Raw genomic sequence first — 288,358 nt, forward strand, 5'->3', positions numbered from 1 at the left:
AGAGAAAAACCTTTCACAGCACCTGCAGCTGAAGAGAGATTTAGCTCTATAGCCACAGCAGCAAAACAGCCTGAACTGGTGAAACAGAAAAACCAAGAGAAACTTGACAAACCTGAAACTAGCTTAGAAACTGTAAACAGACACTTTAATGTTAAAAGTCATTATCATAAAATCACTGAGGCAAGGAGAGAGAACTCCCAAGCTAAGAGGGACAAATTCCAGCCTATGTGCACAAAGTGTGGAAAAAGTCATAGCCCAAGAAATGATGCATGTCTGGCCAAAGGTGCACAGTATTATACATGCAGGAAATATGGGCATTTTGCCGCTGTTTGCTGCACTAAAGCAGTCAGGGAGTTGACTCATATTATAAGCAATCAAGAGCCATTGTTTCTGGGATCTATTGCTTCTGATGACACAGAATCTGCCTAGAGAATAAAACTGAATATTCATGGAAAGACTATACACTTTAAAACAGATTCAGACACTGATATCACAGGCACCTCAGAAAGGACTTAAAATCACCTCCCAGAGGTGAAGTCACCTGACACCTCCAATTCCTCCCAGAGCTGAAGTCATCTGACACAGCTCTGACTATCCCTAGAGATATTCTGAACTGCATAGGCCAGTTCACTACAGAAATAACTTACAAAGACAAAAGCTATGCATTCAGAGTGCATGTGATCAAAGATTCAAAGACCAACAAACTCCTCAGTCACAGTGTGGCAGCCATGACGGGCCTAGTGAGAAAGGTGGAAGAACTCAATGGAGGAGTTGATGATAGTGAGCTTTTGAAAGGAGATCAAGTACAAATCAACTTAAGAGACAATGCTGAACCATACAGTGTTCAAACACTCCTACTAGAGAGACCTTGAAGAGATTAGCTGCAGATTTATGCAAATTCAGAGGACATCATTACCCGGTCATTATGGACTATTTTCCAGGTAGAAGTAATGTACTTGAAAGACATAACATGTCACAGTGTTATCAAGAAACTTAAATGCACTTTTGCTCACTTCAGTATACCAGAACTTCTAGTGATGAACAACAGACCACAACTCACTGCAGCAGAATTTAAGTCATTCCAAATAAACTATATATGATTTTGTTCACATTATTAGCATCCCACATTACCCACAAGCAAAAGAAGAGACTGAGAGAGCTATACAGATGTCCAAGAAAATCCTATAACAAGACCCATTCCTTGTTCTTCTGACTTACAAATCAACACCAGTAGCAACTACTGGATATAGTCCAGCACAGCTCCTGATGGGAAGACATCTCAGAACTATTGTTTGAACTTGGGAAAAGAATCTATCTCCAAAGTGGCCAGACACGAAGAGAGTCGCCAATCGGATAAAAGGGTTAACAAAGCTTATGAACACTTTTACAAAAGATGTCACACAGTTAGAGAACTGACAGGTCTAGAACCTGATGACTGTGTTCATGTCAAATTAGATGGAGAAAAAGGATGGACAACTGCAGCTGTTGTAAAGAAAAAGAATTCAGATCACCTGTGATAGAAACCAACCGTGGACAGTTTCAACAGAAACTACAGTTTGTTCCTCAGAAAGAACAATCAACAGAGTAAATTCTAGAAATGGCAGATACAGAACAGTAAAAAGAAGAATCAAGGGTTCCAAACCAGCCACAGTCAGATGTAACAAATGGACAGACTGATGACCAAGTTGTTACAAGTTCGGGTAGAGTAATTAGAAAACCAGTTTCAGAGTAACAGCCGTGTTAGTCTGTATTCGCAAAAAGAAAAGGAGGACTTGTGGCACCTTAGAGACTAACCAGTTTATTTGAGCATGAGCTTTCGTGAGCTACAGCTCACTTCATCGGATGCATCCGATGAAGTGAGCTGTAGCTCAGGAAAGCTCATGCTCAAATAAACTGGTTAGTCTCTAAGGTGCCACAAGTCCTCCTTTTCTTTTTGCGAATACAGACTAACACGGCTGTTACTCTGAAACTGTATTATATTATTCAGCCACTGGGTGGCACTGTATGCAAAATACAAGAGTTACAAACACGTCGGGAATGGAGGTTGTCATAACTCTAAACAAAACGTTATGGTGGTTCTTTCAAAAGTTTACAGCTGAACATTGATAATACAGTTTTGAAACTTTACTATGCAAAAGAAAAATGATGCTTTATTTTTTAGTAGTTTAAGTTTAACATAGTACTGTAGTGTATTTGCTCCCCCCCCCCCCCCCCCCCCCAGTCTCTGCTGCTGCCTGATTGTGTATTTCTGGTTCAAAATGCAGTGTGTGGTTGACTGGTCAGTTCATAGCTCTGATGTTTGTAACTCTGAGATTCTACTGTACCTTATGTAAACTAACCTCAACTGTACCTGGTGTGTATGAGCAAGCTCTGTGACCAGTCCATATCTAGTACAGAAGTATGTGACAAAGGGGACTTGAAGCCGAAAGTAGCTTCCCCCGGTTCAGTTCTGAAACTGGCATGTCAGTCAGACCTCTGTGCCCTAAAAACAGCAGCTGGTGAGAAAGGAGCCCTTCAGGAGCCAGCCAATGGGAGAAGCGCCCCTCCTGCAAAAACATACAACGTGTAGATTCTTCCAGAATTAGAAATTGTGAATTCTGCCTTCATGGCTAGTTTTCTTTAGGTACTTTCATTGTGTGGAGGCTACATTCTCATAGTGGACTGTATTTTTGTGCCATATCCTGATACATAGAGTGATGTAAATCCTAAGGAAAGATGTGCACATAGCACTTGGCATTGCCATATACAAGACACCCTGAAGGACAACTGCTTATCTCCATAAGCACAGAAAGTATGTAACTGCAGGCAATCTGGGAATGACCTGGAGATGTTCTTGTTATAACTGGTGAGCCATTTTCTAGTTGAAAATTAAAGTAGCAAATCTCTGGGAAAGATTTGGTTTTATTGCTTGTGAGGTGAAATCCTTATCTACAAATGTAATGAAAAGGCTCTTTAGAACAGATACTGTTTCATCAGTCACATCAGTATAAAGATGTGCTTAATAAATGCTTTTGCAATCTAGTTTAAGTGTAAAAACACAGAACATGTCTGATCTTGTTTTTAAACTCTCTAAGTAATGTATTAGACATAATCACAGAAATCATTGATAGAAAAGACTTATTAGGACTAGTCCAAGGGCAATACAGTTTTGATCTCTTTTACATGGCCCCAACCAAAAAGCTTCCACTATTTCCCCAAGATGAATACTCCACTATCTCAAAGGCAACAGGCAGATATATTTAACCATTCTCAAATCGCGGTTCACTGTCCCGATGTTGAAGCACGTTAGTCTTCAAGCAGTCATGCCTGTGAGCAGCAGTTACAGCCAGAGGAGCTAGTTGTTATCCAGGGCTCAGTTGTAATTTGCCACTTTTAGCCACTTTGTGCTGCAGCTTTATGTGATGTGTGTGAGGTTTCTTTGGTGCAAATTCATCTGTGATCAGAACTGCAGATGGCACCAAAACAGAAGGGATAGCAAACACAGAGAGATTGCATAGTGACCATGTGAGATTAGCCCATTAAAAGTTGCAAGCAATATGGGGAAATTTTATACTAAAAATTCACTACAACCAATAACGTCCTTTGCCCTAGGAGAGGAAATAAACAGCACAGATACAAAATGGGGAGACCTAATGAAGCTGTTGTAAGTGCAAGTTTGAGAAGCATGTTTTCCCCAATTACTGAATCATGCTGACTAGTATTGTCTATGTTCTCTGTTTGTCATATCCGCCTATTGCCTCTTGTCTTATACTTTGATTGTAAGGTCTTTGGGAAAGGAACTATCTTTCTGATGTAATTTGTACAGTATCTAGTAAAGTGAACCATGATTAGGCCACCCAAGTGCAACCACTATACAAACCAATAGTAATAATAATAGTAGAAGTTCTATACGACATAGGTTCCTATACTTCTCTCATCACTGTAGTCTCTGAGCACCTTCCAGTAGTGCATTAAATGGTGCAATAAAAATTGTCATATGTGGCTCATTCACTCATCCTCAGTGGGAGAACCATGTGTGCAGTGGAATATACTGTTAGTTTTTGTTGGTGGTGTGTGGTTTTTTAAATGTACACAGTGCTGCGTGGTTATGACCTTGCCTGCACTGAAAGAAATGCACCTTGCACTTGGGACAGAAGGTGATGAGGTTTGTGATGCTCCTGATTTCCTGGGGAAATTCATTCCCCAGTCTCGGACAGCTCGCACCCCCCAGAAAGTTCTGTCTCTGTCACAGATGAGGGTTATCCTTATTGTTGCGAATCCTATTGTGCCAGAGGAGCAGAGTTGTCAATCGTGGTCTTCATCCTCGAGTTTTAGGCTCTTTTACATATCCTGGGCCCACGCCAAGGAGTGCCTGGAAAATAAGGACACAGCCCTTGAACATGACTTAATACGCTATGGAAAGCCAGGTTTCATGTGCCCCAGTAGCCCATGTCACAATGAGACATGCTAAATGACTTCCCTTTGCCATATCCTTTCACCCCCTCCTCCCACCTTTCTCCTACTTGTCCCTGCTTCCCCTTCCAAACCTTCCAGATCCTCAGCCTCTTCCCCAGTACCAAGAGCCTCTCTCCACCTCTTCTCCCACACCAGATCCTCCCAACCCTCCGCTTCCCAGAACCTCCCCCTGCCCCACCATCCTTCCTTCCCCTACCAGAACCGCGCCCTGCCCCACCCCCTCCTCTTCTTGCTCGCTGCCCCGCCCCCCTCCCGAGCCCCGCCCATGGCCTGGCCGCCTGCCGCGCGCTCTCCCCTCCGTATCTCCCGGCGCAGCCGTTGGACTCTTCGAATGGAGCGCGCGGGCCCTACGGCCGCCTCCGGGAACCGCCCCCTCGCGCGTGCAACATGGCGGCCCCCGGGCTCGCCCAGTGACAGGCGGAGGGAGCCCAAGCGGGCCGCTGCCCGGGGGCTCCGAGGGGCCCAGCGCCATGGACGCCGCGGCCGCGGGGCCCAGCGCCCCCCGCGCTGAGGAGGGGGCTGGCCTAAGCCCCGCCTCCTGGCTCCAGCGGCTCTGCAACGAGGTGCTCCGCTCCTCCCAGCTGAGCCTGTCCCTGGCCGAGGCCCCGCCGGTGGCCGTGGTGGCGGTGCAGCGCTACATGGCGGAGAGCCCGCCGCCGCCCAGCAGCAGCGGCGCCTTGCCCAAGCCGCCCGCCCCGGCCTATTGCTACGACGTGACCCTGGCGGACGGCAGCCGGCGGGAGAAGTGCTACCTGGCGCCGCCGCTGAACGCCCTGGTGCAGCGGGGCGCGCTGCGCGCCGGCGGCCGGCTGCGCCTCACCCGCTGCTCCTACCTCTACGACGAGAAGAAGCTGAGCTCGGGCTTCCTGTGCCTCGAGCGGCTGGACGTGCTGCGGGACCCGCCGGACCTGCCCCCCGGGGGCCGCGAGCCCGACGAGCAACGGCGCCTGCCGCTCAAGGGCGGGAGGAGCCATTACCTGCCGCTGTGGAACAATGAAGATCCCTACGGGGACATCTGGCTGGCGAGCCGGCCGCCGGAGCGCGTCGAAGTCGATGGTAAAAGGTCGATGCAGGAAAACAAGGAGGGCGCGGGGGGGGGGCTTGTTGGCCGTGTCAGGCCCGCGGGCGCCTGGAAGCTGACCTGGCGTTGTGTTTACCTGGCGAGGGGATTGGGCGGTCTAAGCCAGGTCTATGCTACAGATTTTTGCTGGCTGTGTCCGCTCTGTGTAAAGAGATGTGATCACTGACCAAGGTAGCTGTACCACCAGAAGTCCTTAGTGTAGATGCAGCTCTACCGGCAAAGCTGTGCTTTTACCACTGTAGCTTGTTTTGCCTCTGGGCTGGTTACTACACTGGAATAAAATCCAGTTATGCTGGTAGAGGCATCCATAGTAGGAGTGCTCTGCCACTGTAGTCTACCAGTATTCCTATAGCGGCAAAGCAAGCCTAGTGTAGACATTGGCTAATTCCCTCACAATTTAAACAATAAACATTAGTAAACATTAAACAATTAGTAAACAGTAAACATTCTAAATATTGCAAAAACATGTTAAATTAAAAAACAGCTGTGATAGAAGTATTTTCTCAAAATACAGGTCTTAAGTAGGGGCCTAATTTCAGATTTGAAGTGAAATCTGAGCAGAAATGTAGTTCCATGTCCTGCACTAACAGGCCCCTGCAAACCCACAAAAGCCCGACAAAAGTGAACAATGCTCTGTTTAGGTGCAGGAGTCTGCCCATGCACAACTTGCTGCAAGATTGGGGGCCCTAGTTCACTGAAATCTGTATTTCATAAAAGTTTCCCACTGTTTGTTTTTTTTTTTTTTGTTTTGTTTTGTTTTTTACTTGCATGATAAAAATGTAGTAGTCGTACTTTCAACATATATGCCACTACTGCTTTTGGAAGAAGAAAAAAAAGTTCAGTACTTTGTGCAGATGACTGAGAACTGAGTTTGTTTATATAGCATTAGCAAACAGTTTTAATTTTTATGAGAAACATTATAAAATACATATGAAATCCTCAAAAAGAAGAGGAGTCCTTGTGGCACCTTAGAGACTAACCAATTTATTTGAGCATAAGCTTTCGTGAGCTACAGCTCACTTCATCGGATGCAAGCTCATGAAAGCTTATGCTCAAATAAATTTGTTAGTCTCTAAGGTGCCACAAGTACTCCTGTTCTTTTTGTGGATACAGACTAACACGGCTGCTACTCTGAAACCTGTCATATGAAATCCTGTCTGCCTTAATACATTTCTATAATCTGCTGATACAAATCATGCAGCGGCACATGTACCACCAAAGAGGTTTATTCAAATTCAAGCATGCGGACTGTTTTATCACTTGATTTTTTTTTTTCCTGCTTTCTGTTTTTTTCACTAGTATCCAAATTAACTTCTCTTGGTCATCTGGAAATGAACTGGAGGAGCAGAATACACTTCAGTCCATTGCTTGTGAGAATCTTGCATAAGGCTAGACTAAGGTACTATGGGAAACCTGACAAAAAACTGGATATACCGTATCAGGTAGGGGGAAAAAATCCAACTTGTCTGAGTAGTTCTGAGGTGTGCAGATCTTATTTCCATACAGTAAGGGTACAGCCAAGGGTCCTACAGTCAGCAACAAATAAACCCTAAAATTGTTACAATTGTAAAAGCTTAACCATTTAAAAGTATGAAAATGATAAATCCCATATGTGTATGTGTATATGTATATGTGACTGATCCCAGTTACTATAGAGCTTCATGGTGTTAGAACAGCGTCAGTGTTGTTTTTTTAATTGTTTGTCTTTATCTCAAACTGAATTTTTCTTGGTAACTATATCATAAAGAGAAAAGGAGTACTAGTGTCACCTTAGAGACTAACCAATTTATTTGAGCATAAGCTTTCGTGAGCTACAGCTCAGAGTTAAGGTGGTTATAGTTAGGACTGTTGATTAATGGCAGTTAACTCACACGAGTAACTCAAATATTAATTACGATTTAAAAAATTAATCGCGTGTAATCGCACTTATAACCGTAGAGTAGCAATTGAAATTTATTAACTATTTTGGATGTTTTTCTACATTTTCAAATATATTGACTTCTTTTACAATACGGAATACAAAGTAAATATTGCTCACTTTATATTATTTTTATTACAAATATTTGCACTGTAAAAATGAAAAATAGTATTTTTCAGTTCACCTTATACAAGAACGATAGTGCAATCTCTTTATTGTGAAAAGTGTAACTTACAAATGTAGATTTGTTTGTTTGGTTTTTTTTGAGTGCAGTTATGGACCAATGTAACATTTTAGAGCCTACAAGTCCACTCAGTTCTGTTTCTTGTTCAGCCAATCGCTAAGACAAACAAGTTTGTTTACATTTATGGGAGATACTGCTGCCTGCTTCTTATTTACAGTGTCACCTGAAAGTGAGAACAGGCATTCACATGGCACTTCTGTAGCCGGCCTTGCAAGGTATTTACGTGCCAGATATGCTAAATATTCATATGCCTCTTCGTGCTTCGGCCACCGTTCCAGAGGACGTGCTTCCATGCTGCTGCTGATCGGATTTCAAAAAAAAAAAGTGTTAATTAAATTTGTGAATGAACTCATTGAGGGAGAATTGTATGTCTCCTATTCTGTTTTACCCACAATCTGCCATATATTTCATGTTATAGCAATCTCGGATGATGACCCAGCACATGTTCGTTTTAAGAACACTTCAGCTGCAGATTTGACAAAATGCAAAGAAGGTACCTTTGTGAGATTTCTAAAAATAGCACTCAGCCCAAGGTTTAAGACTCTGAAGTGCTGTCCAGAATTTGAGAAAGACGAGGTGTGGAGCATACTTTCAGAAGTATTAAGAGCAACACTCTGATGCGGAAACTACAGAACCCGAATCGCCAAAAAAAGAAAATCAGCCTTCTGCTGGTGGCATCTGATTCAGATGATGAAAATGAACATGCTTTGGTCCGCTCTGCTTTGGATTGTTATCGAGCAGAACCCATCATCAGCATGGACGCATGTCCCCTGGAATGGTGGTTGAAGCATGAAGGGACATACAAATCTTTAGCACACCTGGCATGTAAATATCTTGTGACGCCGGCTACAACAGTGCATACGAACGCCTGTTCTCACTTTCAGGTGACATTGTAAACAAGAAGCGGGCAGCATTATCTCCTGCAAAATGGAAACAAACTTGTTTGGCTGAAGTAGGACTGAGTGGACGTGTAGGCTCTAAAGTTTTACATTGTTTTATTTTTGAATGCAGTTATTTTTTTTGTACGTAATTCTACATTTGTAAGTTCAACTTTCATGATAAAGAGATTGCACTACAGTATTAAGTGAATTGAAAAATACAGTTTCTTTTTTTACAGTACAAATATTTGTAATAAAAAAAGTCAGCACTGTCCACTTTGTATTCTGTGTTTGTAATTGAAATCAATATATTTGAAAATGTAGAAAAACATCTAAAATATTTAAATGAATGGTATTCTATTGTTAGTGCGATTAATCGCGATTAATTTTTTTAATCTCTGGCCAGCCTTAGTTGTAATGTTTGCAAATTTTTACATGTGTACTTTTTTCTTAGAATGTACATGTATTTAAATATCATGTACATTACTTTATTTGGTTATTGCTTCCAAATGTTTAGGTGCTTTTATATTGTAATATTAGTTTTTCAAGTGTTTGTTTTTATCATAGAAATCTTAAGTTTTAAGGGTTGTTTTTGAAGAGCAAGAATTAGGCCTGCATGGATACTTTCAAATGAGCATCAGTACATAACATTTTGCCTGATGATGGGTCTCTACACTCCTATTGTTCTAAGCTGTTGTTCCCCCACGCAGATGAAAAATAAGTCTGGATCTCTTGTTGGTGCTGTATTTCAGCAGACCCAGTCCAGGTGGTACTCTTAAACTGCTCAGGAACAAGGGTGGAGCATCAGTCACAGTCCTTGGTATGAACTATGGGATCAGTCCAAGAGTTCATTCAAGTGGAGGAGTCAATGGCAGATGAGGAAGAGGAAAGATCCAGCACCAGTTGCTCTTTACATCTTTTTTTAATTAATATTCTGCATTTAGGCCATAATGCACTGAAGTCCTCACATAGTGTAAAATGTTATGTGCCTAAAGCTACATGTATTGAATTATTTTTAACACACAAAGATGTGTGCATTATTCTTCATGTAACGAAAATATTCTGGCACATCATAACTTGCCCCAAAGAACTTGCAATCTGAGGACAGACGGACAAGTAATACAGAGGTCAGGGAAAGGGAACCAGAAAAGGAATATTCTGTGCTGATCAACAAGATTCGCTATAGGCAGAATGGCAGAAATAGATTTTTAAGAGGGACTTAAAGGGAGAATGTAGGGGCCTTGCAGGTGAGTTCATGGGCAACCATGCGTAGGGGATTGTGTGGAAGAAAGCATAATGGTGATTTTTGGAGGCTAACAAATACGTGGATACAGGTGGAAACATCAGTGGAAAAGAGGTTTGTTCCACTGAGTTGCTGCATTCTGTAAGTATCCTGGAAGATCTGAGAGGCATTATGTGGATTGGGTCACCTGCGCAAACATGGTCCTTGGACAGGGTTTTATCTGAGTAGAGGAGTGGCAGTGAGAAATCATTCAGTGTATGCATTTTTTTGTATGTGTTGAAGTGCATTTGTAGACTTTGCCTAAAATGTTTTTCCAGCTCTAACCTGCTGGCATGCAAAGTTTTCCCAATTTGGCATATGAAGATTTCCCTGTGAAAAGGGTTCACATAAAGTTTTCTGTCAGAATATTTTGTTCACAAAATTTCCACATGAAGGGGGCTCTTACACAATTTTTTACATATTAGTTTTTGATGACAAAATACCCCTCTGCTAGTAATATTTTTTTTCTTGAAAACTAGCCCACACACAATATTATGACCCATGCTGTTTACCAAATGATTCCTGAGTTATAACTTGACAATTTTTAATAGAGGTTCTTTATACAGGCATTTTGAAGTGTTATCTTCTTTAAAAAAAACTTCTGGGTTTTTTTTCCCCCCCTATTTGAAGGGTTACCTTAACATTGTGAGAAATGTGAACATTTTCGCTATAGGAGGTGGGGGAGGAGAGTGGGAGAGGCTCAAAATTACCCTTCTAATAGAGCTCTGGAGGGAGAACCACTCTGCTAATTATGATTTATTATTATGTATTTATTTGAAAAAACTGGTGAAGATCCCACATAAGTAGCAAACTGTGAGTTTGACCCTGCAAAGACTAAACATGCAAGTATCTTTAAGAATGTGAGTACTCCCACTGATGTCAATAGGGACTACTTGTGCATAAATCTTTGCAGGATTGAGATCAATAGAGAAGTGAGATTCCCTGATGAGCTAGTAATACAATTCTAGCTTGGTTGCTTCATCTCTTTTCCTGTAGTCCTACAGCTCTGGCCCATAATATTTCCTCAAGGTTTATATTGTGAAACTGATTCATGGCATTTTCACGGCACTTAGAAATGCTGAACAGGATCAGCTACATAACTGGGACTGTGATGCAGGAAAATATAGGATTCTTGCACTCCCATGTTTGAATTTAAGCTTGTGGAGCATACATGGCTTCAAATTTATAATGAGTATCAAAACTACTAGGGAAATTACTGTTAATTGGGCAGGCATTTTAATAGTTATCCAAAAAGAAGAACATTTGTTATCTATGTAGTTAAAGGTCAAATACATGTTTGGTTTTTCTTTTCTAGGCTTATTTTGAAGTTGCTGATAGTTCAGGCATGATGTCGATGGTTTTGTGGAATTCTTTATGTCCTGAGTGGTATAACAGTATGAAGATTGGTACAGTACTTCTGCTTGAACAGTATGGTATCAAAACCAGTTATCCATTTAAAACACAGCCAACACCAGGGGATTCGCAGATGAAGAGATTTACTACGATTGGTTAAGTATTCCAGAAATCTGATTCCAAGTATTGCTGTTAAAAAGTTAGAAAATACCATTTCAGCTGACCAGTTACAAGAGCTACAGTGAAATTACATGGCCTTTCAATAGATTTACCTTCAGTTCCCATTTAAAGGCAGGTGAAATACACAGTCCATTTTTGGAATGGTGTTAGTATGGTCAGAGAGAGCAGTGGGTCTTGGCGCTTCACCCACTTGAGATGAATGAGGTAATGCATACCTCTCACAGCTGTTGTTTCAGGCTGTCTGCACACTGGGGTAGATATTCTTGCTTTGGTTACACTTGGGTCATGTTGACAAGCTTTTTTTCCCTCCACAACCATTAGATGAAAAACTGTCATTTTTTTGTAAATGAAAGCTGAGTCTGATATGATCACATAATTCCAAGCGTTGGAGCCCTAGGTACAGGGCTCTAGTGCCTATGTCTTAGTTTGGCCTTCCTTCCAAATTAGTGTCACAAACAAATATAATTAATGTACTATTTCCATCCTCATCCGGATCATTCAAGGTGGGATCTAAGAGTCACATCCTGTAACAATCCATACCGGTGCCCATGTGGCGCCCCACTGAAGTAAAAGTTTGGTGCTTTATGATCTCATTTTACATTAATGATTGCTATCAGGTGCACTAAACAATAGTATCACGGTCCTTGATGTACTGATTCCTCAACACAGAGGAAAGAGGCTTCCCCTTTCTGCTGTTGGAGGGTGTGACGGAGCCAAGGCAACCCTAATACAGGAACGCTAATGCCTTATTGAAAGACAATGGCCTCCCCATAACAGGCCTTGTCACCAACACTTCTTTCTCCCTGAATATGGACTCCCCTTCCTTACGTACTCATATTCTGAATTAAACAGCAATCAGAAAAGCCATTTCCTTGACACACACACAAATACATATCTTTGGGTGTTGGTGTATACATCTCATTTTCTTCTTAGTAATGACAGTTTTGCTAAAGTAGTCACTACAGTGCATGAAAATAAACAATGTGCTGCACTGCTCAAAGCCATGTGTTCTGTCTCATGCATTTTGCTTTAAACCCTGTACTTAGCATCTGAAGTGTTTATGATGAGTTGGCAGGAGAGAGAAATGTTTTGCCAGGCAGGGAGACTTGGGGGGAAGACAGAAATGAAAACTGTTAATGCTTACAAGCCAGCATAACAGTAATTATACTTGCCACAGACCTGCCTGCAGCAAAGAGGCGCTGTCAGATATGCTAGTCTGAGACTCCTTTTTGTGTAAACAAAAATCACTCAAATTTTTAACGCTTATGGAAATCTTCAGTTTGGTGTCACCACACCATTTATTGGGGTATCAGTGGTGATGAGATTAAAAACAACTTGGGAAGTAAGGCTACATATAATATAGGCTAATAGTTGCACAATGCAAGAATAAAATTGTAACTCAATAATGAAGTGTCATGGGGCATCTGCAGACTATAGTTGTAGTTTGTTTTTAAAAAAAAACAAAACTATTTTTCTCTTATCCAAAATGTGTACGTTATTCTGTATTTTTCTCTTTTTGACAAATAGCTCAAATACTTTTCCCTGGCGTGAACTTAACAAAAAAAAAATTACATATCATGTGTCGATGGATGAGCTATATTCATGGATGTTGTAAAAAGACAGTAGTGTTGTAGACTGCAAGAATATAGAAAAATTCTGTAGGACAACAGATATCCATTTTATATAACTATTTCAGCATGCACTTGCTCTGTAGTTTCAGAATGACATTAAAAGTGAGATGCTATTTCCGTAAATTGTCTCAGATGGTATAAAAAAAAATAAAATGTATAAACAAAGGCTTGATTTAAATACTTTGTCAGCCACAAATTCTGCTATAGGGTATTTATTTATTATAGAACATGCACATACTGTGAGTGCCCTTCCAATAGTTAATTGAAACACAATAATCGACAGTTACATTGAACTGCTAAAATCACTGACCATTGAAATAATACACTTGTAGTCCGTTATATCCCATCTTCTAAATAACCAAATATTCTCTCCTATCCTCATTCTCAGATTCCCAAAAATGAGTCTGTGTGTCTGAAAGATTAAAAAAGCCAGGTGTTGTCAGACCATGGGGAAAAATGCATCCCATAGTTGAGGGACCTTCGCAGAGAATATCCCGATAACAACTTTCTATATTCTATCAAGTGAGCGCTAGCTTGTGTTCCTCTGCTGGTTGCAATTGTGGTAGTATAGAACAAGGACTGTGGTGATTTCTCAGGACCCAAACCATTTAGGGCTTTAAATGTTAAAACCAACCCCTTGAATGCCACCCAGTAGCCCAGAGGCAGTGTGTGTATCTTAGTTCAATGAATTTATGTGGTCCTAATGAACATAGCTCAGTGTGCTTAGCAACAATCTTCAGCGTCTGAATGGTCATAAGGTATAGAGTGTATTACAGTAATCTCAAAGTGACAAAGACAGGGATAAGTGCAGCAAGCGCAACTGAAACAGATGATCGTACCACACCAGATGCATTCCCCAGAACTACTGCCTTTTCAGCCCAGGGTATAACAATACCTCTAAATTGCAGACCTGAGTTGTTAATAATAACCTCCTGCCATAAATTTATGGAGCTCACATAACTATGTAATAGTTTGGGTTACTTCCAAGAATCTAGTAATTATCTTATCTGGATTAAGCTTCAGCCAAGTAGTCCTCACCCGAGCCCAAATCTCTGGCATACACGATCAGTCACTGTACTGGACCTGCCGAATTGCTTATAATGGAAATATACAACAGAGTTTCTTGATCATAATTGCTTGGAGTCAAATCAGAACTTCCACTACTGGCACTTCAGCTGTCTTCCCTCCTATTTCATCCTTTAAAAGTGTTCTGTAAATTATGGTGATCTTTGAGAGTGTTTAAGAACCTGTCGATAGTGGTTGACAAAAGGTTTTTAAAATATCCAACTGGATCATCAACAGACTACCCCATGGAGGGAGCTGGACAATCCAGCAAGGTTCTTCGTATAATTTGTTAACCTTTTATGACATCCTTACATTCCTCACTTTATCCATGTAAAAGCGGCAAAGAGTCCTGTGGCACCTTATAGACTAACAGACGTATGGGAGCATAAGCTTTCGTGGGTGAATTTCGTGGTATTCACCCACAAAAGCTTATGTTCCAATACATCTGTTAGTCTATAAGGTGCCACAGGGCTCTTTGCCGCTTTTACAGATCCAGACTAACACGGCTACCCTTCTGATCCTTTTATCCATGTAGTGACCTAAAATCAGAGACACAAATTTTATTCGTACTTGCAAAAGCAGTGGGACAAAGTAAGAGTGTTTCATTTATTCAGCAAAAATACCACTTATTCAGACCTAAAGAAGAGCACTGTGTGGCTTGAAAGCTTGTCTCTCACCAGCAAAAGTCGGTCCAATAAAAGATATTACCTCACCCACCTTGTGTCTCTACCTATTCAGAAAATCAAAGTAAAGGTTTCCTTTGAATACATTTTTATGCTTAAAATGCTATTGTTTTTCCCCAGAAATTAGCCTGAATGTTCGAGATCCTCCAACTAAAATTAACATTATTCCAGAAAAAATGGTTAAACCGGAGTGGAGATTACCTGAAGTTAGATATCGGTTTGTCACAAGGTAAAATAAAGGTTTGTGTTCTGTTATGTGTGGCCTAATGTTTTGCTAATTTTTATTGAATTTTAACTGGGAATATTACAGGAAAACATCCATTATACTTGTTATGTCTTCCCAACTTTTCTGCTCTGGGCACTATTTAGGAATTTTTCAGAGTGATTTAAATTTCAGGTCTTTAAGAATTATCAACCATTTCTCTTTAATTTTGTTTTTAGGTCAGAACTGGATAACTTACCGAACAATCATTCCTGTGATATTATTGGTCTTGTAATATTTGTAGGAAGGGCTGAAAGAACAAGAAAGAGAGGTTTTTATAAAAATTCTTTTCAACATTTATCAAATTATTACAATTTGGTGGAATATTATTTAATTTAAAAAAATTTTTGTCTGTGCAGAATATAGTGAAGATTTTTGGATACATCGCTGGGCACATGTTGTTGATGGGACATCTGACCAACCATTCATACTGGAATTGTTTGCCACTTCTCAGCCGGATGTATTTGAACATATTCACCCAAGTATTTATCGTACAATAGTCTGACTATTTTATTATTTACTTGTTTATTTCCGTTTACAATATTTTTCTATCTAGGCATCTTTGCCATGAATTCAAATTATCACTAAAACTTCTCATCCCAATTCAGAAAATAAATGAGCAGTAATGAGAACAGACCCAAACAATGCCTACCTCAGCAAAAGATGGTAGCCCTCATCATAGCAGACCTTCCCCAATAACCCAGGTAAATAGATGGGCCTTACAGCATACCCTAAAATTGAGCTGATCTGGCCTATTTTTAACCAAGTTTGAGTGAATTCCAATTTTGAAGCCCCTTGCAGAGAACACCCAGTTGGTAACCCCCTTTCTCAGCTCAAATGACTCCCCAACTGTAACTGTGACAGTATAGTACAGGGAAAGGGGCAGCCTCTCAGGTAGGCAAGTCCTAAGCTGTGTAGATTTTTACAGATAAAAACTAACTCCTTAAACTCCACCCAGAAACCAACAGGGATCCAGTAGAGATCACAGAGCACTCATGAAGTGTTCTCAGCATGCCGCACAGGTTAATAAGACTGCTGGATTGTGCATAATCTTCAGTTTCTGGATGAAGCCCAATGTACAAGACATTATGATCTTGAGGTGACTGAGGCACGTATGATGGTATCGGCATCTGCATCCAAAGGAATTGGTCGCAACCTCCTGGACAGATGGAGCTGGAAAAAGGCCTTCCTAGAAACTGCTGCTTTATGAGTGGCTAACAAATGCTGTGAATCAGATTATACTCCCCATATTGTAACTTTTAATATCAAATATGCAGGTGCGCACCCTCAGTTCAATGGGCCATATATTCTAGTTGCTATCAGCATCTCCATCACCTCAGTTTTATCTGCATTGCAGTTCTCATCCATGACCCAATTTTACTTAAACTCTGGCATTTGTCAGAATAGGCTGGGTTCAGTCAGAGAGAGCGCACTGAGCATCAGGGTGCGTGCATTACGTGCTTCTTTGCTAACCCTCCCAAAGGACTCATGTACAGATTGAATGGGAGGGGAGTCATATTGAACTCTGTGGAAATGGACATTTGAGCATAACTAGGGATGATGAGCAATTTCCTAAAACCACCATCTGGGATCTCTCAGCAAGGAAGGAACGGCCCTGTCCACTCAGGGTACTTGGGCCTGATCCAACACCCAATTACATCATTGGGAGACTTCCTTGACTTAAATGGGCTTTGGAACAGACCCCTAATCACTAGAAAATAGTGCCTTAGTATTTAAGGATAATACTCTGCTCTTTCTCTCTCTCTCTTATTCTAAATGTTTTTTAAACCAATACACGTTAAGGCCTGACTTTTCAGTGATGTTGAACACACATAAATCCCATTGAAGTGAACAGGTGGTGCAGATGCTCAGCACCTCTGAAAATCAGATATCTAGGTGCATAAATATGGATTTGTGTGCCAAACTTTAGTTTGAAAACTTTGATGTACTTGTACTGAAGTATTAGACTGGTAATAGGATACAAAGCATTTTCATCTTTGAGTTACTAGTTTGTGTATAGAGCAGGTTGGGAAGGACTGTTAATTGGTTTGTGTGAAATGAGTTGGTGGCTTTAATTCAGTTGCTGGCAGATAAGTGTCCACACCAAACACAAAAAAAACACAGTCACAGTTGGTATCCAGATTAGCTGTATCAACAAAGTCCAAGGATTGAATGAACATTAGGAGTTAACTATGCATTCACCCCAACACATTTTTTTCCCATGCCAAGGAAGAAACACCTTTGTAGGGCAGCATGGGAAAGCTTGCTCATATTGGTTCTGTGGATACAGGGCTTCAGTTTTATGTAAGATTGTATTGGCTTACCTGATATATCTTATTGATGATCTTTTTCCAATTGCTTAGTCAAGATTTTTCAGACACAATCCTAGTCTGTCATTTCTTCATTAAAGATTGTGAACTGTATATTTTTTCAGAGAGTGATGCTATTTCTGTTTAGACCATTGATTATAACATCTTTTCAGAAGAAATTTTTTTCTCTAGTGTTTGGTACTTGATTTGTTTCTTCCGCTTTGAATGCAGCTGAAATTGACATAACTTTTTGTTATACTATATCAACTTAAATAACACTTTCTTTCCCATGGCAAAAGTGATTAGTATGTATCACAGAAACATCTGTGATGAGATCACACCTCCAGCCACAATAGCGTGAAACCTTAAGAATATATGGCGTTACAGGTGGGGGGAGGGAGAGAAATTAACTACTATTTCTTGTACTCTGTGTGTTTTTTGGTTAAGGGGAAATGAGTTTGGAGGGGGAGGATATTCTGTGATGAAGTTTAGAGGAAAAAGCTGGAATGGTATCACAATTAAGCCCCTTTTAACTATCATAGTTGTTTGGCCTTTTTTGCAGAATACTTGAAATATCAAAGTTGAGGAAATCAAATGTAGAATTGTATACGACCATAGTAGCTGTTTTTAATTATTAACACTGATAGATTCCGTTGTGTCACATAATGAAGAATTAGTAGGGCTGGCTGGAAGACAAGAAATTCTGTTCTAATGTGGAACAAAAACGAGACCTTTCAGAAAAATTTATGAAAAAATATGAGCAAGGCTGATCCAAGAATAGCTGATAGCCTGGTGCTTAAGGCGCTCCATCTGGGATGTGGGAGACCCAGGTTCAAGACCCAGGGAAGTGCCTGAACCACTGGTCTATAATCAGTCTCTCTCTCTCTCTCTTTGGCCTTATTAGGATTTAATTATTTATACAAAGTGGAACAGTAGCTCCAACATATATGAGAGAGAGAGAGAAACTACTCTGGCACATAGGAAAGTTTTTTTTATGCATAGTTTTAATCTGAATGCAAATCTTCATGAGACAAAACATCTGTGATGTTCGAATTGTGAAATATTAACTTAATTGTAGCATGGTTTGCCAAGGCCTGAATCCTGCCAATACTTGTACAAATGTTTAACTTCCATTGAAATCTTATTGCTTTGTTTAACAGCTATGAATCCAATTCCATCCCCAAATTGTGAGCTCTGACAACAAAAGAGTGAAGCATTGACCACATGGTTAAGTTTTTGCAGGATCAAGAGTTAAGATACTTTTTTTTTTTTAGTGCATATTTAAAACTACTTTGGTATGGGACAGCTTTGGAATCTTGATATACCAGAAAAAACTGAAATGATTTTTTCTCTCTAGTGACCTATTTGGTGTGCACACAGATGAGAGTGGTGCGGGACATCACTGAGAATACTCCCAAAGCACTTTACCTTACAACTTCAAATGAGAGTCAGATGTTTATTACAGGTAAATAAAATATTATTTTTAAATTAATTTTACATGACAAGTACTGCATGTTTTATATTCCTTGGTAAATGAGGTATTTCAGCTTGAAGATGTCCATAGTATTTCTAGATACAGAGCAAAAACAATTAGCTTTTAAAGCAGATTCCAACATCACACTGTAGCATACCTTGCATTGCTTCCTTCATTCAGAGATGTTATTTTACCAAAGTGCCACTTCTTAAATCCTCTGGAGAATCAGTAAATTTTATTTTTCCATTTAATAACTTCAGGTTCCTTTTTCTCTCTCTCACTCCCACTCCCAAACAAAATACCCTCATATTTAACTCCTATTGGCCTGATTATAAACTTGAGACCAGTCCAATTTCAGCATTCATAATTTGGCCTGTCCAGAAAGTGGTTAGGTTTCTTTCCTGTCTACAAGACATGTGCACAAGAAGACAAAAGAAGAAAGAAGGAAAGTGAAGTTATTGAGTAAAACTATTAAAACTTCATTGAGCTAATGTCAGATGGACTCTAAACAAGCCATGATGAGAATATATGAGCTAACTGATATTGAAAGGCAGATCAGGACAGTTATGAGCTGAAAATATTGAGATTGTTACAAAAGTTAGAACACTGCAGTATGGTAACCGAAAGATGTAAAGTGTCTTCCCCTGCTAAATCATCATAGTATATTTTAAGAAATTATAATAATATATCCAGTGTTTGTGCTATTGTTGGGTTGGTCCATATGAAGACTTGTTAATTCCTTCATTACAGACTATTTTAAGAACTTGACACTCCTACATCATACGCAACAAGGAACCTTTATAAAAACTGTAATTCCATCAATTGCTTTTTTCATAGATTCCAGTGTTCCGTTCTATTGCAAAAAGGTCCTGTATAGCTTTTAATCTTAAATTCAGCCCAGTAAACATTCTTCCCCAGACATATCCTTGTTTTACTATCCAGTTTGTTCTTTCTACAGTATTCCTGATATGGTATGTCAGCCCAGACAATGAGTACTGAGTCCCTTTATAGGCAGATGGAAACAAGAAAATACACTTTTATGTCATCATAAAAATATCTGGATGCCTCAACACACACAGTTGGGTCTGCAGAGGAGCTTCTGATTGGCTGAATCAGGATTAGCCACAAATCTTCCTCTTGGCAGAGGTATCTAGTTCTAGATTTCAGTGCTCCCAAATGAAGGACTTCTGATTTTTAGTGTCCTCCTCACTTGCTTCCAGTATGTTAGCTATTCTGCTTTATATCCACCTTACTCCTAAATCAGCGCGTCAGCTAGCATCTCAAAATCATCGGCTGAGACTGTTTTCAGCTCAGCAGCCTCTAAATTGGTCTATCATTCTGCAGACACAGTGGTAACAGGAGAATAGGGCCTCCTCTGATGAGGAAAAGGTAACTTCTTGGTGTGAAATGCTGCTTCTTGCTCATCTTTTTTACACTGTTGTGTGGGACAGAATATAACTAGCTAGTTCTAAAAAGAGTGTTTAACTGTTTTACTACCCAAATGTTAGCATTTAGGGTACCTAAGAGTGTGTGTGTTTAAATCCAAGTGCCATATAAGGGTCCCATTACACTTTTTCATAAAAAAAATAGCCACTATTGACTGCTAGAAGGGACATTGTGTTAGCATCTCTGACTTGGCTTTTTGTGTATATTGCTGTATAGTGTTCAAATGTAGCAATTTATAAAAAACAATGATTTAATCTATTTGATCCTTTTATTTCAATACCCAAACCTTTTGTTTTAACAGGGTGGCACAAAGGCCAACCATATACCAGAGATGCCAAAGTGAAAAACTTTATCCAGTGGATTAAAACTCAAAGTGAAGCTGATCAAATGAAGAAAACTGTAATTGGTGGATACTGTCCTTTCCCACCAGCACCAAATACTTTTTTGAAGTATTGTAAAAATAATAAAGGTATCCTGCCCCATACCTAATATCCCCATTACATGTGCCTCAATCTATCTGAGATGTCATCACAAGTATTCAAAATTAGCAACTCTGATTGCTTTGCACCTGGATTATATCAATGGTTAAATACTGGAATGTCCTTCAAGGAACAAGTATTATGCTGCTGCTGAAGATAGACTCTGAACCAAGGCCTCAGCTGGTATAAATTGTCATAGCTCTATTGATGGCACTGAAGTTTTGACAGTTTACGTCAGCAGAGAATCTGCCCCTCTGAATGTATACTCCATAGATGTTCTGTTCTGTACCATCTGCTTCGGCTACATCTTCAATCAGCTTGAAAGTCAGTGTCGTATTGAAGAACATAAGATTTGATAATGATAAAGAACTTCCGCAGTAGTATATTAGGCAGAGCCTTGAATAACTATGATAATTCAGTATTAACTCTGAGCTTGCTGAAAAGCTTTGCTCCCCAAATATTCTGAAAATGAGAGATGAGAAAACAGGAGGATTTAATTACTGAGAATTTCAATTTTAAGACAATAATCTAAATTTAGCAATAAGGTCTTTCCAATTATTTTTTATGAATCCAACATTGATACTTTTTAGTAGTTTTCTGTTTCTTTAAAACTTAAATTTGTGGGAATTGCTCTTTTGCAGTTGAATCAGTTTTGAAAGCCATAAGCGAAATGGAGAGGGAGATTGAAGACCTGCACTACAGGGAGCACAAGCGCTTTGCTGTTCAGGGGATAATTAGTGCTATAAAATATGTCAGCTATGCAGCTGAAGATGCCTCAGGAGTGGAACCAATTCAGGTACAGTGCTTGAGGATTAATAGTATAGCACTTAAGATGCTGTGATCATAATTACAATTGAGATCTCTTGCATTTGAATTCAGAACCCACATACATTGTCTCTTGATTAACTGAATTTACCATTCTGAGCGCAAGAGAAGCATGAAAGTCATAGTTTAACTTTTAAAACTTAATGATTTACTTGTTTTCTGTTACAGTCCTCAATAAAAGTACCTGCTGTATAAAAGTTACTGATTTAAAAACTAATTAAATAGCATAGTTAAAGTAAATTAGGGACTGGGAGAACTGGCTACTTTAATATAACCTGTCACTTTCTAGACAGAGGTGTTTTCTTTTTTTCTTTAAACTTGATTAGAGAGGATTTTCTATAAAGCAAATCTGCTCGACACTATGATGGTGATACCCTAGTCTCAAATCTTGTATCCAATTCCTCATAAAGTTATTGGAGGAAAACTAACTGGAGATCAGTCTGATACCTTTTTGAAATTGAAGATGAAATAGCTTTAATTGTTTAACTGTTGTTACAGGAAGATAGAGACCAGTCAGCATCTCAAACAACTATAAAAAACACTGGTATGTCTAAAGATTGTGTTACGAAAGGGAAAAAGCGAAGCCATCGAAATAAAGAAGCTAACTCCGTACTTGATTCACAATGCGCTTCACTGGAACAACAGCAACATCCACGTATGTTAACCAGAAAGAGTCGAATCAAGAGAAAGATCGAACACCGTACAGAGCCTGAAAAGTAAGCCTTTTGAATAAAGTGTGGTTATATTAATTGTTCCATTTCACTGATCTACTATAGATATATAGAGTAAGATTTTTAAAAAGTACCTAAGTGAGCTAGCAGTACAAGTCCCATTGAAAGGCAACTGACTGAAACTATAAGCAGCCCAATTAAAAATGGTAATCCTTGTTCCTTATAGACCCAGTCTTGCTCCCATTAGTCAATGAAAGCAGGATTGAAGAAAACACCTTACTGACTAGAACTTTGTAAGCCATGGAAATGATTCTGCAGAAAATCATCCTCCTTACCTCTTGCTATATTCTTGCAGCTATTATATTAATTCTCAGTCATCTGAACCACTGGTTCTGAGTTTATTTTCTCCAAAAACATACATTTCATTGGATTGCCATTCTTGATTAAATACTTGTGACATTATCCAGGGTACAATCTGTACAGCCCTCCGCGGATACAAATTGATATCCGTGGATGCGGATAGAAATCAGTATCTGCTGAACCACAGAGCTCTCCTGGGAACCGCAGCGACCAAAGGAGCAGAACGTGGGGCCACCACTCCCAGGAGCCAGCACCCCGCACCAGCAGCTCCTCCGGCACGGCTGTACAGACCTCAGACAGGAGACACAGTCACGCAAACAGCTGCGTGGAAGGGACAGGGGCGGGGCTGAGGGAGATACAGCTGTACGGGAGGAGCAGTCAATGTGGGGCACTGGCTCCTGGGAGTGGTGGCCCCACGTTCTGCTCCTTTTGCCGCTCTGGTTCCCAGGAGAGCCCTGCGGTTCAGCAGATACCGATTTCTATCCGCAGATATCCGCATCCACAGATATCAATTTTTATCTGTGCAGGACTCTAACAATCTGGACTGTTGAACAGCTGTGTCCCCTCAATTCTCCAACCTGGGGTGCCTTTCACACTGTTTCTCTGTGAGAGCAACCACTCCTAGTCTGCTCTCACAAAGCCTCCAGAATGTAAATTACTCCCAGCTATACTGAATGAGTGCTATGGCCAGCCACTCTTGAATAACACTGCAGAGTAACACCAGCAAATTCCCAGTCCCAGACTTTCCCCCAGAAATATGAATATTGTACTGCCCAGCCCTCTGATATGCACAAATCCTGTTATCTCAAATGGTGTTCCCCAAACACTTCAGTCCAACCACAGAGGTTTAGATAAAACAATAAAACAAGTTTATTAACTACAGAAAGATAGATTTTAAGTGATTACAAGTAGTGAGGCATAAAAGTCAGAATTGGTTACAAAGAAATAAAAGGTAAAATGCATCTAATACCTAACTTAACAAGCTAAGTGAATTCAAAGCAAAAGTCTCTCTCACCACATGCTTCAGCAGGATCCCTCCTTCAGTCCTAAGCTGTTTCTTTGTTCCTCAGGTGACATGGCTGCCATGGGTAGAGAGAGAGGGAGGAATAAGTTGGGGCATCTGTCCCCCATTTTTATACTTCTTCTTTGAGTATTATCTCCAACTGGGGTTCAGGATGCAGAAAATGTGTTGGGATGGGAACCTCCAGCTATTTCTTTGCCAAGATGTAAATTTCTCCCTCACGCCCTTTTCCCTGCCAAAGAATGGGCACTTAACCAGATGAGGGGTCATTTGATTTTGATGATACCTGGCTCAGGCATCAGTTTGCCTTTTGTCCCTAAGGAACTGGTTTGTGGCTGCTTTCTAAACTTGGAACATGTCTCAGTATGTCATACAGTAGAATTTTATAACTTTACATACAATGTTGCCACACTCGTTTTACCAGGACAAAAATGATCAGCAAATTGAGTGTCAAATGATACCTCATAAGGCATACTTTGTACAAAATGTATCACAGTCTTGTAAAAGGGGTGAGCATACGGGTACAGACTGTCACAATACTGCAGCATGCAGACTTGGAAGAAACTCTCACAGCTCTAAATTTCTGCACCATTGGACCTAGCAAGTGGCATCATGAATGCTCTAAGAATTTTCAGACATGTGGCATTCCACTTGCCCTGATTAAAACAATCAAGTGAACCACAGTGCTTTTTATATACAGGGAGAAGCAGGATCATACCTACTGTGATGAGAAACAAACTCTGGTGTGAGAAGAGTCCCCACAGGAGACATTCCTGGGGATTACCAACCTGTCAGGAAAAGCAAATGCTGAATCATAGAAAGGTTAAGCCGGTGGATTAAAGGGCATACGCAGGTTGTGTTGATCAACTAGCAGTGATCAAATCTTTCTGGAGTTGGGTGACAGTCAAGCTAGATCTCTTTAGACCAGGGGTCTCCAAACTTTTTGAATAGCGCACCCCCAAGGCCAGCTCAGGGGAAGCAAAAAAAAAGCTGCTGCTGAAGACGGAGTGGGGAGAGCTGAGCTGCCGCCAGCATGCCGGCGGCGCTCCTCCTGCCGCGCACCCCCACAGATGGTCTTGCACACCCCACTTTGGAGGCCACTGCTTTAGAGCATAATACTGATGTTCTGAACAAACATTTCTGTGTTTGTTTGTGATGGGAGGATTCTGTGTGCCTTCCAACCCGTATCTGTGGTATCAGGAGTCCTGGCTAGGGTTAGCAGAAATGAATGTCGGCAGTAGCTACTGCTGTGAGCTGGCAAACGTGCCTCCACAGGTAGTTGTGACGGCACACTCAACCAGAGCACAAACGTCATCAGCGGCCTTCCTGGCACAATCCAAGAGATCTGTAAGGCCACTACCTGGTCGTCTGTCCACACGTTCGTGTCTCATTATGCATTTACCCAGCAAGCTCGAGATGACACTGGCTTGACACAGCAGTGCTGCAAGCTGTACAACAGTGAACTCCAAGTTCACTGCCATGGTCACTGCTTGTGAGTCACCATGAATGGAATCGACATGAGCTAGGGCTCGAAGAAGAAAAAACTATTACCTACCTTTTCGTAACTGTTGTTCTTGGAACTGTGTTGCTCATGTACATTCCATTACCCGCATTCCTGCCCCTCTGTTGGAGTTGCCGCAAGAAGGAACTGAGAGGGCTTAGTATAGAAATCTCTTTATGGGCTATGCGTGGTTCTCAACCCATTTACTATTGTGGGCTGTATATGCAGCTCTTTGTGTTATGTGGGCTGCATCCACAATATACATACTACCTGTATGGCCCTGAGGTTGTTACGTGGGCCGCAGCTATGTGCTGTTTGGGCTACAAGCAGCCCGTGGGTTGAGAACCGCTGGTCTATGACATTCAGCTCTGTTTCTGCCAGGGCTACACATGTCGTTTTCAGCAAGTTTCCACTAGAGGGCGAGAAATGCTGTTTTTAACGTAAAACATTTTTCTGTAGATTTCAATGATTCACGTGTCAAGAAATGCATTTAGCCTTGAACTTTGAGAAGGTTTATGCTGAGAAAAATGATTCTAGTTATCTCAAATGTTAATTTCTGAGCTCAGTGTTAGAGTGATCCTTATCAATAAAAAGAACTCTTATCAAGGTCTGGAGTTTGTGCTTTAGAAGTTACAGGTTTTTTATAACATAGTCACCAAACACACACACACTTTTATGTGAAGCTTGAAAACCTCAGAATTAACTATAATTTTTCCTTTTATAGCTTGCATGAATTTCAGCAAGAAGATTCTGTTCCAAAACAAAATATCTTAACTGAGCCTGACACTTCACAACCCGATAGAGGTATGTGGCTAAATATTTTGTTCGGCTGTGATCATTCCAGTATTTTACAAAAGATGTAGATCTAGACTTTCTCCGCTCAGACCCAAAGTAGGGGGACAAAGGTGGTAGTATACCACCTTTACATCCCCTGTCCCCACCATCCTTGAGCTGGTTCAGCCCTTAATACAATGTAGAGAAGCCCCAGGACTGTTCTTATTTGCATCAAGCTGCAACAGCGTCTAAGGAACCATTCTGGCAACTAGGTATCAGCATCTTTTCCCCCTGACACATGCTGGGGTGGCTGTATGAGTGGCAGAACGCAACCGTATTGCTCTATGCCACTGTGTAAGAGGAATCCTTAATGTCTCTTTAGCTGGCTTTGAGTCCGTGTTGCATCTCTGGAGCAGGGCAGAGGACCTCGTCTCTATTTTTGTTGTTGGTGTTGCAGTAGTGGTCCAAATGTGGTAGTGTTTCCAAAGTCAGGAAAATCTTCCCAGATGATAAGTACATTCTAAAAAAAGTCACACTCTCTGAGGAAAGGTAGTAACATACAAGCAAGTAATCATGGTGATGAGAGTTACACATCTTATTAGCTACATGTTTGGACTTTTTTTTTTTTAAGTTAAACACATTAGAATTTCCCTGTCTTGTTCTTTGTCTATATTTGAAAGTTAAATCCAGATGTTTTAAACAGATATCTCAAATTATATCTGTTCCTAGTGTGGGCTTCATTCGTAAGTTTACTATCAATACATGTAAACTCTATCTTATTCCATGCGGAATCTGCATTATTGTAATTGTTTATAGTGGGAGCTCACGCAATCAGATGTTCATGATGGCGTTTATATATATTAGACTGGCAAAGAAAGTGTGGTGTCGGCTGCAGAGAGCTCTCTCCAGCCAGCTGGGCTTCAAATACTTACTTTGTTTCCTTTTAAATACCATCATTCACTTAAACATGGATTTTAGCATCTCACTTTTCAGTAGCAAAAGGCTGTAACTTCTGCTGTCCTGTCCTAATTTCACATCTGTTTGTGTTGATTCAAATATGAGTGTACAAATAGGACATGCAAATTACAGCCCCAGGATATAAAGAGAGGAAAGTAAGAGAAGGCATGATTGATTGATTGAGAAGGAGAGAGAGATATTTAATCCTGGCATTTATATCCTAGCAATTTTTAACTTTAATACCACAAAATCCTGCAAATAAGGTCTTAACACTTATTCTAGAGGGTGGCAGTTACAGTATTTTTCTTTCTTCTCTTAATGTAATTATACAGAATATCCCAGTAAAATTTCTTTTCAGCCAACTATCTTTCTAACCAGATGTGGATGTTTAGTTGCTCAAAATTAAAAATAGCAATAGCATGAAATTTAACACTTGGTATACTGTACCACTGATATAAGGCAGCGCTACCAAAGAGTTGCAGTTCTAACAGCCAGCATTGTTATGGAATGCCTAATAATGTACACTTTCCCAATGATGCTATAACATGCTGCTTATAAATTTAAAAGATTAAAAGCAACTGTTACATAATCAAGCAGCTAAGTTTTTTCTGGTGTTTTTTTTGAGATGTCATTGTTTTCAATTTCATTTGACTCATCTATATTTAATAGTAATTTCCCCCTATCTAATGCACGACCACCTTAATCATCCATATAGTAAAATGAGAGAGTGTTTATGAATGGGGGAGGATGGTGGTTGTAAACTTACTATACACACCAGTTTTGTGAGATAAGTCCTGCTCCATGCTCTGCACAAGGGTTCTCCAGACAGCACTCAAATGCTAGTGCAGTTTCTTAGGCCCACCAGTTTTCCTTACTTTTCATTATAATTCCTTGTGTCTCATCCAATGCAGTAATGCTCGTGTACTCTGCTTGTTTAATGTTCTTCCACTTGGGTGTTGCCATTTCTAGTTTAGCCATATACACCCTGGTGTCTTCAGTTCTTTGGGACAGCTAAAGCTCTGTTGTAATAACTACCGCCGTGCTTCCTGCGAAGCAGTGAGGAAATTTGCACACACAATTCATGTGACTAAATTGGAAATAGCAATACAAGTTAACATAGTATAGTATCAGGATGGGGGCACTATTTGTGGGGAGGGCAAGACAAAATAGGGATAACTGGGAAAAAAAAATAGGCTGGTTACATTTCAGAATGGGCCTAGTGGTAAGCTCACAGAACGGGGACTTGCCTACAAAATTGGAAAAAATGGTTTCTTTGAAGTTTTTCCAGTTCTTAGTTCACAGGTTACATATAATGGTAGGCATAGGGACTTACAGTTAGCTATATAACTGGGACTCTGCACAATATACATTATAAGGCAAGGGTTCTCAAAGTGGGGGTTGAGACCCATCATGGGGTCGTAAGGTTATTACCGGGGGGGTCGCGAGTTGTTAGCCTCCACCCCCAAACCCTGCTTTGCCTCCAGCATTTTTAATGGTGTTAAAAATGTTCGGGGGGTCGCACTCAAAGGCTTGCTTGTGATAGGGGTCACCAGTACAAAAGTTTGAGAACCACTGTTATAAGGTACAGCCAGTAGTCTTCATTGCATGAATATACATTGTACAGAAGATGGTAAAGCATATCATCATAAAGTACCTGTTTCCTTTTTATACTTCCCAAGTGTTGGTAAAACAAAGTGACTGGAGAGGTGACTGATCCTTATCCACCCAAAAGCAAGCAATGAATGGCACCTTCCAACCAATAATTATTTTTATGAATCCGGTCTTCAAACTGTAGCTGGAAACAACATACAGTATTTACTAACAGTCCAGCCTTAGCTTAATTCTTTATGCATTCTTCGTTTTGATTTTTCCATCTATATTTTCACATTTGACTTAAATATTAATCTATTCATGAAATTTTTGCTTTTCCTAATACATTGGGGGGGGTATGGTTTTGTCTATGCATATTGATCAACTAAATGTTTAATGTATTTATAATAGCAGACAAACAGGGAGTGAGTGATGCACCTGAAACAGAAGAGATGGGAAGAACTTCTCATGATTCATGGCAAAGTGATCTGTGGGTAACGGTGAAAGACAACTTAATAGATCACTTGCATTACTGCACTGTTTTCCCAGAAAGCATCCCACGTAAATTTGATTATATGCACAAAGAATTCCTTATACAGCAATACAGTCTACATCCAGCTGTGCACAATCCAAAAGAATACATAACAAATAAAGAAATTCATGAATTTAAAAGTGCCAGTGGCCCTGGGCACTATGAAGTGACTATACTGGGTAAGTGACAATTAGTACTTTAATTTTTTTTAGAAAGAAATCCTAGCAATGTAAGGTTTGTTAGCATTCTCAGTGTTTAACAAAGAACCGTTTAACTTTCTATGAAGTTGAATGGATACTTTAGTATAATTTGGGCATTATGCTAAATTGCTAAGTTAAAAAATGAATGAGGTTCTTTTTATATACAATCTTGTTAAATGTACAAACTGATTTTTTTTAAAGGATAATATTAAGGAGGCACCACTCCAAACTCCATAGTTAAGTCTGAGTTGAGTTTTACACTAAAAGCAGGTAGTCTCCAGACTTACAGCACATTTTGAGTACAGCATTAATTTTCTGATGATTTTCAAATTTCCATGTAATTTGAGTTAAGACCTATTTTAAAATTAATTTTAAAGAAAGTTAAAATTTGGTTTTGGATGTTTCCTTACTTTTTTTTTTTTAAAATAGAACAAAAACAAACTGTTCAAAATATCCGTTTGAAAAACAGCATTAAATTTTTGTGGAAAATATCCTGCCCGCCCCCATTCCCACCTCCCCTTTTTTTAGCTTAAATTGTGAATTTGAAAGTTGCTTTCTAGCTGTACTTTCTGTGGAGTTAAAATTCACTTAAATCTGGTTTCTCAGCTACATTTGAAGAGACTGGGTTGTAATTAAGCTATTAAAATTTTGTTTTTCTGTAACTGTTAAGATTATAGACAAGCATTGTTCGGTAGGTCAGATCATTCTTAAGTGGAGCTATTTTGAAAACAGCAATAACCAATCTCCACCCTTTTTCTCCAGCTATTTTATATGCTGGAGATGTGTGTGTTGAAATGAGTCAGTGGTGTAAAGGGAACTGTATGTATGTTTCAAGAGTACTACTTCAGCCTCATCTATAACTGGACTGGTTCCAACTGCAGAGTGGATTTGACTTAAATCATGATTTAAATCACTAGTCAGGAAGACTCAATTTAATAATGAATTTCTACATAAAAGTGCATTTTTTGTTGGTTGTTATAACTTTAATACACATTCTTCACAACGCAGAGATAGAAGGTTTCATTTTTAGAAGGTACACACTATACCTTTTTAAGTGATTTGTTTTGAAAACTTTTCAGATTAGTTTTACAGCTATATCAGAAAATAAATGATTGGTTATTTCATTTACCAAAGGTAATTGAAGCAGATATTTATGAAGTCACTAGGAGGTGAACTATCTCCAATTCAGCAGGTTAATATTTGGAGGATTTTCTTGCCATGCTGTATTAGGAGGAGAACATCACCAGACAGACATTTAAATTGTTTTATTTAACTAAAACAGCAACGTTATGTATTCTTTTTTTTTCTTCAACAGCAAACATATCATATTGTAACAAAACAAGCATATGAATTTTTGAATCAGGTTTGTTTTTGTTAAAATTGTTTAACTAAAATAGTTAAATGTTTAAAAAAAAAAATGAAATAGACTGTGTCAGCCAGGTCAACATGAGAAACTTTAAAATATTGGCTTCTGCAGCTAACTCAGTCATCTTCACCTTCATTTTCCTGTTCACTCATAATCTGGAAAAGAAAAACAAGCTTTCCTGCTTTTTCAGGTCCCAAACGATTTCTCAATTTGGAATGAATTAGTCCAAAGGAAGAAAATATTCTTACTACACCAGCAAAAGAAGCTACTGCTGTTAAAAGTGAGATTATCACTTCAACAGTCTCTGAATTCAAGTGCTTAAGTGACTTCCACCAGTTCACTGGTATACCTTTCTTTAAAACATCATCAGCAAACATATATTTCTTGAATGATTCACCCTTAGCTCTGAAGTTTATTATGGTTGGTATTATGGAGGGATGATTGCTGGATGTCCATGTCATAGCCAGCTCCTCTTCTTCAGCAGTTAAGGTTTGACCCTGGTACCGAGTATTGAGAATATTTGCAAGAAAATGAGCTGGAGATAGTGCTTGTCCCATTCATTTTTTTAATGCTTGCAATTTAACTCTGTCATTGTATATTTCTCTCTTTAAGATCTCATTCCGTTCCTTCCAAATTTCAACACCATCAGCAATAAAACAGCTATTTCCCTGCGTTTTGTTCAAGGCTTCAGAGTACTCAGCATGTGTTCAACATTTCTCTTAAGCCCAGTGTTGAGAACTTTGCCATCTATTTTTTCACGATTTTGTTCACAAACTGTCATCAGGTTAGGCCAGGTCTTGATATAGGGCTCAAAACAGTCCACTACTGAGTTGCATCATACATCTTGTAGGAAAGTTAACTTGGTTCCTCCCACTTTTTTCAGAGCAGCTGCTGCAAAGTGGTTGTTATGGAAGTATTTTGCAATTTCAACGTTAGCCTTTATTTCTGGAACACTGACGTCTTTTGCTAGGAGGTGCATCAAATGAGCGCTGCAACTGTATATTATTAGCTTGGGACTCTCTTCTAAATAATTGCATCTCATCTTGGATACATTTGCAGCATTGTCTGCGTACTAGACATTTGAATTTTTTTCAGTTTGTTATAGCTTTTTGTAAGTATTCTGTTGTGTGCGCATTTCCTGATATATCAATTGTTTCTGTAAAGAAGACCTTCCCTTCTTCTGTTGTCACACAAGCACATACAACAGGATCATTGTGGACATTGCTCCACCCATCAAGACTCAGGTTAACAATTTTACGCTCTAGACGTTTTGCACACTGCTCAATTTCTCTTTCATATGCTTTATCCAGCAATTTGCCTGCAACATCTCCGTTGGATGGACTGTATTCTGGGCTTAATGACTGAACCATGTTAATGAAGTGTGGGTTCTCAATCATACAGAAAGGAGAGTTTGTTACATAAACAAACTGGGCAATTTTTTCATCAATGACCTCTTTTTGTAATCTGCTAGTTCTTACCACAAACTTTTCTACAGTTGTTTCTGGATGATGGAGATGATTTTTTTTTTTTCTTTTTGCTTCGGGTGATATACTGTGGCTGTGTGACATACATGATGTGACTGAAACAGTATCATTGGCAGATAACTCTGAAAATACATAAAATGATGGTGGTCTTGAAGGTGGATAGTCTTCAGAATCCTGTATGTTGAGGATGGATTCTCCTAAACAAAATAAGTCAAGGCAGTTATTTAATTATTATTACCATACTGCTTATTTGGTATTACTCATTGCATTCACTGACAGTACTACTTTAAAGGTGAAATTTTAAAAGGAAGATCTGCCAATTTCAGCTGTTTATTTTTGATCACAACTGCATCTAAAATGATAGTACCATAGAGTAACAACTATATTTTTTGCTCAAACATGAGAATTCAAGAACAGTCCAGAAGGAAGACAGGCAGTCCTTAAGAAAGAAGTATGAAATAACAGTTTACCAACCTGAAGATCCTGCATGTTCAGACATGTTCCTTTCATCATCTTCAATGCACCTTCCTCCTGAGAAGGAACACTTCTCATGATGTTGTTTCATTTGGGCATCCAGGCCTTGCATTTCTTCGTTGTACTGTTTGCATTTTGCATGCATGCCTATCTTACTTAAGGTAGAGGAACTTCATTAAAATATTCCCAAACTGGGTCTCTCTTATGGCCTGCTGCCATTATAGGCTTTCCTTTCTAGTGGGAGAATGGTATGGTAGATCTCAAACCAATGAAGGCTGCACTCAAAGACCTCAAGACTTCTGGAATACGCTGCTCAAACAGTTTCACCTTTGTTTCTACTGCCTGTCCCTCCCTTCTCACATTTATCTCCAGACTTCTTCTCTTTGTCCAAAACTATTCCACCCCCAACAATCTTCTATTCACTGAACTTTCTGAAACTTTGCACTTTTAGAGAGAGGTAAGGGATTGACTCTGTGTACACAAATTTGCAGAGGGACAATAGAGTTGAGGTCTGTTATTTCTCACCTCTGTATATTTATTTATTTAAGACTTTTTTGCTGTTAACAAGCATGTTATCTCTGGAGACACAAATCCTCAGTTTGAGAACTGCAAAACTAAGCATCTCTAATGGTATCTTCTAGACTGAGCACTGAGTCCCATTGTGTAGATAGGAAGATTAACCTAAATAATCTATACAGACCCCATAAGATCGGGTCCCCCCTAATCCATGAACTATTGGAACTCATTTACAAAACTTTTTCTTAAATATTATGTGAATATATTGTCTCATACTCTAGAATTAGAATTTATAATTCCTATTCCATGATGAGCTATCTATGAGCTATAATGTATCTTTAGATAGGTTTTTTCCCTCAAAAAGCATTTTTTGTGATTTTTTTTTTTTTAAATCATTGATTTTTATCCACTGTCCAACTGTCATTGCTCTGAATCATGGCTGCATGCTAGTAAATTAAGCTACTTTGTGCTGCTTCAGAGTAGCACAAAGCAGCCAAAGTATACTAGTGAATTGGTCTTGAATCATTTAAAATTAAATATTTAAATGTCATCCATATCTTCAATTCATTAATAGTATTGTGATGTTACTGTTTTTGCATTTATTCCATGTTCATGTATTACATTTATAATAATTGAACAAGGAAATTTCCAGGTGAAAACTGTTAAGATGGATTTCAGGCTGAGTATGTATCAGTAACTTAAGAGTGCAAAACATAATAGGTTTTGGGGTTACTACAAGCATTACAAACCTAGGAAATTCAGGTAAGGTTACATTTAAAAGAAATCCAAACACGTTATGGGCAAGATATGTACAGTTAAGGCACCTAAGCAACTTAACTCTCTGTCCTGTAGTGACACCATGGGGACAGAGAGGAAAACCTCTTTAAAAATTGGTTTCATATACTGAAACTACAAATACTGTAAAATCCCTTTATCATAAAAATATGGTTATTGCATGATGTCAGTTCAAATATATGTAATATTAGTATGCATGTGTAAGTGTACATATTTTCTGTTGAAACTTAGTTTATCTGAGATTGTTTAGTACGTAATGGGAACAGAGGGGTATGGGTGAATATCTTATGACAACTTGCATATGTTCAGATTGGAATAGCTGGGTTTAAATGCGGTAATTGGTAAAAGAATTATTGAAGAGAAATAAACAGTGTGCATTAAACTATTACAAACCGAAGGTGAAATATTTTGCTGAAGTAATTCTCTCTCTTAACAGGGATAAACCATGATGTGGCTATAGATGTTGCATTCCCACCTATATTTTGTCCTGAAGATCCTCATTTATTTCGAATAGAGGATATTCAGAATGATATGTTGTTATCCTGTATGAGCTGCATCTCTGTGTGTCAGCAGGACACCAGTAGCAATCAAAAGCTTTATGACACGTTTCCACTTTCAAGTAAGAATTGCTATTATTGGTATTACTCATGTATCGATTTCTTCTTTTATCTCTGAACGTAAGCATTAATATTGTATACAGGTCCCTATTTGTAAGTCAGGCATTCGGCACCCCTTCTCATAGGATACATGTATGCTTTCATTTAACACCTTTACTAGATACTGTAGACATGAGGTCTGTCTTTCAGGCCAGTCTTCACTAGGCCTACCTTTCTGCAGCCATAAGTTAGCAGGTGTCAATAAGAATGCTATGAAGTTGGATATGTAAGTACCTGCTACACACACATTGAGTCACTTCTGGATTACCTGTATTGTGCCTGCCGTTATTTGTTTGCACAAAATTGTACTAGCAGAGAGACCAGGTTTTTTTAATATTTGGCCCAGAATCTGGTCCATAAATGAAACACTGCAGCTTTCAATCATTCATTCCTGTTTCACTGATGGCATTTCAAGGAGCCAGCACTCAGCTAGTGCAACTTGCAACAAGTAAAAGCTGAAGTTTTTGTGTACTGTTAATTGTCTTTTAAATTATAGTTCCATGTAGTGGCTGCCCACAAAAAATATGTTAGAGGGAGCTAATGTTTGTACCACGCTTCAGATGTGTAAAGTGCGATGTAAATGCTGGAAATTATCCATCAGAAATAGAAATACTTGATTTTAATTAAGTCCATTTTTTTGCTTGCCCCATACCAAACTGCTTGAAGAATAGTAAATTTTTTTTTACGTGGACTAGCATGTAAATTGTCCTCATTCTTCGAGTGCTTGCTCATGTCCATTCCACATTAGGTGTGTGTGCTCGCCACGTGCACCGGCGCCGGAAGCTTTTCCCTCAGCAGTATCCGTAGGGGACCGGCTCTGGCATCCTCTGGAGTGGCGCCAGCATGGTGTGGTATAAGGGGCGCCACCGGCTCCTCCCACCCTCAGTTCCTTCTTGCCACCAATGATGGTGCTGAAACTTCTGCTGCTTCGGCTTGAGAAACACCTCTTGAAGTACACCAGTTACGTTCTCGGTTCTTGAGAACTAGCGTTCTCTAGAGTTGTTGCGTTCTCAGTTCTAGCAAACTTTGAAAACCTGTAATATAGTTGTACATAGTTAGTAGTTCTTAGTTACCCTTAGTAGTAGTTCTCAACTCTTCGTTAGTCCCAAACGGGACTCAGCCGGGGGACGGGGCATGCCCCAGGTTTTAAGCCCTGCAATCGTTGCAAATGGCCTATGCCAGTCAGTAATCCACATACCAGCTGCCAAAGGCCTGGCCTACACTGTGGGGGGGATCGACCTATGTTACGCAACTTCAGCTACATGAATAACACAGCTGAAGTCGACGTACTTAGATCGACTTACCGTGGTGTCTTCACAGTGGTGAGGCGACTGCTGCCGCTCCGTGCGCGGTGCTCCACGGGCCGGCACCGGTCCCCCTCCACGGCTCCGGTGAAGAAGCCGAAAAAGACTGAGGGTAAGATCTCCTACCTCCCGAAAGCGAAAGAAGAGGGCTGGGGGCAAGCCACAACCTGTGCCGGGCAGCTCCATGCCCCCATTGGGAACGTGAGCCCCAGCTCAGGTCAAGCGGTGCAGCCCATCCCATGCTTCACCTGTAACCCGGATAGCGGTGCAGGCCAACTTCAGGTGCTGTCGATGCCTACAGCCCTTCAAGCGGCTTAGGAGATCCTGACCCTCCAATGGTACCCCAGTCTCGGGGAAAATCCACGTTGGGACCTACACGTGTGTCTCCACCTCAGCAGCACCATTCCCCATCGAGAAGGACGTCCTCTCATCGCTCACCTGCCTGAAGCCATCACACCTCAGGACTAGAGAGGCGGGCTCAGCTGAGCCGTCTTCAATCCCAGCACCGGGGACACCAATCAAGGGATGTCTTTGGCAGCCTTCCTGGCACACATCCCTATCCAGAACATCTGTAGAGCCGCAAAGTGGTCCTCTGTCCACATGTTTACTGCTCATTATGCCATCACTCAGCAGGCCAGAGACGACGCTGGGTTCGGCAGAGCTGTGTTGCAATCTACACGTCCGTGAACTCCAACCCACCTCCAGGGGTACTGCTTTGGAGTCACACATAATATGGAATGGATGTGAGCAAGCACTCGAAGAAGAAAAGACAGTTACCTTTTCCGTAACTAGTGTTCTCCAAGAGGTGTTGCTTATGTCCATTCCACAGCCTGCCCTCCTTCCCCACCGTCGGCGTTTCCGGAAAGAAGGAACTGAGGGTGTGGGGAGCTGGCAGCTCCCCTTATACCACTCCAGAGGGCCCCAGAGCCAGTCCCCTATGGATACTGTAGAGGGAAAAACTTACGGCACCAGTGCATGTGGCGAGCACACACACCTACATGGAATGGGCATGAGCAACACCTCTCGAAGAACACCAGTTACAGAAAAGATAACTGTCTTTTATCCTAGGTGAACATGTACAGCATACTGCATGTAAAACAAAATGCTAGTTAAATATTTGTTTTGCTACACACACACACACACATGAACTATCTGTGTTTGGCTTCTAGATGAAACTGTAAAAGCAGCAGTTGACCTAGACAGACAACATGTCATCTGTATCCTGGACATCTGTCGTTTAGGTGAAGATAAAGTGGAAGTTTTTCTGAACAAAATTTATAAGATAATGGAGACTGATGTGGTGAACCTTGTGTAATTTAATAGCTTGTTTTATTGACGTTATCCATATATTGTTGGAGGGGAGGGAAAAAAAACTTACAATACACCCTCTGCATATTGCCACTTTCTAGAGCGTATAGAGCCAGCATATCCAGTGTTATGAAGTGTTCTGATAGAGCAATTGTAATGGTAGTCATTACAATTGAGAAGGAAGGTTCATTACCTTTATATCTGAAGGCTTTGGAGCAGAGTATTATAAATATGTCTGAGTACTAATTATTTTTATACCTCTATTGCTTTAGTGTAATGCATTGAGTGCTGCAGGCAGCTCCCAAGTGTCAGGTGTTTTGTACGTGTTCCATCATTAAGCAAAGAGACTGGATGGGGAATGGAATGTACAGCCAGATTCTGTCCTCTTGTCAGTGAGAGTTGCCTGCATATATGCGTGGGAAGAATTTGGCTGTAAGTCACTTGTGTGACTCTCTCTAGCTGGTAGTAACCTAAAATCATTGCCATCTGACAGCTCGTCAGGATGGTCGTGTGAAATAAAATGGTGGTCTCAGTCCAGTTTCTAGAGAAAACATGGCTGCATCACAGAAACTTGCCACCTCACTTTTCCCTTGTTTGTAGTTTCAGTAGAGCCAAAAGACTTAATTTCAATAGATTGAGAACTATCCTCTGCTTTATAGAAGGGTCCCTCTGAGCAGTTTGAGAGACGCATTGGCTGTTGGTGGGGAAAAGTTTGCCCAGCCAGTGGCATACTGTGAATGGAAGCCACAGAAGGTTCTGTGAACGGAAGCCTTCAGTTTTAAGTGCTTTCAGTTCTGCTCCATAACATTAAATTAATTAAAAAACAAGGCACTTCTCTGCATTATTTGTGTTAGATTTTCTAGAAGCATTATTGGATACAGGGCCAAAGTTTGAGTGTTGTCTGGTCACTTAGAATGTCATTCTGTGCTTCTGCATAGATATCCAGTAAAGTTTTGGTGTGTCTCACAATTTTTAACAGTTTACTAGTAGAAGAATATTAATGTAAATGTCCTGATAAGTGAAAGTTAATACCGTAAAACGTTTGTCCTTTATATCTTTCTGTACTGTATTTTGTATTTAAATGTATGATATGGTATAGGCTCCAGGGTCTAATAAGAGAGTCTGGCACCCGTACTTGCTATTCCAAATTGAGCCATGCTGACTATGCCAGCAGATATTTTAAAGTAGATATACCTCAGGTAGAAGCTTAATTTTAAGGAAACAAGCATTTCAAGATCAAATGTGTAAGGTAATTATGTTTTTGTAATAGAAATGACACAGACACTTGTACAGAGTTACCGTATTTTATTATTTGTTCTAGTCACTCAGCCCTCTTCCTTTTGTTTTGTTTCTCAGTGCTCCCATTACATGTAGTAAAACCCAGCAATGGCTCTGCCTGCTTTGTCTCACTGCATAGCAGTGTATACTTAACATTGTTGTTATCCCTTGATGCTTGCTGTCTTAAATCTTAACAGCAAATTCAGAATTAGGTAGACTCTGGTCTTTATATCCCATTTTATTTTATATCTGTGCTATTTGAAATGTATCAAAAGACAACTAAAACAAAAGTATATAATATATATACTGGCAAAAATGAGTAAATTCCATTCTTTGCAAAGAATCCATTCACTCTTTTGTTTCATGAAGTATAGCTAACTGTAAGATTAAAAATGCTAAGAAACTAAGGTCCTGTTGATAAACATCATAACATTTTGTTATGCCTCTCATTCTCAAGAACAGGGCTTTGTAAAATCTTTTCATACTATAGGGATCACTCATCCACCACTGGAATACAGCCATTGCAGAGGTGGATTGTTACCAGAGCCTTGTGTATTCCCTAATCCTGGAATTCACACCCTGTCAAAGTATTGTACTCCAGAATCTTAGTTCTTATTTTGTTTTTATAAATGTTTCTACCCATCGTAGTTTCAAAGAGAACCATAGAAAGGACAGTTGAGTGTAAACCAGCGCAGTGATGAATATACAGAGAGCCTGAAACAATAACTCTAACAGGTGTAAACTGCTCAGATTTATCTGTGTGTGGTTAACTCTGAAACTTAGACTACAGTCTGTGGGATATTGAAAATGAGGACAGCTTAAGTAAAAGAAATAACAAATAATACAAAGGCTTCTGTTTTTATTTCATTTTTATGTATAATTGAATAAAACAATCTGTTTTTTAAATGTATCTGAAGCTGTTGCAGAACTTCAAGAATTTCCACCAGAGTGCGGCATAACCCAATGATCTTGCAGCAGAATTTTAAGTCTCGCTTGCCTCAGAGTATGCAAGACATCCTGTATTGCAGCCATTCTGGGCCTGCAACACTAAACTTTTTTTTTGGCAATGAGTTCCAGTGGCTTCATCTGTTTTCCTCCGGTTTCATTGACTTCATTTTCCAATAGACCACCCTTCGAAGAAAGCACTTTTAAAATCGTTTATACATGCATTTTCCCATGATGGAGGCAATCCCCATTGGAGAGCAGAGCGTGGGATATATACATAACTGCTTGTTGTAATTCATATGACTTGGGTGGGTGGGTGGCATTGATTCTACCCCCCCATTATACATGCAGTACTTCTCCATCTGCTGTTGGCTTCAAAGGGAGTTACGTAGATTTATCTGAGGTCAGAATTGGCAGGTGAATACTCCCTGAGATTGGAACTGGAAAATGGGAACTTTGACTAGCCATAGTACTTAGGGACAAACCCTGGAGCACACTACATAGGAAAGTGGAGTCTGATATGATAAAAAAGCAAAACACACAAAAAATTATAAGGTATGACAAGGATGTGAGAGAGATTGTGGTTTAAAGGAGGAATAAGTGATTTTTAAAAATTGGTTCCAGTACATCTACATTAGTTGTCTGCACTGTTGCAACTAAATTGACCTCTTTTTCCCTTTGTTTTTTTTTTAAATCAATCCAGTTTTACTAGTGTCAGCTTTTTAATATAGACAAGCCCTGTATCTTGGACAGGCTAAGGAGAAAGGGAGAAATGCAGGACTAAGGCTGTGTCTACCCTTGCACTTTTGTCGGTATAACTTATGTCACTCAGGGGTGTGCAAAAACCACCCCTCTTAGCGACATAAGTTTCACTGACAGAAGCACTGGTGTGGAAAGCACTACATTGGCGGGAGAGCTCTCTCCTGTCCTCATAGAACAGCTACATGAGCTCACTAGTGTAGACCTGGCCTTAGGTTAATCTTGGATTAATTCTATCTCACTTAATTCTTCCACTATATAAGATTAGAAAAATTATGCAGGCCCTTTCTTTGTTAAATTGTTTTGAAACGAGGTCACTCTGTCATATCCTTGAAGAGAAGAAAATTTTCTGACCCCTGGCAAGAAGCATTTCAGACTAAATAGGAGCCTATCCTGGATGTGAATGTGGCCTGTATGAATTAAACTGTCCTCTGGCTACTGCTCAGGGGCTGATGCAGCCACCTACAAAGTGCCACCAAGATACAGATGGAAGCCTGTAGAGAAATGAAAAAAGCTGATGGACCATAAGGAGTGGCAGGAATATGGGGCCAAAGTTTACATTTCCAGGCACTCATAGTAACAGTAACCAGGTGTGGATTTTTTTCCCTGGATAAGCTAGTTGTAATAGAGCTGACTCACTGAGGACTTATATTTCTGTGGGTGGTATCAGTTACCTACTTTGACCTGAAATTTCAAACTCCTTAGGGAAGCAATGGACTAACAGTGGTCATTGTTAGTTGAAAATATCTATAGACCTCTTAAATTGTATGCTTCAATTAATAAGCAATGAAGGAGAAGAATAAATCCAGCTATTCCTGCCTGCTGGTTGTTGCTGTTTTATTCGGAGCTGCAGAGACTGTTCCAGCCAATGTGAATCTATTCTATTTCAACACTAGTAGCAACAGCAGTGTGACCGAGCAATGTGAATGTGGCGAGTTTGGAGTAAACTCTCCTCTGGGTACGGCTTCGGGGCTGGTGGGCATTCCTAAATCTGCTAGCCTTCAAGCCTGTGATTCTCACACGGAGTTCACTGTTACGGAAGCACCCTGGATTGCACTGATTGAAAGAGGCAATTGCAGATTTTCAGAAAAGATTCACCTGGCAGCCAGAAAGGGTGCTGAAGCTGTTGTGATCTACAATGCCCCAGAGAGTGGCAGTATTCCCATCCGTATGGCACACTCTGGTGAGTACTACAATAATCAACTCTGGGAGCCTGCTAATTTCTGTCCAGTTCAATATGCCGTTTCCACTGAAGGCAACCTGACATGTTGAAAGTATTTCATGTGTTTATCTTCTGTTCTTGTGTTGGTTGGTTGCTATTTTTATGGAGAAGTTTTTGGGACCCAATCCCTGCAAGTCCTTACTTGCAAAACTTAGCCTTTCTTATTTACCAGACAAGTCCCATTAAGTAGTAAGGGTTTGTGGCACCAGGACTTTTGCATTTTGATAGATTTCACTCAATCTGTATGCTCTCTTCTGAGGACTAACAGTATGATCCAAAGCCACCCTACTCTTGAGGGAATTCTGCACCACTGCACATGCACAGAATTTACGTCCCCTGCAGATTTCTTTGCTTCCTGACAGAAAAATGACTTTCTGACAGGGAAGCAAAGGGAAGCCACAAGAACGGTCATGCAACCCTCCCCAGCAGTATGTTTTGGGTGCCCAGGGCAGCCGGCAGAGAAGTAAATCACTGTGGGGTAGGAGGCGGGACTGGGAAAGACCTGGCTAGTGGCTTCTACCCTGCGCCAAGCTCAGCTGCTCGTCTGGGCTGGAGAGGACAGGGCTACTTCTTCACCTGCATGGCATCTGGGGCCCGGTCAGATCCATCCCCTGATTTCTCCTCTGGCTGCAGGAAGCTCTGCAAACATCCCCTCCCCCTTGCTTCCTGCACCCCATTGCTCCTCAGCTGCAGAGGGAGGGATCTCTGTATAGGGAGCTGCTTCCCCATCCATCCAACCCCCGTGCATCCTCCTCATACCCACACCCTCACACCGAGCCTCACTGCCCCTGCAATCAGAACCCCCACGATGAACCCCACTCCCCCTGCATCTGGACCACCCTGATGAGTCACTTCACCCAGATCCCCCACTGAGTCTCCTGCACCCAGACTGCCCACACAGAACCTTCTCAATCCACACCTGGATCCCCCACATTAAGCCTCTCCACACTTGGATCCTGGCTTGCTGAGCCTGCCTCCTCACACAGATGGGCAGGGCCCTGGGGTATTTCTGGGGCAGGCCGGGTCCTTGTGCTGTGTCAGGGTTGGGTGCAGCCTCACTGCTGAGTCCATGTCCCCCAGGGGAGGGGGAGAGCTACACAGTGATCTCCCACCTCTGTGCAGGCAGTGGCCTGTGCTCCTGAATGCCGTGCTGGAGCCTCCACATTTATTTGGCAAATAAAATTTGCAGAATTCTAAAATTGTGTGCAGAATTTTTATTTTTTGGGCGCAGAATGCCCCCAGGAGTACCACCTGGATCAAATGGGAGCCTTTCCATTGATTTCAGAAAGATTTGCATCAGGTCCTGTTTGTGTCTAGATTTTGTTGTCAGACACTTTTATAGATGGGATGTTTTGATAATCTAATTAATGTGAATAATGTACTACTTCCGTTAAATTGTTTCTAAGGTGTCGCTTACACTACAAACTTATGTCAGTATTATTAAGTCTCTCAGAGGTGTGGAAAATCCACACCCCTGAGTGACATAGTTATGCTGACCTAACCCCCAGGGTAGACATCACTATGTCAATGGGAGGGCTTCTCCTGTTGACATAGCTAACACCTCTTGGGGAGGTGGAATACTTACACCTATGGGAGAAGTGCTCTCTTTGGCATAAGTATTGTATTGTCATACAATAGAAGATTAATTGTGTATAATGTTGAAAGCAAATTACATAATATATATTTATAATACAATATATAATTCCCTTACATGCTATTAATATTATGATAGTGTTGGAATTTAAAATATTTAACCTAACATGAAAATATGGCCAATTAACTGAAGATTTTCTTTTGTATTGTTACGGGAAAGTGATTTATCTAATCAATCTAGAAAAACTGGCTGGTACGGATATAAAGGATCATGTATAGCTTTGTTTGTTTGTTTGTTTGGAGATAGACAAGTCAACAATCTTTAAGAAAAATATATTGTGTTTAGCTGTAGGTAAGGTTTTCTGCTCAATTTCTAATGGAACAATAGAGATCCCAAGAGGCCAAATGATCTAATTCATCTGAAGTGAAATCAAGAGCTAGATTTGCCAGCCAGAATCTCTGAAGCACTCTTTGGCCTGGTCTACACTAGGGTGGGGGGTGGCTAGCTAAACCGGTCTAAGTTACACGACTTCAGCTACGAAAATAGCATAGCTGAAGTCTATGTACTTTGAGCTACTTACAGCAGTGTCTTTACTGCGGTAGGTCAACTGCCAACGTTCCCCTGTCAACTCCGCATACGCTACTCGCGCCGGTGTACCGAAATCGACGGGAGAGCGCTCGGCGGTCGATTTATCACGTCTTCACTAGACGCAATAAATCGACCCCCGCTGGATAGATCGCTCCAGAGGTAAGTATAGATGTGCCCTTTGAATGGCATTTCCATTTAAGTCTGTGGGGAGGTCTGAGCATGGAGCATTTCCCGGAGACAGTCCTCATTCATATACAGTACTAGTGGGGAGGTCACAAACAGCACTCTGAGAAAGAAAAAAGGAGCTGAAGTAAGATGAAGCAGAAAGCAGATCCTATTTTCATTCAAATATTTCTGGTAGTTTAAAAAAGAGATAAAAATACATTATAAAAAACAAAACAGGAAAGGAGCAGAACTCTCTGAATAATATTCTCTGTGAGATCCACACAGCCCTTGGACTTCATTGCATTTACTTTTCCAGAAGACAAGTTCTGATTATATATATTTTTTTAGCATTTCTTTTCAATAAAACATAAAAAGAATGTGTATTTGGTGGTGATAATGAAGGTTTATAAATCAATGTAATTTTCAAATTTAACATTAAATACAGCAAGGGCTAAGTACAATAACTCAGCTTAGGATTCAGAGTAGCAACACAGAGACTGTGTTAGTCTGTATCTGCAAAAAGAAAAGGAGTACTTGTGGCACCTTAGAGACTAACCAATTTATTAGAGCATAAGCTTTCGTGAGCTACAGCTCACTTTATCGGATGCATAGAATGGAACATATGGTAAGATAGATAGATACACATACAGATAAGTTGGAATTTACCATACAAACTGTGAGAGGCTAATTAGTTAAGATGAGCTATTATCAGCAGAAGAAAAAAAACTTTTGTAGTGATAATCAAGTTGGCCCATTTAGACAGTTGACAAGAAGGTGTGAATCATAGAATATAAGGGTTGGAAGGGACCTCAGGAGGTCATCTAGTCCAACCCCCTGCTCAAAGCAGGACCGATCCCCAATTAAATCATCCCAGCCAGGGCTTTGTCAAGCCTGACCTTAAAAACTTCTAAGGAAGGAGATTCCACCACCTCCCTAGGTAACGCATTCCAGTGTTTCACCACCCTCCTAGTGAAAAAGTTTTTCCTAATATCCAACCTAAACCTCCCCCACTGAAACTTGAGACCATTACTCCTTGTTCTGTCATCTGCTAGCACTGAGAACAGTCTAGATCCATCCTCTTTGGAACCCCCTTTCAGGTAGTTGAAAGCAGCTATCAAATCCCCCCTCATTCTTCTCTTCCATAGACTAAACATCCCCAGTTCCCTCAGCCTCTCCTCATAAGTCATGTGTCCCAGTTCCCTAATCATTTTTGTTGCCTTCTGCTGGACTCTTTCCAATTTTTCCACATCCTTCTTGTTGTGTGGGGCCCAAAACTGGACACAGTTCTCCAGATGAGGCCTCACCAATGTCGAATAGAGGGGAAGGATCACGTCCCTCGATCTGCTGGCAATGCCCCTACTTATACCTCCCAAAATGCCATTGGCCTTCTTGGCAACAAGGGCACACTGTTGGCTCATATCCAGCTTCTCGTCCACTGTAACCCCTAGGTCCTTTTCTGCAGAACTGCTGCCGAGCCATTCGGTCCCTAGTCTGTAGCGGTGCATGGGGTTCTTCCGTCCTAAGTGCAGGACTCTGCACTTGTTGAACCTCATCAGATACTTAGCTTAAGGAAATAGATTCAATATGTGTAATGACCCAGCCACTCCCAGTCTCTATTCAAACCCAAGTGAATGGTATCTAGTTTACATATTAATTCAAGCTCAGCAGTTTCTCCTTGGAGTCTGTTTTTGAAGATTTTCTGTTGCAAAATTGCCACCCTTAAATCTTTTACTGAGTGGCCACAGAGCTCACGAAAGCTTATGCTCAAATAAATTTGTTAGTCTCTAAGGTGCCACAAGTACTCCTTTTCTTTTAGCCTCTCACAGTTTGTATGGCAACTTCCAACTTATCTGTGTGTGTGTGTGTGTGTGGGTGGGGGTGTGTGTGTGTATATATCTTACTATGCATCATTACTTATCCATTCTATGCATCCGATGAAGTGAGCTGTAGCTCACAAAAGCTTATGTTAATAAATTTGTTAGTCTCTAAGGTGCCACAAGTCCCCCTGTTCTTTTTGCAGATACAGACTAACACGGCTGCTACTCTGAAACCTGAGAATAATTGTTTATTAGAATTACTCAGCTCATTTATTTATTAGGCCTCTGCTGCTGGTTTTGAGTTCCTCCTCTTACATCCCACTGACTTTTCTATTAAGTTAATGGAATTTATGGTAGAATACATGTCCTGTGCTAGAGAAAGTGCCATAGTGTATGTATGGTCTGCTGAGTGACCCACTAACTGAAACAGGTACCAGTAGAATCCTGCCCCTTGTAAAGCACTTTGAATATTTTAAATATAACAGATTTAAATTGGTGGGGAGGGGAGGGGGTTCCCCTCTCTGATCCATTGCCAGCTCCCTCCTGCTCCTCGTCAATTTCATTTGTCAGTGGGCAGTAAGGCCAGGGTGACAGGGTAGAGCACATAGATGTAAAGTGAAGCCAGTACACTCACTGCTGTTAAGAAGGAAAAGCTTAGTAACACAGACTATGAGAGAGCATTTCTGCTGTCCCCAGTCTGATTACCAGACTCACTAATTGTAAAGCAGGAAGTGTTAATAGTAGTGTAGTTTTGAAATCCTACAGGCAAATTTTGTATGTGATTTGTGTAAAATTATACTAACATTCAGTTACACAGGGAAGGAGCCCTTGCTTAAAGAAAGATATATATGTAGGATCTCTCTCTCTCTTCAGCACAATCCATTGAATATATTATCTTCTGTAATAATTTTCAAAAATGGCTCCCTTTAGGTTCGTAAATCCATACTCAGGAACCTAGGGCTCAAAGCTCAAAATCAATTAGGTGCCGAAGTCCCTATTTTAGGTATAAGAGTCTTAGTTTCGAGATCCCTGCAATCCACAAAACTCCAGCTGAAATTCTGCAAGCACCTAAACTCTGTTTTACAGTAAATGTTCCGTAGGCACCTGTGTTTCTGCCTCCCTGTAGTGTCCGGATGCCTATCTCCTGCCTAAGCCCCAGAATGATTCACAAATCAGTGATAGATGGATGTTTGGCCACCTAAATCAGAAGCGTGCCTAATAGATAAGCTTCCACGAAACAGCTGGGGGGCAGGGGGAGGTGGACTTCCCTCATAACTTTTAGTCCATGGGTTAAGGTACTCATCTGAGATCCCCAGTTCAAGTCTTCCCTCCACCTAGGGGGAGAAGGGATTTGAACAGGGATCTGCCACCTCTCAGGTGAGTGCTCTAACCACTGGGAGATGGGGTATTCTGATGTAAGCAGTCCCTCAGTCTCTGTTGAAGCTGTTGCACTGTGGATAAATAAGGAAAGAATCATTGGAGCGTGGGAACTGTATCCTGAGTCTCTCTCATCCTGATTCAGTGCTCCAACCACTAGGCTATGGAGTCATTCTCATGCTTGTGCTTTGAGTAGGTGATGAAGAACATACCAGGATTTAAGGAGGATGCTACTTCTTAAGTAAAAAAGATAAAAGCATTTCTTGGTAATTCAGGGCAAAATAGGCTTTACAAGATCATACCACTCGGCTGCAAAACAACTCCATGAAATTCAACCAGCATTAATAGTCCTTTATGGACAACACTTCTCCTGCACTGTGAACAGGGACCAGCAGAGGCTACTAAGCTCTTGTGTTGATTATCTTTCCAGTTATTTTTACAAAGATCCTTTTCATTTTCAAAATAGAAAAGGAGGACACATGTATATAGAACAGGAAATCAGAGAATTTGTATTGCTCACTTCTGAAATCATTCAAATATGTTGGCTACGGTACAGGTATTTACCCGTGTTCTGAAATGTTTTGCTGTGGCAGATACATTAAGCCTCCGTCTATGAAAACTAAATTTTGTAGTAGTTAATGCGTCCCATACTAATAAAGTAAATCACACTCTGGCCGACGTATCTTACATATTTAGCAGCAGTACATTTCCCTCAGTTCACACAGCTCACCTAATCTACAATTGTACTTGAAAAAGTTGGTGTTGATTTCCCTCCCCACCCTCCCCCCCAAACTTTGCATTCAGAACAGTTCTGCAGCCTCAAAGGCTAATTTGTGTTCTCTCAGAGATTCATTCAAAGAAGGCTGTTACGCTTTTTGATACAGTGCTAGAAACTTGTGGACTGAGTGTCTGCCACTGGACTTTTTGTTTTGTTTTGAAGGCTAGTATAAACTTATCTTCTGATTCACTGAGTTTTCCCTTATTCTCCCCTTTCTGGAAAATACCACTTTCCAATGTTCAGTGTACTGTATATGTTGCAACATACATTGATTATCTGAGCTTTCACCGGAGTAACAGCCAATTGCTGTATTCTTGTTTTGAACAGCTGCAGTTTGAACAGCTCACCCTCTAAGGGTATACAACATTCAGCTGATGGATTTACATTTTCATTAAATCCTGTTTCAGTGCAACAACCCATTTTACAAACCAGGGGCCAAATTCATCCCTGAGGTCAACAAAGTCATAATAGGGATGAAATTTGTCCCCCTTGTCAGTGAAAATGGCATAAGTGGTCTCGTTTACAATGAAACAGCTGCTTTTTTCCATGTGGACAGCATCCCAAAGGACACAACTCATTTTCATAATCAGAGGTAAGAGCTGGTACGGCCACATGGCAAAGCACCAAGCTAACAAGGGTCCTGTGTGTTGAGAGTTTATCCCCAGATGGTCCAGAAGAGTGGCTAGCCCCTGCTTCCCATGCTGTAGCATGTAGTGTTACAGCTGTGTTGGTCCCAGGATATTAGAGAGACAAGGTGGGTGAGATAATATCTTTTATTGGACCAGCTGCACAGAACTCTTCTTTAGGAATGGGAAACTAAGGCTATCACTACGCTAGAGAGCTTACACTAGTGCAGCTGCACCAGTTGCTGTAAGCTCTCTGTGTAACCGCTCTAAGCCGACGGGAGAGCTCTCTCCTGTCAACTTAATTACTCCAGCCCTCCTGCTCCCCCACCATGAGAGGCAGTAGGTGTGAATTAACCAACCTCCTGAGCTTCTCCTGCAAACATAGCACTGGCCACTCTTCTGACAGTGGCCAGTGCCAGGTGCCCCAGAGGGAATGAACAGAACAGGTAATCACCATGTGATCCATCCTCAGTTGCTCATTCCCAGCTTCTGGCAAACAGAGGCCAGGGACACCAGCCCTGCCCGTCCTGGCTAATAGCCATTGATGGACCTATCCTCCATGAACTTATCTAGTCTTTTCATTGACTTCACTGGGCTTTAGAGCAGACCGTTACTGCACAGCTCCATTAATTCCAGGACTGGTGCAGACCCACCTGCAAAAATGAACTCTAAGTAGTGTAGTATTTATTAGGGCTGTTGATTAATCATAGTTAACTCATGCAATTAACTCAAAAAAAACAATTGTGATAAATCACAGTTTTAATCACACAGTTAAACAATAGAATACCAATTGAAATTTATTAAATATTTTTGGATGTTTTTCTACATTTTCAAATGTATTGATTTCTATTACAACACACAATACAAAGTGTACAGTGTTCACTCTATATTTCTGATTACAAATATTTGCACTGTTAAAAGCAAACAGTTTTTTTCAATTCACCTCATACAAGTACTGTAGTGCAATCTCTTTATCATGAAAGTGTAACTTACAAATGTCATTTTTTGTTACATAACCGCACTCAAAAACAAAACAATATAAAACTGTAGAGCCTACAAGTCCACTCAGTTCTACTACTTGTTCAGCCAATCGCTAAGCCAAGCAAGTTTGTTTACATTTATAGGAGATAATGCTGCCCACTTCTTATTCACAATGTCACCAGAAAGTGAGAACAGGTGTTTGCATGGGACTTTTGTAACCAGCATTACAAGGTATTTACATGCCAGATATGCTAAACATTCGTATGCCCCTTCATGCTTCGGTCACCGTTCCAAAGGACATGCTTCCATGCTGATGATGCTCATTTAAAAAAAAAATGCATTAATTAAATTTGTGACTGAACTCCTTGGGGAGAGAATTGTATGTCTCCAGCTCAGTTTTACCCGCATTCTGCCATATATTTCATGTTATAGCAGTCTCGGATGATGACCCAGCAAATGTTCGTTGTAAGAACACTTTCGCTGCAGATTTGACAAAACACAAAGAAGGTACCAATGTGAGATTTCTAAAAATAGCTACAGCACTCGACCCAAGGTTTAAGAATCTGAAGAGCTGTTCAAAATCTGAGAGGGATGAGGAGTAGAGTATGCTTTCAGAAGTATTAAAAGAGAAACACTCAGTTGCGGAAACTACAGAACCCAAACCACAAAAAAAAGAAAATCAATCTTCTGCTGGTGGCATCTGACTCAGATGATGAAAATGAACATGCGTCGGTCTGCTCTGCTTTGGATCATTATCTAGCAGAACCCGACATCAGCATGGACGCATGTCCCCTAGAATGGTGATTGAAGCATGAAGGGACATATGAATCTTTAGCGCATCTGGCACGTAAATATCTTGTGACTCTGGCTACAATAGCGCATGCGAACGCCTGTTCTCACTTTCAGGTGACATTGTAAACAAGAAGCGGGCAGCATTATCTCCTGCAAATTATAACCAAACTTGTTTGTCTGAGTGATTGGCTGAAGGAGGACTGAGTGGACGTGTAGGCTCTAAAGTTTTACATTGTTTTATTTTTGAATGCAGTTATTTTTTTTTACATAATTCTACATTTGTAAGTTCAACTTTCATGATAAAGAGATTGCACTACAGTACTTGTATTAGGTGAATTGAAAAATATAATTTCTTTTGTTTTTTACAGTACAAATATTTGTAATCCGAAATTAACGTAAAGTGAGCACTGTATACTTTGTATTCTGTGTTGTAATTGAAATCAGTATATTTGAAAATGTAAAAAAAAATCCAAAATTATTTAAATAAATGGTATTCTATTATTGATTAACATAGTGATTAATTGTGATTAATTTTTTTAATTATCCTTTTATGTGTCCATTCAGAAGTTGTATTCTTATATCTCAGTTGTATAAAGGTCCCTAAAGAAAGGTTCTATTAACGTTTCCAGAATCCAGGTCAGGTTGGCCTTTGGAAAATTTGGCTATACACACCCAAACATTGCAACTTGGGCCTGTCACTGTTTGAAATAACATTCCTCCGTAAGTCAGCAAAAATGTGTAACAAAAATCATTTAGTCTGAAACGGGTCTTTGATTTAGGCCGCTCCAGAGCATTATCAAAGAGAGAGAACGCTGTTTAAGCATGGCTGTGTGCCACGGCCAGCTGCTTGTGTTCCATGATGCTGACAATGTCCTCTGTTTGAACCAGGATGCCTTCCATAAACAACTCAGTGACACTGCCTCTCTGTGTGCAGCAGCCCATATGCTGTTCTGGACCGTGGTCACTTGCCATTGGAAACGGTCATGGTTCCTACTTTAGTGATGGGTTGGCTTCGCACATACTTCTTATGCAACTGACAAATATACATTTTTATTTATTTGCATTTATTAACTGCACCTGTTTAAAAGTCTAGGTGGTGGACAATGTTGCTACCTAAATCAGAATTTCAATAAAATTGTAAGTATGTTCCTGCAAGGGATATAAATGTAAATCTGGGCAAAGGAAAATAAGGTCCCCCCCAAAAAGCATTTCCCATCCCTGCTTTCTCCAACTTCTCCATCCTCTCCAGGTAATCCTTTAACCAGTCACTTGCTCCCACCACTACTGCCGCTGAGATATGCTGGTACAATAGGTACACCTTGCAATGTGTCACCTGATCTTTGGTCTGGTGGGCCAAAGAGAGAAACAAGTTCCCACATTAAAGACTCTGGGACCAGTGAAATCCCAGTCCTATTGAAGTCAATGGCAAAATGCCAACTGACTTCAGAGGGGCCAGAATTTCACCCTCTGGCACCAACCACATCCCATTTATGCCAGGGAAGTGGGCTGTTAGCTTGAGCGCTTAAGCTTCTGCGGTCATATGTTTTAAAATACCTGCTTTCAGAATGAAAGTTCCCTTCTTCAGCTTTTAGTGTTTTATATAAAAATCTCTAGTGCTGAGCTACACACATTTAAGTCCCTACAGGTTTTCTATTGAAATCAATTGTGATTTCACAAGGCATGAGGCAGTGCTGAGTTATGTCCATTTTGTATCGTGGTAGTATTGAAATATGTGCACTGAGACCGGAATTTGACTATGCATATAGCTCCAGCTGCTGGTCCAGCAGCTCATGTATGGGTGTGTCTGAATTGGTCCCAAAAGTGATGCCATTTTGTACCTTATTCATTTGTTCTCAAACCTCATTCATTTTTTTCCAAGGGCCCCCATGTGCAGTATTTTCTGCTCATGAGGACACAATCAGATTTTCAGTCACTTGGTGCCCTTTAACTGCTGAACTCAGTGTCACAGATGCATTATATGGAAATTCTAGATCCCAGACTGGGCAGGAACTTGCACAATCTGTTACTAAAGAGGGAAGTAAACTGCACTGATTCAATCCCAATGAATGGAAACTCCCCTACCACTGAGGAAAGACCCCAGTGAATCAGTGGGCTTAGGCCTGATCCTGTGTAGTGCTGAGTGTCCCCAAATCTCAGTGAAGTCAAGAAGGATGGAGGGCACTTGGTATGTTGCATGATCTGGCCCTCTTTAGCCACATCTTTATAAGAGCTCCTATATGATTAGTTAGTTTGTGTTACATATGTTTTCCTAGCTAGAGGCAGCTTATAATTGGTGTCACGGATTCAGCTTTCAGTTTAATTCACTTGCTTCTCCCAGTCACTCTGTGGATCTTTTTATTGACCCCTTCCTTTGAGATTAAGTGGCAGAAAATGTAATCCCTTGAGGTCACACATTTTGTAGAAGGGAGAAAGCATGCTGGAGAAGTCTCATCCATTTACGACTGTAATAATCTCATACTGCCCATATGTCAGGGTGACAGAACGTTTAAAACATATTGCCTGGCCTGTAGCAGGCACGTCGAGTGCGGTCATAGCAAAGAGCTAACCTAAACTCCCTTTGGTATCTTAAGCCAAAACCACAGCTAAAAACAATGCTTGCTTTACTGGCACCTAGGACGCTTGTGGAAATCTCATTGTCTTGTGGCAAGAGCTGAGCAAAACTAATTGGTTCCAACTTGCAGGGGGATCTGATGCACTTTTTTCCATTCCAGTTGATGTAGAATTTCAACCTCATTTCCAAGTTATTTGAGTTTCAAACAAATGCTAAAGCAGTGAAAGTCAGCTGGTTTCTGTGTGAATTTGTAAGCCAGGATGTCCCTTTCCCTCAAATCTGCCGGCACCTCGGAGACTTTTCTTCTGGGCAGAAAAGAGGGACAAGCAAGATGCACTGCAACCTCTACCTCATCCTCCCTGATGTCTTCAAGCCTGACCAGTTGGCCTCCATGTGGAGTCACTTAGGACAACAGTCTAGTCCATTCTCCCATCTTAAAACTTGTTTGAGGGGTGTCACAAGATATGGCCCCCTCTCCAGCTTAATGCCTAGAAATCATCTTCAGCAGAGCAAGCTGCCTGCCCATCCCCATTCAGCAGCAGCAGCAGACTCCAAAACCTAAATTCTGGTCCTGCTGCTGCTAACCACATCGCCCCGTACAGTATTTGGTGACACCCCAAAATGCACTAGGGTAATGGAAAACCTAAGCTAGGGTCCCGCAGGCAGGACAAATGTGGAATCTTGGCCTGCCTTTTATTCGTATAGGATGGTAGGAAGCTGATTAAATAACTGCACAGCTGCGGGTGAAAGTATGGAATTGCTGTGGCATTACTGATTCTCTCTGACTCCTTGTGAAATTGTTGCAGCTATTATGCCAGGCATTGTTCCAGTTTTAGACAATGGGAGAAAATTCCCCCACCCCCACATTGGTGCAACTCTTATTGTCTGTTAGAAGGTGTCTTTTTCAGTGTTTGTTCCTGGATGTTTATCTCATTTCTTCAGTCCTGAGTTTCATTTATGACTATAATTTTGATCACTGTGGGGGGTTTTTTTGGTTTTTTTTTTTTTTCATTTTTAAAAGTTATTCAGTGGAGAGGGGCTAAGGTTGCAAGGAACGGATCCAGAGCTGCTGGGTTCAGATGCAATGACACTGAACCCTCACAAACTGGGCTCATAAAATTTTGGCCTAAAGAAGCATGGCATGAATGGGGTGGATTCAGATCTGGGTATCTGACTCTGAAATGCACTGAAGTTTGAAGAGGTTTAGAACTAGATTTAAGGTTTTTGGTCTATCTAGGATCTATTGATAAGAACATCAAGGTAGTCCATAGTAAGGCTTTTTACAACACAAACTACAGGTTTTCAAATGATGACATGGTCAAATCCATACAACAAATATGAGGAAGAATTCACCAAAATAGGCTGTCCTGACATTAGCGCCATCACTATTTGGCAAGCACATACTACATGTTGGAAAAAAAAGGGCTTAAATATTTACTTCAGTAAGATAATACTTCAGATAAAGAGTGTGGATGAAATCCCAGCCAGTGGCAAAACTCCCATTGACTTCACTGCAGCCAGGATTTCACTTTGTTTAACTGAAAGTCAAAGCACACTTTATAAAACCTTCTCAATGACTTACTCCAAGAAAAAAAAAAGGGGAAGAGGAAAGTTACACAGACTAAATCCTTCACTTAATAAATCTTACAAAGAAGTCAAACAACTACAGAGCTAGGACAAAAGCCCTTCTATAGCACACTCAACCAACTTTAAACCAATGTCAGAGAGAGATCTGGAGAATGAATGGACTTCTGAATGCTACCAGTACTTACTTGCCACATCATTTTTGCTTATGCAATGGTAAAATGGGATACTGCATTTTTACAGTGCCTTGCCTCTAAGCAGCTCAAAGGCTTTTTCAACAAATCATCACAACTCTCCTGCCATGTAGGTATTAGCTTATCCCTGTATGTAAGTATTGCTGGACCCATTTTACAGATGTGTAAACTGTGGCACCAAAAGGTTATGATTCTTGACCGAGGTCACAGTCAGGAGTTCCAATCCACTACTCTAACTACTAGACGAGCTCCCTCTAACATGCAAAAAGGTCCTTTCTGTGGAAAGGGAAATAGTACCAAAGAACTCCTTTATAGTACTGCAGAGGTCTCAGCTACTGCTTTGGGCAATTATCCTTTTTATTGGTTATGGATAGATGGTAACTGGGCTGACAGTCAATGTAGAGGCTGTTTTTCTAGGTTACAAAAGGGGAGTATGTAGTGGTGGCGGGGGGTCACACCTTAGTAAGGTTTCAGATCTGTTTATTAATGCATCATCATGGAAGGAGAATTAATTCAGCATGAAATGCGAACAGGAAGGTTTCTAACATTTAGGCATGTAACATTTTTTTAAAGTTATCAATTTAAATTGTGCATTATGTTTTTAAAATTTTAACTGCTAGAAATATGTCCTTCTGTGCTCTGATACTGTTTTCCTTGCACACGCAAATGATGGTTAAAGACTTGATTCTCCACTCTGTTACACCAGTATCTTGGAGTGGAGAATCAGCCCTGTAGGAGTTTTGTACAAGGAATGCAGAATCAGGCTTCTGGTGGGTAGCAATGTTGACTCTCTAAGTTCCAAGCAATGCTGAGATCCTCCAACAAATACTACTTAGGACTGAATGTTATCAGCTTCAATATTCCTTCCCCCTTTTCCAGCGCAAATGATCACTAAGCTGAAATATGTTCCCCACACAATATGAACAAAGTTTCTATTTGTGCTTAGCCTTTGCTTACCCTGCCCTTTTAAAGTCAGGGGAATGTTGCCTGAGCAGAGAGCGAATCACGTGGCCCCAAGTAAAAGAAATGTTTGTGAAATGTCTGTAATCATAGCCATAAAGACTATCTTAGAGTGCACATGCGGCAGAGCTCAAGTAGCAGTGCTGTACCTCAAGCCTGTGCTAGTTGGTAAAGCGGGTGGACTTGTGCTGTGGATATTTGGCCACCAGGAGCCAGACTGAGACCACAAACTCATTTCACATAAGTTGCCAAAGAACCATAACTTTGTTTATTACCAAGCTGAGCTAGTTTTCAACGGGTGACCTACAAGTAAAGGGTGCAATAGCCAACTGTCAGTTTCCAAAGCCATACAGTCCCTGTGAAAGATTCCCTCCTAACTTTCTGCTGTATTTCACAAGAACGTTGTTCACACAAAATAACAACACTGACTAAAATAACATTAAAAGCTGGATTTAATCAATCTTCTAGTCACGCTATCACATTTTTAGAATCAAATTAAAAATTGATGTAAGGGGTGCTTTTAGGACAACTGGATGTGGACCAAAAGATCAGATCCAAACTCCCCTGACCAAGTTTTGTAGCTGGTTCCTATCATTATGAAATACCCAGATCTGATTATCCCCAAAACTTGGAGAAAGTCTGGATCTCTGTTAATGTTCTTTCGTAAGGCCCTGTCAGATTTTTCTAATCTTTATGAGCAGATCTTTGCTCCCATGCAGAACTGATTGCAGGGTTGGGCCTTGGCATGTTGATTACCTTCATATAGACTATTGCTTTTATCTGAAACTTCAATTTTGAAATAATTGATCTGCTTTAACCAGAAAAAATTGCCTAGGGAGGTTGTGGATTCTCCATCACTGGAGGTTTTTAAGAGCAGGTTAGACAAACACCTGTCAGGGATGGTCTAGAGCAGGGGGTCTCAATCTTTTTCTTTCTGAGGCCCCCTCAACATGCTATAAAAACTCCACAGCCCACCTGTGCCACAACAAATGTTTTTCTGCATATGAAATCCAGGGCCGGCATTAGGGGGTAGCAAGCAGGGCAATTGCCTGGGGCCTCACACCACAAGGCGTCCCACAAAACTAAGTTGCTCAGGCTTCGGCTTTGGCTTCGGCCCCTGGGTGGTGGGGCTCAGGGGCCCGGGCTTCTGCCCCACGTGATGGGACTTCGGCTTTCCGCTCTGGGGCCCAGCGAGTTTAACACTGGCCCTGCTTGGCAGACCCCCCTGAAACCTGCTCTTGGCTTCCCAGAGGGCCCCAGACCTCTGGTAGAGAATGCTGGTCTAGAGTCCTGCCTTGAGTGCAGGGGACTGAACTAGAAGATCTTTCAGGGTCCCTTCCAGTCCTACAATTCTATGATTCTATGCTTTCATGTGTAATAAGAAATGAGACATTTGGTTAGCATAATTTAGAAGAAAAGGATTTGCTCAGTGAGCTTCGAATGTTCCTTGAACTTTAGGACAATATTCAGCTTCTCTATATAGACATATAACAGGGCTTCAGTACCTACTCTGTTCACTACCCTTTCACCACCAACAACGAAAAAGGTCTTCTAGTCTCGCTATGGGTCTAAACCAAACCAAACCAAGCCAGCCAGCCACACTGGTCTGTGGCAAAGCCAGTGAACAATGTCACACGCAATCATGTACATAAACGAGGATGCTCTAGGTCACAGACTTATTTGATTGGCAGAAATATGTGTCAACCAGAAGTGACCAGGGTACTTTTGCGCATTGAGTCATATTTTCTGTTTTTTTAACTGCAGGTTTCCCCTCATTCTGACCCGTCTAGTATCCTTGCATCAAAATATTGTAAAAATCTGTAAATGTTCATGGTTTTTTTTAATCACATGTAGCATACAAACTGCTGAATTCCTTACCAGGAGAAGAGTGTAACTGTGTTAGGATTTAGCCCACAATCCTGCAAACACTTAGAATAAAACAAGTAGTGTCACTGGGGTAAATTCTGGCCCAATTGAATTCAATGGTAAAACTCAAAGGAGCCAGGATTCAATCCATTGACTTTGCTGAGACTATTTATGTGCTTAAAGTTAAGCATGTAGATAAGCATAAGCATGTTCATAAACATTTGCTGGATCAGGAGAAAAATCCTTATGTACTTTCAAGAATCACAGTATCAGCAAGGTGAAAAGGTATGGTAAAGAGTTTTGTTTTAAAGGGACAGCATTAACTTAAAAATTACCCTTCTATCTCTGTTTTCTTTACCTGCTGTTGTAATATTAAGATCACTACAAGTGGAACAGATCAGAGAAGGGGCAGGAGGGGTGAATTCTCTCTATACTTTTCAGTTTGTTTGCTTTGTGTATTTGACAGCACTTTTTGTCGAGTGAATTTCACTATTTCTGCTGTATGGCCAATCAGTTTCCCTTATTGCTTGTGTGAGTATTTTGTATAGAACCAGGGAAGAAAAAAACATTTTTGAAAATAGAAAAATGTTATTGTAAAACCACCCAAAGTGTAAGGGGATTCAGAGACAGGTGTAGGACCTGGTATTCTCTTTAACTCTCATTTTTTGGGAGGAGGGGGAAGGAGTTAACTGATTAGCTTTCAATTTGACTGTGCCCCTTTAAACCAATTTCACAAGGTTCAGAGAGGGGGCTAACCATTATTTCACTATATCTTACTCCTGGTCCTGGAGTACTGAATGTGGCAAATAAATTAGAGCACCACAGAAATATTGAGAACATTGGAATGGTTCCTGGGTGGAAATGATAAGCTTTCATGCAAGGATGGAACAAGACAAGTATGCTGTGTCCTGGGAAAGGTGGGCCAATTTGTTCAGTCCGTCATTAAAGGAAAGAAACAAGAGCTGTGTGTATATGTGTGTGTCACAAGCTTCATGTTAATTTAGTAATAAGAGATTGTTTGCATTATGATTACGTTACAGCTTCTGTTAAATAGGAATCTACAGATCTTTGGGGCATAACATTAAAAATTACTAGACATTGCAAAAGTACATGCAATATATATATTTTTAATTCTGTAGTATGTCCTTCTGAATCTTACTTGCTCAGCTGACAACGTTTCTGATTTTTTCCCTGATGCCATGGAACAACAGGCATGAGTCTTCACTGCCTGACAGTTTGGATGTTTTTGAAAATCCCACCCAATGTTGGCCAATCTCTGCTCCTTCTGAATCCACCCTTTATGTAGTTACTCACATCTGTGTAAAGTGGTGATAAAACACTCCCAAACTCAGGGCCTGATCCCGCAAACTTGAACATGAGTATCTTTATTCATGTGAGTAATTCCACTGAATCCATTGGGACAATTCACGTGGTAGAATTACTCATATGTGTTTGCAGGATTTTCACCCATTTTGCATGGGTGTAAATGATTCCACAAGGTGGAAGACTGGAAAAACAGGCCCCATGAGCCCTTTCCTGGATCATTAGAATTAGTGAGAGTTTTGTTATCAGCTGCAGTAGGTTCAGGATCAGCCCAAACTCTATAATTAAAGAACAAATAGAATGTACTCTTCCACATTTGAAAGATTTCCTATGTGATCATCTTTGGAGAAATGTCTGTTCATTCTTATTTACAGTGTGTGTTATCTTTATCAAATATGTGCCTCTCACCAAGTCTTTGGACACATGTTCTCTGTATATGAACAATAATTTCCAAGGTAAGGCCCTGATCCTGCAAACTAATCTGCATGGGGGGGATCTTTGTGCATGTGAAGGCCCATTAACTTCAGTGAGGCTTCATGAAGGCATAGGGGTCCATCTGCTTGGAGCAGCTTGCAGGATCCAGGCCTAACATATTGACAATTATCAATAAAAATGAATCTCCTCACTTCACCTCCCCAGTCCCTTGAAGACTTAATTCTGCAAGTTGCTTAGCCCATCAGTGGGACTCTTTAAGATCCCAACCCTTCACGCTCTTTGGCACATGGGACCAGTGGAACAACTCAGGTGCTTAAAGTTGAATACATGTGTAAATCTGAGGATTGGGGCCCAGATGACTATGAACTGGCAGAATAAGGCCCCTATAGTAACAAAACCAGAAAGTAATATACTACTACAGAGAAACAAACAAAAGGCACATTAATTTGCACTGCAATTTATGTGCCATATAAATCAAATAAAAATAATGCAGGAACTAATAGTACATGAATATTTGGTTAAAGTGATGGTTTTCTGTAAAATATTAAGACAGAGCACAATAGGCAGCGAGTGGACATTGTTTACACAGTGCAAATACATAATTAATATTAGGGAGCATTTATATGGCACTTTACATTTACCAAGTGCTCTGCAAACAGCTCAGTAATGCAAAGCAGAATGAGCATGTGGATAAACAGTGTGTGCCTGGTGGCAGCAATGACAATGTAGAATGATCTGGCTCTGTTCCACAGGACAGGTTAAGATGGTGGGGGAATCCCCCAGGAGAGCAACCCCTGTGGCTGTTCCCTGGGTTGCTGCTGGAAGGGGGCAGTGGGGAAGTCTCATGGAGAAAGGAACCTGCTACTCTCTTCCTAGTTGGGGAGAACCCCACAAGGATTCCTCATGTTGGGGAATTCCAGGAGCTGTTGCTTGACCTTTCTTGGGGTATGACCATGGAGAAGTGCGTCTGGGTGGGAGCGTGCTCCAGAACTGGTTTTTTCCCCTGGCTATTAGGGGGATCCCTAAGGGAGGAGCCCCTTTAACAGGTTTCAGTGCTGCTTCCTGCTAACTATTTGTGTGTGGGGGTTCCATGCTGGAAAAGGGTCTCCGTGCTGCTGCCTCCCAACCGGCAGGGAGGTGTCTGTTGGGGGGGGGCAGTGTAGTGCCCCCCAGCCAGAGAGAGGGTGCCTGTGGTGGAGGGGTCCAAGTGCCGCCCCCCACTCCCTTACGATGGGGGAATGTATGTGGAGGAGGGATCCCAGTGCAGCCCCCTCGCCAGAAGAGGTTGTCTGTGATCGAGGGTCCTTGGTGCAGCCCCCATCACCCAAGGATGAGGGGGGTGTCTGTGGCAGAGGGGTATCAGTACAAGCCCCCCCCCCCGCCAATGATGGGGTATTTGTGGCAGAGGGGTATCGATACAGCCCACCAATGATGGGGTATTTGTGGCAGAGGGGTATCAGTGTAGCCACCCCCAGTGATGGGGTTTCTGGGCAGAGGGGTATTGGCACAGTCTGTCTTGCCTCCCCCACCGATGATGGAGTGTCTGTGGCAAAGGGGATCAGTGCAGCCCCCCGGTGATGGGGTGTCTGTGGCGGAGGGGTATGAATGTAGCCCCCCCGCCGTGATGGGGTGTCTGTGGCGGAGGGGTATGAATGTAGCCCCCCCCCCAGTGATGGGGTGTCTGTGGTGGAGCGGTATCAGTGCAGCCCCCCGGTGATGGGGTGTCTGTGGCGGAGCGGTATCACTGTAGCCGGCCCTCCCCCGGTGATGGGGTGTCTGTGGCGGAGGGGTATCAATCTAGCCCCCCCCTCCTGGTGATGGGATATCGGTGGCGGAGCGGTATCAGTGCAGTTTTCCCCCCCCCGGGGGGGTGATGGGGCTGTGTCGGCGGAGGCGTACGTTCCAAGCACTCCCCGGCCAGCGGCCGAGCTCCTTGTCCGTCCATCCCCGCGGGGGCGGGCCCGGCGCCGCGGCGGGGCGGCACCAGCCCGCCCTGGCGCGGGGGCGGGCCCGGCGGCGCAGTAAGGTGCTGAGATTCTGGGCGCGCAGCGGCTCTGGAGCTGCGGCGCGAGGCCGTGCGGGTGGCATGCTGTCCTCGGCCGCGCTGCTGGCGCTGGGCGCGCTGCTGTGGCTGGGCCCGCAGCCCCCGGGCCGGGCGGCCGCCGCCCAGGCCGTGTGGACCGCCTGGCTGAACGTGTCGTGGCGGGAGCCCGGCGGCGGCGGGAACGGCAGCGGCTGGAACGCGAGCGAGAGCGGCTTCTTCGGGCACGACTCGCCGCTGCAGCGGGCGGCCGGGCTGCTGGTGCAGCCCGACGGGCCCGACGGCCTCAACGCCTGCAGCCCGCTCACCAACTTCAGCGAGGCGGGCGCCGGCCAGGCCTGGCTCGCGCTCATCCAGCGCGGCGGCGGCTGCACCTTCGCGGACAAGATCCGCCTGGCGGCCGAGCGCGGCGCGGCGGGGGCCGTGATCTACAACTACCGGGGCACGGGCAACGAGGCGCTGCCGATGTCGCACCCGGGTGAGTGACGCGCGGGCCCCGGCCCCGGCCGGGGGAAGGGTCCCCCCGGCTCGGCCCTCGGTGACTGCGGGGGATCGTCCCCTCCTCAGCCCGGTCCCCGCCGGGCGCGCTGCCCACCCCGGCCACTCTCGGGCACCGCCCCCTGTCCCTTCTAGCGCGCTCTGGCTCCCTGTCCCCTGGGCTGGGCTCTGCGCCCCAGGCTCTGGCCGGGCTTCCTTATCGCATGGCAACGATGCTGCTGCCCTAGAGCTTCAGGGGCAAGCCCGGTTCGAGACTTCCCCTCTGGAGAAAGGTCTCCCGTGGAGGGGGCCGATGGCTTCCCGGTTCACGAGGCAGGGCTAGGTCTCCAGGGGTGAGTGTCCTTGCTGCGTTTTGGGATTCACGCCGAGGACCCGAAGAGGGCGTGGTGCTGTGCAGGTGTAGGGTAGTGGGGCTTGCAAGCTGAATGCATGTGGCTAGGCAGGCAGCAAACCTGCTGTTGCTTGCTGTAATAATGAACAAATAGCTGGCCACTAAAAGTGAATGGTCTTCAGCAGAGCTCGCATTTTTCGCCCCTCCCCGGGAGCGAAGTCTTCAGTAGTTTCTCTAAGATCTGAACAGAGGGAGTTTGCCATGTGCTAATGGAAAGGAGAATCCACTCAGCGGCAGTGTGTGCAGGGAGTCAAAAGGGCACTAAGTGGTAGTTTGAGTGGATTCTAAGGATTGGTAGTATGTGGAGCAGGGGTGGAGTTTGGGAGAACTTGGGAGGCAAGTAGGAGCATGACCTTGATATAGAAAGGCTAAGAGTCATTGCAGAGACTAAAATAGGGTGGACAGGAAGGCTATCTTGGCAGCTGTGGCTTGGATTGAAAGTGGAAAAGATGAGTGGGACAAGCCAGACATATGGGGGGACGGACCACTGTCTCAGCAATAAGATAGAATGGAAGAGTTTTGGGGGACAACGTAGGAGTAGGAATTGTGAGGGTTGGATGGGGGGGGAAGCTGGGGTAGAGTAATGATGGCCAGGTGTTGCCAAGACTGCAAGCATAGGGGAATGGTGGTGGTGCTGTAAGGGGAAAAGGAGGAAGCTGGAGAGAGGTTTAACTAGTATTCTAGCTCTTGATTTTGAAAATGATCTTCTGAACACAAACTGCTGCAGTCCTGAGTTTCCAGAGGGCTCCAGTGCTTACTGCTCAGAACTTCCCAAACCTGTAGCGGAGTGAAAAGCTGTCCCTGGCCAACACTTGGTTTTCAGCAGGGTGTTGGCCAGGGACTGATGGCATCTTTAGTCTGGCTAGTTTAGTCCCTTCGAGTGATTTTGATCTTCTTCGAAAGACAGGAAGTCCTCATGCTGACATGTCTGTTACTCTTTCCTGAACTCATACCAATATATCAGCCTAAACATAGCTTGCTGTTCAAGGCATTTTGTTGAATTTCTGATTTAATACATAACAGTGTTAAATACATAAGCTATTGCAGTTTAAACCTGAGCAGGTTGCTGCCTGAGCTCTCTGGGCTGGGAGAGCTGTGCACTGTCATATGGCAGCATGTGTTCAGACATATGGACTGGGGGTGGGAATTGTTTGGTTCTTTTTGCTACTAATCTAGTTAAATGTGCTCAGAGTCTGCTTTTCAGTCAGTCTACCTAAGGGCAGAGAGAGAGGCTGATGTCTCCTCCAGACATTTCTATTTTTAGTCAGTTTTCCCTGCATCCCACACAACAATCAACTCTGAATGGAATTAGTGTGGGTCCCACCCTTTGATCTTCATGTAAAATCATTTTATGCCTCACAACTTGTCCCTTGCCAGGTTGAGTTGTTTTTCCAGTACAAGTATCAAGCCTTTTTTAAGCAAATTTACCTTCTGCAGAAGTTGATGACATAGGTTCCCTCCACTTGCCGCAGAAAGTTTCCTGTTTGCCACTGGTGAGTGGGGGGTTTTCCCCCAAAACTCCTCATTTTTCAAATGAAGACTTAACAGTTTGATCGTCATAGTAGTACAGTCAAGCTAATATTTCATGGGAAGATATCTTAAGTTTGAGCACCAGAGTGGACATTAAGACTCTAGTAATGGAAAAAGTAGACACTTCAAAGGAAGTTCTTTTAAGAACCTAATATTGTAAAGTGTTAACTAACCTAGCAAACTGAAACAAAAACAGGGTGGCTTAAAACTTGCAGGCTTAAAACAAGACCTGAGAAAGACCTGGTGAAAATGGGGAAAGATTATTTCTTCACTCTTAAAGTGTTAAGGATAAATGGCATTTGTGTGGCTTTTTCCTGTGTATTTTTCATAAAGCACTCTTGAGGTTTCAGTCTTGAAAGTTCCTGGACTTAAAGAAGATAAATACAGTCATCCTGCTTTTTATCCTCTGTGATCTACAGATGAAGTTGGGGTGTGTGTGTGTGAAGAGTGTGTGCGCATGTGCAGGTAGCTGTTTAACTCAACAAATACACTGGTGACCCAGGGTTTTCCAAAAGTCCTCTTAAGAATCTTTTTGGTACACCCAGAATCCACATAAACATCTATGAGATGAAGAGTTAAATGCAGGATGGTCCCATGGGCCGGATGTGGCCTGCAGGCTGTAGTTTGCCCACCTCTGGTGTAAAGACTAATGTGGCCCAGACAGACTTGCCAAAGCATGGGCTTAAGTAAGGCAATGTTCTTAAGACTGGGCATAAACAGAGTAGCAGTCATTAACAGATCACCCTTAGTTTGGCATCGACTTATATCTGTAGCAAGAAGTATTAAGAGAAGGTAGTGAAGAATGTTTAACATGAACTTACAATATTAATTTAGTGGCAGGTGAGGATGAAAGTGAAATAAGGAGAACTGTCTAGTTTCGATTACTGCACGTGTAACCTTACAACAAAACATGGACTTTGTGCGCTTTCTGGTTCTTGAAATGAAGCATCCCAACCATGTGTCTGGGTTCTGACCTGAAGGGATTGTCACTAGCTTTGAAAAGAGAACTTTGGTTCATCAGTACCTGCACCTCAAACATTGTTCACCTAAATCACTGAACAGCCATCAGAGAGCAGCTACTTTTGATCACTGCTGACTCTTAAACTAGTGTCCCAGGGATAGGAGCATCTCCTTACCAAACTGTTTAGCCAGCCAGTCTCCTCCATGCCATATTTTTCTTAAAATCCCAGTTGGTGGAGACTTGGTTAGCTTAATTGAACAAGCTGCTGTTCTCCATGGTGTGTGCTGTGCTTGAAAGATCTTCTCCCTCCCCTTTGCCCCTAGGGTGTAGTTTTGAGTTTTAGGCCCAGGGACTCATGCCACAATTGTTCAAGGTGGTGATCCAGCATGATTCATTATGTGCCCTGGGGTATATTGCAACTTCCAAGCCCAAGCATGGACAAAAAATAGAACAGGAAGTTCTAAACCAGTGCATTCCAATCTTTTTGTCTGAAGCTGTCCCTCTGTAGTAATTGCCTTATGGTACCTCATGAATCCTTGCACTGTGCCATGACAATTGCCGCACCTAATTTGTGGTGCTGCCATTCTCTCTTCTTGTGTCCTTTGACTGTTTTGTCTCCTATTTTTCACTGTTTCTACTTCATTACCTTTCCTGAGTCTTCTGATCTCTTCTCTCTCCCTACCCTCCAGTGCTCTCCTCTGCTTTTTCTGTTATCTGTCTTCCAACTGCTGTATTTCCTGTGTCTCTGCCCCTGACAGTGCTGGCCTTTCTCTTCTCTTCCCAATTATCCTGCTTGCCGGGGACAGTGAATGTTTGTCTGTCCCCTAGCAGAGGGTAGGAATGTGGAGGAAGTGGTGCATGAAGCTCTGGTGATTCTGTCTGGTTCAGTGAAACTTTGTTGACAAGGCAACAGAAGAAGCAGTGTCCTCTGCAAAGAGGATGGGGATGGCAATGCATCACTGTTTGTTCTTTGGGGACAGAATAGCAGAAAAGTAAAGGGGAAGTGAAGTTAAGATATTAAAATGCAGTTCTTTTCTTAAAAAAAAAAAAAAAAAGGGAAGAAGAAACAACATGTATTTTAATAGTTCTTACCCCTATATGTAGTCAGTCCTGTCTGCTGACTTGGGGGACAAATCTGCAACTGTTAACGCTTTACAGCAGTACATGGAAGGAACTAGATTTTGTTCCTTCTACTGCATCACTAACAGAATAATTTGAGTTCAGTCAGCTATCTATCCATGCCTACTAACGATCCTGTGGGCACAATCTGACCCATAGAACCTTTATTACAGGTGGCGGTGCTTGGGAAGGAAAGAAACCAGTTCGACCCTTATTCCAGGCCCAGCTTCTGGGTCTGACAATTGGAAAAAACACTTGTAAATGAAGCGAATATATTTCATATGAAATACTACCAACCTGAACATGGACCCGGTAATGCCATATCTAGAATCACACTTGGAGCAAGAAGACAGACTGAAACAGGGAAGGAAAAACATGTACAGAAATAGCTTACTCAGTAAGTCCTAGGATTTTTACCTCATAGTTTCCCACCTTGTGTATCACTGGTGTGACTCCCTCCAGAGGGAGTAACAATGGGAATCCTAGTGTAGAGATTACCAGGATTTTGCCCACTGTCATCTGGGGCTTCTCCAAAGGCCAACTTTGTGTAAGTAAACTTTCAGCTCATTTTTTGTTGAAACCTAAATAAATAGTAAATTGGAGAAGTGCAGCTCCATGATATTTGAAACTAAAAGCTCACATATTCTGATTTGAGTCTAAATTTATTGTAGGCATGCATGGAACAGTGACTGAAATATCTTAATCTGCCTTTGCTAGCATGAAATAGACTATTGGAGACCGTGCTTCTGGGAAGACATTGGTGCAGGGCAGTAATGCAGCCACATTGAGGGAGAATTGGAGCAGGTGGGGGGAATAGATTTCAGCTGAGGAAATGATGGTAAAAACAGGTGGGGCTGAAGTTAAATATTGTTGCCGACGCAAGAATATGCAAACCGTCTTTCTGTCCACTAAGAGGTTATGGATGGAAGCTTTCATGTACTGCCAGACAAAGAACAAAAGCCCTCTTGGATGGACTTGCACATGAGTAATGTAAAATATGTTGACTCTTCTCTCCTTCACAGGATCTCTGCTGCCACGAAACTTTCCAACTCCTAATATAGGCTTATCTTCTAGACGTGCAATAAACTGTATTTTTTTTGTATGATTATCAAACTTATCTTTTGAGGTAGAATTCTTATTTAGAGGCTCAAACATTCCTGTACATTTAAGTAACTTTTATTTTTAGTCATTTCACTTTAAGAGGCTTGCGTTATTTAATTACTGTGCACACATTGAGAGGGCTAGATTAATTCTGTTTTGTTTGCATCAGTCTTATGTCTAGAAATTAATGGTACATCGGTTTGTCAAAATTACCATTAAAAACACACACAATACAAAAATAGCCAAATCAGATATAATATCCTACCTAATACCTTCTAGTATCTAAAATGTCAAGGATTTAATGGAGTCTGATGTCATATGTATTTAGTAATTTTGTAAGCATTATATCTTATCAACAAGTAAACATCAGTTTTAATTATACTCATTTCAAGATGATGGTGCCTTTCTGTGGCAGGCTGAACATGGTTTCAAAGTATAATATTATGGGCTGATAATTGCTGACCTCTGTAACATATATTGGCCTTCAAAAGCAAACATGTGATTGGGGAAAGATTGAAACAGAGCAAGACCAAAGTACATAAAATGAGTTCAGTTAGCTTTAAAGGGTTCTTTAATAGACTTGAGCGAACCAGAATGTTAAGTGGTTTTCCTGTCAGGGTACATTAATAGCTTTGGAAATTCTTTAAGTGTTAAGAGTAATATGTCTTGAAGATCTGCAAAGAAAGTACAATGCGATCTTTTTTTTTTAACTTCCTTCTTCCAATGCTCAGATCTGCTGGCCTCTGCTGGCCTTGAATGACAGATCATCTGGCTTTGTGAGTGCTATACCTGAGAGAGCCTGAGCAGACATTGGCTAAAAATAACCAACAAATGTATCAAGGAAAGAATACTAGCCAAGCAGGGGTGTTGCTGTCATGAAGCGCAGAAGTCAAGAGGCACAGTTTCTAGGGTATCCTATATTAACAAACTAGGATTAAAAAGGATCTGAGAGTCTAAACTTGGATCAATATATGAAAAAGAAGCTGGTGAGGTTAAAACCTTTAATGCCAATAGTAAAACTTGTACTGAAGGGATTAATTGCCACCAGCAAAAACAGCATACCATCTCTTAAGTTACTTGAGGAAGCAGTAGTCAGCAAGAAGACTAGCTGTGTCCTGTTCAGGCTTGTTATGAAGCATGGTTTTTAGAAACAAGCAGTAAAGGAAACTAAACTCTAAAAGAGAAAAGGATTGAGATCTGTGGTAAGTATTATGATTGGTATATCCTAAAGTAGCCTGTTTTTTAACACTATATTTGTGAATGGTAAATAAACAATCCTTTGCTCCTTTTGAAAGAGCAGAATCATAGAAATGTAAGGCTGGAAGGGACCTTGAGATGTCATCTGGTCAACCCACCATGCTGAGGCAGGACCAAGTATAATTATACCATCCTTGACTGGTGTTAGTCTAAGCTGTTACTAAAAACCTCTGATGACAGGGATTCCACAACCTCCCTTGAAATCCTGTTCGGTAATTAGTTATCTTTATAGTTAGTCTTTCCTAGTATCTAACCTAAATCTCTCTTGCTTCAGAGTCAGCTGATTACTTCTTGTCCTACCTTCAGTGAATGTGGAGAACAATTGATTGCCATCCTCTTTATAATAGCCTTAACATATTGAAGGCTATCGGGTCCCCCCTCGATCCTCGTTCTCAAGACTAAACATACCCAGTTTTTTATCCTTTCCTCATAGGTCAGGTTTTCTAAATCTTTTATCATTTTTCTTGCTCTCCTCTGGATTCTCTCCACTTTGTCCACATATTTCCTAAATTGTGGTGCCCAAAACCAGACAATATTCAGCTGAGGCCTCATCGAGGCCAAGCCTTACCTTCCATGTCTTACATATGACAGTCCTGTTAATACACACCGAAATGATACTGGTCTGCCTTGCAGCTGCATAACACTGTTGATTCATAGCCAATTTGTGATCCACTATACTTTGCAGATCCTTTTCAGCACTACCACTGCCTAGCTAGTTATTCCCCATTTTTGTAGTTGTGCGTTTGATTTTTTTAATTAAATGTAGTACTTCTACCTTGTCTTTATTTCATCTTGCTGATTTCATACAATTTCTCCAATTTGTCAAAGTTATTCAGAATTCTTATCTTGTCTTCCAGAGTGCTAGCAATCCCTCCCAGCTTTCATCTGCAGATTTTATAAGCGTACTCTCCGCTCCACTATCTAAGACGCTAATGAAAATGTAGAATGGTACCAGACCCAGGACAGATACCTGTAGGACCTCACTAGATCCATCCTCACAATCTGATAGCAAACCATTGATAACTACTCTTCAAGTACAGTCTTTCAACCAGTTATGCACCAATATTAGGAATACCCTAGAGACTTGGAAAATGGAGTTGTCTGTCAATGTCAAATGTGACTACCCTCATCTGCCTCAGCCATGGCTCAATGTAGTTTCTTTGCATGCCTCTGTGCTCATACCAGACACAGCTGATTCAGAAAGAACACAACTGGATTCAGAACTCTGAGTTCATCTCTGCACCAAGTAAAAGCCCACTTGTGAAAGTTTTCACTTATCTTGAGCTTGTGACTTCTTGTGTCCACAGATAGCTGTCATATAAATATTAAGTACAATGTCTGAGCCAAGTACAGTATAAGGTGGTTTTTCCACAGCATGGATGAGCCAAAATGATGCAGCTGCAGTAGGTTCTCAGCTGTCTGTTCCAGTGCAGTGCCTTGTGTTTGGGGAAATTTCCCCAAGGAGTCTGTACCCAGCACAGTTGATGGATATTATTATGGCATGAGTTTTCAGACTCTTTGAATTCACTGCTACTGCCCAAGGTGTGGTTATGGTGGTTTAGCTGTACTAAAACAGTTATGTCTAACACGGTTGCTCTTTGGATTTATTAAACTGTTGCAATGACAAATGATGAAATAAAAAATGTAACAAAGTCACAGTTACTGTAAGTATTTACTAACCTAGTGGTAGGGTATATTGGTCTTTCTTGCCAGCTGCATCATTGTTGGCTCATACCTTGCAAATCCTACAGAGCCTAACAGGTTGATAACACTGCATATAGTTTTGAACTTGCCAGCAAGCAAATGTTGTTTGACTGTAGTAAGAGACTTGGGAAGCAATTCCAGTTGAACCTGCATATTGTCTAGGTGCTGAAGGATGTAGAGAAACTCACTGTGACAAAGCAAACTTTGTCTCTGGCTAATAACTCCTGGAGGAGTATGCCAGAGGGGATTCAAGACAATTGTTGTTTTCTAATAAATCATTACAGTAACTGAAAAGTGATTTGTTGTTTGTAGTGGAATTCTTAATTGCATCTCTGAAGAGGTACACAAGAAACAATTTGGCTTATTTCCATGAGTCCTAGATAACATTTAGGTTGAATGAAAGCTTGATCCAGTAACTGAAGTATATGTAGCTCATCATAGTACAATGTCAGGAAAAAACATTGGTGGTGGTGAACTTAATCTCATTTGAACAGAATAAATAGTATCTTCTGCAAAGCCAAAACTACTCACAGTTGGTTAGTGAAGAGCGATCAGAAGGGAGTATTGAACAGGCTCCATGAACTTTGTAAGTTTCTCCAGAGGATTTTTTTAAATTCTGTTCACTAGACAGGAAAGGCAATGCTTTAACCTTGTAAAATTCACTGAAGAAAAGGCAATGAGCTGTCTATAGAACATCCTGTCTTCACATTTTGAAATCTGCAGCTAAAATACTATTCTTACAATGCAGTAAAGGATGACATTTTAAACATCAGTAAATGTTAGGCCCTGGCTCTTCATGTCAAACTATAGTAACATTTATATTAACATACCATTGAGAGACGAGATGATTTTGTTAATTGTGAGATTCATCTCACAAGTGATCACTTATAGTTCAGTTTAATCAAATCTGAGAAGTACAGTTGGAGACTATGGAAAATCACAGAACATGGCGTATCCCCTTCTCTCTCTTCTGAATGCTGAGCTTTCAGTCAATGTTTTCAGCACTTGTGGAAGTGACTTTCCCTGCCTATTGTAAATCAATGTATTGCTTGGCTATGAAGCTAACCTAGCAGAATAATCTCTCTAGACAAACAAGGGTGGCGGCAGCAGCAGCAGCAACAGCAAATATGTATAATATATGCTCCAGCCAAGTTAGTTTTGTTTGTACCCATTGAAATCTTGTAGGATTAAAATGCAGGACGTAAACGCAGGACGTGTATGCCATTCCTACAGAATGCTGACTCAAAAACAAAAAGATCCCTCACCAAGCCAGTTCGGTTGCACTTTGAGTGCTCACTGGATTGTCCCTTGTGCAGCTTCTGAAATGAGCTGAAGCACTTTTTAGGCTTTGCCTCTGTGCTCTTTAACTGCAGTGTCTTCCTAGAGAGAATTTGGAATTAAATAAGGGGACAAACTCTATAGCTCTGGGCTTGATGCAGAAATTACTGAGTGAGGTTCTATGGCTTTTGTGCAGGAGATTTGACTAGATGATCATGATAATCCCTTCTGGCATTTATTATCTATGAATCTATAAGGCACAGAAGAAGAAGGATGTCAAAGCAATTGGTTAAATTTGCTGGAGTTTTTGAATCTGCATTGAGGGATGTGGGGCTCTGCCTTGGGTCCTAGTTGAGGAAAAATCTAGATAAAGGTGCAGCCGGAAGCATTTTAATGCCATTGTATTTTCCTTTCCTTTTTACACATATCTTCTATTGGCTGTGACACCTGACCCTTTATTGTGGCAGCCATTCTTGTTTTACTGGAAAGTATTGCCTCTGGTAGGATGACTGTCCGGTCTCCAAATCTGGCTTTTCTTTACACTTCTGTTCAGTCTGTACCCCTATTTCAAAGCACAGAAATGGTCAGAGTGAAACCAGCTTGTACTCAGTTTGCTACCTTACTTCTGGCAAAGAAGGTTAAAACCCTATAGTACACATCTCACAATTAATACTATACCATTGTTGGAGGGGGTTGCTTCCTGTTCCCAGATGGCGACCAATTTCTAGCCTAGGTCATCCAGCTGATGTTCAAACTCCTCTGTTCTCCCTCTGTGTACTTCATGTGCTGCATGAAGTGACTTAAAATGAGATGGTGACTCTTGCATTCTGAGCAAGTACTACATCTAAGATATGCTGTACTTTAACAAGGGTTGTGGTTGATTAGCCATCACTGGAAACGTTATTCGATCTAGATTGCCTTTCTATAAGAGATGCTGTAGTTCAAACAAGAATTAATTCAGGGAAGCCTGTGGGCTGTGTTATGCAGGAGGTCAGAGCAGATAATCTCAGTGGTCATCCTGTCTTCATAATCTATAGAGCAGGACTACTGATATTTGGATGCCTTTGCTTGGTGGGGAGACTAGGACGTCAATCAGATCACTGTTGATATCAGTTCTTTAATTTCTGACGTTTTTCTTGCTGCCACTATTAGTGGCAATGCTGTAATTAGAAAAGTTACCTGAATGCTACATGTCATGCAGTCATTCTGTACTGTTCCCTTTCTCTTCTTCCCTTTTCATGCTTGCAAGTAATGATTAATGCATAGGAAGAATGGTGGAGGTGGGGTTAATATTTAAGCAGTTTGGTGTGACACCTCTGCAGTTGCAAGGGCACTGTTCTGCTACAGAAAAGTACAATAAAATCTTCTCCTTCCCACACACCTGGAGTAGAGGATTTCAACTAGCAACTGACCATTGAATAGTCCTGATCCTCTCCTTTTACTTGAGTGTTTCACTTCTGAGGGGTACCCTCATCTTTAAAGGGAAACTAACTTGACATATGTTTCCTTTTTTAAAGGTTCCAGTTAATGCAGCTTGCTCTTGAGACCACCTGCTAGCCTTTGGTTTTTGTTGTTGGTTTTTTTTTTAAATAACTGCATCTCTCCATTAAATATCTTTCTGTCCTTGATCCATAAAGACTTGTAGGATCAGGGAACCAGACTATGTGCCATTTACTGCACAAAGTTAACTGAAAATGGGGTGGTTTTTTCCCTTATATTTCAATTATAGTCATCTTAGGTGGCATGTGAGCTGGGAAATACTTTTCACAGTGGTTTGTTTAAAACCTGGACACTATTCTAGGAGTCGGGTTCTTGGCGTACTTCCAGATTGTGGCACGTTTTGATCCTTTTCCTTGCATCACCAACATCATAGCTTTTATCTGATAGCAGTGACATCTGAAATGGTGTCACTGTCTCACCTTAGTCTGACTAAACTAGAAAAATGGAAATGTTTCCCATTCCTCAGGTTCTCATCCTTGTAAACAGGATGAGGGGGCATTATGAAGAGTTCCTTCATTAAGCAGCTTCTGCCTCAGATGATGTGTGAATTGGAGGCAAGCGTGTGCAGAGGTGAAATAATGTATGGCATTCTGAGTAACTTGGATACCTTGCCAAAAAAGCTTCCTGTTTTGCCTGTCACGAGGAGATTCATGACCTGTGGAACTTAAGTTTCTGTGTCTGTTTACAGCACCAGATTTGAACACAAGATAAATCAGTGATACTGACAAGATGGTGCCTGTTTCTCCTGTGCTACTGGATACCTTTCTTTCTGCTAAAACTAACATTACAGACTGGTTCTAGATTGCCTGATGTGGTTTATTCTAGTTTTCATCAACAAGAATCCAGTATGGCTCTTCTTATTTTGACCTGGCAAGAATATATAGGAGCAGCATTTGGGACTGATGTAATGACTTGCATTTTAGAACTGTGGGAGAGTATAACAAACCCTTTTTGCATGCCTGGACAGCCAGGTGTGGTGATATGATGGGGAATTGCCAGTAGGTTCAACTGACTCTGCTGTGTAATTTATGATGTCTCTTCCTTGTAAGTGCAGAAAATGTTGGTTTGGCCTCTAGTGCTGTCTGGTTATACTGTTGGATTTTAATCCAATAAAGATCAACCATATAATAGACTAAAGTAATCTGTCAAAATCAGGGCTCTGTCTTGGGAAAACAGCACATACAGGGCACCTGCATTAGGAGCTGCACTGGTCAAGCTACATCAGCTAGATAAGGGGCAGTCAGTTTTTTTTTTTTTTTGTCAAGGTCCACATTTCTTGGTCAAGGTATATTCAGGGTCCAGACTCTGGAGAAAATAGTTTTGAAAGAATCAATGGTAATAAGTAAATAAAGATTTTTGGGGTCTGTTCAAAAGCATCTGGCAGTCCAGATTTGGCCTGGGGCCTGCCTATTTGGTATCCCAGCTTAGACTACATTTCAGACTTAGTGATTTCAAGAATAAGATTTAACAAGGTCACTACGTGCTTGAGGTGAGTACTAGCACTACTTTGGCTAAGACCGGCTATATTGTGCACGTGTGCTGTGCCGTTATCCTTGTTTACATTTTGGTGTTTTTCCAGTCTGTTCCATTCTGTAGTGCTCCAGAGCAGATTGGTTACCTGTCTTGTGGACTGAAAATGCAGTGTTGAGTTCTTGTAAGCCTGTGTACACTAGGGACAAGGATGAGACCATCACATTTTTGATCTCATGCCAAAAGTTTTATAAAGCGATGTCATACAGTGACTTAGCAGTAAGAGGTTCTGCCTAAACAATAACAAAGATCTCAAACTGCACTGACGACTGTGTTGACTTTTCTATTTGCATGTGACACAACTTAGTTCTAGAATGAAAAAAAATTCTTTTGTTCATTTCCTTACCTTGCCTTCAGTGCAGTGGAGAATTTCATACACGCAGCTTGGGTGGTAGAAAAAGCTTGGCTGCAGGGTTGGGGTAACAGCTTTATGATTGAGCGTTTCATTGGCATACTCGCACTGGGTGAAGTGATGGGTTGTTGTCTTAGTAGCTTAGATAGGGTTCCTGTGTGGCTACATTCTCGGAATATCGCTAATTTAATTTTAGAGAGCCTATATTTCTAGATTAGAAGTCCCTCTTTCTGCCAATAATCATGCTACAGTACTTAATCTACTGTTGCAGAACACTTGCTGGCTCAAATAAATAAATTCTTGAAAACATTACAGTCCACTTCTGAAGGCTCTCAGAGCTGTGACAGTTGAGTCATTTGATTGGTCCTCTTCCAAACTGGCTGCATTTAATTCACTTCACAAAAAGGAGACCTTTTATTATTAAATTATTTACATTCTGCGGGTCTTAGCTTGTTTGAACTCCAAGACACACTCTCACTACAGGATTAAAAGCTTCTTTCAGGCATTAGCTATTAGTATTCTGGTAGTGCCTAAGACATTGTACATGTACAGGAAGATGACTTTCCTAAATATCTCTAAGCTAATAGTTTCTCTGAAGCTTTTTGCTAAAGTGTGGTACTTGAGGCTTGAACTGTGCAAATGCTTAACTTGTTAGTTCTGTTGCTGAATATATACAAGTATTTAAAGGGAGTTGAGACCTAAGCTGAAATTAGTACGGGAGAGTTTCATACCAGATTAGCATTTTAATCAATATGAATATGTATATTAACAATGAGAGCTACATCAAAAATATTTTGACATTTTGAGGATTCCATCAAATATCTGACTTCCCACCATAATGGTTAGGGCAAAAGCAAAACTTACACTTTTTCCCTTTGAGGATGCAGAAACAATTTAATGAAGCACTTACAAATAAGTTGCTATCACTTTGTAGTGTGTTAACCATGTGGTGCAAGGAAAAGGGGTCTTCTGACACTATGATTACTGGAACCAGTAGTTATCAGTAGAAGATTTGGCTGTAAGATGACAATTCCATTTATGAAGTATTTCAGAACTTTGTCTTCATTTCATTGGAATAAAACCCCAAAATTTCAAAATTCTCCAAAGAAAAACTTTTAAAAGCTGCATTTTGGATAAATCAAAGTTTTTTTTTTTATTTTGATTTATCAAAATACTCTGTGCGGTGGTGGTGTAGCCCAAGATATTAGAGAGACAAGGTGGGTGAAGTAATCTCTTTTATTGGACCAACTTCTGTTGGTGAGAGAGACAAGCTTTTGAGTTTACACAGGTATCATCCCCTGAGTATTCAGATGCATTTTGCAGTGTTATCCATGAGTATTGCATATCAAGGAGTGCCAGCCGAATCTTAGCCTTTTCATTTCTCCTCAAAGATGTTGAATTGGATGGGTAACTTTGTCCTGGGAAGCAGAGACTCTGAAAAAGATTTGGGGGTGGTGGCAAATAATCACCTGAATGTGAACTCAGTGCAATGCTGTGGCAAATAGGGCCAATGAAATCTTTAGATGCATAAACAAAGAAATCTTGAGTAGGAGTAGCACTGTTGTTTTACTTTTGTATTTGGTACTGGTGTGGCCGCTGCTGGAATATTGCATCCAGTTCTGGTGTCATCAGTGCTAGAAGAATTGTTCATCAGAGAGGGTGCAGAGAAGAGCCATGAGAATGATTAAAGGATCAGAAAACATGCGTTTATAGTGATTTTGAGTTTCTTGGGTTAGCCTTTGGCAAATTGTTCCAATTGTTATGGTGGATTCTCCATTGCTGGCAATTTTTAAATCAAGATTGGATGTTTTTCTAAAAGAGATGCTCTAGGAATTATTTTGGGGAAGTTTTATGGCCTGTCAGGTTCCATCTGGCCTTAGAATCTATGTTCTCCTCATTATATTAGGAACACATACTAATGCTAATGATTCCATGGTTAGCCTTAGAAATACAAGGTGTGATTGTTGTTCAGTGACTGTCAGTACGTTTTCAAATTTAATTTCTAGATCTTAATGCATTTTTTAATGCAGTAAAGTTACTAACTTATTATGCTGCTACCAAAAATAAAGTGTGTAACTCTGAAGTAGGAATGTTGATTAGCTGTTCCTGAGAGGTTAATAGGTGGGTATCTTCCCTCTTCTCCCCCCTGCCCCAACCACAACTCTCTCATGGAAAAACTTCATGTATAAGCAGTGCTGCGATTTGTACGTATTAATGAATGCATGAAGAGTAAAAACATACCATTTCAGTAAAGGTTTTCTGAAAGGAAAACTAAAGTGAATGTTTCAGATAGCGAATATTTGCTGGAGAATATATTGACTTTTCAAGTCATTAGGGAAACATTTATCTCTATGACAATTCTCTGGGAGTTAAATTTTTCTAATACTTGTCATGAAGCTCCATAGAATTGTGTTACATAATGTACTGAAGTTATCCATATGAATGAATGCAGAAAGATTAATGTTATAGGAACACTGTTTGAGAGCTAAATGGTGGTAATTAGATCTTATTTCAGCATCCTACAGCGAAAGGAATAGACCTGAAAGTGCAACAACAAACTTGATTTTTAACTATGTACAATCATGTAAAGAAGATGTTAGACACACATGAAGCTTTTCAGTTATGAGGAGAACAAGAAAGACTTGTTTCCTGCTGTTAAATTGGGTGCACAGTCTGGAAGTGGAAATGTGCTGGATTCAACCTGTAGAAGCCTGCAGAGAGTGTGGCAAAACTTCAGCATAGAAACTTCAGCATGGAAAGTACACGGCTATAGCAACTCCGTCTTTTCTCTCGAGGGAAAATATGCCTAGCAAAGCAGAAAGTATCTCAAAGGGATAGTCATTACAAAAGCAAGACTGGGTGAAGTTTAAACAGGATAACAACATACAGAAAAAGCTGTGTTATCAAGCACTTTACCAGTTGGAAAGCTCTAGAAACCAGCATTTCGGGGTTCCGGATCCAGGCAGCGCTCACCTCGGGTCGCTCCCTGCAAGTGGCAACATGTCCCTGCTGCTCCTAGGAGGAAGAATGGCTATGGGGGCTCAGTGCACTGCCACAGGGGCTCCATGCACTGCCCCTGGCCCGAGCATTGGCTCCACAGCTCCCATTGGCCAGGCACCAGGGCCAGTGGGAGCTGTGGGGGTGACGCCTGGGGGTGAAAGCAGTGTGCAGAAGCACCTGGCCATCCCTCTACCTAGGAGCAGCAGGGACATGTCGCTGCTTGCAGAGCACTGCCTGGATCTGGCATCCTGCACTTCCTCTCATGTCCCAATGCCCAGCCCCAAGCCCCCTCCCATGCCCAAACTCCCTCCTTCAATTGGTAAGTGTAAATCAATTTATTCCAAAACCTCCTGTATTGACACCTCAACCTGGGACAGTCCCTCAGATTTGTCACCTAAAAAATAGTGGTTCATGTGAGGCCATCACATTTTCTTCAGGAAAACCAATGCAAAGAATTCATTTAGCTTCTCTATAATGACCTTGTCTTCCTTGAGTGTTCCCTAAGCACCTCGATTGTCCAGAGGCCACACTGATTGTTTTGCAGGCTTCCTGCTTTTGATGTACTTAAAAAAATAATTTGCTGTTAGTTTGAGTTTTTTGCTAGCTGCTTTTCAGATTCTTTTTTGGCCTGCCTAATTATACTTTACTTGCCAGAGTTTATGCTCTTTTCTATTTTCCTTAGTCAAATTTTACTTCCAATTTTTAAAGGATGCCTTTTTGCTGCTTTTACTCTGTTTAGCCATGGTGGCATTTTTTGGTCCTCTTACAGTTCATTTTAATTTGGGATATACATTTAATTTGAGCCTCTTAGGATGTTTTTTAAAAGTTTCCATGCAGCTGGCAGGCATTTCACTCTTGTGAGTGTTCCTTTTAATTTCCATTTAATTAGCTTCCTCATTTTTGTGTAGGTCCCCTTTCTGAAGTTTAATGCTACTATGGTCATCTTCTTTGATATTCGCATACCCTCCCAGCCCCAAGGATGTTAAATTTAATTATATTACGGTTACTATAACTGAGCGGTTCAGCTGTTTTCACTTCTTGGACCAGATCACATGCTCCACTTAAGACTAAATCAAGAATTGCCTCTCCCCTTGTAGGTTTCAGGACTAGCTGTTCCAAGAAGCAGTTATTAATGGTGTCTTTTATTGATGGGAACTTTTATTTCTGCATTCTGTCCTGAGATTACATGTACCCAGTCAATATGGGGATAGTTGAAATCCCCCATTACTATGGAGTTTTCTATTTTTATAGCCTCTCTAATTTCCCTGAGCATTTCACAATCACCATCCTGGTCAGGTGGTCAGTAGTGTATTCCTACTGCTCTATTCTTATTATTCAAGCATAGCATTTGTCCATAGAGATTCTATGGTAGAGTTTGATTTAACATTTTTACTATATTAGACTCTGTTTTGTTTCATATATAGTGCTACTCCCCCACCAGCACAACCTATTCTGTCATTCCTATATATTGTGTACCCTGTTATGTGTCCCATTGATTGTCATCATTCCATCAAGTTTCTGTCATGGCTGTTATGTCAGTATCCTCATTTAATATCAGGCACTCAGATTCGCCCATCTTGGTATTTCGACTTCTAACATTTGTATACAGCACTTATAAAATGTCACTTTTTGGTTGTGTGCCTTCATGTAATGTAATTAAATGAAAAAGAGTCCCCGTTCAACTGTTTCTCTTCGGTTCCTACCTGTACTTTATCAATTTTTATCCTCTCCTTTTGTCTAGGATATAGAGAATCCTGGTTAATAGATCCTCCCCTATGGGATATCTCTATCAAACCATGTGAGACTAAGGCAAATAAGGATCAAAACTAACTCCGAACAGCTTTCTGACTTGATTTGTTTTTGGCATAGCCTGTTATTACTCGTTCTCTCTGTAGCTGAACTTATGAAAGCAGCGATCTTTATCTTTTTTTGTGAGGGACTTGACCTGTACTTAATCACTGTATCTACTTGTAACACTTAATTAAAACTCGCGGTATGTTAGACACTGAGTCAGTTTGGGGTGACTTAATATGTAACCAACCATGGTGCATAGTTCTCATCATAGAACATTTTTTGAATAAAATATCAGTTTAGCCACATGGGAGATGCTAGATCAGTGGTCGGCAGCCTATGGCACACATGCCAAAGACAGTATGCGAGCCAATTTTTAATGACACGCTGCTGCCTGCTGGGTCCTAGCCGCCGGCCCCACTCAGCTGGCTGCCGAACCCAGGCCAGGACCCCAGCAGGCAGCAGCGTGCCATTAAAAATCCTGCCCGCCCCAGCCCACTCTTCTCTGTCCCCCGGGGGGCAGGGTGAAGAAGCTTGTTCCTTCCGGCTGCTGCTGCAGGGCAGGCAAGCTCCTCCTTCCCTGCCTCTTCCCCCAGTATGCTGGGTTCCTGCCCCTCCTCCTCTCCCTCCCTGCCACTGATCAGCTGATGGCCCTTGCAAGGGAGGGGGAGAAGTGGAGCTGCAGTGTACGCGCTGCTCAGGGGAGGAGGCGGAGAAGAGGTGGGGACGGGGCCTTGGGGAAGGGGGGTGGAATCATGGCATATCCCCTCCAGCCCCCTGCCATGAGCCGTTCTGGGCAGGGGGTTGGGAGCAACCCCAGGACCCTAGCCCACACACCCAGCTCCCTGCCCTAACCCCTGCACCCCCCTCACACACACCCAGCCCCCTGCCCTGACCCCTGCACGACCCCAACCCTGACTCCTGCACCCCTCACACATACCCAGCCCCCATGCCCTGACTCTTGCACCCTCCACATTCCCACCCCGCCCTGAGCACCAAATGGGAGCTCCTGAACCCCTCACACCAAATGGGAGCTGCCCAGGTAAGCACTCCACACCCAAACCTCCTGCCCCAACCCTGAGCCCCCTCCCTCGTTCTAGCTCCTGGCCAGACCCTACACCCCAACCCCCAGCCTGCTCCTTCACCCCCAACCCTGTGCTCAGTGCACTCCCACCCTCAGCTGAGTGCAGAGAGAGAAGAAGAGAATGGGCTAGAACCAGGGAGAAGGTAGGTACCCACTCTGTGTGGCAGGGCTGGGATCCCAGACCAGCAGCAGGCTGAACAGGGCTGGCAGCTGGGACCCTGGCTGGCAGGAGCTGGCGGACGGAACCCCAGACTGGCAGCGGGCTGAGTGGGCCGGCGGCGTAAGATCAGCTTTTTAATTTAATTTTAAATGAAGCTTCTTAAACATTTTGAAAACCTTGTTTGCTTTACATACGACAATAGTTTAGTTATAGGCTAAATATATAGACTTCTAGAGAGACTTTCTAAAAAACATTAAAATATATTACTGGGAGGCGAAACCTTAAATTAAAGTGCATAAATGAAGACTTGGCACACCACTTCTGAAAGGTTGCCGACCCCTGTGCTAGATAGACTTAATGCTGAATATATTTAGTAGTTTGGAACAAAAGCAGTATATCAGTTGTAGTGCAGAGAGTGGCTTGACTACCAAGAAAGCTCCTTTTATTAAATTTCTATCATAAGAAAATGAGAATCATCAAAGTTTGGGTGAGGTTCATTAAATGGTAGGCTCCTACAACTGTAATAAAAGTGTGTGATCAGAAGACTAACTAAATATGGCACCTTAACCACTCCTGCTCCATGAGGACATTCTGAGTCATATCTACTTACTTTACTGACACAAATGTTTAATAGCACTGCAGAACCAACATAGCTCTGCCATGAGTCTCTTTTCTAGCTGATGTTTAAAGTAGTTTTTACCTGGATTTATTCATGGTGTGGAGGGGAGGACTGATTGAGCTGGGTAAAGTTAAGGTGATTTGCTGCTTGTCCCACATTTGCTTCACTCCTCCTTTTAGGAGTTCATTTACATTATAAAAAAGCTGTGGACACTTAGACAACCATTCAGGTACTTCTGGCTGTTCTTGGCATTCCTGGTCACTTGCAGTGAAGGAGATTCTGTTCTGGCTCATACCTACTAACCAGACTTGTAAAAAAGGAACTTCAGCCATTACATCAGAAACGCATGTTAATTGACTTGTTGTGATGGGTAAACTAGGAAGCACAGCCTGACATTAAAATTCCAGGTTGATTCTGCAACACTGATCCTTCTACATGTCTTGTTACTTGTAAATTGCAAACACTTGATATGGTAGTCACTGGCTACATCTACACTGTGACCTAGGCATGTGATTCCTCTGCTGGTGTGCACATACCGGTGCTAGCTCTCATCAAGCTACTGAGAGTTTGAATAGCAGTGTAGCCGTGGTAGCATGGGTAGCAGCAACAGAGGCATGCCAAGCACATACCCACTGGTTTCCTGGGGGTCTGTACTCTACATGCCTCCACTGCCGCTACCCGTGCTGCCGATACCTGTGCTGTTTATATTCTCGCTAGCTCGATAAGAGCTAGCACCGGTCTGTATATACCAGTGGGGGAGTCACACCATAGTTCATAGTGTAGACGTAGCCATTGAGGCAAACTTGGAAACCAATAGCAACAGTTATCTTTCAGAGGAGACCTGGGTGGAGTCACATACTTCATGCTAAATTTCCTGTTTAAAATATAGAATCCAAGACTTTCTTTTGTTTAACAGATTTTGTGTCTGAATAAATCATGTTCAGTAGGATTGCCAAATTTAGGAAAGCGGTGTAAGAAAAGCAGCATCAGAACAAGGAAATCAACAAGCTCTTAGAATGGTACTTTATGAAATACCGTGTTCATGATAGAGCTTTTAAACCACTATATACGTACATTCATACATACAAATACAAACTTTAGTCCTTCAGAAATAGGTAGCTATCATAGTGACTCCCTGGGATGTAAACCAAGATTTCGTACTGATGTGGTTCCAAGGAACATATCAAAATGTACCCTTCCGTAGTACACAGCGTTGCTCCAGGTGTATAACAGTAATTTAAACATTCCATGTCCGAAAGGTGCCTTATGTAATGATTATTTGAAATGACTTGTTTACCTAGTTTGTGGGTAACAAGTGGATATCTTGAAACGCTAACCTATTTAGTGTTCCTTCCCCACTCTGAACTTTAGGGTACAGATATGGGGACCCACATGAAAGACCCCCTAAGCTTATTTTTACCAGCTTAGGTTAAAAACTTTCCCAAGGCACAAATTTTTCCTTGTCCTTGAATGGTGTTGCTGCCACCACCAAGTGAGTTAGACAAAGATTCAGGAAAAGGACCACTTGGAGTTCCTGTTTCCCCAAAATATCCCCCCAAACCCCTTCCCCCCCTTTCCTGGGGAGGCTTGAGAATAATATCCCAACCAAATAAGTAAACAAGGTGAGCACAGACCAGACCCTTGGGCTTTTAGGGCACTAAAAACCAATCAGATTCTTAAAAAGAGAACTTCATAATAAAGAAAAAAGTAAAAGAAGCACCTCTGTAAAATCAGGATGGAAGGTAATTTTACAGGGTAAGAAGATTTAAAACAGAGGATTCCCCTCTAGGCAAAACTTTAAAGTTACAAAAAACAGGAATAAACCTCCCTCTTAGCATAGGGAAAATTTACAAGCTAAAACAAAAGATAATTTAATGCATTTCCTTGCTAGTACTTACAATTTGTAATCTTAGATGCTTATTTTAGGTCGGGTTTTAGGAGATGTGTTTTTCCTGCCCTGGTCTTTTTCTGTCCCGGAGAGAACAACAAAGAACACAAACAAAACCTCCCCCCACAAATTTAAAAGGATCTTCTTCCCTTATTGGTCCATTTGGTCAGGTGCCAACCAGGTTATTTGAGCTTTTTAACTCCTTACAGGTAAAGGAGGAATTTTATGCTACCCTTAGCTGTATGTTTATAACACTATTTATGAAGATAAAGTTTAAAATGTAACACTAAACAACTGCTAGCTAACAGTTCAAGTGTAGAAATGTTCAACTGGAGACTGCCATTCTACTCTTTTTAGTATCTGAGCTAAAGCAACGTAAAAACCACTGTTGAAATAATTGACTCAATCACTAATAAATTGGTTAGTCTCTAAGGTGCCACAAGTACTCCTTTTCTTTCCGCTATATAATCATTTGAAACTGAAAACAGCTTCCTCTTCTCTTTACAGGGGCAGGAGACATTGTTGCAATTATGATCAGCAATCTGAAAGGCCTGGACATTGTACGCCGGATTGAGAAGGGCTTTCAAGTGACTATGGTTATTGAAGTAGGGAAAAAGCATGCACCCTGGATGAATCACTATTCAATCTTTTTTGTCTCAGTGTCGTTTTTCATTGTCACAGCAGCAACTGTGGGCTACTTCATTTTTTATTCTGCTCGAAGATTCAGGGTTGTAAGAGCTCAGAACAGGAGAGAGGTTAGTTTCTCCCATATATTTGGCACTTGCTTATTTATGTTGTACATTGCATATTGTTTTGGGAGATGATGGTGGTCGTAGCTCTACCTGCAGGGTCTTTCCACTGCATCTTTCCACTGGCCTAGGGAATTCTGGGGCTACATCTGTCATGCAAAATAAGGCTTGAACCCTGGGTCCTGGCTTTATTTGGGCTTGAACTGTCCACGCTTGTGGGGTCTTAGGGCCTGGGTCCAAGCCCAACAGACGTGTAGATGGAAGGGGGAGTTTTGGGCTTACACTGCAGTGCAGACATACCCTTGGAAGCTATGCATTGTGATAGCTTTCTATGTTACTTTCACAGAAACAAAGCTCCCTCTTCATAATGGGCCTATTGCAGTTAACATGAAACTTGGTAGCAGTGATTTCCAGACCTGGGGGCACGACACTATTGTTTTTTCCCAGTTGGTTATGCTATCGTTGACCTCTCCAGCTGAACCAGTGCTGGTTCCCTTCCCTTCAAACGTTAGTGAAATTTTGAGACTTGGGTTTTTTATAGAATTCCATACTCCCGATAAGCTGTCTGAATTCATGCAAGTAGTGGAAGGCTCAGTCTTTTGTTGATGTATTTATTTTAACCCATGATCACCTAATATGCTATTATAATACAGACCCCAGTGTATCAAAAGCTTCTAGTTCTAATAGGTCGGCTTCCCAGTGAACATAAAACCAACTGTCATCTGCTTCAGTTGTGGAAAAATAGAATAAAGTTACTTAGTTCATGAACTGTTAATAGGATGTTAATAGGCATCAGTTTTCTCGCCACTGGAAGCAATTGAACATTCATATTAAAATTCATAGATGTAATGCATGTGTTTTCCAGTTGTTCTTGTGGTGTTACTGTGAAGCTTAGGTATACAGCAGAAGCTTTCCAACTTGCACAAAAACTATAGCTTTTCCCTACCTCAGATTTAGTAGTAGATGCAATAGTTACTCTGCAAAATGACACTACAGAATACTTCATGAAGCTTGTACTAAATGTGTGCTATAAAGGAGCAAAGTACAATTGATGTGTATGTTTGTGTTCGTTTGTTTGCAAAACCGGTAACTTGTAATGAGCCTCCCCCATCACTAGTGCATACTAGTAATGGTCTACTCTAGTAAGTTCACCGCGGCTTTAAGTAAAAGTTCTTACTACTGCTCCAGGGATGTGCCAGAATATATAGTGACACTTGAAACAGCAGAAAACATTCTTTTTCTCTAAAAGCTTAGTCTTGCAAGTTCTACAGTGCTCCTTGGAGAGGATTATAAAACACTGAATGGACAAATGCAGAAGTTATTTTAAATGCATTGCTTAAGGTCACTTTTGTGCTTCCTTAGGTGGGACTTCCCAGTCTGAGGATGTTGTGTGTCTTTAAAATGCCAGATATTCTATTCCCAAAACTCTCCTCCCAAGGAATTACAAAAAGCCAATTTTGATTATCTGGAACACTTAACAAAACATCTGCTCCAACTGTTTGTTTCGTACAGCAGCTATAATAAACATTATCCCTAGAGCTGTGACCTAATAATAATGATAGATCAGGTGATAAAACTTTTGGCTATTAGCATTTCCTGTCTCCTAGTTTTGTGGTAAAAGACACAACTCTAGAGACATTCAAGAGTCTTCAAAGCCAGGTGCACACAGGAGTTTGCTATTTTAGGATTTTTAGCAGAGAAGAAAATTGCTTTAGAAACTGAACATTAATAAGACACTCCTCAACAGAGGAAATTACTGAATTTCAACTTCTGGTGTCAAAAGCAGCACTGGTGTGATATTGACATATAAAACTGTAATCTTAGATTTTAAAGCCCCAGCAGGGATTTACATGGAAACTTGTTGACTAATTAGTAACTCTTTATCAACTATGCGGTAATTTATGATCAGCTAATATAATTAATACAAATTATGTCTCCAGTTTGACTGCATTACAGTTGATAGTGTAGTCACAAAGAGCTCCTAAAATCTTGGGGACAAATCTATGATGGGCCTTAATTTGGTATGAGAATCTAATCCTATCGTTTCTTCTCCCCATGGAAAGCTTAGGCCAATGGCTGTAGTCACTAGTGGGCAGAAGGGCTGAGTGTCCCAAATATGAACAGCCATTTCTATATGGTCCTTATTGTATCATTCAGGAGCCTACCAGAACATGTGATCCTCTCTGGTGACTTTGCTCTCTCTCTCTCCAGATTTCTTTCCAGGGCTTCCGGCAAAGCCCTAGTCTTCTGGAGCTTTGAAAAGAGGATCTGATGAACAGTTTCCTCCCCCAACCCATAATGCAGTAAAGAGACACTCAAAGTACGAGGTGGCTTTCTGATTGTCTCAGAGCAAATCACAGATTTGGTGCTTGGATACTTGTGATTGATAAAACAACCTGCCCTTCATCTCAGATGATTTCTCTGATAACCCTCCCACCTAATCCCTTAAGTACGCTTGTTCATCCAGTCCATGAACTGGACTGCTTGAAACAAACTGCCATAGCTCAAAATTCAAAAAAGAAACCTGAGAATGTCATAACTGTGTCACTGTAGTAGCAAACATAGTCATAACTTGTAAACCTAGTGAGTGGGTAAACTGACTCACTAGGAATGTAGCCCAACTCCAGTTAACCTACATTATGATCTCCATTCCTGGTAGGCTATAAGGTTAGAGAGATGGGCATAAAAATGTTTCTTGTGAATCTAGCCAGGACAGCTGAACATCAGTTATAGCATGATTACTGTAGAATTTTAGCTCAATTAAGTTTTCAGTATATATTTTGAGAACCTCTTGTTTGTAAGTTTGAGCTCTTTACTTATGGATATTAATTCTAATAGAGTACCTCCAAGCCTCATGTCTATAGGGAATGTCAGGGAATATACTGCTTCCATGAGGCACTGGCTGGAAATAGCAGATAGGGTTCAGGCACAACATCTGTGAAAGGTGCTAGACCACCTGTTAGTTTTACTCAGACCAGACATTTGTCTTAATCTTTTACATAAGAACATAAGAGTGGCCATACTGTTTCAGACCAGTGTTACATCTGAGCCGGCCAGTATCTTGTCTTCAAACAGTAGGCGATGCCTGATGTTTCAAAGGAAATGAACGGAACAGGGCAATCACTTGATGATCCATCCCTGTCATCCTGTCCCAGCTTCTGGCAGTCAAAGGTCCATGCACACCCAGAGCATGGGGTTGTGTCCCCGACCAGCTTAGCTAATAACCATTGATGGACGTATCCTCCATGAACTTATCTAAGTTGTTTTTGAACCCAGTTATGCTTTTGGCCTTCACAATAGCCTCTGGGGAATAAACTTGCTTTTAGTTGAATTCTTTAGCCCTTGTATGCCATCTGTAAATCTCTCCATTATCAAGCCCTTTTAAAAGATAGATGTTGAAAGCAAGGTGAGGGAGCTGTAGGGGAATACTCTGAAGCTATTATATGCATCCTTTGAAGTTACTGAATTCGAACATTGAACAAGTTTCTACCTGTTGGATGTCATACATGGTCAGATGGATTCCTTACTGTATTGTATTCTACTGGGATCTGACCAATTCTTTAGAATGTGTGGCTTCACATTTCTTAAATTGCATTCTAGCTTTTTAACTATGATTTTTATTTTCATTATTTTTATTCAGTTTGGCAGCTGAATTACATAAGTAATGCTTACTCTTTCTACAAACCGGCACAAATCATGTACAGCTAATTTAGATTCAAGCTGAAAATTAGCATTGGGAGGAACCGGCATGTCACTTGTAAGGTAGCTTCAACTGATCTGTTCAATATAAGGAGCTGAACTTACCTTCAAATCTAGAGATTTCAGATTGTCATTTCTCTACTATATGCCAGCAAAGGGTAAATTATCTTGTAAAAATGCCAAAACCCAGAGGGGCAGTTAAACGTATTCTTTTTTTCCTCCCAAATCATGACTACTTGAAGCTTTAGCATAACTAGTGGTTAGCTACAAAAGTGGTATCATGAGGCAGATCTCTGTTCAATGAACATAGGCTGGCAAAGCATGTTTTTTAAAAAGAAAACCAAAACCCAAAACAACCCTCGTTTATTATTGTTTGGTGTGTGCCCAAGAATGTTCTTGCTGAATGGCTTTACGATGTAAATACAAAATCCAGGAATGGGGTTAGTTTTGTTTAAGTTTTTATTAGCTCTTGAAAACACTAAACATTAGCTGAACAGTACAAATAAAAACTTGCTTACTGAATGTGGAGTTCTAGCAATGATCTTTAAACACTTCCAAAACTTTGACTTACATTATTCACTGGACTCAGCCTTGGAAATGTCATGGCTTTTCTTTATACAAGCTATGGTAGGAACTGTTCAATACTCTAGGTGAACATGTGTTTTGGAGATTGAGTCAGTTTTGTGATGATCATTAAATATTCCAAACTTCAGCTTTCCCAGTAGTGGTCAATAACTCCCAAACTAAAATGGAAGATTTTTGATTACTGGAAAGACAGTTTCGTATACCAACTTCAAATAGCAGCTCCTAGTCATTTTGAAGATGGTAAACAGTCTTTGCCTTCAATATTGTTGCACCATTAGATCTACCTTCTTGCTGGACTCTAGTCTTTATTCCAATATCTGCTTAAGCAGAAAAGCTGAATTTTATGCAAGGGTTCGAGAGAAGGTCTTTAAGAACTGGAATGAATTTGTATATTGGACGGATGAATGAAGGCATTCTAACATCTTGTGCTAAGCAAGTGTGCTTTCAAACCTTGAAACATTGAGGAGTTCCCCCAAGCAAATGGCAAAGGATATAATTTTAAGTTAGCATAGACTTATCCAAACTGACCTAGCAGGGAAGTACCCATGAACTTATTTGAGTAGTCGGTTTAATAAACTGTTTCATTATTTATCTGATGATGATTTTTGACTACTTGGTTAGATTATTCTTAATACTCTTCATATAATTGTAGTTCTCTGGAACTGGTCTCCTGCTGGCCTCTGCTCTTTCCCCACACTCTGATCTTGACTTCTGTTTTCTATCCACCACAGAACCCGTTTTATAGTACTTAGTTATCAGAACATCCCTTGGTGGAAAAGCTGGGTTTGGCTGTCTGCCCAGTGAATCAGTATTTATTAAATGACAGTCTAAAAATGCCTTCAGGTCCATCTTGCAAGTTTGTAATAAAACGTGAAAAAAGAGAGGTTCTGTTTACTGACTTCAGCTGTGTAGTTTATTTAAATCTAAACAGGAACCTAGTTGTTGCAAACTGATATCTTAATGGTATATATGCTAACCTTAATGTTTAGAGAGAGGTCCGATTCTTTTTCTTTCTTTCTTCTGTGCAGTAGCAGAGGTCCATCTTTGTCTCGCTGCAATCTTTACTCTTATGCAAGTAAATACACCAGTTTAACAGAATAAGCAGATAAACTAAGTGACTGTAGAAAGCTGGATAGCAAAGAAAAGACGAGAAAAAGACATTGCAATCTCTCGTGAACCACATGATTCACTCACCCTGCAGAGTCCTTTACTGTTCTTTCAAGAGGTTTATAGTTAATGCGGGGGGGGGGGGGGGGGAGAGACGTTAAAAGGCTACCTTTAAAAATAAAACTTGACAACTTCTGTTACTGAAAACTGGAGAAATAGACTTTTAAGAGAGGATTTGAGTCTCATTTATGCCAAGGAGACTCTACAGCACTCTGACAGAGTAAAGGGGTCTTAAATGTAAATGAGAATCGGGCCCAGTGAGTGTGCAGAAGGAATAATCTGCCTGATCAGCAAATCCTTAAGGCTTATAATAAGCAAGGATGGCATTTCTGGATGTTACCACTTCCAACAATTGAAGAGGGCTGCTTACACTTAAAATTGTATGAAATAATAGTAAATTAATCTGTCAAAGGCAAATAGAATGAAACATAAGACCCATGAGGGAAGTCCCAGTACTAATTAGCAGGATGCTGACCAGTGTGGGACATTAACATTTTCAAAATCTAGTCCATTCTAATTTAGTTTACTGGCACCCGGAAATAACTAGTGATAGTACTTAGTTCACCATAATTGGTTCAAAGTTTAAACTTAAATGCCGTCATACAAATTACATAATGCCTCAAAGTGACCCACTTAATGTGATTCAGGAAGCAAGGTGACCTGCATCAGGGCAATGCTCAAGTTCATGGGAACAATAATTAAATCTCTGCGCCTCAGGGTAGTGGAGCTCGGTGTGTCATGCAGATGTCTGTCTTGGATTATAGGAGGAACATAAGGAGTGTCAGACCTATTTGAAACTCCTTCATCTCCAAGCAGTGGTGGTGATCCTCTCAGAGGAAGAGCAGGGAAAGGAACTTGACAGCATCAGTGCTACCTTCCAGAATGGAGGGACAGAAATAAAAAGCCGCTCTGTCTCCTCCCCCTCTTCCTTCCACCTGGGTCTGACTCCTGTTTAGACCAGGCAATGGCAAATCCATAGTCTTGCAGACTGTGGCATATTCTTAACTCTGAATTGTCAAAACGTGGATGGAAGCCAGGACAGACTCATCCTGTCTCTGGCTCCTTCTTGTTCTCTCCCACCCCAGGTAAAAATTCATTTACCTTCATGAAAATACTTTTTGCTGAAGCTTGACAGTCAATTTAAGCCCTTAAAACTTGTTCATAAGCTTTATCTTAAATTAAATTTTCACATAAAAATACCTTTAAAAAAAAAAATTAGGCAAGCACTGAAGTTAGGAAAACAGCTTTAAGGTTGCCTGTGCAACCTTAATTTAACCGCCTTGTATCTGCACTATGATGCAGCCTTGAAATACATGACTGCATGCTCTTCCACACAACCACTGCCTCCATCATTGTATAGAATAGGCGGTACTCCCTGAATGAGCAACTATTCAGTATTTTATCTTCATTGCTCAATGTGTGGCCCATAACTTACTCTTTCAAAGAAAAAGCAAAAGGCCCTGACTTCAGGGCAGCCACAATATGAAATTTCAAGTCCCTTTTCCAAGCATGGAGTTACAGGAGCTGCTTAACAAAATGCTGTTAATTTAACGTAGGGAAAAATGTTTTGCCCTAACGTTATTCTAAGAAATGGCTGAATAGTTCTTCCTGAAATTTTCAAAAATCAGCCTGAAGCAGACTCTTGGTGTGTGGGCTGTAAGTTCTCACACCATTTTAAGCTTGGTGACGAAGTTATACAGTTAAAAGAAGGAACTCACAATGGAAAACCTTGGGCAGTCTTAATCTTAGGTAGTTCTACTTGCACTGCCTCTAATGACAGAATGAAAACTTCAAGGCTGTATGTGAGGCAGACTTCATTTCAAACTCAAATACTGTAACTGCAGACAGTGACACAACTCTGGTTCTCCAAAGGCTACGGAAGTTCAGGACTCTTGTGTAACAGAACAATTTCTAGACTATTTCCTGCTCTTTCACAAACTCCTAAATAATTACAACAGGGCAGCAGGTTTAAAACAAACAAAAGGAAATATTTTTTCACAAACGTACAGTCAACCTGTGGAACTCCTTGCCAGAGGATATTGTGATGGCCAAGTCTATAACATCTAATTCTTTTTTGAGCCCTAAGTTCATGGAGGATAGATCCATCCGTGGCTATTAGCCAGGTCCCTAGCCTCTGTTTGCCAGAAGCTGGGAATGGGTGATGGGATGGATCACTTGGTGATTACCTGTTCTGTTCATTCCCTCTGAGGCATTTCGCATTGGTCACTGTCAGAAGACCAGATACTGGGCTAGATGGACCTTTCGTCTGACCCAATATGGCCGTTCTTATGAAAGAACCAGGGTACAGCAGGTGTGTCTGTCCTACAGGATCTTAGCAGAGAGAATGTATACTGAAGCTTGGTCAGAAGTGGACACTCCTTAGAAAAATGTCTACGCTAGAAGGTAAACTAGCTCAGTGGGAAGGGGTGTCTGAAGTAATTCAGTGGTGCAGCTCTCAGCGCTGGTGCAGCTTCATTGTGCACAGCTGACAGCACAATTGGAAATATTTTTGACTATTGTCAGAGTAAGGGACTGTGGAGTTTCTAAATTTAAAGTCTGCCGATGAACTACTGTTTAGGAATTATGGCATTGATACCAGGTCTAAGCTGGAAACTTTGACATTGATACCAGGTCTAAACTACGAATTGTCTGAACATGTGTGGCTGTTTTTATCAACTTGTTTCCAGATTAAGCCTCTAAACCGCTTCTTTCTCTGGTATCTTTCTCTGGTTGATCAACAGTCCATGGGCAGGGTCTATCTTAATGGGAGCACTGAAACTACTGCACCTAGCGGTGAAGCATCCAGAGGCAGGGCTCAGAGCTGGAGATCCAGGCAGGAAAATGGAGGCACAGAATCTAGATGCAAGTTCCTAAGCAGGAACTCTCGAGAACATGGTCATTACTCAGTGGTTTAGCTCCCTACATATGCCCACTGTTCCTGTTAATGTTGATGTTAGAGTTGACTCTGTCAGTGTAGTTTGTGAGTTTAACAAACATTATTGCTTAGACAAATGCAAAATGTTTTGTTTTAAAATGACTAAAAGCCAATCAAAACTCATGTAATGTGCCTACCCTGACATGAACCATGTGAATTAGATGCTGGTGTGAATTTTACATAGTCTTTTCTTCAGTTGTCATGATTTAGAGAACTATAAACTGGATATATGCTGTTCTGGCCAATAGATAATAGACAGTATTGATATTGCTATATACTTATATCTTCTATTGCTTGTACCATACTCTACATGAAAACGCTGTGGCAGTGTGTGTCATTCTTGGGGCTCTTCATCTATTTGTTAGTCATACAGACTAACTCATAAGACCACAATAGAGAATGCTTCCACATGGTCTCTGTGACAGGCTGGATCACAGAAACCTCCTGGGGGTTGCCACCTGATGTGCCAAGACTACTTCTGCTCCTGCTTTCCTGCCCTGTCAACTTAGGACTTCAGTGCCCTGCCTGGTTTGAGCCAGACGCGCTAGCCTGCTGCAAACCCAGACCCAGGTCTGAACCATGTCCCCTAACAGCTGCAGGCTTAATTGAAAGCAACTTAGAAAGTGTTCCTGTCTTTAACGCTCAGATGCCCAACTCCCAATGGGGTCCAAACCCTAAATAAATACGTTATACCCTGTATATGAGTTTACCCTGTATACGCTTTAAATTGTTCGCCCTCTATAACACTGACAGAGATATGCACAGCTGTTTGCCCCCCAAGTATTAATACATACTCTGGGTTAATTAATAAGTAAAAAGTAATTTTTATTAAATACAGAAAGTAGGATCTAAGTGGTTCCAAGTAGTAACAGACAGAACAAAGTGAATTACCAAGCAAAATAAAATAAAACACACAAGTCTATGTCTAGTACGGTAATAAAACTGAATACAGATTAAAAACTTACCCTCAGAGATGTTTCAATAAGTTTCTTTCACAGACTGGACGCCTTCCTAGTCTGGGCACAATCCTTTCCCCTGGTACAGCCCTTGTTCCAGCTCAGGTGGTAGCTAGAGGATTTCTCATGATGGCTGCTCCCTTTGTTCTGTTCCACCCACTCATATATCTTTGGTATAAGGCGAGAATCCTTTGTCCCTCTGGGTTCCCACCCCCTCCTTCTCAGTCTAAAAGCACCAGGTTAAAGATAGATTCCAGTTCAGGTGACATGATCACATGTCACTGTAAGACTTCATTACTCACTTGGCAGCACACAGGTATACAGGAAGACTTACAAGTAAAACAGAAAAGGAGTACTTGTGGCACCTTAGAGGCTAACCAATTTATTTGAGCATAAGCTTTCGTGAGCTACAGCTCACTTCATCGGATGCATACTGTGGAAAGTGTAGAAGATCTTACTATATACACATAAAGCATGGAAAAAATACCTCCTCCCACCCCACTCTCCTGCTGGTAAAACAGAGCCATCTACAGTCAATTGTCCTGGTTAACGGGAGCCATCAAGATTCCAAACCACCATTAATGGCCCACACTTTGCATAACTACAGTGGGACCTCAGAGTTATATTTCATATTTCTAATTCCAGATACAAGAGTGATACATTTATACAGATAGGATGACCACACTCGGTAGATTATAAGCTTTGTAATGAGACCTTACGAGAAACCTTTTGCATGAAGTATACTTTAGTTATATTCACGCTCATCAGCATACTCTCATAAAATCATACAGAGTGAAATGTCAGTCTCAACCTCAAACACCTTAAAATTATATCTGATTTTGTTCTGCCTAACATTTTAGGAATTAATCTTCATTCAAATGGAAACAGCAAAGTGGCATTATCTGGGGGTTCTAATTCAACCAACAAAAAAAACTTTTAAATCAATTTGTGGTTGCTTTTGAGGTTTTTTGTTTTAAAGAACAAAATTAAATTGACTTGTCAGTCTGTTCTAGCTGAGTTCATGGCCTCTGTATATGTTGTGAAATTTACATCTTGCTGTAGAATTGTACTAAGCCTCTACCCCCTTTCTGTTGCAAAGTTAACTTTGAAAATGGGACTGGAATGCAAACGGGTGCCCTGTTGCCTTTCTGAGTCGTCAACTCTGATGCATGAACTGCCCATATTTGTATAAATTGTTTGCTTCATGTGAAACCTAAAGACAACATGTTTTAAAATTGTTGACTTGTTCGCTACTGATAACTTTTTAGCATAAAGAGACTGTTTATGGGCTCGTATTACAGCTGCAAATTGTGTCTCAGTTCTTTAAGGCTATGTCTACACTAGTGCTTTTGTCAGTATAACTTGTTGCTCAGGGGTGTGGGGAAAAAACCCTCCAAGCAATATGTTACACCGACAGGCGGTGGCGTGGACAGTGCTATGTCGGTGGGAGACGCTGTCCCGCTCGTTGGAGGTGGTCTAATGTCGATGGGGGCGCTCCCATCGACATTAAACAGCTACACGAGTGCATCAGCACAGCTGTGCCACGCTAGTGTAGACATGGCCTACGTGTCAAAACCTGCAAGTGCCCCTCCATTCAGCTGTCAAATTCAAGCGACTTCTTTCCTCCTCCTGACTTTCTATAATAGTTATGTATTGTCACTACCAAAATCTTAGTTCAGTTAAGAACTGAAAATGTAGGGAAGGGATAAAGTTTCAAAACTAATAGCCCTGATTCTGTGCTGATTGTGTTTACATTCGTACATTGATAAACTCAACATTTTAACTTGTAGCAGAATATCTAGTTTTCTGCCGAACTTTGATCCACCTTGCCTGGGCTATAACGATCCTTATCATTGCTGCACTGAGGTGTTGCAGCACTGTAGCTGGCTCTGCCTGCTATGACTTCATGTCCTGAAGCAGTAATTACCTGCATGGTAGGGAGAGGTTCATCATGTTACTGAAGATAAACCTTTTGTGACATTTTAAGCAGAAATATTGGCTTTCATGCTCATTGAACCCTCCACGGTACCAGCTGGTTAACAGTAGCTGTTAGGCAAGCTAAAGCTTCCACTTTTTGGCCATTTGTGTGTGCCTCTGTCTCTTGGCAGCCTGACAGAATTAGATCAATTGATTGACAAGGTGGGCAAGGAGGGGGAATGCAGTCCCACTTCTTTGCTGGCATTGTAGCTACCTTTTAAGTCTTTTAGGGCTAGTCTTTGATAGACCAGTCTACAGATTCTACCTAATCTGTCCACAGGCTTAGATTAAAAACTAGCTTTCACAAAGATGCAAATATTATATATGCTAACATGGGTCAGTCGCCAGATAAAATTGTTTGAATTGTTCTCAGTGTACAGTTGCAGTTGGTGCTAGGAAGCTCTAGGCTCCTGAGCGGTTTGTATACATTATGAAATGAACTCATTTCAAAGGTTTGGTTCAGAGGGCGTGTTGAGAGTAGTTGAGGAGCTGACTGGTAAAGGACCTTGCTTTTATTAAGATACGCCTAAGTGGCGGTCTGTGCTAGGAATACACAATACAAATTCACAGCAATTGGCTATATTAACTCCCTGTGATTGAGTTCTACAGTATTCCCTCTTCTGGGTTGAGTTAATTTGAAGGTTTAGGTTGACACTGCTAGATCTGATGTAACTTAATCAAGATACGATTGTGTATGTTTACAAACCTGAAAATCCTTGGTTTTGTGTATTCTCAATGAAAAGCCTTTTAAAATACATTTGGGGAAAGCATGTGGTATGTACCTTAAAAGCACAGTTGCATAAAGTATCAAACTTAAGCTTCAGCTGTTTTTTCTGCTTAATGTTTCTGATGCATAAATAGGCAAACTTTCCTCTTCAAAAGCCACATTGAATATCTATGGATTATAGAGGGAGACCTGGTTACACTAGGGTTTTTTAGTCATTATTTATAGGAAAATTAATACTGTAGTTTAATCAACACTTCTTTTTTTGTTACAGAGACAATTAAAAGCAGATGCCAAAAAAGCTATTGGACAGCTACAACTGCGCACATTAAAACAGGGGGACAAGGTATAATTGACAAAATAATTTCCTTACATTCTTTTGAAATGTAATCTGACACTGCATTGTCCAAACTTTCCTCCTCTTGCTTTTAATAAAGTTGGCTGTGTAAATATCCTAAAATCTTCCTGCCTTAAGTCAAATGAAACAGAGTGCAAAGTCAAATCAGTTTTGAGATTAAGCCTTCCAAAGGGCATATAACTTGCAAAACTGTAGCCTATAGCAAAATCCACTCCATTCTCACTGTGAAATTTTGGCAGATGTAACTGATGCAATAATGTCAATGTCACAGAAAGGAGTTGGCAGGGGTAACTGGAGTCAGCTGCTTCATTTTAAAAGGTTGGGGTTTTTTAGTTGTGCCAAATGCTCCTGATCTTTGGGCATTAGTGCAGACAACTAAATTTTAGTTCAGTGTGGGGTTTTTTGGTTTGGTTTAAGATTCAGAAGTCATTCTTTAGTGGAACTGAGAGCATCTACACTGCACCGCAGTGTGAGCTATTGGGGTGCAGGGTGCCAATTCTAGAGCACACCGAAGTGTTGCACTTTAACTGCCCTGTATGGACATTGCTGGAGCGAACTAAAAGGTACCTCAATTTGCATTAATTTAGTCCCGTTTAAAACGTCGTCCTCTTTCAAACAGGACTACATTTAACGCAAACACTGCAATTCACGCTCTGTTCTGCAATTCACGCTCCTGTAGTCTTCACTGCACTACATTCACTGTAGCCGTACCCTTACTTCCTTTTGGCTTTTCTAAAGTTTTAAACACCCATCCACTGATTAAACAAGATATTTTGCTGTTGATTAAGTCATGGGTTTGCTTTTTAATGCCTCAGATTAAATATCAAACCTATTGAGTTGGTAATTCATCATTTGTATTTGAGACCTGTTCTAGTTTACTCTGGCTAGAATACTTCAGCTTGAGATTCATTTCCAGAATAAATCTGTGTGCAACTCTCAATCATGAATCTGTCTCAGGATAACTAATGACTTGTGCTCTTCATTTAGGAAATTGGTCCTGATGGCGATAGCTGTGCAGTGTGCATTGAAGTATACAAACCAAATGATGTAGTGCGTATTTTAACTTGCAAGTAGGTTATCTTCTGCTAAATTGCCATGTATATTTTAAATGCTAAAGTGTACTTCCCAAAACCTTTGTTAAAAGACAGTAAAGGATGCAAGGGGGTCTAATCTTACTACAGCTGTTGCCCCACCAAAATAGCCTTTAAACCTCACTGTCAGGTTCTCAGATAAACATTAGAAATTGTGGAAATGTGCAATAAAGGTTGTTTATTGCCATGTAATAACTTTCAGTGAGGATGAATGGATTCTTAAGGTTGAAGAATTTTACCACATAGCTTGTGTGAAGGACTTCCTAGTCTTTTTAAACATCAAATTGGCATAACACTTCTATGCTAGTGTATAAAACTGTATGGTCCCAAACTCCTCGGTCTTATGGCGTGACTCCTTTTCAGAGGTTCTGCCCACCTGCATCTCCCACTAGTTTTGCTGGGATTTGGGGTTACTTGGCACCTCTGAAAACCAGGCTGTCGAAGTATAAATGAACAAGGCTTTTTGCTGAGATTTATGGTGTCTCATGGGCAGCACTTTTGAGTGTAGTCTGTATTTGCAACGTATTTTTCCTCTGCAGTTTATCATTAAAACTAGTTATGGAATAGCTTCCACTTCCTCCACTCTCAGGATAAGGTGATGACCAAACTAAAATAAGATCTCTGCAGAAAATATTTATCAGTACCTCCTATGTCCCCTACATATCCTAGTCTTCTACGCCCTACAGAAGCTCAGTGTAAATAATACTTTAGTACTTTCTTTGGCTTCATTATGCCTGTTGGTGTTTCACAACGCCACTTCAGTGTGTGCTACTTACTTTCTCTATAATTAAAACTGATTTATAACATCCCCCCATCTTCCCTTTCTCATAACTTGCCTAAACCTCTCATTTTGGGAAGGGTTGGCCAAAATAGTCCAGCTCTCTGAGTTAAAGCTAAAATTAGTGTTCTAATAACTAAACCAGTTGAATCTGGAAGCTTTTCTGGGTTTGTACAGCTCTTGATCTACAGGTTAAAGTAAAGTTTGGAAAAAAAAAAAAAATCTGAATTCAACACAGGCATCCTGAACTTGGTCCGCTTTAGCAATTGAACTTTGAAAACTTTAGAACAAGAGAGAGCAGGCTAAATGCTCAAGATGGAGTTTGCTTTCAAAAGCTGGAAACATAATTCTTGTGTAAGAAGCATGCAAAAAAAAAATAGCATTCATCCAGTGTTTAGGGTGAGAAATAAGTTCTGAAGGTAGGACAAATCCAAAGTTATTGTTGATCTCTCATCAACAATAGGAAGATAGCCACATTGAAGAGACAGTGTTATGTAACTGTCAAATATATTATCTAATACAAGCTGGAATCTTATATATAATCTTACATAAGTGAGTATTTGTGTAAGCACTCTGTGCCCTACTACCATGTAATAGGAGCTCTACGTTAAGACTTGATGACACCAAGAAGTTGACAAAAGCAATTATCAACTGATCTCCCTTTTCCAGTGCTGAGCACAGTGCAACTGTTAGCAAAAGCAAGCACGTCTCAGGAACACTTAACATTTTCATTAGTACTAAATGTGTTAGCAGTTAAATAGCTTTCAGCAACCGTCCAAAGGACTTCTTGCTGACAGTGGTATTTAACAGTGGATCAACTTCCCAGAGTAAAAAGGCATCTAGTCAGGGGTTTAGACACATCTAAGTTGGTAACTTGAAAAGTCAGCTACCCTCTTCTACAGGACGGTGTCCATAAGCAAGCTCAGTTATGTCTAGTCAAGCTGCAGTTGCACCTTATGATTGCACTGTACAGTACTCTTAGACTGTCCCTTTTCCTTACCTAGTTCCACTCCAGACTGAAGGTTGAAAGGACAACTAATTTAATCACTTATAGCTAGACTACAGTTAATATGAAATCATACATATATTTTTCTTATGTCCCCATTCCCCGTCTCCTTACCCAGAGCCATCACCGATTCAGTATGTATGTGGTAGGCACTTATGTGCATGCCTGTGTATTAGTCATGCCACATGTAGTGTACTACAGTAGAACCTCAGTTACGAACCCCTCGGGAATGAAGGTTGTTCATAACTCTGAACAAAACGCTATGGTAGTTTGGAAAGTTTACAGCTAAACATTGACTTAACACATCTTTGAAACTTTACTATGTAGAAGACAAATGCTGCTTTTAACAATCTTAATTTAAATGAAAAATACAGAAGCAGTTTCCTTACTTTGTCAAATCTTTTCTTAAACTTTCTCTCTATTTTTTTAGTAGTTTATGTTTAATACAGTACTGTACTGTATTTTTTTCTCTGCTGTCTGATTGCATACTTCTGGTTCTAAGTGAAGTGTGGTTGACCGGTCAGTTCATCACTCTGAGGTTCTACTGTACGTATTCCGTGTGTATGCACCCACTTTATATACTGGTATGTCTGTGCAGCCAGTGTGTACTGACACTAAGCACGTGGGGATGCAGTCTTCCTCATCAGGATGAGAGCATGATAATAACTGAGGTTTTTTAGATTTCACAGAAACAAGTGGTGGGGGGGGGTGTTATGTGTAGACTTTGTTGTTAACTTGGCTTATGTAAGTTCAATGTTTATCCACTTGGGGAAATTAGTGCTCGCATGCAAGCTTTAAGAAAGGGTGTGATACAGCTAACATGCTGACTTGCTCTAGTAAGGTGTGGTTTTGTTTGTTTTAAACAGAGAAACTAACGAAAGCACCAGACACAGCAATTACAGGCTCAAACAGTTATATATTAGTCATAAGAAACAACTGGTTCAAATAACTACTTATATAACTGGAAGCAACACAATGCATGTGTAATACCTCTCATGTCTTGGAAGAGTTAATTTTGTCCTTAACTAGTCTTAATATCTGTTAATATGTAAGCATTCCTTTTCCAAACCTGTGGGAGACAATCTTCAAAAGGCTTATTTTGAACTTGAATAAACAGAACCACAAATTACTCTACACTGATTGGTTTCAGAGTAGCAGCCGTGTTAGTCTGTATTCGCAAAAAGAAAAGGAGTACTTGTGGCACCTTAGAGACTAACTAATAAATTTGTTAGTCTCTGAGGTGCCACAAGTACTCCTTTTCTTTCTACACTCATTGGTGGAGCTGTTTAACAATCTATTTTGGACACACACTCTACTTAGGCTTTACTGAAAGCTATGTTGCCTGTTAGCTGTCTTGTAACACTCCATTAATTTCTCCTCTTTATAGTCTAGGTCTTATCCATCCAATATGGCATTATCTCTTCATAGTTGCACCTTAAAAATATAAAGGCTCCTAAACTTTCTAAGGCTATTACTGTTCAGAATTAGAATATCACCTTTAAATCTTCCCTTACCTGTAGTTGGTGTAACTAAAGTAAGCAGCAACAAATGTAAGTCTATCTTAAACATTTGCAGTGTATTACGGGGAACTAAAAGTCTATGGTATTGAACAGATGCTATGAGAGCCATTGGGATATTCAGTAATGTTGGGTTGACTAAAATAATTAGCTCTATGATGACCAAACGGTGTTAAGACTGAAATAGTGATGGTTAACTTTTTTCCTACCAGCCATCTCTTCCACAAGACTTGTGTTGATCCCTGGTTATTAGAACACAGGACATGTCCTATGTGCAAATTGGACATACTCAAAGCTTTGGGAATTGAGGTGAGTTAACATGCTTTCCTAGTGACAGATGACTTCAGAAATGTTAGTGCTAGTATAATGAATCAGCTGACTTTTTTTTTTTAGCTACTCCTAGAATGTAGAGAATAAGCGCTGAGACTTTGTGAATATCTCCCATAGTACGATATTCTGTGTGGCACTTAAAACAGCAAAGACTAATCTCTTGGTGAAAACTGCTGCTACTTGGCATGGCTTAGTAGCTGCTCATTGACTATTTAAAATGTTTCGTGACATGCTCCGTTGTAGATTACAAGTGTCATAAAAAAGAATTAGTAGCTGCTTTTAACAGCAAACTTATTTGGATGGGTCTTATAGCAGGCCAGGCTAGCAGATGTGTGCATTTGAGAGTTGCAACTCTTCTTGCAATAAATTAGTTATGTTAGTGGGGTAGCCCCTGCATTTTTTGGCAGATTCAGGTAATTACCACTTTTCCTCCATTCCACCACCCCTGCAGCTATTTAATTAAATCCCCAGGAGTCTTTAGATGACAAGAAGGCTGGCAGAGATCACCCTCCTCCCTTCAGCAGATGGCTTCTAATAACATACTTTTAAGGAGCTTGTGTTTATCAGAGACTGTCAGTTTATTATTAGGCACCTCTGACCTAGGGAAGTGTCAGAGTGAGACACTGAGAAATCAACTGTACTATATTGTGTGTTTTGGAGGAAGGGGAAATGGAGAGTGCAGAGAACAGGAATACACAAGGTAATAAATATATGAACCTCTTCCAGTTTGCTTCACTAGATCATGTCAGGTTAGCTTTCTCCTCTGCTGGGTGTGTAGAAAAATATTTAACTTGTCCTTTGAGAACTAGGCCTAGCACCAGGGTTTGCAGTACTGGCCCTGAAAGGAGCCCCTGTAGAAGGTGGCTCTGTCGAGCGGATTGTTGCTTAGCCCATGAGCCTGTGTTCCATATTTTATCTCCTTTTAGTTTCACTGTGCACTACTCAGGAGGGTTGTTCCAAGAAGGCAGCAGGCACGTTGCCCCACTTGCCCTGTAGACACAAGGTTTAATATGACAGCTGTGTTGGGCAGGCTACAGCTTCATAGATAAAGTGGACAACTAGAGTTGCGCCTTATTTTAAATCATTTGATTTTAAAAAGGTGGATATAGAAGATGGAGCAGAGTCTTTCCAGACCACGGTGTCCAATGAAGCATCAAATAGAGCTTCACTTAACGAAGAGGATAATCGTAGTGAGACTGCATCATCTGGATATGCTTCAGTGCAAGGAACAGATGAGCCGATTCTAGAGGAACATGCATCTTCAGAGCGTAAGTATTCAGTGATCCCTGTCTCTGTCAATAATTGTTTATACAAATTCCATTAGCCCCTCATTGCATGTTCTCATGCTGCAGGACAACTTCAGTTTTGTTTTGGTATGGCTATTTAAATTGCCCCTACTCAGAAGCAGAGTGCACTCAGGCCAACCAAATTCTAGTGAAGGCTAGTAGTCAAAGGCTATTGTCTAGTAAAAATCTTCTTCCTAGAAAAAGAAGTCTGATAGGAATATAGGTCTTGCAAGTGTTGAAAAAGGTCCTTAACCAGTAAAACAAAAGGTAGGACTCCATTCTTGAGGCGGAAGTTGAAGTTAAGGGAAACACCAGTGGATTCAACTTGAACTTCTGCCTAGATCCATGCCCAAGGTGCCATCTCACCAAATTCAGCTGGGCAGTATAACTGGCCGTTCGTATAAGCTGGAAGTTTGTATAAGGGAAACCCATCTGCTCCCCTTCCTGAATGCTCTGTGCAGCAAAGGTTAAGAAACCATGCACTGAGTGGGATCCGAAATACTAGATGTGTATTAACTCTGGGAAGGAGCTTGACAAGTTTTAGTATTAACATTAGAACTGAATATGTAACTTATATGAAAAGCTGTTCATGGCCACAAAGTTTAATGGTGTTTGGTTGCATTAAGCCCAGAACTCTTATGAAGAAGAAAATCTTAATTTACCAGTGGTGTCAATCAGGTTTGCTGCTTTCTAACATTTGTGCTGCATTAAGAGAGCTAGGAGGAACTAGTCTTTTCTGATCCTAGTGAGGAACAAGGTCAAAGAAAAGAGAATGTAAGTTTAACTGGTAAACTATGGATTTCAGCGATCCAAAGGAATTTCTTAGATTAGCCCTTGTTACAAGGGCAGTGAGACCTTTCCATGTCAAATATAGTTTCTACAATATCACTAGATTAATCTATGTTCTTGAAATTTTGCACTAGTTATGGAAGACTTATGAAGAGTAGTGTAATACTCTAAATGATGCAGTGCAGTATGATTAAAAATGGTAAATATCATATTGAATTTCAGATTTCCCAAACTTGAATAGAAAACAAAAAACATGACTTTATAAATATCCCTTGAAGTATTTATAGTCTCTTCTACAAATTAATAACATACTTTCTCCTATCAGAAATAAGCTATCGATCTCTTGTCTATAAACTAGAACAGATATAGAAAATGTAGCGAAATTGCTCTGTACTTGTATCCTTTGTGATTTGTAAGTTTAATCTTCCTATTAAATTCAACTTCCCCAAATGGCTCAGTATTTTTGCTGTTGCTTTATCTGGGCTCTTCCCACCTGAAAAAAATTTTTTTTCACTGGATTCCAGAATGATGATGATAAAGGCAACAAGCAGAGTGCTTTTTTGTGTGTGTAATAGGAAATGGTTCAAATGAATAATTAAAACGATCGGAAAGCATGGTATTTGCTGCCACCTGTTGGGTGTCTTGCCCTGGAAAATGCAGGTAGAATTGTTCAGACAAGAGCGAGTGTGCTCTGCTCAAACTAGACAAGTGGATCTTTTCTTTCATTCAGAATTCTTGAAGGCTACATTTTTTTTACATCCCCCAAACATATGCCACTTCAGTGTATTTACATAAATGATTGAAATAGCTTAACTCTTGTTCTCTTCTTGCCACTTAATATTTATTTACATTTCCTCCCAGCTCTTGTATGCATTCATATTCCCTTTCTTTTGTTTTAAGTTTTAGTGTATTGTAACTAGCGTGAGGCTACAATACCTGATACATTTTGTTAAGCTTCTTTCTGTCTTCGCCCTCTTATCCAGGATCTACCACACAACTATAACCTGGCACTCTGCCCCATATTGGGTGTACTCAATGAGATGTTAACACAAGTGTAGTTGGCATTACCCTTTATTTCCAAAGGCGCCAATGGTGAAGTAGTGGGGAGAGGGCGACAAACTGCAGCCCAGAAGGGTCTGTGCTGCACGTAGGGGTACAGAGCAACATTGCCGTTGCGACATGTTAGCGTATGGCAAGTACGTCTGTTTGTGCAGAGAGCATGATGCTCGGGAGAGGAAAAGTTAGTGTGTGTTATGTACTTCAGGATAATTAAGTGACCCAAAAGCTATTTATTAATTGTTTTTTTTCTTTTGTTTCATTCTAAAAGATGACAATCTGCATCTCGTAAATGAGTCCCAGTCTCCAGCAGTGGAGGTCCTTCCTCACCTTGACAACCCAAGCTTTGAAGCAGATGAAACCCACGTTCAAGAAATCAAATCCTAAAAATTGGTCAAGCAATGCGGAATCTGAACCTGTTGTAACAAACTGCCAGTTGTGGTCATATGTACGTCAAACCGTGTAACAAATGAACTACTCTGTAGCAGCAATGTTGCATTGGAAATATTGGGATGAAATGAAATTTTTTAATAGATCACAATTACATGGTTTGAAAACTTAACCTTCTGCTAATTTAAACCTTTTTATCTTCCGTTGGAATTTAGTTTAAGTATTCTTCAGATAAAACTGTCTCAAAAGAACATATGAAGAAAACCATCTGATTTTTAACATTGAACCAAACCTTCCTAACCCAGCCAGTCTTGTGCAGTGGCATTTCCATTCAGCCTGTGAAAACATATGCTGCTTTTTTAAATATTGTACTAAGCGGATGCTCCTGTAGTAGCTGTCTCTGTTGGGAATTGTTTGATTTGGAGCTTACAGATTTAGTATAAAGATGGATTTCTATTACAACCAAATCAATTTTGATCTGGACTTATAGATACGTAATTGTTTTATGTAAAGCTGTGTTCATGTTAACTGTCACTGCTCCAAATTAGTAGGACAGAATTACAAACTAAATGCCTATCAACCTTCCCCTGCCCCCCAAATATTTTTGTGGAATATTAAACCTATTTCAGATGAGCTAAATGTTCTAATCAGTCACATAATGCAACATATATTCCTAAACCTATTTGAAGGGTTTTAAATAACAGGTCAAGTCTGACTTGCACAATATTGTAAAGGGAACAATTCCAGAAGTGCTGTATTTTTAAAAAAAAAACAAAAACCTATTCACTTTCTCAAACTTCTTCTAACTTTTAAACGGAGTCTGAAGGCTATCCTATGGCTCAGGGGTTGTCTAAATAGCTGCAACACCAGCAATGTTTGCTAGTCCACGCTTTGTGGGAGTCTGAAATGCTGAAGACTGTCAACTGAGGGTGAAGGTCTACAAACACCGACTAGAACATGGTAAGGCAACAGGTGATAAAGAATGCTACTGAGTATCGGGGGGTGCATAGTTTAGCAAACTGGATAAAATTGCAATGACTCAACTGATGTCCTGTAAATGTAGCTATAAATTACGGCTGATAATTTTCTAATATTTGGGGGGAGTGGAACACAAGGGTGCCTTAGTACAAAGTCTAGAGCCTCATCCACCAAAGTTAACTAAGTACATCTATAAATGCACTTTATTTTTATTTTGTGTCTTTATTCTTTATTCTGTGGTTTTGTTCCTAATACTAATGCTAACAGAATTTAGTCTAAAGAACAGCAATAATGTACTACTGTTTGAATCTCTTGGGAGAAAACAATGCATTTTCTTACTTCTGTGTAGTATGATTAAAAATGTTGTAAATATTTCATGATTTGTACTGAATTTCTTTGAATATGAAAATGTAAATAAAACTATATTCAAATTGCCTGTCTGATACTTATTTATGTTTGTACATAACCACTTTTATTACTAAATTCCTCCTCTCGGTGGAAACTTAGTCAGCTATTTCAGGTTTCAGAGTAGCAGCCGTGTTAGTCTGTATTCTCAAAAAGAAAAGGAGTACTTATGGCACCTTAGAGACTAACCAATTTATTTTGAGCAAAGTGAGCTGTAGCTCACGAAAGCTTATGCTCAAATAAATTGGTTAGTCTCTAAGGTGCCACAAGTACTCCTTTTCTTCCAGCTATTTCAGTGTTTCTCATTCCTTTTTCCATCCACAATCGCAAAACTGTTTGGGTTTTTTCCCCTCATGTCCCTATCTGAGAAGAATGGTGTTTCAAAGACCAAAAACATTACTAAATATCAGATAGTAATGCATACTACCTATCACCCATAACATAATAGGTAATACTGTTTTGACATGTTTACTGTTTGCACGCTGAGGGCCTAAACCATTATAAACCTTTCTACAAGTACAGTAAATGATAGTCTCTGCTTTCAATTGAAGAGACAAACCACAACAGGTGCATGGAACAAGCTGGAAGAGTTCGGGGGGGGAGAAAGAGGGTGGGGGTATGATGCATTGCATAGGCTAGCTGTATACCTAATTCACAGGCTAGCTGTAACTATTCTCTCAACAGCCTAGCGGCTGTCTGTTTTCTACATGCATCACAGCAGAGGAGTTTTAAGAAGGCAGTTGATGAAGGGGGAAGTGGCTTTAAGGATTTTTGACAAGCTTGCCTACAGAAGAGGTGGCATAGGAGAAACAGGCAATCAAGGCTGGTATTTCAAGAGCAAAAACAAAGGTTGATGCGATAACCTAAAAAGGGATCGGTAAAGCTCTAACTCCAATTGTAGGTTATATGCAAATGTAGCAGCCATGCTGTTTTTGAGAACTGGTATGTTGGTGATTGCACACTTCATCAATGTTTTAAATTGATATTGCACACCTTGAAATACAGTGGCAGAAGTGTTACAAAATTCTATGTGGCTGTTCAATGGTACATATAACTTTAAGAACTACTGTACCTTTTAAAATAAAGTATTAAGATGATAAACACATACCCAGTCAGTGTACGCGTCACACTTCTTAGAAAGTCCATTATTAGGTAACCCAGCTTGCTTTTGCAAGAATTACTAGATAATCTGCAAGCTCTAGAAGAGTGGTTTCCAAATTTTTTTTTTTTTGCGGACCACTTAAATTGCTGAGGGTCTCAGCGGACCACTTGATGATTTTTCCACATGTTGCTTGTACCGTTAACTAACTGTTTTAAAGCGCTTTGGATAAAAGCGCTGTAGAACAAAAAAACATTTTTTGTCCTACAAATAAAAGCACACCGCTCATATTTTAATATCACCAGTCTTACCTTTCTAATGCGATGGATGTGCCCTCTCTCCCCCGCTGCAGCAGCCCCCGAGCTGAGGCTGGAAGGAGGGGGAATCTCTCCCCTGCCACAGGGTGGAGGCTGGGAAGAGGGCCCTCTCCCTGGCAGCCGCAGCCCTGGAGCTGGAGAAAGTCACCTCTTTCTCTGGCTGACGCAGCCCTGCACGTCCCAAATTCCTCCCACCCCCTCTTGTCACCCACTGCCCCCTCCCATCTACCACCTATTCACCCACCCCCCAAGGCCACACCTGCGCAGCTCCACTAATTATGTGGGTGGCCCTTCATTATTGTGTGCGCACGGAGCTCGCGGACTGCAGTTTCAGAACCCCTGCTCTAGAAAGCACTAGTCATCTTGTTTGCTCAACCTGTGAATGAAGTTGAGTGGAATCAGATTCTGCACGCTGTCTCCACTAACTGGGTCTCCACTGCTAATGAAGGATTGGAATGTGACAAGCATAGAGAGCGGACAGCCTATGTGGATGCTGGTCATGAGAGGGAGTTGTGCAAGCTGAAACAAATATACCAGAGGATAATGACAGCTCTGCTATCCAAGGGCTCCGTCATCCTCCCTGTTATGGCAGTAGCTAAACTTCCACTGGCAACAGTTCAACAGAAGCAAAATCTGGCCCAAACTGACTCATCAAACTACAGGAAGTCTAGCCGATAGTAATATATTTTACAATTCCTATTTCTGCTCCTCTCTCTTGTAACTGGGTTTCTCCATATGAACAGAGTGCTAAAGCCTGTTTATCATTCTGCAGTTCTCTGAAGTGCAATAATTACGTTTTTCTCTTTCTGCTCGTAATATAAAAGGCAGAGTCTGGACCACAGGGGCATGTAGGTGGGGCAAATATTCTGCTATGCATCTCCCCATTGTCAGTGTGCATGAAAATAACGTTGAATTGATTTTCCTGAGATTGTAAGCTCTCGGGTAGGGATGGTGTGCCTTAAGTTTTGCAAAGTGTCTAGCATACATAAGGCATGAGATTGGGGTGCGGGCAGAGGAGAATGGACCAGTAGAAAGATGAAAGATCTGGATTAAGGGGAATAAAGATAGTACGCATGTATACATGGTGGCTGCAAAATTTATTCCATTGAGAAACAGCCTGTGGTCAGGTTTCAGAGTAGCAGCTGTTAGTCTGTATCCGCAAAAAGAAAAGGAGGACTTGGGCACCTTAGAGGCTAACAAATTTATTTGAGCATAAGCTTTTGTGAGCTACAGCTCACTTCATCGGATGCATTCAGTGGAAAATACAGTGGGGAGATTTATATACACAGAGAACATGAAACAATGGGTGTTACCATACACACTGTAAGGAGAGTGATCAGGTAAGGTGAGCTATTACCAGCAGGAGAGCGGGGGCGGTGCGGGGGGGGGGAACTTTTGTAGTGATGATCAAGGTGGGTCATTTCCAGCTGTTGACAAGAAGGTCTGAGGAACAGCGGGGGAGAGGGGGAGGAATAAACATGGGGAAATAGTTTTACTTGTGTAATGACCCATCCACTCCCAGTCTATTCAAGCCTAATGTAATGGTGTCCAGTTTGCAAATTAATTCCAATTCAGCAGTCTCTCGTTGGAGTCTGTTTTTGAAGTTTTTTTGTTGAAGAAATTGCCACGTTTAGGTCTGTAATCAAGTGACCAGAGAGACTGAAGTGTTCTCCGACTGGTTTTTGAATGTTATAATTCTTGACTTCCGATTTGTGTCCATTTATTCTTTTATGTAGAGACTGTCCAGTTTGGCCAATGTACATGGCAGAGGGGCATTGCTGGCACATGATGGCATATATCACATTGGTAGATGTGCAGGTGAATGAGCCTCTGATAGCGTGGCTGATGTGATTAGGCCCTATGATGGTGTCCCCTGAATAGATATGTGGGCACAGTTGGCAACGGGCTTTGTTGCAAGGATAGGTTCTTGGGTTAGTGGTTCTGTTGTGTGGTGTGTGGTTGCTGATGAGTATTTGCTTCCGGTTGGGGGTCTGTCTGTAGGCAAGGACTGGCCTGACTCCCAAGATCTGTGAGAGTGATGGGTCGTCCTTCAGGATAGGTTGCAGATCCTTGATGATGCGTTGGAGGGGTTTTAGTTGGGGGCTGAAGGTGACAGCTAGTGGCGTTTCTACTGTAATACATGTGCACACGAGGGCAGAGTTAAACTTGTGCAAGCTTACTCTCCCTCTCTCTCTCCTCCCCCCACCCCATTTCCTCCCTTTGCTTAATAGGCTAGTTTTAATATCGCATTGACACACTTTTGCAGTGGCTAAAGTCCATTTGTAAATACTCTAGCTCTGCACATTTCTTGTTAAATGCATGCACAATGTTTACATCCTTAAATATTTCCATATGCCCAACAATCTGTAAATCACTAACTTGTGTGTTTTGAGAAACAATGGTCTTTCTGTTTTCTTTCACTTTGCCTGGAGTCCAGAGGAGCTCAACAAAAAATGAGAAAGGGTTTAGAAAGCCCAACCTCAGAGGAAAGGTTAATAAAAACAAAACAAAACCTGAACTTTATTCTTGAGAAAAGAAGCCTGAAGGGAAGGGAGTGGGGACCAATAACAGTCTTCAAATAGCTTAAGGTCAGTTATAAAGAGGATGGTGAGCAAGTGTTCTCCATGTTCACTGAAGGTTGGACAAGAACTAATTTTCATAAACTGTAGCAATGGTGATTTAGGTAAGATATTAGACAAAAAAAACTTTTCTAAGAATACAAACAGGCTTCCAAGGGAGGCAGTGGAATTTCCATCACTGGAGAGTTTTATGGACAGGTTAGACAAACACCTTCTCAGGGATGGTCTAGGTATACTTGGTCCTCACTTCAAGCGCAGGGGGGTGATCTAAGGTCCTGCTTATGTTAAAGAAACTTTCCTTAGTGTAACTGTAACAATGTAGTTATCAGAGTGTGAATTTTCTAGATATACACAGGACCCATGTTGAGGGACGGCAAAATTGTAAAAACAGTTTGGGCCAAGGAAACACTATCTGAAGGATTCTTCTTCTCAGATCCGAGTCTTCCTGTGCAGCACAAGAGAGGGATCTGTGGCATCACAGAACTGAGGTAGAAAGGGGTGTCTGCAGCTTCAACTCGATCCCAACCACTCCAAAATGAAGTTTACAGGGCTAAACCTCAGCTGTGAACATTGGTGTAGCTCCACTGAAGTCAGCAGAGCTGTGCTGATTTACATTAGCTGACGAGTTGGCCCTATTCTTTCCTCCCTGGTTAAATGCAGGCTGTCCTCACATAGAGATAGATGCTGATCTGCTCGCAAGGCACTCACTGAGAGGTGCAATGGTCAGCAGCATCACTGCTGTTTCCGTGAGCCCTTGCTCCCGTTAAAATGAGCATTTACTGGCTTCAGTTCACTGATGTAAGATTGGCCCTTTAGAGGGCACATAAGGCTGGGGCTTGGTGTTGAAGCTCCCTATGCTTTTTCTCAGAAGTGTTTAAATCCACTTTAAGATCATACTAGCTTAGGTCCGCCCCACGGTGCTAAAATCGTGACTTTACTTCAAAAATGATGTCCCTTGTGCCATGCCACTTGTGCAAACGGTTATGCAGAGAGACGCCAGCACCAAAATATGTCAATGATCACTGGATCACAGTTATGGAAAGGGAATAACCTACTATTGCTACAGAACCATTCTTTCACTGAAACAAATGTTCTCCTGCCTCAGATCAAACTTTATCTCTTTCTATGGAATGCATTGATTAGAATGCATAACCAGCCTTCATAAAGATCTAAGAAAATGACACATTGAGAGAAAATTTAAATCTCTATAAATTAACTTGCCAAAGAACAGCTGTGTGTGTTTTAAGTCTGTAGTTCATAATTCACTTCCAAGTGAATATGAAAGAAATAAGACATTGAACAACAAAATAAATCTAGCTAGGGGTGAACAACGGTTTCTGCTTTTTGTAAAAATATGATTATAATTTTTTTTTAAATAGCTGATTAGCAATGTCTAGCCTAAGTAACTGAGGACCTGAATGTCAGGTGCTTGTAACCACCACTGCACTTTATTAGAGCCCTTTAAGAGGCCACAGACTAGAGTGTTATTTACATACTAGTTACAGTCACTAGCCAGCTTCCCTGCTTATTCCTAGGGATGTACAGTATACTTATCATTTAATGCCACCCCCAATTCTACCTTCCTTCAGCTCCAGTGCATCCTGGCTGCTTATACAGTCCCAGCTCTGGGATAGGGGTAGGTGGGGGGGAGATGTTTACTTTAATCCAATTAGCCCCTCAGCTGTATCTCTACTCAGTTAATTAGCCACCTCTGCCAATTGACTGTCATTCAATCAGGTCCCAATTAATGTATACTGTTGGGGATTTTAAAAGCCAGGTGCACCAAGTCAGCTCCTGATTCAACACACTCTGTCACACTCCAGGAAATGGTCCATCATGTCCTTGAGGGCCTAATCATGCTCCATGAGATCCTCAAATACTTTAGACAGGTGACTACTTTTCAGTTCTTCATGCCTAAAGTTACCTTCATATGAAGCCATGCAGCTGGTCAGGGCAGGCCCAAACTTGGTGGCACTGGCTGGGGCATGCGCATGGCTATAGCAGTTGGAGGATGTATGGATTCAGCACATCCATGTGCCCTCTCTCGCTGCAGGGTTGCTATGGAAAGCCACCTACAACTTTCACCTGCCTTCCCCTGGTAGAAACCCCCAAGGAAAAGCAAACATGGCCTGGCCTAACCTCCCCCAGGTATGAATCGCTCCTAGGGTGTATCCACACTGGAAATGGGTAGGATAAATTATTTTATATCAGTGTACATTTTACATCCTACCATTAATGTGTATATAAAACTACAATTCTGATATCTTCATGAGCATTTTACATTGTTAGTAACCCTGTATTGGCTAAAACATGACAAACGCACCTTTTCACCCCTACTGGTGACAGGCCTCCAAAGTGAAGCTACATCCTACAGGTCAATTAGCACCCCATTCGTAGGCACACTGGGGTAAATTGAGGCTGTTTTAGGGTTAAACCCAGTCGAAGCTCTGTGAATGGATTTCTCTTCAAGCATGGTCGTCCAGGAGTTTCTTACAGTGATGTAGCTACACTGCTATAGTTGCCCTAGGGCAGCCCCTCTATGGTAGACATGATGCACTAGTTTAAAAATACTTTACACCCACGCAGCTTACCCCAGTTCAAGCCCTTGATAAGATAAACCTGATTTCTTCCCAAATTCTGCATCTACACTGATCCCCTGAGCTTCAGTCACCTGTGCTTGGGCAAGCAGCTAGGGCTGGGCAAACACCACCAGACGTTTTCTGTGAATATTTGTCTGACGTTTGCTTTGACTGCGTTTGTGCTCACTTATGCTCTAGTGACTGAGTTTACTGGCAGAAGTGTTCTTGGACAGGATGACACTTAATAAGTCGCATACTGGAGTGTATTTGCCAAAACTGATTTCTGAATACATAATGAATACTCACACTGAAAACTGGATTTGAAGAGTTACACTCATCAGATCAGAGAATAAAATCACATGCAGTACCATGTGACCTGTTCCACCAATCAGAACTGCTCACTAACAAACCACAGCCCAAGAGGTCTTTGGTGAATAATTCTGAATAAACCATGCGTGAGGGAAACTGAGCTGTTCAGACAATTCACAAAGAGACAAAATTTGTCAGATAAATTATTTATTGCCACAAGCATGTGGGAAGCGCCTTCTTTTGTACCTATCATATATTAATCCTAAACAAAGAGACACTGCTCATGCATAGAACACACAACTGATGATGCATTACGGTTCCACCAACAAATTTCAGTGATTGGAGCACCAATTCCATTTCAAACAAAACAAACAAATCTGAAACACCCAAGACATGTGATCTAGTGATTAGAGCAGGAAGCCAGGAGTCCATTCCCAACTGTGACTGTTCTTTGTGTGTGGAAAATCACTTATTCATTCTGTGCCTCTGTTTACCTGTCTGTAAGATGGGGAAAGTAGTATCTACCTACTCACAGAGATGTTGTGAGGCTTAATTAAATAATCTTACAGCTGGTTGAAAATATGTCACCATTTTTGTGACAATTTAGTCCCGTCTGGCTGACATTTGAAAGTTAATTAACCAAAATTTCTAAATTAATTTTTACCAGCTCTATAGCTACTCAAAAAACAGAATGATATTTTCACAAAAATTCAGTTTTTTTAATTGAAATGTTCATATATGGACTGACCTTTTCATTGGAATTCAAAATTTAAATGAAAAAAAGTATAAATTTAAAAAAATTAGACCAGCCCTGTTTAAAGTTTATAAAACATTTTGAGTGAAACCATGGCCCCATTGAAGTCAACAGAAGTTTTGCCATTGACTTTGATAAGCCCCAAATTTCACTATTTGGGATCCACAGGCGGAAGATGTTAAATAAGTGTAAAGAACTGTTATTACTATTACATAAACACACACATACGCCCCTTTTGTTTGGTATTTCTTTTCCCTTTTTAAAATTTTTCTAACTACTGTCTCTCCTCCCTCTTCTTCCTATCTGATCTATTGTTTTAGGTAGATCTGTTATACTGACCTTCAGGTACAGCAATTTCTACTGCCTATAAGATCATCTTGATAGAGGTCTGTATAAATCAGACACTGATACAATCATGTGAGCACATTACAAGTGTTACCATTTCCCACATGTATTCTTCATGGCTGACACGCTCAGCTTTTTGTATATATTCTGAAAAAAAGTAATAAAATTTGAATTACAGATTATGTGAGTTATAAAGGTTTATTTCTGGGTCTCTTTGGCTATTAAATTTGAATTTTCAACCCACCCCCAAAGAAACCTCTCTGCATTAGTTAGCCCACTTTTTAAATTAAATGTAAACTACATTTAGAGAACGGTCCGAACCACCCCCTACTCCTAAAGATCTATTGTTGCTGATATTGGTGTGCAACCTGTTAATGTTGCAGCCAGCCTCCTTCATAAAAGAAGGGAGGGGAGAGATTTTCCCCTCCCATGTCCCCCAGTGACCCATATTAGTGTCTTTTTTTAAATACACTGTGCTGCAGCTTTAAGGCACCTGGTGTGGGTAAGAATGCAAGGCTTTCACATGGTTGATGTTAAACATGCAAGGAGCAGCGTGGCCTAGTGTCTAGAGCACTGAACTGGGACTTAGGAGACATGGATTCTATTCGTGGTTCTGCTAATAGCCTGCTGGGTGACCCTGGGAAAGGCACTTCCCTTCTCTGTGCCCCAGTTTCCCCATCTGTACAACGGGGATACTGATACTGACCTCCTTTGTGAATTGCTATAAAATCATAGAAGATTAGGGTTGGAAGAGACCTCAGGAGGTCATCTAGTCCAACCCCCTGCTCAAAGCAGGACCAACACCAACTAAATCATCCCAGCCAGGGCGTTGTCAATCCAGGCTTTAAAACCTCTAAGGATGGAGATTCACCACCTCCCTAGGTAACCCATTCCAGTGCTTCACCACCTGCCTAGTGAAAAGTTTTTACCAATATCCAACCTAGACCCCCCCCACTGCAACTTGAGACCATTGCTTCTTGTCCTGTCATCTGCCACCACTGAGAACAGCCGAGCTCCATCCTCTTTGGAACCCCTCTTCAGGTAGTTGAAGGCTGCTATCAAATCCCCCCTCACTCTTCTCTTCTGCAGACTAAATAAGCCCAGTTCCCTCAGCCTCTCCCCATAAGTCACGTGCCCCACCTCCCTAATCATTTTTATTGACCTCTGCTGAACTCTCTCCAATTTGTCCACATCCTTTCTGTAGTGGGGCGGCCCAAAACTGTATGCCATACTCCAGATGTGGCCTCACCAGTGCCGAATAGAGGGGAATAATCACGTCCCTCAATCTGCTGGCAATGCTTCTACTAATACAGGCCAATATGCCGTTAGCCTTCTTGTCAACAAGGGCATGCTGCTGACTCATATCCAGCTTCTCGTCCACTGTAATCCCCAGGTCCTTTTCTGCAGAACTGGCACTTAGCCCATCAGTCCTCAGTCTGTAGCGGTGCATAGGATTCTTCCGTCCTAAGTGCAGGACTTGGCACTTGTCCTTGTTGAACCTCATCAGATTTCTTTTGGCCCAATCCTCCAATTTGTCTAGGTCACTCTGGACTCTATCTCTACCCTCCAGCGTATCTACCTCTCCCCCATCTTAGTGTCATCTGCAAACTTGCTGAGGGAGCAATCCATCCCATCATCAATGAAGATGTTGAACAAAACCAGCCCCAAGACCGACCCGTTGGGCACTTTGCTTGATACCGGCTGCCAACTAGACACTGAGCCGTTGATCACTACCCATTGAGCCCAAAAATCTAGCCAGCTTTCTATCCACCTTATAGACTATTCATCCAATCCATACTTTAACTTGCTGGCAAGTTCTATGTCCCCCTCCCTGTTCTATGAAAATCTATGGATGAAAAGTGCTATATAAGAGCCAGGCATTATTGTTAACCCTTAACTGCCCTTCCTTCGCCTCTATCGTTTTCTGTCTTCTGTTTTAATATAGATTGTCACAGTTCTTTGGGGACATGGATTTGTTCTTCCTGTGCGTCTGCAGTGTCTGGGACGTTGCATCCGTAAATAACATTGCAGAGGGAATGCATGGTTCATGCCAGGTCACTGATTGCATGCACAATCCTTGTCTGTGGCTGTAAGGGGCAGGCAGTGTGCGTGTGTTGGCAGGAGCTGCGAGTGCTTGTGCGCATGCTGACAGGAGCAGCGTGTGTGTGTGTGTCTGCCAAAGGCTGCGTGTGTGTCTAGCAAGGTCAGGAGGTGTGTGTGGTGGGAGGAGCTGGTAGGGACAGGTTGTATGTGTGTTGGGGAGGGTTGGGAGGGACAGGCTGTGTGTGTGTTGGTGGGATGGCAGGATAGGTTGTGTGTGTGTTGGGGGGCTGGTAGAGAGAGGCTGTGTGTGTGTGTGTGTTCGGGGGCTGGCAGGACAGAGTCTGGGGGGCACAGACAGGCTGTGTACGGGTTGGGGAGCTGGCAGGACTGGTTATGGGGGGCAGGGACAGGCTGTGTCTGTGTGTTGGGGGGATGGTAGAGACAGGCTGTGTGTGTGTTGAGGGGGCTGGCAGGGACAGGCTGTGTGTGTGTGTGTGTGTTGGGGGTGGCAAGGAGAGGCTGTGGGTCTGTGCTGGGGCGCTGGCAGGACGCAGGGTGCTAGCGGGGCAGACTGTGTGTGTTGGGGGTCTGGCAGGATGGGGGGGTGCTGGCAAGGAGAGGTTGCATTATGTGTTGGGGGGGCTGGCAGGGACAGGCTGTGTGTGTGTTGGGGGTGGGAGTGACAGGCTGTGTGTGTGTGTGTGTTGGGGCTGGGGGGACAGGCTGGGTGTGTGTGTGTGTGTTGGGGTGGCAGGGACAGGCTGGGGGTGTGTGTGTGTTGGGGCTGGGGGGGACAGGCTGGGGGTGTGCGTGGCCCCAAGCCCGCACCTCTCCCGGTTGCGGACAGCCGTGGGGCGACCCGCCGCCCTGTCACACAGCGCGCGCGGCGAGCGGGAGCCGACCCCCCAGTGGGCGGGCGCCGCGGCCACCCCTCGGCAAACGACCCCGCCCCCGCGCCCACCCACCTCCCTCACGGCGGCGCGCCGGCCGCTGGGGCTGGTAGTGCAGGGCGGAGCCCGGGCCGCCGCCGCCGGCCGCCAGCGAACTACATCTCCCGGCGGGCTTGGCGGCGGCGGCGCGGACACCACCCCCCCGCTCGGTGGAGCTTGGCCGGCGGGCTGTGGACGTGGGAGCGGAGCGGGGCATGAGGCGGGCGGCGAGATGTGGCTGAAGCCCGAGGAGGTGCTGCTGAAGAGCGCCCTCAAGCTGTGGGTGCTGGAGCGCTCCAACCGCTACTTCGTGCTGCAGCGGCGGCGAGGCTACGGGGAGGACGGCGGGGGGCTGGCAGGTGAGCGGCCCGCCCCCCGGGGCCGCAGTGCCGGGCCGGCCCTGGCGTCTCTGGGGCCGCCGCGGGGGGGCGGGGCGATGGGCGCCCCTGTCCCGGATTGCTCGTGTGAGAAGCGGCCGCTGACGCTCCTGGGAGCCCCCCCCGCCCAGCCCGGTGGGGCGGGGATGGGCTGAGGGGTTGGTTCGCCGCGTGGCGGGTGGGCTGCTCGGGGGGCAGCACGGGGGCAGGGGCAGAGGCGGGCACGCCCAGGGGAGGGGGCTGACCAGCCTGCCCCGGGTATAGCTCTTGGGAGGGTTGGCTGGGGTGTGATGTCTGGGTCCCTTCTCCTGGGGAGCTTGCTGGGGCAGCTGCTGCCCAGGGGTAGCAGGCCGGGGCTGGCGAGTCACCTGCAGAGGAGATGGTGGCTGGCAGCGACGACGGGAAACTGTTGACAGTGGGGGCGGGGCATAATTTAAAGCAGCAGTTTTCAAACTTTTTGAGCTGAGCCCCCCACCTTTGAGATGCAATTTTTTGGTTGCGTTTTCCCCCTACCCCCATACAAAAACAGGTGAATTGTGGGGTGGAGGTGGCGCTCCCAAGCCCTGCCGTGCAGGGCTAAAGCCCAAGCCACCTGGCATCGCCGCTTCCCCCCATCTCCAGTGTTCGTCTGCACCTCCCTAGGGGGGCTTGCCTCACAGTTTGAAAACCTCTGATTTAAAGATTCTGGTGCAGCAGGGTTCAGGGCTGGGCATATAAACCCTGGCAGAAATTGGAGGGGCACATGACCCCTCCTGTCTTCCCCCCTACACATCACTTCTGGACTGGCTGTGGGGGATAACAGGTCTTTGTCCTCAACGTAGCAAGCTTCACTTTATAAACATTTCAGCCTCTAAAATCTGATCTCTACTCATTATTATCTGTTTGTTCAACTGGGGCTCCTGGGTGCTACTGTTATGGAGCAGCACCTGTGTTAGTCTGTATCCACAAAAAGAAAAGGAGTACTTGTGGCACCTTAGAGATTAACCAATTTACAGCGCTAGGTGCTGTACAAAAAGAGAATTCCCTCCTTACTAAATTGTGGCTTCTCTTTGCTTCCCCTTCCCAGGAGAAATGCCCTGGATGTGTGGGAGGGTTTAGTTCTAGGATGCTCTGGACGAGTCACTCCTTTCTGCGTTATACAAGGCAGTCTCCAGCTGTGACATTGTGAATGACAGAGATTTTTAGGGAAGTGTGCACGTGAGGGTTTAATCATCTCCTTGAAAACCAGTGCAGAATCCTCCATCCTGGTGGGGAAAGATGCACTATCCAGGCTGTGAGACAATGAACATTGGTGGGTCTGGATATGCCATCCTTGTATTGGAGACTTCAGTAGGGTTGGGCACACAGGTCATTTTCAGGGAAGAAAGGATGTATGAAAGGAATCATTAATAACCCAATAAATCTCCAAAAAGGCTGCAACAAATTTCTAAGAAATACAGAGAAAAGCAGGTTTGGGTTTAGGAATCAAGGGAGATTCTGGTCATAAACACCACTGTAAAAGTGTCTGGTTGTTTAATGTCTAACCAATTTATCTGAGCATAAGCTTTCGTGAGCTACAGCTCACTTCATCCGATGAAGTGAGCTGTAGCTCACGAAAGCTTATGCTCAAATAAATTGGTTAGTCTTTAAGGTGCCACAAGTATTCCTTTTCTTTTTGTGGATACAGACTAACACGGCTGCTACTCTGAAACTGGTTGTTTAATTATGAAGTCAACTCTTCTGGGAAGGACTGGTTTGAGCAAAGGTGGTGGCAGCTGTTGTTTTTGCTGGGCAGTTAAGTGCTTTTCGAGGGAAAGTAAATCATAAAAGTGCATTGGCCCCTCTCTCATCCTTGTTTTGAATCTGGCATCTTTGGAGACGAAAGTAAGCCCTACCCAGTGTCACTCACTTGGCCCGGAGATTATCTTTCTGTATGCTGCTATTTATTTTAAAAATGTCATTGCAACAAAACGTAGAGCTGACTCCAGAATTAAAAGTTCACTCTTTTAAAGATGAATTTTCTCCACTAAATAATGTATATTAATTTATAGTTGTCCGAGTGTATGTTCTGAGCCCTTGTCTTTTCTGAAGGTGACATCTCTGTGACTAGTTCCATGTCCTTGATGGTATTCATCAGTATGGAAGGACATATGTCCAAATATATTCCTACTGTCCTCCTCCTAATCCTTGTGGCATTACACAGTTGATGCCTGTCTCTTTCACCATTAGTATCGTGGCAACTCTTGTTTAAAAAAAAGTCATTGTTGAATGGCCAGAGGATAAAATTGCAGAATATTCTTGAAATAAAATTTTATATAATGAGGTTTAGAAAGAGATGGTCTATGAAATAGAAGTTTGCAATTATATATGCTTTCATAGCTATAAAATATATACTTTCAAAGTGTTAATTAAGATAACTGGCTATGTTTGTCTAGTTTTATATTTATATTGCTGGGTGCCGTACACTTAAAAGCTATACTTTATCAAACACAGTGAACCCTGGGTCAGAGTGCAGTCTTGCTCCACTTATTGGCCTCCTCTAGACCACACCTTTTAAGCAGAACCCCAGTGCTACAATCAAATTTGTGTATGTGACCCCCGTGAGTCTGATTACAGGATCAGGGCACAAGTTTATAACCAGTTGGTGACATGGTTGGCTCTAAATCATGGTTTGTTTCTACAAGCATCATGGTTAATACTTGCTTAGTAACCGTGGTAGGTGAGAAGCCAAAGGCCTGTGCGGGTATTTGATTGTCTTTATGTAATCAGTTCGGTGAACACTCTTTTCCTTTCCCTTTTTCCTTACCTTTCTTAGATGAGACCCCTTTCTCCCCCAAATCATGCAGCATGCCTTGGAACTTGTTTGGCTGTTTCTCCTTCCTCATAGTTCCATGCACAGTAGGACATCGATATGCATTGCCTTATGGGCTTCAGGTGCCAGTCTGTGTCCTCATCCTCTGTCTGTTCTGTCCCCTGCAGAGGCATTATGGGATCGCAGCTCAGATTTTTCCAAAACGCACTGTTAACAGATCTATTTAGTCAGAGTGGCAGATGTGAATGCAAAAACACAGTTGTGATGGCAGCAAAGCTGCAAGGTATATACAGCAGTGTTTCTTGTAACTGGGGTCAGATGAGAATGTCCTGACCTGGTTACAAAGACATGGTGGTACTTGTAATGCAGGCAGGACCTTATTTAGAAGAGTAGTATCCCTGCAGTAGTCACATGAGAGAACTCACTGTAACAAAATACCAGTCATTCAATGAAGAGGTAAAATGATTTATTTGCTGATATAATTTCTTTGGCTGTCTCAAGTGGATGCTGCTTTCCTTTCAGCTTGACGTACTTAGACAAGATGGAATAATCAGAAAAAAAGATTATGTGGATAATATACATTTCTGGAACCAAATCCTCCCTACACTAAGTCATGAGTCTCATATGAGTCTGAGAACCTGAGCATCCAGGCTTGGAGAAAGGGGGTTCCCTGGAGGTGGGGAAAGGAATTATCTTTTTCCTTCAGTGTCAATCTATTTAATGGCTATTACTGCAGTCCTGAGTCTGTAGTAGTCCTTACTGCTGTAGCCTGTTCTGTAGGGGCCCTGGCTTGTTGATCCATATTGTGACCCTGCTGTCTCTTTTTCCTGGACAGTCCACAACCCCATAAACATGGAAGGGGTGGCTGCAGATCTGGACTTATCTGCATGAGCTGGAGAAGTGTTGTCCTCCTGTCCCTCTGTGAATTTCCATTTCCAGCACAAATCCAGGTCCTCCCCCCTCCCAACCCCACAAACCCACTCTCCTGTTGGTAATAGCTTATCTAAAGTGATCACTATCCTTACAATGTGTATGATAATCAAGGTGGGCCATTTCCAGCACAAATTCAGGGTTAAACAAGAATGTCTTGGGGGGGTGGGGGGGTTAGGAAAAAACAAGGGGAAATAGGTTACCTTGCATAATGACTTAGCCACTCCCAGTCTCTATTCAAGCCTAAGTTAATTGTATCCAATTTGCAAATGAATTCCAATTCAACAGTCTCTCGCTAGAGTCTGGTTTTGAAGTTTTTTTGTTGTAATATCGCAACTTTCATGTCTGTAATCGCGTGACCAGAGAGATTGAAGTGTTCTCCGACTGGTTTATGAATGTTATAATTCTTGACATCTGATTTGTGTCCATTTATTCTTTTACGTAGACACTGTCCAGTTTGACCAATGTACATGGCAGAGGGGCATTGCTGGCACATGATGGCATATATCACATTGGTGGATGTGCAGGTGAATGAGCCTCTGATAGTGTGGCTGATGTTATTAGGCCCTGTGATGGTGTCCCCTGAATAGATATGTGGGCACAGTTGGCAACGGGCTTTGTTGCAAGGATAGGTTCCTGGGTTAGTGGTTCTGTTGTGTGGTATGTGGTTGCTGGTGAGTATTTGCTTCAGGTTGGGGGGCTGTCTGTAGGCAAGGACTGGCCTGTCTCCCAAGATTTGTGAGAGTGTTGGGTCATCCTTCAGGATAGGTTGTAGATCCTTAATAATGCGTTGGAGGGGTTTTAGTTGGGGGCTGACGGTGACGGCTAGTGGCTTTCTGTTATTTTCTTTGTTAGGCCTGTCCTGTAGTAGGTGACTTCTGGTTACTTTTCTGGCTCTATCAGTCTGTTTCTTCACTTCCGCAGGTGGGTATTGCAGTTGTAAGAATGCTTGATAGAGATCTTGTAGGTGTTTGTCTCTGTCTGAGGGGTTGAAGCAAATGCGGTTGTATTGCAGAGCTTGGCTGTAGACGATGGATCGTGTGGTGTGGTCAGGGTGAAAGCTGGAGGCATGTAGGTAGGAATAGCGGTCAGTAGGTTTCCGGTATAGGGTGGTGTTTATGTGGTAAACATCCATTTTTTTCATGCTTTGTTTGTATAAAAAGATCTTCTATACTTTCCACAGTATGCATCCGATGAAGTGAGCTGTAGCTCACGAAAGCTTATGCTCAAATAAATTGGTTAGTCTCTAAGGTGCCACAAGTACTCCTTTTCTAGAATGTGTTTGTGATTCTGGTCATGCACAGTACCCAAGAGGATTGTGTACAAACTACTTCTCTCTCTCTCTCTCGTAAAGTAATCCCTCTGAAAATTAGTAACTTTGAGAGATCCCATTTTAGGCCCCAGTCCTGCAGCAGAAACTTCTATACGAGTTTAACTTTACACACACACAGTTAACCCCATTGAAGTCCATCAAAACAGTGACAAAACCTCCATTAACTTCAGGGAAGCAGATTTCACCCAGTGTTTCTGCATAATAGATTATACCATAACTCATATCCTATCAGGAACCCAACACTCCAGCTAGTGACTGATCTGCTCCAAAATACATCACATCTTCGGGAGATTTTGCCCAAAAATGTAGTAATATCCAAATGCACAGTGCAATGAACATGATCAGTATTTAGGCCCAGTCTTGCAAAGATTTACACGTATGGTTTACTTTATGTATGTAAGTATTCCCAATGGCAGCTATGTAATGGGAACCTGTAGCGGGCAATGCATATGTCGATGGAAAGTCCTCCCTTGACTTCAGTAGAGCTGGATCAGGCCCCGGCTGTGTTGCAGTCCTGCTGCCTGTGGGTGAATTCCACTGCCTCTTTAGAATCTCCTCATACTTTATTCATGAAAGCGTGGTGTTCACGCTCCATTCTGTGCTTGACTGTATGGCTGGGAGGTTGGGCTGATCTTGATAAAGGGAAGATGAAGATTCAGAAGCATAATAAAGTAGTACTTTGCCCCTCTGACTGAAAGATCTCAAAGTGCAATTCAAACAAGTTTTTCAGCTTTCTTTTAGATAGTATTTATACCCATTTTGTGAAGTTAAGTTACTTAATCATGCAAGTGGGTCTTGGAGCTGGAAATCATATTCTGAATGCCAGACCTGTTTTTATGCACTAAACAGAGCACCTCCTGAAACTAGAATCCCGTTTGGAATCTGTTCTTATTTTATGCTTTCTGGACTTAGATAATCAAGTTCCATTAAGTTAAGAATTTATCTGATGAAACTGGATATTGAGGCATGTTTAACAAGTGAGGTTTATTTCCATGCCTTTCTGGTCTTGGCTGCTTGTTGGTCGTTCACGTTTTAGTAGCACAGCTGCTTGCTGACTTGACTGAACGTTCCTCCCAATACTGAAAGCTCCTAACTGATTGTTTAGAAGAGGCAACTTTAGATGGCCTTTTGTACAAATCATTGAACACTTCCAGACAATGTTATCTAGCAGAAGTAAGGAAACGTACAAGTTAAACTTTAGTCATGTTACCCACCTAGGTGCATCTTATTTTTTTTAAACATGAATAAAAATGCATGTACAAAGGTTAAAACTAAAAAGCCTTTTTCTTGATGCTTATATACGCTACTGTACCAGAGCTTTCAGCTGATGGATAAGACAGTCCATCAGAACTATCCTAGCTGGAGGGAAGGAGATTAGAGGTAGATGGGAAGGAAAAAAGCAGCATCCTGAAAGCTTGGTGTGGTATTAGGTTTTCAGTGGTTTGGCTCCGTCTCAAAAGTGGTAATACAAAATACAAGAATTGATTACCATCCACGAAAAAACAGTGGTTGCTGTTATGATAATTGTACCTACAAATTTACTCTAATTGTGAGCTCAGTTTTAAAAAGTATGTGAAAGTTCATAAGATAACATAATCTATAACAAATACTGATGGGAAAAGGTCTGAGAAAGAGATGGACTAAATTAGTCTAAATAAAAGGGCCTCTTATATGGTTCAAGGACTATGCTAAAATCATGGTTGGTCAAAACAGAAGATGCGGAACCAGAAAGCAATGAACCGAAATTGTTCTGTCAGATATTAGGTCTGATTGTTGAACAAAATAATGAGGGGATGGATTATTCCCTGCCACTCATTTTTGAGTCCTTAAAGAAGGAGACTGGGGGGGTGGGGGGGGAAATAGGAAAGAACAGAGCAAGCTTCACCATCATGGCTGCCACTCCCACCATCTCCTGGGACCCTGGACCTTCTTTGTCCTAATCCTGAGGGATGTCCTGACCAGATTACATTGCTACCCCTACCATCTCCATCTGAATCCCAAACACCACCTGAGATGAAGTGCACCACATTTTAGCAACAGAAGTAGCTCCAGCCCAACTCAACTATCCGTCTTCTCCTTTACGCAAAAGGCTGTTATTGCCATCTTTTTAGCCATCTAAGAGACTGTCAAACAAGGGTGGGTTTTTTTTAAGACTCTCTCCAGCTAATGGGAAAGAGAACAAGGGATGTTGTTAGAATGAAAGCCTTATTTTGTTTATTTCAAACGTGTTAACTCTTAGGTCTACATCTAGGCATCTAAATAGGGCCCAGTTGATACTTATGCATGTTCTTAACTATAAACACCTATTGGGCACAGTGCTTTTGAAACAGGCTGCTTATTTAGGTGCCTAAATATAGACTTAGGAATCTGTCTTCAGGCACCCACTTTTAAAAATCTTGGCCTTTGTTTTTGCTTGGCAACAAGACATCCTGTCTAATCCAGGTTTCAGAGTAGCACCTGTGTTAGTCTGTATCCACAAAAAGAAAAGGAGTACTTGTGGCACCTTAGAGACTAACCACTTTATTTGAGCATAAGCTTTCGTGAGCTACAGCTCACTTCATCGGATGCATCCAATGAAGTGAGCTGTAGCTCACAAGTTTATGCTCAAATAAATTGGTTAGTCTCTAAGGTGCCACAAGTAGATAAAAAGAAAAGGAGTAATCTAGGACATACCTAACCCCTCCCCCACCCCGTGTCTGCTGCATGTTTTTTGGGCATTGACTTGAGTCACTGTAGGTTTTTTTTTGAAGAGCTGAAACTTGGTTGCCCCTCAGCCAGTTTATGCCTGCATCCGTAATTCCCCTTTATGATGATCTTCATAATGTGTTTTCTGTATCTGCTCGTTTTGGGGACTGATAACATGACTGAGATCAACCCAACACTAGTTTCTTGAACCTTAAAACCTAGTGAAATGTTGCTAGCCTTTGTAGTGGATATTGAGAATGTTTTGGCATTTTGAGCAGTGCTGTTTTATAGCAGAATATAAAATTACCGTTTTAAGATGAAGTGAGCTGTAGCTCACGAAAGCTTATGCTCAAATAAATTTGTTAGTCTCTAAGGTGCCACAAGTACTCCTTTTTCTTTTTGCAGATACAGACTAACATGGCTGCTACTCTGAAACCTTTTAAGATGAGTGCTTGCATCAGTCTTTGCAAGTGGTGACTTTGCAAATATACCCTTGTGCCATATATCGTATCCGAAAACAAGGATACTGGGAGAATGGCTAGAGAGATTAACAATCAAAACATCTGCTATGTCAAAGTCAAGTGTAAAACGAGCTCAGTGTTATGAATAATTCAATAAGCAAAAGCTCATCAAACAAATATAAACATTATCTATTTAGTATTTTAGTTCTCAATGTAGAGAGTATAAACTGTCAAATGCTGGTCTACGACAGCAGAAAATGTGAGTTTGCTCAATTACATTCTATAAAATTATTACAGTTTGAAAGATAAGATTAGTTTACTTGACATAAATTACTTACTGATCCTTAATTGCTCTTGTTTTGTATTTTTCTTTGGGAGGCTTTATCTTGATAGGAAGTGCAGCAAAATCATTTTGAAAAATTAATAGCCACTAAAAGATAAACTTTTGGTGTGGAAGTGTGCGTTACTCAGCCATGCTGAGTAAGGAATGCAGGATTAGAATCTGAATGTATGATACAAAATCCTAATTTTGACTCTGTTTAGTAAACTGTCTAAAACTGTATCTTAAATACAACAGGCCTTCTCATGGGGACACTAGATGCAGTCTTGGACTCCACATCAAAGGTGGCTCCATTTCGCATCCTGCATCAAACACCGGATTCTCAAATCTACTGGTCCATTGCATGTGGTAAGTGTGATTCTTTATTTAGAGGCTAAATGGTTTTAAAAAGTGGCAAATCTTTTCCCTAATGCCAGTATACCTAAGAACCGCATGTAAACATCTGGTAAGATCATTCTCTCTCTCTCTCCTCCTTCAAACCCCATCAGGTTTTAACAGTAAAACTGCTCACCTACATTGAGGAAATGGAAAACCTGCCAGCAGTTGCTCATTTAGGGCCCTGCAAAATCCTGAGTAGTTGAATGGAAGTTGGAGAAAATCTGCACCATGCAGGATTGGGCATTTAAAAGTCCAGCATGAAGTGTTTGATTTTTACTTCTATGGCCTATTTTTTCTTTCCTTTTTATTAATTTAAGAATGTCTCTGGATCACAGAGAATGGAGATACATACCTTCCATGCAGACAGATGATGGCAAATACCGAGTCTCATTTTGTTCCAGAGATTTTGCATTTAATAAATCATGGCTTATACTCTTAGTTATTTTTATTAAATAATGAGTACAGGCTTGTACAAACGGCACTTCACTTCAACATTGAGATCTACTTATCTCTGAGATGTCATGATAAAAAGCATCATATATAAAAGGTTATAGGCACGAAGGCAATTTTTTTTCAATGTAACCTTTGACAAACTCACTAATTATCATGAAAGAGCTAAATTTTGTTGGTATTATAGAAAATATATTAATGCACTTTTTCCCTTCAGTACTTTGTTCTTTTATTTATTTTAAAATAGCTAAAATGCATAAATCAGCTAAAAAGTCTTCAACAGGATATAAAGCTAAAGTATTGAGAAAATAATATGGAGCTGTCCCCTTATTCCTGGTGAGTTTTGTAGCAGGAGTTTAGCCAGCAGCAGATTTCTGCTAGTGGATTAAAGTAAAATTAATGTTCACCTCAGTTTCAGCATTCATTCGGTTTATCCTTAAACCAGTTAGATCCAAGTGTATTGACACAGTTAGTTACAGACAGTCCTAGGCAAATAGACACACCTATACAAGTACTGACATTCTAAAGAGTTTATAGTGTTCGGGCCTGATCCAACACCCACTGAAGTCAATAAACAGATTCCCATTGGCTTCTATGGGTGTATAGATGTTATAGCTGAGGTTTCTATTTCAATGCAAACATACTTGGAACAGCCTTTCTCAGGAGCATATAGAGACAATGGAAGCTGAGTTATGGGTGCCACAGCCTTCATCTCTTCCTAGGGTGGGGTTGGCACTGGAACTGTGTCAGGTGCTTAAGCAGTACAGTAGTCACTTTCCAATTGTCCTGTTCCAATAAGTTTTGGATTAACATAGGAGAACTCCTCCATAACTAAATATCAGTAATGTTCAATAGGCAGCTACTCTGACAAACTGTTCAGGTATAGTACAGGTAAAAATGGCAAGTATGTTCAAAGGCACACTATCTCATCCTCCTTCACATCGCTCCTTCAGACTCACCTCTTTCATGATCCCCACAAAACCCTCCCTGCTGTTATATCTAGGAGGGTGAGAAGCTGTCACTGTCATACTTGTACTAACTCCTCCATTCCTGCTATTCTCCCTCAATTGTCCCTACTCTGAATTAAAAAGGGGGTGGGGTGGGGGGGAGGGAGAAAACAATCAACAAAATAAAACACAACTGTGCCAATCATTAGATCCCAATTGTTAGATTCTTGGCCCCAGCCCTGGGTTTGTTTGTGTCTGTTAGTTGTAAGCCCCTGGGGGGAAAGGTCTGTGGGAAGATTTTTCAGAGGTACAAGGGGAATTGTGTACAAAACTGGTATTTATGCTTTTGAAAATCTACCCCTGACTCTTTGGGCTGGGCAAATACACGTAATGCGACCCCAGTCCCTTCCCGTGTAGCTCCAATAGTGGGATAAGGAAACAAGTTATGACCCAGTATTCGGTGGTTCTGCTGTGCAGCATTTGTATTGTGGCTTCAGATAGATTCCCTGCTTTCAGGTGCATCTCAGTTTTTCTAGTTTTATGAAACTGCTTTGGTGGTATTCTCCCTAGAGCAGAAGTACACAGCTTTTTCCTGTGTAAGCTGTGCATGGTCCATGCAGCTCAACAGAGTTCAGGAGGAGGATGATAAATTTGCCCACAAGGAAGTCTGATGGCCACATGGGTGGGAATAAACAGAAAACACAAATTGTGTTTTTTCTAACTTATCTTTTGCTTGTAAAAGTAAACTTGATTATAGCAGAAGTTGAGTTCCCTCTCCTCTCACCTTTTCACTCCAGGTACCAGTTCATTCCTTCCTGTTGTGTTGTTTTTCCTGCTGACTGATGGCACAGTGTTTGATCTTCAGAGCAAGGTCTACCTTCTCTAAGTTTTGTGGGCACGTTTTATTCATTCAGCATCTTCCCCAGGAGACCAAACTTTTGTCTCTTTTATGAGTTCCTCAGTCTCTAATTGTCTAGATGTCTAGTCTCTCGGTTCCAGAAGCTCAGAGCCCTGCTGACGGTACTGAATATTTCTTAGACACACTATATTTATCTTGCCGTTAGTAAATATACAGTTAAGAGATAATGCTAATTGCTACTCATGTCATGTTTATATATTTATTTGGTTTCTCAGACATTATCTAGAACTCAGGGAACCTCTAAAAATTAAAAATGCACAGTTAAAATCTGAAATTTTGCAGTGTTACTGTGATAAATTAAGTGTGGGGGGTAGCTCCCTTCTGTGAACACCCAGCCCATCCAGTTAGCTGTAAAATCCCTCTTGGTGTCTGTTCTCTGCTTGCTTTACCTGTAAAGCATTAACAAGCCCATAGGTAAAAGAAAAGGAGTGGGCACCAACCAAAAGAGCCAATGGGAAGGCTAGAACCTTTAAAAATCGGGAAAGAAACTTTCCCTTTGTCCGTTGTTTTCTGGGCTGCAGGGACACAGAGCAGCAATGCTATAAGCAAAAATGCTGTGTACAGTTTGAACCAGGTATAAAAAAGTATCTTCTATACTTAGAAGAAATTATTTGGATAGGGAATGTTTAGTTAAGCAGAGTCAGGTTTATTTCTTACTTTGGCTTGTGGATCTCCTCTGTGCTAAACCCTGATGCTTTTGTTTGCTTGTAACTTTTAAGCTGAACCCCCAAGAAAGCTAGTTTGGGTGCTTAATTTTTGGAACTGCTCTTCTGAAATCTAACGAAAGCCTAAATTCCAAATGTATTCTTTTCCTTTTCATTTTTTAATAACATGTATCTTTTTTAAGAACAGGATTGAATTTTTGGTGTCCTAAGAGGTCTGTGCATGTTGTTTGATTAGCTGGTAGCACAACTAATTTCCTTTGTTTTCTTTCTCAGCTCTTCCCCGGGCAGGGCTGTGTGTGTGTGTGTGTGTGTGTGTGTGTGTGTGTGTGTGTGTGTGAGTGAGTGAGAAAAGGCTTGAGGGTACCCCACAGGGAGGAATTCCCAAGTGTTCCTTCCTGGGTCCAAAGCTTTTTTTTTTTTTTTTTTTTTGCATTTGGATGATGGCAGCGTTTACCAAGCCAAGGTCAGAATAAAGCTGTAGCCTTGGGAGTTTAATACAAGCCTGGAGTGGCAAGTATTAATTTTTAGAATCCTTGTGGGCCCCCCACCTTCCATACTCAAAGTGACAGAGTGGGGATTCAGCCTTAACAGTCACATGTTAGTTCATCATCTTTTCCCCCAATTAAACCTTTTAAGTGAATAGAATTTAACAAAAACTAGACACTCTACTGAGTCGTAAGACTCCAGTTAAATTTTCGTCCAATCTCCAGCCCCTCCTTTAGATGCCTTTGGGGAAAGATAAACTTTGTAGCATTCCCAGAGACACTTCAGACCTTATTATAAGCTTTTGTGAGTGAAAACCTCACTTCTTCAGATGCATGGAGTGAAAGTTACAGATGCAGACATAAATATACTCACACATGAAGAGAAGGGAGTTACTTCACAAGTGGAGAACCAGTGTTGACAGGGCCAATTCGATCAGGGTGGATGTAGTCCACTCCCAACAATAGATGAGGTGTCAATTCCAGGAGAGGCAAAGCTGCTTCTGTAATGAGCCAGCCACTCCCAGTCCCTATTCAAGCCCAAATTAATGGTGTTAAATTTGCAAATGAATTTTAGGTCTGCTGTTTCTCTTTGAAGTCTGTTTCTGAAGTTTTTTTGTTCAAGTACAGCTGCTTTCAAATCTGTTATAGAATGTCCAGGAAGATTGAAGTGTTCTCCCTCTGGCTTTTGTGTGTTACCATTCCTGATGTCCGATTTGTGTCATAGAATCATAGAATATCAGGGTTGGAAGGGACCTCAGGAGGTCATCTAGTCCAACTCCCTGCTCAAAGCAGGACCAATCCCCAACTAAATCATCCCAGCCAGGGCTTTGTCAAGCCTGACCTTAAAAACTTCTATGGAAGGAGATTCCACCACCTCCCTCGGTAACGCATTCCAGTGCTTCACCACCCTCCTTGTGAAAAAGTTTTTCCTAATATCCAACCTAAACCTCCCCCACTGCAACTTGAGACCATTACTCCTTGTTCTGTCATCTGGTACCACTGAGAACAGTCTAGATCCATCCTCTTTGGAGCCCCCTTTCAGGTAGTTGAAAGCAGCTATCAAATCCCCCCTCATTCTTCTCTCCCGCAGACTAAACAATCCCAGTTCCCTCAGCCTCTCCTCATAACTCATGTGTTCCAATCTCCTAATCATTTTTGTTGCCCTCCGCTGGAATTTTTCCAATTTTTCCACATCCTTCTTGTAGTGTGCGGCCCAAAATTGGACACAGTTCTCCAGATGAGGCCTCACCAATGTCGAATAGAGGGGAACGATCACGTCCCTCGATCTGCTGGCAGTGCCCCTGCTTATACATCCCAAAATGCCATTGGCCTTCTTGGCAACAGGGGCACACTGTTGACTCATATCCAGCTTCTCGTCCACTGTAACCCCTGGTTCCTTTTCTGCAGAACTGCTGCCGAGCCATTCGGTCCCTAGTCTGTAGCGGTGCATGGGATTCTTCCGTCCTAAGTGCAGGACTCTGCACTTGTCCTTGTTGAACCTCATCAGATTTCTTTTGGCCCAATCCTCTACTTTGTCTAGGTCCCTCTGTATCCTATCCCTATCCTCCAGTGTATCTACCTCTCCTCCCAGTTTAGTGTCATCTGCAAACTTGCTGAGGGTGCAGTCCACACCATCCTCCAGATCATTTATGAAGATATTGAACAAAACCGGCCTGAGGACCAACCCTTGGGGCACTCCACTTGATATTGGCTGCCAACTAGACATGAAGCCATTGATCACTACCCGTTGAACCCGACAATCTAGCCAACTTTCTGTCCACCTTATAGTCCATTCATCCAGCCCATACTTCTTTAACTTGCTGGCTAGAATACAGTGTCAAAAGCATTTATTCTTTTATGTAGGGACTGTCCGGTTTGGCCAATGTACATGGCAGAGGGGCACTGCTGGCACATGATGGCATATATAACATTAGTAGACATGCAGGTGAATGAGACTCTGATGGTGTGACTGACGTGGTTGGGTCCTCTGATGGTGTCACTAGAGTAGATATGGGGACAGAGTAGGCAACGAGGTTTGCTACAGGGATTGGTTCCTGGGTTAGTGTTTCTGTGGTGTGGTGTGTAGTTGCTGATGAGTATTTGCTTCAGGTTGGGGGGCTGTCTGTAAGCGAGGACTGGCCTGTCTCCCAAGGTCTGTGAGAGTAAGGGATCATTTTCCAGGATAGGTTGTAGATCTTTGATAATGTGCTGGAGAGGTTTTAGCTGGGGGCTGTACGTGATGGCCAGTGGTGTTCTGTTATTTTCCTTGTGTGGCCTGTCCTGTAGTAGGTGATTTCTGGGTATTCGTCTCCCTCTGTCAATCTGTTTCTTCACTTCCCCAGGTGGGTATTGTGGTTTTAAGAATGCTTGATAAAGATCTTGTAGGTGTTTGTCTGAGTGATTGGAGCAAATTCGGTTGTATCTTAGGGCTTGGCTGTAGACAATGGATCATGTGATGTGTCCTGGATGGAAGCTGGGGGCATGTAGGTAAGTATAGGGGAACTAAAATCCTTTGCAAATTTAACACCATTAATTTGGGCTTGAATAGGGACTGGGAGTGGCTGGCTCATTACAGAAGCAGTTTTGCCTCTCCTGGAATTGACACCTCCTCATCTACTGTTGGGAGTGGACTACATCCACCCTGATCGAACTGGCCCTGTCAACACTGGTTAGACTAACACGGCTGTTACTCTGAAACCTGTCACTTGTGAAGTAACTCCCTTCTCTTCATGTGTCAGTATATTTATGTCTTTCACTCCATGCATCTGAAGAAGTGAGGTTTTTACCCACGAAAGCTTATGCTCAAATATATCTGTTAGTCTTTAGGGTGCCACCGGACTCCTTGTTGTTTTTGTGGATACAGACTAACACGGCTACCCCCTGATACTTCAGACCTTATTGAGTCTGATCCCACAAATACTTACACACACATAATTCCACTATTAAATGCTGTGCTATAGTCACATGGATTTTTGCTATCCAATATGTATCAGAATTTTCTCTTCTTCAGTTAGACAAGGAATCAGATCCTATTGTAGCCTCAACTGCTTTAAAAAGACATTAATACCATATCCCTATGTTGTAATATGAAACTTCTCCCCCTGCAATCTAATCTAATCTAATCTCCTGTGCGTGCTTTTCAAGGATGTCCCTAGAGGATAATGTTCAATCAGAGACCGAATGATGTAGTGTATTGTCCAAAGGACAATGTGTAGAGTATCGTACTCTAAAACATAGCACTTTTAAAAACAGGGGAAAACATTGTGAAGTTACTAGAAAATGAGCCATCTGTAAACTGTTGGTAAGTAAAATCCTAGGAATATTCCTGGGGAAATAATAAGAAGTGGTTACAGGCTGCCATAAAATATACTCAGTTGATGAGTGCAGTAAAAATACCTATAAATGAATAAAAATAAACATGTACTCTTGAGAATTCTGTTGCCATGACTTCAACCCTTAGGAAGCAGGAAAAGGGGATCTGCCTGCTAGTACTTGAAATTTTATCACTTTTGTATTACATATAGAAGAGTTAATCTAAAAAGCTGTATGATGGCTTTGTCATGCAAAGCACGAATATAGGCTGTTCCTTCCATGAGGTAGTATCCAGTTAATAAAAACAAGAGACTAAATTGCTTTCCCATTGTTACATTGTAATTATCAAAAACAAGTATGTTAATGGGATTTTCACTTTGCCTGAGGCCTACTTGCTATTACAGTAACCCTTCTTGTGCATAATTGATTCCTGGTAGGCACACAAATGATGATAGTCTTATTGTTTTTTTTTCAGTGTAATCCTGTTTAGAGCAAGATTATTATTCCCATAAAACCTGTGGTCAGTTTTATCAAATAGAGTAATTAAACATTGTAATGTCAGAAAGATCTTTTTGTCACCATCAGAGAATTTACAGTAATCCAGGGAGAAAGTGTATTCACAGGCTTTTAGTGGGAAACAAAGCCCCGAGCCTATGTTCATGGTGTTTTGATGGGTAGTAGGATGGCAGTACTCAGAATATTGTGTGTGTGTGTGTTTATATTTTATTTAAAAGACCATTCTTCTCATGTTTCAGCATGAGTGTACAGGGGAGATAATGATGTCATTAGTTGGGCAAACAATTATAAAGCAACTGTTGGGGAACTTTTGGCAGGAAAACTCAGTATTTGACAGTATTTATTGGCTCAGTATAAAGCATTGCTTTATTCCCATTACATTTTTTGTGAGATTTAATAACTGTTAAAAACACCTTGGGGATGCAGTTCTTTAAAAGACAGATGCCAGTTCTCATTCTTTGAGAGTAGGCGTTCTTCAGGAAAGTCTGAATTTTTTTAGAAAATGTGTATAGAATTTGGATTGGTAGGGACAGACCCAACAAAGAACATTTATTTGTGTATTTATCAACAAGTTGGTGAATCAGAGTCTTCCCTTTGAAGACTTATTTACATAGCTCCACAAGCACTTCATGAAACATGTAAGAAGACATTGCAAACTAAGTCAAAAAGTGACCTAGTCTGTGAATCTTGTGGTATAATTATTGGGGACCAATCCTGTGGCCTTTACTTACACAACTAGCCCTGTTGACTGCAGGGAGCTACTCACTTGAGTAAATGCTGCAATACTGGAGTCTGCACAGTTCTTCTTCTCAATTTATTAATATAAAAATAGAGCATGCATAACTAACCCTGGATAATAACTGTAAATGAAAAAAGTGATATGTAGTTTTTCTGTTACCTGTTGGAATTGCTGGCCTGTATTCTCAAAAGATAGCTAAGGTAGTTTAACCTGAATACTGCAGAGTATCCAAAAAACTTTGACACGGCTACTTTTATCTGAAAAAATTGAAAACATTTTGCAATAACAAATGCATTAAAATACATTACTCCTGTGAAGTAGATACGTGTTATGCCATTTTGCAGATGGGTAACCAGAGACTGAGGGAGGTTAAGTGACTTGCACAAAACCATGCAGCAAGTCAGTATCAGAAATGGGAATAGAATCCACAAGTCCTAACTTCTCAAACCAAGTTTCCAGTTAGTCTGGAGAAGAAATCAAAACTGTTTTCAATATTCCTGTTCACTTTTCCTACTATAAGATATTTTTGACAGTACCAGATATGAATGCTCATAGAAAAACCATTCAGAATGCTGGGCTCTAATCAGAATACTTCATCTGGCTGCATCTGGTGCCTCAAAATCTTTGAGCCTGAGTTTAGAGAACTACCCTAGATTCTTAGTGCGTAGTGTGGTAGAGAATTGGTTTTGCCCTATTTTTGCAGCATTAATTACTCTTGACATTATTTTCACCTTTTTGAAATGCCAGTGCAACTCCATCATAAATGACAGGTTTCAGAGTAACAGCCGTGTTAGTCTGTATTCGCAAAAAGAAAAGGAGTACTTGTGGCACCTTAGAGACTAACCAATTTATTTGAGCATAAGCTTTCGTGAGCTACAGCTCACTTCATCGGATGCATACTGTGGAAAGTGTAGAAGATCTTTTTATACACACAAGCATGAAAAAATACCTCCTCCCACCCCACTCTCCTGCTGGTAATAGCTTATCCATCATAAATGTCCAGCTTCTTAACTGTACCTAGAGGAATTTCTATTCAATCCCAGTGCAGTATTAAATAAGCCCGTGAAAACCACTCAAACCTGCTTAAGGTGTCAGTTTTCATAAAACAAAATGATAAAGATGTGGTCAATGGAGCTTTCTGATGAGGAGGGAAGTGATGATAGTGCATTCATGTACTGGGCCTGTTTATTTCTAAGCAATTCCTGTATTGTATGAAAACATGTAGCCTCTTATATTGTAGAACTGCTTACCCAAAAGTGCTGAATAAATCCTTACACAGTCAAAACCAGTCTAATAAATCCTTACACAGTCTAACCCCTAAGAATAGTCCGAGTACTGCACTCAGCTGAATCCTCAATGCTGTTGTTTCATAAACATCATCTTTACTTCAGTAGTCTTAAGATTGTGGATTAGTAGCTATTACCCCTGGCAAAATTCCTAACCGAGTGTATAAAAGGGCCTAGTCTTTGCATATACCGTAAACCATTTTGACGTACTGACATTTCACACATCAGAAAACTAGCTAGCAGCTAATATCTTTCTTTTGTGTGAAATTTAAACTGCTAATCAAAACACCTAACTGGAAAATGCATGTGTTTCATTGTGGCAGATTTCCTTCTCTTTCTTGTAAAGTTGTTATGACATTCCTTCTACGATGGGTGACAGCTCTCTGAAAGCAAAATCCTTGTGGGGAGATCAAGAATAAAATGATCAAGTATTTTCACCAGAATAACAGTGCATGGTAAATGAGGTAATGAGGCTGACTTTGCCATTTGACCTATGAGGAGAGTTGAAAGAATTGGGCATGTTCAGTGTAGAGAAGAGAAGACTGTAGGAAAATAGTTTATAAATCTTTAAGTTTATTATAAATAGGATGGTGATCAGTTGTTCTCTAAATCCAACAAGGTTGGCCAAGAAGTAATTGGCTTAGTTTGCAGCAAGAGAGGTTTAGGTTGGATATTAGGGAAAACTTTTTAACTATAACGATAGTTAAGTGCTGGAACAGGTTACCTTGGAAGGTTGTGGAATCCATGTCATTTATAAGAACAGGTTAGATAAACATCTTTCATCAGGGATGGTCTTGGTGTACTTAATCCTGCCTCAGCACTGGGGGGCAAGGCTAGATGACCTCTTGAGATCCCTTTTATCCCTACATTTCTATGATTTAATTACTGCATTTATATGCCCTTCATATTTTGGATGATCAGCTTCATCCTGGGTTGTACAGCTTGCTTCTTTCTAAACACTGATTGTCAAATTATTCCTGTTCCTGCATGCATACAGAGAAGGAGAAGAAAGTGTCTCTTGTTCAGTACATTGGGTTTGCAGGAAGTGCAAGACTGAAAGACCAGTGATGCTGGGTGGGCCCAAAGACATTTCAAGGATCAGGCAGTTTATATGAATCAGAAAGGCAGTGGTTTCTGCATCAGGCAGTAGCTTCCGCATATATTCTGTATTTTGAATGGAAAATGATTTCTTTACAATTGTGGAAGCCTAGTACAGCACAACAGTACCCACTTTGATCTTGCAGCGTCAACGGGACTTAAATTGTGTAGACAGAACTACAGTTCTTCCTGAATTGTGGTCACCAAAGCTTTAACATGGTTAGGAATATGATTAATATGTGACTGGGTTCTACATCACAAGGTCGAAGCATGACATAGCCATGTTGAGTGCTACTAGGTGGTAATCAGGTGGTAACCTGCCTTACAATAGAGTTATTTAGACAACATAGATGTCTATAGAATATATCTGAAGAGGAAGAAACTTTGCTATATCTAGAACAGTAGTTTCCAAACTTTTTACTAGGGAGACTCGCCAACTGCATTTTATTTTTTTAATTTTTTTTGCAACCCACCATTGCATACCCACCCTCTGCCCCGGCACCACAACCCTAATCCTGGCCTGGTGCAGAGCGGACCTTCTTGGCTCAGGATGATTGGAGAGCGAACCTGCCCCCACACATCGTGCAGCTCCCATCCCGCAAGGCAGGGCCTGGCTCTTCACTCCACATGTTGTGACCTGGTGCGTGGGGTCGCAGCACCACTCAGGTTTGGCCTGGCCCACATCTCACTCTCCAAACCTGCCAGCCTCCCCTTCACACTGGGCCAGGAGAAGTGCATGTTTGCCTAGGCCAGGACCCTGTGATGGGTTAATCTGACCCTGGACATGGCAACCCAACTAGAACCTTCTGATGACCCACTGATGGGTCGGGACCCAATGTTTGGGAAACACTAATAACTATGATCACTGTGCTAACTACTACAGTTATGGTTATTTTTCCAGTGTGGACAAGGCCTTTGTGATTTTTGTTTAGGTGAAGTTTATTTCTTAAGTTTTATTAACCTGTTACTCTTTTATCAGGAGCCAGCAGAGAAGAAATAATGGAACACTGGGACTGGTTGGAACACAATCTTATGAAGACCTTATCTGTGTTTGATTCAAATGAAGATGTTACTAGCTTTGTACAGGGGAAGATAAGAGTAAGTAGCATGTAGGTGATCTAACAGAGGAAAGCTATGACTTTTCACTCTTCAGAAATATATCAATAACATTCCCTTTTTTTAGGACATTAGGGGACAACATTGTGGTGCAATGTAATTCTTTTTATGCAGTACTGTATTGCAGTTAGATAGGAGCAATGGAATGGGGTGAAGCTATTTCACTTCAAAATTAAGTAAAATTGATAGAGACACATTCTGTTCTTGCTGGTAAGCAAAATGTATCAGTTACCTTCAATTAACTGTTTAAAACTTATGGAAAAAGAATATTCTACAACAACAGTAATAATAATTGACAGAGCAAAATGAGGCCTTACACTAATCTCGAAGGCATTTCCCCATCTGTCTGTATGCAATGCTGTCAGAGATACACAGGATCTTCTCTGTGCCCCAGCCTGTAACCAGGGACCCCTTTAGTATGCCGGGCACCAAAGATCCACACAGTTCCACATGGGCAGGCCCTTAGTCGCCAAGACTCTGAGACTGGGCCTTCAGCACCAGCACTCCCTGTCTCTCTCCGTGATTCCCTGCAGTGAATCCAGCCCAGGCAGACTCCTGCGGGAGGCTTGGACTGTAGCCCTTCCGAGCACTCAGAGTATTTATAGGAACACAGGCAGCCTCTTCAAAACAAGTTAATTCTTTATTGGTCACCTGGCTACAGAAGCTGAAAGTCCTTAGTCTGGCACACAGAAGCAGATGTTATGCCATGGTCCATCCTGGCAAAGCCAATGCCATCAGCCAAGCTGTGATGGACTCTATCCCTTACTCTGTCTCCCTGTTCTCTTTGGCTTCCTAAGTCAGAACTCCTGAGTCCCTCCAAAACTGAAGCCATTATTCCAGTTCAGTTCACATATTCCACCTTCTGGGGTTTCTTGTTGTTTGGGGTTGATTGTTCAGTCATTGGGGGGCCTCTTTGTCTTACTGTGTCCTGTGTTGATCTGGGTTTGGTTTCAGCCAGATCCTTAACGACCCAGTCATTCCACCCAAGCATCAAGGTAGTGCACACAACTCCTGTCCCCAGCGCTGTTCCAGAAGCAGCGTTAACCCTTTTGCACCCACTGTGCACAGAGGAAAACTGAGGCATGCCTAGGATTCATAAAAATATTATAGAAAATGCCCCCTTTGTCACAAATGTGATAACTTTTGAATGCTGCATTTGATCAATTCCAAAATTTCAGAGAATGTTTGAATGATGGGGAAATGGTGGGGGGCGGGGGGGAGAAATGGGGAACTCTGGTCTGAGGGGTACAGGGGGATGGGCGGGCATATAGTTCCTGGAGTGGGGGCACAGAGAGTCCCTGGGATTGGGAGAGAAATGGGGACAATGGTACAAGGGGGAAATGTGCTGTCACACAGAGACTTTGGCATGAGCAAGTAAGTGGCGAATGGGGGTGACCTGAGGGGAGGCTTGCAGAGAATCCCTGAAATAGAGGGAGATAGAAGGGTGGCACACAGGGAGCTTGTGGGGGAGGTGGGTAATGAAAGAATGCAGTGAGCCCCTGGTGTGTGCAATGAGCTTGGCCTTCAGAAGCAATGGAGCGTGTGACCTTCTAGTAACAGTACTTAGCTTTTTTTATAGCACTTTCCATTAAAGGATGACAAAACACATTACAAATACTTATGAATGTAGCTTCACAACACCCCTAATGGGGTAAGGAAACCTCATTATTCCCATTTTATAGACGGGGAAACTGAAGGTAAGTGTCTTAACCACGGTCATACAGGAAGTCTGTAGAAGGGTCTGAAATAGACTTAGGCCTCTTGACTCTCAGTCCTGTGCTTTGGTCACAAGACCATTCTTTCCCTGAAATATGGCAGCACAAAATATGTTGCATGGTTTTTATATATATACAAACAAAAAGGGTTAAATTATTTATATATAATTTCATCATTTTTTGTTTTTTTGCTTTTAGGGATTGATTGCTGAAGAAGGGAAAGGTTCTTTCATAAAAGAAGAAGATCCTGAGAAGTTTCGTGAAGCTATTCTGAAGTTTGAAAAGTGCTTTGGATTAGCAGAGCAGGAGAAGTTGGTGACCTATTACTCCTGCAGCTACTGGAGGGGGCGAGTGCCCTGTCAGGGATGGCTTTATCTTAGTACCAACTTTCTTAGTTTTTACTCATTTTTGCTGGGAGCAGAAAGTAAGTTGGCCCAGTCACTCATCACCATTTTATTTTATATTTTTCAAGTTTGAAGTAATATGTCACACCCATAATCCTTTGAGAATGAAACTTAGTTATTTTGGAACATGAGCATCAAATAAAAACAGTGTAGAAAAAATTAGCAATCAAAATAATCATTTGGAATATATTATTTATAAATATTTTATTTGCATGTACATGTGTAACCCACTAGTGTGTGTTACTTATCTTTCTCTGTCCTGGATTCACAGAGAATATAGGTCTGGTACAGCTCTTAGCTGAAAATCCTGGGTCTTTAACTCATGCTGTAGAGATTCATGCTTTCAACTCTTGAGGCTCCTGGTTCAATTCCTGTCGCATGTACAAATTTAAAACAAAAAATAATCTTCCCAAATCGAGGCATTATACATTGCTGATATTTTCACACATTTTTTGTGTGTGTAAAGTCATTTTGATTGCTCATTTAAAAGTATGCATTTATGTGAGTAATAACTCTGTGTGATTGAAAGGTAGAAAATATGAAGAAAGTTGCATAGACTTACAAGCATTTATATATTTTCCTGCCAGTACATGCATGTAGTATTCATGATTGCTAATAGAAGGCACAGCAGTACATCAGAAAGACACTGGCCCCTTAGATATACATGGTCTGCTTGCTTTACGAAGCTTTATTTTAAATGCACTATTAAAACAGAGCAGCCTGCATGATGATATAGTTCATTTAGCCATTTGCAGGTTTGCATTGGAACAAAGAACAGAAAGTGTAATCTAGTACTAACATATGTGGCACTTTTTTGATGTATTTCTAACCGTGAAATTCTACCTGACAAGCTTCCTGTAACTCTGAAGATAGCCTGTAATTTTCTTGTGCTTGTGGAATAGCAGTAGTTCGTGTTTTTTTCTGTACGCTCATTTTTGAAGGAGAACAAATGACTGAGGGCCCAGTCTTACAAGGAGCTGAGCACCCTCAACTCCCATTGCAGTCAATGGCAGTTGAGTGCATTCAGCACATGGAAGGATTGGGCTATAAAACAGAGAAAGCAACTACATCAGGCAAGATTATAGAACCCATTTTAAATAGTACCGTACCTCACAAGTAGTTCTACTGAAGCCAATGGAGTAGGTGTGGAATAAGGTACTACTCTATAGGAGAGAGGATTATTACAGTTTGGCCCTTATTGAAATACACAAAAGCTTCTTTTTTCTGAGAAACATGCAATAAAGGCTGTTCAGTGGCTCACTCTAATGCTTTCAGCTATGTTAGACCTTCCTACTCAATAGTGATTTCACTGTGCTGTTTAATTGCATTTTATCAAAGCTGTTGACCGCTTGTTCCCTTCGTGTTAAGGAAAAAGTGTAGGCGACTAACGAGCAGTGAGAAGTTACTCACACCTGCTTATACTCATATTTTCAGTAAAACTCGTTATCTCCTGGGATGAAATCTCAAAACTTGAAAAGACCTCCAATGTGATCCTGACAGAGAGTATTCATGTGTGCTCCCGTGGGGAGGATCACTACTTTTCCATGTTTTTGCACATTAATGAAACGTTCCTTCTTATGGAGCAGCTGGCAAACTACGCAGTAAGGAGACTTTTTGACAAAGAGACATTTGAAAGTGACCTAGTCCTCCATGATCCTCTGCAAATCACCAAGAGGTAATTTATTGTTTGTAGAATGTCAGCTGTGTGCTCAGTAGAGTTCCAGGCACAGGAAGAGACAGTCCTTGTCTGAAGGAGTTTACAATAACAGCTTTGCTAACATTTGTGTCTTTTACCCAAGTGTCCTGTTAGACGTTGGGTAATGCAGGGTGTTATAATTTGCTGATAGTTATTGGAAGAAATCACATGAATATGATGTATAAGAAATAATATCAGCTTTATTCACAAATACTTGTGTGGGTATCTCATGTTGTTTCAAATTCTTCATGGCTAATCAGATTCACAAAAACACCATTCAGAATAAGCATCAAGGCACAAATTGACCAAACCTGTGCTAATAGCACAGGGTTCTCCTTCTTTAAAACAAAACTGAACACTACATGACATTTACTCAAACAGGGAACGTACACTAAATGCAGGAGCTGGTTGCCTTCATTGTAAATTCTGTAGGAAAGTTCTCTGAACTCGGTCTTCTCATTCACTTTTGTCAGATCCGATGCAGGCTTAAGTCTAGAGAGCCAGATTTTGATTTCAGATATACAAGTGTAAATCTGGAGCATCCACACAAAAGGCAGTGGAATTGCTCTGGATTTGTACAGCTGTAACTGAAATAATAGCCCCAAGTGTGCATTATTATATAGCATATTTGCATGTTTTTCGTTTTCAGAGGCTCTTCTATGGTAAAGCTTAGTTTCTCTGAGTGTATTTTAACGAATCATTAGAACTGACAAGTTGGTTTTCATGGCCTAGGTTTATAAAATCCTTTCACAATTTATAGGCCAGAATTAACTGTAATTCAAGGCTTTAAATCTGTACCTTTTATTATTTTTACACAGAAAACAGAGGGCACATTTGGAACAGGAAAAATGCAGAAAGCATTATTCAGTACTGTCATACAACCAAAGCTGTTTAATAATAATAATAATAATAATTAATAATTAATAAATAGGTTTCTTGATAGGTTCCTTAAGAGAGAACCATTTAATACATTAATATAGAAAAAGGGAGGAAAATTGTATTGCTTTATTCTCTGCTTTAAAGTGATTTCATCAGTGGGTTTACAGCCCCGGATTTACATTTGTTTATGTCCTGTATAAATAAGATCTCTGGAGAGGTTACAGTCTCTAGATAATAATTGTATTCAAGGTTCTGAAATATTTTGTGAAAAACATTACAGCAAAATTCATTTTAAAAAATGTAGTGTCTTAGCAGCAAGTGGGGATAAAAACCAAGAAGTGATGATGTGATGTCACTGAAGAGTAGCTTGCTGATGAAAGAATGGAAAGGAGGGGGAAGGGCAACAAACAATTTTTTCGGCATATGTTAATTGGATAACAAATGCATGGGTCAGATGTCATTGGCAGTGGGTGATATAAGCAACCATGTGTTGGAGACTGGTGACTGGTTTTCTTACTATTGAATTGCTTTGGGTAACATGAAATGTCAGATCTAAAATATCCATTGGGTTAAAGTCTATCTCCTGGGCCAGTAGAGGCTTGGTCCGTGTAGCGTGTTTGGCAGTGCTTTCTCAAGTCTCTTTTCAAGTAGAGTGGCTTCCACAGCTTTCAGTGGAGGGATTTCCAGAAGTCCAATACATTTCAGTGTTAGTATAATTTTTCTTTCCCTTAATTTCCTTTTATTACTCCTAGTTGTTTACACTTCAACGGTAAAAGAACCGCATGTGGCTTGCAAGCCACTGTTTGGCCACCCCGATATGTGTTGTGATGAACAACTAAAGAGGGGGATTTGTTATTTAGGGCACAACGTGTAACAACTAGGAGTAATAAAATGGAATTAAGAGAGAAAAAAAAATGATGCTAACACTGAAATGTATTGGACTCTTGGAAATCCCTTCACTGAAAGCTGTGGAATCCACACTACTTGAAACTAGACTTCAGCATGTGTTTTAAGCATGTGCTTAATTACTTTGCTAAAATAGGGTGTAAGCACTGTCAACTCCCTTGGGAATTGATTGTGTTCAGAACCTCATTTAGTGCCTTCCAGGATTGAGCCTGTAATGTATTTGAGAATATGGGATATAAAGTTTTAATATAGTCCCATCCCAACACAACTCAGTTTTAATAAATGTAAAGTGATATTAAAATAACTTTGGTTTCCTTCTCCGCCTTCCTTTTTTACCCATTAGAGGCCTGGAGAACAGAGCCCACAGTGAGCAGTTTAGTGCATTCTTCAGGCTACCCAAAGAAGAGACCCTGAAGGAAGTGCATGAATGCTTCTTATGGGTACCTTTCTACCACTTCAACACACTGGGAAAAATGTGCATTTCAGAGAACTACATCTGCTTTGCTAGCCAGGATGGCAGTCTGTGCAGCATAATCATTCCCCTAAGAGAGGTATTGCAAGTTGCATATTTTGCAGAGCCAGTTACACTGAAAGTTTTATAATTTGTATAGATTAAAGTAATTAGCAATTTACTTTTCTTTTAGTCAAGTTTCTCATTAGAAAATTGAATCTATTTTTATGCAGTTTATATGATGTCATTTTTTTCCTGGTGCCAACTGTATTAAGCTAAATCCCACTGCGTGCAGAACTCCTTTCACTTTTCAGCTCAAAGAAAACCTTCAAGTCCGTCTCTTTTTTTTATCCTCTGCTCTTTCTAGGTGAGCAGAGGAACTTTTAGTGTCTCAGCTTGCACAAATCTCACAACTTGTACTTAAACTGGGAGTCTGTCTTCGTAGCCTGAGGCTTATGGTCAAAAACAAAGAATTGGAGGGGCTAAATATTTTGGAGTGATGGGTTATGGATTCTGGAGTCTTTCACCTGTAGGTCACCAGCTTAAATCACTGTGGACAGTGATTAATGAGTACCAACTGTTCAGAGGCTTATGTGAAATGAGTTTGATAGTGTCTGGTCCTTAGTGGACAAATGCCAATTCAGCATTACAATTGGCGTCCTTAACAGACAGACTAAGGATCATAAGGTAATAGAGACTGTGGGCTTGTCTACACTGGCAGTTTACAGCACTGCAACTTTCTCGCTCAGGGGTGTGAAACCACCCCCCCCCCCCCCCCGAGCGCAGCAAGTTTCAGCGCTGTAAAGCACCAGTGTAGACAGTGCACCAGCACCGGGAGCCAAGCTCCCAGCACTCGTAGCTATGCCCCTTGAGGTGATTTATTTTAGAGCGCTGGGGGAGCTCTCGCCCAGCACTGCGCTGTGACCACACAAGACACGTTAAAGCGCTGGCACGGCAGTGCTTTAGCATTGCCAGTGTAGACTAGCCCTGTGTTACAGCCTAGCTTTGAATGATCTAGGACAGAGATGACACATTTGTGGAGAAGTGCATGGGAAGAGTACCCTGTACCTTCCATGTGGCATGTATTCTGTGGACTGAGCTTTTATCAGTCTCTTTAATATTGTCAGTCTCTGACTAGTCCCAGATATGTTCTTGAAATAGATACACTGGAAATTACCAAGACATTGATTAGAACTTTTGTATACTCTTCATACATGCATGTGTGCTATACATGCATGCAGCTTACTAGACATGCTGGGACAGATCTTCATATGGTGTGAATTGTCATAGCTACATGAAGTCAATGGAGCTATATCAGTTTACTCCAGCTGAAAATCTGCCTTGCTATGTGCTATTAGAGCATGCATTATTACCTAGGCAAATTTCTTCTTCACTGGAACTGAGTGTTTGAAAGTATTAAAAGCCATAATATAATAAAGGTCCAAATTAATTTCTTGTGTAACTCAGTTGACTTCAGTGGGCACACAACAGGAATATATTTGGCACACGCTACTTAGATATTGCAGTTCATGTGATTTTTCTATTGGCAGTCTTGCAAACAGGGGCTGTTGCAAACTGTAATAACAAAGCATAACAGGTTGAAATAAAGGAGCTGACTTCTTAATTCCAAATTCTCTCTTAGGAGTTGTTAGGCCCTTGTAGAGTTGTTTCACGTCAGCTGGTTTTCATCCTTCACCTGTGGTGGTCAGAAAGCAGCAGCAACAGTAGTCAGTCTAGCAGTTCACAGTCATGTTACTAATTTATTATTTCCTGAAAAGCACTACATTATTAAAATGTATTTACCACTATAAATCCTAACTATCCCATCATCGCAATTAAGATCAGCTTCAGCTGTCATTTCCTGTGACAGATGTGTCTAGGAGGGTATTCTCAGTGGAGTATCCTTCCCATGAATTCTGCTTCACGTGATTATTTGCAGGAGCCAGAGTCTGGCTTCTTTCAGAAAACTGTGTAAGCTGCACCCGTTTCAGCAGGCACTTGAGGCCAGATTTTGGAAAGCGTTTAGCACCAATATGTTAATTTTTCTAAAAAAAAAAAAACTGTCCTATAATGAAGTTTGGGTTTTATGGGGATAACATGTCAGTCCATTGTCTTGTGCCAGAATAGCAGCAGCCCATTTTGTGCAATGATAGTTTAAATTGTCTGTGTTGTTAATTCTGCTTATACAATGGTCCACTGCGCTCCACGCTGCTCACAGTTTTGTCTGTATGTGCATGCTGTCATGGTTACCAGGCTCATTGCACTGTTGTCCCTTTTTGGGGTCTCACTTAGTGCACCCCCACAGGCTGGAATTCCGCAATTTGCCCACTCTTGAACCAGGACCTGGGTTATAGTCCCTTGGGTATCAACTATGACTCTTTCAGTAGGTCCAACTGGGAGGAGTTTCCCTTTGGGAGCCTCTGACAGCAGCTGATTAAAGTGACTCAAACAGTTTCTCCAAAACAAAGCATTATTTATTCTTTCACCCAAAGATACAAAGCCCTTAGAGCCAAGGAATAAAACAAAAAGAGACCTACATGCATATTTTCTTACCTAAGCTTAACCTCTCTATCCATGGGTCCAGCTTTTTCCCCATCTCTAAGTCAGGAGAAACACCCTGCTCGCTTGCAGCTGGCTCCTTCTGTCTCTGAGCGAGTCTTCCCAGCCTGTCAGCTTTTTCATTGACATACCCTGGGGAGCCTCCCTTCCTTTTCTGCAGCCTAGCCTCTATATAGGGGTTTAGTGTCTACTCTTTGATCTTAGGCTCAGCCTAGGAAAGGTGGAAAGGATGGTGCCAGCTAGGCAGCTTCTTCGCCAACTGATGTCCCAGCCATTGTTATCTTAACTCCTTTGAAGTTGTACAGCTAAGGCTGCCTTATCTGTGTCTTTGTTTTGTCTTTCCTGCTCTGTTTAACAACCTCTCTTTACAGCCTGCTTCACTTCAACTCTATGCATTCAGGCAGGCAGCTATACAAAATTGAATGGTGAATCCGCGTCACACTTAATATTCATAAGGATAATGCAGATAGCTTCCAGTATGTGTCACATGCACTCTCAATAGAATTTCTTTTTTGCAAGCCAAGCTGACGAAATTGGGTAGGAAGATGAGATTACTAATTCCTGTGTCCTTGCCTCTTCAGGTCATAGCAGTGGAGAAGGCTGATCCAGCTAACAAAGGAGTCAGCATTAGTACTAAAGGAAAAAGAGCTTTTCGTTTTACTGAGATTAAGGATTTTGAACACCTGGTAGCAAAGCTCAGGATCAGAAGTGGTACAACTTCAAGTCCGCATCACACTGCAAGTACGGAGGTAACAGCACAGCTAACTCTAATACTGAAATCTGAAAAGGTGGATCTCATTTGCATAAATTGGGCCCAATTCCAGTTGAAGTGTTTCTTTGGGACTCTCACTGCTTCAGCTGGCAGGAATTCTGGGAGATTCTGAGAAAGGGCACTGCATAGCAATGGGGCAGTCTGATGTTGAGCAAGACTTCATTCCGTGCCTCATCTACTGTACAGTTTGTGCTGAATGCATAACAAAGGGGAAGTTATAAGCATGTGTCAGAGCTTATCAGCCCATAGCAAAAGAGTGACTTACCCTATCATTCAGACTCGTGTAGTGCTTCAAGGAAGTAATGCTTGGCACACATCAGGACTGAAAAAAAATGTGAGCTGGGTGCTTCTCTGGACACACAGACTGTTCACACATACTAATAAATGTGCTTTTCATGGTGACTTTGCATTCATAGGGGAAGGGGAGGAGGAAAGAGAGAGAATTTTTTCTCCTGGGAAGGTTTTCTGGTTTGAGATCAGGTTTGGGATTGGTGAGCAATAAATAAATAAACCTGATACACTTCCTGTTTCTGAGCCCAAGAGGACTGAGCTGTGTTAGATGTAGTTAAAAAACAGAAATCCCATCACGGGGAATTTGAGGTATTCCTTCCCAGACCTATCACAGCTGCTTTTTCAGAAGACCAAATGGAACAGTAAGGATGGTACTGTGTTTAGGGGATTAGCCTGTGTCTCGAGAGACCCACATTTAATTTTCTATTCTACCACTTGCGCAAATCACTTAGTCTCTCTGTCTCAGTTCCTTATCTGTAAAATGGGGATAATAGCACTTCCCTATTTCCTGGGATAGTTGTGAGGATAAATGCATTAAAGATTATGAGGTGCTCAGTTACTACGGTGAGTGGGACCATAGAAATACTTAAGATCCATTTCCTTCAATGCAAACACTCAGACTTTTTGGTTAAAAAAATAAAAAAAACCCTTCATAATCTCTCCCGTGAAAAACCAAAAATCACCACCTGGTGTAAAATCAAGTGTGAAGTTAGTGGATCTGCGTAAACTTAACCAGCTGGCTCATAATGTTTACAGGATGATTGTGAGGCTGTTATTAGATGTGGACAGATCTGTGCAAATAGTGTCGTGTATGAGGCTTTTCAGTTTCAAAATGTATCCCTCAGAACAGATATGTGGAACTTGCAATTTTTAATAGTGCTTCTGCATACTTTCCATCTAGGGTTCTGCATTTAGGGCTTTGCTCTCATTGAAATTGATGGGACTTCTGTCTTTTGACTTTTAGTAAGCTAACTCCTAAAACCCCTTCATCGGTAATTGTCTGCTTTGTCTGATGCCAAATACAGAACATGGTCTGCTAGGCTTTAACCTTGCCGTACCCTAGTTTTGGGGTGACGTGACTTTCCGACAGGACAGTCCTACCTTGGCTTAACTGAATGTGTGTTGGAGAGGAGCACAAATGAAAAATGCTGGGTAATTCTGCTTGCTCTATCACTGACCATATAGAGTCTCAAATGTGGACCCTGGCAAAGCTTTATACTTTTACCAATTAGAGACAACACATTTACTCTTCTGAGTGCTCCTGTCGACGAGCATGCACGGCAACCAGGATTTGGTACTTCAGCTGTTCAGGAGATTATGTACCATTTTTCATTTCCAACACACACTTTTGGACAGTAAGGATGGTTTCCTTCCCTTTCCAGAGGGGCATGCTGCCAGATACTCCCCTGAATACAGGGACATGAGCCAGAGTTGAGCAGATAGTTGCTGTTATCCGAGTGGCTGCCTATAACTTTAGTTCTAAACCTAATATTCTGACAGTATAGCAGCTGGGTGGAGTTAAGAACTTTCCTCACAGTCCAGATGGGCCTCCCTCTCTGATGCAATCAGCTCTAGTAGTTTATAACATCGATAGTAGAGGAGCAGAATTGGTCGGAATAACCTGTGAAATAGTATCCGTGAGCTTATGCAGGGTGTACGGTGGTTCAGCACAGAAAAACCGTGTGTCATGGAAGTCTCATCCTCAAGGTTCCATTCTTGAGGGTTAGAAGCTGGGGTGAACAACAAGGGGGGAAAAAATGGTTTAACCTGAACAGAAATGCTCCCTAGCTAGGAGTGCAGCACAGTTCTGTGACGTTTGGGTGCAGAGCTATGCCTTCTCAAAAGTATTCACCTTTGGAGTGGCCACACACGCCCAGTTACATGCCTTTGTCTACATTACTTGACTAATAATCAGTTTGGTCTATTTTCCTCCTTAACTGTGCTTTTAGGGTGGAAAAAGATAATTGGCTCTGTATGCATACGGAAGGGAACACGTCGAACGGCAAAGCTGCTGAACTGAGTACATTTTGGCATTTTACTTTGTTTTGCTTATAGATTTTGAAATAGAATATTTCTCACCCACTAGGCTCCAAACCTTGCTTCTGAAATCCTGTTAGTAGTATCCTGTGGTAGGAGAGCACACAGTGCATTTAACTGTCAGTACAATACTTGACAGTTTCTGTCCATGGCCCTGATCCAGCTCCCATTTAAATCAATTGGAGTCTTTCTTTTCATTTCAGTGGAGTTGGATCAGGCCCTCATCTTTTTTGCAGCTATGGTTTTCATTAATGTTAATGTATGAATAAATATCTTGCTTTGGCAATAAAGAAATGTTTTGTTTTGTTTTTTTCAAGTGCTGCCGCTTAAATGTAAATAGGAAGCTCTACAGATCATGGACCACTTCAGATCTTATTTGCTCTGTAAGATTCCAGGCAGATTTGTTAATGCTGTTTAAAGTTTAAATAATAACAACAATGCATCTGAAGACTATTGTAATTTTGAAAGGTGCATAACAAGTGGTGCTTGCGGATGAAACGTCAACTGTTATCAGTGCAGTTTCTTGCAGGACTTTTTAAGCGCCTCTGACAGCTGTTAATGCATTCTGCAGGTTGCCACTACTTCTAACTCTGACAATCTGGTGGATTATTATGAAGGACCGTTAATGGCAGGTCAGAAAGGCAGCAGCACGACTGTTAGCACAGAAGCTCTAATGACCGTATTCCACCCTCAGGATGCTGATAATCTTGACTCTAAAATGGTAAGAAGGAAAACAATTTTCTACACCTTTCTGAATCCAATGAAAAAGGATTCAAGTAAAATTGAAATGTATTTGAGAGAAAGCAGCTGATTTCTTTTATGGCTTTGGCAATTTTCTCTTCTCTGCCTACTCTGTATTTTACTCTACATTTCCACAGGGGCCTTGTGCATTGCTGTATTCAATTTTCTGATCATCTTGTTTAATAATGATGATATGCCTTATCTTCCCACAGCAAAATTCTTTCTGCTCCTCCACCCCCTCAGGGAGGAACTGCCTGTTTGTTTTGTGACAGTGAGCAAGTACTTAATTTCACATTCATTTGAACTGTCAAGACTTAAAACCACTAGAAATGGTTTGAGAACAAGCAAAATTGTGATCCAAACATCAGCTTCATTTGCTTACCTCCTTTTTCAGTCTCCTGATTTCTTGGTCACAACATTATGATTTGGAGAAAAAGTTTCTCATAGCCCAGAGCTTATAATTTTGTTAAAAGTGAAACAAAGTGGGTTTGTGGGAAATGCATTCCCCCTTTTTTGTTAACTTCTTTATAAAGTATGAAGAAGGCCTGAAAGGTTTTATTTTAAAAAAATTATTTTGCTTTTCACATAAGAAATCCAGTTCTTGGAAACAGTGGAGCTCTATGGATGACTTGGGAACCAGCGGATTACAACATTGCAGGAGATGAGGCTAAAACTTTAACAGTTGAGAGGGGAAGGGGTTTTTAGTCACTGTTTAAAACAGTTTTTTGTATTTTCACCTATAAAACCATAATGTCTAATAAAGGGAGAAAGGATATCTTTGTTAAAGATGCAACATCCCTGCTTCCTCAATTAGGGCTGATTGAAAGCCCATTGAACCCAATGGAAGTTCTTCCATTGGGTTCAGTGGCTATTGGATCAGGCCTTTACTCGGGGAGAGACCTCACAAACCAGGGAAGACCATACATGGCATTTCTGATATTTAAAAGAAAAAATCTTTTTGTCTGGAGGATATAGAGAACCTAAACTCTTCAGTTGCTGTTTCTTTTCCCTTTTGCAGATCACTTTTAAGTGCTTTAAAAGGATAAATTCTCAGTGCTGCTTATACAAAATGCAGCGGCATTGCAACCACTTTCCCCAGACCATGGAAAGAGCTGATGTACTGGGTTACCTATTCATTAATCACTCTGCCCCTAAGTTTGCAGTGTTCATAACTGAGTTCATTTGTAGTGTGTAAGTCTTGGGCTTTTCAAAGGGCCCTATCCAGCACTCCTTACTTACTCCGTCACTTCAGTTCTGCCTGAGTAAGGAACTGAAACTGCCAACTCCTTCTCATGCAAATATGCTTTACTCATGTGTTACTGAGGTTCAACTGGATTTCAGTAGAAATATATCCTTGTGTTTTGACAGAAAGTAGCCAATGTACGAAATTGTTCTCCAGTTGCGTGGCAGATAAATATTTGATCCAGTCTGTACTTTATATGGAACTAAAAATTTTCAGCCATCAGTTCAGCTACTCAAACTAGCCCAGACTTCCACCTGCTTTATATTTTCTTGTTATCAATTCATCTTTAGTACTGTTTATTTGGAACTGTTATATAGAAAAGTTCAGTACTGACAAACACTGTTTATAAATAAATAAACCTGAGGACAGGAAAGATCAAGAAACCACAGTATGATAAAGACATTAGTGCCTGAGTTGTACCTCTGGCATGCTTTCCAGCTCCCATTCCCAACACTGTTCCAGATCTGTCAAACTAGGATAACACAACAAAAGGTGATAAATGGGAAAATCAGAACAACCTGTTTTGCCTGCCAGGTTTGTAGGACGTATTGTTTTATCTATGTAAGAGCTAAATATGATTATTATTATGGTAAGTAAGGAACAATTTGTGGTACGTTGAAAGCAAATGATTTAAGCAAATAGGCCATGATTTAGTGATGTAAGTAAGCAAGTGCCTACTCCTGCAGGAATTCTGTGCCTAAAAATTCTGCGCACAATATTTTAAAATTCTGCGTATTTGATTTGTCAAAATAACACAATATAATCACTCCCGTTTCAATTATTTGGGTAATTTGTTTTAAATGAATATGTCAACAATGCAGACAAAAAAAAAAGATTCCCCAAGGAGTAGAAAGTTAAAGAAACCCCTATGATAACCCAGTTCCAGTTGGGGGATACTGGAGAGTGCTGTGTGGGTCCCCCCAAAGCCCAAACACCTGCACCCCTCTTTCCCCAACGCCCAGCCATGGTGCACTCCTGGTCCAGACACCTGTACCTTCCTCCTCCCGGAGCCGTTACCTCCCTCCAGCTTCTTTACTGTCCCTCCAGGGGACACAGCAGAGCCCTGCTCTTCCTCACCCTTGCCAGAGCTGGGTCTCCTCAGCCCTCTCCCATCTCTGGACAGATGAGGATCAAGCCGAGCAGCCAGAGTATGCAGAGCCTCCATCCCCGCCAGGCTGGGTGATCTGCTCACTGTGCGCTGGAGAGCCAGACTACAGCAGCCACCTATTGGTGGCTGGCAGCTCTGCAGCCCCAGTTCTGCAGGAGAAACATGAAATTCTGCAGAGAACATTAATTCTGTGCAAATTCTGCATTGTGCAGTGGCGCAGAATTCCCCAAGAGTAAAGTGTCTAACTTCAACCACATGAGTAGCCTCATTGACTTCAGTGAGACTACTAACATGCTTAAAGTACTTTGCAGCATCAGAGCCTCAATATACCTTCCACAATTTGTTCAAACCTTTTAACTAGGTTCATTACATAAAGAAAAGATTAAGACTGGAGGCAACTGATCCCTTGTGATCAATCTGAATCCTACTTCTGCTTCCTCATTCCTTTCTTCCTTCCCATTTTTCTTGTTCCGATTCCTTGTTGTTTTCTCATTCTCTCGTCTGACTTCCTGTTTTCCTCATCCTTTCCTTACCTCAAGATAAATCTCATTCCACTGAATTGCTCCCCTGAGAAGAATTTCTTATTTTTCAATGAGATCTAATAAAAAAATAGTGTGAGGTGTTCTAAAATTAGCCCAAGTTACAATGACTTTTTACGTAGAGAGACATGCTTGAGAAATGGAAAACTGCAGTAGAATTCCAGAGGGAGCTATACTGAGCATCTAACTTTTAAACACCGAGATCACTGCCTTGTGTTAAAATATTAAATTCTCTCATCACCCCTATGGGCTGATGTGAAAACATACTGGTGGTAGACGTTACTCTTCCTGCAGGCTTCTTCATAGCAGAGTCTAGCTAATGCTGACATTTTTTCCCCCCTAGCAAACTTTCCTGGCCCTCTATTCAGTCTTTTTTACTGTCTGTCTCTTCACACAGTGCAGACTTTCCCAGGGGCAAATCTTTCCTGGGGCAGTTTGCTGTCAGAGGACCCTCAAAGGGCTTTAGCACAATCATTCAAGTAAGTGTTGGAAATGAAACAAAGATAAAGTTAACAAATTACAGAAGCTTTGTATTCTACTAGTAGCTTAGTTACTTAAGTGGCTTGTTCTCCATTGTGGGTTTGGTTATATTTTATTTCTACTGAAAATGCTTGTTCTTCTTTGTTAAAATCAAGCATGTTTGATCATCATTAGAGAATACTATATGTTAGCAGCAGTCTCATGTACAAAGTCTTCTGGCTGCAGGATAGCAATCCTTGAATTAACATGGAAGGTACAGACTCACTCTCATTGTAATAAATGGGAGTGTGACACTGATTTCAATAGGAGCAACACCATAATTAGATAATTCTTTTGAAACTTAAATTTTCAATATTGCAAGGTGCAGTGCCGCACCCAAGAGGAGTTTAAAGCCACTCAGCACCACTGAGAGCGTCCACCAGTGTCATCAGTGTGGGATGGTCCAAAATTAAGTGAGCTGAGCTAAATTTCTCCAGTTTGTCTTGCTTTGTTCATGGCATCATAGAGTTGTAGCCAAGGCCAGCCTTAAAATTTGCAGAGTCCAATCTGCCAGAGAGTTGTTGGAGAGAGGGCCCCATCTCTGTCATTGCCAAGAAAGAAGTTGGGCAATGCTGAGAATTTTGTGTTTGCTAGGTCCCACAAGAGCATGAGTGGGGACCCAAGTTGTTGGCTGCACTGCTGGCGCTTAAGGGCTTGATCTTGCTCTCATCTGAGTCAATGAAAAGCTTCCCTTTGATTTGAATGGTGAAGGATCAAGCACCAAGCAGGTTGTTGGTATAGCAATGTCAAATGGGAAGATGTGGGCCCATGGTCACATAGTCACAGTGTTTGTACTGGGTATGGCCTTTAAAAGGGACATTCTATCTTCCTATGTTGTTACATTGCAAGTATGAGAAAATGTTGCAGGAGGTATCCTAATGAGGTAAATAGGTCACCCACTACATCAAGCTGTGACTGCCCAGCCAGGGGGTGTGTTACATACCCTTGTAAAGATTTTTATTTACAAAAATACTAGAAAGAACTATTTATTTCTAAAAGGATTATTTTAAAATGAGAAACACCTTTGATATAATTTATCATGTTTCTTAATTAGCCCTGCTTTTTAATCCTTTGGATTCTGATCCTGTGCTACACATTTCTGCTGTTCTTGTCCATCAGTTTCTGTTGAAATCAACAAAGTCTTACCCTTAGGACATTCCTGGCACATGAAGCAAAACAGATGGTGCTTTCTACCAAAATCTACCTGAAACATTCAACAGCAGCCAGTGCATAATTACTTTATAACCATAGCCTTTAAGATTCTGCTTGTTCTTAGCTGTTTTATTCTGACAGCTTTGACTTAGCCGCTTCCATCAGGACAGAAAATGAATAGACTACAGGAGAGCTTGCTTTATTTTGTAAAAATATCCAAACAGCTGATTTAATGGGCTAAAATTAATTTTAAAAGGGGCTAAGTTAGTACACAGTAGGTTAACAAACTAGACTTGTGCCTCTGGAGACCAAGTACAGAATCTCACAGGTTTGTTGGTCTCATTCTAGTCCCTTGTGAACATCGCAACACCACCACCACAATTTAGTCCATTCTGAAGTCCAGCACTGGAATGGCAGTGGTGGCCTAGGTGTTGTGTTGGCAATGCTTTTTGGAGCGTTTGGAGAACTTTGTGGGCAGGCTTTCACAGCACCTGTCTGCATTGTCATACACACTGGTTAGCTGTGTTGTTCCCTTGCACTGTTAATCCTTTCTGGAACTGTACCACTTCCTGTACATTTGAGAATTATGTGGACTGTATTGATACAGTGTCAAAGATGAAGAAACAGGCTGGGCTATCTGCATGTTGATTTTATAAACTTTTTGCAATATCAGACAATATAGACCAAAGATTTTAAGGGGGTGAAAAAGTCTACATAAAGTTACTCTGTATTCAGTAGGTCAGATTCTGTTTCCATTTACACTAGTGTAAATCCAGAGTAACACCACTGATATCAGTTCTGTCACTCCCAATTCATATTGGTAATACCGAGAGCAAAATTTAACCTTATACTTCTTAATGTGTGAGCAGACTTTTTCATTATGCTTAATGGGCGTTTGTTTTTGTTTTGATAGTTGAAAGAAAAAATGAAAGAGCAGTCCTGGAATATCCTCTTTGTAGAGTGTGGACGTGGCGTTAGCATGTTTCGGACAAAGAAGACTCGAGATCTAGTTTTAAGAGGGATCCCAGAGACCTTACGAGGAGAGCTCTGGCTGCTCTTCTCAGGTATTGAATAGTAATTAGCATGAATTAATTTTACGGAGTTGTACTACAGAAATATTCTAGTCAATGATCAAACAGCTGTTTGCTGTACTCTGCCAGAAATAGATAAGTATCTTGCTTTTATGCAGGGAATTTAAACCAAACCAAATCTGTAGTCTTTACAGTTGGAAATCAGAGCTGCAGACTCGAACTGCTTTTAAAATTGTCCTAAAAATGTTTGTTTGTTTGGTGATAAGGTACATGCTATATCCTTAAAGTTCAAGGAGACAGTTAAGTTGGAAAAGCCTTTCTGTGTATGTATGTACTGCAACTGGGAGCCTGGGTGGACAGATTCTCGCTAGCAGGGCTCGAGATAGCATACTAAAAATAGCGGTGTGGACGTTCTGGCTTGGTCTGGAGCTTGGGTTCTGGTGCCTATAGGGTAGGGTGGGTTTGAGAGCCTGAGCTTCTGCCCAAGCTGAAATGTCCACGTTGCTATTTTTAGTGCACTAGCTTGAGTTTTGCTAGCATGAGTCTGTCTACCCGGGCTGGGACACTCGCTCCCAGATACAGTGTAGATGTACCCTTTAAGACTGTGTCCTCACATAGCAGGAAAAACATATTTGCTAAACCGGTTTTAAATCTTTTGTCAGGGATGGCAGCTTTACAAACCAATAGAGTTTCTGTAGCAGAGAATTTTCCCCATCTTTGCAACTGTTTTCTAGATTAGGCCCCTTGAACCAAAGTACAGAGCTTAGACATCATGGGCTTCACTTGCAGTGTTTATAAAGATGCACGTGATCTCTTGTGAAAGTTACAAAGGTACTTTTATGGCCTTCATCCCTGTGGTGTAATACCTGTATTACAATGCCTCACAAACACTAATTAACTTATCCCAGCAGCACACTTACGGAATAGGGAAGTATTATAATCTGTATTGTACAGATGGGGAACTGAAGCCTGGAGCGATTAAGTCACTGATTTTTAGAGGCCCTGAGCTCCTGCAGCTCCCATTGACTTCAGCGCATGAGACAGTCACCCAAATCACTTGCTCAATGTTGCGTAAGAAGTCTGTGGCAGAGCCAGGAATTGAGTACAGATCTGTCTGACCTTCTGTCCAGTGCCTTGACCACAAGACTATTTATTTACCCCAATATCAGAGGTGATTTTGCAACTCTTCTAGATATTCAGTTTATGACTACAAATTACTTGTAAAATTATCTAGCATGTTTTAGCTCATGCTGAGTAGTTGTGAATGCAAGAGATTTATAGTTGCTAACTGACAGGTTTCAGAGTAGCAGCCGTGTTAGTCTGTATTTGCAAAAAGAAAAGGAGTACTTTTGGCACCTTAGAGACTAACAGATTTATTTGAGCATAAGCTTTCGTGAGCTACAGCTCACTTCATCGGATGAATGCATCGGATGAAGTGAGCTGTAGCTCACGAAAGCTTATGCTCAAATAAATTTGTTAGTCTCTAAGGTGCCACAAGTCCTCCTTTTCTTTATAGTTGCTAACTGTTGTTGAAGTATCTATCTGTACATTTATTCTTCACTCATCAGTTTTGTATCTGAGCACCTATGGTATGTGATGGCGTGAAAATTTTAGAATGATCCAAATGTGAAGTACTTTTTGAAAATGTGTGTGTCATAAATGGCTTGGCCAGTCCACTACCAACTTTGCAGGGGAAGAAAAATATTGACTCTACCAGAAAACATCTGTAAAATTACAGATGGAATGGGGACTTTTTTGTGGAAATCAAGAGAGAGGTCAGGGTCAATATCTGATATATAATAGAAATAACCTACAACCTTAACTACCTTGAGCCTAGTTTTCTACTTTGCTACTCCTGTAAAGCCAGTGTAACCCTATTGATTTCAAAAGTGTTACTCTGATATAATACTGGAGTAATGGCCTGGAGAATTGGCCCCCAAGCCTCCATCATAAGCCATAAACTTCAGTAAGTACTAAAAGCTATTATACATATTGCAAAGAAATAATTTAGATATTCCACTGTTTCTGTCTTCTAATGCTGTGCAATAAAATATATTGGCAGGTGCCGTTAATGACATGGCTACAAACCCCGGTTATTACACTGAACTGGTGGAAAAGTCCCTAGGAACATGCACTTTGGCTACTGATGAAATTGAACGAGATTTGCGTCGCTCCCTGCCTGAGCATCCAGCCTTTCAGAGCGACACTGGTATTTCTGCACTCAGGAGAGTTCTTACAGCCTATGCATACAGGAATCCCAAGATTGGATACTGTCAGGTAGAATGCTCTTGAGATCATGCGTATGGGTCTTCTAAACATCAGTAACACTAATATATGGAACCAGTATAGTGATGCCACACCTCATAAACTCGTCACATAAATCCCTGGGGATTTCTTGCTTCAGTGGTTTACTTGTGGTATAAATTTCAAAACATTATACAACATTGTCTTTTATATAGGGTTTGTCACCAAGTTCTGCCCGTGCCTATGACATTATTTTATCTGCTGTAAATCTTGGATTTATGCTAGGCTGACATTATAAATCTACCTTAGATAGCTTAAATGGTATACTAGGCATTTTAACTGTGGTGCAGCATAGGTCTGGTTCAGGATATAGTTGCAGCTCACCCCAACTGAGCTTTAAAATGATGCAATGTAAACTGTGCTTTACAAATATATATAATTATAACATGCAGCAAACCTGAAATGCACTGCATGCTCTCACAGTCTTTCCTTGCCAACACCTCTTGCCTTGATTGAATGTTGTAGGCAATGAATATTTTGACATCCGTGCTGCTACTTTACGCTAAAGAAGAAGAAGCTTTCTGGCTATTGGTTGCTGTTTGTGAAAGAATGTTACCAGATTATTTCAATCGTCGAATCATTGGTAATATCTTTCTGTCTTCTATCAGTTTTTTAAAAATAAATGTATCAATCACATCTTGAAACAGAAGTGAAGAACTAGCTAAAGTTTGGATGGGGGAAAAAAATGATGGATTTAGTTCACTGTTGTAGTTTAGAAAGAAGAGCTGAAAATAAAGAGGAATGTTCCTGTTTGTGTGCAGGAATTTAATGTAGCTTTTTATTCCTGGGCTATTGCTGTAGAGAGAAACTATTCAGGAAATACTGTAACTTGTACCATATTACCGTTATCCTGGATTTGTATATTAAAGGCACACTATTAACTTGAAAAGCTAGTCAGTTTTAATAAAAAAGGTTAAAAGTATTTCCAGGTCCTATACTTTTCCCTGATTCTGCTGGCCAATGTTTCGTGGGTGGTTTCTGTTTTTTTTTTTGTTTTTTTTTTTTTTTAGGGTTTTCTCTCTCTCGTTGCAAACAAGGGACACTGACTACACAGGAGGAGCAATGGAGCTGACTATGTACTATCAAAAGCAATAACATACTACTTAGTGTGCAGTCATGCTAGATACCCACATATTGTCTTGATGGCTCCTAACATACTCGGGTCATGCAGGTGTTTGGTATAGCCACGCACCCAGACCTGTTCATGTTATTCCTTATGTCATGCCATGGCAACAGCTTGACCTATTTTATAACGAAGGTATGGTTGTGTGTGAGCCTGATTCCTGGAAATGTCTGCTGCTTTATTTCCTATATTACCATTTGGGTGGCTATTTTGTTGTCCTCCTGCAGGGGCCTTGGTGGATCAGGCAGTGTTTGAGGAACTCATCAGGGATCACCTGTCTCAGCTGACGGACTACATGACAGACATGACCTTCTTCTCGTCTGTCTCTCTCTCCTGGTTTCTTACCCTCTTTATCAGTGTGCTGCCCATTGAAAGTGCAGTCAGTGTGGTGGACTGTTTCTTCTACGATGGGATAAAGGCAATCTTGCAGCTGGGTCTGGCAGTACTGGACTACAACATGGACAAGCTGCTTACCTGTAAGGATGATGCAGAGGCAGTGACTGTTCTAAACAGGTATCGGTGTGTTCATCATTTATAAATGCAACTCAGAAAGATATGTAGTTACAGGTAGATTTGCCTCTTAGAAATGGCTGAGAAATCATTAGGCTGGGAATTTCAAAGGAGCCAAGGGAGTTAAGTCTTCAGCTCACACTGAAATCCAATGGGATTTGTGTGCTCAACTCCCTTAGGATCCTTTGAAAATCTCAGCCTTAGTTTCAGAGTGGTAGCCGTGTTAGTCTGTGTCAGCAAAAACAACGAGGAGTCCTTGTGGGACCTTAGGGTATGTCTACACTACCTGCCGGATCGGTGAGCAGCGATTAAAATTGACCCCGAGTGCTCTCCTGTCGACTCCTGTACTCCGCCGCCGCGAGAGGCACAGGTGGAGTCGACGGGGGAGCAGCAGCAGTCGACTCACCGTGGTGAAGACATCACGGTAAGTCGATCCAAGTATGTCTGATGAAGTGGGTTCTAGCCCACGAAAGCTTATGCCCAAATAAATTTGTTAGTCTCTAAGGTGCCACAAGGACTCCTCGTTAGTTCAGCTTTAGTTGTTCCTCTTCTAAAACCATAAGCACTATGTCCTGTTTAAAATGGATACAAAACCTACACTTGAGCATTTATAACACCCTCCAGACCTGTCTTTTCTCAACAACCAAGCAACCCAGAGAATACTAAAATGTCTCAGATAATTCAGACATCAGGTTAGTAACAATATGACCCTTTAATTATGTTCTTATAACAATGCCTACGGGCTCCTCCATAGTTAAGAGTTAATATTTCAAACGGGGCAAAAAAATCTTTACCTGGAAAACAATCAAGGCAAGATAATTGCCCTATTGCTCTGTGTTGTATTTATGTCACTAAATATGCATGTTTAAATGCATTCTTAACTGACACACTGTAGGCAGGAACATTTTCCTAAATTCAGATATCCTAGCTGACATCCTTCTCTGTCAGTGTGCCTCAGAGTAGTAAAACAGTGCACGCGCTGTACCATGTGAAAAATGAGACCTATTTAGTGTACAGCAATGGCAGGGAGACTTATGGTTATGAATGTCCTGACTTTTGATGGTTTCAGCCAGAGCTTTAGCATATTATATGTTTAAATGGTGTTAGAAGCCATTGACCGTTTTAGCAAGGAGAATTTAATTATTGTTATAACAAACCATATAGGCTAACAGTCACTTCAGAACCGAACTATGCTCATTTAAATTCTTAACACCTAAATTAAACTTGTAACCAAAGGACAGTTTTACAGCTTATGTTTATTGAAGCTTACGCATAAAGAACGGGTTGGAGTTTGGTTTTTAACTCTCAAGCTCAATGTGAAATCCCTTCTTCCTCAATACCCATACCTAGTTCAACTGGAACCAAACTCTGCTGTTATGTTGGCTTAACCATCATTTAAAGATAAACAACAAACATTGTAAACATTGTAAACATTCTAAAATTTTGCCTAGCTGTAACTGGTCTTTTTTTGCACAATTTCTCCAGCCTGCAGCAGTCCAATACATTTTAAAGGGGCTCACGGTAATTTGCAGCAAATAGGAAATGATTGCTCTGTGGAGTTGTTTCTCTGTAGATTATGGTTACCCTTGTCCATGAATGTTGATTGAGGATATGTGTAAATTATGAATGCATGCAGATCAGGACCCAATTTAGCAGAGGCCTGTGGGTTAAATAAGACTGACTAGGGTCCCAATTCACCATAATCTTAGTCCTCCTTTCCCACATAAATAACCCAGTCTTTGCTTGCCCCCAGACAGATGTTCTCTTTCAAGTGCTCCCTCTCCATCCACTCTTTTCTTCCCCAGCTTATTAGACTCAGAGGTGTTGTCGGTTTCACTTCGCTTTGACAGTTGGATCTCACTAACGTTATGTCTGTGTCACTTTTGTGCAGATTTTTCGACAGCGTCACTAACAAGGACAGTCCGTTGCCTCAAGCTGTGCAGCAGGCTTCAAACCTGAACGATACAAAGAGTTACCACCCAAAAGTGGACATAACTGACCTGATCAGAGAGTCAAACGAAGTGTGTAATCTTTTGTGTATTATATTTTGTGTCATGTATTTGCATTTTCTTGTTTGCCCTTTTTAAAAATTGTGGTTTTGCATCAGCTGAAGTAGTTACAGAATCATAGAAGCTGGAGAAACAGCAGACCACTCAGATCACTAGTCCAGTCCCTCTCAGTGCTGGACTGTCCCCTGAGCTTTGTCCAATCTCATTTCCTAGGCTATGGTACTTCTTTTTATTGTACTTGAAATGTACTGGGCTGGCAGTCCTGGGGAGTGGAGTCCTCTAGGCGCATGGCAGGCAAAGGAGTCAGTTGGGCTAGCATCCCCCAAGTCATTATTTGTGTCAAATGGCAAATTGACAGAGGCAGAAACTCACAAATGCAAGACTCTGACCTCTGTGGCTTGCAAGAGGTGGTGGAAATTGACATTCTGCTCTCAGCTGCCAATTTAAGGAGTTACCTATGCTCTGTATTTTGGAACAGCAGTGAAATAGACATTGGTGGGGAGGAAATACCCAAATCAGAATTGACCATGATCTGCTATTTAGGTTTTTACCACTTCCTCTTCCCCCTCCCTGTATGAGGTTTGGTTTCTTCAGCTTCTGCTGGTCTGTGGCTCTCTGGATTGGGAAGGAAATTGACTTAGCTTCTGTTTTCTCTTCTTGCTAGCACAGATTTTGTATGAGGCATATCCTTCCTTGGGATGATTTGGAACTAAGTTGTAATCTCTGCTTTGAAGCACTTTTTTTGTTTTCAATTTCTGCTGAGCCCATCTAGGGTGAAAGGCTGTACGAGAGAAAAGAGTAATCCACATTCTCTCTTTCCCTGTTTCTTTCCATGGATCTGAGACACCCTTTCTGACTCCAGTTCTGGTTATTGTGCCAGTGAAAGGCCTAGAGCATATTATTTTTAATGAGGGTATTGGAGAACAAGGTGGAGTGTTTTGTGCTGAAGAGCAGCTTCTGAAGAAATGCACTAGCTTGGACGTGGAGCTAGCTGCTCATGGTATAATTTGTGGAGAAGGCTAGAATAAAATTCAGTCTTTCGATTCCTGTTAGGAAGAGAGGCATGGGTTTGTGGTCTGAGCGCAGGGCTAGGAGCTAGGATTCTACTTCTAATTCTGACTCTTGAACTAATCGCATAATGTATCTGTGCTTTAGTTTTCCCTTCCTGAGAAATGGAGATATCGGTCTAGTTTCAACTTTCTCAGGTGAGCAGAGGTAACATTAATAAATGTTTGTAAAGCATTTTCGAGATCCTTGGAAGGACAGCACCAGAGGTGCAAATTGTTACAGGCCTGACTGCCTGTCTTGCTCATAGGGCTCAGCGCCATAGAAGTCAGTGGGAATACTCGCTGGGTAAAGGATCACTAGTAGAGCTAGGTGCAATGCTTTTGACAAAATGAAATTTCATCAAAATATGCTGCTTCACAAAAGTGTTCCAGTGAAGTTTTTGCCAAGAAGGACCAGAAAGAGAGACTGAGGCTTGCTATAGTCTAGTGATTAGGGTACCAGCCTGGGATGTAGGAGACCGGGAAACCCAGGTTTCTACTCCCTGCTTTACCTCATTCAGAGCTGAGTTTTGTATTCCAGATCACTCCCAATCCAGCAGAATAAGGACTTGAACTGGAGTCTCCCACATCATGGTCCAATGTCCTAACCAGCAGGCTGCAGAGGGTGAGGGTCTCCCCTCCCACACTCCTGATGAAAGAGCCTATTTCAACACAATATTGTTTCCACAGAAGTTTGTGGTTTTGTTCCAAAGTGGAACGAACACAAATTTCGAAACCTTGAAAGATGCTGCAAGAGGGAATTGTCATACTGCAGCCAGTTCTAATGACTAACTCTGAGTGAGGGGCTAGAAAATATGCCTCGGTGGTTATTGCCTCTCCTGGGTGTTGTGAAGATGAGTGAGGCTATGTCTGAAGATGAAAAATGCTGTGTGAGAGCCATGTTTTGTTTGTGTCCTTTTATGGCTTGGACTCCCAGGTTCGTTCCTTTTCAGGCTAAATCCTAAAGGAGCAATTTTTAGTTTGTACATGGAAGAGTCTGTAGTTCTTAATGTATTGCATCTATTCAGGATTAGATTGTAAATTTACAATCTACCCCTAATGAAGGGCATTGAATAGCAGCCCTGCTAGAGGAACAGACCAGGGACCTTGTTGTGACTGAGTTGAAATTCCCTCCCTGATTCCCCTTTTGCTCCAGGAAGGACGTAATCTACTACTGGTCTTCCGTCATCAGTTCAACCATGCTGGCCAGCATGTGGAGGATTGCTCGTTATCCACCCCTGCCTCCTCACTTATGTGGGAGGGGTGTAACACTCCATCAGAGATGACTTCTTCCTCCCCCTCCCCACACATGCAAGGACCCACCCCTTGCAGGGTGGGTAAGGGGGCACCTTACACCCCCTTAATCCCCTGTGCTGGTGTGTAGAGAAAAGGACAGTCCTGCCCTCCGTCTCTTAGAGTACGTCTACACAGCAAAGCAAAACCTGCAGCGGCCGGTGCCAGCCAGCGTGGGCTCATGGGGCCCAGGCTGCAGTGTTGTGTCACTGCTGTGTAGACTTCCGGGCCCGGGCTGGAGACCAGGTGCTGGGACCCTCCCAGGGCCCTAGAGACCAGACTTCAGCCCAAGCCTGGAAGCCTACACAGCAATGAAACAATTCCACAACCCGAGCCTCGCGAGCCCAGTCAGCTGGCATGGGCCAGCTGCATGTGGCTAGTTGTAGTGTAGATATACCTTTATTCATCAGTGAGTTTCCAGAGCACAGGCTTGGTTTGTATCAATATGGCTGGTCCTACTGCTATTTTTAGTGGCGGGAAAAGCAAAAATATCCACGTATATAAGTGGCTCTGTGGCTGGAAGTAGCTGAAATTCAATTTCACAGAGTTTGGGTTTTTTCCCCTAGAAATATGGTGATATTCGATATGAGGATGTTGAGAGCATGCGCTGCAGGAACAGGCTGTATGTGATCCAGACCCTAGAAGTTACTACAAAACAGAATGTGGTAAGTGAACTGAAAGGACAGAAGCTGTGAACCATGTGCAATAGCATTTGTTGCCTTTCCTCGGATGGACTTCCTCCCCTTTGGAAAATGCAAGCGAATGAATGAGTATGACCTAGAATATCCACGGATGAGTGAATAACTCCTTGAAGGCTGAAATCCCTCTCTGATAGGTGTTTGTAGTAAAGGGGGTTTTGGTCCAAGATGTTTTGAATCTGAAAATCACAATGTGAGCTGCTGCTCTAGTTATTGGTAACACCGTAGGCTTCCAAGGACTCTGCACTACATTCTGTGATTCTCTGCACTGATCAGAACGGGCTGACCTGTATTTCTGTGTGCTGCTGTTAAATTGTTAGTGCACTTCCCTTAAAAACATACGGTAGTGTAAAAAGCCTTTAGTGACACAATGAAACGCTGAACACTAAAGTAATAATCAATTAATAACTTAATTTAATTGTACATTCTGTTTTGCAAAGAAGAAATGGAGAAAAATAAACCACCAATGAAACACCACTGAGGGAATAACTGTATTGCAATATAAAAAGGATCACTTTTTAACATGTGTACTTATATAAGAACATGAGAATGGCCATACTGGGTCAGACCAAAGGTCCATCCGGCCCAGTATCCTGTCTACCGACAGTGGCCAATACCAGGTGCCCCAGAGGGAGTGAACCTAACAGGTAATGATCAATGATCTCTCTCCTGCCATCCATCTCCACCCTCTGACAGACAGAGGCTAGGGACACCATTCCTTACCCATCCTGGCTAATAGCCATTAATGGACTTAACCTTCATGAATTTATCCAGTTCTCTTTTAAACCCTGTTATACTCCTAGCCTTCACAACTCCTCAGGCAAGGAGTTCCACAGGTTGACTATGCGCTGAGTGAAGAAGAACTTCCTTTTATTTATTTTAAACCTGCTACCCATTAATTTCATTTGGTGGCCCCTAGTTCTTATGTTATGGGAACAAGTAAATAACTTTTCCTTATTCACTTTCTCCACCCCACTCATGATTTTATATACCTCTCATATACACCCCCTTAGTCTCCTCTTTTCCAAGATGAAAAGTCCTAGCCTCTTTAATCTCTCCTCATATGGGACCCGTTTTAAACCCCTAATCATTTTAGTTGCCCTTCTCCGAACCTTTTCTAATGTCAGTATATCTTTTTTGGGATGAGGAGACCACATCTGTACGCAGTATTCAAGGTGCGGGCGTACCATGGATTTATATAAGGGCAATAAGATATTCTCCGACTTATTCTCTATCCCTTTTTTAATGATTCCTAACATCCCGTTTGCTTTTTTGATTGCCGCTGCACACTCGTGGACGTCTTCAGAGAACTATCCACGATGACTCCAAGATCTTTTTCCTGATTAGTTGTAGCTAAATTAGCCCCATCCTATTGTATGTATAGTTGGGGTTATTTTTTCCAATGTGCATTACTTTACATTCATCCACATTAAATTTCATTTGCCATTTTGTTGCCCAATCACTTCATATTTTGAGATCTTTTTGAAGTTCTTCACAGTCTGCTTTGGTCTTAACTATCTTGAGCAGTTTAGTATCATCTGCAGACTTTGCCACCTCACTGTTTACCCCTTTCTCCAAATCATTTATGAATAGGTTGAATAAGATTGGTCCTAGGGCTGACCCTTGGGGAACACCACTAGTTACCCCTCTCCATTCTGAACATTTACCATTTATTCCTACCCTTTGTTCCCTGTCTTTTAACCAGTTCTCAATCCATGAAAGGATCTTCCCACTTATCCCACAACAACTTAATTTACGTAAGAGCCTTTGGTGAGGGACCTTGTCAAAGGCTTTCTGGAAATCTAAGTCCACTATCCCCCTTGTCCACATGTTTGTTGACCCCTTCGGAGAACTCTAATAGATTAGTAGGACATGATTTCCCTTTACAGAAACCATGTTGACTTTTGCCCAACAATTTATGTTCTTCTACGTGTCTGACCATTTTATTCGTTACTATTGTTTCAACTAATCTGCCCGGTGCTGATGTTAGACTTCCCGGTCTGTAATTGCTGGAATCACCTCTAGAGTCCTTTTTAAATATTGGTGTTACATTAGCTATCTTCCAGTCATTGGGTACAGTAGCTGATTTAAAAGGACAGGTTACAAACCATAGTTAATAGTTCCGCAATTTCACATTTGAGTTCTTTCAGAACTCTTGGGTGAATGCCCTTTGATCCCGGTGACTTGTTGTTGTTAAGTTTCTCAATTAATTCCCCAAACCTCCTCTTGTGACACTTCAATCTGTGACAATTCCTCAGATTTGTCACCTACAAAAGACGGCTCAGGTTTGGGAATCTCCCTAACATCCTCAGCCGTGAAGACTGAAGCAAAGAATTCATTTAGTTTCTCCGCAATGACTTTATCATCTTTAAGTGCTCCTTTTGTATCTCGATCGTCCAGGGGCCCCACTGGTTGCTTAGCAGGCTTCCTGCTTCTGATGTACTTAAAAAACATTTTGTTATTACCTTTTGAGTTTTTGGCTAGCTGTTCTTCAAAATCCTTTTTTGCATTTTAACACTTAATTTGGCAGTGTTCCTGCTCCTTTCTATTTACCTCACTAGCATCTGACTTCCACTTTTTAAAAGATGCCTTTTCATCTCTCACTGCTTCTTTTACATGGTTGTTAAGCCACAGTGGCTCTTTTTTAGTTCTTTTACTGTGTTTTTTAATTTGGGGTATACAGTTAAGTTGAGCCTCTATTATGGTGTCTTTGAAAAGTGTCCGTGCAGCTTGCAGGGATTTCACTCTAGTCACTGTATCTTTTAATTTCTGTTTAACCTCCTAATTTTTGCATAGTTCCCCTTTCTGAAATTAAATGCAGTTGGTTTCCTTTGCTTGCTTATTTCTTCAGTGGCTGACCTCTAGTAAATAACATTAAGACCAGACTAATATTTCTTTGTATAGTAAATAGTCACTGTAAATGCTGCACTAACCTATTGTGAGCACTGAGACAATAACTGTTGTATTTATTTTGTATGGTTAACATATTGTGAATGCGGATGCTGGTCTTGCAGCTGTCCTTGACATTAAGGAGTTGTGTACTTGAATTCCTAATTCTCTGTAATGAAAAATAAGCTCTTTGTTTGCATGGACTGAAAGTGCCATTTGTCCCTTATGAATGAAGCCATATATTGCATTAGTATAAATAATCTGGTATATAAGAGTTGGCTTTTGGTTTCTATAGTGTAAGAGCAACACCCACGTGCAATGTGATTTGAGTTTATTCTCTCCTCTTTGGGTTAATATGTGGTCCTTGACTTATTTCCAGTCGAGATTCTGTACTCATTCCCTAATTAATTGTAAGCTGCAAAAAATCTGTAGGAAAATTCAAACAACCTCTTAAATGTGAGCTGAAATCTTGGAGAGCATTGGAATAAGACTGTAGAGCAAAGAGGGGGAAAGTCACCATTTAATTTTTTTATTTTAATTTATTTTAGCTGCGTGTTGTGTCCCAGGATGTAAAATTCAGTCCTAGCGACCTGGAAGAGCTTTATGAATTATTCAAGGTAACGTGCTGTTTTTCTTTAATGCCCCCATTTGCAAAATGTCTGTATTTAGGGTCAGGTCTAATAAGGAAACGTCACAGATCCAACCCAATGAAAAAGAAGATTTAATATATACACTTTACAATGTCATCTTCAAATAACACTGGAAACAAATTCAAATTTTTTTTTCCCCAAGCAGAATTTTCCTTTCTCCTGGTTTAACTCTTTGCCTTTTCTTTGTAGAAGGAGCATTTTCTGTCTTGTTACTGGAGTGCAAATAGCCCAGTCCTGAGACACCATGACCCCAGTCTGCCATATCTGGACCAGTATCGGATCGACTGCCAGCAGTTCAGGGTCCTCTATCACCTCTTGAGTCCATGGGCACATTGTGCAAACAGGGACTCTCTTGCACTGTGGACATTCAGATTGCTGGACGAAAACTCCGATTGCCTTATAAACTTCAAAGAATTTGTCTGTGCACTTGGTATGAGAATATCGAATACATACACTGTATTGACAAGGGGCTTGATCCAGAGAGGTGCTGGGTTCCCTCAATTCCCTTTGTTAACCATTGGAACTGAGAGCGCTCAGTATCCTCAGGATCAGGCCCAACTATGGACTAAATTGAGCCACCTGGCTTACAGAGTATATTTATAACTTCAGATGTGGGAGTTGCGTACGCTGGTTGACAATGGTTTAACATGATTAGCGCGTGCTCTGGCTATGCCATCTATATATAAAGTGGGCAAAGCAGTTTCTGTTAGCCTCTAACTTCACATGCTAGTAATTTTTCTGAAATATTGGGCTGAAATTTTCCATGCTTGGTCTATATTAATGCAACTTTAAGTATGAAATTCCCGAAAACTAGGAAGTTCAGAAGTTCACGTTTCGAAAAGTGTTAACTTGTCCATATTGCACAACTTGTCTGACTGATGAAAAATACTTCCCATGCTATGTATCATCACACAGACAATACATGCAACCCAGCCAAGTTAACATAATTTTTACTGACTTTTTTTATTAATTTAGCTGTGAATTAAATGCAACCTTAATGTTGCATTAAAAATTTTTTTTTGCATCTGATATTCTAGAATGCTGTTGTGTAGGAATAAATATTTAACAAAAAATCAAAAAAACAACATCAGCACTGTGTGATGTGATTTCCTTATATGGCAAGTACATTGTTCTGTGCATTCAGCTCTGCCTAAATTTCTGGCTGCCATGCCTCCAATTTTAACCATTACTGGGAAGGATTTTCTAGCTAAATAAACATGACTCTTTGTCTAGTTACTAAGAGGAGGTTTCAAATGTGTTAACATGTTGTAAAACATCACTCAATTCACAGTATAGACAAACCCAAGTTCAGCTGCATGGGATAGTACTTTTTCAGCCTCCTCTCACATGTCTAACTTCAGTCATGTTTCTGTGTTCATGTTAGTAGGGTTTTTTCTCCAAGCTTTGAACTAATTGAATGGAGTGTCTTGCCTTTCTCCGCTAACAGATGTCATGTATAATGGAAGTTTCACTGACAAACTAAAGCTGCTTTTTAAGCTGCACATCCCTCCAGGTAAGTTTGTAGTAGTGTTTGAGGGTTTTTCTCTTGGCTACTACTCTCTTTCCATCACTCTTTTTTCATTCTTTAATTTTCCAGGCCTGCATGTTCCTTCTTGTTTCACTAGTACAAAGTGCACAGTGCAGACCCACAGCTGTAGTACCAGGGCCTGCTTTACCCAGTGTGGTGTATTCCACTGGACCAGGAAAGAGCTAGTATGTTCCTAGAGCACTTCTGCTTTATTCACAGGGACAAACTTACCCATATGTTATTTGAACTATCAAAGAGCGCTTGTCACTGAGTTTCTGTTATACTCTGGCCACTCTTCAGAAGCCTCATGTCATTATTTTCAAACACTGATTTTGCTACTAAATTTGCATCTTAGCTCTGTATTGACTTGTCAGTGTTTTGCCTTGAACGACTGGACAGAGATGACATGGAAACATGCAAAATCTGGTTTGATTTCAGAGGTGATTTAGGACTATAGGACTTGAAACAGTACTTAATCCAAATGATAAAGCCCAGGTGAAGTCTAGGAAGGGAGGTCTCCATCTAAAGATGCATCTTTTTGTAGAGACATGTGTTCACTAAAGGCCTAATCCAAAGCCTACAGAAATCGATGGGAGTCTTTCCATTAACTTCACTGAGTTGCAGACCCCATTCCTAAGACCCTTTTCAGCAAAGTACTTAAGCACGTGATTAATTGTCGTAACTTCAGTGGGGTTAAAGCACGTGTTTAAAGTTCAGAACATGCTTAAGCGCTTTGCTAAATTTGGGCCTTAATGTGGAAAATGTTCTGAGGAAAGGCGGGATGTTTTGGGAGCTTAACCACCAGTCTGGGAGTCAAGTAATTGGGTTTTTTTCGCCAGCTCTGCCAGATCTTGGGCAATTCCCTTAACCTCACAGGGGGATAGTGAGTTTTCCTCACTTATGTTTCTAAAGCACTTTGAAATCCTCAGCCGAAAAGTACTAAGCCCTGAACCTGCAAATGGGTCTGCACAGGCAGACACCATTGAAGTTTGCAGATCTCTAGAGGAGTGGATGCCTGCACCTGTATGGAGCCCTGCTGACTCTGGTGGGGATCCACCTGCACTGATTCTGTTACAGTATCAGGGCCTAAATCAGTGCGGTTTGTTTATTATTAATTAAAAATGTTTTGTGTTTCCATGTTCTTTCAGAAACCTTTACTAATGGCTGTTTGCTGAGCATTTTGGTGCCATTAGTTTTGAGTACAACTTAGTCCAGCAGTAGGGTTTGTACTGAGGAATTTCATCTCCAAGCACTTGAAGAGTGTGCTAAATGTTCTATATTCTTTTCTTTTTACTGTTGTTTCCTTTTTTTTTTTTTCTCTCCCCTACCCCCTCCTTCAGTTCATGTAGTACTGAGAAACAATAAGAAAGTTTCTTGGCTGTCACTATGTTGCCCTTTCCAGTATGTTGATGACCCAGGTACCACTAACTATGTCCGCTTTCAGTTGATTGCACTAATTTTTCCTGCAGCTTTTACTGAAGTGGAATCTCTAAGTCCTTCCAAAGGTGATGATCTTTCAAAAGAAGAGCTGATTCATTTCAGTCAACTCAATGGTAAGCCCCAGCATGCTTGGTTTAGCACAAAGAATTGGTGATATTCTATTAGCTCTACTGCAGTAGAGCTCAGCCGCCCTAATTAGAACTGGGGCCTGTTGTGATAGGTGCTGTATTAATGCCTATGAAGACACAATTCCTGCCCCAAAGAATGCTTATGTAAAATGTACCCCCCGATGACAAGAATCTTTTACAAAAGCCCCACCCTTGAAGATCATATATATCCCACAAGGCAGTGCAGAAGTTCTCCACAAATATCCACCTACTCTCTTCTCAGAAAGAAAAGGAGGACTTGTGGCACCTTAGAGACTAACCAATTTATTTGAGCATGAGCTTTCGTGAGCTACAGCTCACTTCATCGGAGTGAGCTGTAGCTCACGAAAGCTCATGCTCAAATAAATTGGTTAGTCTCTAAGGTGCCACAAGTCCTCCTTTTCTTTTTGCGAATACAGACTAACACGGCTGTTACTCTGAAACATCTCTTCTCAGAGTTATTTTTTCTGTATCACTATGTGTTGCCTCAGGCTGAAAGCCGGTTAATGGCTAGATTCTGTGGAATACCACAATAAGCAGTGCTTAATTATTATTTCATGTGTTTATTTGTATTTTGATAGCATCTAGGAGCCCCAGTCATGGGATATGGAGGTGGGTGCTGTAGAAACATACATTAAAAAAAGACCCAAGGAGCTTACAGTCTTAAGACAGGAGACAGCAGGTAGATACAGACAGATGGGAAAACACAAGGAACAATGAGAAAATACTGGTCAGCGTGATAGGCAGTAGTCTCAGCACACCAGAAGCCTAATCTTTATTAGGTTATTCTTTAACTGCTGACTGTATGCTTATCGCTATACTCAGAAACAAAGGAAGACTCCCTGGCCCAGGGAGTTTAACATCTAAATCCATAATCTTCTTGGGGCATCTTGTGAGGTTTCAGAAACCTCCTCCTCCATTTCTGAAGTCCCATGCAAAAGGAGGCGAGTCCAAATTGCTGGGGATCTATACAGAACATTGCCTTTAGGAAACTCAGTCATTTCTCTTCCTCGGAGTTGACTTCCCTTTTCTCCTTCATAAGCTGTGTGTGAGAGGTTTAAATCCACAGCAGCAGTACAATATCTGCAGTAAATATTCCACCAGCCTCCACCAGTGTTGAACACCTGGGGGCAGAGAGGAAATGGGGAGAATCGGAGACTATGCAGCTGACTCTAGCTCCTTTTGCAGTCTCTAGCTAGCTCTGTAGTATGGTTAGCAACTCTTACTCTTTGGTGCATCCATATAGCTTCTTCTCTGACGCAACTGAGTTCAATATACAAGCAAGCATGTGTCTTAAATATCCTTCTTGAAGAAAGGACTTTTGATAAAGGGAAACACAGTATAAACTCAATCTGTGAAAGAAACACCAAATACTTTTTCTTCTCTTCAAATGTAGTTTCCTCTCCTGTGGATAGTCAAGAAGCTGATGCTTTGAAGGGAAGCCCAGAAAAAGGTAAAGAATCTTGATCAGCGAAGTCAGACACTCAGTGACCCGGTGTCGCCTTTCGGAGAGAGAAATGTAGCATCTCTGCTGCATGGCTGCTCCTGCATGATAGCATTAATGTCTAATCTCTTTGTATTGTTGGGCTTACTCAGGGCAGGTCACAGGTAGGGGTTATATTCATCTCGATGCCACTCCATCCTTGGTCTGACTAAGACTGTTGAGTAGGAACTTGACTGAGGGTACCAGCTCATTTCACATAAGTCACTAACATTCACCTGTTGACTTTTTGTCATTTCTGTCTGACCTGGTGTAGATTTGAGCTGATAACTTGGAGGAGAAACCTCTGCATCTATTACTAGCTGAGACATCATATGATTCTCTTCCCCTTCCCATGGTTTAATTCATGTTTTAGAAAAACCATGAACATTTATTACTGGATTGATACAGATTGTGTGGTCAAGTAATTTCAGACTAGACATTGTTTAAGTTCATGAGGAAACATATCGCCTTGACTCTTTGCAAAAATACTGCCCATCTTATGGGCCAAAACTGGTACTTCTAACCTGAACTCCATAAAGGCTTTGGAGAGAAGTTGGATTTGAATTCTCAGACCAAAATCTGCCCCTTCAATTGGATCCTGAGCTTGGCTGGCAAAGAGCCAAAATCTCACAAGGAAAATTGACCTCAGGAGATCTGTACCATTTTAAGATTGTGGAAATTCACAAGATTTCCATTGTCTTAGTCTCACAAGATTTTGGCACATCTCACTGACGCTGTCAGATCTGAACATAAACCCTAGCCCTGACTCTGCTTCTCACCTAAACCTTGGCCTAAATCTCAGCCCATGTGTTTTCATAGTTCTGTATAGGAAACTTGTGCACTGGTTATATTTCTTTCCTTTAATATATGATGCTCATGTCCAAAAGAAAATATAAGCCAAATGTTCCAGGACACATGTGACTTCTTAGCAGAAGATGTTCCCAAGTGGAATGTGTCAGAGATCTATTAGTTCTGAAATATTCTTTTCTCTCAAGCAGGTAAAGAGAAGATTGATATTCAGGCCTATCTGAAGCAATGGCAAGATGAACTTCTTAAAAAAGAAGAAAATATTAAGGATTTGCCTAGAATGAACCAGGTAAAACCGTCTCTCTGACTCCTGTGTCAGTCTAGTTTTTCACTTTCTCTATCCTTGAGATCAGCATAATAGCTAAAATGCAGTGTGTCCCTAGGGTCTCTTCACTTTGAGTCCTGTACTGTAACCACTAGACTGTATTTCTAACCTGTTACAATCCTGGCTGAATGTTTTCACTGCCTCTAGTATTCATTAAGGGCACTAGGTCTAAGTGACCTAGGCCTGGTCGACATGTGGTGTCAGCGTAACTGTGTCAATTAGGTGTTTGATTTTTTTTGCCAATAGTTATTCCAGTACAACCCCTAGCATGGATGCATACCTCATACTGAACCGCTATAGTTAAACGGTACAAACTTTGTATAAGGGGAAGCCCTCAGGAGCACAAGTCACTTGAAGGGCACTTCTGAAAGTTCCGCCGTAAGGGCCCATTACAGGTAGCAAGCTGTTCATTCAGGTCTCCTTCCCATAGTTGGGACCCTCCTTCCAGATGATGTTGGGGTATCCTCTCGCACTGAGGTTACCTCTCTGGGGGAGGGAACTCCAGTTGTTAGGAAAAGGCAGGTGTTAGTAATGGGAGATTTGATCATTAGAAACATAGCTAGCTGGGGTTGTGATGACCGGGAGAACCGTATGGTGACTTGCCTGCCTGGTACGAAGGTTGCGGATCTCTCTAGGCATCTAGATAGACTTATGTGTAGTGCTGGGGAGGAGCCGGTAGTCATGGTACATGTAGGCACCAATGACATAGGGCAGGGTAGGAGAGATGTCCTGGAGGCCAAATTTAGGCTGCTAGGAAAGAGACTGAAATCCAGGACCTCTAGGGTGGCATTCTCAGAAATGCTACCAGTTCCACACGCAGGGCCAGGTGGGCAGGCAGAGCTTCAGAGTCTCAATGCGTGGATGAGACGATGGTGTAGAGAGGAGGGGTTTAGATTTATTAGGAACTGGGGAAACTTTTCGGATAGGGGGAGCATGTACAGGAAGGATGGGCTCCACCTAAACCAAAGTGGATCCAGACTGCTGGCACTAAACATTAAAAAGGTTGCAGAGCAGTTTTTAAACTAAGAGATGGGGGAAGCCAATTGCTGCAGAGGCGCACGTGGATCAGACAGAGACTTTTCTCTTAGAACAGAGTCTATTGATAGAGATTCTCTAGGTTTTAGTCAGGAGGAGGGGATGAAAGAGGACAAAGTATGGGCCAGATCAGACGAGAAACATTCACACAAAGAATCTGACACATCAGAAAAGGGCAGACAAATAAACAGTGACAAGTTTTTAAAGTGCTTGTACGCAAATACTAGAAGTCTAAATAATAAGATGGGTGAACTGGTGTGCCTCATGTTAAAGGAGGATATTGATATAATAGGCATCACAGAAACGTGGTGGAGTGAGGACAATCAATGGGACACAATCATTCCGGGGTACAAAAATATATCGGACGAACAGAACAGGTCGTGCCGGGAGGGGGGGACGGGGAGTGGTACTATATGTGAAAGAAAATGTAGAATCAAATGAAATAAAAATCTTAAATGAATCCACATGTTCCATAGGATCTCTAGGGATAGTAATTCCATGCTCTAATAAGAATATAACAGTAGGGATCTATTATCGACCACCTGACCAGGACAGTGATAGTGACGATGAAATGCTCAGGGAGATTAGAGAGGCTATCAAAATAAAAAACTCAGTAATAGTGGGGGATTTCATTTATCCCCATATTGACTGGGTACATGTCACTTCAGGACAATATGCAGAGACAAAATTTCTTGATACTTTAAATGACTGCTTCTTGGAGTAGCTGGTACAGGAACCCATAAGGAGAGAGGCAACTCTCGATCTAGTCCTGAGTGGAGCACAGGATCTGGTCCAAGAGGTAACTATAACAGGACCGCTTGGAAATAGTGACCATAATATAACAACATTTAACATTCCTGTGGTGGGAAGAACACCTCAACAGCCCAAATCTGTGGCATTTAATTTCAGAAAGGGGAACTATGCAAAAATTAGGAGGTTAGTTAAATAGAAATTAAAAGGTACAGTGACTAGAGTGAAATCCCTGCAAGCTGCACGGACACTTTTCAAAGACACCATAATAGAGGCTCAACTTAATTGTATACCCCAAATTAAAAAACCACAGTAAAAGAACTAAAAAAGAGCCACCGTGGCTTAACAACCATGTAAAAGAAGCAGTGAGAGATGAAAAGGCATCTTTTAAAAAGTGGAAGTCAAATGCTAGTGAGGTAAATAGAAAGGAGCAGGAACACTGCCAAATTAAGTGTAAAAATGTAATAAGAAAAGCAAAAAAGGATTTTGAAGAACAGCTAGCCAAAAACTCAAAAGGTAATAACAAAATGTTTTTTAAGTACATCAGAAGCAGGAAGCCTGCTAAGCAACCAGTGGGGCCCCTGGACGATCGAGATACAAAAGGAGCACTTAAAGATGATAAAGTCATTGCGGAGAAACTAAATGAATTCTTTGCTTCAGTCTTCACGGCTGAGGATGTTAGGGAGATTCCCAAACCTGAGCCGTCTTTTGTAGGTGACAAATCTGAGGAATTGTCACAGATTGAAGTGTCACAAGAGGAGGTTTGGGGAATTAATTGAGAAACTTAACAACAACAAGTCACCGGGATCAAAGGGCATTCACCCAAGAGTTCTGAAAGAACTCAAATGTGAAATTGCGGAACTATTAACTATGGTTTGTAACCTGTCCTTTTAAATCAGCTACTGTACCCAATGACTGGAAGATAGCTAATGTAACACCAATATTTAAAAAGGGCTCTAGAGGTGATTCCAGCAATTACAGACCGGGAAGTCTAACATCAGCACCGGGCAGATTAGTTGAAACAATAGTAACGAATAAAATGGTCAGACACGTAGAAGAACATAAATTGTTGGGCAAAAGTCAACATGGTTTCTGTAAAGGGAAATCATGTCCTACTAATCTATTAGAGTTCTCCGAAGGGGTCAACAAACATGTGGACAAGGGGGATAGTGGACTTAGATTTCCAGAAAGCCTTTGACAAGGTCCCTCACCAAAGGCTCTTACGTAAATTAAGTTGTTGTGGGATAAGTGGGAAGATCCTTTCATGGATTGAGAACTGGTTAAAAGACAGGGAACAAAGGGTAGGAATAAATGGTAAATGTTCAGAATGGAGAGGGGTAACTAGTGGTGTTCCCCAAGGGTCAGCCCTAGGACCAATCTTATTCAACCTATTCATAAATGATTTGGAGAAAGGGGTAAACAGTGAGGTGGCAAAGTTTGCAGATGATACTAAACTGCTCAAGATAGTTAAGACCAAAGCAGACTGTGAAGAACTTCAAAAAGATCTCAAAATATGAAGTGATTGGGCAACAAAATGGCAAATGAAATTTAATGTGGATGAATGTAAAGTAATGCACATTGGAAAAAATAACCCCAACTATACATACAATAGGATGGGGCTAATTTAGCTACAACTAATCAGGAAAAAGATCTTGGAGTCATCGTGGATAGTTCTCTGAAGATGTCCACAAGTGTGCAGCGGCAATCAAAAAAGCAAACGGGATGTTAGGAATCATTAAAAAAGGGATAGAGAATAAGTCGGAGAATATCTTATTGCCCTTATATAAATCCATGGTACGCCCGCATCTTGAATACTGCGTACAGATGTGGTCTCCTCATCCCAAAAAAGATATACTGGCATTAGAAAAGGTTCGGAGAAGGGCAACTAAAATGATTAGGGGTTTAAAACGGGTCCCATATGAGGAGAGATTAAAGAGGCTAGGACTTTTCATCTTGGAAAAGAGGAGACTAAGGGGGTGTATATGAGAGGTATATAAAATCATGAGTGGGGTGGAGAAAGTGAATAAGGAAAAGTTATTTACTTGTTCCCATAATATAAGAACTAGGGGCCACCAACTGAAATTAATGGGTAGCAGGTTTAAAATAAATAAAAGGAAGTTCTTCTTCACTCAGCACACATTCAACCTGTGGAACTCCTTGCCTGAGGAGTTGTGAAGGCTAGGAGTATAACAGGGTTTAAAAGAGAACTGGATAAATTCATGGCGGTTAAGTCCATTAATGGCTGTTAGCCAGGATGGGTAAGGAATGGTGTCCGTAGCCTGTTTGTCAGAGGGTGGAGATGGATGGCAGGAGAGAGATCACTTGATCATTACCTGTTAGGTTCACTCCCTCTGGGGCACCTGGCATTGGCTACTGTCGGTAGACAGGATACTGGGCTGGATGGACCTTTGGTCTGACCCAGTATGGCCATTCTTATGTTCTTATGTCTCCTGTAAAACCACCGCCCCAATGTACAAAGCACCAATCATAATAAATCATCGCTATTGATTCTTAAAACAGCTTCAGTCCATAATCAAGACTTTAACCATGACAGAAGTTCTTGTTTTGTCTCACAAAATTGCTGTGCCACATGGTAAATGTTATACGACAGGGTTCGTCTATTGTTCCTGATACAGAACTCTAAATATCGCAGTAGCAAACACACCAGAAGGGGAACCTCCATAAAGTTTCTCTTTAGTTAAGGACAATCCTGTGAGCTGAGTTGTGTCCATGCATTTTCCAAAGGTTTATATGAGTATTTCTCAATTGACTGAGAGTTTCATACAGACCGTTTTTATTGTTCAGGTTACTTTTGCAGTTAGCATAAGATGAGCAGGTGATGCGAGGTTATACTTAATGGTGGGAGAAGGGCACAGGGCAACAGGAGCATGTGATCAAGTAGTTGTCGTCTTGGTCACCATTTCTCTGGTGGTCTAGATGAGAGAGTTACTATGGTAACTGCTCACTTCAGTTATATTGCATGTTAAATGCCCTGTTTAATCCTTCTCTGAGACAAAAGACAAATCTTGCCATCTTCATTCCATTTCCATGCTCAGTTATTTGACTAAGTGTTTGCAAGAGTTCTCTGAACATGACCTTAATTCCTGTTTATAACACTCAGCCTGGTTCTAACGTATTCTAACATCAATGGGAGGGGAATAAAAAGATCAGTCTTTTCCTGACTAGGACCCTTTGTTTGGTTCTAGAAGAGTGTCTCGGCAATCACTTACCTGTTAGGAGCCTTTTATAGGAATGACTTTACAAAACAGCTCTTGGATGGATGTAATAATGGTCCATTCTCCCTTTTGTGTAAGGTTAGGCATGTTTCAAAGGGAGAATGGTCATTGTGCTTTTAGAGGATGCTTTTTCATGATCAATTATTTTAAGAAGGTGGAAATAAAGAATACCAGCTAAACAGAAAAGCCTGTTGCTAGGCCTTTGAGTTGATGTTCTCTGAATAATCTCCTCTTTAACTCTCCCTAGTTCCAGTTCATCCAGTTCTCAAAGACTTTATACAACCTGTTCCACGGGGACCCTGAAGAGGAGTTGTTATATTGGGCTATAGCGACTGTCACCAGCCTCTTGCTGAAGATGGAAGAAGTTGGGAGAAGACTACAAAGCCCCATCTCACCAGCCAAAAGCCCAGCTTCTGCAGTAGAATCTGGCACTGACAGCCAGAGCACACCGAAGAAAGACAGTGCACCCCAACAGACTGAGCGCAGGAGTGTACAAAGCCCTCGCAGAGATGACCATGAATGGTCTTTTGCCTTTGAGCAGATCCTGGCATCCTTGTTAAATGAACCAGCTTTGGTGAGATTTTTTGAGAAACCTCTAGATATAAAAGCCAAAGTAGAAAACGCTAAAACTTCACAATTAAAAGCGAGAACCAGAGTATAGTTCTTTTTCACCTTTGCACCCTGCACAAAGGCCATTGCTATGGAAAGTGAGCATTGTTTATACTGAGAATGAGATTTGAGGATTTAGCTTTAACTACCAGATAACAATATGTTTTGAAGTAATTAAAAACACTTTGAAGCACAATCACATCTTTGTGGTGTTCATAAATTTCAGTATAGTTCAAAAAGGACAGAAAAGTAAACTGAATTTTTACCATATTATACAAAATATGCAATATTACTAAAGAATAGCAAATGTGACCCATAGAGGGCACTATTGCAAAACTTTCTGACTACTATTACTGGTTGCATATGTCTTAATTCATTGTTGTGATGAATATGATGATTTTCTGCCATCTTCATTTATAAGTAGTACTTGATATCTAAGTGTTTTACTTTCAGGCTGGTTTAATTTCTGAGTAACCATTTCTAAATCTGCATGTAAACTCACCAACCCAGGGCAAAAGCCTCAGTACTAAGAGGAATAAAGTTTTTGGATTGGTAGCTTTGATGGTCACAGGAGCATTGTTGATAAAGAAGGAAGTTTCCATTCTTTTACTTGTTGCTGTATTGTAGTGTTAATCTTTTCTTTATCAGACCCCACTGGCTTCTAGTGAATAGCTGGTGTCAGAGCTGGGCCTGAATCTATGCAAAATTCAGACCAGAATCCTGATTTCCCAAATGGCACCACTTCTACACTGGATCTGTATGCCCTAGGATTTTGGGGACCCAGATTTTGCAGCTTAGGTGTGATTTCCATTTGAGTAGTTTCCTGCATCAACACAGATGAGTAGGTTACCCCTCCCTGTCAACATTCTGTATCCCTGAGATGCAAGAATGGGGGAGTTAACTGATGCTCTTGTGGCTCCCCTGTTGAACAAGGGTGAGAAAACTGGGCATGGATCATCAAAAAGTGTAACTTCCAGTCAAATGTATTCCAGTGTATTTGCTGGAGTCGCAAGGAAACTGACAGACAATGACTAATCCTTTTTTTCTGTATAAGGAATTAGGATGTGATGTAAAGCACTTAAATTTTATCTGTATCCACTTGCAGGCAGGGGAGGGATAGCTTGCTCATCTGGACCGTGTTGGAGAAATGTGATTTTGTTTGTCTCAAAACCCAATAGTAGCCATCAATAGCCACCTCCTAATAAGTTGAATTATGACTGCTGAGCCAGGTTACTGATCTGCTGCAGCAGATGCTGCTTTGTTACCTTTGAATCTAAGCTCAAGCTTGTAATTGTTCATCTTTTGCCATTGGTTTTCCCTTTTGGATTATTACCACTGTAATAGTTTATATCCATCAGGACAAATAGCAGCAACAAAATCCTTCGGAGTCTGAAAGTCAGGTTTTTTAATATGTCAGCTGGAAAAAAGCAACTTTGTTGAGTCATCATCGATGAAGGAGCTATCTCTTTATTGTAAGGATCTTTGAGGCAAGCTCTGCCAATTGTTACTGAGAAAAAGTGTTGACTCGACCACTGTGTAGCATGCATTAAAGTGGGTTTGAAGAAACGGGGGGGGGGGGGGGAGAAAACCTTGTATTTTTACAAAAATGATAAGCTGCAAATGTTGTTAAGTAGTAAACTGCTTAAAAATGCATATTTCTAAGGCATGAATTACAATCTTTCACTGTAAAGCAGCACTGTTTTTATAAGGTGTGTGTTGTTTGTAAAGAATTAGGACAGGAGGTGGTACCAATATTAGGTGCTTTTTCTATGTTGCTTACACGGAGTAGAAACAAAAGTAAGATTTCTGAACTTGACTGTATATTGCAAAACAGTGTTGAAATTCTGTCACTGTGAGTGGGAGGAAAGTTACCATGCCTCCTTGAAAGAAGCTGGAAACAGTTTTTGTTCCTGGTCAATATCCATGAATGTGTATAACCATTTCTTCCTAATCTCAGGAATTAATGTAAATTGATCTCAACTGAAGGAATAATTTAAAAAAATTGGATGATAATATATACAGCAAGTGAAATTAGGCACCTTATTTTAGAAGCTTAAATGTGGCTTGAGGTTATATAATTTTGATTTGTATATCATGGATTGAAGTGTGAAAATCCTATATCCTTTCACATGTATATTTCTAAGGCAGAGATGGATACTACTGCATGGATCTGTATATCTATATTTACTAATTGTTTTCACTGCATATTTTCACTGTTTTAAAATCAAAAAGCAGGTAACTTTTGATGTTCTGGGCAAGGGCTTGATTGATCAGGCAAACCTTTACTCATGTGAGTAAACAGTGTGCAAGCAACCCCATGGAAGTCAACGCAGCTACTTGTGGGAAAGGCTGAGCAGCATCAAGCCATATGTTTTTAATTTCAGGCTTCATTGTGGGTTAACAAGTATGGCGTATTTGCCAAGCAAGATAAGTTAAAGGCTTACTGAATTTTTGTGGTGGGTGGGGAAACAAGTTATAAAAAGAGTTAGACGCAGGTTAAATTATATGCAGGAAGAAGGTGTTAAAGAAGTCTGCAAAATGTAGTAGATGTGATATTAAATGGCTGTTATGCAAAAATAGGCACTTTTTTTACCAATGTCATGCACTTTCTATTAATATTAGTCAAAAGGACCATACAGAAAGCCAATTATATATCAATTCTGTACCTGCATCTAAAGTATAATTATCACACATGTTTATACACAGAATGACCAGCATACATGTAAAATCTGTTTAAAACTAAAAGTTAGGGCTATAATCATTCGTTTATTTTTTATTATCCTAAGAGATTCTTTTTAGTTGTTTGTTTATTATAGATTTTTGAACAAAGAAAATGTAATGTTTGTTTTTGTCATTCCTTTATATACCTGTGTTCTGGTCCAGCAAAAAATTGCCTTGACCTTCTGTGCCATGTGAGCTCTAGATAGTCGTGATCGATGGGTCAGTCTTGCAGGGCAAAGCCTCCTCGAGGAAATCATCTTTCTGTAGGATGGCAAGGAGTTGTGCAGTTGCTCTAGTGGGAAGAGCTCATGAAACTCCAGGTGCTTGGAGGCTGCGGACCAGCTTCTGATCCCTCTCACACCAGTTCTTAGTCCTGATCTGGAACATCCTTAATATTTAATACTAAGTATTCAAGGGTAGGATTTGAAGCACGTGGGTGAGTGTTTGCATGAGGTCAAGGGAGAGGATTTTGCTTCACACAGTGCTGAGTGAGTTTAGAATCCGGCCCTCTGTCTCTTTCCTACCCCACTCATTGTGGAGATGGCCTGGCTAACAAAATATATAGAAACTTAGTTGGAGGCAAAACCCTTTTCCTCCTCCTCCTCCTCCTCATTGACTCTCTGCTGTGGGATTCCCTACTCTAAGGTGACAAAGGAATAATAGCTGGGCTAACCACTCTACTTACAAGTGCTCTAGCGGAGTTAGCAGGCAGGCATATCTGCACCTGGGAGCTTTGACCCCTTTAAAATTCTCTGTGGTGATGCAGAGAGTAACCCACACTCCTGGGTTAGGATATTGTGGGAGACTGCACATCCCCTGGTTTCTTTTGAATAAGCCCAGTTGCCAGATATAGATGAGTATTGGCCTGAGCAGAGGTTTTGGCAAAGATCCAGGCAGTTGCAGAACCTACTCAGCCACTGCCTAGAAGGAACTTCCCATTGGAATCTTCAGTAACTTTTGTAAGGGCCGGCAGCTAGAGGTGATTTTTGCCCTAGGGAGGGCCCCATAATATCCCCCTCCGCCCCACACACACACACACACCCCCTGACATGGCCAGGCATTTTCATGAAAAAAAAGTTCCCTGCTTTTTTAGGGGGGGAAATGTATATTGCATCCAAGATAAAATTGGCATTGATTTTGGGGGAAGTTTATCTGGATAGAGTTTGCTAATATTAATGTTTTTTTAATTCATTTTCATTTCTTAAATTGGATTAGGTGGTATATGAAAACATCAGCATGACTTTAAAGACAATACAATCACATGGTTACCCCACTATGTCAGGTACTGGGAGCAGGTCAGGATGATCTTCGTAATCCTCCCTCCCTCAGGCACTCTTACTGGACATATAAAGTGTCTCTCTAAAATGAGTGAAGAAAAGCCAAACTACCAATCCAAGGGAAAGGCTAACAAAAAGGTAGAGTGCCCCTGAGGCAAGTGAACTAAAAAGGTTCATTAGGGTGTTTTTTCACCTACCTCAGCAGCAAAGTCAGGACTGTGGCAGGATTGACCACCATTCCGGGGACACTGGTGACTTTTTAATAGTTTCAGCTGGGAATGGCAAATTCACTGTGGCGCTCCCACTAAAATCACGGGGTGTTACCTTTACAGATTGAAGGAAGAGCAGAACCCAATATTGTAATTGTTTGAAAAAGACGAGCACTTTAATGTCTTCTAGGAAGTTAGGGGTGAGCACAGTCATATGGTACTAAAAAGCACTTAAGGTTCACTCCATCCAACACAGTAATTGTTCAGTACTTGTAGATGCCCATAACATACTGATCTTGTTTTTAATAGTTTGCCAGCCTGGCAACTAAGAAAGGGATATGTTTGTTTACATTAATAAAAGAGCCTCCATCCAGTTGTACTATACAAAATTCTTATATTTAATTGTAATTGTTATTTGAGTAAAAGAGTTTCTTAACAGAATTATTCCAATTTATTTCCAGAGAAATACGATATTTTGTCTTTTTGCTACAGTTATATCACCAAGAATGCAAACCATGTCTATGTGCCGGCACGTTGGCTTTTTATACAATGTACTGTATGCAGTAAAAGTACTGTAAGTAATGAGGTGTCAATAAACTTGTTTCACTTAAGAAAATAAATCTGCTTTGGAGGCCTGGTGTTCCCTTTGCACTGAGCTCCAGGTTTCCTGTAATGTTTAACCAGCATGGGATTTTCAAAAGTGCCTTCGGGATCCCAAAGGCCAGTCCCATCCTTAGGACTTACTAAAAGCAGAATCGCTCGAATTTACAGTAGTAACAGTGAATGCCACAGTGAACTACTGGATTTTGCAAAAGGCAGCCTTACCCTTTTGCAGGAAATGGGAATTGTGGGTGTGCAAAGATTGCAAGGTTCAGGACCTTAGTGAATGAAATGAAACTTTCCAAAGGTGGGACCCTAATTGAGAAGGCTCTGCCTTCAGTCTTCAGAGAATGTTGTGTCCCCTGGAACTGAGAACTAAAAACCATTCGGTTGATGGAATGCAAGGAGAAGGTCAAGTCCCAGACCATTTGGGGTTTAAATGTTACCCCAGCACCTTGAGGAAAACAGGAAGCCAGTCCTCGGATGGTATGTACTTCCTAGGATGACTAGAGAGCAAGTGTGAAAATTCGGGACCTTTTTTTTTTTTTTTTTTTTTTCAGGGTGGGGAGGGTATAGTGCATATATAAGACAAAGCCCCTAATATTGGGACATCTGGTCACCCTAGTACTCCCAGGGCCATGTGGATTTTAGCAGTTATAGACAGCAGATCCAGTTCAGACACTACAAGCGAGTCCATTTTTACACAGTCCTTGCTAAACCAATAACCAAAATACATGACTAAGCAGAGGCACAAGAAGCCATCCTCCGGCTGTCAATGACAACAGGTAGAGATAGAAACAAGAGAAAGCTGGGAGAAAATGGAAAGTTGCAGTCAAAGAGGAGACCAGTTTTCTAATCCCGGGATTGATTTATCCCAACGTATGATCCTTACCTTTAGAATTCTAAAGTTGAGGGCTGGGAATCCCGTTAACTTGTCTCTCTCTTTCCCCCCACTATCCCATTCCCATCCTTCTCCCAAAGGGATTTGTCTCTCCTCCCTTCTTTTCCAGCCAGGCAAAGTCTGTCTTTCTGCTATCCTCCATTAATGAGGATTCCCCACGGCTTCTGGGCTCTACATCCAGCAGGCCCAGCCAGTGTTGTGAGCCACCCACCTCTGTTGCTTTTGTGTGCCCATTTAGATATGATCAGCCAGTTGCTGCGTTCTTAACCCACATGCCACAGCCCCGATCGAGACCTAGAAACTTCAGTTTCAGGACTGTGCTGTAAGTACCAAGCAAAGAACACAAGCACACGTGTAAGAGGTCTTAAAAGTATACTTTTATTTTCTTCCAAAATACTATGTACAATCTGTTAAAGCTTGTCGAGATGCGACGGCTCCTATCCAATGGAGCTGCGCAGAGACACGTAATGCAAGACGACGACAAAATCTAACTGTCTTCATAAGACACTTCCTTTTTTCCATTACAAAATACTTTAACATTTATAAATTTATCTATATTTGACATCATATAAAATAAACTAATATTCATACTCAAGTCTAAGTTTTTACAGGGGATATAGTACAATATGTACAAGAATGTTTCACTATGTTTGTCAAACCAGCCTGGTTATAATGTACCAGGCTTTAATGTACAAATATGCTAAAAGTGCAAGACTTGAATTAAAGCTGCCTGTGTTTTCAGAGGTCTGGAATTGTGTGGCCAAATGTGTATACATGGGTGTACTCGAAAGCCAGACAATGTTTATGACTTAGGAGGTATCACTCTGAGCTGGCACCAATCTTTGGGTACACTCTGTTGCATACCTACAGTCCAAAGGACGGTAACAAGCCCAGAGTCTACTACTGGTAGAAGGTGCATCCCCTTGTAAGTGGACAAGCCCACCTGCTTACCGAAACCAGTTGACAATGGGCAATTCCAAACAGGTCACAAAAACACAGGTCATAGCTAACACAGAGGTAAACAAATCAACGGTAACCTGAAGAGGCTCGCTTTGAGAGAGCTCAGGGCCAACGGCTGAGGTCTGGATTCAGTATTTACACAGGTTGGGCTCCTGTTGCGTTGACAGGAGATTGCCTGAGTAAGGACTGAACAGAAACTGAGTAAAACCTGAGTAAGGACCTCAGCAGTTTGGCGCGCTCATGATTGTCTGAAAACCAGGAGCAGCTTGAAGGCAGCGAGAAAGAATGTGCATTCATGAAAGCTGCTTCTTCACAGGAGTCAGAGTGACTTGGCCAGTGTAAGCCAGGGCTTGTCAACATATGTCAGTGACTCTTTTGGCCAAATTGCACTAACAGGGGTAACAGACAGTGGAAAGGAAGGGTGGGGTTTTTTTCTTAATAAAGTGCATGTTTTTTGAAAGGCCAATCCAAAAAAGGGTCCCAAACCCTGCATTCTAGGGCCACCGTTTAGCCTCTCTCCTTTCTCCACCCCAATCTCCCCAGCCACATAAAGCGGCTACCCTCAGGGCCATGTTGTCACAGCTCCCAGCCATTCACAGCCGCAACGAGCTGGCCGAGGATGGCCGTATTGCACCTAACAGCCAGGTAAGTCTCAGCGGGACAACTGGCCAGAGCTGTGTTCCATAAGCAAAGGCAACTGCATTGACTCGGCCTCAGATATCTCTATAAAACACGGGCTTTCTCGGTGCTACAACGTGCCTGAGGGGAGAGCCTGGAGCCAGCTGCCGGTCTCGTGCAGAGTAAAGCAGAGAACCCCCCACTGCCTGCAGCGGAAGTGAGAGTGGTTTACAGCGCCAAAGCAGAGACCGCAGCCCAGCTGCACAGAGTGAGGATGAATTTTTGGGCCTTGTTTTTATTTTTTTTACATTGTACAAGCCCGTCTCCCATCTTTCTTCCCTGCTGGCTCACTTTATTTTCCAGTTAAAGGAACAGCTTTGGGGGCCAACCTAATCAAAGGACAAACAGCTGTGGAAAGGGTTGCTCAGGCAGTCACTGATGGAGCAGCACACGAGTGTGTGGCGGCTACTGGAACCAAGCCAGCCCAGTCCCTTAGGCACACATTGCTTTCACACCGGCTGCACCACACGCTAGCACCCACCCCTGTCCACCACCAACATGCTTTGGTCAAAAGCCTGTCTGACACGGGCTAAAAAACCCCCAAAAGAGCCGTGAGTGGTAGGGCATTTACAGTGATGGTTTCAGCTACAAGGCTATAGTCACAGGGGTTCACCTGTATTGCCACCACCTTAATTTTAGCAAGGGAGAGCGTGTGAAAGCCCACAAGCGTTAAGAACATAAAAATGGCCATATTGGTCCATCTAGCCCAGTATCCGGTCTTCCGACAGTGGCCAGTGCCAGGTGCCCCAGAGGGAAGGAACAGAACAGGTAATCATCAAGTGAGCCATCCCCTGGTACCCATTCCCAGCTTCGGGCAAACAGAGACTAGGGACACCATCCTTGCCCATCCTGGCTAATAGCCATTGATGGACCTATCTTCCATGAACTTACCTAGTTCTTTTTTGAACGTGATTAATCTCTATAATAACTAACTGGCCAGTTTCCTGTAACACTTTTTTTGTCCATGTCTTGGCCCCAGTGAAACACATGCCAAGAGCACAGGTCCACCAGTGCAGTACTGTACCAAAGTGGCCAGAAGTCAGCCAAGGCTACCTTAGCATTTTAACAAAACTAGTGGCAGGTACCGAGCGGCTGCGGTGGGGGGTTTGTGGGGCTCTGGGCCTCTCCACCCCTTCTGCCTGTAGTCCATCCCTGGCATACCTGTCTGGGCATAGGGTGACCAGATGACCCAATTTTATAGGGACAGTCCTGATATTTGAGGCTTTGTCTGCTATAGGCACCTATTACCCCCTCCACCCCACCCCGATTTTTCACACTTGCTATCGGGACGTGGGGGCTTCCCCCAACAGGCAGGCGAGCCAGGGTGGTGGAGCGGGTAGTGGTCTGTGTGTGTGGAGGTGCCCATTTTTCAAGGGACCCTCCTAATTGGTTGGGGCCCCTCGGCACACGTCCCGTTGGTCCAGCGGCTAGTCTGCCACTGTGCACCTCACCTCAAGCTGGGTAGGACACCTCCAGCCTCAGTGGAGCCGGGCCCTGCATGCCAGTGGCTCCTCCCTCCCCCAGCCCTTTTTAATCAATCAGGATTTGAAAGCACAAATGTCTACTGTGGAATCCCATTCCTAGCCAAAGACACATCCCAAGGCTACGATTTAGTCCTGGGTATGTTTAGTAAAAGTCATGGCCAGGTCATGAGCAATAAACAAAAATTCACGGCCTGTGACCTGGCCATGCCTTATCTTTGTAATTAAATCTGGGGGGGGAGGGCCTTGCACTGGCACTGCTGCTGAGGAGGTGCTTGTGACCAGTGGCCCACAGCTGCTCCAGCCCGCTGGGGACCGCTGCAGCGACTGGTGTGGCTGTTTTTTTTTTTTTTTTTGGGGGGGGGGGGGGCACCATTGGAGCAGCAGGCCCTGGAGTCAGCCACACAGGCTCCTGCAGAAGTCCCGAGGGTCAGGGAATCTGTGACGGACACGGAGCCCTGCGCATGAGGTTGCGAACACACTCAGCCAGCAGGAAGGGCTCATGTGCCCCAAAGCACGCACGCTAAGAGCAAGTCGCTTTCAGCCACATTTGCTGTAGTATGACACTACTGGAATGGACACAAGGCAGGAATTCACTTACCAGGCTCTTATGGGCCCGAAGCAGGACTCAAGCAAAACACACCCGAACTTCAATGTGCTTTTTAGTTACAGACCAGGGGTGGGCAAACGTTTTGGGCTGAGGGCCACATCTGGGTGGGGAAATTGTATGCAGGGCTGTGGCAGTGGTGGGGGATGTGTGTGTTTGCAGGAACGGGCTCAGGGCAAGGGATTAGGGCAGAGGAGGGGTGCGGGCTGTATGAGGGGGTTGAGGTGCAGCAGGGGGCTCAGGGCAGGGAGTTGGGGGGAGCCCTGGCCCCACGCTGCTCCAGGAAGCGGCCGGCACTGCGGCCCCTGGGCGGGGCGGCACAGGGCTCCACAAGCTGCCCTTGCCACGCCTCCAGGTACCTCCTCCCAAAGCTCCCATTGGCTACAGTTCCCCGTTCCCGGCCAATGGGAGCTGTGGGAGAAGGTACCTGGAGGCAAGGGCAATGCATGGATGTGGTGCTGGCCGCTTCTGAGAGCGGCGTGGGGCCTGCAGCACCACTGGGGGTGAGGGGCAATCCCACGGGCCATAGTTTGCCCACCCCTGCTTTGGACCCTTCTGCTGAGTGCGAGTGTCTCAACTCACCTACATGGCCTGCCTCTGTGGGTCAGCCAATGGCTCCCGAGGAGGCACGTCCTCTTGTGGGGCCACTTTTTGGCCTACCACCATGGCTTGGATCACCCGTGGGCACAATTTTTGCCCCTTGTACTTGTAGGTAAAAGACAGCAACAAACAACGCTTTACTTAGTAGAAGTTTGAGGACGTCACTGGGAAGTCGGTTACTATTGCACATCATTGTTCCAGCCAAGGTCCCTGACATTACAACACGCTTCAGTCACAAGGAATTGTTGGGGAAAATCTCAGTCACATATCTCTGGCAGCTGAAGGGGTAAACACACTCTAAACAGGAACTCAGTGATGTTGGTCTTGCCAGCTAATCTTTGGTACCCAACTTGCAACCCCTGCCTTCACCCCTGGCTGCCTTGAGCTACACTCAGAACCAGCCAGCACATTTGACAAGTCCAGCCCATGCATTTGCCCCAGGTCGTACAGTGCGGGGGAGGGAGGGGGGGGAAGGGTAGCCTCTGCCTCCTCGACCTCTCATTGTTAAGTGCCCGTCTTTTCTATTTACGCCACCCTGCCATTGTTGTGCTACAACTAGGCTATGAAAATAGATAACACACGTCTCTTCTGATGCCAGCGGCTTGGCTGTGCAGAGCCAGGGAATGGCCTGATGGAATGGTCTGTGCTGCTCTCCTCTTTGGTGACTTGAGTTTTCATGCTAAAACGTTTACATCTAATTAACATGGTTCTCAATGCCCCACGCAAGGTGAAAACAAATGTACTCTGAGTATTGCCTCCAGCAGCAGGGCACTCAGACTGCAGCCGTGGTGAGCCTGAGCCCGCCAGTTGCTCCACACCCCTGCTAGGCAAAGCCAGGTACCCCGCTTAAAGCATGCTCAGCCCCTTCTCTGCTCAGAGGCCATGGTCACAGTTTTGCAAGCTGGTGCCCAATAGCCGAGTGTGGCTGGGCACCAAACACGCCCAGGCGGGCTTGGAAACGAACATGCACCTTTAAAGTGTCCAAAGAAACATCACAACGCAGATTCTTGGCTGGACCGCAGCAGCCACTGGGGCAAAGTGGCTGAAAACCAGCAGAGCTGCCTCACTGAGGATGCCCTGTGCCTCGGGAAATCCCGCTGTGGCACAGGGCTGCGACTTGGGGAAGGGGAGGGGGATATGTGTGGCCCTACGCCCAGTGAGTCCACGGTGCCTTTGGGAGCTGGCTTAAAATAAAGCATTCCCGCATGAGCCCGGCTTTACAGGGGTGAGAGGTTTAGCAGACCAATGGTGACTTACAGTCACCTTTTCCAAGCAGTGCTGAGCACAGCTCCACTGATCCAGCTTGACCTCACCACGCTTTCAGCCTCATCTGTTTCATCTCAACTACTAGAGGCAGGCACCCCGCGATCATGGTGACGGAGGGGGTCCCAAAAGGGCCTAGAAAGAGCAGATTGATTAGGTTAGATCGAGGTTAGACAATAACTTTTCCCTAAACTCTATTTCGAGTGCCAGCCACAATGTTATGACTTTGCCATCACTTTTTTCCTTTAAGGAAGTATCCAAGCATTGTCTCAGAAAGCTGGTATTAAATTGTCTTCAGAGTTTGGGATCAAGCATTACCCAAATCTAACACTCAGTTTCCAAAAAAAAAAAAAAAAAAAAAAAAAAAATCTAAAGATTAAATATTCATTTTCCTTTGGAAAGACACAAACAGTAGGGACACTTTACTATACACCCACTGAGGAATAGACAGTTTGTCAGTTCATAAATATAAACACATAGTTAAAAAGTGACAATTTACAAAAATACAATTTATTGCTAACCCTATGGGCTTGGAATATCACTTGGTATAAATTTCAGCTTTGCCAAATTGAAACATGAACTAGCAAAACCACAAAAGTTTGCCTTTGTCTGAGTTTCAGGTGTAAAGAAACATGTACCGCAAGGTCCACTGGAGAATGTAAGGACTCCTTGCCTGTACACCCTGAAAAATACTTGGCTCCAGGGACTAAAACCACAGAAATTCATCTGCACCCGTAGCTTACTGATGGCGACGTGAGTTGGTAAAACAACCGTAAGAAATTTAGGCAAGAGTGGTGGTACAGGAATTAGCAGCATTATTCAATCATCTGGAAAAAACAAATTCTGGGATTGAGGGATAGGGAAAAAGGAAACCAAAATCCACAATGAACCTACTACAACAAAGCAAATGATGTAGATGCTAATTAAATGGGACCCTGCTGATTCTTACAGGTTTCCGTGCTCCAAACACTGGTCTTAAATTCACAGTGAATTTCAGCAAAATTTAAAAGGAGCATTGATGTCCTGAATTGAAAATATTTTCTCAGTTGCAAAGCGATCTTTGCACTGACCTGATTAATAGCATGCCTGCAGCTCGAAATCCAGATTGCAGTCCAAAGGAATTGCAATGCTGTGCTGTGTAAGGCCGTATGGCTTAGTGACCAATAACAGCCACATATGACTGTATTCTGCAGCGATCATTTTCCTGCTTAAGTCAACCATTTTTGATCAGCAAGTCTGTCACTGCCTTTGCAGACTAGCTTTGGCAGGCAAGAGCTCCACAACCAATTCCGACTATCCTGATTTCAGCCTCCAGGTATTTTTAGCACTTAATAGCCGCTCTTGACAGGATGTACATGAACCGGAGTTCTTGCTGCTCACAGTTCAACTGTGTTTAGTCAAACAGTCCTGTTGCTTAATGAATCCAGACTTTGCTTTGATACTGTCGCTGTGCAGCATCAAGGACTGAATACATAAAAATGGTAATCAACAAGGTACCCATATGGCGATCGTGCTCTCCTGCTGGGACCTTCCTTCACGCTGCCATGTTTCCCTCTGGGCTAACCCTCACCCCTCTGGCACATGAGGAGGGCCTTCTCTCCTTGAATTTCGCCGTCCTTCCCCGACGCCTGCTCAGCACAGCAGCTGCGACTCGTCACCTTCTCGTCATGACCTGGCTTTCACGGCAGCTGCATTTCAGGCAGGTCCTGTAAGTTGCAGGACTGACCCTGCGGATGGTGGCTTTGTTGCTGTGGATGGAGGAAGTAGCCCATGGTATTCTGCTGCGGGATATGAGATGGCTGGAAAATACGCTGATTTTGACTCCCCTGGACCGACTCAGGGGCTTGCATCTGTAGAAAGAAAATGTGATACAATCAGACTGGTTTCCCAACAAATGCAGATGCTCCTTGTGCCCTGATCTAGCTACTTCTGGCTGTTCAATGCAGTGCTCTGGAAAGGGTGGGGCTGATTCTGGAAGAGGCTATCAAAGGAACATACAGTGCAGAGCCTGGGAGTGAAATACAGGCCCTGTTCCTTTATCCCGAGGGCCTCAATTTTCAACATAACCGCGAGTTTCTGGGCCATTTGGATGCCAAAGTTATTTGCATGCCTTAAATCACCGACAAGCAAGTACCCAACCTGTGGGGCTAGAGATACTATTGCCAAACCCACAGGAAAACATACGGGAAGGCTCCAGTCTGGGTGAGTGCAATTGTCAATGGCTACTACTGAAGTCTAGAAGACTCTTGCGAGGAGCAATGGCTGGGAAATCCACATAGCAACAGCTCCAGGAGCCTGCTCCCATCCCCCTGTACACGGTGGCTCAGTTCCATGGGGCGTAGGGCTTGACCAGCCATGCTACCTGGCCTCAGTAAGCCTCTGCAGCATAGCCAGACCTCGGTAAGTTCCCGGTGGTGCTGAAGTTTGATCTCAAAATGGACAGAAATTCTCATCTTTGTAAGCAAATACCCAGCCCTGTAGCGTGATACACAAATGGGGCGTGGAAAATAAATGTGGTCTGTGATCGGCAAGGCAACCAAAAGGACTGAGTGTGAGGCAGCTGTTGACTTGCTGTGACTTTGGACATATCACTTGACTTCTCACTCTCTCCGTTTTGCTGTCTTTACAAAATGCGGATGAAGGCACCTACCCTTACACAAGTGCTCTGAGGATGAATTCAGGAGTTACCCCTTGTAAAACACTGTATCTGTGCCTGTGCTGAATTTGTCTTATTCCACATCTTGAGGGGATTATTATGTAATCACTTCTTTTTCAGCCAGCCCTGCAGCATAACTAGTTCCACCTGTAGCTGATCTCTTCCTATTACTTTGCTACATACCTCCTCTGACTGACTAACCATTAAACTTATGGCTTTTGTAAACCCACTCAGTTTTTGAGAGAATGAAAACTATTTTCAATTAATTAGCCTCAGTGATTCCTTCCACTAACTGTTTTATCAACTGGGCACAATCCTTGTTCTTGAAAATCAAATCTGTCTTCTTGACAGGTTTGCTCGGTGGCCCAATTAATTCTTTGAATAAAGAGCAGCACGTGGCTGGTTTAAAAAAACCAACAACACAGTCTGCTCAGATACTACAGGCCAGATGGAGCCAGATTTTCAAAAGTGCTTTGGACCCAGCAACTCCCAATGTTTTAACATTCCCGGCCAGATTTTTCAAAAAGCTCCGGGCACTGGGTGCTGAGCTGCATGTGAAAATCTGGCCACTTATTTTGGTGCCTAAATGAGAGTTAAATTCTTCAGTCTCAACTGTGCTGACCATTTCTGAAAATTCCGGTGATACAGGGCAGGCTGTAGGTACGTACAGGTACAGTGGAGATGGGGGTCGTGTAAGATAAGACAGACAGATTCAAGTCATGTAAGAGCGTTTCCCTCTAAACTGTCTGATCGACATTTACAAACCCCGCCCAAGTATGCTACCTGCAGGTAGAGATGCTGCTGCTGAACCTGCTGTTGGGGTGGCCATTGGTGGAGATGAACTGGAAGTTGCGTCTGGTGGGCATTGAAGTTGGCCTGTTGAATCATGACTGAAGGAGTAAATACAGGAGAAGGGGCAGGAGCCCTGACTGTGCTACATGTAATTGGCTGCATCTGTAATGGGGGAGGCAGCATCTGTTGTTCTGGAACAAATCTGTAAATAGGAGGAAAATAAAACACTAATAGAAGGTAAACAATGAATCAGCATGAAAATAAACGCCGGAGATCTATGCTGATTGAAACAAAGCAAAATGCAGTTCGCTAAACCAAATACAGTCTGGAAAAACAGCCTGGAAAACGTACCAGACTAGCTGCAAAAATCTCCCATCATGGGTGGTGGGTAGCATCGGCTGTGCCTCCCCAAACAGCCTGGCATGGCCCCGCTCACGGTCTGCCCCCAGATCCCCTCCTGCAGTTCTCTGCCATGCCCCAGGCTGGCTGGGGCTAGGGCTGGCCAGCCTGCCACAAGAACTCAGGGCTGCTGGCACTGGGCCCGTGCTGCCCAGCCGGCACTGGGACTGCACCACCAGGTGCTGAGGGCCCTCAGGCACAAGAGGTGGGGGCTAGCCTCCCCCAGTGGCTGGGTCACCGACCGCCCATGTCTCCCATGTCCTTTATATATCAGTATAATGAAGTGGAATTCCATACTGGAACTCCACATGTGAGAACAAGAGTATCTGATTTGGAGAAGCTGAAGGCTTTGCTGTATGGTTGCCCCCCATCCCACCGAAACCACGAGTCTTGTGACTTGGCCTGTTTAAATAAGAGATTCATCGATTCATAGATTCCAAGGCCAGAAGGGACCATTGTGATCATCTAGTCTGACCTCCTGTATAGCACAGGCCAGGGAACTGCCCCAAAATAATTTCCAGAGCAGATCTATTAAGAAAACATCCAATCTTGATATTAAAATTGTCAGTGATGGAGAATCCACCATGATCCTTGGTAAATTGTTCCAATGGTTAATGACTCTCACCATTAAAAATTTACACTTATTTCCAGTCTGAATTTGTCTAGCATTCAACTTGTAGCCATTGGATTGTGTTATACCTGTGTCTGCTAGAATGAAGAGCCTGTTATTAAACATTTTCCCCCATGTAGATACATACAGACTGTAATCAAGTCACCCCTTAACCTTTTCTTTGTTAAGCTAAATAGATGCAGCTCTTTGATCAATGAAACCACCATATCCATCGGTGTACTTAGATTTAAAGCTGTCTGGGGCAGGGACCAATACTTTGGTGTATGTTAGTGCAGTGCCTAGCACAACAGGGGTGGCATCTCTGGGCGCTACTGAAACAATGATAGAAATAAGGTGATTACTACTAAACTTCTGCGCCAGCCCCACCCTGAAAGGTGTGCAGCTGTGTTAAGATGGACTGGTTCGAGCACAAGACCACAGCAAAGAGTTTACCTACGCCAATGGGCAGCGGTACAGTCAGTTGTAGAGCCGGACAGGGAATGTATTTTATTTCCCGTGAACATTTCTGAACAAAGATTTTTTTCATTTCTATCAAAAACTTTGAATTTGGGGAGGATGGCGAAAAACCAGAACCTGACTATTGCCAGTTTTCTGAAACTGAACGCAGAAAATGATTGCCAACCCCCACAAAACGTCAGATTTTAGTTTTCAATAAAAGCCTGAAAAATCTGGATGAGAACTGAAATTTACTTGGAAAAATTTGTTTGAAGGGATGTTTTTCATTAAAAAAAACAATCCAACTTCATTTTTTCCCCCCAACCAACTAGTTACTTATCTCTTTACCCCCGATTTTTTTTTTCTTTTTTGGTAACCAACATTTTTGATCATTTTCATGACCCCGAAAAGAACCCCAATAAGATCTTACACATGGACAAAGCCTCTGAAGAGAAAGTTCACTGCTAAGATAGTGTACAATAGTTACAGGGAAGACTTACTTTGCTTGCTGTCTGCCAGCAGTGTTTTGTGATGACTGATTACTGCCATTAGCACTGGGCATCAAGGCTTGGACAGGCTGATCTAACAACATTCTACAGAAGAATGAAAACATGGCACAGTCAGAAAAGGTATTTGTTTTTTCCTATGTTCAGATTCTTCACAGTCAATCTCTAGTACCCTATCCCCGTAAAAGCTGTGTGAAAGCTCTCAAATCTTCACTAACTCATTCCGTCCAAGGTTATGGACCTGAATACTTGTGTGCATATAATATAAGATCACAATTTTATCATCTGCTTTAAAGAGACCACAGATCTGAGCTGAAATGGCTAAGCCTTTCAGATCACAAATGTTCAGTTGATCTTGCTAACATTTTCATGGCCTACCTCGTGCAAATTAACGATCCCATTCTTTCTTTTGCTTTGGAGACGAACGCACATTTAGCTGGCATCTGCCCACAGAAGAGTTCCAGGTGCCCCACAACGCATACTAACATTTAAAGTGTTTGCGTGCTATTTTAGGGAGCTGGGTTGGGTGGTGATGGGGCTGTGTCTGTAAAGTGCATAGCACACAAAAATTAATAACAATAGTCGAGCCAAATTCCATCCTGGATTACATGGGAATTTGACCTTAACATGTTCAATGATCTAAAAACCTCTTTTAGACAGAAAGGCCTCCAGGCAACCTATTTTAAAAGGGCCCGATCCTGCAAGCACTTTTGAAATGGACTGATCCTGAGCGCCCTTTATATAACCAATGTCTGCTGAGACTTCACGGGAGTTCTGCATGTGGATGGTTAGCAGGACTGCACTGAAAAGGACTATTTCCAGGGCATCCATCCTGGCAGGAGAATGGATATTCTGGAGTTCCTGGGCAACGAAGAGAAAACTATGGGAAGTGCTAGTTTTGCCTCTTTATTCCCCTGAAACCAAAAGCTCAGCTCCCTCTGACTGAAGCAGGGTATATAATACATCCCGTGCCTAAAAAGTTGTTAAGTTATATGGGAGGCATATGTATGAAGGCATTAGTAAAGCTTTAGTAAAGCAGAGATCCTGACACGTAGAATGAAAGCCAAGACTTCACTGCTACCCAGTCTTGTGCACAATGATATTTTCCTCCCACTCAGACCTCATCAGGAGCCAGCACTGACTGCATTCCTACCTGAGACTCCTATCTTGGCTGTAGTCGGACGGTTGTTGCCTTTCACTCATTTCCGTTGGCATCTGAGCAGACACAGTGATGGGATGAGTTTGGGAAAACACCATGGGGCTGTTGTAGAGGGGCATCGAAATGCTTGTCTGCGCTGGCAGGCGTGTGGGCTGGGCCTGGCTGCCTCTCATTAAGTGCTGTTGCTGCTGTACCTGAGACAAAAAAATTGTCCCCTATTAGACGAATCAATTCCATGGTAGAGACCATCTACCTCTAACCGTGCAGTCAGACGGCAGGCTGTGTGACAATGGCACTTTCTGCTCCCTGAATACAACAGGAGACAGACAGCAGATCTGTCGGGAGAAGGTGACTGAAAAATCTGGAGCCCACACTAACGGATTCTTGTACTTCCTCTAAGAATATGCCTTCTTCCCTGAGTTATAGCAGTGTAACTCCCACTGATTACACTGAGCTACTCCAGATAGACTCTGGTCTAACTAAGAGCAGAACTGGAATGACAGGACCAAAAAGATCTCCACTAACTTCAACAGAATTCTACCAGGAATGATTTTGGCCCCCTTAGATCTAATACCGTTAGGCCATTAAATCTCTAGATACTACAGCAGAGTGACGTCATCTACATTTATCACATGAAACGAAGTAACATCTTAAAGCTGATTAAGTGAAGCACGTCACGCTCACTACAGCATGAAACCTAGACTCAGGAAGCAAGAGGAGAATGGTGCTCATTAGCGGGGGCTAAAGTGGAGGGAGCCACACGGCCCAGGCATCAGCGTCATCCTTGGTGCAACTCCACGTGGAGTTGCCCTAGGGACAGATCTGTCTCTAAACGAGCTGACATACAATAATTACAAGAGCCATTTATAAAGAACATTCAATTGCTCTTGAAGAAAACCAAGAAGTTAGCAACCTGTGAGGAAGTGACACAAGGTTCCCTGAGGAACTGATGTGGTGACGGTACGTGTGGGGCACTGTAGTGTTTGGATCCCATAAGGCCTTGCTGCTGAGACTTCTTGGCTGTGGTCTGCCTGGTCGCCCCAGGCTGCTGTGGTTGAGATGGCCTTCTTGGGCTCTGTTGCTGTACGTTGTTAAAGACTATGGGCATAGGTTGTTGCATCAACATCTGCAAAAAAGAGATACCTGAGCTGGTACAGCAGTTTATGCGTTTAATTTTTTAATGCATCTACCTGACTGTGCTACAGTAAGCTCTAATGCAACGTACAATATTGCTAGTGCAAAAGACAGCGTTCCCAAGGATCTATTAAATGGATATGTTAACATAAACTGTGCTGGATTCCCTATATCCAATAAAAGAAGGTCCTTTGCCATGGCTTAGCAACCTGGTATTGAGATACAGACAGATTCACCTCTAGTTCACTAGTTCTAATGAAGCTTAGTCAAGTCAAAACTGAAAGTCACTGGAGTCTGATGGCTTTTGCGAAACAATTGGAACCTGCAGTCCAGATGTTGGTCTGGGGGTGCCTATATCACAAAACTCACCACAGGGGATCAGCCTCAACAGAGAAGAAGGACTAAAGGAACACGGACACTTATCTAAACCACCATCTCTAGTTGCTGAGCCTGCATTCTTTACTCACTCAACATTCCCACGTGTACCAGTAAAAAGCCCTACATGGGCTTCTGTGCACGTGGCTATTTTCAGTATACGAAACCAATATTACTGTGGACAAGGCCATGTTTGCTGGTGGAATCTGGTACATTCTGCAGCAGTGAAGTGGTTAATATACAGAGCTGGTTTTTATTTTTCCTCCCTAACGTACTTGTTAAGGAGTAGATCTAATTTGTGTCAACCCTTTCCCAGCTATTCCCCAATCCGATATTTTTGGCACTGTGGTTTGAATTTTTACCAGCCCACCCTCCATATTTGACTGAATCATTGGTGAATGATTTCCACTTAGAATGATCAATTGTACTTTTCTCTCTTCCAACCTCTTTGCTACTTTGACTAGAGGACAGTGAACATTTAAATTAAAGTGTGTGCAAATTAAAGTGATGTTAGCGACGCACAGTAAATCTGATCAGATTATTGTCAGTAAAGTTCAGCTCTCAGTTTGTACAAAAGGATTATTTTTCAGTATATTTGTATTGTCGACTTTTGGGTAAAAGGAGGAAATGGATGCAGTCACTGTTGTTTTAGCTGCACCATAGTTTGTTATAATCAGTGACAAATCCAAGGCGCGGATTCAATACAAAATGATCTATGCTGCATGTGTGCTTTGATGTCACAAAACAACTTTACACCAGGGGTGATTTGCATTTAGCTCGTTAAAAAAAAAAAAGAAAGAAAAAAAGAAAAAGAAAAAAAAAAGGATGACAGGACAGTCCGTAGATACCCAAAAAATTCCTGTGTAGATCATTTCTGGAGAACATTCCATTTCCAGAATTAAAGCATACTCAGTTATTCCAGTGTCACCAAGCTCGGGATATCTGAAGAGCATTTGCTTTCCCATGTTGCGCTGTCATTAATTTTAGTGTCACATCTACTTATTTCTTTCATGGCGTAATCTAACAAATGAAGAGTGATTATTGCCTTCCTTACTGTCGTATTTGATTCGAATAGCCACCTCTCCTTAATTAGAGGAAGGTTTTTTTCCAGAAATTGGCATCAATTATGATGCACTAGCTTTCACTAGCAGGACATATCCTGTGTAATACTATTAACAATATATGTCCTCTAATTCCTTAGGAGGAATTTGGGCCTGCTTTCTAACCCTATCTTGTTCAAACACAACATTAAGAGAGAACAGAAAACCAACCTTTGACAACCTCATAACACGATAAAACCCTGTTACCTGGCTTCCCAAATAAACACTGCCAAGAGTCTGTGACCATTCAGGGCCGGTGAATAGTATGATACAGAATTCTTTCATTTCACCCAGAAATCCTCGTGTCAAAGCTAAAAATTGGTCTCTTGTTTTATGGAATTGTCTGGCAGCTAAGGATACGGGGGATGGTGCAACGCTGTGAATTGCTTTGTTTGAGTTACTGCAGGATGAGTCTGTGCAAATGATACTTTTATTGCAACTTGTGTGTATTTTATACTGTGGCCAATATGGAACACAAATACTGTATTTTCTCAAACAGCAAAGCATATGTTATTTTCCATAATGGCATCACCGTCCACTGTAGCGCTTCATACTGTAATGAGCCACTAGGGGGAGCTACAAGGTAATTTCATTCCAGACACTTTGAGAGACAGAAATTCTGATTAAATAACGAATTAAGGAAAAGTAGCTCTGGGAGTAAGGTTGTAAATTCCCCATCCCTGACTTGAGGCGCTCAGTGATGGAGTTTCCTCTGTGAAAGCTTCTAACTGGAATAAAGTTAGTCACTTGCTGACCTTTAAGAGCACATGAATGGATTTCTTTTGGAGGAAACCTGCCTGAGGTCTTTATAATGGCTAGAACCTACTGGTGCCAACTACCATAATTATTGGAATAGCCACTAGATGGTGCGCAATCTTTAGCCACAAATGCACTATCTATCTGTGGTACTTAAGTGACATACAACAGTTGACGGTAGCATGAAACAACAACGTTCTCACAGTCTCCTTTGTTCCCACTGCGCATGTTGGGCTGTGTGGGTTGTTGCTTTAATCTTCTCCCTTCCTTCTTTCTCTCTACTCTTTCCCCTCTGCAATCCTATACCCCAATTCCTGGCAACCTGGCCCTGTATATTTCACATTAGGGTATATAACAATCACACCCAGGGAGAGAATGCTCAGGCCTCGATTGTACTGTGTTAGATGGGCCCCAGTGTCTCCAACTCATACGCTGTGTCAGTCAACACACATAAAGCAGCTGCAACAGAATCATAAAATACAATAAGATAGTGAACTGTGAATAGCAGAAAATCAAATGTTCGCTTGTGCCCAAATAGTTAGGTGGAATCCATGGCCACCCCAACCCTATTAACCCTGTCAGTTTTAGGTGGAAATCTGCTATTGAGTTTCTGCAGTCTTACCCCATCATTAAAACTCCAAGCTCTTCTTGAGTAGGTGACTTTTTGTTAGACATAAACGTTGGGAATTTTTTGATCTGGCACAATTACCAATTTGATATTTAAACAACAGGGAAGCAAGAACCTCCAGCCCTGCTGCTACAAACACGAAACCGTCCTTTCTTTCAGGAATGATCACGGTTCAGCAGTTCAAGAGTTTAGGAATACATTGCTGACAGGATTCATTTCTCATTTTTTTCCTTGTGGCAGGAAATAAAACACCCCACTGGGCTCTTTTCCTACCAGTCTAGAATGTCCTGACAGTAAGATAAAATCAAATGATACTTTGGGCCCAGGGAATCAGACATGGGGGCAGGCAGTGATGAGCTGCCAAAATCTTAACAACTGGTTCCCTCCTCACCCCACGAGGGGGTTGTGGACTGCCCCCACCCCCCGGTACTCCTGCCCCATCCAACTCCCCATGTTCCTTGACACCCCCACCCCAGGACCCCTGCCCCATCCACCCCCCTCCCCTGTCCCCTGACTGCCCCCAGAACCGGGCAGGAGAGTCTTGTGGGTCACCGTAGTGGGTGCCCACCGTGCCCCGCCCCTAAGAGCCAGAGGGACCTGCCGGAGGGCGAGGTGGGGAGTCCCAGCAGTGCTTACCTGGGGCAGCTCCCAGGAAGCATCCGGCAGGTCCCTCTGGCTCCTAGGGGCAGAGTAGCGTAGCTAGGGGGGGAGCACGGGGAGCGGCCGCTCCCCCCACTGATCACATGAAAAGTGGTGCCTTAGGCGCTGATTCCCTGGGGGCTCTGGGGCTGGAGCACCCACGGGGAAAATTTGGTGGGTGCAGAGCCCCCACCGGCAGCTCCCCGCCCCTCGTCCGGCCCCAGCTCACCTCACCTCTGCTCTGCCTCCTCCCCTGAATGCACCGCCCCGCTCTGCTTCTCTGCCCCCGTGGTTCCCCTGCGTGCCCCCACCCCGGGTTACCTGCTGCGGCACGGGCGGCCCTCCTCGCACCCCCCCGCCCCAGCTCACCTCCGTCTCCCAGGGCCTGAGTGCGAAGCCACAGCCTGCTTCTCAGCCTGCCCCAGCTTCCTGCACGAACAGCTGATTCGCAGGAAACCGGGGGGGGGGGGTGCGGGGCGGGGGGAGCGGAGAAGCAGAGCGGGGCGGTGCATTCAGGGGAGGAGGCAGAGGCGGAGCGGAGTGGAGGTGAGCTGACATGGGGCCGGGCGAGGAGCTGCCGGTGCGTGCTCTGCATCCACCAAATTTTCCCCGTGGCTGCTCCAGCCCCGGAGCACCCACGGAGGTGGTGCCTAAGGCGCCACTTTTGGCCAGTTGTTAAATTTAGAAGCCCTTTTAGAACTGGCTGTCCCGAGGGACAACCGGTTCTAAAAGCGCTTCTAAATTTACCAACCGGCTCCAGCGAACCGGTGCGAACCGGCTCCAGCTCACCACTGGGGGCGGGGGACACTGGAACAGATTCATATACCTGCAGATTGGAATCTTGCACTAGTTGGAGCTGCTCTTTGATAACATGGAGTTCTTCTTGCTGTGTCTTGATGTCAGCTTGCAGTATGCGAGTCCTCTCCTCCAGCTGTTCTTTTAGTTGATGCATCATCCCTAACTGGGCTGGGAAGTGGTACACTGGCTGCGGAGAACAGAAAACACTTCACACTTAGCACCTAGCTGGATGGACTAATATTGCTGCTGACGGTAGAAAAGTGAATGCTCTCATGCAGGACAGACTGCTCCTCAAAATATGGGAAGCTGCTCCTATGGAAAAGATGACTATACTGAAAAATTACACGTTGGACACTGGTAAGCCAATGCACCACTGCGTTACTAAATCTCCCACTGGTGTTACTCCACCGAGCATAGATGTGGAGTAACCCAGTGGTGAATCAGATTTTGGTTATCTTTCTTTACTTGTATTGAAAAGGTCAGGTGAATTAGGAAGCTGTCTACTCTTCCTATCAAACTTTGCATCCCTAGGTTTATTGGTTATTATTACTTTGCTCCATTTCTTCCTTGCGAAACAGAATGGCTAAATGGCAGGAGCTTGCTATGAGCCTTATACTATGGAAGGCACCTTACTCTAAAAATTATTCTGAATGGGCTACAGGCCCGATGCAGCTCCCAGAAAAGTCAATGGAAATACTGAGCCCTAAATAAGACCTCAGTCATGAGCCACCTTATACACGTGCAAGGAGTAAGGGGCTTTAAGGTGCCCCCCGACAGCCCTGTGCAGCTACCCACATCAGCAGCCTGTGTGCAGGGTCAGGAGCTGATGAGCCGTTCCTCCCTCTAGAGCGAAGGTGGAAACAGGGCCCAGGTTGTGACTCTCTGAGTCACAATTTGGTCCCTGGGCTGCTCCTGGGGCAGTGCAAGTACACAATGCCCCTTACTCAGGGGAATCCCAGGATCTAGTCCTGAGTGAGCCAGAGAAGAAGAAGGGATGCAAATGGTGGAACTAGGAGCACGTCAAATTCTTGATTCTGAGCCAAGTAGCTTGCTAACGCTAGTATCATTCATATCACAGAGCACTCAGGAACCGTCATCGGAGGGGCCTGCCTGCATGTGCTTCTCTGATGGGCCGCTCGATGGCACAGACACAGAAAAAATAACCTGGGAGAATGCTGTTGCTGGAACCAGAACAAAGGTCCCCCGCTCTCAAAACTGGTGCAGCCAGCAATGAGGTAAAGCATGGCTAACTCAAGCCAGCTGAGTCTCTTGGGCAATGATTTCAGACCTCCCCTTCTGCTACAATAATGTTACCATCTGCTGGTCATGCAAGAGCTAACATGATCTTAACAAAACCAAACCACATACCGTCACAGGTTGCTGTGAGGGAATTGCTGGCTGGCCCACCTGGTGCAGAGTGAGATGTTCAGCGGGTGCCTGAGGAGTTACTGTTGCCTGGGGAAGAGAACAACGGTTTGGTTTAGACCACAGCGCACCTGACATGAGGGCCAAGAGAGTTACTGAGTGCCAGATCTACTGCAGGAGCAAATGTGTTACCCCGAGGGGCTCCCGCTGTCAAAGCATCAGCGCTGGCCAGACACAAGGGAAGACGTTCTCACGTGGCCTGTGGACACGCCCATTCTCCCTGGCTGAATTCCTCGCATTTCAGAGATCTTTCACTTCCTTCGTGTACCACACTTTTACCATCTGAGAGACGGCTCCACGTGGGGCTGCAATAAGCGACCGACTGACAGTTTTACCAATTGAAACAGGTGCCGACCAGTCACCTGGGGACAGAGCGAGCCCTCAGGTAACTCCTCTGGAGTCAGCACAGCTGGACGGATGAATCTGGCCTCTTCCGGGTGAAACCCTCTTCACCCATACAAACCCTAAGAAAACTGGGCTTCGCCTGGATCTGGGCAAGCAAAAATCAACTCCAGGCACCACGAGATCAGGGTGTAAGTCTGCAGTGTCCCCTCCCCAAAAACCCACACACGAAACCCACCACCACCGAAATCACTGTCTCCCTTTCAGTGCTAAGTGCACCCTAGAAAGGCCATCGCTCGCAGGGTTATCTACCTGTGCGCTCCCACTTGAGGCCAGCCTCAGCGATGCCTTCTCCTGCTGACCCATTGGCACTGATTGCCTGGTGGGAGTGCTGGCCTCCGTGTGCCGCATGGATGAGGTGGCTGCAAAAGAGAAGTTCCTTTTAGACAAAGTAACGGCATGAGGCCATCAGACGTGCTCTCCTGTTCTAATGGAACCCAGAGGAGTGGAGGCGTGGCAGCTCCAGCTGCTACCTAGCGCCCCAAGACACTGCTGGACCTCACAAAAATATCTGCTCTAACAATTGCCTAAACGTGGCAAAGAAAGCAAGAGGGTAGCAATTAATGACCATGCACAGCCCATGAGTCACGCCAAGCTGAACTGCTGCCCAGACCTGCTTACCCATCATCTTCCCTTCTACTTCTGGGCAGGGTGGCCCATTTCTGGTAATAATTTCAACATTCTCTCTAGGGTGTTTCTCCAGATGAGCCACACCACATGAGCCCTACAGAGATACACAAGCTTCCCCACGAAAGCACGAAGCCAGACCACCTCTGCACTGAAACCCACTCTGAATATTCCACCGCATGAACAGGGCCCCTGGGCTTGTTTTCAATACCCCAGTGCATTATATGCATGTAACATCCCTGTGAGTCCTCATCCTTAGCCCAAATGTGACAAGGTGAGATCCCAGCCACGTCGCTCTTCATGTCAGGAGGCCAGTCTCCCAGATCTTCCTGGGCACTGATTCGCCTCCATTCAGACATTAAATGTCTGACCAGGTTAGATTTGCACATGCGGCCTCTGCAGTACTCAGCCCTCAAACTAAGACAGTAATGATGAGCTGAGCAGACAGACGGGCAGTTTCTACTGAAATGGATAAAACAGATGCATTTTTTAAGGGCATTCAAGGAAAGGTCACATTAAACTCCAGTATCTTGTTGCTCCAGCTATGACTATCTAGTCTGATTCTCAGTAGGAAGGCTAAAAAGCTACACATTTCCCCCCTAAACTTCCCCACATTGTCACCCCTGGAGCAGCAGTAGCATCGGGGGTGCTAAGGGCTGACAGCTGTCGGGGCTTTAACCAGTGTGACCTACTCCTGCCCTGAGCAGGGAGTAAATGACACAGCTATTAAAATGCCAGCACTGGTCTACTACCCTCGAGCGCCCACAGTTGCTACAGTGCCCAGTGGAACTGTACCAGTGGGGAAGTTTAGGGGCAAATGTCTAGTGTAGACACATCCTGGGCTGGTCCCTCCCACCCCCTCTACTCATTAAATAGTCATCTCCTTCTCTGACCCAGCCACGTTTGGGATCAGAGCCTTCTCCTCGCACAACCTTCCCCATCTCTGCACTCACTGGCTCTCGTCCCGTTCCCAGTCACAGCCCAAACCCCACCTGCCTGGCTGCACAGACAACGTATATTTCCAATGCGCCTGCCGCTACAGTATCTAGGCGTCTTCGCAGGACACAGGAGGACCACCAAGAAGGCCAAAACTCTCTGCCTCCTCCCTCGATTAACCCCTCACAAGCACTGGCCTCTTGGGCTTTGTCTTCACAGCTTAAAAAAGGCAGTTTTACAGCGAGATAACCAACGTGGGTTAGCGACCCCGCTGTAAAATCCCAGTGGAGGCGAGGCGCTATACCGCTGTGAGGAGCGAGGCAAGGCCCGTGCTAAACTCCCGCCCAGGCTTGGCCCCGCCTATGGTAAAACTGCAGGTGCCTTGTCTGCATTCTGCTTTCACAGCAGGGCGACTAATCCTCGGTAGCTGTCCTATGGTAAAAACACACCGTTTCTTTGTCAGCAAAGACACAGCCGTGGCAGCGACCTTCACTAACCCCGGCAGCTTTGCCGTGGTTCAGCTGCTGGGAAAGGCTGGTGCATTCAGAGGCCAACCGTGGTCCCATCCTGGTGCTCGGGGAACCCCAAAGATGCCAAAGGGGGCTACTCTGGGTTCAGACGGGTGTGACAGATATAAACTAGCCACCCGGCAGACTGTCCCCTCACACAGTTTTTTAGGACTCTCAAATGAGACGTCAAGAATTATAACATTCAAAAACCCGTCGGAGAACACTTCAGTCTCTCTGGTCACTCGATTACAGACCTAAAAGTGGCAATATTACAAGAACAAACCTTCAGAAACAGACTCCAACGAGAGACTGCTGAATTGGAATTAATTTGCAAACTGGATACAATTAACTTCGGCTTGAATAAAGACTGGGAGTGGATGGGTCATTACACAAAGTAAAACTATTTCCCCTGGTTTATTTCCCCTCCTACTATTCTTGTCAACTGCTGGAAATGACCCACCTTGATTATCACTACAAAAGGTTCCCCCCTCCCTCTCCTGCTGGTAATAGCTCACCTTTCCTGATCACTCTGGTTACAGTGTGTATGATAACACCCATTGTTTCATGTTCTGTGAGTATATAAAATCTCCCCACTGTATTTTCCACTGCATGCATCCAATGAAGTGAGCTGTAGCTCACGAAAGCTTATGCTCAAATAAATTGGTTAGTCTCTAAGGTGCCACAAGGCCTCCTTTTCTTTTTGCGGATACAGACTAACACGGCTGCTATTCTGAAACCTCTCAATATAGTTTAAAACTTCCAACCGAGATTTGAGGTGTAGGGATTTTTTAAAGCGGCTCCAAGCTTTTGCCAATACATTAGTACAGCACCTTGCCTTTGCTGGGATCTGTCGATGCTGACTAGGATACGTACATGCTGAGTCGGAGAGTGCCGTGTGCGAAGATCGCCGGGAGCTAGGAGAGGATACAGACACTCTTTCCCTGCTGGTTTCTTGGTTGTTTGCACATTGCCTGATGTCTATGTAACTATTGTGACTCTGCAGTGAATAAAACACAGACAGCAACAACCTTAGCAGCACAAAAGCAACATCAGCTTGAACCCCCTTGAATCTTGATTGTGGCTCTTTCTCCGACAAGAACGGTCTTTGGTTCTTAAAGGGCCACAGCTGCAGCTACAATATTAATTTGGGTGATTGGAAACAACCAGCAGCTTGCCCCAAAAGAGACCCTTAGATAGCTCCTTAGGGTATGTCTGCACTGCACCTGAGGTGCGGATGTAGCAGCCCGGTCTTCAGCATGGACCAGCAAGGAGAGTGCACGCCCAGGGTCCCGGGCGTGCGGGTACAGCCAGTGCTGAAGCCCGTGTTGCTGCACCGATATTGTTATTTCTAGCGGTGGTCACGCAGGTACGCCCACCTGTGCTACAATCCTGCCTTGGAGGCCCTAAGCACTAGCCCTGGAAGCTCATTGGAGAGGTGACCCTCAGACGCTCACCTAGCCATCTTCCCGAGTGAGAGCTGGGCTCGTCGTTGGGTGAACCTGCTGCCTGCGCCTGGCATAACACCTGCATGGGCACTCACGGTTTCCTGCCTCTGCCTTCCCGGGACCCCGGACCTGTCTCAGGCTTTGGGATGAGGCTGGCTGCTATCACACGGACCCATCCCAAGCTCCTGGAGGTGATAGCAATGGACTCCACAGTTATGGCACCACGTCTTCTTCCTGGAGCCTAGCTTCAACGTACACCCTTCTGAGCCTTGCGAGATGCACCACAGGAAGGCGACACTCCCCCACCCTCAGCCCAGCCTCCAGTGTGGCAAAGCCATCGCATCACAGAGGGAAATTCCTCACCAGCCCCCTGGCTGGAGATCTGTCTAATACTGTGTGTGTGAGGGCAGGTGCAGCGTCGCTTCATGGCTAAGATGCTGGCTGGGAACTCAGGAGATCCAGGTTCAACTCCCCCCTCCATCACACACTGTCTGGGTAACCTCGGTATCGCCCACCACGTCAACCGGAGACAGCACTCCCTCTGGTTTATTGAAACTGTACATGCTTAGAGGCAGGGACTGTCTCTTCCCAGGTGTATCTACAGTGCCTGGCACAACGGGGCCTCCAGACATCACTGTAATATAGATAGCGACTAATAATAATACTCGGTGCCTGTCTATGGCACCTCAACTTCCAGCTGGACCCCATACACTAAGCCAATGCCTGTGAGAATCAGCACGGGGAGGGGGAAGGAGGCGGCTGGATGGGAAGGACACCACGTCACCCCCAAACCTCTTTACACACTCCCCTCCTGCATTACAGCTGTCCTCTCGCGCCCCTTTCCCGTCGCTGCTGATTGCCACTTGATTGGTGTATAAATAGAAGCACGCTTTTATAATTAGCTTCCTTCTGCCCAATTTCTCCAGGGATGTCCCAGCTCATTGGCTCAGACACGCTGGGCAGTGACTGGGGAATGAGCGAGTGAACGTGGCAGGAGGAACAGGCTGGCTGGAAATGGGAAACATTTCATTTGTTGCAGATGTGGTGGGAGGGCGATGGGAGGAGATACAGACCAATTTTGGGGGATATCGGCCGCAGCTTGATTAGCTTGTATAACCAATGCCAGGTGGCGAGTGTCTGCTTAAGCTGAGATCCCTGCTCTCCTTACCATGTGAGTAGTCACACTGATTCCAATGGAGCTACTTTAGCAAGTAAGGGCAGTGGGTCTGGCAAAATATTAGGAGAGGGGTCTGGCCTAATCCCTGCCCCCTACACAATCATGACAGGAGCCTGAGGTCTTACACGAACAAGCCACCCAGCACACTGTTTACGTACACTGAGGGCAAAACAGCCCTCCTCTCATGCAACAGGACGGCCAAGCCAGTCACGTTCCCCACACTGTTTGCCAGCCTTCCACACCCATCCAGGGAGCTAATCATGCTAACCTTGCACCCCTCCTCCTCCACCTCTCCCTCCAATGGGAGAGACAGAGCTGCTTGTCCTTTTTTCATCCCTCCTGCCACCCGAGGCCAGCCAGGTCCAGTTCAAGGTCTGGGTAGTAATGTCTTGGCAATCAACAGGGATGGGAAAGAAAAGGCAGGAAAGCAGTGCCCCAGCAGGTCAGTGAGAGCTGTTTGCTAGAATGAGTCTTTGCTTGAATGCAACAGAGGCTCTTTAAGACAGCAAACTTTCCAAAATACACCATGGTCTGTAACCAGTCTAACTCACGTACACACACATACTCAGCAATCAGCTCCACCGTGCCCAAGCAGTCTGCCATGTAAGGATCACAGTGTATTAAAGATTTATTATTATATAATCAGCCCCCCTGCACCTCCCTTGAACTGGCTTCTCTAAAGTAATGTCTGAAGAGCTAGAAAGCTAGCGGATTGATAACCCCAAACGATTACCAAACGAGCCACTTGAAATGACTTTGACTTTCCAATGTCTTGTTTTGAAGCTATTCGGTGGATATATTTAAACAAAACTGAAATGACCCTGTTAACTGAGCATGAGTGACGATGCCCGATTGATCCAAACAATGGAAATTATCGCTATGATCACAGCTCTGCCCAACCTTGCAAACATGGCTGAGACCTGAAAACAAAAATCAATAAATCACGCTTTTCCCTTCACTTCCCATCTTTGTCTGATTACCCATGGTGAGTCAGCATAAAAGCGGCAAACACTGTGGTACTGATCTGTAGTCAGTGCCTTGTATGTCGGTGGTACTGAGAGTTAGTATATCATTTACTATCTAATAAACTTCATTCTGCTCTCTATAAAATAGCGTCTTTTCTTCTGCTGAACTGAGGTGGCTTAAGATATAATTTGAGTAAAGGTCTCAGAGAGAGCAGGAGATCTGACCTAGCAGTTTAATAACGATGCAATTATTGAGTTTGCATTGTTATAAATGAGCTATTTTAGTGCAAAGCAGTGTGGAAATCCTCCTGGTGGGTTTGAAAGATAAAGAACTAGACGGTTTGGAGGTGAGTAAAGGGAAACAGGGAAGGTGTAGACCGTATGTATTTCTAACATGAATGAGTTCCTTTTATTCGCTCCCTTCAGCATGCACTACCTTCAAAGAAGAAGATGCCAGTTCGATTGATGACTCCTCAAGGCCAAGATCTCTCCTTCTTTCGGCTCGAACCTCTGCATAACTACATTGGGGGAAAAAGAGAGATTTAGAACACAATTCTTATTGCCTACTGGAAGTAAAAATTAGGCTGTGAAATAAAAACGACGACTGCTTCCTTAATGACAGCTAAGCTGACATACAGTTCTCTGAGGACCTCTTATTTTGTACCTCCAGCTTTGTACACACAGTTGTTCGTGGGCAAAAGGTACAGTATTCTACACTCTAATTGCTGATTTACAGGTGCACATGTACCATTTGCACATGCAAAACTGCAGAGCAGATGCAAGAAGCTGCACATGTAATCTGGGGCACCGACTGAGACGCTCATTTATAAATTCTGGCCCTAAATGTCTGACAGCAAAACAATACTCAAAGCAAAGCTCTGTGACTGTGTTCCTTCGTGAACAGCAGGGAAAAAGAGCCTCTTCATCCTTACCACAATTCCCTTCACAGAGGAACTCCCCATTCTCCACAGCCTGTCAGAGAAACAGTCCCGATGCAGGTGAGTGGTAGTAGGAGGTACACACCGCTTCCAGCCTGTAGCCAATTTCTTGTGTGTCTTAATAACAGTGGTACAGTCGCTCAATGGGACTCAAGCTACTCCCCGGGGAGCTTTGCCTGAGGAAGGCCTGCATGGCTGTGACCCCTGTTTTTGTAACTGAACAGTATCACACTTGCACGGGAACCTTCCTCTCAGTCATGGGGTGGCACATTTTCAAAGCATGCAGCCATCACCACAGATTGGAATACAAATCTACCTACCGACTTCAATGGAAGCTGTGCATGTGGAATGATGGTAAGTGATGAGCCAAATTTAAAGCCCATTGAGTCCCCTGGAGAATGTGCCTCAGAGTAAGCTCTCTTGCAGCTCTTACTAACTGTCTCTTAAATAATAAAACATTAATGATTTATAAGACCTGAGATTTAACTATGAGAGTTCTTAAAATCCAGGAGATATTTCAGAGACTCTCCAGTATGTTAATGGCATGTGGGCAAGGGTACAGTGTTAGAACTAAGGCTGGGGTAAGATTCTAAGATGGGGTGAATGAGCACAGATCCATTAAGAAGTCAATTGGGAGTTGCCCATTTACACCACTTCAGAATCTGGCCCCTTAGCCACCAATTTCCTTTATTTCATCTTTCAAATCCAAGGTTCTATTAATTTTTCTATTTTACTAAGTAAAATGTATGTTCAACCTGAACTATTTGATGTGTGTCTAGGACTTTATTTAGGATGTGCATGTACCAGAGACAGAGACAGAAATATATGTTCACTCACACTCCATAAGGCCGGAACCTTAGGTGACAGAAAGGTCTAAAAATTTCCCAAAACAAGGCAGAATCAACAAGCCTCAAGATATGTAATTACTGTCATGAATGAATTCAAATTAAAACAGCTCTCAGGGTGTGGTTTATACCAGCATATAAAATTCTACCCACATATGCCTACTTATTAGGATACGATGCTCTTAAGGTTGTATTTCAAAATATCTAAACAGAACGACTGGTTACTAATGGGCTTTTCTCCAAATATTTGATAGTCTCAAATAGGGAAGACAAGGATAAATTCACATTTTTACTAAAATTAGCTGACCAAACTGGTATGTCATTTCTTTTTAAAACCCTTCTCTAAATCCATTCTAAGTATACACTCAGTCTTGTTTGAACCAGCAATGGAAATTTACTACTGACACAGATGGAAGCAGATTCCAACCCAATAATTGTGTATCACAAACCTCCAAAACTAGAACAAGACTGTACAAGATTTATAGCACATTTAATGCCATGAGTACAACAGAACCACCACTAGGGGGTGTCATATGCTAATTTTTACAGCTCATAAAGGGCTATCTCCAAGTAACAACTATCTAAAGTTGTGATCAAAAAGGTTTGTAAGAAGTGTATGGATGCATTGACATCCATAAAGCATTCTGGTTATGAACAGCTTTAAGTTTTTGATGGATCTGTGTCATGGCTAAGGACAGAAGTGGAACGTAATATACTCAGCCAAATGTTCCTTCCAGGCTTTTTGGCTTGGTTGCCAAAAAGTGAGGAATGAAAACATTAAAAACAATTTCCAAGTTCTCACCGATAATAATTTTATGTAACTATGTATCATCACAGGGAGTCAAATCACACCACAAATATTTGGCTAACACATAAAAGAATGGAAAAATGGAATAGATGAGCACACTGATGAACAGAAAGTGTTCAGCACATATTCCTACCTCACTACAAGGTGTGTACAAACAATGAACTCAGGTTTGGAGTTCCATTGATGGTACGTGATGTAATAGTGCGTTTGCAACCATATCCATTGCTGGCCTTTGGTCAAGAATCTGTAGTAACAGGACTTTCCTTTTCCAAATTGCATCACTGTTGAACGAAAAGAAACAATTTGGTTAATAATAGTTACATTCTGATTGTGACTGAGATTAGAAGAATAGCTCTGTCCCGTCTAACAACGTGAACATTGCTATCAATTCTTCCTCAACATTGCTTACATTTTCAACCAGGTGCTGAGTTTTAAGCTGATTTGAGGTTATTAATTTAAAAAGAAAGTGCTCCAAGATTTGGGGTTCGTTTTTATAAATGGTCATAGCTGGCACAGGCAGAGATTCTGCTTTTTTGCCAGCAAACAGTACATATAAATAACATCTACTGAACAGTACATTGGCACTTTATCAGTCTAGCTGCATGCATTTCAGACATTGCTGGCTTAAAGTCAGGAAGCTTATAAGAGAAGAACCCTGATCTGAAAGTGGAAGTCTGTTTAACTGCTAATTGAAATGTCCACAGATTAGACTGTATATGAACGGGACCAAGTCTTTCTTTAAGAGCCAGTTGTGTCTAAAGTTAACCACTTACATCTCCCTTTTAAAATACCATTTAACAAGGGTTGTTTACTACAATGTAATATTAATGACCAAGCTTTTAAAAGGGCTTCCCAAACTAAAGGCACAATTTTGCACCAGCAATTCACTCTGCCTACAACTGAGCTCTTTCAGGAGCTGATCCAAAGCCCGCTGAGCTCAATGGAAAGACTCCCATTGACTTCAAAGGGCTTTAGATGAGGCCCATAGAGAAGAATGGATGGTCTTGTGGTTAATGCACTGTATTGGGAGCCATGTCAGCTGGATTCACTTCCTAGCTCTGCTGCAGATTTCCTGAGTACCTTTCCTGAGTTTCCTGAGTCAAGTCATTTAATCGTCTGTTCCTCAGATTGCCCACGTGCCAGATGGGGATAACAACACTTCCTGTCCATGCTGGGGTAGCTGAGCAGATAACTTTTGTAGCACTTGTGAGGTGCTCAGAAAATATCAGGATGGGGAATATAAGTAACTAAGTAGGTAGACTAGATGCCTGAGTATCAGATTCCACCCACAGATCCAGTAGAGTTAGGTATCTAAATAGGCTGAACCATGGCCCTGCCCCCTGCACCACCCCTGAGGCCCTGCCCCCGCACCACCTCTTCTCCCCAAGGCCCGACCCCTTCTCCCCTCACCTCCCACCACCTATTCCCACAAGGCCCTGCCCTCACGCCACCCCTTCCCCACGAGTTCCCGCTCCCGCACTGCCTCTTCCCCTGAGGCCCCGCTCCTGCACTACCCCTCCCTCCCAAGACCCTGACCCCCACTCACTCCTCTCTGCCCCCTCCCCTCCATCACTCACCCTTATGGCTGGTAAAAAGCCCCTGAACTGCAAGCACATGGTAACATAAGGACATTTGGAATTAATTTGCAAACTGGATACAATTAACTTAGGCTTGAATAGAGACTGGGAGTGGATGGGTCATTACACAAAGTAAAACTATTTCCCCATGTTTATCCACCCCCACCCCCCACTGTTCCTCAGACGTTCTTGTCAACTGCTGGAAATGGCCCACCTTGATTATCACTACAAAAGGTCCCCCTCCCACCCCGCTCTCCTGCTGGTATTAGCTCATCTTAAGTGATCACTCTGGTTACAGTGTGCATGGTAACACCCACTGTTTTATGTTCTCTGTGTATATCAATCTCCCCACTGTATTTTCCACTGAATGCATCCGATGAAGTGAGCTGTAGCTCACGAAAGCTTATGCTCAAATAAATTTGTTAGTCTCTAAGGTGCCACAAGTCCTCCTTTTCTTTTTGCGGATACAGACTAACACGGCTGCTACTCTGGAACCAGTTCCCCTGTTGTTTGTCTGGGTCTTTTGACAGCAAGAGGGAAGGGGAAAACGGGATGCAAAAACACAAGATAAGGCTGGGGGACCGAGAAGCACATGTGGCACCGGAAACTACTCTTAACTCACAATTGGAAACTGACTCAATTCCAAATTCTATAATTGCATCTACAGTCTTGGGGCAATAGTAGTGGAAGGTGTCACCCACCCACACACATATACTGCATTACATATACAGCCACAGGTGCCGATTTCGTGGGTGCTCCAACACTCGCTGGCAGCCAGCTTCCCCCTCACTCCCCAGTGCCTCCTGCCCACCTGCTGCCCCACTCCCCCTCCCTCCCAGCACCTACCGCCCGCCGCAATCAGCTGTTTCACAGCATGCTGGAGGCTCTGGGAGGGAAGGGGAGGAGCGGCGATGGGACACGCTGTGGGGAGGGGGCGGAACTGGGCAGGAAAGAGGTGGAGTGAGGGCGGGGGCTTGGGGGAAAGGATGGGGGGGCAGGGCCTGGGGCAGAGCAGGGGCGGGAAGAGGAGGGACGGGGATGGAGGCTTGGGGGAAGGGGTCGGGGTGGAGCAGGAGGTTGAGCACCCGCCCGGGCCTGGAGGAAGCCGGCACCTATGTATACAGCCTTTAATGCTAGTGAAGTCAAAAATGCACCCTTTTGGACACTACAATGTGAGGCTCATGGCTGTCATGGAAGCTACAAGTGTTGTATATAGTGCTCCATCTTGGTGAGAGCAGAAGCAGCTGAGACTGGGAATTGAGTGCTTAAGAAGGAACTTAAAACCTGAGTTTTCATCTAAGGTTCTACAGAGTGCATTCCCGTCATGGCTGGCTGTCCCCAGTGGGGTAGCTGAGCATGCTCCCACCACCTGCACAAGCCAGCTGGAGAAGAGAGCTGGTTTATAGGGGTTCAGGTGCCTATAGGGTTCAGATGAAATGAAAAAAATATGGGGTCATAAAACAATAACAGAGAAGCTTTACAAACCCACACCAGGTAGTAAAACAACCCCATTTACCCAATCCCACCTCCCAGCCCCTCCTTAGAATAGCTCCAAGCTCCAGTGAGATCTGTAGTAACAGCAGCATGATATATTGTAGCCAGGAGCAAGCCAGCCATGGTATGGATAGTCCCTGAAGAATTTAAAAGCAAACCACTGGGTAGATAGCAGCAGGTTGAGTGCTCTTCCTAATCTGGCTAATGAGAACATTCAGCACACACTATTACCAGTCATGAAATGTAATCAGTAATACCAGACTGTGACATACATGGCAATTTCCTGAAATGTCCTGGACAAACCTTACTGAATTCAGTTTATGTATTTTAGGAGTTCATTGCATGATTAATGTAAACCCTTGAGCATCAAAGGACTCTTAAACAATGGGTCAGACAAGAAGGAATGTTTGGGATAAAAGAAGTTGCGTGGGATTTCCCAGGAAATATTTGGGAGGAAGGAAATGCAAATTTACACCTCTGGACCCAACCTTTTGAAGCTATGCCCTGAGGAGAAATCCATTGTCTATGAAGTACTTGCTCCCAGATCAAAGACCGAGGCTGGATAAAGGAGTGACTCAGATTCCTGGGTGTTCTTATTCTGAACAAAAGGTATCATGAATGTGTAACCACAGAAAACCACCTATGTGGTATTTGAAGGACTAACCCCCTGTCAGAGCCCTTGGTAGTAGAGTTGGGGTGATCTCTGGTAAGCTTATTAGCATGTGTGTAGCTTCTTTTACTGCTTTTAATGTTGTCTCTGTACTGCTTTTACCTTAAAAATAAATGTGCTTGCTTACAAAGGGCTGTGTGGTAACTTAACTGTTGGCAATTATGCTGGTTACAGCTCTGAGGAGAAGGCAAAGGAGGCCTGTTTAGGCAGTCGGACTTGGTGGGGAATTCACAGAGCTGTGCAGTTTGGAAATACCCCAGTCGGGAGGGAGACAGATGTGTGTCTCCACCCATCAGAGGTGAGAGCTGGGAAACCAGAAGCCTAAGTGGGTGCCTTTGCTGGACCAGAGGGGGAATACAGGTGCAGTTGCCCTGAAGTGTGACACAGGGGCTATGGCAACTTGACTGCAGAGCTCCATTTGATTCTTGTTACCTTATTGCCCCAATAATGGCATTCACACATGGCACATTCACATACACACTGGGCCTGATTGTTCCCCAGAGTTATCAGTGCAAGGGAGACTTTCTGGGTTGATCTTCTTGTGCAGGATATGGAGTGGGGCAGCATCTGTCCCTGCCTATTCAGCACCAACCCCTCACAGGGTCCTCTGTGGGGTCAGAGATCTGAAACGGGGTGGGAATGAGCACCCACAGGGTATCCAGCCAGAAGCTGCCCACATCTTGCCAATGACACCATATCACCTGGAAGCTAGCTAATTGCTCCAGAGTTAGTGCAGACACAGAGCTTCTCCCCAGAGGACAATGGGCAGCTGCAGATCCCCTGGGGTCCACATAACCTCAGAACTGTCCCTGTGATATAGGACGGTGACACACCATTGAGCAGTTCTGATTCTATCCAGCAGAGGGCAGGGGTTACACATGCACCCTCATCAGTTCCTTATTGTACAACTATACCTAGCAGGGGTGGCCAAACTTATTGACCTTCGGAGCCACATACAACGATCTTCAGACGTTCGAGAGCCGGGGTGCACCTGCCGGGGCTCAGAGCTTAAGCCCCACTCCTGCTGAAGGCCCGAGCCCTGGCAGCCGTGCCCGATGGGGCTGAAGCCCCGAGACCCCCTCCCCACTGGGCAGCAGCCAGAGATGATGCATGGGGGGAGAGGGGAACATGGGGTCACACACCCCCTGAGATTTTTGCCAGAGGGTTTGCTGGCCCTGCTAGGTCACATGGTGCCACCGGGTCTCTTTCCTGCATGGCAGCTGCTGGCGTGGGCATGCTGGGAGCTGCGGCCATGGGGAGAGGCAGCAGCAAACAGCTGGGAGTAGCAGCCCCTTCCTGCAGTTCCCAGCTATTTGCGGCTGCTTCTCCAAGGGGAGCTAACACCTGGGAGCTGCAGGGATGGGCTGCTGAGGGGGAAGCGTGCCTGGTGGGGCATGACTCAAGCTGTTGGGGGGGGGGGAGGGGCAAACCTTTAAATTGTGCCCCTCCCCTCAGCAGGCATCAGTCATCTCTGGCAGAAGCCCCTTGCCCCATCAGTCTGCTGCAGGGCAGAAGCCACGAGTTTCCCCCCGCCTCTGATAGGTGGAGAAGGGAGGACATGGGGGCGGGGGGCGCGCTCTGGGAGCCACACTTCAACCGTAAAAGAGCCGCATGCGGCTCACAAGCCGCAGTTTGGCCACCCCTGCCCTATAGAATTAGTTCTTTTGCACTTTTGATAAAACTACCCCTTCCTCTCGGATTGATTTGAGAGAGAGATTGACTGACAGATACCACCCGTTTTAGCCAACAGGGAATCTGTGCACAATATTTCTTGAGAAACCATCTCAGTATGTTAGAAACATTTTACAAATAGTAAGTAATTAAGTATCACAACAACTTAATGAGGTGGCACTATTATGCTTATTTTACAGATGGGTAATCTAGGCACAAAGAACTTAATTATAACCTGCTTCAGAACTTAATTATAAGCTGTTTTCCAGAGGTGCTAAGTATGCCTGGTTCCACTGAGGACAATGGGAATGGAGAGTGCTCAGCAGCTGTGACAATCAGCAAAAACCCAAGAATCAAGGTTGTTCGCACAGCAACACAACAGCAGAGTCAGGAAAGGAGGACAAGAGCTCTGGCTCTCAGTTTTGCAGTAACCATATGCTAGGGCAACTGACTTCCAGCACCCAAACACAACAGATATCTGCCAGTTTGGCAAATTCTCACTGATAAAACTTGCCCTGATAAAATAACGGATTCCTAGGGATTCATCTTTCCTAGTTAGGCATGAACTAAGCCATATTTTACAGGAATAGGAAAGAATTTCCCTAATAAACATAAAAAGAAAAGGAGTACTTGTGGCATCTTAGAGACTAACAAATTTATTTGAGCATAAGCTTTCATGAGCTACTGCTCACACAAGTGTCATAAGTGCATGTTGTCAGTTCCCTGCAAGCAATGAGAAAGGAACTTACAGTGTTCATGGCACCTAGCGAGAAGCTCCAGGTCATCAGCGTGGTAATAATCATAACCTGAAGTTCCCAGAACCTCAAAGGGTAAATACCCTATAATAGGCGGGGCCCTAGAATAAAAGCAAAGAGAAAGACGTAAATACAAAACCTGATGGGATGATCATTTGGTAGATCTTTAGCAAACTAAAAACCAAATATCTCCTTGCCAGAAAGCTGGGAGTGATATTGATTTCTTTGTATCAGAGTGAGAAATAAAGATAAGCATGTCAAAACTGAGTAAATGAGAAGGTATCTGTTTATTGTTTCCTTGTCTATTCATTATGTGGGTGTATGGAAAAGCACGTATGTATGCAAGTGACTCATTCATTAATCATGTTTGTTAGCTTAAGAAATGCTATGGATGTTCGTGTGCATAATACACTGGAGACTGTGTAAAATTATCCAGTAGGCAGGGTGCAAATGTCATCTGGTGAAGAACTGTAGAAGAAATAGTAAGGGCTTGTCTACATGAACACTTAGTATGTGGCAAACTGGGGCATAAATCTACCCCGCAGCAGCCTGCCGCGCATTAACTGTCAGTGTGGATCCTGCTGACGTGCAATCCAAGTCCCATAGTGTGCTTTGATCTACCTGCTTTGCAATGAGCATAGATTAAACGCACGAGGGAACTTTTAGTGCCCAGCAGCATGGTCCCCATGGACACTTAGTGCGCAGAAGACTAGCATGGGGTAGATTCACACCCCAGCTTGCCACAATCTAAGTGTTCATGTAGACAAGCCCTAAGCAGGACTCTCCGGTGGATGTAGGGACACGCTTGGGTATAAGAGAAGTAATCTATTCCCGTGGCATGGCTTGGGGAACTGAAACCAGCAAAATGATTTCTGTGCATTCTACAGAATAAAGATTTTCCTTCTGAACAGATGTAGAGCTGGTTTCCAGGACTCTGATGTCTACGGCAGATGAACAGGGAACGGAGGAGGAAACAAAATGAGGACCAGGTTTAAGCTTCCAATTCCAATTCAGCGTTTAGAAATCCAATACTAAATTACATCTTTTCAAGCTGAAAATGAGAACTTTTTTAAAAGGTGCAATTACAATAGTGAAGTGGTAAATGAACCGACCAGAACAAGGCCATGGTAACACCTGGGAAATAATTCTCATCACACAACACTGCGAGTCAGGACCAAAGATATAATTAATTATTACACCTATTGCACATAAGAACAGGCCTAATTCTGCCCTCGGCTGCATATGTGCAACTCCCAGTACTTCAATGGGAACACTGTGTCTGCTTTGGAAGTCATAATTTGGCCGTATTCTGTTTATTTGGCTTCTTACCCCTCCCTTTGCTTCACTGTGCATTTGACTTGGCTGCTGGGTGTGATAACACTATGACGAGCTGCATTTTCAGTTCACTCCTCTAGAGTAAACATGGCAATATATTCCCAAAATAGTTAATGTTTTAAAATTAAACATCATAGGAACAGGCTGAAGGCATAAAAAGAGAGGAACATTCTCCTCTATGCTGGTGTGTCTTAGTACCATTCTGTGGAAGGCCAGTGCCAGCAGGTGACCTTAAAATAGACTTGAAATATGGGCCCGAAATAACAAAATGTATTCAGCTGGGGAAAATGCAAGCTAATCCGCTGCGGGGGGAGGTGGAATAATCTAAACCAGAGATTCTGGATTTAAAAGGAGGGAGAATCCTGGGAACCAGTAATGTCCGCAGGGAGAGTGGACAGCACTCTGTCAATAGGAGTTTGCAGTGCAAGCGGACACGAAAAAGGCATGTGTGAATTTGGGCTGTATGCCCAGCATCACGGAGCCAGGAGGTAAACCCTCTCTTTGGGCCTGATCCAAGCCCACTGAAAGATTCCCATTGACACTCGTGGCATTGGATTGGGCTCTCTCTAGAGTCAGACATTCTAAGGTCAGATGAGACCTGTAAGACCACCTAGTCTGACCCTCTGCAAAACACTGGCCATGGTACAGTAATTTCTGCACCAAACCCATAACTTCTCTTTGAGCTATAACGTAACTTTTAGAAAAAGATCCAGTCTTGGTCGATATATGATACAGCTCCAGTGCAATCTGCATTCATTTCTGGACACCACATGGTCAAACAGATTTAGAAAGAGTTCAGAGAACAGAAACAAACCTAACTAAGCTTTATGAGAAAAGATTACAACTGCTACATAGGTGTAGACTGGCTAAGTGACGACTAAAAGATGAGGAAGCGAGGTGGGCATGCAACATGGTAACTGTCTACATCTGAAAGGCAAAAATGTCAAGGAAGGAGTAGAATCATTGAGGATGCTGTTACTAACAGGGGACTATCAGTAGGAGCAATGGGATGAAATTAAGAAAGGGGAAACATAGAGTGACTATCAGGAAAAACATCTTGAGAGTGAGTTTTGTTACTCTGTGGACGTAAGGATGGCAAAGGACTAGGAAGTGTTCTAGAAAGCAAACCAGTCCTGGAAAGGGAATAGCCAGAATAACTTCATAGATCTTTGTCATCTGCTATGGTTCTAAGCTAGAACATTCATAAAGAGATACAAACACTCACGTGGATAGCAGAGCAAGCCACACAATAGCACAGCACAGCTACATTCTTAATGGGTCCAATCCTGTTCACACTGAAATCAATGGCAAACCTCACACTGACCTTCATGACAGCGGGTTGCAGCCCATTATAGGGGACACTCCCAAGGCAGAAGTAGAATATGGTGCTAGTTGGGATTTTACTGTTTCAGTTTTTAAAGTTTGGGTTTTTTTAATATGTTAATGAAATAGATGAAATAATGAAACAGAAAATGAGTAAAGGCCACAGTTTTCTCTCAGCTCCTCCCAGTGAACAGTTGCACTGGCACAAGGGAGGATAGATTTGGCCCTAAGAGATAAATAGCACCTGCTGATGAGACAGCAAACAAAATGCAGCTGCCACCTTTAAGCAACGTTAGAGCTTTCTGATCGGGGGTGAATATAACACTGGGGTTGTCAGGAGTGGGGATTGAACCTGGTATCTCTGGATCTTAATGCATGAGCCTCTACTGCCTGAGCTAAATGCCATCAACCACTAGACCAGTGGTTCCCAAACTGGGGTTCGCAGAACATTACAGGGGATTTGCCAGAAAAATTTCACTCATGGTGGCCAGAGGACCCCGGGCATTGGAGGTAGCAGGTGGGACCCGGTTGCAGGGAAGACAGCCCGAGCCCCAGGGAGAGCGGGGCTGAGCAGTTGGGGCTGGCAGCCCGAACCCTGCCCCCATCAGCGGGGGAGCTGGCCACCCGAACCCCAGCGCTCCACGTGGGGCTGGCAGCCCGAGCCCCAGGGAGAGCGGGGCCGGGCAGTTGGGGCTGGCAGCCCGAGACCCGGCAGTCAGCGGGACCTGCAGCCTGAGCTCAGTGGAGCTCAGTTGACCGGGGCGGTCAATGGGGTCCAGCAGCAGGAGCCTCACGGAGTGTGGAGGAAATTTAAATCTCTGGAAATATTCATTTTTAGGAGGGGGTTCATGAGATTTCACAATTTAGTGAGAGGGGTTCGCAGGCTGTTTAAAGTTTGGGAACCACTGCACTAGATTCAGACCATACCGAATGCACCAAATGCACATCCACATGACACAAGTAAACCAGGCCAGAGTAGAGCTAGATTCTCCCCCGTTTTAGGGACAATTTGCACTAGTCCATCCACAGCGAGTGGTTCTAAGTACAGCATAGCCAGCCATGGGAGGATCACCCAGGGCTGTCACAATTTATACACTCCCTGCACCTGCAAAAGGAGGTTGGCTGGGGTAAAGGAGGGGTGGCCAAAGACCCTTACACCCAAATGCCATAACGGTCTCCTGTGGCCATTAGGAGGCAGCACAAGCTCTCATCACGGGTTTTCAGCACTTCTGAAAACCTGCTCCTACATCATTAATTATCTGTGGGAAGCAAATGTCAGCGTTCTCTGATCGTGAGTTCTTTGGGACAGCTGGGGAAAGTGCCTAGGGGACCCTACAATAATAGAAACAAGAGAGTCATATTTACCCAAAATATCTTTTACAGAGCATTGTGCTCCTTTTCTTTATCTGACCCAGATTTCTATTAAATGTGACAGAACGTGTATTTATTAAACTGGCTTTTATTTCTGTCTGTCTATGCCACCAAGCCAATGTCTTTTGGGCCTGTAATAACACACTGATCTTCATGACAATAATTCTTTCAGAGGAACGTCAGACAAACATTTTAAGCAGCTCAGGAAAGTGCAGTGCTTTCAGATTTGTCATCATAATTTAGAGGAACTGATTCTTTAATTGAGAATGTAACCACAAAATGCTTCTAACCTGGGATTGGAGAAGGAGTCGGCATGTTGGCTGAGCAATCTGAAAGTTTTTAGCTAGCTTAGTCACTGCTAAGGAAGCCTGCAACTCCCTGTGCTAAAGGAACTGTTCAAGTTTTCTGAGTAGGAGATCAGTGACTGCATGCAGTGTGAAAGGCTAAAGGGATGGACTTCAAGTTATCACTGAAGTGTAGGGATTGCAGGAGAAGATCCTTTAACAATACTGTAATTAGAGCAACAAACGATGGAGGAAGGAGTAGAATATGGAACAGAAACAGACCAATACAAAAGCATCCGGTTTGTTTTTTCCCTTAAATGATGTCTCTATGTAATTTCAGGCTCCAGATGTTTCTAGTTGGTCGATGTTTATATAGCTCAGCAGAACTGTCCTAACCTGCTTCTGCGCTCCATTGCAGACGCTAGGTCTGAGCGAACAAGGCCCTGGTTCTGAGTAGAGCTCAGCACCAGCCACACCTACGGCCTCAGCACCTTTCAGGATCAGCCCCGCAAAAGTGGAAAATAATCCTTGAGAAATAGCTGACAGTATTCTATGAAAGAATCACGGTGCCCCTACTATTCTATTAAATTGTGCATTGAACCAATGACTGAACGAGTGAAAGCACACTTCTGGCTCCATGTTCACTGCTTACATCAGGCACTGCAATACACTCCAGCTAAACGACTATGTTAGCTTAATTTACGCTCAGGAACAATGGTTTCCTCACAGGGGATATCACCAGGACTGAAATAGAAAAATTCCTCTCTGAGTCACATCCCAGATTCATCACAAGGCACTTGGATATATTTCACTAAAGCTCTTAGGCCGGCTCCTGGTAGCTTTCTTCACAGAAGTTGCTGGGTGCTCAGCCCTTTGAGAACCAGTCACTGCTTTAGATATCTCAGTATTGACTTAGCCTAACTTTAGACATCCACTTTTAAAAATTTAGGCTACTGCATATACCAATTTCAATTCTTATAAAGTTACATTAATTAGACCTCGACAGCATGAGTAACATGCAAACAAAACTGCAGCAGAAGCGGTTTCTCATCAGTACCTCAAGACAGGATTTCCAGTGTAGTTATTCTGATTAATATATTAATTTCATGTTCATTTCTTGCAATATCTCCCCTCTCTCTCTGAATGTACAGGGTGGTATTTGGGTTTCTTTAGAAAATAAGCCTTCAGCAAAGGAATTTTATTTCTCAGCCTGGTCTTTCCAGTGGTAAGTACATGGCTAGAGTCTGCGCTCTCCAGGGATAGTACTATTGTGCATTATGGAAGAAGGGAACGTGTGTAATACTGTTAGGTATTCATGCACACACACAAATAAACAAGAGTACAAAGGCTTTATGCTTTTTTTGAAGGACACTTGCCCTTTTATAATTAAAAAAGTTTTACCAAGTGATCTCCAGTCTATTTCACTCCCCAATAGTATCTTATCTCCATTCAGTCAAAATAAGTCAATAATTACAACTATCTATTCTTTTAATTTGTTTCTTTTTTTAAAAAAAACTTTAATTCTATATCAAGATGCAAATCAACAGGGCAAAGAACAGAGTCCGATTCTCAGCTGCTGCCAACTGAAATCAATGGAGTTCTGCCTATTTACACTAGCTGAGAATATGGCCCACGTGGTTCTATGTTAATAACTTATTTAGTACCACAATGAGCCTGGACATTTTTATATGTGCTATATTTCCAGCTCACATTAATGGAAGATGAACACAGTTTCTTACTGCCCTTAAATATGAAAGAGAGCAAAGCTTTTAAGAAGGCGTGAAGTGTAGGCTTTGATCAGTGTCACCTTAGTGTTCTCATTTAATGTGAAATATTCTGCTTGGGGGCTCAGACAACATTTGCTGGACAGTTTTCCTTTTCTAAACCATGGTTTGTATATTCTCCAATCACCACATGTTGTATTTATATCTGAAAAACAATCCTCTCACCTATGGTCCAAGAATAAGAACTTCCACTCCAAACTGTGTCTCGATGTGAATTCTTCACATGGCTCTTCAATGTTGCACACCTCCTGCAGAACAGTGGGTGCATTTTAATATTTCACTCTTAGGAAAATGGCTTGTGTGACAACACAGCTTTATAACACATACAAGGACTCTTTGGAGAATAAACTGACTTATTCTTCCGCCAACGAGTGGTGTCTCCTCTGGGGCTGAGGTGAGTTTAACTATGTCTCTCGGGGAGGGCATTTTTCACACCCCTGAGTGACACAGCCAGGTCAAGCTAACATTCAGTGTACACCAGCCTTTAGATGAGAGTTGTCTGAGTAAGGACGGCAATGTCAAAGTCCAGCAGATTGTAAGCTCCTTGGGGCAGGGACTGTCTGTTTGCTCTGTGTTTGACAGCACCTTGCACAATGGGGTCCTGACTCATGACTAGGACTCCTAAGTGCTATTTTAATACAAATAAACAAATAATAATAAACCAATGGTGCAGGTTATTTCTTTGCTAACTACCACTCTGGCAGTTAATGGGCCACAACTGAATTTTATTATCTTTATTACAGTATATACATAGTGCCCGTCTGTGGATAAACAGCGGGTTAAAAAAGTATGGTTCCCATGGTCAGAAAAGAGCAGGCAGTATTCTTACATAGTCGGTGAGTTTGGCAAGTTTCTTTTGGAGATACAGCTTTTCCAGGGGTTCAGCTGGAAACCGTGTTTCCTTGTAACTTCTTGAACATATGGCTCAAGGAGGACCCTCTCGTGCTATCATTGATGGTTCTTCTCAAATGCAGGTCCACACTCGCTGGGCAATGCAATAATGCATAGAGAGCCTCTTTTGTTCTCCGCTATTCTTAAGCAAACTATAGACACTAACTACCATCCCAAAATGAAACAGCACCATCACTCATCCACAGGTCCTCAGCTCTGAATAATTCACTGTCCAGCTCTCAAAGTGCAGGATTTAAGGCCCTTTTGCAAGATTTCTCCTTTAGGAATGAGCAGACTTGAATATCCATTCACTTCGCTTGTGGTGAAAGCATCATTTTTTAAAACAGATTATAGATCCCTGGTGTGAAAAGGGAAACACGACCCGAGGGCTCTCACCTTTAAAAACTGCGGCGTAACAAGACGAACAGTTGCTACAAGGCAAATCTGCTCTTCTGTGGCTGACCTGAATGCTCTTGCGATAGCTGATTCAAAGCCATTGCAGGAGGGTGTAGGCACTAGACAAACACAACAAAACACAAGCCAAATCAGCATTTCAAGAAGAAAATGTCAAGGCAGATACAGTAATCAACAAAACCGAACAATTTAGCTCCTTCTACGCACAGCTCAGAGCCAATCAGAGACATGCCCCCCTAAAACTTGTTCAAATGATGATCATTTAAGACTTATTTTGTGGATTCTTTGTCCATATCTAGACTCTCTTGGCTCAATCATCAGAAAGGTTACACAGGTGCAACTACTAATCCTCGGCTTTGCAGAAAACCTGTTTGTAACAGCTTCAGCTCAACTGAAGCGTATGCGCTTAAGCCTGCCAGCTGAAAGCACCTTAAGAAGGCAAGAAGCACTGCAAGGTTCATTAAAACAAAGACAGTGAAATTCAGCTGTTGGTTTCTTGTTTATTACTTTCGTTACATTTTGTTTATGCTTTTTCAACTATCTACCTTAGGTGGAAAATCTCTTTAGCATTCCTACTAGGGAAAAAGATCTTTGTTCGTTGTAGATCCCAGCTCGAATTACCATGACAGACCAAAACAGCAGAAAACATGAATCTTTGTTTACTTGCAAACAATTCACTAGTGGATTAGCCAAATTCTCTTCTCCTAGCTGCACTACATGTATGATATTGATCCAGAGGATCATATTCTGCATTTGTTCCATGCAGAAAAACCATGTGGACATCTCTGGAAGTTCACTGCCAGGAATGGATGCAGACTATATAATGGAGACATGGAGTGTGGCTTAGTGAGGAGAATTTTGCCTTAATTTTGCTGGTAGTTAGAAACACTGCATGTGGCCCAGCCCGAGGGAGAGTGGTAAACCAAACAGCACTTGCTTTCCTGAGCTGCCTATCATGGGAAAGATGGTGAACAAAACTTCTCATATTATGCAATCAGTGCCAGTGCCAACACACACACAACACCATTCATTTAAATTCAGCATAGAAACCCTGTATCTCGAAATGATTGACAGGAGGGCTTGTTTCAAGGTTGTTGATGTAGAGTAGTTCATAATAGGGGTCCTTTTGGAATCTGGCAGCAAGAACCGAGCATGCTATGACAGGCTTTCAAAAGTATGACGGCTATTAAAATTACCAGGTGAAGAACAGAAGGGAAGTGGGAGAAAGAAAGGATGACTGATGCCATTTCTGAACCCTGAACATTTTGCCGAGTAAACAGGACTGCAGCTTGTACTGTATGTTAGAATTAGAGCCAGGCAGAACATTTTCATGTGGGCATTTTCAACATTAAATCCACAAAATTCGCTCTCTCTCTCTTTCTTCATTTTATGTTATTTCCAGGAAATGGCCATTTTTGCATCCACCATCCTGGAAGGTTCAAGATTTTGCAGATTTCCTATACAGACTGCGGGTAACAAATAACATTCCCAAGTGTCATTTTGAGCGAACCAGAGCATTTTAGGTTGTTTTTGAATGAACTGGACTGTTTTCAAAAATGTGTAGCACCACAAGGCCAAATGTAGCGTCTGAACTATTTGATAGTGTCTCTTGGAAATCAACTAAAACAATCAGAGGATTCCACCCCCACCCTTACAACCAATGACCACCCCAGCTGTCACATGGAAAACGACTCTTACCAAATCGGTAGCACAGTCCATTCTGCTGCCTACATGTCATTTTAAAGTGCAACAAGGCATTTAAGGTGGCTCTGGTCAAAGATGGAGGGTAAGTGAGAGAGGCAGAGACAGCGTAAGTGGAAGCAATAACTTACCATGAGTAAAATATTTAAAATCCACTACAAATTTCACATATTCATATGTTAGGGGCTCATTTGGATCTAAGCTTCCCCTTGCTAAATGGCAGCAAAACTCTATTTGCTTTTCAGCTGAAACGAGAGAGAAAAGAACATTTTTAATAGTCCCTATGTTTGCACTTTCACACACTCCATCTATCTAATCTATCTAGGTTTTTATACAGACCCCGTCACTGTGGTATCTGAGCACATTCTGTTGGGATGCTCCCGATATCCCAAAGTAAATAAACAGCAACTGCAGAAACTTATCTGTCTGCTAGGCTAAGAAAAAGTATCCCCCACCCTATTCTCTATAGCCTCCTATTTATATTGCTGTACTAGGGCTGAACGTCTGGGCCCACTGAAGTCAAAGTGACTTTTGCTATTGACATCAGTGCGACGAGGATTGCACTCAAGGTCCCTTAGGGCTTGTCTACACAGTGTGGCAGTGTACACACTCCAGGGGTGTGATTTCTAAAGCCCACTAATTTGTTTCACACTAATTGATCCATAACCCTGCTGGTGCTCACTACAAGTTTCCTAGTGCCCTTTAACATACAACCACTCTCAAACAGCACCATGTTAAAGGGCACTAGGGAACTTTTAGTGCACACAAGCAGGGTCTACACAGATCAATGATCATGCAACACATTAGCGTGCTTTAGAAATCACTCCCCTCCCTGTAGGCACACTGCTGTGCCATGTACACAAGCCCCAGTGAAGCTGGCTGAAGGCACTGGGGATCTTTCTATTGACTTGAAAGGACTTTTGATCAGGCTCTACTACAAATGAATATTCTGAGGCACAAACTCCCTGGATTATATAATCTCCAGCAAGGGTGACATTTCCCCTGTGCACAGGATGAGCACAAGGCCTGAGCACCGCTGAAATTCCAGGTAAATCTTATTTCGAGGGCTTAAATGATACTTAAGTGGGGACTGATTAGGCCATATGCTGGCTCTCTGCCCGAGGGTGATATACTCACCCTGCTTCCCTCCGGCCCCCTATGCCGCATAAAAAGGGGCAAGAGCAGCATACAAAGGCCCTGAAAATCCCATATCTGTCTGAGGAAGGGCTTCCCCAGCACAGGTACTGGGGAAGCCAGTCATCAGGCTGACTCTGGAGGATCCTCTCACAAGCTGGGGACAGGGCTGTATTGTGCAGAGCTGTAGTCCTGAGGCGCGTAATATAGACAAGCCACCCAGGGCCTCTCCAATGCTCTCAGCATCAAGAGGAAACAAAAGCCCCCGCTAAAGCCAGCTCTCCCTCTGGGCTGTGAATTCCACGCCTTAGAGGCTCACCACCGAACCTCACCCCAGGAGAGTAATCTAAGGGAGTCATTTCATTTTTCGATTGTGATCAGAAATAAACAACAAAGATTACGGACACATCAAAGGGCAAACACCAGATTTAATGATGTGCTGAATGTTTAGAAACCTGTGAAAGAGAACCGGCACTATCTAATAGAGAAGCCAGCATCGTTACTCTCCCTGGGAGCCGTTTGCTGGTTAGAATCTTCCCCTTAACCATAGTCTGGAGAGATGCTTACGGTTCAGAACATCAGCTGCAACAGGATCTGTCATGAGCACATGTGGAGAAAGGAGCTTGTACACTTCACTCTGTTCCCGCTCAGGCAGAAAGTTTAATATATTTTGGTCCACCAAATCTGACTGATACAAAAGAATGCTTTGTCATGTTCAACAGTACAGCATTAACCCGTCCAGAGGCACAAACACTTTGATCAATGGGTAGAACGGTGGGGCAGACGCAGTCATTTTAACAGGACAACTTAACATGAGGAAGTTACATTAGACAACGGTACAGGGAAGACAGAGAGAGGAACTGTGGTTCTCATTCTCTGTGCTGCTCTCAGATAGATTGTAATAATTATAATAATAATAATACCTATTTCTTATATACTGCTATTCCTGAGTTGATCTCAAAGCACTCCCCAATCGTTTAATGTATTTATCCTCCCAACACCCCTAATGAGAGAAGGAAGTAAAGATACAATCTCATCCTAAATAAGCAGAAACATTAATCCTGTGTTTTCTTCTGTACAGGAAAAAATCCATCTTACTCTCTGCTTGTCTGACATAAATAGAAAGCACGCAGTGTTGTCGTAGCCGTGTCGGTCCCAGGATATTAGAGAGACAAGCTGGGTGAGGTGATATCTTTTATTGGACCAACTTCTGTTGGTGCGAGAGACCAGCTTTTGAGCGGCACAGAGCTCTTCTTCAGGTCAGGGAAAGGTACTCAGAGAGGCACAGCTAAATACAAGGACGAGCAGATAGTTTAGCCTATGTAGTTAGCGCATATTCTAAGGGACCACTCAAGGTGAAGTGACCATATCCTGACATGAGTCTGCACATGATACTCCCCACGGAAATAAATAGGGGAGTCTGTGTAAAAATCAGTGGTCCATATGGAAAAAAATGAAGGTTTTTATCCACATCATAACCTCTGTAGTAAAATGCAGCTGAGCTAAACAACTACATGGGGAACCTTGTGCTACTCCTAAGGAAAGACTTTCATATAACCCCTGGATCTGCCCATCACTCAGAGGATTAAAGCCAGGGAAGCCCCAATAAACTCTGACACCAGAGCTGCATAAAAGCGTACCAAGGAGTAGGCTTGGAAGAGGCTTACGCTAGGAATGGTGTAGCACCTCAGCTTTCCATCAAGCAACAGACACACGGGGAGTGGGCTGTGGCACAGCCCCTCACGGACATCTTCATTTCACATTCAGGTGTCCAATAACTCAAAGTTAACAGTGTTTGTCAGTGAATTTCTGATGTCAAATCTCTTCAGACCGTAGCTCAGTGTCAAGTCCAGAATCTACACAGGGCTTTTCTGTCTCTTGGATTAACCAAGGGGATTGTAATTACCCCTTTTTCACACTACAGACACATTTGTTCCAGGAAACAAGCATTTGTTGATAGTTTTGTAACAGGAAGTGGAGCAGTGTGGAGAAAGGAAGCTCTGTTTCAAGAAGGATTTCAAGATTTCAAAATTTGGCTTCATTCCAAATTAGGAAAAAAAGGTAAACATTTCAAAATTCTCCAGAAAGGAAAATTCTGAAAATGTCTTTTGTTGCAGGTGGATTGAAATGTTTTGTTTCAATTTCAACTTGTAAATATATTTTGTATAGCATAATGCAACATAACAACAATATTTGAAAACTGAAACAAAAAGTACATTCAGAACCAAAACATTTTGGTGCAAAAGTGTTAAAACATCATTTCAACATCATCAGAACTTTTTCCCCTGGTTTTCTTCTGATACAAAATTCCAGTGAAATCAACCCGATTTCACAAAGCATTTCAAGGTCAATGGAACTGCATAGTCCAATGGAATGTGGTTTCTTTGAAGCTTCTCTGACCTGCTGACCAGAGTCAGAGTCAAGGCAACACGTGTTTGTGCCCTGTCTACACTAGCATTTACAATCATATCAGTTAATGTGTTAAACCATGGCAAAAAAATCAGAGGTAGACATGCTACCATATATGCACATGCTTGGAACCAAAGAGTAGAACTAACTACACTTCGGAGGGAATAGAAACAACTTCTGTACCAAATTGTTGCTTACTAGTGTAACACATTCTTCCCAGAAACCTCAGGCTTCAGACACATCTAATGCCCATGTGCTTTTGATCAAAAGTGGGGAGATTTAGCCCTCACACCATCTGTACATTGTTTGAAAATAGCATTATCAAGAGCACATTCCATGACCACAATATTTTCCAGACATTTGGTGGAATAAACAACACACATAAGCGGCCTCAGATGTACAGAAAGCTGTGGCTACTATGATTCTGCATTTTTTTAAAGCTAAGTCAGAGATCCTAATGCAAAATCTATTACTGAGGGATTTCACAGCAATTTGGGATAGTCCCTAAGGGTCTGTTGGGTTCATAAACTGTCAAGGTTCCTTCCCCACTCTGAACTCTAGGGTACAGATGTGGGGACCTGCATGAAAGATCCCTAAGCTTATTTTTACCAGCTTAGATTAAAACTTCCCCAAGGTACAAACTTTTACCTTTTGCCCTTGGACCTTATGCTGCCACCACCAAAGTGTTACACAAAGAACAGGGAAAGAGCCCACTTGGAAATGTCTTTCCCCCCAAAATATCCCCCCAAACCCTACACCCCCTTTCCTGGGGAAGGCTTGATAAAAATCCTCACCAATTTGTATAGGTGAACACAGACCCAAACCTTTGGATCTTAAGAACAATGAAAAAGCAATCAGGTTCTTAAAAGAAGAATTTTAATTAAAGAAACGGTAAAAGAATCACCTCTGTAATCAGGATGGTGAATACCTTACAGGGTAATTAGATTCAAAACATAGAGATTCCCTCTAGGCAAAACCTTAAGTTACAAAAAGACACAAAAACAGGAATACACATTCCATTCAGCACAGCTTATTTACCAGCCATTTAAACAAAAGGAAATCTAACGCATTTCTAGCTAGATTACTTACTAACAAGTTATAATACTCCATTCCTGTTCTGTTCCCAGCAAAAGCATCACACAGACAAACAGACCTTTATTCCCCCCCCCTCCAGATTTTAAAGTATCTTGTCTCCTCATTGGTCATTTTGGTCAGGTGCCAGTGAGGTTATTTTAGCTTCTTAACCCTTTACAGGTAAAGGCCTTTGCCTCTGGCCAGGAGGGATTTTATAGCACTGTATAAAGAAAGGTGGTTACCCTTCCCTTTATATTTATGACATAAGCCAAGGAAGGCATCACATTCATCCAGTTAGTTCTTGCCTCCATGACAGACACAATATGGCTAATATTGTGTATGACAAAGCACAACTGAATGGAAATTGACTACACCAGATGTGTGAGTGGATTGCAGCACATGACAGGTTTCTCACTAAAAGTGAAGTCACACAGTGCTTCTCCAGCTGAAGCATCTCACAGCCCAGCAGACCCCACGTGGGGAATGCTGCAACTCCCAATTCGCAATGTGGCAGTGGATATTAGTCAGGTATACAGTATTACTAACCTGAATGGAAGATATGATTTGAGAAACGAGGGAAAATATCAGTCACACTATATATCCTGCTCATGCACACTTGTGTTGGCTAAGCCACTTGGACACTGCAGCTGCATCAGAAAGCTATTTCTTGCACAGGGCCGAATTCTGACCCCACTGAAGTCAATGGAAATCTTGATGTTGATTTCAATGCGGGTGGCAGAATTCATTCCTCTATAACAATCTTAGGGTCAGACTGTGCATGGCAGGCACAAGGCCACCTGGACGATGTAACTGTGCTATATCACACAGCCCCAAGGAGCTCTGTGAAGGCTCTCTGTACACAACCCCTGAGCTTGCTGGGGGAGTGTGCATGCTACACCAACTGAGGGATGTTGTTGTCGAGTCTCAGGCGTGTAACAATCTGAACATTCTAAATTAAAAACCAGACGTCCAAGCGTTATGTTGTTAGAACTTACCGGTAAATGTCCAAGAAGAGAGGAGACACTATCAGACACATAAATAATAATCCCGTCAGTGGTAAGTGCAATGAGAAATCCATCTAATGCCTAATGATAAAAGACAGGGAGAAAAATAAGAATGTATCTGTACTTCAAATACAATATAGAGGTAATTGTTTTCAAAAGTGACGCCTCTAACACTCTGCAACCAACATAAATCCATTGTGGTTCAGCATAGAAAGAATAAAAGTAATTACTAAACATGGTGCCTCATTCAGAGTCCTAGCTAATTACTTTCTCATTAGCATTAATTTAACTTGCATTTTGCATCCACGGAGTCTTGATTTAACATGAAGCAAGATATAGGCTGTCAGATTCCTCATTCACCACCCATACAATCCTGCTGACTTCAGTGACTCCGATTATATGTAGCAATTTACGCAATTGTTAACCTACTGACTAACAGAGATGTCACATACCATCACGGTGAGCACAGAATGGAAACGACAGACAGACAGATACAGATTTACCAATTTATAGCTAAAGCCAACGAGATTTAAAAAGTTCTTTATTTTGCTTACACCTGTTTAACAGATTACAGAAATTATTGTTTTTTACTTTAGTTTGGTTTCTCTTTTCTCATCTACAATGGCTGTCCCTACTTCTCCCTTGCTGGATGACTGTATCTCTGATGTATAAATAGCATGTGTAAACTCCACAGAGTTAGCAGGGCCCTGAAGCATTTGAGCTTACATGATGGGGAACTCAGCATTGGAGCTGAAGTTCTCTTTCCCTTCATTCTGAGTCAGTGTGTTTCCTTCCTGTATTACTAGCCCAGGACCCTATTCTTCTAGGACAGCTACCAAGTTCAGGAATGTTTTATCTCCAGTCAGCACAACAAACAAAGCAATCTCTTCCAACACCAATGCTAATGATGCTCTGTAGTTTAGTTCACAGGCAGCAGAGATGGGTGGTGCAGGTACCATCCATTCGCCCATCCCTGATCACCTCTCCTCCTCACTCACTCAGCCCTGGCTCAATCATGAAGAGCAATAGAGACATGAAAATAAAGGTCCCAAACTGTCTCAGCCCAGATTAGTTTTGTGACTAAAAAGCAAACCAGGACACGGTGTGATACGGTCACACAGAGCGAGAGCTATTACAAACTCCCTTCCCCCTGCCATCTCTCTCAGGCTGGTGTCTGTTTTGATTAAACCCGAATGAACTAACTTGTTTGGTGAGAGCAACTCCTGGAAAGAATGAACAGATTTTTCCAAGGAGGTCACTCATCACATCCTGATGAAAAGGAATAACCAAGACACTGCAATGCTGCCCAGCATACACCCTTATTCTGGTGCAATTGCTTTCAACCGATGGGATAAGTCACAGCCGCAGTAGCATGCCACATGGAATCAGAAGCAGCCTTCTCTAAGAAAGGCTTGCAGAAATCTCAGCTCTTCTGCAGGATGTGTCTCCACCTGCTAAGAACTTTTGTATGCGAGAACCAGGGTCTTTCTCCTCTACATGTTTCATGCAAAGGCATTGCTGGCAAACGGGGTGGGATTCACCGTTCTCTGTTTAGCCACAAAACAGGTACAGCACAGGGCATGCAACAGCATTGTGGGCTTTCTCACCCTGTCCTGCTGACAGGCTTCAGGCTAGACCCGGGAGGGAGCGGGTCGCTCAATCTCCAGGTCCATTCAGCTTTTGTCATCTGTCAGCTCTGGTGGCTGTTCTGTGAGGTGGCTCCCTGCCCTTTTCTCCCCACACTGGATTTGCCACCTGCTCAAAGCCAGACCAGGTGGATAGTAACAGAAAGTTGTTTATCATCTGTAAACTCTGTATGGGGGAGGGACCATCTTTTTATTCTGGGTTTGTACAATGGGGACCTGCCCCATGACTGAGGCTCCCAGGCCATAACACAAGCAATAACAGTAATAGTAATAATCTGATGGCAGTTGATGCTCTCCAGGAACGAGCTATGTAGTCTCAGTGCTAGTGGATGCAATGACCGAGAGATGAAAGGTACTGTACCCCTGAGCCCGCCACTCCCCCACCCTCAGAAATCTTTCATTTCTTCTTACCTCTAACATCAACTGCGTGAACTCCTCATTGCTAAGAAACGAAGGCTTCCAGTCTTGTCTAATCTCACAGGCCTCGGTCTGTGCTGTGATTTCTTAAAGAGAAAATATCAGAAAAGCAACAGGACCCTCATCAGCTGGATTGTTTTTCATTTTTGAGGTAGAGCTAGATTTTTCAAAAGGAATAATCTCCTCATATGGAAGTCTCAGCTCCAGCATCGTATGAATGTCATTGGGAAGATCAAGAAAAGGGGAAGACATAAAGGAGGCGGAAAAGGAGGTATGAGAATAATTTAAAAAAAAAGATCGGAGCCCAAATTCTGCGGTCAGTTAAGTCAGTGTAAACTTAAAGTAATCCCCTCAGAGCCCATGGGGTTACTCCAGATTTACAGTGGCATCGCAGAAAGCAATATTTGACCTCAAATCTGAAATTACCTACTAAGAGCCCACAGGAAGGGGAATTACTCAATTCATGGTGCAATGCACACCTGCTCAGGGCACGTGCAACGTAGGCAGCCACCTGGAGCATCCCTTAGCACTTATGTGGCCAGACACCAGCTGTCCCTTGTTCATAGGGGTGTTTGACATGCTCCATGAGGCTCCAAGCAACAGAATATGGAAATACCTTTCCCTCATGTTACCCAATGCTCTTCTGCTGCCCTTGCCTGGTAGCCACTGACCAACTCTGCTTTGTGTGCAATCACTGAGCTTCTGCGCTCTGCACGAGCGGGGGCATGTCTTACACTGCGTGAAGGAGCCAGGAGATAGCTCTGAAGCGAGTCATCTGGTGCTCCTCCCCTATCAACACAGGGAAGCAGGTTCAGGAAAAATGAGACTTTGCTGGGGGGGGGGTGGTTGTGGGGAAGCAGGAGAATGAAAGAAAGGGGTGGGAGTCAGGAGAAAGCAAACAGCAAAGGGGCCATGGGGAGAAAGAAATATGGGCACCAAGAGAGCCAGGTTGTGGGGAGAGACTGGGCAACAGATCACATAGTAAGGGCCAGGGCATCTGGGAAAGAGGGGAAAGATGGAGAACTGGGACAACAGAACCTGGCAGAGCAGCGAGGGAGAGATGAGCAAAGAGGATTAAAGGCAGAGCAGAAGAGGCAACGGGATGGCACAGAGGGGAGCAAGGAATTAGAAAATGTACAGTGGGGAGCAAGAGATAGGGAGAGCAAACCAACCCAAGAGATGCAAGGGAATACGGAGGGCACGGGTGGGACTAGAGCTCTGTAGTTAGACACACGGCTAGGCTCTAGCCTAGAGCTGCACATTACAACCACTCCCCTTTTCAAGCGCTTTGTGGTTTAACCCTGCATCAGAGAATTCAACCTCCTCTGAAGGCTAACTCTGGCTATTAGCCCTTCCTCTCCTCACTGCTCCCACCACTCTGCCATTCTGCAGCTCAGTGTCCCTGTTCTCACCAGAAATAAAGTGCCGGCCAGCTGCTCCGCTGACCCCTTTAGCGATTCTCACACACCCCTTGGAAGGCGGTAAGAGCGGGCCGAGCACTATCCGATACCTTTCTGTTTCTGTAAGAAGTCAATGGTCCTCTGCAATATTGTGGACTTGTCCATCTTGAGAGGGTGGCCATGACCCTGAAGCATCGTGCAGAGCTCTTTGATGAGGACATTGAACTGGTCTCGCCTTTTCTTTTCAGATTTGTTGCGTGATGCCCTGGTTGATCAAAACACAGGCACCATTAAGGAAAGCAAGGGGTGTATGTCTCGATCCTGCAAGGCACTGAGAGGCTCTGGCCCAGCACATGCTTAAATTAAAGCACTTGAACAGTGCTATTGGCTTCAGTGGGTCTACTCCTATGCTTAAAGCTAAGCATGCACTTGAGAACTTTGCTGGATGGGGGCCAGAGTGCTCAGCATCTCACAGCAGGATCGAGCTCACAAGGAACAAGGAACATCTGGAGGTGAGAAAAACGATGGATATTCTTTGGAGTGAATATGTTTATTTATTTAGGTAGGGTTTTGGTTGGTTGGTTTTGGGTGGGGGTTTTTGAAAAGAGGTGGTCATTTGGTATATGCTCGAGCTGTGTGAATAGCGGATTTTTTGGTTTGCTGCCAATTTAAAAGAAATATTTGAAATATTGCTTTGGGTCAAACCAAAAACAATTGTTTCAATTTCGCAGCAAATCGAAAAGTGGAAAAAAAAAATTTTCGGGTTGAACCAAACATTTTTGTTGTGACAAAATCAAAACGTGTCATTTCAATTTTGACCTTTTTAAAAAATAAAAATAAATTGTTGTTTAAAATAAAATCAAAGACAATTTTGAAAAGTCGTTTCAAACTGAAAAATTGAAATGTTTCACTTTCTCCAAATTTTGGGGTTTTTTTGACTGAAACAATTCCATGAAATTGATATGAACTTTCAAAACATCTTGATGTCACCAAATCTGTATTTTTCACTGACAAAAAACTTTCATGTGAAAAATGTCACCCAGTTCTAATGTATGCATTATTTTCAAAGGGCTCTCCACCTGGCCTCTGAAATTGCAGCCACGACTGTGTATGCTTATAGTTTTCCGAGTAGTTGCTTCGAGACTGGTTTTTTGCATTGTGTGTGCCAAAATGGGCGAGATACCTATTTCCTGATTTCTGCACACAAGTATAACATGCATACATAAGTTTTGTGCCCAGAAAAACTTGGCTGTGAAAAAACTGCACAAAATTGAGGCCACACAATAGTTTAAAAATCTGAACTGAGTAGAAACATGATGTACGAAGAAACCACACACCAACTTCCAACCTGCATTAATAATGGTTAATTACCGAATGAAAACACTGGGTCTGAGACACTTCGCCCCCACCCTCTGCACATCTGGTGTGGGGTTTCAGAGTAGCAGCCGTGTTAGTCTGTATTCGCAAAAAGAAAAGGAGGACTTGTGGCACCTTAGAGACGAACAAATTTATTTGAGCATAAGCTTTCGTGAGCTATATCTCACTTCATCGGATGCATTCAGTGGAAAATACAGTGGGGAGATTTATATACATAGAGAACATGAAACAATGGATGTTACCATGCACACTGTAACCAGAGTGATCACTTAAGGTGAGCTATTACCAACAGAAGAGCGGGGGGGGGGGACCTTTTGTAGTGATAATCAAGGTTGGCCATTTCCAGCAGTTCCCCCCCCACCCCCCCGCTCTCCAGCTGGTAATAGCTCACCTTAAGTGATCACTCTGGTTACAGTGTGCATGGTAACACCCATTGTTTCATGTTCTCTGTGTATATCAATCTCCCCACTGTATTTTCCACTGAATGCATCCGATGAAGTGAGCTGTAGCTCACGAAAGCTTATACTCAAATAAATTTGTTCGTCTCTAAGGTGCCACAAGTCCTCCTTTTCTTTTTGCGAATACAGACTAACATGGCTGCTATTCTGAAACCCCACACCAGATGTGCAGAGGGTGGGGGCGAGGTGTCTCAGACCCAGTGTTTTCATTCGGGCCCATCTGTATTTGGAGTGAAAGTCCAAAGACAAATTAGAAAGGTAAGAGTTTTATTAAGAGAAATGAATTCATACCCAGGATTAAACTGGAACCTCCTCTAAGCTTCACAGAGAAACCAGCCTCCAACAAGATACTAAATCCAACCAGTGAAATTCCCAACCAGGAGCACGGAATCATCATATCAAACAGGAATTGGGTGATCAATGATCCCAAGGGCAAGACAATGTAACCTAGCAATCTCTGAGAGCTGATTCGCCTTTTCTTAGGCGTCAGCTGCACCACCGGGTGAGGAAAAAGACTGCGTATTTGTCCCTGTGCCAACTCTGACATATAAAGAATGCAATCTTGCTCCAGTGAACTCAATGGGAGTTTTGCCTTTGAAACCCACAGTAGCCGAATGGGGCCCCAAAAAAGCATTCCAATCACAAGGCAAGCAAATCGTGACCCATTTCCACATACGAGAGAGCTTTAACGCACACCCCTTCCAGTGCTCTGTACGTCCATCCATACCTCTTTGCCCTGTCTTTCTCATCTTCATCCATCAGCTCGTTTACACAACACAGGGTTCTGGAAGGAAAAAGCAGGGTTTACCTCCTTTAAGACCTGGGAAACATTGTCCAATTACACTGACGTTGACAAGTCAGAACCGTTGACTCTAATGCACAAAACAATTAAAATCCGGGTTATTCATTTTGATTCTATCTTCACTTTCCCCACCCTCCCCTACTTGATGGTGCTTTTCTTTTTACACTGTATATTCAGCATTTAGAAGTGATGTTTGGTTTGGCTATCAACTCAAAATATATAGTAATACCTTTGTGTGAAGGAAAAATGATAAAACACACTATAAGGCAAATTCTGCCCAGCGACTTGCATGTTTATCTGAGTGCAAGGCGCATGGGGGGAAATCAATAAACTTATATTTTGCAAACTTAAAAAAGGAGAGCCAGTTTCAGTGTATGGTCTGCACCAGTCTGTGCTAGCACAAGTTCCTGTTGCTGGTAAATCCACCAGGATGCAACTGCAGTGGTGGAAACCTCCCTTGCAGCGGAAGGGTGGGAGAGGGGAATATGGAGCTAGTGTTGTCCACGAAGGGAGCAGCATTCGGCAACAATAGGATATGATGAAGCCTGCCAAAGGATTCAAAGGCCATTGAGTAAATGGAAACACTCGCACTGATTTCAATGGGCTTTGGATCAGGCTCCTCGTGCATCATCTCAGCAGCCTCCTGCCACAGTAAGTAGCTGTAAGCTAAAGCTGTTGCCTACCTGGCAGTAAACCTGGGAGAGGAAGGCAACAGCACGTGGCCTCCCTGGGGCACAGGGAAGTGTAACTGGTACCTCTCTGCACCAGCTGAGGTGAATCAGTGCCGCAATCTTTATTTTATTCTAAGTTCTTTCACTGCACAGGTAAGGGCAACAGTGGATGACAACTCCCATCAAGAGCCCTCTGCTCTTGATTCCAGTTAAGTGATGGAAAATTTAACACAACAAGGGTAACTTCTTAAACTGGCAATTTACTCTCTGTGACTCAGATTGGCCAATCCGGGTCCAGTCATGTTCCAGATCTGTCAAACGGGCAGAGGCAGACAACCCAGCCACAATCATCCCACACCCTTAATCTCCCAGAGCCAGCCTTGCCAGGTCACAGCCCACCTAAGAGAGCTCCAAAACCAGTCCCCACATTGATTGGAATCTACTCCTGTCATTAACTTTAGCAGCCAATCAGAGTCCATGGTGCTAATGAGCACTTTCGCTGGCAAGCCCTTGGCAACACACCCAGTGCCCCAGGAACATTCTTGATTGGACAGATCCAAATATTTCCCCTGCTGCTGCATGCCAGCTCCAACCCCAAATGACTTAATAGCTCTAAAAGTTGCACGAAATAGAGCTGCCCACAGTGGACAGGAAAAGAGCATGGCTGGCTTTTCAAAAGATGATGCCTAAATTAAAGGCAAACCAGAGGTTTTCCAGCTCTGCTTAGCCTCCTCTCTCCTGACCTCACCGCAAGAGGCAAACTGGGCAAAGGAAATGAATTGAAGGATTCATTTCTTCCCAAAAGGTGAGGGCACATCAAAGGAAGGGAGTGGTTCCATATCAGATAGTGCACCTGAGCGCACATAACCGAATCAGAAATTACCTGCTCTATTCCTCAGATTCATCAGTGCAGACTGACAGGGGAAGGTAAGCACTTCTTATCACCATGTAAATAGAGATGGGGAAAAATTAATCCTTACAGGGAGAACAAATTTTAATTAACCCACAACTGTACTCAGACTAGCAAGCAACCGCTATTAAAAGCTGAAAAACCCTATTACACTTACTTAAGAATATGCTCTCTGTTAACCTGTCCAAGCTCAGCAAAGCCTCAGGGAGCTAAAGATTTTGGGCCATGTTCTGGGCTGATTTACACCACATGCAACTCCACTAAGCCCAGTGGAGTGGAAGGCAGTGCAGAACTTGGCCTGTTTGTTCCATACAACCTCATGGGTCACTTGGGCTGATGAAACACTCACTTTGGGCTATTTAGAGTCGTTCCATGGGCTTCAAAGGCCTTTGGATCTGGCTGGAAGGGAAGGGAAGGGAAGCACTGCAGAATTTAGCACCTTGTTATATTACAATATACTTTTACCTTTACATTCAATACATTTTCAGTGACATATTTAAAATAAGCTCCTCTTGCAATAGCATTTCTTGGATTTGGACACCACTGATCTTCCCTTTGCCCACTATTTTTAATGGAATTACACTTGTATTAGCGTACGTACCCACACGCACACATGCTTTAAGTTTTTAATTCATGCATTTTCTCTGTGTTTCCTGATTGTGTAATAGTGTTACTATGCCATTTTCTTTCAACCATTAACTTATATGTAATTGTAACCCACACACCTCCTGGGTGTGGTGTTCTGCTGTCCCATGCAGTGGCACCGAGACCACTTAGAGAGAGATTAATGACTCTGCTCTACAGCCTTAGCTAACAGCCTCCTCCTCCTACTGCAGGCTTTTAGCTCATGCAGTAGAGGCTCATGCACAAAGTCCCAGGTTCAATCCCGCCTGTCGACGACTGGGGTCTGGTGGCGTTACAAGTGCCCACTTGTAACACCGACAGACTCTGGTCTTCGTCGGGGAGGATCGAACCTGGGACCTCAGTGCATGAGCCGCTACTGCCTCATTAATCTTTTTCTTTTCTATGCTTCAATAGAATTTTTATGCAAGTTGGTGCTTCCGATGAATCTCTCTTTTCTACCAAAGCAACATGACTAAAGCTCAGGTAAATGATTGCAAAGGTCAGCTGGAAGCAGCTCAGGAGGTCTTGGTTCTTCACCGGCTCCCACCTGGGTTCGAGGAGAGTTTAGACATGTAAGAAGGGGACAGTTGCTTCCAACCTGTTGACCAGTAAAACAGCATAAACCAGTGGTTCCCAAACTTGTTCCACCGCTTGTGCAGGGAAAGCCCCTGGTGGGCCGGGCCGGTTTGTTTACCTGCCGTGTCCGCAGGTCCGGCTGATCGCAGCTCCCAGTGGCTGCGGTTCGCTGCTCCAGGCCAATGGGAGCTGCTGGAAGCGGCGCAGGCCGAGGGATGTACTGGTCACCGCTTCCAGCTGTTCCCATTGGCCTGGAGCAGCGAACCGCGGCCACTGGGAGCCATAATCGGCCAAACTTGCGGACGCGGCAGGTAAACAAACCGGCCCGGCCCGCTAGGGACTTTCCCTGCACAAGTGGCAGAACAAGTTTGGGAACCACTGGCATAAACACAGAACCTGAAAGAGGATTTTCCCCTCTCCTACTGGCCAGAGACACATTTGTATTTGTAACTATATAGGAGGATGTGGGAGGCGGGAAGGAGAGGGGACTGAAAAGGTGCTCCCCAGAGGTCGTGGGCCGGGATTCCTGAGGAATCTGTTTGGACTGGTTTTTAGCTAAACTGTCTGACCCACAGGATGGGAAAAAGTTGCACCAAAACAGTGAAGTTCAAGACAGTTTATGGTGTGTTCTTGTACGACTCCAAGTGTATTTTATATCTGCTTTACTCATTCTTCGGGCCAAAACTCTGCCCTCGGATCTCCATGTTCATCTCTGACTGAAGTCAACGCGAGCGATAAATAATCATCCAAAGATGGAACTGGACCCCTCCAGTATTGCTTGCTATTCCTTTTACATTATTATCACCTCTCCAATTGCTTTTGAGATAAATGCTAATGAGCTCTCTGAGCTCCTTTTTAAATCAAAGATTTTAATTACTTTAATTCTCCCGACTCTTTTCTTTTCTCCAGATCATCTCATTGTCCCTCTGCAAGGCACATCATTTCTCAATTACCCAATTTTGTCATATTCTCTCTTCTTTCTGCAAGCCCACTGATAGCCCCCACAACAGGAGCACTAATGTCTCTAGAGTATTAGGAGCTGAGACTTTTCTTGTTTCAAAGGACACGTTCTCATGAAAAAAAAACAAAACCAACAACCCTATGAGTACAGCTGAACTCTTGATAATTTCAGGGTCATCATCGACAATGATCATTTGCTGTCTTACCAAATTTAAAGAATATTTAATCCAACCACGCTGTTCAAATTGACAGCTCTGTGCAATAGCCTCATGGCTGTTACTGTTGATCTTATTATCACTGAGCCCGGAGAATCAATTTGAGATGCACTAACAAGCTCCTGACATTACCAATTCAGTATAAATTGGCAAAAAAGGAAGGTGAATGACTGACGATGTCTATATGTTGGGTATGTGAAAAAACTAGCAGTTTGTTCATGGTTCATATTAATTAAAAGCACTTAGACGAGAAGGAGACACAACTATGAGGCTGGTCCGAGTGCTGATATGGCTGCTGTTTTAGGTGAGTGTAAAGCAAGTACCTTGAGAAAAGCAGACGAGAAAGATTTGGGGATTGAAAATAGGGGGCCGCTGCTGAATACCATGAGTGACACAGACAGAAAGCCAATGATATTAAGATACTGTGGGCATGCATTGAATGGCGGGGGAGGGTCGTCTATGAGTAAATTGAGGCAATAGGCCAAGTTCCAGTTCATTGGTGCCAAATTCACTTATGTCACTAGGTTTGCACTGAGAATTTAGCTCAGTGAACTTGTAATATTGTGGCTACATCTCAAGAGGACTCAAAGACCGCCTGAAGAATAGGAGAGCATGAGAAAACCATTCAAGGCTTACGCTGAGTTCTTTCAGTATGAAGTGCTTTAATAATTTAACTGCGGCTAGTTTTATTACTGTTTCCAGTTTGAAACATGTACTTCCAGATTGACACAGACAAAACTTTATGCATCTCCTGATGAAACAGCAGTGGAACTGCTGCTGAAAACACCACCTACATAACACGTGTCAGTGCTATGGGTCTGGCACTCCTTATCTTCACTTACATCATCTTTACACCAATGTAACTGCTTTTACTTCAATGGAATTATTCCTGATTTGTCCTGGCATGAGAGGAGAATGAGACCACAAAGTATTTATGTTCTCCTGCTGATCTATAAATAGTACTGGAACTTCTACTCTTAGCTGAAATTGCTTATACCTCCATTAATTTTATTTTTGCTTAGAGACTAGTCCTCCGGAAAAATAAGCCACCCAGAAATTCTCCTGAAGTTCAAGCATTTTGGAGCTATATGTGCATATTGTTTTTATTAGCGAGAAAAGTTTTTATTCCCTTTGAATAACTTAGGAGAACAAAAAAAGGGGTCGGAATAGGGTGATGGTGGATTTTATTCAAATTTTCCAAAAAATGTAACTTTGGGCTGAGCCCACAAATAGAAAAATTCAGCCAAAATGGAGAATTTTCCCAAGTCATGAATCAAACCAAAGGATTATAAGGAAGTCTGACCCATAACTTTAACTACAGTGTTGACGAGCAATTAAATGCCATTCTCTGCAATGTCAGTTATCTCTGTGGCGATGTTTTCATCAGCCTACACAGGTGGCCATCTTCCTCATCAGCCTTAACAGCTGAGTAAAGAGAAGCTTCTTAATCAGCAATAATACCTAGCTCTTACAAAGCACTTTTTATCAGTATATCTCAATGCACTTTAAAAAGGAGATGAATATCTTTATCCCCATGTTACAGATGGGATAACTGAGGCACAAGGCAAGAAGCTACTTGCCCAAAGTCATCCAGCAGGCCAGTGGCACAGAATATGAGTCATAAGACTCATGAATCATAAGAACGGCCATATGGGGTCGGACCAAAAGGTCCATCTAGCCCAGTAACCTGCTTTCTGACAGTGGCCAATGCCAGGTGCCCCAGAGGGAATGAATAGAACAGGTAATCATCAAGTGATCCATCCCGTCGCCTATTCCCAGTATTCCCAGTCCAAGGGCAGTGCTCCAGCCAAGATACTTTATGTAACTGTCTGTTAACCCCTATCAAGCCTGAATTAGGAATCATGCACGCTGATCTATACCACTACAAAGTGGAGGTGACAAATCTATCAAGTTAGGTTTGTATATCCACCTTGCACACATATAAATGACTACACAAGCTGCCAGAATTAGGCTCCATGTGCCTATCCTTATGGGATACAGCCAACGATGATGAGAGATCGTTTGAATCAACAAGAGACTTGGACAGCAAACGGTGAAAGAAAATAGAGTCTACAGATCAATACAAATGTCTTAACAGTCAAGGCTGTGGAAGAATGAATGTTAACAAACACACACAAAAGCTTTTCGCATGATGCAGCAGAATGGTGAGCTATAAAAAGACCTACCATAAAGGGTACACTTAAAGACAAAATATTCTTAACTGGATTAAGCACTTCAGAGCTAAATTTAGTCCTAAGTGCTCTTTGTCTTGTTGTAAGATGGAGCTAAATATAGTACTCAGAATATCGTAAGGGTTGTGGCCACTCTTAATGGGGGTAGACTAGCAGCAGTAGGTTTGCATATAAGAGTGTTTTAAATAGTTACAGATAGAACAATTACATCTTTTACTTTAACTGTATTAATAATCAGAGGAATCAAGATTTGTTGATGGCCAACCGAATAGCCTCTCCTGAAACACTCAGAAAGATTCTAGAACCATTCAGTATCCTGCCTGATTCCAAGAATGCAGCAAAGAGATAGAACAGCTTGTCATCAGTCCCAACTATTTGTTATTTTTCCCCATCCAAGGTATGTGCTGGTAAATTACCCAGCAGAGAAATGTGGATTTCATCAGTCTTGCAGCCCTCAGAGGGGAAGAAGGTCCCCCAGCCCGAGTCGTCTCTCCCCAATATCAGCAGGAGAGTTTAAAAAAACAGACATAGCATTTTTAAGGGTAAATTGCATTTTAGACCTGTCAATCTTCAGAGTGTTCAAAGTAGTTTCAAGGGTTAGAAAAAGGGGAATGGGGTATGACAGTCTTAACAGGATAAAGGGACTCAGTAGCTCAATGAATAGTTGAAATGCTGTTTCATGCTACTGGCAATATTCTGGCAAAATCATCCCCACCCTGCCCAAAAAATTAAGAACATCCCTTTGCTTCGCAAAAGTAAAAAAAAATATCTCTGCTTGTCTGAATTCAGGAGACATCTGGATCTGTGGGCCTTTGATTGCAGAAATGTATATTTACTAGTCTACTGCAAATCAGCAATTAATATAACCCACAAGGACAAAGTATATCATCAACTTGAAAATTACTTTTTCCTGTTAATGGAACACTAGGTCAATAAAGGATGTCCCTACAAACATCTTCTGGTTGGGATTTTACGTGTTGATCCGCCAAATGCGTATGCATGTGCTTACTTTTAAGCACCTGATTAGTTCTATTCTTCTTCTTCAACGCTTAGCTGAACGGTCGGCCATAACAATCATTGGCCATTTGGCCTGTTCCTGTGCGCTACAAGGGCTTGACGGCCTGAGAGTCCAACATCGGATCAGACTTGAGTTAGTTTCCTTGAACTCATGATAAAGTCTACCTTAGGGCCCAATCCTGCAAAAATTTCTGCATGTGCTTAACTGTATGCATTGTGAGTAGTTCCTTGACTTCAATGGCACTATTCACATTGTGTAAAGCTAAGCTCCTATGTAAATCTTTGCAGGATCAGGACCTTAGCTAGTATTTGGCAGGTTAGGGAAGCATTAGCATTCTCAAATATACACTGTAGAAAGAGATTTTATTTATTACAGTGTGCCCATGTAAATAATAGAAAGACAAGGTGGAACAGGTAATATCTGGTATTGGGCAAATTCTGTTGGTGAAAGAGACAAGCTTTTGAGCTTACACAGAGCAGTTCTTCAGGTCCTCACCCACCTTGTCTCTCTAATATTCTGGGACCAACACAGCAAACATGTAAATAATATATTTTGTGAGCTTGCCCTCAAATTCAGGATGAAGAGCTTTGTAGCACAGTGTGACGCTACAATAAATAAGAGAGTTGATGGCATTCTCCAGCAATAGGTTTTATATGTCTGTATGCTAATGTTTCATTCTTCTTGAGGCAACAGGAGGGAATGACTGTGGTTGACAGCTAAACAACTGATTTAATTTTTAAAAGGCTGAATTTAACTTTTTCAGTAAAGTACAGATTCAATTATGCCATGTGAATGTCAATGACATTTGAAAACCAGACAGTGCTTCATCATCTCTATGGTTGTTTAGCACAAAAAGGAGTCATCACTATGGAGTTTACATGTCAGAGCATTAAAACTGGTTGCCTGCCATTTGCAGATTCTTGCAGCTGTAACCAGCCTCTTGCCAATCACAAATGACTCTTAGGGCTGGCCAAAGTGGAGATTTCCCTACCCGGGGCAGCAGTAGGCTCTCTCGTTCTCTTTTCACTAGGAGGGCTCATATTCCAAAAGCCATTCACCTGTCACTGAGACACACAATTCCAAAAAGCACATGGCTCACTAACCTAGTACCACAACCACCAGCAAGCAGCAATTTGACACAAGTTTCCTCAGAAACGTTACCCCATGGCCTCTCCTCCTGGCCCCAACAGAACTGTGGGATGCTTTCCAGAGAGATACATTGAAATGCAAGGCAAAAAAAATGGAGGATTAAAATGAACACCACTAATCCAAATGAAATGGAACACAGAGGCACCCACTTTCTTTTTTTATCATTATTTCATTCTCTCCTTCAGCTTCCCTGTATCTTTCTCTTCAGTTCCATCTGTTGTTTTTTCCACTATTCCTGTCCTCCGTGTCTCTTTTTTCCTCGTCTTCACATTTTGTAAAAACATTTTATTAGCAAATTCCACAGTACTGCCCCTTCCTATATGGTGTTCTCTCCCTGCTCCCTTTAGTTCTTGTCTCTCCCTGCCCTCCTCTCTCCAGTGGTTTCTCCCACTTTCTTCTTGGTTCACGCTCTTTCTGTTTGTTCTCCTCTCCTCCTTTTCCTGGGTATCTTCCTTCTTCATCTATCTCCATTCCCGGATGACTGAGACAGCTACCCCACTAAAAAAGCATCTGATGTCCTGCTCACTCTATTCTGTGGGGTCTAACACCTGATCTAATCTGTGGCATAGTATTCAGTTGTATGACATCAATGGAGCTATTTCAATAAGAAATATCAGCATCAGTAGGAATGTAGGGGGCAGGGGAACGAACATCTATGCAAAATTCATGTTGCATGAAAAACAAGTAAGATGAGTTCTGATTCTGTACTGTTGTTAGTTTCTCGTAAGTGGGGTAATTGGAACTGTTGCTACTCTTCTCTGGTTGATCAGGATTTAAATTTAACTTGTTACTTGTGACAGCTTTCTGGCTACATTCATTATGACAATAACACTCTGAAGTGGCTTCTAAGAGGTGACCAAAGAAAATGGATCAGACAAAACAATCAAAGGCTGTTTTGGAACACAGTGTTTCAAAACAGAATTGAAATGAAAGATACAGAGATATACAACTGTGGGTTTTTATCCCAGTATATGCTGTTGTCTGACAATAAAAAGAAAAAAGAGACTAGAAATACTAATAGACACGCTTGAAAAGAAAAGAAGATTAGAGGAGCACTGAGTTCTGGGGGACTTTAGATCCTGGGGAAAACAACCGGGCAACCTTGTTTTTGCTACACTAATTTACTAAGCCTTGGTAGAGCTACAATACTGGAACAATCATTTAAAGTATTTCCAGGGTTTCTGGTATTTATTTTATTAGTTCTATCAATTTCCTAAAATTCTGAAAATGTGTCAGGAGGCAAAACCACTGGTTCAAACTCCTAGAGTAGCACAAAACTATGTAATTACACTGGCATATATTGACACAGGATGGAAACGTATGTGCAAACTGTGCGCCCTTCCCCCGCCCCCCAGCCCTCTTAGCCCTGGTCTATACTAGGACTTTAGGTCGAATTTAGGAGCGTTAAATCGATGTAAACCTGTACCCGTCCACACGATGAAGCCCTTTATTTCAACTTAAAGGGCTCTTAAAATCGATTTCCTTACTCCACCCCTGACAAGTGGATTAGCGCGTAAATCGGCCTTGCCTGGTCGAATTTGGAGTACTGTGGACACAATTCGACGGTATTGGCCTCCAGGAGCTATCCCAGAGTGCTCCATTTTGACCGCTCTGGACAGCACTCTCAACTCAGATGCACTGGCCAGGTAGACAGGAAAAGAACTGCGAACTTTTGAATCTCATTTCCTGTTTGGCCAGCGTGGCAAGCTGCAGGTGACCATGCAGAGCTCATCAGCAGAGGTGACCATGATGGAGTCCCAGAATCGCAAAAGAGCTCCAGCATGGACTGAACGGGAGGTACGGGATCTGATCGCTGTATGGGGAGAGGAATCCGTGCTATCAGAACTCCGTTCCAGTTTTTGAAATGCCAAAACCTTTGTCAAAATCTCCCAGGGCATGAAGGACAGAGGCCATAACAGGGACCCGAAGCAGTGCCGTGTGAAACTTAAGGAGCTGAGGCAAGCCTACCAGAAAACCAGAGAGGTGAACAGCCGCTCCGGGTCAGAGCCCCAAACATGCCGCTGCTATGATGAGCTGCATGCCATTTTAGGGGGTTCAGCCACCACTACCCCAGCCGTGTTGTTTGACTCCTTCAATGGAGATGGAGGCAACACGGAAGCAGGTTTTGGGGACGAAGAAGATGATGATGATGATGAGGTTGTAGATAGCTCACAGCAAGCAAGCGGAGAAACCGGTTTTCCCGACAGCCAGGAACTGTTTCTCACCCTGGACCTGGAGACAGTAACCCCCGAACCCACCCAAGGCTGCCTCCTGGACCCGGCAGGCGGAGAAGGGACCTCCGGTGAGTGTACCTTTTAAAATACTATACATGGTTTAAAAGCAAGCATGTGAAAGGATTAATTTGCCCTGGCATTCGCGGCTCTCCTGGATGTACTCCCAAAGCCTTTGCAAAAGGTTTCTGGGGAGGGCAGCCTTATTGCATCCTCCATGGTAGGACACTTTACCACTCCAGACCAGTAACACGTACTAGGGAATCATTGTACAACAAAGCATTGCAGTGTATGTTTGCTGGCGTTCAAACAACATCCGTTCTTTATCTCTCTGTGTTATCCTCAGGAGAGTGAGATATAATCCATGGTCACCTGGTTGAAATAGGGTGCTTTTCTTCAGGGGACACTCAGAGGAGCCCGTTCCTGCTGGGCTGTTTGCCTGTGGCTGAACAGAAATGTTCCCAGCTGTTAGCCATGGGGAGGGGGGAAGGGGCTAGCCACACGGTGGGGGGAGGCAAAATGCGACCTTGTAATGAAAGCACATGTGCTATGTATGTAATGTTAACAGCAAGGTTTACCCTGAAAGAGTGTAGCCACTATTTTATAAAATGTGTCTTTTTAAATACCGCTGTCCCTTTTTTTTTCTCCACCAGCTGCATATGTTTCAATGATCACAGGATCTTCTCCTTCCCAGAGGCTAGTGAAGATTAGAAAGAAAAAAAACCGCACTCGTAATGAAATGTTCTCTGAGCTCATGCTGTCCTCCCACACTGACAGAGCACAGACGAATGCGTGGAGGCAAATAATGTCAGAGTGCAGGAAAGCACAAAATGACCGGGAGGAGAGGTGGCGGGCTGAAGAGAGTAAGTGGCGGGCTGAAGACAGGGCTGAAGCTCAAATGTGGCAGCAGCGTGATGAGAGGAGGCAGGATTCAATGCTGAGGCTGCTGGAGGATCAAACCAGTATGCTCCAGTGTATGGCTGAGCTGCAGCAAAGGCAGCTGGAGCACAGACTGCCACTACAGCCCCTGTGTAACCAACCGCCCTCCTCCCCAAGTTCCACAGCCTCCTCACCCAGACGCCCAAGAACGCGGTGGGGGGGCCACCAGCCAACCAGCCACTCCACCACAGAGGATTGCCCCCCAAAAAAGAAGGCTGGCATTCAATAAATTTTAAAGTTATAAACTTTTAAAGTGCTGTGTGGCATTTTCCTTCCCTCCTCCACCACCCCTCCTGGGCTACCTTGGTAGTCATCCTCCTATTTGTGTGATGAATGAATAAAGAATGCATGAATGTGAAGCAACAATGACTTTATTGCCTCTGCAAGCGGTGATCAAAGGGAGGAGGGGAGGGTGGTTAGCTTACAGGGAAGTAGAGTGAACCAAGGGGCGGGGGGTTTCATCAAGGAGAAACAAACAGAACTTTCACACCATAGCCTGGCCAGTCATGAAACTGGTTTTCAAAGCTTCTCTGATGCGTACCGCGCCCTCCTGTGCTCTTCTAACCGCCCTGGTGTCTGGCTGTGCATAACCAGCAGCCAGGCAATTTGCCTCAACCTCCCACCCCGCCATAAACGTCTCCCCCTTACTCTCACAGATATTGTGGAGCACACAGCAAGCAGTAATAACAGTGGGAATACTGGTTTTGCTGAGGTCTAAGCGAGTCAGTAAACTGCGCCAGCGCGCCTTTAAACATCCAAATGCACATTCTACCACCATTCTGCACTTGCTCAGCCTGTAGTTGAACAGCTCCTGACTACTGTCCAGGCTGCCTGTGTACGGCTTCATGAGCCATGGCATTAAGGGGTAGGCTGGGTCCCCAAGGATAACTATAGGCATTTCAACATCCCCAACAGTTATTTTCTGGTCGGAGAATAAAGTCCCTTCCTGCAGCTTTTGAAACAGACCAGAGTTCCTGAAGATGCGAGCGTCATGTACCTTTCCCGGCCATCCCACGTTGATGCTGGTGAAACGTCCCTTGTGATCCACCAGAGCTTGCAGCACTATTGAAAAGTACCCCTTGCGGTTTATGTACTCGCCGGCTTGGTGCTCCGGTGCCAAGATAGGGATATGGGTTCCGTCTATTGCCCCACCACAGTTAGGGAATCCCATTGCAGCAAAGCCATCCACTATGACCTGCACATTTCCCAGGGTCACTACCCTTGATATCAGCAGATCTTTGATTGCATGGGCTACTTGCATCACAGCAGCCCCCACAGTAGATTTGCCCACTCCAAATTGATTCCCAACTGACCGGTAGCTGTCTGCAACCGGTAGTTGCAAGCTTCCACAGGGCTATCGCCACTCGCTTCTCAACTGTGAGGGCTGCTCTCATCTTGGTATTCATGCACTTCAGGGCAGGGGAAAGCAAGTCACAAAGTTCCATGAAAGTGCCCTTACGCATGCGAAAGTTTCGCAGCCACTGGGAATTGTCCCAGACCTGCAACACTATGCAGTCCCACCAGTCTGTGCTTGTTTCCCGAGCCCAGAATCGGCGTTCCACAGCATGAACCTGCCCCATTAGCACCATGATGCATGCATTGGCAGGGCCCATGCTTTCAGAGAAATCTGTGTCCATGTCCTGATCACTCACACGACCGCGCTGACGTTGCCTCCTCGCCCGGTATTGCTCTGCCAGGTTCTGGTGCTGCATATACTGCTGGATAATGCGTGTGGTGTTTAATGTGCTCCTAATTGCCAAAGTGAGCTGAGCGGCCTCCATGCTTGCCTTGGTATGGCGTCCGCACAGAAAAAAGGCGCGGAACAATTGTCTGCCGTTGCTCTGACGGAGGGAGGGGCGACTGACGACACGGCTCACAGGGTTGGCTTACAGGGAATTAAAATCAACAAAGGGGGTGGTTTTACATCAATGAGTATTTCAGGCAGGACTTCACGGAGGGTTCCAATAAGAAATGGTGCACCTAAGTAATTGTTCTTATTGGAACAAGCAGGTTGGTCTGGCCTCTGATTGATACATGGCTAGATTTACCTCGCTGCACCTTCTCTGTGAGTGACTGCAGTGTGACCTAGAGGAATGAGTCCCCTAGACGGGGGAGGGGGGGAAGCAAATGAGTACAAAACAAATCTGGTCTATTTCTTGTTTTGATCCACTCCATCTATCTTTTACATCTTTGGCTGGCAGCAGACGGTGCAGAAGGACTGCAAGCCATCCACATCTCATGACTGCTCGGCAGAAGACGGTGCAGTAGGACTGCTAGCCATCCTCATCTCTTGCCTGCCTGGCAGAAGATGGTACAGTAGGACTGCTAGCAATCCGTATCGCCTGCCTGCTCACCATAAGATGGTTCAATAGGACTGACTGCAGGACTAAAGAGAATGACCTGGTCAAGTCACTCCAAATTTAGTCCCTGCGCACATGTCTGCCCAGGCGCTCCTGGCCGACGTGGCCAGGAGCACCTCGGACATGACGATGACGGCTACCAGTCGTACTGTACCGTCTGCTGCCACAAGGCAATGGGTTGATGCTGCTGTGTAGCAATGCAGTACCGCGTCTGCCAGCACCCAGGAGACATACGGTGACGGTTACCTGAGTGGGCTCCATGCTTGCCGTGGTATGGCGTCTGCACAGGTAACTCAGGAAAAAAGGCGCGAAACGATTGTCTGTCCTTGCTTTCACGGAGGGAGGGAGGGAACGGGGGCCTGACGATATGTACCCAGAACCACCCGTGACAATGTTTTAGCCCCATCAGGCATTGGGATCTCAACCCAGAATTCCAATGGGCAACGGAGACTGCGGGAAGTGTGGGATAGCAACCCACAGTGCAACAGTCCGGAAGTCGACTCTAGCCTCGGTACCGTGGAAGCACTCTGCCGAGTTAATGCACTTAATGCACTTAAAGCATTTTCTGTGGGGACACACACACTCGAATATATAAAACCGATTTCCAAAAAACCGAATTCTATAAATTCGACCTAATTTCATAGTGTAGACATACCCTTAGATGAGCTCCTCAATTCACTGTAGGCCACTCTGACAGCAAGATGATACATCTATGGTGCACTATCAGATGATAATGGCAACAGCACCATTAACAAACATCCACTTCTCCAAAGTCAGCACTTCAATAGGAGGTTGAGTCGTCACATCTTGATTCTTGGATGGGTAATGACAGCCAAGTTCCAGATCCCTAACCAAAGCCTGAGCTCAGCACAGTAAACTCCCCAGGGACAGAGGGGGAAACTGCGGCACAGAGAGGGGAAGTGACTTGCCCAAAGTCACCCAACAATCCAGAGGCAGAGCTGGGAATGGAGTCCAGGTCTTCTGAGTGCCAGTTCAGTGTTCTAGCCACTAGGCAACGCTGCCTCTGCAACCTACCTTTGCTCTCATGCTTTCGCCAAACATGACCAGTGTGGTGCTCGCTGGCCGAGTGCATTTGACACGGTTCTACTAATTATACTTATCTTGAGCCGCATGCTTAACCCTCTAATTCTCTCAGCAGAGAACCTGGCCCATTCTCTCCAGCAGGAAGAGGCAATCCTAGCCTCAAGGTAACACTTGTAGAGACGAACCATTTTATTAATCTCTTCATAAGATTAATAACACAAACCTCCCCCGCTCCCCAGCCCTCAGTCGGGAATACGTAAGAAATAAATCTGCTTATATCTTTTCGGAGGACATTCTGCATGAAACAAAATCTTGGTTGCCTCAGAGTTCACCTACTCTTGTGGCCTATTTCCAAACAGATATTATAATACTGACACAATTATTTCCTCCAGAGCATACCATGATATCAGTAATGGAGTATTACAAAACCAGGCTGAAAACTAGCGTCAAGAGTAAATAAACTATTACGCAATAAAGAAGTTGGACCTGATTCTCTTCTGATTTACACTGGTGTAAATCAGGAGTAACTCCATTAAAGTCAGTGGTATTACACTAGTGTAAAACCAACGTAAGTGAAAGCAGAAACAGGTGTCTGTCATACAAATGTCCTCAGAAAATAAGCAGTATACAAACAGCTTCCTTCCTTACATGGAATGGTTTATCGAGTTTTCTATGCGGTATAGGAAATTCTTTATATCCTTTAGAGAGAACTGGGGCACGTGGGTTTTCATATAAATGTTTCCAACAGTATAAAAAAAAAGAGAGAAAAACAACATAGAAAATGTAATGAGCAGAATTCTTCTTAAATAGGATGTTCTGCAAAATTTCCCACAAAATATCTACTGTTTGTAACAATTTGGTTTTGTTTAAACAGCGACCTCATTGTGCAAAAACAGATTTTTTCATGCAGGGCAATTTGGAAAAAGAAATATTCAGCACAATTTCTACTGGTGACATTCAAGGAGGACTCCTACACAGCTGACCTACTGACCACACAAATTCAACAACCAGTCCTACTACGTGAATATGATAAGAAGGTCAGAAGGGTGCTGTGGTTTTCTGTTGTGCATTGGAGCACTCCACTATTACATTAGCTGAGCTGGCAAAACACAAAACTAACAGCAGCAAAGGGTTAACACTGCAAATAATAGCGGTGAAAAGTGGCTCAACTAAGCTGAATAAAGACAAAGATATTGATGCACTAGGCCAAATTATGCTTATAATTATATTGATGGAACTTCAGGATATATTTCCACTAATTCCAACCCTTGGTTTTTCATGGAAGAACACAACCCGGCCGTTGTTTATTGGGATCCAAGAATGCAACATGTATATCTATATTTTTAAAGTATCTCTCTCCCAGTTTGCTAGCTCAGACTACTCTTAACATGCTAGAATAACAAAGCAGCTGGGAGCTGTGTTCATTTCTAAAGGAAACCAACTTTCACAACTAAGTCAGTAGTGTTATCTCCTCCTATGTCAGGCTTGCAGCACTGTCAGATACTCCTCTCTGCCCTCTGACACAATGTGCTCTCTTTTTAGGGCTCACTGGCTGTAACCTCTTAAAGGTGCTGGAGGCAGCTGGAAAACAGACTGTGCAGAAACTGCATATTATTCCCATTAAAACGAGGGAGGTAGCTTGTCTTCTATAAATCTTTTTTGTGCCACTCTCTTGGGTTGGGTTGTTTTTTAAGCCTCATCAATACTTTTGTCTACACGGCAAGGTTCCCCTTCTGACGTGCTGTCCTGATGTGCTGAACAACATTTCTTGTAACTTGTCCTTACCTAATTTACTACAGGTGGAATTCACCCTTGTGCAGAGACCCAGCACAATATCTATGCACCACTCAAGTCCCACGCAAACCCTATTTTTAGGTCTTGTGCTGTTCCTCGCCATACAACAATAAAGCACAATTAGGCATGTAATCATATCAGATGCCCACATCCCCATTTTGTAAGGCTAAAGGCCAGAGAACAAGTCATCAGCAACACAATGAGTTGCACCCAATCTAAACAAATCAGATATAAATACATAAAATCCTCAAAGCCTCTTTATTTCCTGTATAATCAGATTTTTGTTACATTTTGGGCCTTGTTATTTAATGGATCCTAACAGGCTGCTATAACAGATTTCTGATCAGATATTTAGTTTCCTTCTTGTAACATATAGGACGCAGACAGATCTATTTATCTATGCTAAATATAGGGGCGGTTTTTCAAAGGCATAAGGTGCATATATTTTGCATATATTTTTATTCATGTTTTAATTACTCCATCAATCTAAAAATGCAACACTGGCATTAATGTCCTTGGCAGGCCCTCTTTCTTTATATGCTACCCCTATTAAAAAGTATGTTTTATTTGTACAATTTCTTTCTTTCTTTTTTTCTTTACTGTGGGCATAAAATATGTTTCAGACATCGGAGGATGACATTGCTGATGATATGAGCAAACATGCTTTGCGTTTGCTCTGTTGTGCTTGAGGTTTCCAATAACAGAGCTGATGTGAACTTATTATTAAAAAAATAATACAATCCATGCCTTACACACCAAAACAAGGGGGTTATGAGTGAGCAAAGCATGCAGGACCGAGCCCTAAGAAAATGTAGGCTCCAATCCTGCAAACTGCTCTGCACCTGCATCATCTTCAAACAGGTTTCTGTGTGGGCAGAGGATCTGTTCACACCAAGCAGCTTGCAGGATCAGGGCCTTAGTGATTTTCAGAGAGTAGGGGATTGCCAGTCTGAAATACCACGTGGAGCTTCCATTTATTCACAGAACAGGTATGGCACAGGCAGTGCTCCTCCACACTACCCCAGGAGCATGCCTGAGCCCTCGCTAAAGGCTACATGTGAACCACCATAGCCAACCAATTCCCCAGCCAGGCTGCCATTGCAAAGGTGTTGCATGCGTTTAAATTTCCCGCAAGTCAGAAGAGGTACCGTGACAGTGGAATTCCCTCCTGAAGGAAGTTTGCCCGAGTCCCTGGACGGCTGTGTTCAGAATAATGCCTGTCTTTTTCAACCGATCTATTATTGACCTACTCAAGGCTCTTTCCTTGCTTTGCATCCTTATACTCCCTTTGACTATTATTTTGGATTAGTCTGGAAATTGAGTCTTGGGGTCCCACTGTGCTTCCTGCGCCACCAGATTCCTTTGCTTTGTCAGCCTAGGTATTGGAGCTACCGGAGTTTTGTTCTACGATGTGATACCCTGTACTTTAGTTTCTGTTGTACAATGTTTACACACTTTGTGATAGGCTCACTGTAAACTGATGAAATAATAATTTTCTCTTCCACATTGCTTTCCATCAGAGGGCATCGGAGTACTTTACAGACATCAGTTAAGCCCTACAAATCCACACACACACACACACACACACACACACCCTCCCCGCACAGGCAGTAAGGAGATAAGATTATCCTATTATACAGGTGAGGAAACTGAGGCCAATACTTTCAAAACTGTCCACTGCTTGGGATCCTTCTATTTTTGGAAGCTGAGTTTGAGACATTAAAAGCCTGCTTCTGTTTATGGTTGCCCAACAACACAAAAAGCTGCCGTGGCCACTATAAAAATAGTGAAACCTAAAAAGGAGTAAGATGATTGGCCCTGTGATGAACTGTATGGACAAACTATCAAGTGAAGACAAGGTCATGGGTCTGCAGATGTGCAATGTAGTCTCTCCATGTTAGCTATAAAATCTGTCTGCATGTGTAAATCAACATGCTAATAAACTGAACTTTTAGTTCACCATGACCATAAAAATAAAACCCAAAAAACTTGAGCCTATTTTTCAGAAGTGCTGTGCACCCACAGCAACCAAAATTGGTGAACACTAAGTTGTGGCCTAAGTTACTTCCCCAGGGTCACACAGGAAGTCGGTTTCTGTGTTCAGGATTGAACCCACATCCTCAGATAATCCTGCCTCTCCTAAAACAAGCTTTCTTCAGATAGTATACCATAGACATAAATGTTCCTTAAACATATATCCCTGTAAACAACTGCTTTTAACTGAGAAGGAAACCCAGCGTAGAGAGTAATTACTGAAAATTTTCAGGGAAGTGCTCCGATTTTGAGTGCTCACTCAGTGTGTCACCACACTGGACTTTCTGAAACTCAGAGCAACACCAGGAAGCTATTCTAAAAAGGCAACAGCATCGCAACAGGATGGGCCTAAACCAGACACATGATTGATGAAACCCTCTCGGAACCTGAAGGAAGTTCAGCTCCTGATTCAGATCTAAACTTCTTGACTTAAGCCTGAACCACAAATCCAAATGCCACCGGAATTTTGGGGCTCTCATATTTAGCACTCCACAGCTCAGCCCTCCCTCTAAACAGAATGGAAATCAGAATCTCTGGTTCACAGCTACAGTAAATGAGAAATCAAGTTCAGGAGGGGTGTGGAACCCAGGTGGAACAGTACTGTGTGCTGCAGAGCTGTTCAACTGCCCTGGGAGAAAGAGCTGTGGGAGAATTATAAAGAGCTTTGGTTGTTAAAACTCTAAGTACGCTTGCATGTGAGACTCTGAATTTTATCTACTTAGCCATTAAATGAATATCAAAGGACTCACAGCAGCTAAGCTAACTGACCTCATTCTATAGATTTGGCTTTATGCTCCCTAGTTCAAGTATAAGCAACTTCTCTATCTCCTTGGTATGTTTGACTCTGGAGCATTACATCTCCATTCCAGGTATAATGTGCATATAAATCAAAAAGAATTTAAATAAAGCTCTGACATTTCAAAATTTGCCTTATCCTTCTTTGGCTCTGAGAGCTACTGCTGCAATCCTTAAATGATCTGCTCACATCTGTTCTCCAGCAGAGCTCATGTTCATGCCCCACTGACCTTAGTGCTGCCTTCGCTGCAATCTTAAAGCTAAGAAAAAACCTCAACATTTCCCTGTACGTGTGAAGATCCTTTCAAGGAGGAGGAGACATAAAAAAATTCAACTATTCTGTCACAAGAGAAGAGAAGGATTTAAGACGGAAACTGAGTTGAGTTATGGAAATTGTGGTCCCGATGCTGCAATCTGCTGAGTACCCTCAAACAAGGGGAGCTGAGGATGTCAGCATCTCACAGGGTTGAGCACCACAACTGCAAGTGTGAGATGTTTTTCTAGTTACAGTAGTTCTCATTCTCTTGATTCTATTTACTGCTGCTTCTATTCAAACTTGACTAACTCCATCAAGTTATTTCTTGGCCTGTGCCTTACATCTGAATAAGTAAACATTTTTCATAAATTCCAAGCCCACTTGTTTCAAATGTATGATTAAGCATCGGACTGGAGCATTTTTGTAAGAAAACTCATCCCCCTTACTCAGAATTTCCATAATTGCCTGCAGTTGTCATAAAGTGGCAATTTTCCATCCACAGCCACATGAAACAGATTTTTTACTTCCACTGCATTATAAATACATTGTATGATTGCAAGGAGTCCCAAGGCTAAAATATATGCCTGTGTTTTCAACTTCCTTGGAGAACAGCACTTTGAGCCCACAACAGTTAATAATGATACAAGTTAGTGAGTATGATGAAAAATATTTTTCTGTGGCTACCAGACCTTCCCCACAGATGTCTTCTCTTGTTTACTATGAATAAGACATATGATAAATATAGTAAGTGAATACATCTTGGACAAAATAATACTCATCTGTAATATGTGGGTCACATAATTCTAGAAGACTCAAGAACCGAAAGAGATGTTGGCTCAAATCCATCCCTGATGTAAGTCCACTGAAGTTACCTCAGGGATAGATTTGACCCAGTGAAGCTTACAAAATTCTGCAAGATGAATTGCCGCCACTTATATACTTGGACCTGCTAATGTTGATAGGTTTCTTTCTAAAAAAAGTACCCTAACTTCTGATGCACTGTTTGTTTTTTTGTACCACTGCATTAAAGAATTCTGTCTTTGTTTAAACATACCAGTTTGCAACTAACCTTCATAGAGACGGCCATTTGTATTCAAAACCTTAGAATTTTTAAAATTGTTAAATGTAATAACTTGCAACATTCTACAAAATAACCCAAGTCTATACTGGAAATACAGTGTAGATTTGTTAGAACACAAGGGACAAAGCCAAACTTTCTTTCAGAAAGTGGAAAGTGAAGATAAAGATCAATATTTCTATGTCTTAATATCTCTGCGACTTTGTTGTGTTGACCATTTGGAACTTTTTGAAGCTAGTGACACATCCATCCATTGTAGCTCTTTCGTAGGAGGTCGCTATTGTAGTAAGTATTACATACAAATACCCAAGGCCTTAATCCGCCTTGTTTAAGTTATACACACACATCTCCCTCCTGCCCCCCACAGTCCATTTGCAATGGCTAGATGGATAATTATCTCAAATAACCAAAATATATGACTCAGCACACACAGAACGTCAATTTCACAATTGGGATTCTGATTTTTTTTAACTGTATAAGGCTGGAAAATATGTGCCCCACCCATACAAAGCCTAAGTAAAAAAAGGCTTGGGATAGAAAACTACATGGGGGCTAAGAGAGAGGGGAATTATTCCCCACTACCCTGGTGATATGTCTCATAGACACATAGACTTTAAGCTCAGAAGGGACCATCATTATCAGCTAGTCTGACCGCTTGCACATTGCAGGCCACAGAACCTCACCCACCCACTCCTGTAATAGGCCCCTAACCTCTGGCTGAGTTACTGAATTCCTCAAATCATGATTTAAAGATTTCAAGCTACAAGAGAATCCACAATATTACACTAGTTTAAACCTGCAAGTGACCCGTGCCACATGCTGCAGAGGAAGGCAAAAAAAACCCCAGGGTCTTTGCCAATCTGACTCAGAGGAAAATTCCTTCCTGACCCCAAATATGGTGATCGGTTAGACCCTGAGCATTGAATACCAGCCCAGCAATGTGCTATAAATGGCTGTGGCCCAATGCACCCCTCCAGTGCAAAGTTTTGACCCTGAAGAGTTATTGGCCATCCCCTCTGCTATTCCCCCCCCGTCAGGCCAGAAACCCCCTAACGCTCTTCCCCGGAAATGGATGCTACAGAGCTTGGCTCTACAATGTGCATGGGGGGTTTGGAAGGCTCTCTGCTTCCCAGATCACTCCTGTAATTGCAAACACCCCCTTCCCACTGAACTTGGGGTGTGAGTGCTCAAGGAATGGGAGCTGCTGGATGTTGCTCTGACTGAATACGACACACATACTTTCTACACTATTGTGGCCACAAAGAGACAGTTCCCACCAGCACGTATGCACAGGGAAATAAGAAAGTAGGCACAGTATTGTTCCTAATGCTGTCACTGTCATGTCCTAAAAACTGTTGTCTCTGCCAGTGCATTCACTTAGGAAGTAAAAAAAAAGGGCACATGCTAAATATCTGCATGATATTTGGGGATTTGTCAGGGGATGAGTGGAAGGGATGAGTATAGCTCAGCAAGCGGTGGGAGAGCTTTATTGGTGTGCGTGGAAGAAATCTGGTAAGATTGGGGCACCTACAAGATCTCTAACAAGCATTCTTAAAACTACAATACACACCCGCTGAAGTGAAAAAACAGATTGACAGAGCCAGAAGAGTACCCAGAAGTCACCTACTACAGGAGAGGCCCAACAAAGAAAATAACAGAATGCCACTAGCTGTCACCTTCAGCCCTCAACTAAAAGCTCTCCAGCACATCATCAAAGATTTACAGCCTAGCCTGAAAAATGATCCCTCACTCTCACAGATCTTGGGAGACAGACTAGTCCTCGCTTACAGACAGCCCCCCAACCTGAAGCAAATACTCACCAGCAACCACACACCACACAACAAAAACACTAACCCAGGAACCTACCCTTGCAACAAAGCCCAATGCCAACTCTGTCCACATATGTATTCAAGTGACACCAACAGAGGGCCTAATCACATTAACCACGCCATCAGGGGCTCGTTCACCTGCACATCTACCAATGTGATATATGCCATCATGTGCCAGCAATGCCCCTCTGCCATGTACATTGGCCAAACCGGACAGTCTCTATGCAAAAGAATAAATGGACACAAATATGACATCAGGAATCATAACATTCAAAAACTGGTAGGAGAACACTTCAACCTCTCTGGCTACTCAGTAAAAGACTTAAGGGTGGCAATTTTGCAACAGAAAAGCTTCAAAAACAGACTCCAATGAGAAACTGCTGAGCTTGAATTAATATGCAAATTAGATACCATTAACTTCGATTTGAATAGAGACTGGGAGTGGCTGGGTCATTACACATATTGAATCTATTTCCCTATGTTAAGTATCCTCACACCTTCTTGTCAACTGTCTAAATGGGCCATCTTGATTATCACTACAAAAGTTTTTTTCTCCTACTAATAGCTCATCTTAATTAATTAGCCTCTTACAGTTTGTATGGCAACTTCCACCTTCTCTGTATGTATATATATATCTTCTTACTATATGTTCCATTCTATGCATCTGATGAAGTGGGCTGTAGCCCACGAAAGCTTATGCTCTAATAAATTTGTTAGTCTCTAAAGTGCCACAAGTACTCCTGTTCTTTTTGTGGATACAGACTAACACGACTGCTACTCTGAAACCAAAAATTGAAATAAATCCTTCCCCCCAAGAAGATCACTAATGCTAGCAAAGGCCTAATTGACTGCATGACACTGCAGTTTTACAGCCAGATCCCACGTTTGAAGGTATGGGAGTCCCACACTCACAGCTGAGCTGGACATGAACATCCAACGGCACCAGTTTTCACTTAAAGGAGAGTTTCCAACCAAACAGCAACCATATGGAACCAGGTTTTGTCCTGAGACAGTGTAAAATGAGGCACTGAAGAACTCAGTAAAACTAGGTAGGTAGAGGAGATCTACATTCCAGCCAGATGGTGAGGAGAACCCGGCTGGATAGGAATGCACTTCAAAAATGGTTCAAAAAGAGTTCATTTCTGTGAAAATGTGACCCAATAATTCTGTCAAATCAATGAGATCTCTGACGATAATCTGCATGGTAACATGGAGCCAGCAGTAGTAGTTAAAAATCTCTGTGACCTTTAAATAACAGTCCCAGTTTCTTCAAGACTTCACACACAGTGTTGGAGAGGAGAAAGTAATTTGTACTTATAACCTGTTCCTCCCTCTTCCCGTTTTCTCTAACGTTTTTGAGCATGTCTCTCACAAATTGCAGGTGAACTTCAAATGTTGTTTTCCTAGGATGTGGACCACATTCTGGGAGGAGAATGTTGAATCAGGACAGGTGAAACGGTGGCCCCACTGAAGTCAAAACTCTCATTGCCTTCAGCAGGGCCAGGATTTCACCCTGCCCAATTTAACATGAAAGTAACATTACACTTCTTGGTTTTTAAATTACATGAACAGCTGAGTAGATCAAAGCACACGCGAAAGCAAAACAGGGTCCTCATCTATCATTCATATATGGCTCGTGTCTTAAAAAGAAAGAATGCCAACTATTTGGTGGCCTGTCTGAAATGAGTGTCGGTCCAGTTTCTAGTGGACACATGTCCACGTCCCAAAAGCCTGGCATCCCAGCAGAGAGGCGAAGGAATGAATGGGTTTGTCTCCCAGTTAGAAACAGTCTGAAGCCCCATGTTAAGACTAAGGCACACTGGGCAGAGTAGGGAAATTTGCACTACGCTTCCCAGGCTGTACCTTCTCTACGGATAAACAGAGGGCTGCAGCTTAAAACACTCTCAATCTGGCAACTCTCATCAGCATTAAACTGTGTTAATGTTTATTTAAAGTGGTCCCCTTGGTTACGATTAGTGCAGTCACAAAAGGAGAAAACCAAAGAGCATCAAAACCCCTCATTTTGACACGAACATTAAAGTGAATATGAAATAATGCACAGAACAAGTAACTGGCTCCCTTCAATCTCAGTGGATTGTTTATCTTCACTGTAGTAGCTGAATTGCTGAATGAAATATTTACAGTTATTCATGCAATCAAACACATTTCCCTTAGGAAATAACTGATTAAGTGTTACACAATCATTCTGAAAATGATTTAAGACTACTCTGATCCATATCCAGTCCAGACAGGCATGTTAATATGGTTTAGAAGCAGTCATTCTTTAAGGCAATGAGAGAATATCCATTTCTGGTGATGATATCCTGGGTTGCAATTTGAGTGTACTGCATATACAGGTTAAATACGGTACAATCAGTCAATTAATTTATTTAACCTTATAAGCTAGGGCTCAGTGGGACTGGCAGGGAACATAGAGCAGAATCTGGCCCACAAGTTGAGAATTCTTTTTCTGTCAATGTCAAAAGTTTTAATATCTTGCAGATGTTTGCTTCCTTTTTGTAGAATAACAACACTTCTCGAGCAGCGGTTCTCAAACTTCATTGCACCGTGACCCCCTTCTGTCAACAAAAATTACTACACGACCCCAGGAGTGGGGACCGAAGCCTGAGCTTGCTGCCCCGGGTTGGGGGCCAAATGCCCAAGCCCCACTGCCCCAGGCAGGGGTAGGGGGCACCAAAGCCCAAGCCCAAGGGCTTCAGCCCCGAGTAGGTGGCATGTAACCTGAGCCCCACTGCCCAGGGCTGAAGCCCTTGGGCTTTGGCTTCGTCCCCAGGTGGTGGGACTCAGGCTTCAGCTTCAGCCACAGGCCCCAGCAAGTCTAACACCAGCCCTGGCGACCTCATTAAAAGGGGGTCGCGATCCACTTTGGGGTCCCGACCCACAGTTTAAGAACCCCTGTTCTTTAAGAGCCAAGCACGTGATGCCATTTTTTCTCTTAGTGGGGCTATGTGCCAACAAAATTCCCAAATCAGGGGCTCAATACTATTCTATCAAAGCCACTAGGAATTTTGCCAGGCTAGAAGCAGAATCAGGCATTAATGTCAACTGAGATGATGCCTAAGAAAATCTGAAACTGATGTCAGGAAATGCACAAAAATAAATTCAATGTTTTGCTCAAAAACAACTATTTTATGGTCAAATATTCAATTTCAGTGACCTGTTGGAAATTTTAAAGATAAATCTAACATTTAGCTAAGCTGATTTAATTCCTCCAAATCCTCTTTTCCACAGTAACTATATTGCAAGAACATACAAGTAAAACATACTCTTTTCTTTTTTTTTTTTTGTAAAGGGGTAATTATTGCAATAATTATTCCAAGCTCTCCACATTACACATTACTATACAGAGCCATGAAATCCTTGTAATGGCAAAGCTCCTGTTGATTTCAATAGGGTCAGGATTTCATCCCTAGACTTTCTAAACACTGTGCCAGGGATGCGAATAGGGTGACAAGACAGCAAATGTGAAAAATCAGGACGGGAGTGGTAGGTAATAGGAGCCTATATAAGAAAAAGACCCAAAAATCGGGACTGTCCCTATAAAAATCGGGACATCTGGTCACCCTAGCTGCGAAAGACAAAAACAAAATATTTGTCTTACGGCTTTTACTACTACTGCACATCTAATACAATACAATGTTTTGAAAGTTTTGACAATATCAGATCATTTAAAATAAGTCTTTTGGCAATGTCCATTTGAAAATATGTCTGATCACTGCAATATTTACTTCAAGGTCAAAGAATCAAATACAAACATCTGCATCCATTAGTATATGACATGAAACAAACATTTGTTACAAAGTTCCTTGTGAATCTGTAAATCACATAAGAACAAACAAAAACTACCTTAAAATGCCTGAATGGTAAGCACTGAAAAGGACAGCACTGGTTCACCAAAGGGGAGACTTCAGCTACAATCCAACAGAGGTTAACTGGAAAATTCGTGTCTCTTCGGAGCTTCAATACATCATAATACTGCTTCATCAGATTCTTGCCTTCTATGCAAAATTAATGATCTACTCTACTTGCTGATAATTCTTCAGTTAAATAAATCAACAGGACTATGTTAGAAAATCCCACAGCAGTTTCCACAAACACTACAGCTTTTGAAATAAAAAGACGTTTTATACTTATAAAACTTCACTCATTGTGGGATCAAGTACATGAGCATATTAGAGACTGCATCGGAGGACAGCTTTCAGCTCAGACACTATTTCAGCTGGAACACACATATATTCAAATCTTTCCATTCAAAAGAACCAGACCAGAGAGGCTGTCCCCTTTGTGCTAGTCTTCTTCTGTCCCTCAAGTGACAACTTCGATTCTACACTCCTGTTCACTAGAGACTGCTACAAAAACAAAAACAAACATGACTGTAGATCATTTTAAACTCTCACTGCATTTTCCATGGCGAATGGGCCCAAACAGGGGAGGTTGGATCCAGATTTGGATATGAATATGAACTTCTCCCAAAGGTTGGGGGGTCTCTGATATACGGAGTTCTGGTTCAGACCCATTTCTAATTTCTAAATGGCTTAGTGGTAAATTTAAACATTACTTCATTACACCTGAGACCTGATTCTGCTCCCAGTGAAGCCCAAGACTGCTCTACCACCAAGTTGAAGGGGAGATTGCTCAGGTTCTTGCAAAATCATGCTCCCTGTCCCATTCTGAAGTTGTTGGTTTTTGAGATTCTTCCCATGCAAGAGGTTTATCCCATGTTTTAACCAAGGAAAGGAGGAGCTGACACTGAGTTCTGCAAATTGCCCCAAGCAATGGGGTCCCTCAGCTGAAGGTTTTAGCTCAAGCCTAATGGGACCCAGGAGGAAGATTTCAGAAGATCTTGCTTCTGATAACCCAAGTTCCAAGAGTTGTTGAGACAGCCCTTATAGGGCAAGGTACTTAACCGCAGCAGCATCAATGACAACAGGAACCGCCTGTCCCAGGAGTGACTCCCAAGGGTGAATATGCCCCCTATGCAAACATAAAGTCTAATAATGCTGGGAGGCCATTGCCAGAGGTTATCACTCTGACTGATAGACAATAAAAACAAGTCACTGGTTATGTTTACTCAGTGTCTTCTCAAATAATAAAACTCAACCCTCTGCAATAAGTAAGACTAAATATGAAATATATCTGTTTAGGGATAGCAGAAATCCTGTTTTGGTTTGTTTCACTAACACCACTTACTATCCCCTACTATCCACTTACTATTAGAAGGGGAATGAAAAAATAGCCCTGATTCCAGTTCGTCAGTGGCAACCACAAATATACCATGCATATTAAACTGTAATGTGTACAGAAAAGGCAAAAAAGAGGGCTGAAGTCTTCTTTAGTTTTATGCTGACCCCCCTAACTGTGTACGATTTGATTCAAAACAGCTTGACCAGAGTGAATTTTTAATGTACTGTAAATCACATTAATGTATATTAGAATCAGAGACAGGCTAAACAGGTTTAGCCCTATACTTCCTAAACATGGGGTGTGATCCTCCATAATTATTATGACCTCCTTAATAACTATGTTTGCTGGCAAGCAAACACTGGACCAATCACACAACACCCTCCCCCCATAATAAAAACTGACTTGCAGTGGGTTTACTCTGTATTCTTCAAGAGACTAAGCGATGCTTCAAAGGGACTTTTTAGTGAAGCTGTTACTAGTTCAGATGATTCCAGTATGTGTCTTTATATCTGAGTGAAATTTTGGCCCAAAATAAGTCAATGGGCTTTTTCCTATTGACTTCTATGGGGCCAGGATTCCATCCCTCTGCCCTGCTCTAGTTAATCTGAATTAATTTTAAAATCCATTCTGTATTTATCATGCTCTCTCTCAGACACCCACAGAACAGTCAAAGGCAGTATGTGCTGCTATCTACTTTTTTTTCATGGTTTACACTTGAATGTATTATTTATGGTTGAAACTTTATTATCCTAAAGCAAGGTGCAATAATATTGCCATGATTTAAGGTGAGATTACAGTGGGCAGGTCCCAGAAAATGTTCAGCACAAATAAACCTTATTAATTTAAGTGTGTGTGTGTGTGTGTGTGTGTGTGTTACAGGAAGAGCAGGTGCAACAAGGGAGAAGATCAGCATTTTTGTGGATATGATTCCTTACATTGCTACATACTTGAAACCCTGACTGAACTCAGACTGTCTGTAAACAAAATTACACACACACACACACACACACACACAGAACATTCATCAGAGCACCTCACATATATTAATGAATGTATTTTCACAACACCCTTGTGATATGGGGAAGGATTACTATTCCCATTTTACAGCTGGGGGAACTGAGGCACAGAGAGTTTAAGTGACTTGCCCAAGGTCACACAAGGAATCTGTAGCAGAGCTGGAAACAGATCTCCTAAATCCCAGTCTGGTGCCTAACTAGAGCTAGACGACAGTCAGATGCAGACTATAAACACAAATACAGATATTACTTACAATCTGAAGCTCTAGGCATTGAGTATAAAATTCCATATGAATTTAAAGCTTGTGAAAAGTCACTGAGTGATGGTTTTGGAGTATTTAGACCTTCAGTGGAGAGAGCACACAAGAAGGCTGTTCAGTTTTTGCCCTGTGTGTAGAGATGACCAATGAGCACTGCTTTTAAGGGCAGTTTATATGCTGGTGACACCAGTTCACTAGGAACTGGATTCATTACATATACTTCACTAAACAGCCATCTTATAGCAATGACTTTGGACAGTGCGTGACTGTGGTTGGATTCAAACCAGTAATCTACTGTCATTACCAATCCTGCGAGCCCCCGCAAAGGGAAGATGTTTGGCAGTGTTTTATATCACAAATATTAATGAGACATTCAGTTACTGCAGTGATGTGCACCATAGAAGTGCCTATAAAATTAAATAAAATTGTGTTGGCAAAATTGCACTTTAACAACTCATTGGGGTTTGGTTAACATACTTCTTCTTTTACTATCTCAGGATTATCCTCATCTGTGCTGCCATTTTCCAATATTTGAATCTCTTTGAATAGAGAATTTATCAAGTTTGCAATCGCTGCTTCAGGCTCATCCAGGCGGCTTTCTTTTTTCTAGTGGAAGATAACTTACGTTATGCATTCAACATTCCTATGTCAAAACTGTCCCTGTGAAGAATGATAATTTATAATTTGCAGCTGGCAATCTTCTAATACTTCTATAGGTCCCTACATACAATCCACAGAGGTCTGCTAACATGGTTGGATCTGAATGGGAGGAGAGGTAACTTTAAATCTAGTGCCACGATTTACCATCTTTGCACTATATTATGAATCATGTTCAGTCTCCTGAGGACCTTTTAATAGTTACACTGTATTTTGTTAATACTACATTTTGCTTCTCATCCACACCTTATTTCAGGCTCTGTAGAAGGGCTTGTCTACATGACAAAGTTGCATCATTACAATACAGGTGTGATTTTTAAACCAATTTTGTTCAACCAGTGCATATTTTCATTTCAGTGTAATAGTGGGTTATTCTGGTTTCATTTAAGCCACTTAGGAATAAGTTTAAACTAAACCCAAATAAGCCACTTTTAAACGCAAATAAGAGTTGCACCAGTTAAATTACATCAGTTTAAAAACTGACTGAAGTTGAACTGGTGCAACTTCTGTGCATAGACAAGGCCGAAGCTCTGGAATGAGAAATAAAGTAGGTCAAATTCTGTTATGAACTGCATGCCAGTCGATGCAATTCCACGTACTTCTGTGGAGTGGGCTGTGTGGATGCACGGCAAGTGAACCATGTCTGTGCAGAGGGCCAACCCACTAAAAACCAGGGTTGATGTGGGATTTAAGTGGTAAATAGGCATTGTGTGGGCCCACTGCATGGACGTGCATTTCATCCAAAGTGCAGGATACAGGGAGCCTATCACCTTTTTGCCCTAAACAGGGGCTAGCCACAACTTGAATCCTTGCACTCATCTGAAATGGACAGCATCACCCTGACAGCTGGCCACAGACAGGAGTGTATGCTGCGCCCCATCAAGGTGCTCAGATGTTATGGTGATGAAGGTGGTATAAATACTAGCCCGATGGGGAAGAGTTATGATTGTGCTCCCCCTGCATGCTGGGGTGCATTGGGAAACACTGCACCTCTCTGAGGCACATACCTCACAGACCTCTCCCTCGGTAGGTGTATCTCTGCACCATCACCGACACAGACTTGGGCCTCAAAGGCACAACTGAGTTCCCTGGATCGAATTTTGCTCTCATTTATACACCGCAATCCAGTTGAAGTCACTGAGGTTACAGCAATGCAAATGAGAGCAGAATTTGATTCAATGGTACTTTAGTGAGGTTACATATGTAAAACAGCAGAATTTGACCTAATGTGTGTCAGATGAATAGGGATGTAAGAATGGTCTCATTAGGTCATAGGGAATAAATGTCAGTGAATTTCTGCATTACTGACTTACCAGATGTTTGGAACTAGAATGACCTAGTGGTATATCATTTCAATAACACGCGACACACTACTCAAGCCTGGTCTACACAGTTTTGTATTGGTATGGCTATTTTGGCTATGGGGTAAATTTTTTTTAATTGAAAGAGTCATACCAGTACAACTCTTAGTATAGATGCAGGATAAAGGTGCCTTATACAGGTATAGCTTATTCCTCATCCCATATAGATAAGGCCCTACCAAATTCATGGTCCATATTGGTCAATTTCACGGTCATAGGATGTTAAAAATTGTAAATTTCATGATTTCAGCTACTTAAATCTGACATTTCACAGTGTTGTAATTGTAGGGGTCCTGACCCAAAAAGGAGTTGTGGGGGGGGTCACAAGGTTATGGGGGGGGGAGGGTTGCGGCACTGCTACCCTTACTTCTGCGCTGCTGCTGGCAGTGGTGCTGCCTTCAGAGCTGGGCTAGAGAGCAGCCGCTGCTGGCCGGGAGCCCAGCTCTGAAGGCAGAGCAGCGCCAGCAGCAGTGCAGAAGTAAGGAGGGCATGGTACGGTATTGTCACCCTTACTTCTGCACTGCTGCTGACAGGGCCGCCTTCAGAGCTGGGTGCCTGGCCAACAGCCGCCGCTCTCCGGCCACCCAGCTCTGAAGGCAGTGCAGAAGTAAGGGTGGCAATACCACAACCCCCCAAAATAACCTTGTGACCCCCCTTGCAACTCCTTTTTGGGTCAGGACCCCCAATTTGAGAAACGCTGGTCTCCCTCGTGAAATCTGTATAGTATAGGGTAAAAGCACACAAAAGGCCAGTTTTCACGGGGGCGGGGGGCAGATTTCACGGTCCATGATGCGTTTTTCATGGCCGAGAATTTGGTAGGGCCCTCCATATAGGAATAAGCTGTATGGGTATAAGTATTTTTATACTGGTCTAAGTGAGTCCACACTAGGGAGGGTGCGCTGCTTTAACTATACCAGTTTGGTTAAAGCAGTACAACTTGTGTGTGTGTATGCAAGCCTGAAGTCTGAATAGTAAAGCATTGCTACCAAATTCTTGTTGCCACTTCTGAGAAGAAGCTGGATTTAATAACAATATCTCTGCTGCTTGATTTTGCTACCAATACCATGCGATTTTTATTATGGACTACTCACATGCCAAAAGTAATCTTTAACCCTGAGCTGCTTTTGAATATGTGGACGCTCAATATGAGTCTTAAACTGGTAAAATCATTTTACACAGTCATATATAGAGCTGCTTGGAAAATAGGAAAAGAATCCGGCACATATTTTTTAACATTTTTCAGTGAAATTTCAATTATTTTCAGAATGTCTCACCAGCTTTACTCACTTACACTAACTCACTTTAGACTCAAAAGCCATATTAACTTTATACTAACTAAAATCAATCAAACTGATATATTTTAATAAGTAAAACAAACAGAACAACCAATAAATTCTTCTGAGCCTTTATATATTTTCCATGGTTTCAACTCCTAGCAGTTTTCAGAGCTTCAACTGTAAACAGAGTTAACCAGAGAGATATGAAAGATTCACATCAATATCATTCTAATGGAGGCTCATTTTACCTTAGCTGGTTTTTCTTTAATAACCATTAGCATTACGTCTCTTTTACTGGTGATGAATACTTTTCTCCTCTTTACAGTTTACTATATTTGTCAGAGCCTGGTCTGATAAGAAGTCCATAGTGTTATCATTATTACTGCATATTAGTCCACAGGATGCTGTGTTCCTATAAAATGCCTCTTCTTCTCATGTACATAGAGCCCAAACTGATTTTACTGATCCAGTAACTACTGCAAAGTACTCTGATCTGTAGTTTGTGTTTTTAAAAAAAGCATACAATTTACAATAATCCACGCACAAAAATTCCATTTCAGGCTCTTCAGTATTTGAAACGGTCTTTACAGTATAACCTAGAAATGTGGATTTACCAACAAGACTATTACCTAGTGTTTGTATGACTCTACAAAGAACAAGCCCTACTTATCATTAACAGTATCCGACATAAGGCACGTTGCTATACCAAAGTTCCAGGTACCAGTAGGTACAATCCAGTGAAATTAGGGGAGGTGAGCACAGGTGACTCAGTAGTTTTTGTTTAAGAAATGAAGTGTCTCTTGACATTTCACCATCTACACAAATAGAACATCTCATCTCATTAATTAGATCAATACCTCTGCTTTCACTGCCCAAGACAAAATAAATTCAGGGTAATAAATAACCACACCCTGGTAAGTTGATAAAGGATGGTAAATTTTTAATGGCTTTGACTTCAGCCATATAATTTCTGGGGTTACTCCCCAGCTCAGGAATACAACTGCCATCAGAATAAAGCCTTCTTCAATTTAAGTGTCAGTTCTGCCCCCATATTGGACTATGGGATTGCTCTTAAATCTACTTATGAGGGATCTACCTTGAAGACCGTTCAGGTGACTGGCAAAGCTGGAAGTACGGTGGCTCCAATTCTACACAGGATTGTGGAATTTTACAAAGGGCAAATGTTCTATAAAATAGGTATGACACCATGTGAGTCACATAACCTCAGCTTCAAAATGTGTTTCAAATATAAACCATCCAGAGCAATCTCTTTACAATTTCAATTATTAGAAACAATACATCTAGGAGTTATCATTTACAAATCTATATCTCAAACATACTTGGATCTTCACATTTCCTTGCTTTTAATGTAAACAGTTTGCAAAACCAAAAAGCACAATATCTATGTTGGGAGGAGTAACTTTTTAACCTGGATTCTAGATTCTATATATAGGAACATGACTTGGCTTTTAATTTTTCTTCCTGCTGCATGTTACTACTACCAGATTCACAGAATTATAGAAATTCAAAATAGAAAGAAATCCTAGAGCAGATCAATTTTCCTTTCACTAAAACAAACAAAACATAACATAAACCTTGCTCTTTTATTATTTCCCTCCAATGATTTCGCAGCACCATGACACACTGTCATTCCAACTATGCGTGGCATTTGGAACTCATACGGTCTCTCACTTTCACCCCAAAACCGTCCACAGGTAAGTTATGAGTCTCCTCTGCTGCTTCCATGGCTGCCAAATTTAAGCTTAAAACTACCAGAATGACTTAAAAAAAATATATTCTCCGATTCACAAAAACTCGACTCCATGCCCGGTGTTGTTCTCTCATTTTCATTCTGTGGATTGTTATATTTTTTAAATAAGAGTTTAACTTATGGCTGAAACGTACATGTTTGAAAGCTAATTGTGGGCTGACTGAAGGTGCCAAGCTTCCGCAGGAGTTGAAGCAGGATTGGTGCTCCGAAAAGTCCTGATTCGAAGGGACCGATGGTCTTGGGGGGTGCCTTGGAGGTGTTCTAAGAGCCGAGCACAGGCCCGAAGGTAGCAGGAATCTGGCCGCCAGGCTGATCTAATTCCCTCCATCCTGCAAAAACTCCCGTGACACACACACCTCTAGGGAAGGCGATGAGTGTCTGGCACCGGCATCTCCCTCGCTCTCCGGCTACCTCTGCAGAGCAAACCCACCGCCCTGCGCCCCGCAATGCCAGGACCCGCTCGCCCCGGTGGGGAGCCCCCCCCCAGCTCGCCCTGTACCTACCCCGTCTAGGAGGAGGATGCGTTGCCAGGGGCAGGGGGGCTCAATGCCATGCCAGGCGCTCTCCCCGCCTCCAGGGTCACCACAAGCCACCCGGTGCCCCTGCCCAGAGGAAACATGTCACGCGAGTCTCTTCCAGCCACCGCTGCAGCCAGGCGCCCAGAGCAGGGGGCAGGGGCTCGGCCAGGGCTGGGCTGAGGCGGGCTGCCCCGAGCCGGGCTGACTCGGGGAAACTCACATTTGCAGGGCGAGCTGCCCTGGCTGGTTGTGTAACTCGGCGGCGGGCTTAGCCCGTCCCCCTGGCATTGCACCGGCGCGCTCCCTCCACCCCTCCCTCGGTCCCTGGCACCGGGGCGCGCGCCTGCCGAGCCGGGCGCGCGCCTGCCGGGCGCTCGCCGCCCCGCTCGGGGCGGGAGCCGCTCGCCCGGCGCGCGCCCCGCCTCGGGAGCGCGCCTGCTGGGAGTCCGGGGCCGGGAGCGCGCCTTGAGGGAAAGGCGGGAATGCGCCGGGAAACTGGGGTTCTGCTCCCGGGGGCGCGCTCGGCCCGCCAGCCGAGCCCGGGCCCGGATTCAGGTCCCGAACCGGCTCCTGGACTGCGGGGCCCGAGGGATCGGGGCCCCGGGCTCTGGGCGGGAGGCAGCGGGGCGCAGGGGTTTGCGCGGACCTAGGCGCTGCAGGATGGAGCCGGGTTTACACGGACCCTGGCTCCAGGGAGCGGGATGTGCAGCAGTTCTGGTGCCTGGATCGGGCAGGGCGGGTGGGGGTGCAGGGATCCCGGGCAGGGCGGGTGGGGGGCAGCTGGGGGTGCAGGGATCCCGGGCAGGGCGGGTGGGGGGCAGCTGGGGGTGCAGGGATCCCGGGCACGGCGGGCGGGGGGCAGCTGAGGGTGCAGGGATCGCGGGCAGGGCGGGTAGGGGGGCAGCTGGTGGTGCAGGGATCCCGGGCAGGGCGGGTGGGGGGCAGCTGGGGGTGCAGGGATCCCGGGCAGGGCGGGTAGGGGGGCAGCTGGGGAGGCAGGGATCCCGGGCACGGCGGGCGGGGGGCAGCTGGTGGTGCAGGGATCGCGGGCACGGCGGGTGGGGGGCAGCTGGGGGTGCAGGGATCCCGGGCAGGGCGGGTGGGGGGGGCAGCTGGGGGTGCAGGGATCCCGGGCACGGCGGGTGGGGGGCAGCTGGGGGTGCAGAGATCCCGGGCAGGGCGGGTGGGGGGCGGCTGGGGGTGCAGAGATCCCGGGCACGGCGGGTGGGGGGCAGCTGGGGGTGCAGGGATCCCGGGCAGGGCGGGTGGGGGGGCAGCTGGTGGTGCAGGGATCACGGCACGGCGGGTGCGGGGGCAGCTGGGGGTGCAGGGATCCCGGGCAGGGCGGGTAGGGGGGCAGCTGGGGGTGCAGGGATCCCGGGCAGGGCGGGTAGGGGGGCAGCTGGGGAGGCAGGGATCCCGGGCAGGGCGGGTGGGAGGCAGCCGGGTGCTCTGGAAGCGCCAGTGCCCTAGTGGGGAACTCGCACGGAAAATAGGTCAGCCAGGACGCTCAGCGCCTAACACCATCCCTAGCAATAGCAAGTCGGCTCCCTCCTTCAGAAATGAGGGCTGGAGTCTGCCCCGTCGCTGACAGGTCCCTCTCCCGGCGCTGCCTCCCCGGGAGCCCAGCCCGGGCCGCTCCTGGAGCCTCGTCTCTGGGGGCTGCTGGGGCGGGGGCGGTTAGGGACCCCTTGGCATTTCCTCGGTCCCAGCCAGAATTAAGTCACGCTGCCAGGTGAGGCCTGTCCATCCTCCGTCCACACTGGCCCGCAGCCCCCTGGCAGCAAGAGCGGGGCCTGGGGCTCTCAGCAGCTCCAGGGGCCCAGCGCAGATGGGCAACGTTTGTCCCTCGGTGACCTGGTGGAAAGCCTGGAGGGGCGCTGGCCTGGCCGCAGAGAGCTGTGCCCCCCCGGCGGGAGAGAGGGCTGCGGATCTAAGGCGGTAACACTGCCCCCCCCCCCCAGCTAAGTCACAATAACCTTTCTGCTCCCGTGACAAGACACGCTGCGCATATTCCGGCCCTGAAACAAGCTGTTCTAGGCGGTGATTACTCATAGCAGGGGATGAGTCACTGCTTTAACATGTGCTTTAACAGAGCCTTCCTCCTAGGATCCCTCCTCGGCCCTGGTAGGACCCCCCCTCGCCCCCCATCTGACATCTTCCCACTTTCACAACAACAGGACTCTACATTTACCTTTAAATAAAGGGGGGGGGGGGAGGTTCAGGAAAACCAGAGGGCTCTCCCAAGCCATGTAAGAGTGTCTGGAGATCCATAGGCTGATCCATGCATCCGATGAAGTGAGCTGTAGCTCATGAAAGCTTATGCTCAAATAAATTTGTTAGACTCTAAGGTGCCACAAGTCCTCCTTTTCTCATAGGCGGAGCTGGTTTTCGACCTGTTCCATTAGGTGAGGCTGCTTTTGTTACCTCTTATTTCTGGAAGCACTCTAGCCCAAAAGCTTTGGCAACAAAATTTTCTATTTTACTCCTCACCCTTCCCCAAATGTCCGAGGGAAGGGAGTGCCTCCACCTTCCCCTCTGCAGTGGAGAAGTAGAAACCTTTGGAAATGTTTTTTATGCCGTTATTTTAATAGTACAATAGCACTTAAAAGACCCTAGCAAACAGCGGGGCCTATTGTGCTAGGCACTGTACAAGCAAGCAGAAAAAGAAGCCTTCATAATCTAGGATTATGACAAGAAACAACAGCTACAAGAAATAAACAAAAGGTTAGGAAATGAGGGAGGATGATGACTGAGAACATCAATTGAAAAGACAAATTAGGCAGCAGGTCACCAATGCATGTCAAGGCTCCTCATTCAATGTACTTAAAGGTTAATCATGTTTGTGCTTGTAAGAGGGGGGCCTTAAGCTATCACTATTAGGGACTATCAATGGGAGAAAGTCATATTATGGCCACCTATCAAGAGTACATATTAGCCACTAGAGTGGGTGATAAGAACTGAGTAACTAAAAAAACCTGCCAAATTGTTATGTGAAGTAAACATAAAATAAGGATAGTACCAGCTCAGGGTGGTTTTATGGGAGCTAAGGCTTTGGCTGTCATGATAAAATACTATCTTATTATAGACACACTGAAGAGAAGGGAGGCAGGAAAAACTGATATAAAAATACTGATGATGAAGAAGGGAATGTTTTTGAGGGTGCAGGTGTGGCCATTTATATTGCCCTCACATCAGAATAAAGTACTGGTCTGAAGCAAATTTAATAACATTGGGCCAAATCCTGGCATCAGTGCTGAGGCAACAACCCCATTAACTTCAGTGGATTGGGCTTTGGGTAACTTTCTGTTGCCTGAGCTAAAGGCCAGTCATACAACCAGTTACCCCTGAGAGTGATTCTTACTCCCATTAGTTGTCCCGGTGAAGTCAATGGGCCGGATTCTTTTTTTCACGTCTACTTATGTAAAGCACAAACATCTTTGTTAAAAGTAATGGAATTACAGTGGTGCAAAAAGAGCATTCAGCCATCACTTGTAAGAATGAGGGGTAGACCCTAGGAGCATGATTCTGATCTCACACCAGCTTTACTCTACTGTAACCCTGTGGGTGTCACAGTCATTCCCTACTTCTTTTGGGTGGAAAGGTAAAATTACAGGTAGTTGTTCTAAAGACGTGAATAACCCTCACTGACCTAGATACATTCACAGATGTTATGTCCAACAAGTAATTATGTAGGTGACTAATCAATTAGTAATATTTGTACTGTTACCTGTATACAGATATAGTCAATAGTTCTGTGCCAAGAAAAAACACACAAGGCTGGGTAGCAGACTAATGAATTTAAAAAAAAAAAATCAGACCCCAAAAGTGACAGACGGAATGTTTTATAACAGAGTATGGCTTAAGAAAAGAAAAATCTATTGGCCCTAAAGAAACAAAGTGAAGTTACTACTCTAATAAAGAATCGTTAGTGATACTGATCATTATTACTGCACACTAGAGAAAGAAAACTCCCACGTCAGCTAATCTCTCTCACAGAGAAACAAAAGATGTACCCCTGCATTTTCTTCAATTTCTCAAGTGTAAAAATGTCTTATAAAAATGCAGTTAGAGATTAAAAATACAGTGTGGTGATCCTCATTGAACAAACTGGCAAAGCTGGTTCTCACTTCTGTAAGAGTGGATCCTATCAGGTCTGGTCTACACAAAAACCTGACCAAGCAAAACTAGGGCATCTCTTTCTATTCCATTCCAGAATAACCTCTATTTTTCTTTCACTCCATGTACAAACAGCTATTGAATGAGGAGTTTGTCTCCTTTTGCTTTCACTTTGCTTGCAGTGAGTTTGCTCAGACTGAAGTGCAACTTGTAGTCAGTAATCGCTTCAAAGAAAAGAAAAATCATATTCAGGAGAGTGGGTTGGGGGGGGGGGAGGGCTGGGGAGAAAACCTGGATTTGTGCTGGAAATGGCCCAACTTGATTATCATACACATTGTAAGGAGAGTGATCACTTTAGATAAGCTATTACCAGCAGGAGAGTGGGGTGGGGGCAGAGAAAACCTTTTGTAGTGGTAAACACCCATTTTTTCATGGTTTGTATGTATAAGAACATCTTCTGTATTTTCCACAGTATGCATCCGATGAAGTGACCTGTAGCTCACAAAAGCTTATGCTCAAATAAATTGGTTAGTCTCTAAGGTGCCACAAGTACTCCTTTTCTTTTTGCGAATACAGACTAACACGGCTGCTACTCTGAAACCTGTCATATTCCAGATGCAGTCATTTCGAGAGACGTCCATTGCAAATGCTCCCCCCTCCCCCATAGACACCTTTCAGTGAGGCAGACATCTGATGCTGAAAAGATGGTGTAAGTGGGTTCTGTTTTTGCAGCTATGAACACATATCCCTGATTTTGAGGATAACTACTTATTTGCTGTGGAACTGAGAAGAGACTGCAAAACAACAGACATTGTGATAGGCTCAAAGGACAATAATTATAGGGTACCAGCAGGAATCAGATCCGAGTTTGATCAGATTAAATTCACATTAGATTCAGTGGTTCAAACAAGCAGAACAAGAAGAGGACAAGTGCGGGGGGTGGGGGAGAGGACCCTATCCTGTCATTCTGAAGCTTAGTATCTACCTTATAAGCTTTTCATTTTGAAAGCCTGTACAAACAGTTGTTTAACCCCAAAAAGATGGGTTAATTGAAAAACTGCTGGCCAAATTCTGCTAGCCTTACTCCTGTAGAACTCTCATTGGTGTCACTGAAGAGAGCTTAGGCCAGACATGTCAACATAGTTTTTGTACCACTCTACATCAGTGTAATGGTATATAAATTGGTGCAACTGCCCAGGTTACACTGTTGCTTTATACTGTACTGGTATGGCTTATTCCCCTATAAGTTTACTTGGGATTCTTATGAAGCAAGCAACTTGGTGGATCATCCCACCTGGCATCATCGGATATCTAGTCCTGCCAGGAGAGCATGGCCCATGGGGAGGATGCAAAACTACAACTCCCATGAGTCACTGCTGTGGCTCAGGCAGTCAGATTCATAGGATACAAGAGACACAAGGTGAGTGACGTAATATCTTTTATTGGACCCATATCTTTCGATGGAAGAAAAAGCTTTTGAGCTATACAGAGCTCTTCTTCAGGTCTAGGAAAAAGTAATCTGAGCGTCACCCCTGCATACAAAAACAACGAGGAGTCCTTGTGGCACCTTAGAGACCAACAATTTTGGTGCCACAAGGACTCCTCGTTGTTTCTGCTGATACAGACTAACATGGCTACCATTCTGACAGCTGCATACAAGGTGAGATGTGTTAACCCAGGGTGGCCAACCTATGGCTCTGGAGCTACATGCGGCTCTTCAGAGGTTAATCTGCGGCTCCTTGTATAGGTACCGACTCCGGGGCTGGAGCTACAGGTGCCAACTTTCCAATGTGCCGGGGGGTGCTCACTGCTCAACCCCGGCTCTGCTACAGGTCCTGCCCCCACTCCACCCCTTCCCGCCCTCTCCCCTGAGCCTGCAGTGCCCTCACTCCTCCACCTCCCCCCCAGAGCCTCCTGCATCCCACAAAACAGCTGATCGGGAGGTGCGGGGAGGGAGCGGGACGCACTGATCAGCAGGGCTGCCAGTGGGCAGGAGGTGCTGGGAGCGGGACAGGGGAGCTGATGGCGGGGGTGGGGGGGTTCTGACATATTACTGTGGCTCTTTGGCAATGTACATCGGTAAATTCTGGCTCCTTCTCAGGCTCAGGTTGGCCACCCCTGTGTTAACCCCTTATGCTTAAATTTGTCACACCTTGTATGCAGCTAAGCTGACACACACTGATTACTTTTCCCAGACATGAAGAGAGCTCCGTCTCTTCCAAAAGTTGGTCCAATTAAAAAAAAAAAAAGGGTATTACCTCACCCACCTTGTGTGTGTCACATCCTGGAACCAACATGGCTACAACAACACTGCAAACAGAGATTCATGTAAACCCAGAATGAGTGTTCATTTCAATTTCCATGGAAAATTCACCAGAAGTCAGTGTTTTCCTCACAGAAATGTAAATGTCAGCAAAACCTTATTATTTTCCAACCAGAAAATTTTTCACTCAACATTTTTTGACTAGCCCTACTACAGAACCTGGCAGGACAGGAAGAGGGGCAACTGCTATCCCTAAGCTGGGTAGAGACAAGGGACTGTTTCCATGAGGGTGTCTGTAAGTAGCTCAATTTAAAACAGCAGCAAAATCCTTCCATTTTAAATCCTGCGACAAATATCAGATGGGGGGGGCAGGAGGGAGGAGGAAGAGGGAAATCCCATGTGTGTCAGTGTTGCAGATCTTGGGCAGTTGCTGCATTTTACGTTTGGCAAATTCTATATTTTATTCTTTAGAAAAAGTTGCTGTGTTGCAAAGATGCGTCTGTGACAAACAAACAGCAACCAATAGAAAAATGTCTCTGGCCAAACAGAGCACAAAACAAAGCAACCACACACCCATCCTCACCCCATTCACTGCAAAGGCCCGTGAGCCTCACAGCTTCACTTGGATAAGTAAGGGCTAACGTAATTAAGCACAGGGAATTTCTTTTGTAAACAAGGAAATAAAAAGGCGGTTAGGGGCGAAATTGTGCAACTAGATAGCAAGTACTTACTCACATGAGTAAGGGATTGTTCAAACTAGCTCTTAAATTGTAAGCACACACTCACACAAAAAGTCAGGCAGTGCAAAAATTCTTACTATGTAGATACTCCTGAAGTACTGTCGATATCAAATGTCTGAGTATGAAATACATACAAGAGGATTTTTGCATTTTGTGAATTTCTGTGATTTACGGAACCTTAATTTGATATAGGCCTGTGCAATCAATAGGCCCTTTAGATCTTGCAATGAACACCACATGGGTGGATCCCTGCACAGTCCTGTTAATGTCAGTTGGGGCCAGAGCTTCTTGTATTTAACAGTAAATCATAGCCAGATCACCTGTTCTCCCCCACTTCAGAGCTGTACTACCAGGAATTCTCCTATGACACTCAAACCCTGGAACTCCTCTGGTCAGGACTTATTACAGCCTGAAACATTACCAGCTTAGACAGTTCCTCATGGGGATACTGGGGAAGGACAATGCACCTACCAACTCCTGCTGCTGATACTGGATGCCTGTAGTGAGTTCTCTGTGGGGTCCAGCATATTAAGGAATATTAGTCATGTGAGTAGGGACAACAAACCCAAAAAAGAAAGTGAGAATAAGAGAGAGGAGAAAAAGTACCTTTGACTCCATCTAAAAAGTTTGGGGCTTGTTTATATGTAGACTTAGTGGGTGGCAAAGCAGGGTGTGAATCTACAGTGCATTAGTGTGCCATGCACTAACTGGACGTGTGGTCTGGACCTTGCTACCACACACTAAAAGCTGCATAGTGTGCTTTCAACTTGTGCTCGGTAGTAGGGACCACAAGGCCAGCTAGCATGCAAGTGCACCCTGGATTCACACTCAGCTTACTGTGCACTAAAGTATGTCTACACTACCTGCCGGATTGGTGGGCAGTGATCAATCCAGCGGGAATCAATTTATCGCATCTAGTCTAGACGCAATAAATCAACCCCCGAGTGCTCTCCCGTCAACTCCTGTACTTCATCTCTGTGAGAGGGGGAGTCGACGGGGGAGCGGCAGCAGTCGACTCACTGCGGTGAAGACACCACGGTAAGTCGATCTAAGTACATCGACTTCAGCTATGTTATTCACGTATCTGAAGTTGCTTAACTTAGATCGATACCCCCCTAGTGTAGACCAGGGCTAAGTCTCCATCTTGACATGCCCTCAATGTTGTGCATTCTTCACTAACCCCTGGACATGATTGCTACTGTGGAGTTCAGGGAGGATGAGCTCATTCAATGATACGCATAATGATGATGCTAGTAGAAGATCTAGAAAGCACAACAGCCGCATGGAGTTCACTGGGTTGGCACTATTATTGCAAAACATCATTGCGTTGACAGCATGTCAAGTAAAGATTTTAAGTTATCCTTAAAAAGAAAAGGAGGACTTGTGGCACCTTAAATTTGTTAGTCTCTAAGGTGCCACAAGTACTCCTTTTCTTTTTGCGAATACAGACTAACATGGCAGCTACTCTGAAATAAGTTATCCTTGTTACTGTAGTGCCCTATGCTCCCTGCATTTATTCTAAAGTGTTTGATAACAGGGACATATCTGTGTTCTAGAATCTATTGCACACCATTACCTTTCACATCTCTCTATAGACATTTCAAATCTTGAATTTGAATTTGTTAGTGGATTTGAGGGAACAAATATATTTGTATTATAGTACAGTGGTATCTTAGCTGACTTTTTGTAATCAACTCATTTTCATCTCAGTTTTCAAGGACTGAAATCTATGCAAAATCATGGGCCCCGATCCTGCAGAGACTTAGGCATGTGCTTAACTTTATACAGCATAAGGGACCCATTAAAGTAAATGTCTAAAGTTCAATACATGCCTGTGTCTTTGCAGGATCAGGGAATATAGATATGTACACAACACAGATGGGGACATTCACTTTGAAATTCTCCAGGACAAAATTTCCCATAGGTTTAATGCTTGCCTCTAAATTATGGATAATATTGAAGGTTCTGGAATTTTCGAGTCAGTTTCACTAGTCACACACTCAGAGTTTGACTGCATGGAACATATAACCTTGAGAGACTTCCATGATAGTCCAAACATTTTTCATCTGTCCTGAAAGTGCTTGACTAAGAGCTGAGGTACAGATGGCATCTGGGAATTCCAAAACATCACGTAAAGTCCCCGAATTAATACTGGATTTTCTCCTCTGAGAGATTCTTTACACAGGCAAGAAGGGAAGTTCACTGAGTGAGAAATACAATGTAATCTATTAAGATCAATTGATTTTTTTCACATTGATTTTATTTACAAGCAGGCAGTAGGACATTTTTACATTTCTGCCACACTGCAAGGACAGTTTGTCCAAAATTTAGATCTACTCTTTTAGGAACAGCCTACAATTATTACAATCCCCCTAAATTTGGAAGAGGGGGTTCTCTTCTCTGGTGCTTTCTGATCATGTCACATGCATTTTTCTTTTAAAGCCAAAGTGTGAGCTTAACGTGTTAAGACATGCTAAGATGTGAGAAGCTGGGCAAAAGCCTGCCCTTACTTATCTACAGCCCAAAGTTTCATAAAGGGGGAGGGGAAATAGAGTATTAGGTCATGCCAGTGTAGGACAGGTTTGCATGGCAGGGCCAGGGTGGAAGGGACATTGGCAGGGTACACTTTAATGCTGCAGCATGTGAATCCACTACCATCTAGAGCTGGAATATGAACATGGGGACAAAGGGACTGACCATAAACCCTTTGGGCCATGGTGCGCCAGGCCAGTAACAAGGTCCTCAACTCACTGATTTTTTGAATGCTTGGTATGGAATTCTGGCCCCATTGAGATCAACAGCAAGACTTCCAATGACCTCAGTAGGGCCATGATTTCTCCCCTGGTTATAGTCCTACATTTCTACTTTGTGGGAGGCAGACAAGGCTGCCTCTGCCCTCTTCCCACGTGTGTAATATCTTTATGCACCCATTTGATGAGAATCTTTGGATGATCACTCAGAATTCGTGGGAATTTAAAGGACTAAGTCACCACTTAGGGCAAAGTTCTCCTCTCAGATCCCTCAGAACATTTCAGTTCTGATCATCTGATATCCCTACGCATGTAGAACTCAGTTTAAGAGGTCTTAGGGGCCATAGCTGTGCCCAGTCCCTCTGGGCATGGAGAACCCTGCCTTTTGCTGCGTGGGGGGTAAGAATAGGGAAAGAAATGCAATGGTGGCACCTAATGAGAACAAGTGGCACGGTTGCAATCATGCATGGAACAGCTGAATGCCTCCTGCACAAAGAGCTGTGAGCTGCAAAAAGCTACTTAGAACTCTGGCTAACACACACACATTTTAGGTGGCTAATCTTATTTGCAATGAAGGAGTTGGCACGCCAGATTTGTGGTAATAAAAATGTTCTCTGATAAGCATTCTTGTGATGCAGTTCAAGCCAATATCCTAACTCATAATAAATCAAGGCCAAGAAATGCACCCAAGCTAAAATGCGGCCAAATCCTTCTCTCCTTACGTGTGCAGGAGCACCCATTGACAGTGAAGATTTGACTCGCAGTCTTTTGAGTCTGAGCAAATAGCAGAGCACTCTAGGGTGAGGTATGTATGTGTGTGCATTATATTCACTTTGGGTTCAGCACAGTCTCCAGCTGATTTAAACACAAATATTAGCTCAGATTCAAACGGCTATCTTTAAATATGGGGTAAGTGGGCATGAATAGCCAGAGGTAACAATCATCTCCGATTATTCTAAAATTAGCCACAGAGGAGCTTTACAAACAGAACTCTGAATAAGTGATCTAGTAATAAAATATGTTAAGAGGCCATAACCTCCTGGGCACAGAAAGTCTGCGAGAAGCCAAAACATGCAAAGGAACCACTGTTACTCCACTGAAAGGCAAGACACAAGGCCTAGAGAGTCTGTGCCTGGAGATTATTATAGTCTCAGACACAATGTGGAGCACAGCATCCTGGTGCAAACACAGAGGAAGTTAACAGGGTGATGGCTATATGTCCATGATGATGCAAAATTATTGGCCAAAGTCTGAATGTGCGTGACTTATGAGGCCATTAGATCTTACTTACTAGTTTTATGACCTGAAACCAGAATGAGAAGCCTTTTCATTTTTTAACTACCTAATGTTTCTGCTGAGGCTATTCTTATTCATAGAAATGTTTTACATTTTCAAATTCTACTTAATTACCCACCCCAGTATTTAGTGGCAATGAGTTCTACAGGTCAGTCAGTCATTGCATTATTTATATTTGATTGATGCTTTAAGTGGCCAATTACTAACGAAGCCAAACAAGAAGTTAAAAGATTTCAGATGATTTTTTCAGTGGCAAAGACATGAATCAGAATAGCAAAATCTGCAAGCAAGAAAAAAAAAAAGTAACACTACAGGCCAGACACAAACGAGAGAAAGCTGCCCTGGCTGTTGCAGAAATCATAGAATCATAGAATATCAGGGTTGGAAGGGACCTCAGGAGGTCATCTAGTCCAACCCCCTGCTCAAAGCAGGACCAATCCCCAATTAAATCATCCCAGCCAGGGCTTTGTCAAGCCTGACCTTAAAAACTTCTAAGGAAGGAGATTCTACCACCTCCCTAGGTAACGCATTCCAGTGTTTCACCACCCTCCTAGTGAAAAAGTTTTTCCTAATATCCAACCTAAACCTCCCCCACTGCAACTTGAGACCATTACTCCTTGTCCTGTCATCTTCTACCACTGAGAATAGTCTAGAACCATCCTCTTTGGAACCACCTCTCAGGTAGTTGAAAGCTGCTATCAAATCCCCAGCTATCTGATCTTTCTATAATTTCTGGGAATCTGACCAGACTCCCGTGTTGCAAACATGAGTAAACAGTGGCAGACAGACACCCTCCCAGACAAAAAACACTTATAATAATCTCCATACCTTCCCGTTGCTTTTCTCCAAGCTGCTAGCATCTATTACCGGTGTTTTATCTAGACTGATCTACAGCCAGCTAGCTCTTATCTATGCTTTGATCTCATCCAAACACTGGGCAGCTGGAAATGATAGAGGAATAAAGATGGGTATCATCTGTTGCAAACATCGCAGCTCATACTTCCTGGCTAATCCTCCAGGCAGCCTCAGACATGCTGAGCAGGACAGAGGACGAGATAAACTCCTGCACCAGCACCACCACATAACACTGTCCTTAGAGAAGAGAAGCAATTCGTCAGTGTTGCTCTCTGGGATTACTCTGAGGGAAAATGTCTACTCCCCATTAGGTCCAAAGATGAGACAAGAACACCTCGTGATCAACATACCGAAGGCAGCTGATAGACTTAATACCAACATGGATACTTTATGTGCATCCATTGCCAGGAGATCATTGACTAAGCACAGTCTCTACCCCACCCAGGGAAGGAAATCGGATACTGTGAGAACTTTTCCACCACAAACTGTTGAATAATCTTGGCCACCCACAAAAGACACAGGTTGATAGCTTCTGAGAGATGCATGGGGTCTCTGGAACACAAGACATACTCTATAGCCTGCCCTCCACAAGGGAGACATTAGGATCTGTATTAGTGCCAGTCAGGAAGGACATGGGTCCAGAGCACAGATTGCGGGACAAGTTCTCCAAACACCACCTTTAACATGAATTTAAAATACACCTATGAACAACTGTGGCCTTCTTCCAAAGCACATTAAAGTCAACGGGATCTTTCCACTACTTGAATGGGCCCTATAATTTCTGGGGTGCTTCCAGGGCTTTTTTCCATTTTAAAATAAGACATACAGAAGAGTTTAAATCTATGCATTAGTAGGAAAGTGAAGGGCCTGATCTTGCTTCAACAGAAGTCAGTAGGAATTTTGCTATGGGCATAACTGGGAATAGGATTGAATTTACAGGGGCTGATTGCAATGCCTTCCTTATGGCCTCATGGGAGGAGCTGACCACGCTCTACTGTTATTGTGCTCAGGTAAGTGGATAAAAAGCAGGTCAGGCCTACTAACCTTGCCAGGGAGCCCAAACCTGCTTTGTTTAACCACCTCAAGAGTATTTACATGTGCCCAGTATCTGGGAATATGCAGAAGTGCGTGGGATGTTACAGCAGTCACAAGCACAGAAATGCATACCATTCCTCTGTGCTCAGAGCAGGTGTTGAAAGGCATTCGTAAATGGAGTAGAATGCTATTCCTGTTGTCAGCTGACATCTCTCTTCTCCTAACAACATTACAGGTTCAGTATAAGTTAGCAGAAACAAAACACACAAAAACACTGCTAAAAGTGTATTATACAAACCCCATTCACAATAGGCAACTGCTTACATTTTGATAAACACGGCTTTTGTTTCTATGTAGAAGGGGATTTCCAAGAAAAGTTTTTTTATTTAGCATTTCTCCACCTAAACAGGAATTTCAGGATAAGCAATTTTGATCAGAGTTTATTAAGGAAGGGCTGGAGTTGAAATAAGAGCAGTTGAATTTACATGGTGACAATGACTTGCTCTTATAATCTACGTGCACTGTGTGCGCTAGACTGACCCGTAGGAAAGGGTTGTGTTTTACCTTAAGATGAGACAACGTTTTGTGTGAAATGCCCACGTCTTTCTTGTTGTGGTGGTGACTGCAGATATCCCAGTCTTTCCACACCTTTGCATGAATCAGGGCCAGGACCGATCTCTTTCCCTCTGGGTTCCTCCACGGATAGAAATCCAGTCCACCTTCTGCCACAAATGTGGAGGTCATCTAGCATAGAGAACAAGCAAGCAACCAACCTCCTGCAAACCACTCTGGCAAATCCCTGAGGAGTTCCCTTGACAAATATTGTACCTGGGGGCCGGCAGGCATATTATATTGCCTTTGCTGCCAGTGAAAAGCCACAGTAATTCTTTGGAGTGGCGTTCACAAAACAGTGGTACTAGCGAAGCCTCGCTAATAAAGAGCATTTTGTTGCGTACTGGGTTTTCCCTTCT

The 288,358-nt window shown here is 42.8% G+C and overlaps 4 protein-coding genes across 9 annotated transcripts in view; 3 read left to right on the forward strand and 1 right to left on the reverse strand.

The window, feature by feature from the left end:
- The first annotated feature begins 4,925 nt into the window (after nt 1-4,925).
- On the forward strand, nt 4,926-39,236 carry RADX (RPA1 related single stranded DNA binding protein, X-linked). Of its 3 annotated transcripts, none has more exons than XM_074962592.1 (14): nt 4,926-5,511; nt 6,836-6,978; nt 11,174-11,366; nt 14,891-14,999; nt 15,212-15,303; nt 15,392-15,514; nt 18,699-18,806; nt 20,563-20,730; nt 21,382-21,536; nt 22,064-22,281; nt 25,843-25,922; nt 28,851-29,150; nt 34,243-34,425; nt 36,936-39,236. In XM_074962592.1, exons 1-14 carry the CDS (start codon nt 4,926-4,928, stop codon nt 37,079-37,081), a joined length of 2,604 nt encoding a protein of 867 aa, XP_074818693.1. In that variant the 3' UTR covers nt 37,082-39,236. The 3 variants fall into 3 exon arrangements, with proteins under 3 accessions (XP_074818693.1, XP_074818695.1, XP_074818694.1); XM_074962594.1 differs by having other exon boundaries at nt 5,327-5,518; nt 28,854-29,150; nt 36,936-39,232; XM_074962593.1 differs by having other exon boundaries at nt 5,330-5,518; nt 36,936-39,224.
- Nucleotides 39,237-40,842: 1,606 nt separating this feature from the next.
- On the forward strand, nt 40,843-105,421 carry RNF128 (ring finger protein 128). Of its 2 annotated transcripts, none has more exons than XM_074962600.1 (7): nt 40,843-41,239; nt 83,242-83,489; nt 95,801-95,872; nt 96,872-96,954; nt 100,489-100,585; nt 101,706-101,874; nt 104,009-105,421. In XM_074962600.1, exons 1-7 carry the CDS (start codon nt 40,843-40,845, stop codon nt 104,122-104,124), a joined length of 1,182 nt encoding a protein of 393 aa, XP_074818701.1. In that variant the 3' UTR covers nt 104,125-105,421. The 2 variants fall into 2 exon arrangements, with proteins under 2 accessions (XP_074818701.1, XP_074818700.1); XM_074962599.1 differs by lacking the exon at nt 40,843-41,239 and adding an exon at nt 61,017-61,449.
- An 11,275-nt stretch (nt 105,422-116,696) lies between these two features.
- On the forward strand, nt 116,697-180,781 carry TBC1D8B (TBC1 domain family member 8B). 3 transcript variants are annotated; one of them, XM_074962595.1, is made up of 21 exons: nt 116,697-116,823; nt 125,619-125,729; nt 137,156-137,274; nt 139,206-139,431; nt 140,846-141,086; nt 143,236-143,443; nt 146,484-146,651; nt 149,574-149,723; nt 155,218-155,368; nt 157,398-157,612; nt 158,105-158,222; nt 158,990-159,275; nt 161,164-161,293; nt 164,187-164,285; nt 167,756-167,824; nt 168,047-168,287; nt 169,305-169,370; nt 170,855-170,938; nt 172,368-172,424; nt 173,450-173,550; nt 178,855-180,781. In XM_074962595.1, the coding sequence occupies exons 1-21, from the start codon at nt 116,697-116,699 to the stop codon at nt 179,266-179,268; spliced, it is 3,381 nt and encodes a 1,126-aa protein (XP_074818696.1). In that variant the 3' UTR covers nt 179,269-180,781. The 3 variants fall into 3 exon arrangements, with proteins under 3 accessions (XP_074818696.1, XP_074818698.1, XP_074818699.1); XM_074962597.1 differs by having other exon boundaries at nt 173,453-173,550; XM_074962598.1 differs by lacking the exons at nt 116,697-116,823; nt 125,619-125,729 and adding an exon at nt 128,051-128,176.
- A 10,323-nt stretch (nt 180,782-191,104) lies between these two features.
- The window catches only part of PASD1 (PAS domain containing repressor 1), a 159,325-nt gene continuing 62,071 nt past the window's right edge, over nt 191,105-288,358 (reverse strand). Inside the window, exons 2-21 of the mRNA XM_074962601.1 lie at nt 239,515-239,571; nt 237,063-237,217; nt 235,547-235,638; nt 233,481-233,570; nt 229,570-229,690; nt 228,000-228,113; nt 226,150-226,268; nt 225,028-225,110; nt 218,760-218,866; nt 212,732-212,879; nt 210,444-210,525; nt 207,294-207,417; nt 204,601-204,710; nt 203,890-203,976; nt 202,550-202,708; nt 198,005-198,217; nt 197,086-197,285; nt 195,927-196,019; nt 193,953-194,163; nt 191,105-192,363 (exon numbers count right to left, since the gene is read on the reverse strand). Coding sequence (XP_074818702.1) covers nt 192,193-192,363; nt 193,953-194,163; nt 195,927-196,019; nt 197,086-197,285; nt 198,005-198,217; nt 202,550-202,708; nt 203,890-203,976; nt 204,601-204,710; nt 207,294-207,417; nt 210,444-210,525; nt 212,732-212,879; nt 218,760-218,866; nt 225,028-225,110; nt 226,150-226,268; nt 228,000-228,113; nt 229,570-229,690; nt 233,481-233,570; nt 235,547-235,638; nt 237,063-237,217; nt 239,515-239,571 — 2,536 coding nt within the window. The 3' untranslated portion in view covers nt 191,105-192,192. The remainder of the gene's footprint in view (nt 192,364-193,952; nt 194,164-195,926; nt 196,020-197,085; nt 197,286-198,004; nt 198,218-202,549; nt 202,709-203,889; nt 203,977-204,600; nt 204,711-207,293; nt 207,418-210,443; nt 210,526-212,731; nt 212,880-218,759; nt 218,867-225,027; nt 225,111-226,149; nt 226,269-227,999; nt 228,114-229,569; nt 229,691-233,480; nt 233,571-235,546; nt 235,639-237,062; nt 237,218-239,514; nt 239,572-288,358) is intronic.

This window comes from Natator depressus, chromosome 9, assembly GCF_965152275.1.
Source record: "Natator depressus isolate rNatDep1 chromosome 9, rNatDep2.hap1, whole genome shotgun sequence".
NCBI lineage: Eukaryota > Metazoa > Chordata > Testudines > Cheloniidae > Natator > Natator depressus.

Excerpts from the sequence above, each read along its gene's own strand:
- RNF128 (XM_074962599.1), top strand. The coding sequence starts at position 61,017 with ATGCTGTCCTCGGCCGCGCTGCTGGCGCTGGGCGCGCTGCTGTGGCTG. Across the intron at positions 100,586-101,705 it reads TCAAAGCTTTGGGAATTGAG|GTGGATATAGAAGATGGAGC; the intron begins GTGAGTTAACAT and ends GATTTTAAAAAG. Across the intron at positions 101,875-104,008 it reads GGAACATGCATCTTCAGAGC|ATGACAATCTGCATCTCGTA; the intron begins GTAAGTATTCAG and ends TCATTCTAAAAG.
- RADX (XM_074962592.1), top strand. The coding sequence starts at position 4,926 with ATGGACGCCGCGGCCGCGGGGCCCAGCGCCCCCCGCGCTGAGGAGGGG. Across the intron at positions 20,731-21,381 it reads GTATTGTAAAAATAATAAAG|TTGAATCAGTTTTGAAAGCC; the intron begins GTATCCTGCCCC and ends GCTCTTTTGCAG. Across the intron at positions 21,537-22,063 it reads CAGGAGTGGAACCAATTCAG|GAAGATAGAGACCAGTCAGC; the intron begins GTACAGTGCTTG and ends CTGTTGTTACAG.
- TBC1D8B (XM_074962595.1), top strand. The coding sequence starts at position 116,697 with ATGTGGCTGAAGCCCGAGGAGGTGCTGCTGAAGAGCGCCCTCAAGCTG. Across the intron at positions 125,730-137,155 it reads CTACTGGTCCATTGCATGTG|GAGCCAGCAGAGAAGAAATA; the intron begins GTAAGTGTGATT and ends CTCTTTTATCAG. Across the intron at positions 170,939-172,367 it reads TCATTTCAGTCAACTCAATG|TTTCCTCTCCTGTGGATAGT; the intron begins GTAAGCCCCAGC and ends CTTCAAATGTAG.